The 281,149-nt window shown below is 43.1% G+C and overlaps 19 protein-coding genes across 30 annotated transcripts; 9 read left to right on the forward strand and 10 right to left on the reverse strand.

Moving 5' to 3' along the window:
• Positions 1-2,291: 2,291 nt before the first annotated feature.
• On the forward strand, positions 2,292-20,538 carry ano5a (anoctamin 5a). Of its 4 annotated transcripts, none has more exons than XM_030096768.1 (21): positions 2,292-2,452; positions 4,855-4,922; positions 5,393-5,530; positions 8,772-8,879; positions 12,483-12,551; positions 12,665-12,949; positions 13,441-13,560; positions 13,728-13,843; positions 13,938-14,072; positions 14,161-14,266; positions 14,385-14,445; positions 14,633-14,784; positions 15,095-15,175; positions 16,059-16,287; positions 16,396-16,568; positions 16,648-16,745; positions 17,232-17,362; positions 17,581-17,786; positions 17,875-18,074; positions 18,383-18,488; positions 18,601-20,538. In XM_030096768.1, the coding sequence occupies exons 1-21, from the start codon at positions 2,383-2,385 to the stop codon at positions 18,829-18,831; spliced, it is 2,883 nt and encodes a 960-aa protein (XP_029952628.1). In that variant the 5' UTR covers positions 2,292-2,382; the 3' UTR covers positions 18,832-20,538. The 4 variants fall into 4 exon arrangements, with proteins under 4 accessions (XP_029952628.1, XP_029952625.1, XP_029952626.1 ...); XM_030096765.1 differs by lacking the exon at positions 15,095-15,175 and adding an exon at positions 15,481-15,555; XM_030096766.1 differs by lacking the exons at positions 5,393-5,530; positions 15,095-15,175 and adding an exon at positions 15,481-15,555.
• Positions 20,539-20,673: 135 nt separating this feature from the next.
• LOC115391628 (P2Y purinoceptor 6-like) lies at positions 20,674-22,097 on the forward strand. Its single transcript, XM_030095913.1, has 3 exons — positions 20,674-20,751; positions 20,947-21,933; positions 22,071-22,097. Exons 1-3 carry the CDS (start codon positions 20,674-20,676, stop codon positions 22,095-22,097), a joined length of 1,092 nt encoding a protein of 363 aa, XP_029951773.1.
• A 1,902-nt stretch (positions 22,098-23,999) lies between these two features.
• Positions 24,000-34,494, forward strand: LOC115392226 (vesicular glutamate transporter 2.1-like). Its single transcript, XM_030096785.1, has 12 exons — positions 24,000-24,419; positions 25,717-25,972; positions 27,093-27,211; positions 28,103-28,217; positions 29,213-29,300; positions 29,524-29,610; positions 29,744-29,886; positions 29,976-30,125; positions 31,748-31,880; positions 31,967-32,077; positions 32,172-32,299; positions 32,698-34,494. The coding sequence occupies exons 1-12, from the start codon at positions 24,334-24,336 to the stop codon at positions 33,025-33,027; spliced, it is 1,746 nt and encodes a 581-aa protein (XP_029952645.1). The 5' UTR covers positions 24,000-24,333; the 3' UTR covers positions 33,028-34,494.
• Positions 34,495-40,282: 5,788 nt separating this feature from the next.
• fancf (FA complementation group F) lies at positions 40,283-42,908 on the reverse strand. The gene is made up of 2 exons (XM_030096798.1): positions 42,871-42,908; positions 40,283-42,776 (listed from the first exon to the last, which is right to left on the reverse strand). The coding sequence occupies exon 2, from the start codon at positions 42,599-42,601 to the stop codon at positions 41,549-41,551; it is 1,053 nt and encodes a 350-aa protein (XP_029952658.1). The 5' UTR covers positions 42,602-42,776; positions 42,871-42,908; the 3' UTR covers positions 40,283-41,548.
• Positions 42,909-43,849: 941 nt separating this feature from the next.
• Positions 43,850-62,189, forward strand: gas2a (growth arrest-specific 2a). Of its 2 annotated transcripts, none has more exons than XM_030096799.1 (8): positions 43,850-43,937; positions 48,096-48,257; positions 50,351-50,484; positions 55,150-55,294; positions 56,448-56,511; positions 56,809-57,019; positions 57,100-57,207; positions 60,762-62,189. In XM_030096799.1, exons 2-8 carry the CDS (start codon positions 48,113-48,115, stop codon positions 60,969-60,971), a joined length of 1,017 nt encoding a protein of 338 aa, XP_029952659.1. In that variant the 5' UTR covers positions 43,850-43,937; positions 48,096-48,112; the 3' UTR covers positions 60,972-62,189. The 2 variants fall into 2 exon arrangements, with proteins under 2 accessions (XP_029952659.1, XP_029952660.1); XM_030096800.1 differs by having other exon boundaries at positions 55,153-55,294.
• A 1,034-nt stretch (positions 62,190-63,223) lies between these two features.
• Positions 63,224-68,523, reverse strand: svip (small VCP interacting protein). Of its 2 annotated transcripts, none has more exons than XM_030096810.1 (4): positions 68,103-68,523; positions 67,834-67,884; positions 65,563-65,676; positions 63,224-64,781 (listed from the first exon to the last, which is right to left on the reverse strand). In XM_030096810.1, exons 1-4 carry the CDS (start codon positions 68,163-68,165, stop codon positions 64,767-64,769), a joined length of 243 nt encoding a protein of 80 aa, XP_029952670.1. In that variant the 5' UTR covers positions 68,166-68,523; the 3' UTR covers positions 63,224-64,766. The 2 variants fall into 2 exon arrangements, with proteins under 2 accessions (XP_029952670.1, XP_029952671.1); XM_030096811.1 differs by lacking the exon at positions 63,224-64,781 and adding an exon at positions 66,082-66,128.
• An 8,435-nt stretch (positions 68,524-76,958) lies between these two features.
• On the forward strand, positions 76,959-109,733 carry ano3 (anoctamin 3). Of its 3 annotated transcripts, none has more exons than XM_030096764.1 (25): positions 76,959-77,320; positions 87,563-87,764; positions 90,718-90,853; positions 90,996-91,151; positions 91,250-91,350; positions 91,451-91,495; positions 95,655-95,786; positions 96,394-96,500; positions 99,055-99,110; positions 99,243-99,364; positions 101,133-101,267; positions 101,366-101,462; positions 102,420-102,480; positions 104,535-104,617; positions 104,764-104,904; positions 105,250-105,414; positions 105,567-105,603; positions 105,688-105,807; positions 106,038-106,087; positions 106,408-106,505; positions 106,779-106,933; positions 107,062-107,214; positions 108,093-108,243; positions 108,315-108,504; positions 109,001-109,733. In XM_030096764.1, the coding sequence occupies exons 1-25, from the start codon at positions 77,275-77,277 to the stop codon at positions 109,181-109,183; spliced, it is 2,922 nt and encodes a 973-aa protein (XP_029952624.1). In that variant the 5' UTR covers positions 76,959-77,274; the 3' UTR covers positions 109,184-109,733. The 3 variants fall into 3 exon arrangements, with proteins under 3 accessions (XP_029952624.1, XP_029952623.1, XP_029952622.1); XM_030096763.1 differs by having other exon boundaries at positions 76,960-77,320; positions 87,563-87,769; positions 90,726-90,853; positions 95,652-95,786; XM_030096762.1 differs by having other exon boundaries at positions 76,960-77,320; positions 95,652-95,786.
• Positions 109,734-122,624: 12,891 nt separating this feature from the next.
• On the forward strand, positions 122,625-125,688 carry fibina (fin bud initiation factor a). The gene has a single exon (XM_030096805.1). It carries the CDS (start codon positions 122,794-122,796, stop codon positions 123,418-123,420), a length of 627 nt encoding a protein of 208 aa, XP_029952665.1. The 5' UTR covers positions 122,625-122,793; the 3' UTR covers positions 123,421-125,688.
• Positions 125,689-128,154: 2,466 nt separating this feature from the next.
• On the reverse strand, positions 128,155-130,435 carry tmem276a (transmembrane protein 276a). The gene is made up of 4 exons (XM_030096802.1): positions 129,709-130,435; positions 129,151-129,264; positions 128,899-129,036; positions 128,155-128,730 (listed from the first exon to the last, which is right to left on the reverse strand). Exons 1-4 carry the CDS (start codon positions 130,118-130,120, stop codon positions 128,483-128,485), a joined length of 912 nt encoding a protein of 303 aa, XP_029952662.1. The 5' UTR covers positions 130,121-130,435; the 3' UTR covers positions 128,155-128,482.
• A 970-nt stretch (positions 130,436-131,405) lies between these two features.
• Positions 131,406-134,081, forward strand: spi1a (Spi-1 proto-oncogene a). The gene is made up of 5 exons (XM_030096803.1): positions 131,406-131,541; positions 131,904-131,991; positions 132,077-132,261; positions 133,361-133,526; positions 133,612-134,081. The coding sequence occupies exons 1-5, from the start codon at positions 131,518-131,520 to the stop codon at positions 133,911-133,913; spliced, it is 765 nt and encodes a 254-aa protein (XP_029952663.1). The 5' UTR covers positions 131,406-131,517; the 3' UTR covers positions 133,914-134,081.
• Positions 134,082-136,682: 2,601 nt separating this feature from the next.
• On the forward strand, positions 136,683-142,955 carry LOC115392223 (protein regulator of cytokinesis 1-like). The gene is made up of 14 exons (XM_030096778.1): positions 136,683-136,811; positions 137,366-137,498; positions 137,577-137,699; positions 137,780-138,013; positions 138,086-138,256; positions 138,367-138,516; positions 138,602-138,749; positions 138,864-139,000; positions 139,088-139,183; positions 140,135-140,281; positions 140,366-140,476; positions 140,567-140,671; positions 141,215-141,385; positions 142,561-142,955. Exons 1-14 carry the CDS (start codon positions 136,801-136,803, stop codon positions 142,630-142,632), a joined length of 1,809 nt encoding a protein of 602 aa, XP_029952638.1. The 5' UTR covers positions 136,683-136,800; the 3' UTR covers positions 142,633-142,955.
• A 132-nt stretch (positions 142,956-143,087) lies between these two features.
• LOC115392233 (ubiquitin-associated protein 1-like) lies at positions 143,088-144,914 on the reverse strand. Its single transcript, XM_030096795.1, has 5 exons — positions 144,792-144,914; positions 144,001-144,651; positions 143,625-143,795; positions 143,376-143,477; positions 143,088-143,290 (listed from the first exon to the last, which is right to left on the reverse strand). Exons 1-5 carry the CDS (start codon positions 144,912-144,914, stop codon positions 143,156-143,158), a joined length of 1,182 nt encoding a protein of 393 aa, XP_029952655.1. The 3' UTR covers positions 143,088-143,155.
• A 773-nt stretch (positions 144,915-145,687) lies between these two features.
• Positions 145,688-155,702, reverse strand: clpxb (caseinolytic mitochondrial matrix peptidase chaperone subunit Xb). 3 transcript variants are annotated; one of them, XM_030096776.1, is made up of 15 exons: positions 155,466-155,702; positions 154,889-154,964; positions 153,269-153,429; positions 153,052-153,166; positions 151,056-151,210; positions 150,793-150,952; positions 149,977-150,018; positions 149,199-149,375; positions 148,946-149,110; positions 148,504-148,592; positions 148,044-148,208; positions 147,668-147,967; positions 147,375-147,467; positions 147,155-147,261; positions 145,688-147,074 (listed from the first exon to the last, which is right to left on the reverse strand). In XM_030096776.1, the coding sequence occupies exons 2-15, from the start codon at positions 154,941-154,943 to the stop codon at positions 146,984-146,986; spliced, it is 1,875 nt and encodes a 624-aa protein (XP_029952636.1). In that variant the 5' UTR covers positions 154,944-154,964; positions 155,466-155,702; the 3' UTR covers positions 145,688-146,983. The 3 variants fall into 3 exon arrangements, with proteins under 3 accessions (XP_029952636.1, XP_029952635.1, XP_029952637.1); XM_030096775.1 differs by having other exon boundaries at positions 155,459-155,702; XM_030096777.1 differs by lacking the exon at positions 149,977-150,018 and having other exon boundaries at positions 155,459-155,702.
• Positions 155,703-157,924: 2,222 nt separating this feature from the next.
• LOC115392213 (flocculation protein FLO11-like) lies at positions 157,925-171,756 on the reverse strand. 2 transcript variants are annotated; one of them, XM_030096759.1, is made up of 33 exons: positions 171,328-171,756; positions 170,243-170,294; positions 170,126-170,143; positions 169,975-170,046; positions 167,023-167,133; positions 166,753-166,833; positions 166,571-166,663; positions 166,389-166,469; positions 166,144-166,227; positions 165,959-166,048; positions 164,878-164,964; positions 164,713-164,799; positions 164,581-164,625; positions 164,288-164,371; positions 164,139-164,186; positions 163,970-164,041; positions 163,783-163,866; positions 163,587-163,697; positions 163,152-163,235; positions 162,020-162,103; positions 161,860-161,940; positions 161,685-161,759; positions 161,389-161,472; positions 161,254-161,319; positions 160,766-160,843; positions 160,600-160,683; positions 160,374-160,457; positions 160,208-160,294; positions 160,034-160,114; positions 159,792-159,836; positions 159,584-159,709; positions 159,352-159,502; positions 157,925-158,817 (listed from the first exon to the last, which is right to left on the reverse strand). In XM_030096759.1, exons 1-33 carry the CDS (start codon positions 171,637-171,639, stop codon positions 158,355-158,357), a joined length of 3,285 nt encoding a protein of 1,094 aa, XP_029952619.1. In that variant the 5' UTR covers positions 171,640-171,756; the 3' UTR covers positions 157,925-158,354. The 2 variants fall into 2 exon arrangements, with proteins under 2 accessions (XP_029952619.1, XP_029952618.1); XM_030096758.1 differs by having other exon boundaries at positions 163,783-163,869.
• A 2,104-nt stretch (positions 171,757-173,860) lies between these two features.
• On the forward strand, positions 173,861-176,537 carry cyp19a1b (cytochrome P450, family 19, subfamily A, polypeptide 1b). The gene is given in 8 exon segments (XM_030096801.1): positions 173,861-173,999; positions 174,473-174,623; positions 174,705-174,859; positions 175,094-175,270; positions 175,347-175,461; positions 175,539-175,653; positions 175,731-176,204; positions 176,280-176,537. Coding segments are annotated over 8 exon segments (1,530 nt in total). The 5' UTR covers positions 173,861-173,899; the 3' UTR covers positions 176,523-176,537.
• A 1,563-nt stretch (positions 176,538-178,100) lies between these two features.
• ap4e1 (adaptor related protein complex 4 subunit epsilon 1) lies at positions 178,101-187,420 on the reverse strand. The gene is made up of 21 exons (XM_030096755.1): positions 187,104-187,420; positions 186,450-186,521; positions 186,144-186,267; positions 185,590-185,663; positions 184,897-185,018; positions 184,639-184,798; positions 184,375-184,541; positions 184,218-184,291; positions 184,004-184,126; positions 183,806-183,915; positions 183,587-183,726; positions 183,261-183,373; positions 183,049-183,167; positions 182,517-182,819; positions 181,617-181,728; positions 181,409-181,547; positions 181,057-181,312; positions 180,216-180,776; positions 179,943-180,133; positions 179,698-179,861; positions 178,101-179,579 (listed from the first exon to the last, which is right to left on the reverse strand). The coding sequence occupies exons 1-21, from the start codon at positions 187,242-187,244 to the stop codon at positions 179,425-179,427; spliced, it is 3,420 nt and encodes a 1,139-aa protein (XP_029952615.1). The 5' UTR covers positions 187,245-187,420; the 3' UTR covers positions 178,101-179,424.
• A 1,132-nt stretch (positions 187,421-188,552) lies between these two features.
• Positions 188,553-192,644, reverse strand: gnb5a (guanine nucleotide binding protein (G protein), beta 5a). Its single transcript, XM_030096797.1, has 11 exons — positions 192,426-192,644; positions 191,229-191,365; positions 191,085-191,126; positions 190,674-190,750; positions 190,445-190,577; positions 189,965-190,108; positions 189,795-189,886; positions 189,345-189,393; positions 189,126-189,222; positions 188,843-189,009; positions 188,553-188,728 (listed from the first exon to the last, which is right to left on the reverse strand). The coding sequence occupies exons 1-11, from the start codon at positions 192,559-192,561 to the stop codon at positions 188,717-188,719; spliced, it is 1,086 nt and encodes a 361-aa protein (XP_029952657.1). The 5' UTR covers positions 192,562-192,644; the 3' UTR covers positions 188,553-188,716.
• Positions 192,645-194,154: 1,510 nt separating this feature from the next.
• On the reverse strand, positions 194,155-203,973 carry myo5c (myosin VC). 2 transcript variants are annotated; one of them, XM_030096750.1, is made up of 40 exons: positions 203,869-203,973; positions 203,414-203,524; positions 203,142-203,313; positions 202,900-203,044; positions 202,668-202,824; positions 202,439-202,582; positions 202,276-202,357; positions 202,081-202,188; positions 201,879-201,985; positions 201,489-201,754; positions 201,317-201,398; positions 201,092-201,232; positions 200,865-200,987; positions 200,507-200,590; positions 200,260-200,391; positions 200,066-200,163; positions 199,889-199,975; positions 199,684-199,795; positions 199,383-199,594; positions 199,117-199,282; positions 198,863-199,009; positions 198,627-198,791; positions 198,436-198,529; positions 198,097-198,160; positions 197,750-198,024; positions 197,608-197,671; positions 197,458-197,538; positions 197,183-197,363; positions 197,012-197,105; positions 196,872-196,935; positions 196,615-196,783; positions 196,431-196,515; positions 196,246-196,341; positions 195,935-196,089; positions 195,735-195,824; positions 195,399-195,549; positions 195,043-195,328; positions 194,786-194,960; positions 194,617-194,688; positions 194,155-194,502 (listed from the first exon to the last, which is right to left on the reverse strand). In XM_030096750.1, exons 1-40 carry the CDS (start codon positions 203,893-203,895, stop codon positions 194,350-194,352), a joined length of 5,217 nt encoding a protein of 1,738 aa, XP_029952610.1. In that variant the 5' UTR covers positions 203,896-203,973; the 3' UTR covers positions 194,155-194,349. The 2 variants fall into 2 exon arrangements, with proteins under 2 accessions (XP_029952610.1, XP_029952609.1); XM_030096749.1 differs by having other exon boundaries at positions 194,617-194,697.
• A 2,006-nt stretch (positions 203,974-205,979) lies between these two features.
• On the reverse strand, positions 205,980-220,622 carry LOC115392205 (unconventional myosin-Va-like). The gene is made up of 40 exons (XM_030096748.1): positions 220,490-220,622; positions 220,061-220,171; positions 218,646-218,817; positions 218,238-218,382; positions 217,943-218,099; positions 217,716-217,859; positions 217,312-217,393; positions 217,117-217,224; positions 216,850-216,956; positions 216,498-216,763; positions 216,329-216,410; positions 215,948-216,088; positions 215,696-215,821; positions 215,196-215,279; positions 214,784-214,909; positions 214,459-214,556; positions 214,276-214,362; positions 214,044-214,152; positions 213,754-213,965; positions 213,518-213,674; positions 212,874-213,113; positions 212,468-212,716; positions 212,272-212,365; positions 212,050-212,192; positions 211,480-211,593; positions 211,103-211,237; positions 210,951-211,007; positions 210,583-210,810; positions 210,389-210,456; positions 210,062-210,136; positions 209,764-209,962; positions 209,488-209,581; positions 209,268-209,411; positions 209,006-209,160; positions 208,823-208,912; positions 208,595-208,745; positions 208,235-208,514; positions 206,965-207,139; positions 206,801-206,881; positions 205,980-206,710 (listed from the first exon to the last, which is right to left on the reverse strand). Exons 1-40 carry the CDS (start codon positions 220,514-220,516, stop codon positions 206,558-206,560), a joined length of 5,466 nt encoding a protein of 1,821 aa, XP_029952608.1. The 5' UTR covers positions 220,517-220,622; the 3' UTR covers positions 205,980-206,557.
• Between the last annotated feature and the right edge of the window lie 60,527 nt (positions 220,623-281,149).

The raw sequence follows: 281,149 nt of genomic DNA on the forward strand, positions 1-281,149 counted from the left end.
TCAACACACCACAGATAAACTTACAAGCAGAACCAAAAAGAAAAGCAAAAGAAAAAAAAACCATGATGAAAGTTAAAAAGAGCAGTGACAAATAAAAATGCCTTTTCAGTCATTAGACTAATAGATAGCTGAAAACCTTAAAAACTGTTATCACCCAGTACAACAACTGATTAAGAGGTCATATTGGAAACTTTCAAACGGTAATAAATAAAAATGTATTTTTTTCCACCTTACATCCACTTTATTGTGACTTGTCCCTACACCAGGGTCAAGACAACCAGGACAGATAACAAGGTCATCATAGAGAAAAGAATCCTTGGTACCCACAGCACACACTGCATCCAGAATATAGCACCATCTGCCAGCAGGTTTAGACAGATGTTCTTCGAGTAAGTTGATGGGTGTAAGGCTTTTTCAAAAGAAAATAGCATACATGTGATTCCCACCGCAGAGTCCAGCAGCTTTTTTTGTCTCCCATTTTTTTTCCTTTACAGAAAGAAACTCGAGAGCAGCCTATATGTCAAAACGGGTGGCTCTCTGTGCCTTGTTATTAGAGATGATTTTTACCATTAGCCTTGGAAACGCTACGGTAAATGCCGTGCTCACCCAAGAAGACCCACATCTCAGGGAGAAGAGGTGATATAAGGCTGGAGAAAAAGTGGTCGCCAAAATAAGTGGCTATATTTCTGTACACGGCCACACCCCACAGAGGAGGATAACATAATTACACCCACACAGAGCTGAGCAAACCACTAGAAGGGCAACAGAGGGGGCCCTGCTGCTAAATTTGACCAGAGATGAAGCGTTACTTAGAGGCAGGGAGGAGCCACAATAAGCAGCACAGAGACTCTTCCCTGAACTCCCTGTCATTGAGGAACATGCAGCCCTGTGACGCTGAGAGGAGATGCCAAGCAGAGGACTCCTCCAAGCTAAACACATAAACTAAACATCCCAGCGGCTGCTGGAAGATTGAATACGCACTTTAAAGCCCAGGAAAGTCCACTTCAAGCAAAGAGGCTTTTTTAATTTCGAAATTATAGCTCATGTTGACAAATGTTAATGTGACCCAAACTTTAAAAGGCCCTGATGAAACTTAGAAACAACTTGTGGACACAAGGATGTGATAAAACTCTGGGAATGAATGGGTTAAATGGCTCCTTATTCACTGCCCTGGCCTTTGTGTTTTGCCAAACAAATTAATCAAATGAAGGATCGAGGGAGGGAAGTACAGGCGATAAAAGCAGATCGAGACTCAAGAAACCCTTGTCATTGTTTCCGTAGACATCGCCCTTTATTGCTGAATCTGCAATTGTGTTACTTCAAAAACAGATTCATGTGTTCTCCTTCACCGTCACAGTCTTTTAATCAGCCAGTTTTTACAGTTAGAATCCACACTGACCAGTGTTAGTGAATTTTAGTGCAAGTAGGCCTAACTGCATATTTGCACAGCTAAGAACACCAACAACAAGCTCAAGAAACGTGTGTGTGTGTGTTTGGCAGTTGGTCTATTCTGCTGTCTGGTAAATGTGATCACAAACCCAGTGTGTGTTACAGGTATATAATTTTCTATGCAGGTTGGAAGGTCACCACTTGTCGTTATGGGCATCCTAATGGAAGTTATAACAACCTTGGTTGCTGAACAAAATTTACCTGCTCTCGATGAAACACTGGTTATGAAGCAAAATAATCTTAGAAATCTAAGGATGTTTAAAGAACAGAACACAGTTTCAAGAATTACACTGCACTTTTTTTGAGCCGTCTTTTTCAGATTATAAATATCTGTGCAGCTGTTTGGATTCATCAGTAATAAAAAGTATAACTCCTCATGTGCAAGGTGCACAGGAAGTATAAAAATGGCCAACAGTTTATTTCAACTCTTTTTATATTGTTAGTCATTGTCACAGCTGTTGCTAATGTAGAGCTTAATTTGTCATCTTAATTTGTCACTATTAGACCATAAATTCAGTCCTCAAACATTAAAAGGAGAAAAACATCCTGCTGAGAAAAGCATTCTGTTTAAGTGTATTCAACTATTTAAGTGTGAAAACTTGTATAAATGTTTGTATTTTGACTTTCTGTGCATGCTGTAAACTATTTTAGCTGCTTTATTCAGATGACCGTCTGATGGTGGGTGATTGCTGCCCGTCACCCGTTCAGCCCGGACTATTGGCTGGCGGGGCGGAGACACTCCCCTGTGGCCCCGCCCCCCTCCGGGCGGCGGTGATGCCGCAGAGAGCGGCCGGTGGTGGCAGCAGGAGCAGGAGAGGAGAAGGAGGGCACTGTGGGGGGGAGAGGCTCACTCGGCTCGGCTAACGGAGGAGGAGCACACGGAGCACAGAGCGCCCGGCCCGGGGGGAGAAAACACGGCGTGGCTGCCTCAGCATGCACCGAATAACGGGGAGAGCCGGGGACGACAGTTTGATAGAGATGAGCCCGACAGATTCCTTCAACGGTGAGTATCAGACCTGACCACTGCAACAACATTAAATAAGTAGAATTAACAGCAGATTAATTAACACACTAAAGATTAATCTATGGTAATCTTTGAATGGTTCTTTAACAACTTTTTACATATTTCAGTATTATTATCTCATATATATTTTCATTATGAGCATGTGCTTGGAAATAACCTTGCAATCACCAGTTAAAAGCCAGGCTCAAAAGCAGAAGCTGTAGTGTTTGCTCTGAAGGTAATATCAAGCCTCATTTCCCCCGCTTGTCCAGATCACATTTTAAATATATCTACCATGGTGAAGTGACTTATTTTTAAAAAGTACAGATCATTTTTTTTTCAGTCTGGTTTTCCTCTCAGCCAGTCAGCAGTGACTTACTGCACAGGCAGCTGGCCTGTTTACTGGAAACTCCCAGTCACTCACAGACAGCCACTTTATCCACCAGCACAAACCCCCCAATCCCTCTCTGGTCTCAAACAAACTCCAACACGGGGGCTTGAGTTTATTCTGCCTTCTATGGCTGAAAAATGTGTGTTGCTGAATGAAATCTGAATCACCCTGAATGCTCTCTGGCTGTCTTTACCAGCAGGAAATCGATGTGGAAGTGTAGTGTTTCATCTGCAGAGCTCAGACTTTCATATCAGTCTTGCTTTGAGAGAAATGCTGAAGATCATGAGCTGTGGTTGCTTTATTGTGCATGACGAAAACAGTTGAAGCAGAGTTCTCCTCACAGTAAATAATAATCATGATGATGTAGAGGTGCAATTCATGTGTACAGTTTGATGATAGACTGCTTGAAGATGGATTACCGTAAGTAGTTTGAGACAATACTGAGCATTAGATGTGATCTCACAGGCAGGTGTACCTGAAACTTGCTGCCATTGCAACAGGGGCAACACCTGCTTCCTGTGACAGGAAATCAGAGGTACTCACCCTTGTGTTTATATGTCAAAATGAAAACTTTTCCAAAGAACTGCACTATGGTAACACTCCTGGACAGCCAGCTATACCGATACTGAAGAGGAGCAGTGCAAAACACGTCTGTTGTTTTCTAAAAATATTACTGTTTCACTCTGTTGAAGTACTCAGCGGTTACTGTCAGTATAGCCCATTTGTAAATCTATGTTTCTGTATTAATAATAGATGTGTGTTGAGTGGCTGTGGTAAAAAAAAAAAAGAAAAAAAACAGCCTTGAGGCATTTCCACAGTGATCAGCTGCTCACTCTTGAACAAAGCCTTGACTGTGGAGGCTACTTAGTGGGGAAGAACTCTTGGTGTGACAAACTTCCAACTGTGCAAAAATATGCTCAGCTGTTGGAGAGCTGTTTGTAATGTTATGATTAAACAATGAGTGGTCACTAAAAGGAAATATGAAAAGTCACCCTAACCTCTTAACGTTGATCAGTAGTAAATTGCACTCTGATTTTCTTATTTGGTTGTTCACTAGTAAGTGATAATCCCCTTTAAGCTTCCACATCCTACGTAAAATCAAGGCAATGTAAGCATGAAGCACTGAACTGTAACTGTAGTGACTGTACAACAAAAAAAATAACAGTAAAAAAAGTTCTGTAGCTGAGAAATCACATTGCAGGTGGTTCTGTTTGAGCTCTTTTATGATAAATGTCTTTGACTTTTTTCTTCCCTAAACAGAAGGTTAAGGACAAAAGTTCCGCATGCTTGATTCAGGCCTGTGTAGGAACATTTCTAGTTCTGCGTCCAGACTAAATATAACCTCAGAGAGACCATCAATTAGGCCTGTTGCATTTCTATTTCAAAACACAGACATGGGGTGGAAATTTTTGCTTGTTTTCTTTTCTTTCTCGATTTCTTTCTTTCTTTTTTCTTTCTTTTTTCTTTCTTTTTTTTAATGGCAGTGGCAGTACCTCTATTACTTGTCTTTTATTTTTCCATCATCCTTGCCATTTGTCTATGTAAAACCTCGCCTCAGAGCATGGTCAAAAAGGCCATAATTGCTTTTAACCGGCATGGGGTGGCAGGTAAAAGTTCACGTTCATCATAAGTATCACCCTGGTTTCAGTTTCATTAATGTTGGTGGGTTTTTCCCCAATTTCTCGGTCTCGCTTCCTGCGACTGCTTACGCCACGCTGGAAACGCAGCGACATGGCTGAGCATGTCCCTTTACTGTGACTTCTTCTTTCCCTGTGAAGTCACCCTGTCGGCTCTGTGGGACTGCTGCCACAAAATGTGGGACAAATATAGACCACAACATCGGCTGTCTGTCAGTGTTCCCCTCTTCGCTCGGGCAGCTGTTCGTATACTTGAAACGTCACAGCTGCTAATCTGTGCCGCTTGTGATTCTTCAGCCCAGGCTAATGAATCTTAGCAAAAGTGATGTCTATTCAGTTTTTAATTTGTTGTTTTGTGACTTATTGTCTTGCAGATGATCTGAACGGCTATCATCCACACGGCTCGTCCAGCACAGCATCGCTGCAGCATGGACAGTCAGGGGTAAACGTCTCACTCACAACATGCTGACTCATTCACCAGCCCCGTAGATAAATACTGCTCCTCCCTTTGTTGTTGTTTTCATTTGGAAGGATAGATCTTTTACTTTTTCATGCTTATCCATAAGTTTATGTAACTTAGGAATTCAATATAGCTATTCAGATATATGGAAACATGTTCCTGCTACACGTTAATATTTAACTTTTGTAGACATTACTTGTTGACATTAGTGTATCTCTACCTCACTTCCTAATATCATGGGAGCAGTGAGTCCGTTTTGTACTCATTGAAGGTTTATTTGGACATCTTCACCACCTGATTTTCATACTCACTCAGTAAAGCGAGGCAGGCAGGTGAATCATGGAAGCCACACCTTCCCCTCTCAGTCTTTGCTTGTCCATTTAAATATGTTGTGAGAGTTGGAGATCAATCTAATGCTCCTGTATTCTCCCTCTTTTGCAATTCACCTAAAGTCTCCTCTAACGCCTGGTGTGTGTCTAGAGACCTGTGAGTCTCTCGGCTCGAGCCTGGCCTCCCTCGCCCCCTCTGACCACAGCGACAGTCCGCACTTTGAGACTCAGACCTTAGAGAGAATCAATGCCTTGACCGGGGTAAGACTGCAGTCAGAGGAACGGACGCATGCTGCCGTCTCGGTGTGTTTGTGTCCCCTCACATCACAGCTGGGGTGTCTGACTGCTGTGTGGTGTTTTTGGGTCTGATCTGATCTGTAACCTGAAAAGATGTGTGACTTTAACCTGAAATAAGAGCACCTGATGTATTTTGATCCTCTCTCTGAGGTTGTAGTCTCAGCTGTTTTCTCTTGACTTTGCCCTGATGTTAGGCTCCTCTCACTGTCCACTCGGTTCTTCCACAGTTTTCGAGAAAGCGGGCACTATTCCTGAAGTTTCGTTCCAGGGTATGGCATGGTAAAACAGGCTTGTGATGTGATGCAGCCTTGTGCATATGTTTGCCTGCTAAGCAGCCTTCCTCTGCTCAGTGTTGAGTCTTCCCACCAGTCTTAGATCAATACACATTCTTAAATTGAGAGCTGTTGTTGACCTTTGAAAATCATGTTTTGTTTTGTTTTGTTTTTTTTTTTTTCATTTAGAGAGCAATGGAAAGATGCTGACATGAGCTACATGTTTATTGATCATTAAAAATGGAGCAGGCCTCTTCACTTGCTTTATTCTCACCTGCGATTATTGTCAGCTTCACTGCGGAGAAAGCAACAGCCTGGTGGTGTTACAGCATAATGAGTAGACGCATACGCACACACCCAGTGTTTGTTTTTTTGCCAACCTGATTTGGTGTGTTGCATCCGAGTCTGTGTGTCTGCTTTGGTTGTACACAGTACATTCAGTAATCACAGCCCAGCCCTGCGCTCATGACAGGACTACGTGTAACCATATGCTAGACTTCTTCTTTTGACCTTTCTTAAATGTGGTCTTGTTTACACAGCGTACAACCCATTTTAATGACAAGTGTGTAATCGAGACCTTTCTTTACTCAGAAGCTTCTATTCATGGTTAAAACAGCTGTAAATGTTATGTTTCAGCCCAGAGTGAGGCTACATCAGGCAAGAGCAGTCAGTCTGTCTTCTGCTATTGTCCTGCACTTAAATACGTAGATTTTGAGGAATTTATCGAGGAGATATAGTTTTTTTTGTCCATATTTGTGAAGATTTTATTTAGAAAAAAAAAAAAAAACACGCAAAATGACCTCCAACTTTGAGAAAAGTCAACGGTGATGATAAAGAAGACATTGTGCAGTTATACAGTAAGCAGCAAACTGATTTACCTAACTTTTGAAAGAAAAAAACTACGATACAATCAGATAAATGCATAATGAACTCGTATGGGTATTTACACAGCCTTACATTACATTACACAGGCGTCGGTATGTTTCTAGATTGATGATCTTTTATAGGAACGCTGTCAGTACGTCATCAGAAAACGTGGCATCAGCAGAATGTTCAAACTGTAACCTTCACATGGGATTTTGTGTCAAAAACCAGTCAGTTCCTAAACGAAATGCATGCAAAGTGAAATTTAAAAGACATTGGAAATCATCTTGTTCTACATTGGCCCACCTTAATCAAACACATGTCGAAGCGCCCTGTAGTTAGGGGTTAGTTAGTAAATGTATAGAAACCTGTGGCTGCCAGCAGTTTCACTGAGCAGAGGCAGGTCTCAGCAGATGCTCTGTTTCCATATGGCGGATCTGTAATTACCACAAATTAGAGACTCTGTGCAGAGGCTCAGTTACAGAGGGCACCCACCCTGCTCTGCACGGTCCGATCTGGCCAGGGAGGTGACGCAGACCAGTAGTTACCATGTTTTCAGGATTTAGAGCAAATAAACCGTGTAAAATGTTGAAAACAGACACACTCTCCACATTTACTGCTTTTAGTTGGTGCATTCACTGCCATTGTAGTTAATGATGGTGAAAACGCTGTACAGCATGTCAGGACCTCGGTGTTTGTGTCGCATGTTTGCGACTCTTTACTTGTATTTTTAGTTTTCCTCAGGTTTCTAGGTTGTTGAATTGATTAGTGTCCAAGAGTCCAGTGGAGTTTGTGTACTGGTTATCAGTTTTGGCTTTGCTTAGTCGACACTTACTGGTCTTTGTAGAGATTTGTTGATTCGATCATTTGACTCTTTTACAGAGGTTTTACCGCTTGCCTGCTTGACCAATACAGAGGTGTCCCCGCCCCTTTTCCTGATGCTGTGCACTTATTAGATTAGCTTGCTGGCAGCAGCTATAACCCCCTCGTGCTGATGTAATCTCCAGGACTCTCCTCTGCCTCACTGCCGGTATCCCTCCTCCTGTTACTCCTCTTTTCTATTTTATGCATGACTGAGCAAGTCGATGCTTATCCTGGGAGGTGAGCGGACTGGTCGGCGCTCATTTGGACGAGATCAGAGGAGGGAGAAAGCAGTGCTTTCAAGGCCGGACTCCATTCCCCGGGGAGAGGCGGATTTGCTCTATTGGGTAGCCGGCCTTTCCGCTGATGCATCATAGCCATAAAGGGAGTGGGCCATGGAGGTAAAGTGCTCTTCCTCTCCTCCCGTCCCGGACAGCGAGGGGCTGATGAACGGGGAAATCTCCGGACGGGACAGTGACAGTACAGTACGTGTCCATACCTCTGAGAGGGATGATGTAGTCTTAAATGTTTTCACTTAGTTGTCTGCAGTCTTGTGTGGGTAGCTACTGTAACGAGGTGAAAGGAGGTATATTGTGCTGGGTTATTTTTAGCTTTCTGAACAGCTGAAGCAGCTCCACAGCCATCTCTTCTTCTCCTCTCTTTAAACATTCCTGAGCTCTCCATCTTTGTCAGCTCTGTAGCTGCTGCAGGGCTAACATCCGTGGATACACATACTTGGAATTTTCTTGAGCCACCAACCATTCAGGCCTTATCACTGTGAACACCCCGGGATTACAGACACACACAGACCGATACAGTTTAATAATGCTGGTGTAGCTGGTGTTATGTTCCATCATTTGATTTGAAGTCAAAGCTTTTACCTGATTGTGCTTCTCTGTCTTGGTTTGAGTCTCAGCTGCAGCACATTTCTTCACACGTCAGTGGACGTCAGCCTCGAAACACACTTGTTGGAGGAGATTATATTCATCTAGCATGCTGTTTGGAGTGAAATGTTGCCATTAATCATTTCTGTTCTAGACAGTGGCGTGTGTTGTGGCGGTGGATGTGTGTCGGCCTTGTTTTTTGACCCAAGATGCCTTCAGTCGCTTGACGGTCCTGCTGTGCCGTATGCATCCATAGACTTGTTGAAGTTGCCTGTGCTCTCCTGTCTGCTTAAATGTTTCCATTTCTGTGCTATCTCATTCTAGATTGACAAACAGCAGCACAGTAAAGACTCTGTGTTCTTCCGTGATGGACTGCGCCGGATCGATTTTGTCCTGTCCTATGTTGACGATAAAGATGGGGAGAGAAAGCAGGTAAACTGTCTTTTCGGTGTATGTTTCTTTACATATGTATTTTTTTTAATATATATATATATATATATATATATATATATATATATATATATATATATATATATATATATATATATATATATACTTTTATGATTTTACAACCCTAATAGTCAATCAGTTGGGATACTGCCAGTTGTAAGAGATAATAAACAATGCAACAATTTGCTAATGTCATAAATATTCTTTAATTCCCAATAGGGAAGCAATAACACGCCTTGTGAAGTTGTAATAAACAGTTTTTGCTGTTGTGTAACATCTCATCTTTATGTTACCATTGTGCTGTCTGGGAAGTGAGATGGGCTTCTAGACTTCTGGCAGAGGAACTTTGTCACATTTATTTCGTAGCAGTTCAACAGTCTTGGGGTATCATTGTTGGATGATTTGTTCCATGATGGACTTTAGATTTTGTATTTAAGGCCTGGGCAGTCAGATCAGCTCCATGCTCGAGCTCTTCTACTAACAAAACCACAGAACTGTCTCCTCTGAACGGTGGGTGTGGTCGATGGGAGTAAATGTTGCTCTGAAGTTTTAATGGTACTTTCAGCATTGAAGGAGCCTTCCCAGCTGTGTAAGCTGGGAAATGGGAAATGTAATTTTTTGAACCGATAACCTGCATGGTTTGTCTGTTTTTTACATTGGAATGTAAAAATCATTAGAAAGTTTTGAAAGATTTAAGGAAGTTCTCTCGAGCAGTGATATCTATTAGAGAAACATATCTGTTAATCTACATTATTCTTCTGATTTTTCAAAAAAATTCTCCAATGTTGGATACAGTTCACAGAGTAGTGAACCTCTGTCCATCTACGCCGCTCTGAAATACTCGTTTCATATAAAGTCATTATTAGTTTTTTGTTCTACATTTTTCGAGGTGTGTTGTCAGATCATCATATCATCAAAATGCCCTAAAATTTCCATTAAATGTCGCCATTCCTTATGTTCCGTTTGGAATAGAATACTGGTGCATGACATTTGAAAGTCTTAACATTCTGTTTTTATTGACGTTGAATGAATGAATGAATGAATTTGAATGAATGAATGAATTTATTTATTTTTCGAACATGTATAAAAAGAGAAAAGATAAAAAGGAAAGTTAATGCAAATCAAAGAAAAAGAAAAAAACAAACAAAAACAAAACAAAACAACAAAAAACAACATAACAGCACAGTTCGAAAAAAGGAGTAGGAAGAAGTAAACCACTTTTTAGAGATTCCTACCCCTTTTTAACTATTAACAAGTTTTAAAATCATACATCATAGGACATCACATAATATATGTATACATATACCGTGCAGATATCCCTATAAATACATAATATATACCCACACATACCATATAGTTATCCCCATAAATATATACTATATAACAGAATAATTATAATATAACTACAGTATAACAGCAATATATCAATTTCCACTATATGTTCAACCGAGATTCTCAGTTTCTGGTGCATTGCTGTCGTATCTCCCGCAGAGCGGAGCAGTACTGAATTAAATGTTATTTTCACTGGCCAGATGGAGCACGTTGAAAGCCGTAAACGGAAAGCTGACGTAATTTCTACTTCTTGATTTTTACTGTAGCAACAGACTCATGCAGGATTTCCTCAAAGTTCATTGTATGTCCGCAGCGTACCCAAAATACCTCAACACTGATAAAGTTAGATAAAGCTGTGTTGTCAGCTTTAGTCAGTAATCCTGCAGAAGGTCACTTCTGCCCGAAGAGCCATACATTTAGTGGAAGCTTTTCTTTTGGCGGCTCGTGTCTCAGCTCTCGGCTGTGAGTGCCGAGAGACTGCGTGTTTCGTACCGGGCTGTTAGCCTTCACGTGTGAGCGTCACTTCACCAGGGACAACACAGCCGGCACACATTTTGCCCACGGCGTCCGTCGGTGAGTCAACGCTCAGACCTCCGGCACGGTCAGAATCTCACTCATTCTTTCCGCCGTCTGAGGGAGGGCAAACAAGAGGCCACTTCCTGTGCGTTATCCCTGTGAGCCGTTAAAAATGGCACTAAATCATTGCTCTAACAAGGAGGCTGGCTCTATTTGTCATTTTTCACTGTAAAGATCCAATTCATTTATTAATGTCTGTATTGTGTGAAGGGAAATAATATTTTCCTGTTGGAGTTTCTCTGACAAAGGCCGGTCAAGGATATACCAGACACACATTCACCAGATGTCAATAGCTTTGTCTTGTTTGATACTCAGTCTAAACTCTGTGTTCAATGGGATCTTTTTGCTTGCATAAATACAAGGTTATCTCCCAGAACAGGAGGAGAACACACTTATCTTGACTTGAGAGAAGTTGTTTTTTTTCCGGAGAGAAATCTCTTCAGTCAACCACACACGGACTACTTTGATTTCTCAGATGTTTTTTTTTTTACTGTATATTATAAGGACATAACATTAACATAATATAACATAACATAGCATAACATTTTGTACAGTTTGTAAACAAAAAATCTAAATGGCTCATATTGATTTGTCACAAAGCTTTCACTTCCTATTTGCATTTTCATGACGGCCACAAATGAATTTGATTGAAATCCATACCTGAGGCTTTGTGGGACCTTTGTACTGATTATGATCTCTGGTTTTTCCCCAACTGGAGCTTCAGTTTCAGTTTAAATATTGCATTTATATAGTTTCCTTTTTCCCCAACCACTTCATTTTATTAATTTTAGTTATTTATTGTCAGATTTTCTTCTATTTCTTTTTTGTTGGCTTAATAATATACATCCATCTTCTAGAACCCCTTATTTTACCAGTCCGTTACAGGGCAAACACAGGGAGACAGAGAATCAAACAAACTCATTATCATCTGTATGGGCTATTTACAGTTACCAATTAACCCCAAATGTGTGTTTTTTGACCAGAGGAACATGCAAGCCCCACACAGAAAGACCCCAAAGTCCCAAGCTTGAACTGAGACCCTTTCCTCAGAGCACTGAACCACTTTGCATCTTTTTTTTTTTTTAAGTTAACTTTATTTTAAAACAATTTTATCCTTTGAATTCAAAAGTGACTAATTGTGTGAAATGATGGGAAAAGCCAGTGGGATGAAAAGCAAACGGCGTGGGATGTACGAACAATGCCTGCATATTTTAAACTTAACAGAGACATATATTATTGCTGTTATGAATAATATTATTATAGTGTGAGTCGAGGCAGAGGAGAGGGACAGAACACAACAAAACCAGAGGAAGGGAATTGAAAACCAGTCACCAGTGTAAAATGTAGACTCAGTGTGACATTCAGAAGAAACACGGGGAGCAGTCAGATGGAAAGTGGCTGAACAGAGAAGAAGAAGTAAAACCTCACAAAGTGTGACCATGGGTGAGACCAGTGCCACAGGTCCCTTTACTAAAGTTTAACAGTTCCTCATATTGTGTCCTGTAAGCTGAAGTGTGCTTGCAGACATTTAGTGCATAGATGAGGATTGTAAACACTATTAGCCTCATGAGTGCCATACATATTGCATGTAGGTATTTCCTGTGTAGTGCTCAAGCTACTTCCAGGTTTCCTTTGATGTTTTGTCTGTGCTTTAATCGTGCTGTTCTTCTGTTTCAGGAGCGGAGGAAGGTGTACGAGGCCAATTTAGTGAAAGTAGGTCTGGAGCTGGAGACAGAAGACAAAATAGTAGGAGCCGCTTTTTACTAAATTATTATATTGAAGAGGTCCACAGTCCTAGACTTGCTGTCTTTCTTAGCGTACATTACACTCACCACGCTGCTTCCTGTCGTCGTCATCAGGAGTCAGAGGATGGGAAGACGTATTTTGTGAAGATCCACGCTCCGTGGGAGGTGTTGGCCACCTACGCCGACGTGCTGAAGATCAAAGTTCCTTTCAAGGTCAACGACATCCCAGACAACAGCGAGATGCCCATGAACTGGCTGTCCACGCCTTTTCGCCTGCCGGAGCACATCATGCAGCCCGAGCCGGACTACTTCACTGCCCCCTTCGACAAGAGCAAGGCCGACTTCTTCCTCATCGACAACAAAGACACTTTCTTCCCTCCTTCAACACGCAACAGGATCGTAAGCACACGCAGCTGTCTTATCTGGTTTGAGACCTTGAAATTCCAAAGTTCCTTTGACATCAAATACTGAGAAGATCAAGGCAATTTTATTTAAGACACAAGTCAATTCAGCGCTTTAGAAGGGAATAAAACTAAAGGATAGAAATACTTTATTAATCCTTGGGGGAAATTGGTGTGTTAAAACAAATTGATTAAGAGTCTTAATCTGAAGTGTTTGAGGTTATGAAAAGCATTAAAACAAAGTGATTGGAAAAGAATTTAAGAGACAAAGATTATAGAATAAGTAAAATCTGTAGTTTAATGGAAATCCTGAGCCAAATATTTGAAGGCCTGGTTTAAAGGAAGTGAGTGTGTCAGCAGGAATTCTTCCTGAGGACCTCAGAGGTCCTCAATGCTTCATGTTCTATGATTCCGTTGTGAATCTCTGATTGGTAAACTGTTCTAACCTCCAAAGCCAACCTCTGATCTTTTGTTTCCCGCTTTGACCAGGTCTTCTACATCTTGTCCCGCTGCTCCTACATCAGGGAAGACTGCGGGGACCGAGACAAGAAGGGCATCAAGAGGTTACTCAACAATGGGACTTACACCGCAGCCTTCCCCCTGCATGATGTGAGCCTCTCATGGTCAACTTCCCCCCTGTTTTTATCACTGGGAAAAAGCGGAACGTGTGTCCATCCACCCCAACAGATACATCCTGTTGGAGATAGCAAATTCCAGTCTGTGAATCAGTGCAATGATTGTTAACAAATCCTGTTTTTTTTTCTGTGTTCTTGCAGTCTCGATACTGGACCAGATCGAGAGATGTAAACTGTGATAGTGAGAGATACAACCTCTACAAACACTGGGCCCGATTTTTCTGTTTTTTCAAGGAGCAGCCGCTCAACCTCATACGGTGAGACCTCGGGAAACGCCTCACTATCTCTTCTGTGTTTTAATCTGGTCAGCAGAAATAAGAGCCAGCATTTTTGCTGCTTTTCCTTCAACAGGAAATATTACGGGGAGAAGATAGGCATTTATTTTGCATGGCTGGGCTTCTACACCGAGATGCTGCTGTTTGCGGCGGTAGTGGGGACGATTTGTTTCGTCTACGGGTTTCTCACATACGATGACAACCAGTGGAGGTGAGTTTTACTAACAGCCTGTTGGTCTTTTTTTTTTATATATCTTTGTTTGTTTTTACTGAAGATCGTTTTTGCATTTCTCTGGCAGCAAAGAAATATGCAGTGAAGAAATCGGAGGGAGTATCGTCATGTGTCCACTTTGTGACAAAAAGTGTGGCTACTGGAAACTCAACACAACATGCAACTCATCGTGGGTGAGTCGGTTTAGATTGTGCCCGCCAAGTGCGATGTCTAAAGGGTGATCACAGAACTCACTGTTTCTTTAAATGTGTTAAACGTTAAACGTTTTTTTTTTTGTTTTTTTTTTTACAGCAATCACATCTATTTGACAATGTTGCAACAGTGTTTTTTGCCATTTTCATGGGAATATGGGGTAAGGAAAGATGTCTCCTCTGGCTAGTTTCTAATTTTTTAAACTAGTGCTCCACCTAGTGGGGCCAGTAGTCAACACTTCAAGTAAATAATTCTTTTTTTTTTTTTTTTATGTTTTTTTTTCCTTCATTCATTTTGAACTGGATCAAAAATACACATCCCTTTCAAACCGATCGATTTCTCCGCAGTGACGCTGTTCCTGGAGTTCTGGAAGCGGCGGCAGGCCCGTCTGGAGTACGAGTGGGATCTGGTGGACTTTGAGGAGGAGCAGCAGCAGCTCCAGCTACGGCCCGAGTATGAGACCAAGTGCACCAACCGCAAGCTGAACCGAATCACTCAGGTGTTTGTGTGCTCATGAAATACTAATATACTGTACGATACTGCTCTAATATACAGCTCAGGATCTGTGTAGCTTCCGTACAGGTCCAACTTCCGCATCACAGATTGCAGTTTCTCTTGTATTCGTGTGGTTGGTTGTACTCATTCATCAGACCATTTCCTGATGAGCTGGTTTGAATTAAGAGTCTTTGATGAAGGGCAGTATTTCTCATTAGACTGGCAGTAAAGAAGGTTTTGACAGACACAGACTTGTTTCATGAGCGGTAACCCAATGCTGTAATTTGCCATGACCACATCCCGCCCGTCTTTAGGAACCAGAGTGGGTTCTAAACAGGACTGCTACAGATCTAATGGGGAAATGGTTTGTGTGCTGGGTCACCGTGCTCCTCTGGGTAAGAGTGGCACTCGATGCCAGTTTGGTGAGGACAGAGCTGTTTGTGTGGTGCAGTTTGTGTTGAAAAGGCATTTCTGGAAAGGCTCGGAGGCACGAGTTTCCTTCTTATGTAGGCGGCTTCAGGTAAAGCATATGAAAGAATTGGACACAAACGCTCAGTAAGAGTTCTAATTTGGCTTAGAAGCTCCACCTCAGACGGGACTGGAGCCGATTAAAGGAACCTGGCCTTATAGAGCTCTCTTTTCAGGATATAACAAAGGGTGACTGACTCCTGTGTCCATGCTTTGCTTGCTCATGATTTAGGAAATGGAGCCTTACTTACCCATAACAAGCAAGTGTGCACGCTCATGTCTGTCTGGAGCCACCGTCCTGTTGTGGGTGAGCATTGTTTCTTTGTTCCACTCGATAAGTTTAAAGTATCTTCATTTTGTTTTTATCCTTTCCCTCTGTGCCATAAATCGTTCATTATATTCTTCATGATAGTAATACTGCAAGACTGAGCCTTGTATGTACAAAACTAAATGAGGCAGAAATAGGACAAACTTTGTTCTTTGATTAGAGATTGTTTGAAACAGTCTTCTTACTTGTTTAGTTCATTACATACAAGTCACAACTGTATTACTGTTTACCTGTAGTTCAACATGTGGCTGATTTTAAATAACCATGCAGTACATGTTTTTATTCATTTCTTTATAAATGGGCATGTGTGCACACTTGAGCATGAGACTTCCTTTTAACGTCCCCTAGTTTAAACATACTCGACCTGCTTTTTGCACACACGTCTACTTGCATTGTTTGGTGTCTTCGCCGTGTTTTTATGTCTCTCTGGTGTTTTTTTTGTGGTTTTCTTTCATGTTGTCACTGTTCTCTCTGTCTTGAAGATCTCATTGATCATTGCCTGCATCATTGGGGTCATAGCGTACCGCCTGGCGGTGTACGCGGCCTTTGCTAGCATCATGAAGGACAATCCCACCACCCAGCTGGAGGTGGTTGGCCCCTACATCACGCCACAGCTCGCCACTTCCGTTACCGCCTCTTGTATCAACTTTATAATCATCATGATCCTCAACCTCATGTACGAACGCGTTGCTGTCTGGATCACTGATATGGGTGAGGCCCAGAGCAACATAACAGATCCAGCGATTGCGTGTCACCATATCAGTCGGTCCTAAAACTTTGAGAATGCGTTTATAATCTTTGCATTATTATGTTTTGCAGAAATTCCCAAGACCCACCTGGAGTATGAAAACAAACTGACAGTGAAGATGTTCCTCTTCCAGTTCGTCAATTATTACTCGTCCTGCTTCTACGTGGCTTTCTTCAAGGGCAAGTTCGTTGGCTATCCCGGAAATTACGCTTATATGTTCGGAAGCAAACTGAGGAACGAGGAGGTACAGGATCCGACTTCATGGCAGCGGTTCGGCTCCAGCGTGGGGTTCAGTTGACGATCGTCTCGCTGTCTGCCTGCAGTGTGATCCCGGCGGCTGTCTCATCGAGTTGACCACTCAGCTGGTGATAGTGATGACGGGTAAACAGGTTTGGGGCAACATCCAGGAAGCTCTGCTCCCGTGAGTACGCACCCATCACCGTCCGTCTGCACACACAGCCGAAGCACGGGAGTTACAGTCATATGCTCCTCAAGCTTTTTGTTATTATGATCCTTTAATACGATTTTTTTCTGAAAAATAGATTGTGGCATGATTTTTTTTTTTTAATTATTTTGTGTTTTTTTTTATTAAAATGATTGAAATAACATGATTCCTGATTCTCATTTGAATTTGAGAACTTCACTGTGAAGGTTTTTCTTCATTTATTCATGAACAAAAAACATATGTTATGAATTAATATGATTTAAATAAAGACAAGACATGTTCTCCCACAGAAAGACTACATATCTGCGTGAAAATGAATGATTCCTGATTTCATTTATGGTCTCTGTATAATATATCATTTGTAAAAATCCAAGAAAGGTCAGAGAAATCAGAAATACGTACTGTTAATCAAAGATTTATACAGACATAGACAAGTCTTCATCACCTCCTTGTGTGCTTCAGGTGGATGAGGAACTGGTGGGGCAGCAGGAGGGCACGAAGCCACCCAGAGAGTCTGTACAGCCGCTGGGAGCAGGACCACGACCTGCAGGCCTTCGGACAGCTGGGTCTCTTCTACGAATATTTGGAAATGGGTAAAAATGCTCAGCGCATTCAGTCCACCTCACACATACTGAGAAATCCGTGAAGACTGATAAATGTTACGTTTCAGCGACATTAACACACATACATCAATACAATCATGATGAGAAAGGTGAATAAAGGGAAAACAGACCTAGACAACAGCATCAAAGCAGCCATCGTCCTGCAGATGGTGCTGTTTGCCTTTCAACGTTCCCCCTCTGTGCTCCAGTGATCCAGTTTGGTTTCATCACTCTCTTCGTGGCCTCCTTCCCCTTGGCTCCTCTGCTGGCACTCATCAACAACATCATTGAAGTCCGAGTGGACTCCTGGAAACTCACCACTCAGTTCAGACGACCCGTAGCAGCCAAGGCTCACAGCATTGGGGCCTGGGAGGAAATTCTCAATGGGATGGCTGTGCTCTCCGTTGTCACAAATGTGAGTACTTTCCTTTAAATACTTATACATAGAAACGTTTCAAATGAGCTAACTTTTTTTTGTTTGTTTGTTTGTTTTGTTATTCCAGGCATTCATCGTGGCGTTCACGTCCGATATGATTCCTCGCCTCGTGTACATGTACGCCTACCAGCCTCAGGGAGAGATGAACATGGAAGGCTACATAAACAACAGCCTGTCTGTGTTCAACATCTCGGAGATCCCAGCAGAAAACAGACCAGACGACGAGGAGAATCCATCCTGGTTCAACAGCTCCATCACCTCCTGCAGGTGTGTGCTTCTAAGTGTGTGTTTGTGTGTGTGTGTGTGTGTGTGAGAGAGAAAGTGACCATGTGTAAGCAGCAGGTTTCCATCTCCATGCCAGGTAACTCCTGCAGTGAGAAATGTACACACTTTTATAAACAAGTTTAAAAACACCACATGTTTGTGTAGGTTTTCTGGAACATTTGAGTGAAAGCACAGAATGGCACCAGTGTATTCTGTGTACATTCAGAGTTGAACGTGACACTAAATGCTGCTGAGCTTTCTGTGTAAAACCTGCAGGAAGCTGAATGATGTGGTCTGTTCTGTGTTTGCAGGTATCGTGATTACCGCTACCCTTCAGGACATGAGAGGCAGTACTCCCACACCATGCAGTTCTGGCACATCTTAGCTGCCAAACTGGCTTTCATTATAATCATGGAGGTAAAATCAGGCTTCAGTTCTCCTGTCACAATTTAGTTATTATATTACCAGAACCTTATGTTCTCACACAAAAACACACACATTTCATAATAATCTTGCGCTTTCCTCACAGCATGTCGTGTTCCTGGTTAAGTTCTTCGTGGCCTGGATGATCCCTGATGTTCCGTCTGATGTGAGGGCTCGGGTGAAGAGAGAACGCTACCTGGTCCAGGAATACCTCCACAACTACGAGGTGGAGAAGCTAAAGATCCAACTCAGCAAACAAAACAATGAGGAGTGCACCTGCACGCCCATGATCTATCCCTCTTTATCCAAGCACGAGGTGCTGTCAGAGTGCCTCTAGCCCAGCGAGCTGCTGCTCAGTCAGCCCGGCTCAGTGATGTAGCTCCCCCTGCTCGTATATTCTGATGCTGACCATCCATTTACTGTACGTTCTGCGTGGTTTAGAACACGCAGATGACCTGCGCTACAGAGCTAGAGGTTTACTCAGTGGACGTTCACACAGTGAAAGACCAAGTCTTCGTGCATGCTGAAGCTTCCAGGCACTTAAATTACAATCTCTCCGTCATGGCTGTGTATGGCTGTTCACTTCCTGTGTTTGTAGTTACTGTGCTCAAGATAATCGCAAAATGCTGTAAAGAGAAAACCTTATACACTGTGTCGAAGTGAGACCGCTTACACTTGTTTAAATGCAACACTATTTATTTGAAGTGCCACTATGAGCAACCAAAGACTAGAAGCCCTACTTTGTCGTTCATCTTCCAATGTGGAGACTGGCAGTTTGCTTTTTCTTGGGAATGTGTTTCCCTTGTTTGTACCATGTATGGTTAAGTTCAACACGCCTTAAAATTGTTACTGCAGCACTGCAGCTGAGCTTTATTTTTTTTTTCTCAGCATAAATTCAGCAAAATTAGACCGAATTCTTCTCCTCCCTCCCCTAAATGTACACATTTTACCGTTTCACCGTTTAAATCCCAACCGTTTCTCCAAGCCAGAGCCTGACATGTGAAGTAGCTTTTTAAATATGGAGAGAAATCTCTGCTGCTGTTCCTACTGTAAGGACAGACCTGTGTCCTGCTATGGCCAGTCGTTCAGCGGCAGCTGCATGCTGACTGTTGACAGTGTGTCCTGCTCCTGCAGCTGAGAGGTGAAAGAGAGTGAAAAGATCCCTTTTTAATGTGCCTTTGTTTACCAACACATCAGCGCTAATGAAAGGCTGCTGCCCACCTGCTGAACTATGTTTGCTCCATTACGCAGAGCGCATCAGCCATCGCCTCGCTCGCTTCTGGTTTCCTCAGCTGCGTCTGCGTAGAAATGGAAAGATACACATTGTGGTTTTTTTAGTCTTCTTCTTTTTTTTTAAATTTTGCACAAAGCACTTGATGAAACATGATTACCAAGATGCAAAAACATGTCAGAGCGGTCGTTGGCATGACACTACGTATTCACAATCAGTGTTTTGAAGCAGCGTTATGTGAGAATCTTTGTTCTTTTATAGAGAACAACAGACAAACTGCTGGAAAGAAGGAGCTCCCAGTTCTCATTTTTATATTTATGTTCAGTTAAAGTTGTCAAGATGTAGTGTATTTGTTTTGGGACTATATGAAGGACATTTCACAATTATTAGAAAAGCCTGCATAGAAATATGTGAGAAGTGTATTTTATTGAAGTTTTTGTAAGTAGCTGACATGTTGTGCTGCAAAATCTTTACACGATGTATTGGAATATAGAAATCTAAAATGCACCTCCCTACTCCAGTTTGCCTTCAGCTGACGTAGCTGCCTGTCGATGCCTTAACACACATGATCGGTTACATTTGCTGTTTTCTTTCCTTGAGCTTCTTTTCCAATTCCCCCTGTGTAGGTTCTCTTCAGTTACACTTTAATTACAATATCATGGATTCTAGTTCCTGAGGGGGAAATTGAACCTGTTTACTATATGCGTTGACTCATTATGTTGTTACTATTATTATTTTCATTTTTGTAATTGTCCTGTATCACATATGTAACAAAGAAAAATCTCCAAAAATAAAATGATCTGTTCAACTTGAGCATGTGTGTGACCGCGGGCCTGGCCCCCCTCCTCACCGACATGAAAGTGGCTGTTCACAGAACAGATGGTGGGAGCGAGCGCTGATATCTATTCAGTGTTTGCTCACACTGGTAGGTGTGTTTCACACCGAACTATGCTGGCAGGGCTTTTACGCTCGGCCCAGAGCTGCTGCCGGTGTTACAGAGACATGGGCAACACTCAGCAGGAACAGGTAGGAACAATTTACTGTAACTTTAAACATGTCGGGTTATAATTGGCATGGCTTTTAAATCGCAGGCTGAAATGATGCATGATTTATGTGTTTGAACTGAGCTGAGGTGGCAAAGGATGGGTTCTAAAGTTAGGAATACACGCGTCTTTGCACGTTGGGTTGACTGAACTCAAACCTGCACCTCTGATCATTCAGTTCCCAGAAGAATCCTACTGCAACCTGGACACACATCAGGCTCTAGCTGTGATCCAGCTCTACCTGGTCCCCTTCTTCTTCCTGACGGTGCTGGTCCTCGGCCTGCCCCTCAACCTGCTCTCCCTCTGGATCTTCTCCCAGCGCCTGCGGCGTTGGACCCGCAGCACGGTCTTCCTCTTCAACCTGACCCTGGCCGACACCTCCTGGCTGCTGACCCTGCCTTTCCTGGTCCGCTTCCACCTGGGCCGCCTGACCTGGAGGATGGGCCTGCCGCTGTGCGCCGCCGTCAGGATGTTTTACCACACCTGCTTCTACCTCAGCATCTTCTTCGTCACCTGCGTCAGCCTGGACCGCTACCTGGCCATCGTGCACCCGCTGCGCTCCCTGGTGCTGCTGGGCCGGAGGAGGACCAGCCTAGTGTGTGTGGCGGTCTGGACGGGCACCGTGTTCCTCAGCATACCCGTGGCCAGAATGACCGTCATCCAAACGTGTCCCGAGAGCAACCGCACCACCTGCTCCTTGTACGTGCTGCTGAGACAGACCGAGGAGAGCCTGCCGTACTCGCTCTCGTGCTCCATCTTCGGCTTCTTCTTCCCGATGCTCTCCATCTCTTACTGCGGCGTGCGCAGCCTCGCCGCGCTGCACCGCCGACCCTTCCGCCCCAAACCGTGCAGCAAGCAGAGGCGTCTGCGGCGGGTGCTGAGCGCGGTGGTGGTCCTCTTCGGCGCCTTCTACCTGCCCTACCACCTGAGCCGCAACGCCGCCATCACAGTGCGAGCATTGTACCCAAACAGCCCTGCCTCCTGGCGCCGAGCGGACCTGGCCTTCTGTATGGAGATGTGCGTCTGCAGCCTCGTCGCCTGCGTGAACCCGCTGCTCAGCTGCATCATGGTCAAGCAGTTCAGGAAGGAGTTTTACCGCACTTTGACTGTAATGTGTCCCGGCATGCCGCTGGTCTGTCAGACATCTAAACACACCAAGTTGGCGGTGAGAGATAGGCAGGTGACCCCTGCTATCATACTGACTCCTCAATTAGCTACAAGTTAATGTACGGAAGAGTTTCATAATTAAACCTGTGAATCAAAGAGCCACGAGAGTGGCGTCTCACGTGCTCTGATCCTCAGAGGCCTAAAATCTTTTGGTTCTCCTGACTATTTGCCTCCACTTCACTTTCCTTATTGATCCTTTCAGCTTAGCTTTGTGACAGAATGTTTTCAACTTTATCTCTTCAAGCATATCAAAATATTTTGTCACATTGACTTGTACCTCTGTACCTCCATGGACACTGATCAACTGAAATCCATGAAAACTGAGTATTTAATCTCTTGTTATTCACAGTGTTACATCAGGCAGTTTAGATGCCGTTTTTTTGTTGTAGACTCCATCCATGTATCCTTTATACAGCTATAACCAGTTATGGGTCGGGTGCTGGAGCAGATCCTGGTTCAGTCCAGGACAGTCCACCTGTCCAGTGCAAGGCAAACCGAGTTAGACAGTTACTATGCACACTCACATTTACTGCCAGACACTGTTGGAAGAAATCTGGAGTTATAACTGATGCATGCATATAGGGAGAACATGCAAACTCCACACAGAATGGCTTGGCTCAAATTCAAACCTGTGACCTTCTCACTATGAGGTGGGTGGAAGTAACATGACACCATTTCAAAATTCGATTTTTTTCCTCCCACAGACTCCCACAGTTTGCCTTTTGTCTGTTGACCAAAGGGAGTTTGAACTTCCTGGTTGTACAGCGTTCAGGTGTATCTTCTCCACTGGGAGGGTGGACGAACGCACACTAATACCTGATCCAGGTAAAACCTGAAAAACATAATATATTATCCAAATAAATGTGATGAATACTGAATTACGTACACCAGGTGTGTCAAATCCATTTTGGTTCAGAGGTCACACACAGCCCAGTTTCATTCTAAATGAGCCAGACCAGTAACATATTGCCATGATATCCTTTAAATTTATATTTTGAGGTTTATCTTTGTTTTAGGGCTCTATTTTCCCAAAAGGCAATAGGTGAAATGCAACAATTTCAACATAAAGACCATTTTATTGGTTCATAGTACAAAATACAGTCCAAAAAAACCTTCTACTATAATGCATTTTGATTTGCAGTGAGAGCATGACTTTTCACAATCTTCCTAATGATTTTGCGGCAGGATTAGAGCCTCTCACGGGCCAGTTCACCTTATGATTGACACCCCAATGCAGAATCAAATTAATTAATCAAAAAAAAAAAAAATCTGTTCTGAATGTGTCTTTGAAACATAAAATGCAAATTCTTTATTGTTGGACTGATTGCTTAAAGCACAAGTGCTTGATTATCTTGTTTGAAATTTGAATCAATAAATAAAACTGTGATTTCCAGTTTCCTCTATCTGGTTTCACATCAGCTGAGGTTGAACTTCCTGACACAACACTGCCTCTGCGTGGTTGACTGAGTACTGTACTTTACAGTCCGCTTACACACAATGCCTCCACACACAAAAGCATCCTTTTTTATCAATGAAATCAGAACCAATGTGAATCCCGTTTGTTGAGTACGACGATCGTTCTTTTGTCCTTTTAAGCAGATTCCGTTAAATTGGTGGCTCAGATTATAGTAGCAGGAATAACCTGAATGAGGAGGAGGGCGTGCACCGGGGAGTCGCCGCTTTGTGTGTGCAGCAAAGCGAGTGATAAGAAACTGTCCGGAGCAGCTAAATACTTTCCATCCGCAAAACAGATTATTAGTTACGGTGGAAGCTGGATGCACCGGGCGATTATGTCCGGTGACAGGTCTGAGGTCGTAATTGAATTAGAGGGGAGCAGCGGCGGGAGCGCGGGGAGGAGGGGCGCCGAGCGGAGCCGCTGACAGGTGGACGAGCTGCGCGCTGTCCGTGGTGCTGAACCCTCCTCCGGCTGCCGCCACACCGGAGATCCTCACCTCAGATCAAACCGGAGCTCCGCCGCCCGACACCGGCTCCTGCCTCCACCTCCATTTAGCCAGGAAAGAAAAAAATTAACCCTCAGTACTTTAGAAAATCCCCCCCCCCCCCCCCCCCCCCCCCAAACTCGTCATCTTGTGTGTTGCTGTTTTCTTATCGCGCTCTGGATCTTAAAATGGCTCTGCATGGATTAACATTGCGCAAGGCAAAAGCGGACTTATTTGACTGCTTTTTTGTGACTGTGAAACCAGCCTTTTCAGACTGAGCGTGTTCCCCCAATTTCTCCATTTTCGGGCTCGTCTTTTTTTTTCTGGACATCAAGGCGTTTTCTGCTGAGAAGAAAAGGGCCTAACATTTGGATTAATATCTCTACAATATGCTCTTTATTGCTGCACTTTCATTTGTTATAGTATCATAGATTTTTTTTTTCCACGAGAATTTGGATATGGAGCCAGGCAAGGAGAAGGCTCTCCCCACCTCTAAAGAGGGGCTAAAACAACTCGCAGGAAAGGCCCTCGGGGGTCTATACAGGTAAGGGAAGAATATATATATTTTTATTTTGATGGCAGAATTCAAATATGATCAGTTATAGACAGAAAATGCTCCCCTGCTTAAAAAAAATGTGTAAAATGTGCATTGGCTTTTAAAGGTGTCTGTTCATTGCAATCAAATAAAAAAGGAGATCTGTTGAAATCACGGACGGGATGCTGACAGCAGAGTCGTGTGGCCGGAATATTTAAGGATCAGATATTTCCCTGGAGGACATTCCCCTCCACCAGCAGCTGTGGGTGTTTTTTAATAATTAATGAAACAGAGCGAGTCGTGACACAAGGTCGGAGAATATCTATTACCTAGGTATCCGTCACTATCAGCGCAAGATCGATGAAAATTCATATTTATTCGTATATATTATATATTTTCACAAATACCTCTATATGGCCCACAATGCAAACAGACCAGCAGTGTGAATTTAGAGCAGATGCAGGGGACCCGCTTTTCACACAGGAATTACACTGGATAGAAAAGCAAATAAATAATGATTATTACACAGCAAAACAAATTTTAATTGGGACAAGTGTAGACATTCCATGTTTCGTGTCTTAAGTGACCTTCCGACGGAGCACACGTCGTTTTCGTTCAAATTATTTCCCCCCAAAAAAAAACGTTTTCAGTCGTCGGATTTGATGCTGCAACACGGAAAACGTGACTGGAAGCCATGGAAAAAAAAAATCTGTAGGTTGCATTTTAGGATGTTGCGGGCCTGTTAAACCACTGGATGAGGCCTTTGCATTTCAGTTTAGAAATTAACCTTCAGATTTTTTTGGAGAGGGGAAATAAAATGCCGAGAGTGAAGCAAAGCAAGATTCCTGCGCCACGTTCGCGAGGTCTAATTTACAACAAACAAAATGGAAAATATTAACTCTTCACAACGGTGATGCTGACAGTGCTGCAATGCGGTATGGAGGTCGTTTTCTCGTTGGTTCCCATGAAGCCTTTTCTTCACCTGAGTAAAGACAAAACACACAGTGTGAATTCTGAAAGCATCCAAGGCCTCGAGCCAGATTAAAGACATACAAATATAGAGCTTGGAAAGGCCTGATTTTAATATAAATTTAAACTACTATCATGTCTCTACGGCATTAAATATCGTGCATTTTTAAAACCACACATTATATAATGAAGTGCACGTTTTATTTATTTTTTTATTTTTATTTATTTGGCTATTTTTAATAATAAAAAAACAATTAAATCCGGTTTGTAGAGATCCAGTTTTCTTTCAAATTCAAAGTTTAAAAGGTGGATATTGCTGGGCGGGCTTGTCGTGCAGGAGGCTCGAAAAGCGGCAGCAAACAGGTGAGGCCATCGAGCTGACGGAGGATGGGAGACCCCGCGAGGACCAGGAGCGGAAGGCGCCCCTCTGCGACTGCACGTGCTTCGGGCTCCCGCGCAGATACATCATCGCCATGCTGAGCGGGCTCGGCTTCTGCATCTCCTTCGGGATCCGGTGTAACCTGGGTGTGGCTATCGTCAGCATGGTCAATAACAGCACAATTCATCAAAACGGCAAGATCATCATCAAAGAGGTGCGCGCAGACTCCGCCTCCTCACACACCAGCGGGGTCCCTGTCCCTCCACACAGGCGGATCCACAATCCACAGTTTTTTTTTAATGAACCAAATAAAAAATGTCTTTTTAAAATTATACATTTTGCTCATTTATTAAAAACGAACGACCAGCTATTTTTTAAGACCAATTAATTAGGTTCTTTAATTGCAATAAAACTTAGTCATGTGTTTGATACAAGAATCTAAATTTTTCAATTCAGTCTGATGAATGAATGTGTGAAAGTCTTTGCAGCATGGCTTCACACATTCCCATCCCACAGTTTTTGCAAGATGAAACTTTCTGTCTGACCAGCCAAGTAACACAGTCTGATTTGTTTCATTGATGAGCTCCATGAGCCAATACTCTGTTTTTTGTCTGATACCTCTGTTGTATTATATGATTGGTAAGCTGGGAACTGAAAGGAACTGAAAGGAACTTTCAGAAGTGCACTGAAAAAATCATTATACCGTTCTTTTTTATTCTTAATTCAATTTTGCATTTGTTGTTGAAATTATGCTTTCCTTCTCTATGTAATAAAGAAGGTGTAATATTGGACATGTCAGTTTGGTTGCATTGTTCTCTTAGAAATCTGGTTTTTCATGAAATTGGTCCAAAAACTCATCCAATAATGGCAAACCTATTTTAACATTACCAATGACCACATTTGGAATTTATTTTGTTGTTTTCTTTTTTCCAACTGAAAACATCTGTCTGATAATTCCTGGTAAAAATTTAGTTTTAGTTTGATTTTATAGGCCTGTATATACCTCTATAGACATCAACCAGACTGACCAATCAGATTACAGAGAGGGGAAGCGCCTCCCGCTGTCAGGTTCGCCCCTGCGCATGCTTGAGTTTAGTTTGAGCTTCAAATTAATATAGTGGCCCAAGCAGAACCAAAATATGTCAGTAGTGTTTTATAGATCATAATTTTCTTCATAATCTCATTTTTTCCAGTCAATTGAGTAAAACTCATCAGCGCTAAAGTAATATGTGAAAAATAAATACCGACGACTTTCCATTGGTATAGCCACCTGGATTTTAAGGTAATCGTGTTTATTTATTTCATTTTTTTTTTCTTGTGCGTGTGTCTGGAAGAAAGCGAAATTCAACTGGGACCCGGAGACTGTGGGGATGATCCACGGCTCCTTCTTCTGGGGATACATAGTCACACAGATTCCAGGAGGGTACATCTCCTCCAGACTGGCTGCGAACAGGTAAAGAGAAGAATCGAATCAATAAGCAAATGCATGCAATTAAGTGAGGGAGCACTATTTAAAGCTTTTCTCTTTTGAATGTGTGATGATGGAGGTGTGATATGTGTGTGCTCATCTGTCACGTGCGTGTTGGGTTTGAATAAACTTGGGGGGGGGGGGGGGGGGGGGGGTTTGGCTGATGCCCGCCAGGCGTGCCTCCTCATGTTAATGAGCTCCCGGGGGAGGACCGTGCCTAATCCTTTATGTTTAGAGGCATGGCAACCGCACCAGCCAAAGCCCGGTGTGAAATGTGCCTCCAAGTCACGTGATCTGTTTTGTAGTATGACTTCAGTGACCGTGCATCGTCCACAGCACGTTATTATTGTGACTACAGATTAGTGGGCTGCAACTAACCAAAAGGTAAATCTAATAAAGAACAAATAATCAGTAAAATCTGTGGATAAAGGACCAAAATGTAAAAATAACAGAATACATAAATCCACAAAAGGAAGGAATCCTTAGAATAATATAATGGCCTCAGTCATTATGTTATGAACATCACAGGCTGATTAAGGGTTTTCTTTTTTTTTATGAGGGGAATAAGATGCAAATCTTTGAAGAGCCTGATCATGCCAAGTCAGCTGAGCCCACTGATGCCTTCTGCTGCAAACACCTCCTCTCCTCACTCCCCTGGAAACTGAAAAACTGCATGTTCTCAGTGTCTGGCATCCAATTAGTGCTAGTTTCTGTTCATTATGAAGGTTTATTTTTCCAGTTTGTGCAAAAGAACCCCACTAAGCCGGTTGAATGTCTTTGTTGTGTCTGTGATTTCAGCCATGTTTACTCCTTGAATGAGAAGATGACTCTGTTCTGACGATGATTTGACAAATGATTCCAACACTGTTTGTCCAGAGTTTTTGGTGCTGCCATCGTGCTGACATCCACCCTGAACATGTTCATTCCCTCCGCCGCCCGGGTGCACTTTGGATGCGTCATCTTTGTGAGGATATTACAAGGGCTGGTGGAGGTACTGTTGCATGGTTTGCCTGTCAGATTTTGCCCTTCAAAACACTCCAAATCGATGCCTCATTATCAAGCGGAGAGCCAAACCTGAGCCCTAATGAAATTGTCCTGACATTCTGTATTCAGGTGTGTTTTACAGAAACCTTCGGCTCTTAGAACTCTCTCTTTGCTTTCTGTTTGGATTTGAGCTGGAAACCAGGACCCAGAATAATGAGCCTCTATTCAATTTACTGTACACAAATTAGCAGACGATCAGGAAACAATGTGCTGAATAGAAGGGCTTATGTGTGTCTTTGATAGGCTGGGACGGTTCTGTGTTCACTCAGCAACACACTGAACAAAAGAGACAAAAAAAAAAACACTTGATGAGGGCGGATCCCAATGAACATGGGACATCATTTCAGAGAGAGAAAGAGAGATGCTATTACTAGACTGAAGGTCATCCTCTTTTGTTGTTTTGCTTCATCACATACTGCAGCTTCAATAGCTGCTCGTGGCCACCGAGGGGGATCGTCTCGCCTGCTTTCAGCGCCGCAACTTATTGCAACAAATTAAACATTAGCATTTCTGTGTCTCCCAATGCAAGCCCCAGCAATTTGTGTCTATCAATAGTTGATTGTATGCCACTTAGTGTATAATGAAGATTTAATGGGAGCAGCTCAGGTTTTTTTTTTTTTTCATGAGGAGGGCAGTCAGCTTGAATTTGCAGCGACTCACAACTAAGTCATTAGTCTCCATTAGAAAGGTCAGCCACCGTGTGTGTCAGGTTGTTTGTTATTACTGGCAATTTGTCCCCCCAAGTCTTCAACAAATAAGAAGTGACCATGTCAGTCATGCCGAGTTTATTTTCATTAGGAGGATTCTATGTACTGAAAATGTCTAAATGTGATGATGAGATGAGCAAATCAAACATCATCAACAAACAAATATATCAAAGTTGATGGAAAGCTATGTGTTTAGATTACACTTTTACTGTAATCTTGTTTGTTGCACGTGCAGGGGGTGACTTATCCAGCCTGCCATGGGATCTGGAGCAAATGGGCTCCGCCGCTGGAAAGAAGTCGCCTGGCAACCATCTCCTTCTGTGGTACAGAATATTACACGCAGTGACGGACTATTAGTGTCTTACACAGTTCACGCTCACATAACTTTACACACCGCAGGCCCAGAGTTCCGCAGTGTTGTTGCTTCAGCTGTCTGTGAACCTGTACAGCGCACATTTGAAACTAAACACAGAGGGACAACAATGCAGTGTGAGTGAATCAGCCTGGATCACATTCTGCCTGCTCATCAACATTTGTCCCGTTCAGGATCCTACGCAGGAGCGGTGATCGCCATGCCTCTGGCCGGGATCCTGGTCCAGTACACAGGATGGTCCTCTGTCTTCTATGTGTATGGTGAGTGCCATCTTTACAGGGTTTTTCCAAGAGTGCTTTAAGGATCAAAACTAAAATAAATGCACATTATGTGTGTCAGAGGATTGATTTCCTGAACAAATCTGATGGGACTGGTTTCTCGCTCTCTGTTCAGGATGCGTTGGGATAATTTGGTACATGTTCTGGATTCTGGTGTCCTACGAGAGCCCGGCAGAACACCCGACCATCACCGAAGAGGAGCGTCGCTACATCGAGGAGAGCATTGGAGAAAGCGCCCAGCTGATGGGAGCGATGGAGGTGAGCCCTCGGTCTCTGCTGCTTAAAGTTCGAGAACACGACAGGTGGCGAACAACGACTCATTCCGTGTTTTCAACGTGTTTCAATAGAAATTCAAGACCCCCTGGAGGAAGTTCTTCTCCTCCATGCCTGTCTATGCAATCATTGTGGCCAACTTCTGCAGGAGCTGGACTTTCTATCTGCTCCTCATCAGCCAGCCGGCGTACTTTGAGGAAGTGTTTGGTTTTGAGATCAGCAAGGTAAAACTGAAAAAACACACACTCGCTAACCAACTCTGCTCCGCAGTACCTATTATTAGGTTGAAAGATATCAAATAAACATGCGGTCTGATTGTCAGGACCAGTTTTTTTCAGTTGAATCACTCACATTCAGTTCCATTCAGCTTGAGCATTTCAAGAGTTTTGGAATTTGGTTTTTTTTTTTCACATTTTTCACAGTGACAGTCTAGTTTACAGCAGAATCCTCACTCTGATGCCAACAATCCAATAAACTATTCATTTCTCAAACAGCAGTAGCCAAACAGTTTTTTAAATAACACAAGCTCAGCTCTAAATGGCAGTTAGAGGCTGACTAATGAAGCAATGAACAGCTGAAGAAACAGACATCGATATCACAATGTGTTGGAGAGCAAAATAAACAACTTCAAAATGAATTGTAGTTTTTGAGACAAATTTAAAACGTGTCGTCAGCGTTGTGATGACTCCTTCTTTCCTCCTGCAGTCGAAAACATTTGTGTTGTGTGGATTCTGTTCTGTATGTAGAGGATATGAAGGCTCACTGGGGTAGTTTGTTTAGATGTGGTCACTTGTTCCTGCTGTGAGGGTTTATGAGCAACTTTTATACATGCTTTATCCAATCCTGTGTTAATTCAGACTTACACTAAGTAGTGGGATACACACCTTGAACAGGTTTCCAGTTCAATACAGATCACAGCTTTCAACCCAGTACCCATGTCTTTGGAGAGTCGAAAATCAAATTAAGATCTTCAATCTGTTAGGTATGATTATAAAACCAATATATTGTGATCCCACAATAATATATTCCTGTCATCATTTCGTTTATTTAGTCCTTTTCAGTCATATTACAAAGGTTTTTCTGAACACCAGAATACTGTAGCTTGTTCTTCTTCTTTACTCATGATATTTCATAAAAATATTCTTTATGAAAACATCTGTATGATATTACTTATTTATCTGTTGAAAATAGGCCGATGGTAAAGTATCAGAATGAAGATTTGTTGTTCAAAGTGAGGACAGCTAGAGCATGTTTCTGGCTGGACTGTGCAGCGGTGTCAGGGTTCTGCTCTCCCTGAATAGTGAGACTCTGTCCGTTCTGTGTGGAGTCTGCATGTCTTTCTACTGCCTGTGTGATTTTCTCTGGATCCTCCATTTTCCTTCCCACAATCCAAACATCTGTAGCTACTTTTTCTGGACTGTAGAATAAAGAATTTACTTTGTTAAAAGATATTGATATTTTGAAAAACAGGAACAGGAGAACCGAATAAGATTTGTGGTCTTTTTCATTTCAAAGCGGTGTAGATTGAAAAGCTAATTTTGTGGTGTGCATAAAATGTGGCGTCCAATCCAAACAGAGTCAGGTTAGCGGCAGAACCTCTCATTGCCCTCCAGTGAGAGTGTAAAACATGACTCAAGCCGGTGTGACAGGTGTAATCCAGCGGCAGGATGAGTTTGTGTTATTACTCCGGTGAATTATTGCTCACACGTCGCACTCGAGTCAGAGGTTGAAGCGAAGAGGGATGTTTGTTTGAAGGCTGACAGAATCACTTTTGCTGTGACAGGTTTTTTTTTTTTTTTTTGTAGCTGTCACATTTGCTTCAGAAAAGTATCTGTGGTTTCCTCAGGTCGGAATACTGTCGGCTCTTCCTCACTTGGTCATGACCATCATCGTGCCTTTAGGAGGCCAGTTAGCGGACTACCTGCGGACCCACAACATCATGTCCACCACTACGGTTCGAAAAATAATGAACTGTGGAGGTGAGGATACGACCAGCACGTTTCTGTCTTTCGCTACTGATACACGTTTTCTAAAATAAGTTAAATCTTCTCCTGTGTGTTTTCAGGATTTGGTATGGAGGCCACTCTCTTATTAGTTGTTGGTTACTCTCACAGTAAAGGGGTGGCCATCTCTTTCCTGGTTCTGGCTGTGGGTTTTAGTGGTTTTGCAATATCGGGTAAGGCCCTACACAGTGAGTTTTGTTTCCTTTGTAATGTCTTGATTCATTGAAGTGCATAAAAAAGCCTGAATGGTCACTTTTTTTGCTGCAGGTTTCAATGTGAACCATCTAGACATCGCTCCCCGCTATGCCAGCATCCTCATGGGCATCTCCAACGGAGTGGGCACCCTGTCAGGGATGGTCTGTCCTCTTATCGTGGGAGCAATGACAAAGAACAAGGTAAGGGTCTGACGTGGATGTTAATATAAATCAGATTCACAAGTCCCTGAAATGCCAAATGATCTTTACTGGTGAACGTCAAGTTTGAAATCAGGAAGTGACGGTAAATGGCATCTGCTCAAGTCCTGAATCTAAGAAAATGTATGATTAGATAATCTAAATAAGGGAGGAATTTTAGGTAGATGGTTTGGTCAGCAAAATGCAAAATTTCAGCATTGAAGACAGGAATCTGTTAGTTAGTTCAACTAAGTCATGGTTTGTTATTAAAGCATGAGCAGATCCAAGTGTTACAATGCACAAAAACAGATCATTTAGATGAGATACCAGTTCCACATGGGTCTTCCACAGTGGCCTTTACATTGAGACTCACCCAGACTTTGACTCTCTCCTGTTCCCAGACCCGGGAGGAGTGGCAGTACGTCTTCCTCATTGCTTCCCTCGTGCATTACGGAGGCGTCATATTTTACGGGCTCTTTGCCTCTGGGGAGAAACAGCCATGGGCCGATCCGGAGGAGACCAGCGAGGAGAAGTGCGGTTTCATAGACGAGGACGAGCTGGCCGAGGAGACGGGCGACATCACGCAGGGCTACGGCGCCATGGGCGGCCCCGCTAAAAGCTACGGGGCCACGGCGCAGCTGAACGGGGGCTGGGTGCAGGACTGGGACAAGACGGAGGAATACGTCCAGGAGCCGGCGGGGAAGATGTACTCTGAGCGCGGCTACTCTTAAAACCAGACAGTCGTGGTGAGTCTGCCTACAACAAAGAAACAGGCTCTCCATCACGGGTTGCACAAATAAGCATTATATTAGATAGTTAGTCCATTCTGTGTGTTCAAGTAAAACTATCAAAAAGCCAATGTAAAGAAGTAGTTGATTGCAATGCAGAACAATCCTCATTAGATCCTCCTCGCATCTCTCATCACATCCACACACTGTAGGACGTCGCCTCGCCTGCCAAGCAGACTGCAGGTCTATGTTGTACTATTTAGGCGCCTGAACCTCATCGACCTACTTGAACAACACGAGCCAGACGACACTGCAGTTGACCATCGCGTAGGGTCTTTCACCGAAATACCACTCTGATTGCACTGAGACTAAAAGTATTCTAAAAACAAGATTATATTCTGTTTCTCAAATGTGTTTTATGTACTGTATATACCTGTATACTGTTTCTGTGAGACTATTGTGGATTTTGGGTCGTTGATCTGTGTTAACATTAATATAAAAGGCCATATTTTTCATGGACAGTACCTCTTCAGGGAGATGTCTGCTTGCAAAAAAGGTCTTCTTCCCAAGCGAGACCAGTAATACACTATAAGACAAAAATAGCGTGAGTGAAATTGAACCGTAGAGTTTTAGTGTGTGTTTGTTGCATGAATTTGCTCAGATCAATGTTTCCAACGCAGCCGCCCTCACCGTCACTGATAGTCCTCATTCGGCCCACTGCTTCGTTCTTAGATAAATGTCTTCTGCCAGTATAAATAACAATAACAGTAATAATAATAACAATAACAATAATAATAAAAAATTTACTTTAATAATCAGGTACTGGTCGTGATATGAGACAAATCCAAAAAGTTTTGGAAGGCAACTGCTCTGAAGACATTGTTTATTGATGTTTGGTGTGCACTGCAATAAACTCTGTGTACCAGCCGCCACCCATCACATCCTGTTTTGTAACGTAGCACTGGCTTGCTGTATCTAACTGTAATTGTTTTGGAGTCATGTGATGATCAACATTGAGGTGTGTGTTTTAAAACAAATTACTAGTGTCTGGAGAATCCAGCTTTAGTGCTCATGACGCAGGAGATGTTGTTGCATTTTGACGGCGAGGAATGCAGTACCGTGTGTGAACAGCCAAGTTTTTTTTGTGATCTCCTCTGGTGTTCCTTGGTTGTCGTCATTGTCACCAAAAGTTGAAAAAAAAAGTTGATTGCCACATTGATATTGTTGCATTTGAGTGGACCACATGGATTATTAGATGGTTCTTCCACTTTACTTTACTTACTGTTTAAGCACTTTTCTTTATTTGCTGTTTGAAATCTGCAAGGATGCTTAAAAATATATGAATATTTAAGAATGTTTAAGACGACCAAAAGATGCTAACTATGGCTTTGTGCCTGAAATTTATGTAAAACTGATAAATGTGATTTTATGGCTTCAAATATTGTGTTTAATGAAGAGCTATGTTGATGTCAAAAAGGTGTTATAAAAATACTCATATCATTTTATAAAAAGAAGTGTGATTTCTGTCATCTTTACCCCGTGTGCTGATGTGATTTGCTGCAGCTTTCTCTGACTGGAGACAGCCCATATAACCTGCTGAACACCTTCTCCGGCCACTGCCAGGCGTCTCCCATTGTTTCTATGTTTCTCATTAGTAAATCAATGTGCAGAAGGTCTCTGGAGTCCAGGGAGATTGCGACACCCTGTAGCCCGGTAATTGGTAAAAGAAGGAGGGAGCAGTGATGTTAATGCTATTACAGGAGTTTATGTGGCTACAAACCACCGTCGCTGTCTGTCTCTACAAAGACTTGTGGCTATAATATGCCTGCTGCCGAGGTGCCATGTAGCTGTGTAAAAGTGTGAGGACTCTATTAAAGCGCTCAGCAGCACCTCACGCCTTTTTTTTTTCCTGCAAGAAAATGAAAGACGGGCCAGTTTTTCTGTCTGTAAAAAAAAAAAAAAAGAAACACACTGCGAGAATGTGAAACATCTGAAACACACACTCTTGTTTCCCACTTCCCCAGGTTGACGGCGGTGTAGGTAACAAATTCAGCTATTGACCTGGCTCCTTTGTTAAGTTTCACCACGACGCAAATCGATAACGTCTAACTCCAGAATCCATTAGCGTTAAGAAGCGCTCCGCCTCTAAGTTTACGTTCAGGTTGAAAGTGCTGATGACTTGACTGGTTCGGTTCCTTAAAACACTTTTTATATTTCAGTGTTTAATGTTGTTGAAGAACATAATCCTAATCTATGTTCACTGAATCTACACTAACGTGGTGAAGTGTCTGTGCTATTTTTATCTATGGAGACAAAACAAGTAATTGGAGAAATAAATCATAAGTTTTCATTGTTTCTACTGTCAAGCAGGAAATGAAAACTGTTTTATTAAAACTGTTGTGTGAAAGCGATATCACACTTAGATGTGCTGCTGGAACACGTGTGATTATCTTCTATGGTGGAATCACAGCTGTGCAAATATCCAGCAAAATAGCACTCTTCTTCGTGTGATGCTGCTTTCAGGCGAACACACAAGTCATCAGTGTATCACAGGGCGAACAGCAAGAGACAATCACACACACATCCACCTATGGGAAATTCAGAGTCTTCAGTTAACTCTGAGTGTATGCATTCGGACTGGTCCATGGTACCCAGGGAGAACATGCAGACACTTTTGCAGAAAGGCCTCCAATCCCAGAACCTCACTGGGGATGACTGTGCTGTGAAGCTTTTTATCAATCCTAACCATGACAATTATCTTAACTAAAATGGTTTAAAATAAAAACTGAAATATAAATTGAAGTGGTTCATATATAAAGAAAAAAATGAAGGATTCTGATGAAGGAATGAATGTACAGTACTCGCTCACAGGCAAATATCTAGACAGAGGTTTCAGAGGCAGCATGTTAACGCTGAAGTCCGAGGTGTAAATGAGGAATCAGAGGTGAAACCACGGTTTGTGGATGCCTCCCTGCAACATGTCCAACACGTCGCTCCGGAGCTGGACAAACTGCCGCCCATCACCACGGCGTTAAATAATTCAGATGAAAATGGCGTCCGTCCACACACATTCCCTTCTGAGCGTTTTCCAGAAAGCCGGGCTGTGAGTAAGACTCGATGCATCAAAGCTTGAGATCCTCACTCTGTCTCTCAGCCTCTGCAGGTGGGGATGAGTCATGTGGGCCAGATACACAGCATGGGAGGAACATGTGTGCCCATCATTAGAAGTCTGACCAGCATCTTGAAGTCCGCCATTACGCCGGAGTCGGTTTGCTGAACTGGTCGCCCATTAAAACCCACGGTTTTTCCGCCGTGCAGCGGGAATCCGCGCTGAAAGAAACTCTGCATTCTTTAGAAAACTCAAACGTTTCCATCTCCCCTCCCAATCTGAATGAAGGAATGATGGGCAGGCCTGGAGCTGATGGGGGTGGGCGTTCACGCGTCGACTGCTGGTTTTTATGTACATGATGGACAGTCTGACTACAGTAGTCTTTCGCTGCGTTGACTGATGGTCCGATCACAGAAAGCGGCTCCGTGTCTGCATCCTCCCCCGCGAGCAGCAGAGGTGTAACACTGACAATAAATCTCAGTTTCTGCCCCTGATTATCCGCCCAGCTGAGGAGGGGAAGCCATTAACGCTCGCCACTGCCCGCCTGCCACCCGGGGCTCATGTTAATTTGACAGAAAACACAATTGTGTCACCGCTCACGTGGAACATGTTTTCTCAAGCCTAACCAGCCGGAGTGGTCACGGCTGTTACACCGGTGACGCGCCTCCAACAGGATGCCCAGTAATTGGGTGAAATCATGGCGCCTACAATTCATTCATTGGTGGAAAAAAAAAAATCTCCCAGCAGTCATGTGCTGCCTCCATCATCCTTTTTTTTTTTTTTTCCAGATGCGTGCAGCATCTCAAGCTTAGTCAGTGATGTTGGTGTGGTTGTGTAATCCAGAGAGCGAGCGGCGCGGCACTGAGTCCTCGTCAGTCTGTGGGGCAGGTGCAGTGTGGCTCCTGGGGGACTGTAATAGGATGAGGCCCGGCCCGAATGAGTGTTTGATGACGGGGTTGCACGCCTCTCCTGGGACCCTGCCTGCATGCAATCATCCTCCTGGTCCCTCCCTCCTCCGTCTCGTCCTCAGACTGAAATATCCACGGCAGTATTTCCACACTGCCGCCTCAATATTCTTTTATTCAACTCCCTCGCACGCTCAAAGATCAAGTAATTACAGCCCCAAATTTCAAAGCAGTGTCGGAGTAATTACTGTTTTATGACACCCTCCAGCGTGACATTACACCGCCTGGGGGCAATTGGATTTACACACACCTCCTTCTTGTCCCCTGTTAATTGCTTTATTAATGGAGAGCCTGCCAGAACCAAATTGGTTTTGCACTGAATTAGAAGTTATCCTTCATCCTCCAGTGCAACACAACCTGAAATTACTTATTTAAGGATGATTGCAGCATTTCCAAATCGACTTGTGACTTGACGAGTCCGTCAGTCAGCACAAAGAGGTGTGTGCTTTCACCACTTTCCCTCACCCATGAGGCCGGGAAACAGAGCGAAGTCGCAAAGAGGTGACGTTCTCAGACGCGTCGTATATCTGGGTGCAGAGCTGAATGAGAAGAGAGAGCAGGATGGATTCAATTGGTTTTCCTGCACAGAACCAGTTTCCTACTGTTTCATCTGAAATGATTTATCACGAGTCAATCCACTCCCCCTCCCCCATATCGGATCAGGGTGACAGCTTCATACATGCTGGTAGGGTATCACACACAAAGGATGGTAGGAAATCACATGATACTGTCAGTGCAGACAAGCATCAGCTCAGATCTGACAGGAACAGAGATGAAAATGATAACATTTGCAGATAGTGACAATTTTTTCCCACCTATTTGGCCCTCCAGTTCATTTTCTCTTTCACCTGTTGGAAAGCAAGGCTCAAGTTTGAGCTACTTTTATATTTCTAGACTATTTCCAAAAGCCACTTCTGTATCATCTGTCCCTTGTTTTTTTATTGCATGAAGTCTAAATGATCTTAAAAAAGTTCTATCTCAAAGCATTTTCAATTGAACTGAATGGAGAATGCTGAGGCAGCTAAAAATCTAAAACAAGCTTTATTTCTTGAAACAAAGCCAATTTAAATGTGTTTCCTGAGCGACGGTTAACTTGTTCACCCATTAATCACTGCGCCTCCACCTTTCCTTCCTCCCAACATGTCTTCACAAGTGAAACCCTGCTGTTCTGTTTCTGCATCAGCGCCACACCGGAGCATCTGACGGTGCCGATTTTTATCAGCCGTCATTTACAGGACGATGAAAATTCCTCCCTAAAAAGAAGCTGCGGCATCATGAATTTACAGAGCGTCACTGAAACAAAGCCCTCGCTGCCTGAATGGTGATTTCATGCGGTGATCACCAGCCTGCTCCGGGTGGGCCTCAGGTGTGCGGAGAGGGGCTGCCCCCGCCTCTCTGATCCGTCACCCACAAGAGCCAAGCTCTGGCGGCTTAGGCACGTGTCGAGGGAGGGATCTACCCCTCCTGCACCCTCCTCCTCCAAGGACTCCCTATTCACACTGCCAGATGGTGGCTGGGTCTGAGTTTTAATGAATGTTATCCTTCATGACCCTTTCCGAGGCGCGGCGCAGCAGCGGCCCCCTCAGCACGTCTCACTGCAGTTTGTTACCACACACTGGCTGAGAACAATGTGACGCCGGGTGCAATATGAAAGGAAGGAGGGATGAGATGGGAGAGGGGGCTTCTGCTGGAACTTAACATTCAAACCTGCTGTTACTTCGCTCAAGAAAAATATTTGATTAAAGACACAAAGCACAGTATCTTCACTCTTTGGAACAATGCTGCCTGGATTTTCTTCATTATGAGAATATTATGTTATTTTTCTATGCTTGGTGATTTGCAGTCTTGCCTTCTGACAATATTATTTAAGGGCCTTTTCTATGCATAGTCATCATTTTCTCCCACTATCTAAACACACGTGTTGTAGGTTAATAGGTGATTCTGAATCTTTGTTTGACAGTTAATCTGTGTTTGCCCTGTGAAGGACTGCTGACCTGTCCAGGATGTGCTCCTAGTTTGCCCTACCAGCTGGGAAAGGACCCTGTGACCCAGAATTGGCTGCAGCAGTCCAGAAGGTGTACTGATGGAGTGATTTCATGTCAAAATAAAAGAGACGGCTCCTCTGCATTTCTTCAAATAACACGGTGCTTTCTTTTTTTCTTCCCCTGACTGGTTTTAAAAGTGATTCTTTTAAAAATAAAAGTGAAAACGTGGCCTATCTTGTGGGCTTCTTGAAAGTCACACAGCAACACATCTGAGTCATCAGCACGGCTGTCCCCCACCTCTGCCAGTGATGTGTCTGAACAAGAGCGAGAACCACTGAATCCATAAAAGAAAATGTGTTTGTGGAAACTCCCAGAGGACACACACACACACACACACACACACGGATGTGCTCCATCCTCCATTACAATATGGGACAATATGTTTCTTATTTATTGACAACAAATCAAAACACTGCATGTATGTTTGAAATTAAGCAGCCTCCAGTTATTCAGATATATTCATAACACTGGATTAGGTCACTGATGGTTGGCTCCCATCCAGTTTGATGCATATGCTCTTCATCGACGGGGAATAAATTGGTTGTGTACATGCTGCCCTTTACTCAGTGACCCTTATCTGTCCCTACGTGAATTGCTTTCGCGGTGTGTTAAACGAGCCGTGGCCGTGCTGGTGTTCCCCCCGCACACACGGCGGCCGGTCTCTAATCCGCTGTCTGACAGCGTTATGTCACACGGCGCCTATTGTGGAGGACCCGATTGAAGACACCCCGATCTGACTAATTGATCCCTCGCCGCAGAGGAGCTCAGACACACGGGCAAAGACGTAGATGTGAGAACTGGCAGTCGAGTCACATGTCTGGCAGCGAGCCAATCTAAATTTATAGGTTTGGATGGAGGGCTGCGGGAGGCTTCACTGACAGATGGCGTGAGAGAAACTGAGAAATCATTTTCATTTTACACACAAAAAAATATATATTATCAGCATTAAAAAGTATTTTTTCTCTAACATAGTTTATCAGAAACTGATTAAAACTAAGTGACCATTTTAAACGACACATTTCTATTATTTTGGGAGGAGAATGGTATCATTGACGACAAATAAAACCCAAACCTCCATAGAGCCATTGATACAACAAACTATTCACTGTCTGACAATTTCTTTTTTCCAGTTTATTTCACTGTGATCACGTGCTGCTGCTGCCTACACACAGCATGTGAAGCAGCCATCTGTCCAAACCCTGCAAGATGTGCAGTTCAATAAATATCCAACTTTACTGACTAAAAAAATCAACTCGTTCCAGCATCACACAGCAAATGTTTCACCAAGTTTTAACAGTGTGAAAGAATGAGTCTGGTGCGACATATTTTAATTCTAACAGCCACAATGACAAACACTGATTTCTCTTGCAGGGGAAAGTTCTTGTTGAAATGAAACAAATAAATAAATTAGAACAGTCTTCACTGTACATGTAACAGTATTCAAGCTTCAAACACAGAGGTGAATGTGATTATAAATCACTCTCTGTTAAATATCTCTACTGTTGTAAATTCATTCAAAGTCTGTTCAAAGTTTGCAACGTCCACCTCGTTGATATTAAATGTTCTCATGAGAAAACAGAAGGAACAAATACAGCATAACATACTGCGTCCCAATGTCCCACAATGTTATTACAGCATAGAGGAATGCTCCAATATCTTGGATATCTGACAACAGAAATAAGTATGAAACTCACAGAACTGTATGCTTCAAAGTTTTTGAACAGGGTGGATTCAAGTGTAGCTCAAAAAAAAAAAAAAAGGAAAACATTTATTTTTCCAATAATCTGATAGTGAAACTGTGCTATAATTTGCATTTACTACTTTTTGAAGCCTTTTCAAGAGCATAAAAATTATACACGGAAAGGGCCAACAAGCCCACCCCGGACTCAAACAGGACATATTCTTGCTCCGAGGCCAGTGCTAACCACTACACCACCGATTTGGCCTTACGATAAACAACTGAAATGTTTTAATGTAGGTTATGTTTCCAAATAAATGACAAGACAATTAACTTTTTCATGTTTTCCCAGATGCACTTGCATCAAGTCTTAAAGGCTATAATTTAATAAAATTCTCTCTCCCTCTGACTTGCAGTTCTTGTTCATACCTTTGAAAAAAAAATTGCACATTTCATTACAAGTTTTCACAACAAAAGATACTGCAGAGAGTGTAAAAGGCTTTGGTACCAATTCTGATATGAAGCCGGGTTTCAGTAACACGATAAAATTATGATACTGTCCTGACTACACAAGTCTTTAATGGAAGTTTGTTTGTTTACATTTCTGTATTCGACTGCTATTGTTTGAACAGAAGCAAACATAACCTGAGTGTGAGCGAACAACTGATGGAGATTCATCAGTCACAGCCGTCTGTCTCTGTGAGTACTGCTTTAAGTTTTTAATTTTCTAACTTTGAAGGCCGGCAGTCACTTTGTTTAAAGCTAACAGGAGGTCTCCCCACACACTGAGACCCCTGACATCAAAGTCTCCATCTGAAACCTTCAAAGCATGCAGTTTGTTTTCTGTATTCGTCTTCACAGAAGGAGTGGACTCCAACAAGGCGGAGAAGTGCTCCGTCAGTTTCTGAAATGTTACTGTGCAGTTTGTGCTGGTTTGAACCCATTCGCCATCATTTATGTCGTACTCCATGCCCGAGGCCCAGGTTTTAAGGACATCGAAGTACGCACTGCTAAACTTCTGGTGTTCTTTTGCCAGGTCTGCAAGCAGCGCGGCGGGAAGAGTGGAACACATGCGATGCAGCACACTGTGCTCGCTCTGCAGCCAGTTCAGGAGAAAATCCTGTGAAGCAGTTTGTGCAGCGGAGTTTGTCCTCGTCAGCAGAGCAGCAGAGATGACCAGACAGAATTGCTGCTCCGCTGCTCCGAAACCCTGAAGGACAGAGCCTAGAAACTGCTCGGCTCTGCGATTGTCACTGCCCCGGCTCAGCAGGGCGTCCAGCCTCTCCATCAGCATCCCGCCCTGCACCTCAGCATCAGCACCGAGAGCGGACCGGCATGCCACAGCACTCAGGACTTTGCAGGCTGATCTGCACTGAATGATGCTGCTGCAGAGGCCGGTGACATCCTCATACTCCCCGGGCGTGGCATCTGAGGGACCTGCAGGGTCAAACAGGACCTTCAAGATGGAGCAGGGCAGTTCTGGGTTATTCAGCAACCCGACCAGCAACAGGTGCTGGCAGCGGGGCAGGTCGAGGAAGGACAGCTCGGTGTGAGCCGGGATGGCAGCTCGCAGACTCTCCCCGGTGAGCTGCAGCTGCTGCTCCATCGCCCTCCTGATGGCGGGGTTGGTGTGGAACCTGGAGAAGAGGAGCTCGCAGTAGCGGGCCCAGTGGAAGGCTCTGGACACGGTCAGCCGGTCCCACTGCCGCACCACGTCGCTGTGAGCCGCCACGGCCAGCAGCTCCGCCGTGTGAGCCAGGTTCTTCAGCACCGCCTCCATGTGACACACACACACACACACACACACCGCTCAGGAGGGAAGACACAGCTTCAACACACACACCGGCTCATCACGTGCAGCCAGAGAACCGGTGTAAACATCAGGAGAGCGGTCCAGGTCGGCGAAATACCGGGACAATTCCAGGCTTCCGGTCGCGTGTTGAGCCCGAATATCCCTTTAACAGACACAATATTGAATTTAAATCAGCGCGGACGTGCGGATAACATCACGTTGCCACAGATACAGTCAGTGTTTTTGAGCAGACTCACTTGTTTTCTGCAGTTTTCTCTGGCTTCCTGTCTCCCGCGGTCCCGCCGCTGCTGACGCTGCGCACCGCGCATGCGCAGCTCGTTCCTCCAACCACAACAATGACGCGTGAATCAGATCAGGGGGCGCACGTGAGAAAAAACTTTTTCCTTTTATTTTTTCACCTGTCTGGGCTGCACATGCAATTGATTATTCAGTAAATCTCCATTTACCTCTTTTCTGCTGAAAAGACAGCGTTGTTCTTCACTTCTAACATCAGAATTTCAGGATTAAAACATCTGCACCCTAATAATAAACTAGTATCTGACCTCTGAATCATATATGTAATCTAAGAGACGTTTTTATTAGATGAAACATGTATATTATTTGAAAATTGAACATTTAACGTTCCTTTGTGGGAATATAACAGAATAACTTAAAAAAATATGAATTTTAACAAACGATGATGCCTCTATATTCACATGAGTGCAGCACAGCAGTGTATCCTGTTCCACAAGGATATGAGCTGTTCACAAGGATCGTATTACATAGGCACGCTGCCGGTTTTTTTTCAAACTCAATAACATCTTAAGTATTTCAGAGCACATTTTTTTGGGTGGTTAAGAAACATAAAAGTGGATTAACAGTGAGAGGAATGAAGCACTGACTGCACAAAGGACCAAACTTCTGTTTTGTCACCATCATGATGATCATTTTCTTCCTCTTCTTCTTCTTCAGCTGCTTCAGCTGCGTACTGCCAGTGTGTGTGTGTATGTGTGGGTGTGTATGTGAGTGTGTGTGCAGCCAGAACACTCTCTCTCTCTCTCTCTCTCTCTCTCTCTCTCTCTCTCTCTCTCTCTCTCTCTCTCTCTCTCTCTCTCTCTCTCTCTCTCTCTCTCTCTCTCTCTCTCTCTCTCTCTCTCTCTCTCTCTCTCTCTCTCTCTCACTCTCTCCCTCTCTGAGGGATCCACCTCCCCGCTCCGGGCTGCTCAGTGTTTCGGAGGCTGACCTGTGCGTCGGTGCGCCGCGGACTGAAGCATGAGAAGCGGCAGCCAGAGGAAGGTGCGCAGAAACGAGCTGAACCCTCAGGGTGAGCAGAGAGCACACACACGGAGCTTCTCCCGTTCAGGATCGTGTTCGCTGGTGTTTGACTTTCTTGAGGTTATCATGCATGCTGGCCTTTTGGTTGTCTTTCTGCACATGAAGGGACTTTTTGAAGTTCTTTGACCTTCTCTCTGCTTTGCAGGAAAAGTTTACTCTTCACTTCATCTCACGACATTTTCACTCACTCAGATGCATCTTTGCCTCAGTAGCAGCTCTGTTCCAGTTCCCTGGTTTGAATCCATTGATACTCAGCTCCATTTCAATCAGAACTCCTCAGACAGCCTTCCTTCTCAGACAGCCTTCCTTCGTCTTGTTTACATGTTGTTAAACTGTTGAAGCGATTTTTATTTATTTACCTGCAAGGAAGAAATATTCAAATCATATTGCAAATTAGAATATGTTGCAAATTGTTTTATAAGTCTATTAAAACAACCCAGTGTGTCTGTTTTCATGGCATGTTGTTATTCCTGAAATGGTGGTTAACTGTTGGGAATATATAGGCCTGAGTATAACCCATAATATTAAAAAGTTACTTCATCTGGTCTACATTTATGCGCTCCACTGATGTCTAAAGATGTGAGTGGATATTGTAATTATGCAAAGAAACTGTTTTTAGAGGTCTGTGTTTGGTCATATGTGATATTATTTGGTTTATTTACTGCTGTGGACTTTGTGCTTTGCTGACTGCAGCTGCTGCTGATATATTGCATACTGACTACAACTCTCATTCACAACACAACAGCAGGACAGTGACTTTATGTCAGACATGTAGTGTTTTTCTTTTTAATGAACAAATACATTCCAAGATGAGTTCACTTTTGTGGAGGAGGAGGACATGAAGGTGGCGGTTTGCAGCACAGAGCCACTCTTGTATTTTCTAATTGATGTGATTCAGCAGTCAAGTTCCCATCCATACTTGTTTCCTGGAGCAATCTGCAGCCAACCGTGGCATGTTAGGATGCTTTACTGCAGTCATGAGGCCCGTCAGACTGAGAAAAGGTATATTTATAGCACTGATTATTTGAATACCTTTAGGCTAGAAACGCTATCTCGGTTTAATTCCAGGATGTTATGAGCAGATTCTCAGTATGATTCACAAAATGACTTTAGAGTATATGCAGCCGAGCAAAAAGATGTTGGCCGAGTTTGTGCCCGAAGTTGAAAAGGTCAGGCTACAGTATGGTGAGAGGGAGCAGGTATGTTTAACTACAGCTGGATGTTTCCTGAGAAAAAGGGAAGGAAATTCAACAAGCATGTTTATTCCCGACTTGCCTGATCCCTTCGAACAAGCCAACAGGAAAATAGTAGTGATGAAATATGGAAACTCTTTTATTCATTGCTTTTATGCAGAATACTTCAGGTTCTCCTTGAATAATAAAAATCACAAGTTTGGAGATTTCTCTTTGCATTTAGAAACACTGAAATCAAAATGAATACACAGATTTTAACTGTGTGTTTTTGTGAAATACCCATGTTTCCATTGCGCCGCCGAATAAGCTTGTATGAGAGGGTCAGACATTGTCCTAGTGCCCTTGTTCTGTCCGTCAGTCGTCATCACTGTGGATGTGTGAATGTAGCACCTGCATGTTATTGCTGAGCCTCAGAGTCGTGTGTTTGTGTGTGTGTGTGTGTGTGTGTGTGTGTGTGTGCGTGCGTGCGTGCGTGTGTGCGTGTGTGCACAGTGCATAGCACATACCTGTCTTTCATGAAGATAAGACGACCTTGACGGACATGAAGGTCCCGATATTCAGATTTTTGCAGCACGGTGTGATTCTGTTACATGGCCGGCCGACGCTGCGGAGACCTTGTTATGTTTCAGCCTTTTAAAGGCCGGATTCCTCACATTGTGCTACCCTCCCTCAGTTTTCAGCCATCAATCAGTAGCTTGTTTGAATAAACTTTTCTTGCAATTTGCATCAAATATCCTTGGTATTTGCCTGCTGTGTTCAAAGTGAAGCATCACAGTGTGTCAGGCAGAAAATCCTCCATGAAAAAAGTGACACAGTTTACGTTTTGTACTTCTGTTCATTTCCTCTTGATGTGTGCCAAATAATTATGTCATTTATTCAGTATTGCAATATTTTCACATCAGATTTCCTTCTGTTCTTTTCTTGTAAAATGGTGGCAAATATCTGGATTTGAAGCAGTTTTCAAAAGCTTGCATACAACAGAAATGCATGTTGCTTTGCTGTTTTCTTTGCGCCAACATCAGCACAGGCAGCACATATTGGTTTGGACTGGTGAAATTTCGAAAAGCACATTTAGTGTGTTCGGTTACTGGAAGTCTTGATGAAATCTGGAACATGTCGTTATACTTTAGAAGGCTCTCCCCAGAAATATGTAAACATATGGAATCAAATATCCCTTCAGAAGTTGTTCACGGGGTCTTTGAGTCTGAAACGTTCCAAAACATAATTTACATTTTTCTGTTTTACTGCTATTCAGTACATTTCAAGCCTCATTCTGACGGACTTCCAGTCTGTTGTAGTGAGTGTGATTTTAAAATTTGATTTTAAAAAGTTTGCTGTACTTGAAAAAGATTTAGTCACCTTAATAGTTGAGCGCATGAAATATAAAGTTTAACAACAATTCTACTAATATGAAATATTATTGAAAGAGCAGTTTGCTGAAGTGATTCAACATTACTTGTACTTTGTTGGATTTAGTTTTCATAACCTAAACCGTATTCTTAACATCAGGTAAAAAAATAAAAAAAATCTAAACTAACTACATTTCACAGTGCATGCCAGCTTTTTCAGTCATTAAACAGAATAATAAGTTAATTTCTGTCCTTGTTATACCACCATCTCTGCTCTCTGCACTTATATCCCGACTGTCTTCATCATGTAATCTCACCAAGGCCGTGTAACCGCAGCACATGAAGAGTAGATATGAGTTCCAGAGCTGTTGGTGCTGCATTGTTACTCTGCTCAGGTCTCACATGTGTTGCCCAGTTGGTTTGTCGATCAGTCACTCCTCTCCGCAGCAAATCCTTTAATGGAGTGGCAGCGGACTGAAATGTGAAAGATTTTCAAATTATAACTCAATAAGTAAATGCCTGGCACAACCTTGTATGATATTGGAAAAGGCTGTGAGAAGCGTCTCCTTTTACTCAATGACTTCACTTTGCAGGAAGTGCACGGCTGTTAAATATCACTTTAAACATCGATGTCGAATGCAATCGATCCATCAGGCTGTAATGTAAAGCAGTAGACTGTAATAGACTACACTGCGGTGGGCAGAGTATTCTGAAGGAGCTCTTTGTTTTGTGTCTGCTGTTTGTTGAATAAAAGTCCCACTGTGTGGGTCTGCATGGGCAGATAAAAGTGTCTGTTGTTCTCTGGAGACGTGGACACAAACGGCGTTGTCTAGTGTCATCAGGTGGGATGTAATCCACACCGAGACGGGGACAAAGAGCCTCATCACTTCTCTTCTGAATTGGTTTGATCCTGCTCCTATGTCTCTTGAGAAAATGGAAACTAAATCACAACTTTCAACTCAACAGCATCATGTGACGTGGCTGTCGATGAGCGTGTTTCCGTTTTCATGAAAGATTTACACTGTTATACTTCAAACGTCCTTCACAATGATCTTTACACAATCACCCTAAAGTCCACATAGATTATGCATCATACTGTGATCAACTGATCATTTTCCATCTCTCAGACATTTATCTATGAGTATCAGAAACTTTTCTTTGTTTTACTTCATTGTTACCTGAATGTTTGTGTTTAAGGCTGTGAGTCAAAGATAATCTGAAGCATGAAAATAACAGTTTGTCAAATCAGTATCTATTCTGTACATATTTATAGAAAAAAGATGCCAGCGGATAATAATGACCAGTTGCTGTCCCCATTTTGTAAGCACTGTAGTGTTTCATATGCATGCAATGCAGGTATACTAAACACATTTATTCTCAGACAAAATCCGATACACAAAACAACTTGCAATATATGCAATGTGTTTAAGGTCTGTATAAAGTAAATAATGTTCTTGAAAATGTGAAACGAAAATGTCTTCATGCTCAATTATTTATTATCACATTAATCAACTGTGTTCTATTAGCCACACAACTTCAGTATTAATCCAGATTAAGATGACACATGTGCATAATAACTCTGTCTGTCTGTTTTTCTGCCTGCAGGCCGTCAATAAGGGACCATGTGCAGTGCTCTGAGCCCCAGACCGCCCAGCGGCCCCGGTCTGACGGACATGCAGCAGTACCACCAGTGGCTCTCCAGCCGCCATGAAGCCAGCCTGCTGCCGATGAAGGAAGACCTCGCCCTGTGGCTCAATAATATGCTTGGTATGACACATTCATAAACAACACACACACACACACACACACACAGAGGATGGGCGCCCATCAGTAATTTTCAATGTTTTATTATCGTTTTCATTTGCACGTGTAAATCAGATTCGTACAGCCTCAAAGCAGCCAAAGCCTCGGGGGCCCTGTGTGATCTTTACCCTCCAAGGGAGACCCGGAGTCCTCGTTGGGAACCAGATCATTAATTATTAATGTCTCAGAAGTGTGCCCTTTATGGTGGGGGGAACTCTCAATATACAATATGCAGATGCTGACACACTGTTGTGTCTAAAATAGAAGACTTCCTTTCCTTGAGTCTGACTCTAATTGAAGTGGTGATGCTGATCCGAACACTTCTGCAGACGACTGGAATCAGACCGAATCTCATTACAAAACTATTTTAAAGTCACCAGAGTGTGTGAAGCAGTTTCAGTGTTTCCACATTCTCCCATAGATTTACCTTAAGTGAGTAATGATCATCATTAGCCTCACTTGAATAATGCAGAGCCAGCGGTGGAGCATAAGGAGCGACTGCAGCGTCAGCGCTGTGCTGGATGCAGCTGCAAAATAAAACAAACTGATCTGTGTGCGTCTTCAGCAAAACTAACGTGAGAAGTGTTCTGATCTGAAATCAGTAAAGGAATTAGGAACCGTGCATTTTTTTTTTTTTCATTTATTTATACCAGATTCAAGTAATGCTAAAGATAAAGATTTGTTGGTTGATTCAGTCAGCAGGTCCAACAGAGACAGCAGCCCTGCAACTCTACAACTGCTTTCATGGGCATCTAAAAGTCATGAGCCCACTAAAGCTATATCATTTTTTTTCATTTCTTCTCTAATTTTATTGATCGCCAAATCATTGCTGTCAAAAGTTATGGTGTTACCATTTCATGCAGCTTTTAACTGTGTCATCTTAAACACTAGTTGAAGATTTCTTAAAGATTATAGACCTTAGGAAGAAGGTAGTGACACTTCTTGAAATGTAGCTTGTGTTTTTGTGTGTTTAGGAAGCAGGGTTTCTCAGGGTTACAGACTAATGTTCATTTAAAACCAACTGGAAGCCACTTAAGCTGCCGAAACTGACTCCTGTTTGTGTGCGGAGCGCTTAAAACAACACCGGTGTCCTCCCTGTTATCCCTGCGGGCTGTGTGTTTGCTCTGGATTCGGCCGAGCCAGAAACCTCTGCTTTTCTGTGGCGGCTGATCCAGGATGCGAAGACCTCAGAGGCTGCGCTGAACTGATTCTAGTTGTGTTTACTGACTGTGTTTAAAAGATAGAAAGAGGGTTCTGAAGTGCTTCAGGTGGGAGGAATCGGTGTGGCTCACTGATGGACTGGAACATGCATTTCAGCAGAGTTGAGACCTGCAGCTGAAGGGATTGAGGGACTGACAGTTTGAATGTGTCTATTAGAGAGCTGTGGAATGTATTTTTTCCACACAGAGCGAGGCGAGCTTCGCAGGGTAGACTGCGCGCATAAAACGAGAAACTCTCTGAGTATTTCTCAAGATTTCAATCTCTCTTTTTCTGGGCTCAAATGCAACATTTGGAACTCATTAAACAGTGAACCCCCATACCCCTCCTCCTATAAGACACAGAAAGGGGGATGAAGAAAAAAAAAAATCTCTCCAGTTTCTTTCCACAGACACCCCCCTGCCACCACCTCCTATTTCACAATGATCTAACTATGAAAGAATGGTCCTCTGGAAGTCAGTCAACTGAACACCACATGTTGATCACCAGCGTATCTGCAGCGGTGCAGGGCACAGAGGCCTTATCACGCGCAGACGCTTGTGCCCTCTACTCCTCGTCTCTGCCATCCTGTGCTCCACCACCAGGAAATCCCCGCACAGATCCTCCAAAATCCTGCTGCAACATTTCCTCAGTTGGCTTCTTCAGGGTTGTGAAGTCGAGGGTCTGTCATAAGAAGTGGTTTCTGAGAGGGAACAACACCGCACAGAGTTCAGCCTCAACTGGGAGTAGACTGAGGATAAAATTTTATTCCCCTTATACTTTCTATATTTTTTAATGAGCATTTTATGATGGATTTATGTCGTGGGCTGTCTCCTGTCTTTATGTGTCCCCCTGCTCAGGTCTGGAAATCACTGCTGAGAGCTTCATGGACCGGTTAGACAATGGCTTCCTGTTGTGCCAGCTGGCTGAGACGCTGCAGGAGAAGTTCAGGCAGAGCGATGGAGACCTGCCCGCCGCTGGCAGCAGCAGCAAGGTACGGACAAATCGGGACGATTGCGGCAGTCTGGCATGATACAGGTTACAGTGAAAACATTAATCTGGAAGCTAAACCGTGGCTGAAAGTGTTCCCAGACTAACTTTCAGCTTGAGTGATTTCACAGAGGATTGTTTCTGAGCGGGAAAACGTCATTTGGGCTGTGACTTATTAGACCTGATCGACTGACAATCATTTTGGACTCAACTACTTTAACAGGTCCCCAGCTCAAATTCGCATTTGAAATCATTTTTATTCATTGCCACATAAATTACCGTTTAAACGCAAGTGTTTTTCTGTCATCTGTCGAGACCGAGCGACTTCATGAAAACACTATCGAGCCTTGATTGATTCTCTCTGAGGCCACAGACTGCTCTACCGTGATATTATGTTTCCCTGTAAGCAGATCAATAAAAACACATCAGCACACTTTTTTATTGAAACATCTGAAGGATATTTTGATATCACGGCATTTGGAAAGCAACTGAGAGTCTGAGACACTCTGGAAACTTAAAAAAAGGTAAAGCGTGTGTGTTAAACGTCCATCCTGCCTATATATCTGACTTGTTGACTGGTTTTACGGGACGAGCAGCACCCATGAGTTCCTACTTTGCCAAAAAACTGGACAATTTTCAAAAGGATCGCACAAAGAGCGAGGAGGGGGATGGGATCCTGCAGCCTTCAGTGGCAAGGAAAGAAAGAATAAGGCCAGCAAGAACACGTTAACTGATGGGGCCGCACATCCCCTGTGAGAATTACATGAAAATCCAATTTTTGTGGGCCACAAGTTTAATTAACTTTACTAAACCTTTAAAGTGATTACGTGTGATGTAACTCAGTTCAAATGTATATTTGCTGAGAAAGCAAAACACCAGATTGCAAATCCATCTAGTTTTGTTAACATCAGTTTTGGACACGTTTGTTGTCTTCAGTCATAATAGAAGAAAAATTCACAATATCTTTCTTGTATTACCACAAATGATGAACCTGTAAAATCGTACCAACACATCCTGACGTCAGCGGTTCAGTTGGATGATACGGTTCCTCCGACTCGGTCGTGTTTCTGCCGGGAAGCGAAAGACTCTTTTGTTGGGCCTGCAGGGAGGCTTGTTGATGTTTGCACTGAGGCATCGCTGTGCCGATGACGGAGGGTCTCCTGATCTCAGGACGAGCAAAGCAGCAGCACAGATGTGAGGAAATACTTGAGGTCAATGACCGTGGGACGGCGCAGGAGCTGCTGAAATAGAATAGACTATTGATTGTGTGGACCGACGCAGGGAAAGGGAGAGAGAGTGTGGAGGAGTGCAGAGGCAGTTCAGCAGCTCCAGCTTTGATGTCCGACTAGGATGCATCACGATGCTGTGAAGGAGTCATAATTTATTGCTGTTTTATACAAACTTTCACTTTCAACCCTTTCGGTTTAATGAGCTGTGAAAAATGAATTTAATCCTGTTTTCCATAACGGACAGCCTGATTTTCATTTGATGGCTCCCTCAGATAAGCGCGGCACTTTGAAGGTTGTGGTTGTTTACTGTAATATTTTATCACTCGAAAGCGAACTTGTGTCTGTGTGGTGAAGCATCGTGATAAGTTGATGTGGCGTCTAGTGAGACTACTGAAACCGATAGCTGCAGAGAAAAACAATAAATCACTCCGAAGTCGCTGTCTGCTCAGCGTCTTCCCGTTTCTGTTCACATCAATCATTATCTACAAAAGATCATGTTTCTTTTATTCTCATAACACTGTCCTGTGTTCAGTTCAGTGCAGTGAGCTCAGCAAATTTGTCAGTGAAATTAAAAAGAAAAAGATCAAATGTTTGCGAGAATTTGTGCTCAACTGCTTTTACTGTTGCGTTACTTCATTTGTGCTCAAATACAAGTAAAAGGACTGCTGTGAACAAACTACTTTTTAATTCCTGGATATTTTCAAGCAGTGTTTTTAACTTTATAAAACAACTCAGACAAATAATGGAATATATAGAAATTTCACAATGTAAGTTTGTTTTGGTAAGAAATGTATTAAGTGGGACTTTTCTTTTTTCCTCTGATTTCTGAACTTGTTGGCTGCAAAAATGATCTTCATGATAATTCATATTGTGGATGCACTCAGTTGTGACTTATGAAGTAGTTAAGAAGGTTACATGATGCAAATTGTTCTTAAATATAAATAAAAGTACTTTTTGAAGTATATTTCATAATACATCCATAACTTCCACCTCTGGGAATGTGCTTGGTTACTGCCAGAGTTACATGAAAAGATCTATCAAATGAAAAAATGGTCAAGTCCTGTTTTTAAGAAATACATAGAATAAACACACGACGCATTATCTGAAGTATGTTTTTGTTTCTCCAGCTTCCCTTTCTCATCACTCAAACGTTGTATATACGAAATGTGTTTGTATTGCAGTGATTTCATCAATGAACCCCCTACCCAACCTGTTTGTCTTTCATTAGAAATATAATGAGAGACAGTTTTTGTGTTTTGTGATCAACTTTAACCAAAGATCATCCCTCTATCTTCTAAACAGCTTCATACAAATCAAGGTTGATGGTTCCTGAAGCCACCACCACCAACAGTGGTTCAGTGTGGGGTCTAAACAGGAGATAACTTCACCACTGTAGAGGAAGAAGAAGAAGCCAGAGCCAGCAGCTCTCTTCAGAAATGACTAAATCTGCATGACGTCTTTAAATTATTATACTCAGCACATGGTGTATGGTGCATATCAGGAGTGATACTGGCCGGTTTATAAGCAGTCAGATGAGTTTAATCTGATTTAAACCTTCATGTATACAGGTATTCCCCTCCCAAAAAAAGCAACAGAAGATAGCGTAATGACAGGAATAGATCATGATTCCAAGATAAGGTTTTCCAAAGGTAATCTGCCTGTTTTGCATTTGTTAAACACACAAAATACAGTCCACCACACACACACAAGCTGCAAGAGACGCCGTAACTGTTATATCAAACAGCGCTGGCACAGTCGCCAATGTAATTTCACCAGGAATGCAAAGTAATTCAGCGACACAAATGAGCCCTGAAAAAAACATAAAAATGAGAGCCTGGGCTGAAAAGAAAAATACCCACAAAGGGTTGCATAGTTCCAGCATGAGCTCATTGCACCTTTCTCAAAGCACAGACGCACATATCCTGTATAAAACCGCAGCAAGGAGCATAAATCTCCCCCCCAAAAAGGCTGTGTGGGGGATGAAGCCCATAAGCACGTCATCTGATCCCAAATCATGGAAAGCCTGGTAGAGAAGCCCCAGTTTTCCCGCATGTCACCTCACATATTGATCTGCGTGGAAAATGCTCCCGGTTCTGGGCCGAAACCAGATTCCCTGGCAGACGGAGCAGACGCCGGTGTAGATAAATAGTTGAGGCTAAATGTTTTGATGGAAACTCTGATGGCTGAAAAGTCACTCTGGGTGACATTTGTTCTGTTTTGTCAAAACGTTTATTGCTACTGATCACAACAATGTTCAAACCAAGTGCTGAAATCCCATTTCATTTTAAAGGATCCATAAACAACAATTATTCATCCATTTTTTGGTTTTTTTGAGAAGGGGGAGTCCACCCAATAGTTGACTACCAAGGCTGGAGTCATGTAATTTTATAGCTTTACAACTAGCGTGACTTTTTATATTTTAGGAATCTAAGTGGTTTCAGTATTTAATATTATATTGCTTGACTTTATAAAGTTCTATTGGCATTGGAATTTTTTCCAAGAAAGGGGATTTCAGGCCCTTTAATATGTATGGGACTTAATTGTTCACTGTCTTTTTTAGCACAGTGTAATAAGCCTTGACACTGACTGTGGAAAAACTGGGTTTGGACGTTGATTGCAGTAGGCAGGGCATCTGGCAATTATCCGAGTCGATAGAGCAAGTTGCAGTGAATTGTTGTTGTGACTCCAGCAAAAAGGAAGCAGACAAAAAAGACCCTTCATATCAAAAACTCAATTCAACTGATTAATTTGGAGAAGTTTAATTAGGCTTTATTGGTACCTGAAGGTAGATTTGTTCTGCAGTAGCAGGAGAAGGTGTCTGACAATTCACACACACATTTAAATTCTCAGGAGAGTAAAAACAGCAAATCAAAGAACCACTGAAATGCCGATATAAAAACCCGTTGAACGTATCTCACAAAGGGACAATAAATAAGTACAGCTAGGTTGGACTTTGGTTAAATAATAAGATCTAAAAGTAAAGTGCACTGAGACTTATTTAAAAGAGAAACAGCAGCAGGACAAAGCTGTTCCTATAGAGTCTCGTCTCCGTCCAGATGGCAGGAGCTGGAACTGCCTGGCTCCAGGATGGGAGTCATCATTGGGAGTTTAGCTGGCCACTGCCTGTGGCTGTACAGTCACATTACATATTATTGAAATACCACCAAAAAAAAGTGTTCGGGGACACATTTGTGTATTTATTTTTAGGTAAATCGAACTAGCAGTTGAACTGTTTTTTTTTTATATTAATGATTAATATGCTCATCTGCAAGGAGCTCGAGTCACAAAAGGCGGTAATGAGTGAAATTCAACTTTCTATGACTATAAGCATCCTGACTCCCTGGGATCTGTGTCCATGTTCAAGTCTCTCTTAAATGCAAAGCAGGGATTGTTCTCCATCTGAAGATAATATTTGTCAGCTAACTTTTGTCTGTCTGTAGCAGAGCATTCCCTATCGGAGGATACCGTGTCGGCAGAGCGCTCCGTCTGGCTCTTTCTTTGCACGAGACAACACAGCCAACTTCCTGGCCTGGTGTCGTGAGGCTGGAGTTGGAGAAACGTGTCTGTTTGAATCAGAAGGTTTAGGTGAGTCTCTTGCAAGAATATTAAAAAAAAGTAGGGCGTCGGTTTCCTCGCAGAGACACAGCCTGGTTGGCCCTTGGCTGTCCGTGGCACCGCCCGGGCAGTGGATTCAGATTTCTATCGCCTATGAATGGCCTGATTGTGCAGGCACGGTATCGCACAGGTTGGACTGCTTCCTTCTGAGGTTCACCCAAATCTCCAGGCCCTGCTTTGATGTCTGCACAAAGCCCCTGAGGACAGCAGCCTGCTGGGAGCTGCTCCTCCTGACAGGAAGCAGATCGTGAATCCTGCGCTCCAACATTAAATATCTTCAATAAAACAAAAAGGGAGCACAGATAGAAGGATGTGAGTCATGAAGAAAGTGGGCCAATGTTATGCAAATGTCTTCCTCAGCTCAGTTGGGATGACTCTCTCTCTCTCTCTCTCTCTCTCTCTCTTCCTCATGAAGAGTCCACCTTTCTCTAATCTATTAAAACGTTTCCTTCATGATATTTCACTGAGCTTGTCCTTACGTTCTCATGTACTGTATGTGACCGTGTGGGCAAATAAAATACCTCAAATAACTCCACATTCCTATGATTTCCTGACTCAAGGCCGGTCAGCTATCGCCAAGCAGTTGAAAGCATGCTCATCATTTCTGGAGGCCGAGCCAGATATCAACACTGAACAAATGAGATCCAGATGCAGTCAATGTGTGACGATGAGAAAATGCTGTGAATAAACCCCAAGCAACTGATGGATGTATTTTCTTTCTTTCTTTCTGTCTTTGATTAGATATTTCAGTTCAGCAGTAGATGTAACAACACCAGGTTTGCTATCATGTAGTGAATCTCCTCTCCTTTAATGCATGGTGTGCTGTGTCACATTTATCATACATCTCGTGCCCACCCTTTCTTCTCCAATCTGATGTTTGGCAAGTTAAAATTAAAGGAGAAATCAACATCCCAAGTCTGAACGACGCTCACACTCATTTCCATTTTGGGCTTGGGATGAACAGGATTGAGGAATGTGTGAATGCATGAAGTTCACAAGATAGTTTTTTGTGTTTATCTGCATCTCACCATCATGTGGCTCACTCATCTGCTGTCATCGTCTTGTTCCACGTGTGATGTCTCACTACAGCCGCTCACCGCTGGCTCTTGATCTCTGCTTGCAGTTCTTCATAAGCAGCCTCGAGAGGTGTGCCTCTGTCTCTTAGAGCTGGGTCGCATCGCATCACGGTACGTGTCTGCTCTTTATATTTCCTTTATAGAGTGACTTTACAAAGCGTGAATCCACAGGAGACCTGTGGTTCATCGTCTAAGTTTGGAATAACCCCAAAAAATGTGTTTGGAAGGCAACCAGTCACCAAACACTGATTATTGTCCTTCTCTGCACGTTATTTGTGAAAATAAAAATAAAAAACTATGAACCTACGAGAGGGTTTTTGTGCAGCGCTCTACTTCTTTGTCCTGTTTTGTAATTACTTTCCTGGATTTGCACTCGTGAGTGACCTTTCTCTTTGTGTCCTTTTCTAGCAACAATGTGGAGCCTCCCGGCCTTATAAAATTGGAGAGGGAGATTGAACAAGAGGAGAAGGCTCCTCTACCTCCTCCCTCACCTCCATCCCCAGCTCAGCCCACCCCCACGTCTCCCTCTTCGTCTCCGTCTCTGTCTCCTTCACCGTCCCCGACTCCCACCAAAGTGACTTCCTGTAAAAAAAGCACGGGGAAGCTGCTGGATGATGCCGTAAGCGACGAGTGCTTGAGGTTCACAAGAGGTGAATCACCCGTGAGGGGTTAATATGTTCATGTTTCAATGTGCTGCAGGTTCGACATATCGCTGATGACCCACCCTGCCGGTGCTTGAATAAGTTCTGTGTGGAGAGACAGTCGCAGGGTCGGTACCGTGTCGGGGAGAAGATGCTCTTTATACGAGTGAGTATGTAATACTGAACTGAATATATCATGTTGTATTGCGTCATATTGACGCTATCCCCTGTTCTACCCCCTGCCTTATTGTATCAGATTGTGCCGCATGGCGTGCTGTGGTGTCATACTCCATTGTGTCAAATTGTATTGTTGTGGTTTCAAACTGAATGGGTTCTTTCAGTTTACCCAACTTTGTCTTTTTATGGAGTCAACATGACTGCAAATAGTTTGATTGTGAAAGGTGTTCAGATAAAAACAAGTGACAAATGTAGAATGGAAAGTAAGCGACTGTAATCAACTAAAAGATTATTTTGAAAGTGTCTCTGAATGTTGTTTTGAAACCTATAATGCAAAACTGTGTGTCCCTATACAATGTACCAAATAACATGTACGGATCTGCGCTGTATGGATAATTTGGCAAGAAAGGACAAGATGTCCATGTTGAATTGGATTTAGTTTTTTTCGCAGAGCAGCTTTAGATCCTTACAAAGGGACCTTTACATACAGAAACCACCTGAGCTTTTATGCTTTCTCATCGCGAAATGAATCACAAAGTGGAGTCAACTGTTGTTTTTTAGTCCATTCAAATATAAAATATGTTCATTGGAGGGAGGACATTTCAATGTGTTTCGCTCCGTCAGCCAGTTTAAGAAATAACATCATATTAAAATGTCACTTTTTTTCTTTAAAGTTTTCAGGTTCAAGCTTTTTAAAGTCGTGACATATCTTCATATCTACTCGCTTTTTCAGAACGCAGTCATGGCTCTTTGAACTAACATCACAGGACACGACTGGAGTTTGTCTGTATTTAAAGGTCATTATGCTGTCATTGTAATGGTTTGGCTCACTTGAGGTCAGTTTGACTGAATGTGCCGCCTAAGTATGAAAACCTGTTCTCAGCAGTGTGAGGACCGGTTTCTGGTGTTTTGGGGGACGTCTGGTATCAGACTCTTACTGCTCGGCAGGTTTTCCTGGTTTTCTTTGGTGAGTGAAATAAATAGACCACATGCAGATGTTTTAATGATAATTAACTACATTTTCATTCTCAAAATTGTCCAAACCTTTTTGGAATTGTAGTTGTATTCAGTCCGCTTTTTGGTTAAGTAAAAACCAGTATCAGTGTGCAACATTATGCTGATACCTGCAGCTATTTACAGGTAATGGTCCTCTAACAATGATGCATTTTCACCCAGACAGTCACACTATTGGCTATTATACAATGAAATATATTCTACTTCAAAACAAACTGCATTTTGCATGAACTGTGCCTCACAATCACAACAAATCTCTCGGTAGAGGAAATGTGACTCCACTTTCTTTGAGTGGAAGGCATTGGAGGAGGATAAATGGAAGCTAACAGATTAGAGAAGGAGCATCGGTTCCCTTGGGATTCCGGTTACTTGGCAACCCACAACCAGGATTCACACCTCCAAGAATGTGATTCATGCTGATGGTATGTTTAGGATGTGCAGACGTGAACAACAGAGTCTACTCTTGGATGTCCTCTGCTGTCGGTAAACCATATTGCATCCAGTCAGTGAGTCTTAATCTGAATCAGCTGTCAGTCATCAGAGGCGAATAAAAAATGAACAAAGCTGCTTGTGACACACTGAGACTCATATTTGTAACATGACAGCATTTTCAGTGAGAATTCTTTGGTTTAAATCCGAATATTTTCCATCCTTTCATGCATCTTCCTCTTCTGAATGTTTCAGGCTTTGTTTTGTTGCTGAGCAACCAAGGACAAGTGGTGAGAAGTGTTGGTCCACTGCGATCTATCTACAACATATGCGCCACTATGCTGCCAATATGAGTACAGTTCAGTCCATAAGAGCAACATCACAAATTAAAATGAAACAAGAGATGCGTTATTCTATCAATCTTTCCATCTCCAGTCTCGAGAACCCCTCTAAAACGATGCAATTACATTCATGTCCAGACTACAAACATTAAATAAACATAAATTTAAACACACACGTGCACTGCCTCGTGCTGTCTTGAATACGGTTGGAAAACAGCATGTGAGAATCAGCTTTTGATCCGGCCAAACAAAGCGAGCGTTAAAGCTCCACTCCTCTGTCTCCGAGCCAGCTCTCTTCACAGTGGAGATGCTTTAATTAAAATTCCTCACATGGTTTTCCTCTCCAGCAGCTGCTTCCTCTGAGCAGGCATGAATACAGTAAGGTCGCCCCGCAGTCTGCAAGCAGCTGCTGTGAGCGAGGACAGCGGTGACACTGCGGCCGATGGGATTCTCGCTTCACAATCAGCTGTGATGCCGGAGAGGACTGACCTTCTCGGCTCCCGGGATAATGAGCCGCTTGTAGCTTCACAAACACAGACAGACCAACATCCCGGGGTCTGTGAGGAGCCTCGTCCCGGCCCGGCCTCGGGCCTCTGCCCTTCTCTGGGCGGCTGAGGAAGGACTTCACTCCAGAAAGGGTCTGATCCCAGAGCTGGTGTGATTGAAACCCCTCTGCGGCGCGCAGGTCCATTAAATCCAGGGTCACAAAGCCCCGAGGCCTGGAGCTGCTGATTGGAGGCGCTGCCCTGCCACTGCCCTCCGCATTGATTCTTTAAAGAGGCTTATAAATGTTGTATGTTATGATGCCCGCAGGAAAGCCTCATAACTGACCACATCAAGGCGACAATCTCCTCAGAGAGTTTCCCTGTAGATGTTTAGTGTCATGACTCTACTTTTTTTTTTATGATTCAGACTGTTTTGACTTTGGGTCTTCATGTAAGCAGTCAGAATTCCACAGAGCAGTAATGGTGCGCTAATGAAGAGATGTGCTGATAAAATGAACCTTCGTAGTGTGCATGGCGTCTTGGGAATGAAAGTGTCTGATCATTCAATCTATCCTTCTATTTCTTTTCTTCCCTATAGCTAATGGGAGATGTTGCCATGGTAGCCAGCCTTGAGAATGTGCCCTGTTGAGGCCGCTGGAAATATTTGAAGCTTCAAGAAAATAAAAGAAACGAAAACACACATACGCTGCCTTTCATTCATTAAGATTCCTCAGTTTTGCAAATTAGGGATAAAAGAGCCTGAGAAGATTGCTCCAGCTCTTCAGTGCATCAGACAGGGCTGGACTTCAGTTTATTTCCAGGAATGTTTGGTACAAACACTGTTTTTATCTTCTGATGGCCCCATGCAGAATAGCTTATCTATCTATCTATCTATCTATCTATCTATCTATCTATCTATCTATCTATCTATCTATCTAATGTGTTCTTAATTCATTCAGAAATATTTATTTTCCTATTAAGGCTGTAAGCATGGAGCTAACTGGACTGCTGTCTAGGATCGAAGTCTGTCTGCAGCCACTCATACAGGCTGGGTGGAGCAGAAAGCTCCTCTCCAGGGACGTCCTCCACCGTGAGGCCCTCACATCGGTCTGACATCAAAGCTCCTCTTAATTGTTCACCCAGCTTCACCTGCAGGCCTCAATCAGTGAAATGACATTATTCCTGTAGATCAGATGGGAAGCAGCGATCAAAGCCTCCTCTTGACTTCCCCGCGTCGCGCCAGCTGATCTCTGTAATCTCATTTCCCTCTGCAGATGCTGCACAACAAGCACGTGATGGTGCGAGTCGGCGGAGGCTGGGAGACCTTCGAGAGCTACCTGCTGAAGCACGACCCGTGCCGCATGCTCCAGATATCCCGGGTGGAAGGCAAGACGTCGCCCGTCGGCAGCAAGTCCCCCAGCATCAAGGACCTGACCCCGGACAGCTACCTGGTGGTGGCGGCTCACTACCGCAGCAAGAAGTGAAGACGCGGGGACTGGAAAACACAGAGGATGAATGAAATACAGGCGACCTGCCGAAGCAAGAGGAAGCGGCTGTCCTGCGTGACCTGGTTCATTAGATCAGTGGGTTTGAAAGATATCGGCAAGACTGAGGGACACGAGGTGGTTCAGGTTCTGTGAAAGTCGTCTGCCCACACCTGCTTTAGAAAAATTAAATAACAGCCAAGCATTCATGGAGACTCGGCTGTGCAGCATCGGCGATTTTGTGTCTTTTGTGATGACGTGAGGCTGGACTCACACCAACATGCCCCTAATGTTGACTCATATTTAGTTTTGCAGGAGTATAAACAGTTGAAGAATGTGTGCAGGCGTTTGCAGTGTGAAATCGAAGGATGTAGATTTTCTTAGCAAGCATTCTCTCAATCATTTTTTATTTCTTCTCACACATTATAACTCAAGCAGGCCTGCAGGTTGCTTTTGTATATGTTGAAAACATGTTGTTGTTTTTTTTTTTTTAATGAAAATAAGCAAGTTGTTGAGAGTGTAGTCCCTTTATGAAATGAGTTTTTGAACACCAGATGTATGTTTTTTTTTTTTTTAATTTTGTAGTGTGTGTTTGCTTACATAAGAAAGTAGACATTCTCCCTCTATTTTAAATGTACTTATAGTCATGCCTTGTTGCATCATTGCCACTAGAAGGCGCCGCCTCAACCTGAGAAGGATCAGTAAAAACCCATCAAGCTCTCCATTATACTGTTTGTATAAAAATTATAGCGAAAACTGACTTTATTGTGAGCATAGGGCCCTTTCTTCTTCAGTTATTTCTTAGTGAGCTGCCAAATGAAGCAATATTGTTTACATTTTGATATTCAATTCTATGCAACACTTCTTCTATACTATTATTCATATTATTCAGTATCATTATTAGAATAGCTCATGCGTTTATATTGTACCATGAGAGCAGAGACAATCACACCTATTGTTTAAGACTTGTCATTTTTCTGCCTGCAGTAGATCTGAGGCTGTTTGTTATATCTGACTGACCTCTAGAGGCGGCGAAATCATTTAAATGTGAGAAGAAGAAAAAGACTATCTCTAGTTTTGTTGATTCATGTTTTTGTAACTAAGAGATGACTTTTTTTGAAGTACAACTTTGTACACGGATTAATATTAGTCCGATTTCGAAACGTGTCGAGCAGCCAATCAGCCTGTTTGTGGAGTAAATGGATCCAGTTGCTGTTTTGAGATGCAATTTTTAAATAAATTCTCAAAATGTGACATTTTACTTTTTTTAAGTGACAGCTTTCCTCTTAAATGTCATGAAACCTTAAGTGAGATAACCGTGGGATTTATATCTTGATGTACAAATGCTCTACAATAAAAATTTAATTTGTTTTTTTAAAGGTACAGTGGGGCAAAAAAGTATTTAGTCAGATACCAATTGTGCAAGTTCTCCCACTTAAAAAGATGAGAGATTTCTGCAGTTGTCAGCAACTTTTTGATAGAAACACAACTTGTCATATTTGGAGGAGAAAGAATGCAGATTTGCATCCAAAGAACACCGTACCTACCGTGAAGCATGGGGGTGGAAGCATCACGCTTTGGGGCTGTTTTACTGCAAAGGGACCAGGACGACTGATCCGTGTAAAGGAAAGAATGAATGGGGCCATGTATCGAGAGACTTTGAGTGAAAACCGCCTTCCATCAGCAAGGGCATTGAAGATGAAACGTGGCTGGGTCTTTCAGCAGGACAATGATCCCAAACGCACCGCCTGTGTCGCCCATCTCTCATAGTTGAGGAAAACCTTTGATAACAATTACAGACCTCTCTCATCTTTTCAAGTGGGGGAACTTGCACAATTGGTGGATGACTAAATATTTTTTTTTCCCCACTGTAAGTCCACACTCATCAATTCTACAATCATTAGTATTATGGCCTCGAGTTAAATAAGAAAAAGAAACAACAAAAAAACGTGATCCCAAATACTTTGAGACAAATTGTTACCGATTTTCAAAGTGAGAAGAAAATTAAAAAACAAAAAAAGGGATTCAGCATAAAGTGAAAACAGAAGTTTCATTTTGCTTATTCAAGCTCTTCTATTGTAATTCCTTGAAATGTGCCAAACTGCCCCTACATGAGAGCAGAGTCCAAGAGATTCATTCTCATTGCTTGTTAAATATCTCGATCATGTCCTGCAGATTCCACCCCGCAGGATTTCACTCAAATTCAAGTTTCATCTGCGCTGAATATTTGGGAGAATAATTCCAAACAAGAGTAGCAGAAATGTGATTTATTGTAGCAAATACCATTGGCTAGATTTCCTGTCCTACAAAAAAGCGAGAGCACCGGAGGCATTTAAGGACAAAGAGAAGGCTTCTTTAACAAATGCAAGCAAATAATTCACAACAAGAGTTCCTTCATTTTCCTTCAGTCATTCGTCGTGTCCCCCGCAGCTGTAATGACTCTCCCAACACAACAGCGCAAAGCGAGCAAAACCGGTAAAAACACTCTGTGTGAAGAAATTACAAACTTCGTCTTCAGTTCCTACTGTGGCATTTTACAAACACACTTTTTATCATTTAAATTAAGCAGCCATCAAATCTGTGTTCATACATTGTAAATCGGTGCAGCAAACTGAAATTGTGCATTAAATAAAATAAAGGACCTTGAAACAAGGCAAAGACGAGTGCAAAGTGCAAAAGACAGCATGAACGGGGCTCGGTGCACAGTAACCTCACTCCCTCTTTATTGCTGACTGGTTTAAAGCATGAAGTGTTGAAATAAAGACCATCAAGCAGTTATCTGAAGCTCCTCAGCGGCTTATTTTAGTGTCAAGTTTGTGCTTCATGGCAGGGTCACTAAAGTATCACCCAAATGCAGAGTTCGTGGTTGTGAAGTTAATTAACAGGCCGTGTCGTACCAAAGACTGGGACAAAATGTAAGAGTCCCAGGCCAAATCAAGATCCGGATCAGGCCAAGCTGTTCTCATCCTGTCACAGATGTCTTCTTTGTACCATTGTAAGGATGCCTGCATGAGGGACAGCTTCACAGATGAAATCATTCATGAAACACACAGACCATTAGCTTTAATAAATATATGTAAAGATTATGGATTACCATTTAAAAACAAAAGTGTGTGATTTCCTGTTTCAATATAGTTCACCAAATGCATGTGTTCCAGATGACTAATATCTGGACAAAACCTTAAACAGGTCTACTGGTGTTTTCTCTGCAGGCGATGTCATGATGGGCCTCAAGATAAAAATTTCTCTGAAAAACTAAATGACTTTGTCTCACTAAACTGACTGCAAAAGAAAAAGTTACTTGATGCACAATATGCACTCGTCTCTGCAAAGCCTCTGTGAAGTAAAGCAGTGTTTACACCACGCTTCATAAGTAACGGATATTTGAAGAAATCACACGAAATGTAATGTGGACCATAACGGAAAAAAAAAACCCAACCCCAAACTACTCAGGTTCATAACTCAAATTGAAAAGTTCTTCCAAACAGTCTCATCAGCGTCCAGCTGTCAACTACTGGAAGTAAAACAGCACAACGCATGATTGCTGGAACTTCACTGTGTCGTCCGAAAGGTCGAAACTGATTTAAGAAACTTGGCAAATACTGCAGCGTTTTTGTCAGAAGTGAACTGTCTGTAATGATAACGGGAATGAAGACTGTAGCAGTTTGACCTGTAACACTGTGAAAACGGGCAAAAGGAAAAGAAAACGGAGGAAAGCTCCAGCGTCTTTAAAGTCGTGATGCAGCAAATTCTTCACGTGGCTTCAGGGAGGAGCAGACGCTGCCGTCAGGAGCTTCAGCCAACCTGCCACTGGAGGAAACACACAGAACAGAAAAGCAGTGAGTTTTCAGTTACAGTCATTTACACATTTTTGTGTTAAACAACATTTGTCCTTTAGTGCTGGATATTTTCGTTTTTATACAGAGTTCTCTGAGCTGGAGAATGAAGGATGGAAAACACCGCTCTTAACTCCAGGTGGCGCCATCACAACACATTCTGTAAAGTTGATTCTTCTGTAGAAATATCACTTTGTTGACTTAGAGGGAGATAACATACATTATTTAAGTGCTCAACAATTTCTATAGCTAATAATAGCAGAAACTGGAGTGGAGCTGGAGTAACTCAGCCACTCGGCTGTGTGCATTCGTTTAACTGGATGTGTGAGAGTGCAGCGGTGAGCTGAGAGTGTGCAGCACGACCTGGAGAGTGGGTGTTAATCTAGTTTGGATAAATGCTGCAGCACGTCAGTTCATAGATGAAGGCCAGAGTTTGAAACAGAAAGTTAAAGCAATTAGCCTTGAAGCTCTTGTCAGACATGTTTATCTCGACCAGAGTGGAGGTAAAACGAGGAACAAGTTCATCTGTCATAAAACGTTGGAGATCAGTGAGTTTTTTACGTCATTATCTATTGTATTCTCTGGTTTTCGGCCCAGGATGAAAAACTGATTTGATTTAATGTGTTTTATTATTTTAGTGTTCTTTAGTAGCTGTTTTGTTTTGTCTTTTCATTGCTGCTTTAGTTGTATTTTCTATACATATCCAGATTCTGATTCAAAGAGTTAAAAAAAAAAATCAATAAATAAAAACTAACCTTCAATCCACCACCACCAGACACAGAAGTGGTCATCGCCTGTTTTTCGGCCTCTTCCTGTTTTTTCCTTTTCCTTTCAACTGCTTCTGGATTCTTAACCCCCCTGTACGCTGTCTGGAAAAACAAGGCCGAGCGACACCATCAGGCTCGAGTGTCAAAAGCTCATTTCATTTACATAATCATCAACAAGTAGTCGAGGAGAAAAAAAAAAAAAAAAAAAAAAAAAAAAAAAAAGCATGCGTTTTCCAAGACACACAACCTTTTGAAAGCACCAGACATGTTCAGTCACAAGGAGTAAGGTAACAATCAGCCAACAAAAAAGGCCGTTCAGCTACTTGGAGTGGTGGTTAGAGCTCAGAGCTTTCTCCAGCGGTGGGAGGATTGTGACGCAGGCTGTGGGGACATCGGATGAACACGGTGACAGAAAGCAGAAGATCGTGGTGGTTAAGTTGGGAGCCACATTAAAAAAAAAAAAAGAATAACCTGGACGAGTTTTAATCCCGGTCCATGTCTACTCACCTGATGGCAATGTTAGCACGGCTCTTACGGATGTGCAAGTGCCTTTTCTGTACAATACAAAAATGACTCACGACAATGTAAAAATCGTCCCGCTTTAATGAGGTGAAAACATCTGAGGAAACTATACTGAGCAACCAGATTATTATTTACACCATTAGAAAATAGATAAATTACAGTATTCATCACAATGTCAAACACTGCAACTTTTGTTGCAATGTAAATATTTTTTTTAACTGCAGTAGTCACAAAAACAACATGACCAGAAATGGAAAATAAAGCTCATTTTATGTGAAACTCCCGATTACATGCTGCTCTGGAGTTATTTTTTGTGATGGTATTTTTCTTAAGAAATGAGTTGCATAACTATGAGGTGTTTCCAATGAAACTAAGTGAAATGTGAAGAATGTCTCCTCGCACATGACTCAGTGCAGATCAGGAACCACCAGGCAAAGTGTTCATGCCTTGTGTCACCGAGCTGGTTGTAAACATGTTGATGGTAGTCTGAACATTCTCATGTAGTGAAAGAAGGTAGAAATGCATTGCGCCAGACACTGTGTGGAAAATAAAGGAGATTGTCGTAGATTTTCAAGTTAAACATTACAGCTAATTACATTACAGCTAATTACTATTATCAATATCAAGGATATTTTAAATAAACCCTGACCGGCAGCTTAATTTGGTCAATTAATACAATCTAATAAGAATAGTCCTACCGTAAATTCTACAACTATAATAATGAGGTTTCTTTCGGGCATATTTGAGGCTTGAATTAGATGACATCTTGTTTATTAGTCTGTAGGGTTGGGCTGGTCAACACTGTGGTGTTTCTGCTGTTGACCTCTTCATGTATGTCAATAGGCGCGGCTGAAGGATCCTTAATGCCTCTGGTTCACAAATAGCCAGTGAGAGAAAATAACTAACCAAACTTGAAATATTCAGGTGGACGCAGTGAATGGAATGGATGCAGTGAATGCTATTAAAGAAGCATTAGTCAGCAGCGATGCCTCGCAGAAAGGGAATTCTTGGCTTAAACCTCCAAGTTGTCACGTTCTCTCCCTCTGTGATAATCATCTGCCTGCATGACTGACTTTTCTGAAACTCATGAAATCCCACTGGATTTTATATGCTGTCTCATGACTCACATTCCTCCCAGCACTTCACAATCTTCTCTGTTTATATGTTCCTTCCTTTTTTTTCAAACAAGTGTTTATAGCATTTTATTAGGTTTTATTCTACTTATTGTATGTATTGTAGCCACTTTGTGAGGCCATGTCTGTGTTATTGATGTTTTTTTTAATCTGACATACCATAAATCTTTCATCTGTTCACACAAACAACTTTCACTGCTTCATGGTTTGAAGATGTCTGACTGGCAAGACAATTTTTCCCAAGATCTAAATACATGCCGAGGCGGTGAGACTGAAGTGGTAGTAGGTGTGAGTGTCTCTCTCTCTCTCTCTCTCTCTCTCTCTCTCTGCTTTTATCAGGTGTCTTTATGCTCCTGCTTTTTGTGTGAAGTGGCAGACAGATGGGCTGATTGTCCTTTTTTAACCTGGAGTAAATGTGTCGTTTTCACTGTTTGCCTGATGACTGGGTTAATGACAGGAATATCTTTGATCCTTCAGTTTACAGCCTGCAGTACACCCAGTTTTGAAGACATCGTTTCTTCTTCGGTGTGTCTAATAATCGGCCACATGTGACAACACAGTCATCCCAGTCATGATCAATAAAGTGCAGCCACTGTAAACTCACCTCTTTTTGTCTTTTCTCGGCGGCTTCAGCTAGCTGTCGCCGTCTTGTCTCCTGCAAATATCAGAAGAAAGATGTGAGCAGCTCAGCAGCTGCCTTTGATGGCAGGATCATGTTGGGCCTGGAGGAACAGCTGGCATGTTTAACCAGCACGGCCAAGGGACGAAGGCTCCAAATAACATACATTTAATTAGTTTAAATTTAATCAGAAGCTAGGCCCTGGTTCGTGCAGTGACACAGCTGTTTGTAAAAGTTGCGCCGAACAGACTTACAGGGTCCGGAGTGACCACCACGTCGTCCGCTGCTCCACCAAGGCACGGTAAGCACATCCCCATACTGAAGGGTTCGGTCCAGGCGGTAAAAGGCAACGCAGGAAATAAGTTATCGGGGTCTCTGATTCGTTTGAGGATGCAGGGCTGGTGTTTGGATGTTTTCTACTCCCACAGGCTGCTACTAGCTCATCGGACATAACCTTTAGCTGTTAGCGGCTCCTGTTAGCTACGGAGACGTTAGCATGTTAACTTAGGGCTGCTTTAAACTACCGCTACAAGCCAGGTTACTTTTCTATGCCACAGAATAACATAGTTGTCCTCACACCTCTTATTCAGTCGGCGAGGCATTTGGGGAAAGCGCAGTGTGGAAGGGAGCAGATTAGTTTCCACTGAGTTTGTTTTGGTTGGAGTGCGGCTACAAGCTGGCTTGACAGCTCTGACTGGGGGTGTGTTCAAGAGCGTCACGTTCATAAACGCTGCGAACAGCAGGGCATTCTACATCTTTACGAATAAATAAATACAGTGCTATATAATCGGTTTTGAAAAACTCGAAAAATGCGTTATTTAGAACCGAGAATACATAGGCAGTCTTTATTTTAGTTAAGCACAGAAACGTTTGTGAAAAGGGTATTTGAACGTAACTCGTTTGAGAGGGGACGGACCCATTTCATTACTGGTACAACACCGCCACCCCGCGGCCAAAGACGGGATTGAAATATTACTATGGCAACAATACAATACATTAATATCTCCTGTTCCTACATGCCTTTGATGGCCATATATACGCGTTTGCTCAATTCATGGATGCATTTCTGTTTAGGACGCGACCTAAGTCAACAAAGACATGCCAACTATGTATAAATATGCAAAATCTACAGTAAAGACCTTCAACAGCCACAGGACTCACAAGTGTGATTAACTTCCATGATAGGAGATCAAGTCAGCTCCACTTTCAAGATATTTTATTGCCTATTTCCTCCTACGATTTATATGTATGACTAATGAGAAACCCTGCCATGTGAAATGAGTGATGTTGCACACAGCAGTTCCCTCTAATCAATATCCTACAATCAATAGTCTAAGAGTTTAATGTTGTGCCCCCTCTTCGCCTGACAACACTTCAAACTCCACCCATTCATCTTCGCTGCAGTGCCCGGGCTATTTCACAGCTGTGTGAAAAGTGCTGCATTGTGAGAATGACAGGTCCATGAGAGTGTACAGCTCAGGGGAGAGCGAGGAAGCTTGTTGAAGTGGGGATTCATGCTGAGGGTGTGAGCATTGTTCATCCCATGGAAGTCACCGTGTCACAGGGTCTCGGGACCTCCTCAGGTAAGTTTCACTCACTCCTGAAGAAAGCACATGGAGCTGGTGTGGTAGTGATGCTGCTGCTAGTTGCTTAACAAAATGCTGTATATCTTTTGAATACTTACTTTAATCTACAGTATTGTTCCTTTTACTGTATTCTTGAATATGTCTCTTATATTTTCATAAGCTCTTTTCTCATGATCTGTTGTGTAAATAATCATTTGATATAATGCCTCTTAGACTTGTACTGTGCCACTTCAACAATAATGTATTCCATATAATAGGGAAGCACTTGTGGGCAGGATGAAAAACTATTTGCAAAACACTATTAAGACTGTCTGTGACTGATCATTGCAGACGACTTCAATAAGCATGGACCACACTCCCAGTCTCCTTAATGAAAACTGACCCTTCAGGATTCATTTATTAATGGCACTCTACACAGTGAACGAATGAAGAAACATGTCAGGGAAGCCACATTATCGTCAATCATCTATAGAGTGTACAGGGGGCTGCTTCTGCTGTATGGCTTTATGTAGATATATAACAGACTGTGTTGTTCAGGCCTGTGTGAAGGGTTTTGGGGAACACTTTCTTGTCATTTTTTTGGGCTGTTCTTGCTGTCATGTTTGCACAGCACTCAGGAAGGCTAATTGAAATATCAGTGGTCAGCCGCAGACTGAAGGCAGAGCGTGACTGTTTTCTAGGGGGATCCAGCAAACATGTCCAGCGTCATTCGGTTTAATGAGGTAGCTAATGCATGAATGTTGTGGCTTTTATTAGCTGCTCGAAATCATCCCTGCCTAAGGCACAAATGAAAATGGTTATTTTTTTTTCCGAAGGCTAATAGGACGGTCTTTCCATCTGAGTTGAGCAATTTGGATAATATTCAGTGGTGTACAGAGATGGTGAGAGAGGAGCCACAGTGACGGGATGGCTCTGCATGAAGTGGGCACAACTGGGTATTTATTTTGTTTGCTCTGAAATCTCTGGATGGAAAGAAGAAACTAAAGCGGTGTACAAGAAGTCTAAATCACGTTTAAAAAAACAAATTTGAGCATTTCCATGCTGATTTAGATGAAGATGGTGTTTAGAAGTTGTCATTTTCATTACCTACTGAGGTGTTGTTTCCTTTATTGAAGCAGCAGCTCGGTGTTTGTCTGCTCTCACTGGATTAGAGAGGGAGCTTTGTGATTTAATATAAACATTTATGTAGCCCTAAGTGATCTGTGCTCACTAATGTAAGCTGTTTAAGAGATAAAAGGCACACCCCCAGCTCAGAGTAGTCATCATGAAATGGAAACACTGCACCAGAGATGCCCTCTACGCCCCCTTCACAGCTTACATATATTAAGGCGATAAACACTTATGTCCCTTTTATTCAGTTAACAACTGGAGAAGATGTACATCACCTGCACTCAAGCAAATTTGCTTGTGAATTATCAGCTGCTGACATTTAAGTGTCCCAAAGACTCTGCACCGACACTGATTATATTATACCACCTCTAAAGCTTTTTAAAACTTTTGACATTTGATGCAAAGTAGCAATTTAGCCGCGGTAGCACTATTTACCAGACAGTCTGTCTGCGGTGCATTTAAGCTCAGATGAGTTATACTTCTGCTTGGTTAATGGAGTCACACTTCTCTTGACATCTCACCTTGGATTTATGAATACTTGAAAAGGGGAATCTAGTGACCCCGGGTTTTGAAATGTATTTGTTTAAATAAGTAATCAATGTTCCAGGAAGTTCAGGCAGGAAGTACCTGCTCATCAATCGATCTACCCTAATGTCTGCGTAGTTTGGGAATCTTGGAAGCAGCATATTACTGCACTTAGCCTGCAGAGCTTTAATGGACACAGGTACACTTCATTTTTTTTTCCCACCCTGTCCAGTTGCACATGCATCCATCCTCTATATGAAAATCCAGCTTATCAGTTGCAGCTGACTGCGGGTTAAGACAGGGTGTACCTAGAAAACACAGACATCCAGACAAACACACACCTTCTCAGAGCAGGAACAACAACTGGGTGTTTTCCTTGCAGCATTCACACAACCTCCATTTTTTTGTTTACTATTCTTCTCCAGGAACTACAACCGATATGTATTAGCTTTAAGGCAATTTTGAAATTCAGAAAAATAAAATAAACACTGCAACCCTTTTTTTTTTTTTCTTGAGTTCTGTTAAGAGGAGACGCTGCGGGGGGAATGTTGCTCATGAACCTGTGGAGAGTCATCTGTGAGATTAAACTGTGAGCGCTGGGGAGTCATGCTGTTTGGACTCTGAGCGCTGCCCTGTGGCTCTTCCTCTCGGTTTGAACGTGGGTGAGTGCACACATCAGGGAGACAGGGTGTACACATCAGCATACGCTCAGTGAAAACCTCTGACTGTGGATGCAGATTTCTCATATTCTAAGCATTAATGCTCGCTGACTTGTTTAACCCCGGCAGTCCCTTGCGCGGGGTTCGGGGATGGCGGCCTTCAGCATTACATAACCATGCAATTAGTACAAGTCACATGCAAAATGGCTAAATATTTATGAATCGGAGTTATGACATGCCATCAGCTATTTAAACCCAGAATTGTGCTCAGCAGTCTTGCTCCAAACAGCCACATGTTCACATGATTCAGCGCTCTAAACTGTGCTAAAGGTCATTCCTGCTTAGAGAATAAATCTATTAATAAAGTCCAAAACATCAACATGAGTCAGCACACTACACGGTGCCTAAAAAAATTCACTTTACACTCAAAACATGTTGTTTACTTGTCATTTTATTGCTGATATCTAAGCTTTGTTCCTCTGCAAACGGATGCCTCCTGTTGTAAAGCGGTGTGCTGTTTCTATGAGAATAAGTGATGCACAGTTCGGTTTGGGAAGCCACAGGCTTTATTGGTCCCTGTCGGTGTCAAGTGCCAGAGACAAAAAGGAATTTGAAAGAGGAGTTAAAAATGCATGAGTGCAGTAACACGAGAGGCTCGGCGGCGGCCCGGTCTGCTGTGATCACCCACAAAATTCACTGATCTGCACATTCAACTACATTTACTCACTGATAAGTTCCTGCAGCTGCTCTCAAGAAGACGCCAAACTGCTTCTATATTATGTCACTATTTTACTATATATAAATTAGTCGGTGATGCTTTTTGTCTTCATATGTTAACTCTTTTGAAAGATTATATTGAGACTGAGCTCAAATCCAAACAGAGACAACTCTCGCTTCAAGACGTAAAACACCCTGCTTTTCTTATTACTGTGTGTGTTTTTCAGGATCATGCCATCAGAACAACTCTTTGTCTTTGCCCCTGCTGGACAATCAGGCTTCCAACTCCTCTGGAACCAACGTTCACACCTGCGTCAATCCCAGCATCAGCCACTCAGCATCATGGGCCTCCTCCCTCGCCAACAGCTCCCACTCTGCAGTCACAGACAGCGACCAACACTCCGGTCAGTTCAGCCCTCAGTGCGAGCATGTCGACCCCTGTGGGGCCCAGCACATCTCTCTCATTTTCCTTGTTATTACTTGTTATCTTGCCTTGAAGTGGATATCCTGGTTTCCTTTGATATGTTTCGTGTTACACCAGAATGCCAGAAGCACAAAAAAGGGAGAGATTGAAGAACATACGGTATTTTCCTGTGATTCCAAGGAGGATATTATCAGGTTTTTCTTGTGACATTTCAACCATTTTTTGTCCCTATAGTTGGGACTTGTTGACTGTGCCGCTCATCATTTTGACTCAGGAAATCCATGACAGCGTGCAGGATGTCAGATATCAGCATGAGCAGAAAAATATCCCCAATTTAAAGATGTTTTTCTCAGCGCTTCTCATAAGAAGCCATCATTTTCTGCAGGGTTGACAATGTTTGAATATATGTCATCTGGAGATTATTCTTTCCCCATATTATCATGATCAATTTTCTCTATTCATTATTTTATATGGTTATTATTATTATTGTTCTTTTTTCAGTTTATTGATGTTTTAATAGGAGAGATTGGCTTCACTGACTTTAAACTTCTTCATATTTCACTTTTTTTATGTTGTTTTTTCTATGTTGTTGTCTGTTTTTGCACTAATCAGTTATTAATTCAGATGTTCAGCAACAAATTAGGGAGTGACCTGACCTCAAAGAGTAAAGTTTGTGCCTTAACTGTCGACGTGAGTGTTTTATCATTCAGGAGCAACTTCCTTGATTGTTTGAACTTCCTCCAAATACAGAGCCTGTTTATGCAGCAGGAGTTGAGCTGAATATTATAGAAGGTTGCGTTGATTGTCTCTGGATGTGATTAAAGCTCTCCATGCTTGCTTTTGACCTTTCCCTTGAATGCGATATGTGACTGTTGATTCATGCATTATTTTAAATCGATGAGCGACTGTTGCCGCGTGGGTGCAAGTATAATTGAGCTTGCTTTTCAGAGATGCATCCTTTGATCATTATCGATACGATGACGTTGCTTTTTAAAGGTTCTGTCGACCAGTTGTAGTTTTTTTTGCAGGTTGTCATGATCTTTACATGCAAAGGGTGAGAAGATATGAGGCCGTGTTGGAAGGTAGTGGCTAGTTCACTGGATTCACAGAGAGAATATCACTGGTTCGAATCCAAGTGAAACATGGTTTCTTTCAACATTTTTTCACTGTGCATTCACCGATTAGCTTAACAACATGTGACTGAGACTGATTGGAGACTGTAAATGTGAATGTGTGCGATTGCCGGCCTACCTTGCCCTCACAGGATGGATGGGTGAGTTGCAGTTCAGTATTTCCACAAGGTGGCAGTAGTTTATTTGTCTTAAAACTCCTTGGCAGCTCAGCCATCTGACCTACATCTCTAAACTAACAGCCAGGGAAAGAAGAGAGAGGTGCATTTTTTATTTATTTCATTCATTTATTTATTTTTTTTATTCTTCTTCCAAAGGAAGGTGCATTTCTAAATGGAACTGACCTTATCAGGGCTGCTTATTTATTTATCACTCAGCTCAGTTGAGGAAAATGGATTCTCTGAGTTCACTGTGGGGACCTGCGCTCACAGGCCTAATACCAGTCCTCAATAAACACTCCAACAGTGGGAGGAGATGAGGCGTGCTGAGCTGAAAGAAAGCAGATGGTATTTGCATCTATGACAGATGCCAGACAGCTCCTCAGAGAAGCCACATAGACAGTGAATGATATAGAAAACTGGAGCAAACCGCGTTATTGTGCTGCGTTTAAGACTGGCCAGATCAGTGGTCTGCTCGGTGTCACAGAAAAAGAGAGAAAGACGTCCAGAGCGAGAGAGAGCGAGAAAGCTTTCTCTTTCATTGGTTTGATATCCTGATTAGAGGTTTTGCTGCAGTCACTGGGTGCTTGACATTGAAATAAGATCAGTGACCTTGCAGATAAACCAGTATAAGCTCTCTGCTCGCTTAATACTGTGTTGCAGTCGCGGACGTAAGAATGCCGCAGGTTTATCTCTTTCGTAAACATGTCTCTTCAGTGACTTTAACAATGCTGCGCACCCTTTTCCAGGTCACAAATAAATGTTACACCCTGTCAACAACAAAAAAAGCAAGGAAATGTTCCAGAGAAATCCTGGTCAAGCATTAAATAACTTAACCATAAAACATGAAGTAAAGCAGTAAACCTGAGAGAAATTGATGTTTAGATTCAACATTCTTTTCCCATAAATCCACTGCAACCCAACCCATTTTGTGCGTTAACGTCTGCATGACAAATAGTCAACGAATGTTAATGACAGGCGATGAAACCGGGCGGCAGTAATTTCCCCCTCCTGCTCAGCTCGTCTTGTCAGGACCGAGATAACCCTCCCTGTCAAACGAGGCTTCCCTTCCCTCTCCAGCAGCTCTGCGTCAGCAGCCGCGCTGTGAGTGCTGTAGTAGTGAGTGATAGTATTGATTGTTTGGAGTTTTTCTCACGAGCTCGCAGTATTAACACGCCTGCCAAGGCCAGCGGTTCCACCCAGAACACGTCAAATGAGCCATTATGCTTTTATTGGCATTTTAGTCCATAGTTATTTGTGATTTTTTTTTTTTTGTGTGTGTGTGGATGTGAAAGTTAGGTCATGCTGTGTCGACTGACTGATAACTTCTGTTACCTGTAGTGATTTCAGCCGTTAACATTGAGCTCAATGGGTTTTAAAAAGAGGGGAGATCCGGAAAGATCAGGACTCCTTCCCACTTTTGGATCGATTTTCAATCTTAAATTTTTGACGTAAGCGCATAAACTTGTACAGTGATGTAAGGTAATTTTTGATTATTATGTTTTATTAAACTAGCATCCTCACTGGTGCTGCTTTACATGCATCCCTGACATCAGATCAGCTTTATTAACTGAGCTCTTGTACCACAAGATAAAGAATTTGAAGTATCTCCCAGACCTAATTCGCCAGCCAATCATGCTTCATCAATACGGCATGTGTCACGCAATTCGATACATTTCAAACTGTTTGACAGGAGGTTTCCCCAGAGATCAAATCAGTCAAGACAGAGGATGTTAGTTGGCACAAGTTTTACGCTGGGTGCCCTTCCTGGTACAACTGGAGCAGTTGAGGGTTCAAGGTCTTGCGCAGCGGCGATTGGAAACCTGTGAGCTTCTGGTGACGCAGCAATGAAAGAAAACATGGCATTAAAATTTATTGGAGTGATTCCCGAAATTGAGGGAACTGGCTTTAAAAACAACTTCAAGAAAATAAACAAGTGTATATAAAAAGGAAATATTTGAAGGGAGGAGACAACACACATCTTTTATAATACCCCCTCCACTTCAGGCTGGTCCAGTTCAGAGGTGCTGAGCGATACTTGGACAAGTCGCTAGAGAGCAGAGGGAGGGTCAGAACAGAAATATTTTATAAATTCCAGAGGGAAATTCTTGAAAGACGATCACAAAACATCTAAGCTGGGGTGTCAACGGACCACAAACAGCCAATATTTCATCTTTTATTTCAGATTAACCTTTGAATTTAAGCTTCAATATTGTTTCTTTGTTGTGGAGCAGTGTATGCGTGATGGCGCAAAATACACTGAAATGTCCCCAAAAAGCTAATCCTTCAACTATTGCATTATGGATGTTTTTACAAACTCAGCCTGACAGCCTGACTCTGGGGCTAATGCCAGTTTGATAACAATGATGTAACCAGCTTACCGATATCTGCTCAGGTCTCAGTGCTGTGTTGTGTCTGCTGCAGTTCTGTTAAATTTGTGTATTAAAAAAAAAAATCCATGTTTTCTTTGAAGTTTTTTGCCATTTGCTTGGTGGTTTGACAGACCAGATTGGAGCATCTTGCGGGGTGGTTTTGGCCCACGGGCCCTATGTTTGACACTGATCTGCTGAAACAACAAAAACAAAAGCAAAGTTTAATAAAAAAAAAAAAAAAAAAAAAGAAAATTGTTGCATTGCGCTGCCAGACCCCCCCCCCCCCCCCCCCCCCCCCCCCCACCCCCCCACCCCCCCTTCCTGCCCTTGAGGAATGTCTGCGCTCCCGCTGTGAGGACTGACGGCGGGATCCGTGCGCGTCCTTGTCGGTCCATTGGACACGCGCTGGCCCGGGTGATTTCCCGCAGCTTATTTGGAGCCAGTAAATCAGGACGGAGGAGGACGTGTCCATCTCAGGACCTCCCCTCCCGTCCGTCACCATGACAACAGCCGTGGATGGAGGAGGAGGAGGAGGAGGAGGGGGAGGGGGAGGGGGGGGGGGGGAGCATGCGGAGCTGAGACAGGTGTTGCTGGGGTTTGCGCATCGCCCGGGAGATCGCCTGGCAGGATGGGAGCAGAGGGAGCGCCGACTCAAGCCCGCCGCACTTCCCCCGGTCCCGTCCCGCTCTGCGCCTCCGAACCGCGGATTTGAAGCAGAACCGCCCGGAACCCGCCGACCGCCGCCATGGTGCACCACTCGGGCTCCATCCAGTCCTTCAAGCAGCAGAAAGGTTGGTTCTCCTCCGCTGTGCGCGCGTGGAAATTCAGCCTCCGCGTGTGCGGACTTTTTTGCTGTCTTGTGGAGTAGTTTGCGCGCCGAAGGTGAAGCTCTGTGCACTCCGTGCGCGTGTGGCGCAGAGTTGGAGGTTTTTTTGCATCCTCCTGGGGTGAAGACCGTGAGCCCCGTCCTCTGTTTCCTTCTTTATGTTGCAATTAAGGTTCAGCTGAACCAAAGTAGCATAATCACAGGTGTGTGGCTGTTTCTAATTCTAGTCATTATAAATAGCTTAAAATAGCAGACTCTTTTAAAATCATTAAACAAAAGTGGAAGTCTAATAGTACACAGAGGATGAGAAAGCAATACTAATACTGAGAGAGATTATTCGAGGAGTGTTTGGAGTTGCAGAGCCTGTGTGCATGAGCTTCCAGAGATCTGCTTAAAAGGCTGTAATCACTGGCTTTATGTTGTTGCTTCCAGGGGAAAATACAAGCTGCTTCCATACAAAGCCATCAGGCGCACGATGTGAAATAGTTTGTGCTTGAAGGTAAAGTCGCTTCTGCCTGCCCTGCAACCTGTCAGGAATAGCAGCACTCAGCCTTTAAGGTCCCGGCTGTAATATAAAATAAATGATCCGATGCTGTTAAAAGTTCCTGTAATGCAGTGAGATGGAAGTACACCTCTCCTCGCAGCAACATTGAAAAAGTCATGAGAGATGATCAACATCCTACATTAGTGCGTGTGTGTTGGGTGGAGGGCAATTTAGACTGCGCCAAACTGCACTTTAAAGTTGAAGGTGCTCAGTCTTTGCACATTTTGCTGCATATTTATCCATGTCTTCAAATAAACCCACTGCTTCAGCGCGGTGTGACATTACACCGTCTGGCCAGCGGTGGGGTTTATTTTGGGGCGCGGGGGACTGAAGCAGGGCTCCTCAGAGAAAATCAGTCCCTCTTTTCATGCTTTGTGTTTCAGGCTGTCTAAATTTAGAAGCCCGGTGAAGGAAGGTGTTGTTTTTCAGACTGACTCAGACTCATAAACAGGGAGCAGTCACCTCTTTGTGCTCAGGTGCTCGGAGGAGGCGGCGAGAAGGTCTATCCTCTGGCTTCTGATGAGAGGATGCTGAACCGAGCCGCTCCAAATCTCAGGGCTGAATATGCTGAGGAGGGTGTTTGCTGTTCTGTGGCTTTGTGCACTTCTCTTTGTGCAGAGAAACAAACAAAATCTCTTTTTTATAAAGGTCTAAATCTTCTGCTGTGACCCAGATCAATATGAAGTTGCATTAAATTCTCAAGATAATCCTGAAATGCACAAGCGCTTGATTCTCTAAATCAGAATAATTCAAATTAAAACCTCTCATTTCAGCCAACTGGACATGTGCAGCAGAAGACGATATCTGATTTATATGGCTACAAGCTGGAGGGCCTACTTCATATTTTAGTGAGTGCTAAGTGCTCCATTAAATCGGAAGAAAAAACCTGGGATAAATTCTGGCTCTTAAAGTCCTGCTGAAGCAAAAATTCCGATATTATGCAGCACTTTCTCAAACACAACCAGCGTGAAATGACTTCAAGCTGGAAAATGCTTGTTCGCCATTTGAGAGTTGACTAGAGATTTACTGTATGTCTGGGCTTCTCCTGTGTTTCTGCAGCCAAGTCTTTATCAACGTGGAGCCAATCAGAAAACAGATAAATCTTTCCCTCTAAGTTTTCCTAAGAGGAAATTGACTGAACTGCAGCTGAAAGAACTTTCTTGGTCAACAACAGAACAAAGAGACTCAGAAAAAGAGCAGATTTTGAGACTAAATATAAGATGATGGTGAAAATATTCATCCCCCTTGTTTTAAAATAATCCATCACTCGTCACAAGCAACAGAAAGGAAAACAAACATGACTCAGAACCATCTGATATTACTTTCTGATTTCTTCTCTGGCAGACGGCTCGAGAACTCAGTTTCATGATGCTAAATGCTGTTGAGACTTTTTGACACAGTGAAGCCTTTGCATCAGCGAGTTTTAAATGAAGCTCACTTCTTCAGTCAAAGACTTGAGCCTTCAGCAAAGCTTTGTGCTTTTGCTGGTATTATTACATACTTTGTTGTGCACCGTTTAGTCGTAGCAGCCAAATTCTCTTACAGTTTTTAGGGGAGTCGATAGTTTCTGTGAAACAATATCTGCTCATCTTCCCTGTGGAATTAGTGATTTTTTTTTTTTTTTTTTCAAACCCAGCATCCCTCAGTGGCTCAGAAACAAGGGGCTTTGGATGTTGTTTGTGCTCCTGCTTGTTGGTGGGTGGCTTCTGCACGACTGAGGCTATCCTCTGTTCGACTGCAGTTTTGCAGTTTTCTACGGTAGATGTTTCTGTGTGCGTGTGTGTGTGTGTGTGAACCTTTTGCCTGCACAGTCCGAGGCAGGCCACCTGTCCTCTTATGCAAGCAGGCAGATGGTTTTATAGATTCCGACTTTAATTTCGGGACAGAGTTGAAGAGAACAGATATACTATATGGTCCATATATTAGATCTCTAAACAGGTCGCTGAGGGATTTGAGGCTGACGTCAGACCGAGTTCATCATCATGTTTTGCGAGAGTCACACATGAAGAGCTTGTTTAAAAAAAAAAGACAGAACAGCCTCCTTTGTTCTGCATGTGTGAGTAAAGTGTCTCAATTCTCAGCTTTTACACTCTGAGTCTTTGAATAGTCTGTTCTTGCTTTGTTGCTAGGTTATCTGAACAATACAAGCAGTTCTCCTGAAGCTCAGAGATGTTTAATCACTTTTTTGAAAAAAAAAAAAAAAAAGCCACAGAGCCTGTTGATATGGGGCCTTGTCTGACCCGAGAGGGCCGTTGTGAAGTTTGCAGTGTGTGCCGAGCGCAGCGCCGTCCGCAGGCCTCCCCTCACGAGGTGGGCACGATGCACCGACGCAGCACAGGCTTTGCAGAAAATCCTGTGACGTCGCACAAAACACAAGCAATCAGTGCGCATAAGAAGATAGTGTGACGTTACGGCACACTGGGAAATATACAGATTTAAAACGGAGGAAGATGTTTAATCTCCTCAAATGACGCAAGCCCAGAGGTTGCGCCAGGATTGAATAATAGCCGGCCTGAACCGCGGGCAAAAAAAAAAAAAAAAAGTGCCATCTGCCCTGAGGTGTGTTCACGGTCAGGCTGTCTGGCTCCGCTGCACGTGACAGACACACTGCAACAGGCAGCGGCGTGTGTGAAGCCGAAGCATCACCTCAAAGCTATTTTTCTGTGTTTATATCGATGCTTTTCTCACCTGTTCGTCAGAGTGCAAAGCACTTAATATAAAACTACTGAAGGAGGTTTGACAGCTCCGCTTTTCAGATATTTTAATCTCACTTAGTTGCTAAGATATAGCTGTTTTAATCATATGAATTATAGTTTAAAAAAAAGCTATCAATGACGGGATTAATAGCTCTATTTCTGTCTCTCAACCCCTACTATGATGCAATGTTGTCTTTTTCTTGAATGTACTGCAGGAACTTAACTAGGGCCAATTTCAGGAAAATCCTCTAAATTTTCTTTGGAATGAAATTAATTCAAGCCAAGCATAGTGGATTTGAATTTACTCTAAATTAGATTTTTATTGTTAGCCCCTCTATTTGTCAAAAAATGAAAGTAATTTCTGGAAAACTGGTAAAATTTTTGATGATGCATTGTGTCTGTTCACCTGTCTGAGTCCGATTCAGTTATGTCAACCAAACACAACATTTCTGATTTATTTATTTTTTTGTATTTCTTGAATTACTCCAATCAACAATCCACACATTTTCTGCATCTTGCTCGTGCTGTCTCTATAAAACTACTGCAGTTCTGTTACCGGTGCATCTCAAGTGCTCTCCATCGGAGCTGCTTGCTCAGTTCTTGCTAAACGTCGTTCTTTACACTCCGTGTGAACTCAGCTGAGTGTATATGTTGTTTGATATGCTGCCAGGCGGAGGACGAGGCAACGATCGGAGTGCCTGGAAACTGTTTCTGCAGGAGAGGCATCGCCTCGGTCCTGCTGCTGTGCCGTCCGAAGACCTGATGAGCCTCATTAACCCTCCTTTTGTTTGTCTGGGTTACGACTTTGAAATCTCATTTGTTTGTTTTTGTATTTTGTTTTGTGATTAATGCAACATCAGTTTGCTGTTTTGTAGCTTCAAAACTGTAGTGACACTGTAGTGAAATTAAAACTTACATTTTTTTTGTAATACTTGCCCCAGGAACAGTGTTTTGCATCAAGTGAAGCTCAGAGGATCTGTTGCTGGGTATCAGTGTTTATTTAAAACAAACCATCGCACTGCTTTCAGCCATTTAGAATGTGTAAATTGTTCAGGGACACAGCTAATATTCAAAAAAGAAAAAATAGTATGAACTTAGTGAACTGCTGCAGTGGATACACTCTGCAAACTGTCTTTTCTTGGTATTTTTCAATTCCTTTGGTCAAGCCATCTGAATTCAGAGAGCGCTTGGAGGGTGTCGGACTGTAACTTGCTTTTTCAGTGCTCAGTCAAGTAGAAAACGACTGCTCACATTATGCAAGGAGCCCTCAGGTCAGGGCAACATTAAACACTTTGAGGAATAATGAAGAGTGTTTTAAATGTCCATTTTTCTCGGCCTGCCAGTGTGTTTGTGAGGATTGCGCAGTGACAGTATGCTATACGCTGTGTGATTCAGGATTTTTAGCAGACAAAATGGTACCAACAGTTAACCTTGGCAACCAAAATCCATTTAAAAATGTAGAGAAGACTAACATCTCTAGTATCGATAGTTCGTAAGCATATCAAGGAGAAATTAACATTTTAATTGTTAAATAAATATATTTATTTATTCATTCATTGTTTCTTTGCTGGATGAGTTTATTGTTTTTATTTGCAAAGAAGACATACTTAACTTCATTTTCCACTGTTAATGTTTGGTTGAATGTGTCTGCTTGGTTGCTTGATTCATTTAATCTTTTTGTAATTAGCCATTTAACAGAATCATAAGCAGACTAAACGGCGCCAAACAAAATCACTCATTCCATCAAGTGTGTTTTCTTTCAATCCAAACTAGTGAATGTGTCTGACATTGTGACGCTACATGTCCGTTGACATGTGTCAGCTGACTTAGTCCCAATGAAAAGTGTGAAGGTTGATCAGATTAGAGGTGGCAGCATGTTCCATGCGTCGCCATCGGATCGTTGTCCCCGTACGGGTCGAGTCAGGCAGCGGATCTGTTTTCTCTTGTTCGCCCCACAAACAGGTCATCCAAGTTTTTGTTTTCAGAACACTGTCACCTTCTCCGGAGGTATTCAGCATCCGCCGTCTGCTCTGAGTCCCGACACGACTCCTCCATGAGCCGTCTTTTATGTGCAGAGATTGGATGTACAGTGTTCAAAGCAAGGGCAGCTGTTTGAAGGCTCAGTCTGTTTGCTTTGCTCCAGTATCCGATTTAAAAATTGATATCTAAAGCTGGGCTTAGATGTTGTTCTCAGGAGACTTCATATCTTTGTCCTTGTTTGTTTGTTTTTCCTGGAAATGACGCCGGGCTTTCAACACATCTTAACTCTGAAAGGATTTCAGGATGAGCTCTGCTGTTGGACGATACTTGGTCAAACTCTTTTCGAATAAACACCTGAGTGGAGCCCACCTGACTCTCAGCGCAAACTACTGATGTACAAGATGTTTCAGATTCTGAGTAAATCCCTTAAAGCCTTGTTGATGGACGTTATTTCTCTTGAAACCCGATCTGAAAGACTCTCTGAACCCCGTCTGCTCTCAGACATTACCAAGTCTTCCTCGCGCTGTATATACTAGAGTGAATGTGCTTTCATTTGACCGGCTTGGTAATACTTGTTGTGAGATTGCAGATTTCCACTCTCTGCACGCTCCCTGGAGGAGGTGTATCTCTTCATTCCCGTTTCGCCTCTGAAGCATTTAACTGCAAATGTCAAATCTGATGATGCATGAGCAAAGAACTTTCTGCAAGAAAAACACCGAGCATCAGCACCTTTCACAGAATATTCTTACCAGGGTTTGTTTTTATGCCATAGGTTTCTATCAAAATAGACAAACCAAAAAAAAAAAAAAAAAAAAAAAAACCCAATGCAGGAGTCTCTGTTAAGGGTGAAGTGGCTTCACTCTGCAGGATGGGGTGTGGGGAGAAAAATGTTTCCAACCTGCAGCATCCTGTCAGTCGGTGGCTATAACACCTGAAGTAAGGCTGAAGTGAAGAAACACAAGATCAATAAAGAGGAGAAACACTCAAGATTGCTGTTTGTCACACAGTTACAAAAACAAGAGAGATCAAATGGTCTGAAATAAAGGCAAACTTCAATATTGTACAGAAAATGTCACTGTTTGCCTTACAAGCTGAATGAATGGATGGATGGAGTGACTCTAAATATAAAATTTTCTTGAGGTATCGCTCTATTCTCGGATGAGTCGGTCTGGCACGAACCGTCTTCTCTGTCTTTGTACAATAATTTTTGTGAATGTATAATAGCGGCGTTGCAGGTGGGCTTCTCTGGGACCGCAGCACGTTCCCCTGAAATGGTTTCTGCCTTGAGATGAGAATAATGATGTGTGCTGTGTTTAAAAATGTCTGGAAGCAGAGGGCTCCTCAGCTGAAAGCTGTGATGATCGAAGTGCTCTGTGCTGAACATGAATGAATAATTGAAGTTATAGAATAGGGAAACATGGAGTCTTGATGGGAAGCAGCCCACTGACCTGAATTCCCTTCTTGCAATGTCTTTGCAGAAAACTCCGTGAGCTTATTTCACTGTTTGTGGACAAATTTGACCTAAAATAATATTACTGATAGTTTCAGCTCCGTTCAGCCACACTGCGTTACTTTTTCAAATATCTAACAGCTTTGGACGTGATTATAAAACCCACGGCAATTATTAAATTAAATGTTTGTTCTTCCAGCTGGCCCCAAGTCGATTTCACACAGAGTGATGGAGCGGTGGCTCTGCCAGCAATACGCCAGACGAATCGCATAAGGACTGAAATAATCAAGAGAAGCATGACGAACTGATAAACCACCTCCGTTCTTGATTTGTTCAACAAATACTTGCGGGCGAGAGTAAAGTATACAATCCCAGCAGTGTGTACATTATCATACCCACACACATGCACAGAGCAACAAAAATCCATTAATCCTGCATCAGTCGACCGTCATGGACAAGCTGCACAGGAGAAATCCAAATCCCAGATCACGACCTTCCCTGAAACGCGTCCAGCGCCGTGTCACATGAGGCCGAGTGGGCGTGCGTACGTGTGTGTGTGTGTGTGTGTGTGTGTGTGTGTGTGTGTGTGTGTGTGTGTGTGTGTGTGTGTGTGTGTGTGTGTGTGTGTGTGTGTGTGTGTGTGTGTGTGTGTGTGTGTGTGTGTGTGTGTGTGTGTGTGTGTGTGAGCGCTCACGCAGGCTCGTCATCGCGTTACGCCGGCGCAGAGGAAAACTTGGAGGTGTTTTTAACAGCATCGCCTCACACCTTTCCATGGATACACACCGACTCCTGCGCTGACTCGCACACATGCACATGTAAGCGCGGCCGCGCACACACAGGATTAACTTTCTCCGCATAAACCAGTTTTAGCCAGCGCCGCAGCCAGATTAAAGAAGGGATTTGACATTAGAGAAAACCCTTTATGTCGACTTACACAATGCCTCATCCTCAGAAGGTATCCGCACCGCTGCCCCGGCGCCGCGACGGGGTTCATCCAGTCCGCCTGCCCGGGAAAAGGAGGCCAGGAATCCTGGAAGCAGGCCTGCGATTGTCAGATAGCTGTTATCATATCCGATATCTGGAAAGTCTGAGGCCTAACAACTTCTTGCATGTTCTCCAAAAATTTCATTTGAAGCATTTTTTGCACCACGTATGCAATACGTCATCCAATTTGTGGCTCTGTTTTAGACTTTGAGTCCTCTGGGAGCAACGCATGGCGTCCCAGCAGACCCATTAACTCTGCCTGCTCCTATCATCTCAGACATGCTGAGCTTCGCCGGCATCTGTTGGAAACATCCAGAGCATTAAATGTACCAGTTAGATCAAATGTATATCAAGAGACATTCTCAGTGCATCGATATATAAATCACAGGCACAGTTTTCTTGCTGGACGGTTGTATCTGATAAACACACATCAAGGCTTCGGGAGTTTTTTGGGTTAATCCAGGGAGACTGGGAAATTATGGCGCTTTAGGGCCTGTGGCCACTTTGGTGTCAGCTCCCAGCTCCCACTGATTTACTCAGTCATAAAGCAAAACATGGCATCGTGGCTTCAGCTCGTAGCTGAGAGAAACAGACCCTTCCTGCTCAGTGGACCATAAACTTTCTGTTGTCTGAAATGCCACAGCAGATGTAACAGGCTTTTTTTTTTTTTAATTCATAAATAACAGCGAAACAACCTGCAGCTCATTGTTCATATGAATTATAGGATTTATTGAAATTGATTGAAGAAATGAGGAGGAGCTGAGTATTTGTGTTGTGGTGAGGCAGGAGGAAAACAAGAATTGTTTCAGCTCTTAATAAAAAAAGAGAGAGCGTAAGTAACTAGATCTATTTACACTTTGCACATTCTGTTCAAACTGCTGACTAAACAGAGATTTATATGTGAGAATCTTGAAGACTTATGTCTGTGAAGAGACAATTTCAACTTCAGGCTTATGAATAATACACATCAGATCCAATAGATTTTTTTATGCTGCCGAATATTCATCATTTATTCGAGCAGAAGCTCACAGTTTTCGTTTATTCCATATCTGTGGGGCGACGCAGGAAATAAATAGAATGCTTAGTGGTTCCCTTGAGTCTCGAAGCTCGGATTTTCTTCTTTCTCTCCATTCTCACCCAACAGCAGAGGGAAATCCCTCCGAGATCAGTGTCAGAAAAATGAGTTATTGCTTGGCTGGCTGTGCGGGGGGACCTCGGGGTGCCGAGCGAATTATCAATTCATGTTTGATCCCAATGTTTCGGGGAAGGTCACTGAGAGAATTCCTCAGCGGAGAGGAAAGTAAGTCACGTTCCCATCGAGAGGGGAGCGTCTCCATTTCATGAATAAATGTGTCAGGATATGCTGCGGCAGTGAAGCGGCTGCCTGATGGGAAGGTCGGGGACGATGTCCCGCGCCAGCGTCCGCTGCCGGACGTTCATCATCGCCATTGACCTCCGAGACTCGCCTTACAGCTCATTCATCCCAGTATTGTCTCCATTATCTATTATCTCTTTCATTAAATGACCTCCAGTAGTATTAATAATCAATGACATGCTAATGAGAGAGCATCTTGGTTATATCGGTGCTCGTGCTGTTCCGTGCACGTGTGTGACGCACCCTCGTGCTGCATGCCTTGAGCAGACTGTAATGTGATGGAGTGGGAGTGCTGCTGGTTTTAATGCACTCCTCTACGAAGGACAGGTATTCTCACCAGCACTGTAGCCTGTAACAGGATCAGCTTGTTGATGACTGAAGGGATTTCTCCCTCGCTTTCTCCCGCCTACACACTGCACAGATTGGCTGTGGGAACAAGTTTATAAGGCTTATTTCCCTTTTTCTGTTTACGTTCTCTCAATCTGTCACTATGTGTTCATTTGCAGTATGCATTCATTTGCAATGTGCAGACAATAAGATGGAAAAAAATACAATCAAATGACCAAAAAGACAATAAAAATAGAAATAGTTTTGTGGAAACATGCTGCTGCTGTATCACCTCAAGCAAGTCTTATAAAGCTCAAATGTGAATGTCACCCAGAAGACAGAGATCCACAGCTGTGGATGTTTATTGTGTGTGGTTATTGCTGTGCCATCCCCGTCCTCCTGCCGGAATGTGCTTTTCTATGAAATCAAAATATAATGAAGCTCCTGAATAATCAAGACTGCTCAACACAGTGTCGCACAGAAGTGCTGAAATCGCACTTTTGTTTGTATAATAATGTATTCTTCTCGTTTATTTAGATTTCTCTGATGTAAAGGTGTACTTGAAGCTGCGTTACCCTAAAGAAGGTCATCAGAGTTGCTGTTCAAGAGCCACAGATCTGCGTCACACCACTCACTGACAGCATTGCTCACCCTGTAGACTGCAGCCTCCCTTTCAAACTTTATCATATTTTTTTTTCCATTCAATCAGATGTGACTCAACCAGCTGTCTGACAGCATCCAGTCACATCCCTGCTGTCAGGCCCTAATCATGTGACATTTCTCCTTCACAATGTTAAGTACTGTGATTTGCTACAACAGCTCATGTTTGTTTTGTTTGTTTTTTTCTAAAGGCATGCACACCAGCATCAGCGAGATCCTGAAGGAGAAGAGCCTGAAGCCGTCTCGCCGCAGCCTGCCCTGCCTGGCCCAGAGTCAGACTCATCCCATCAACCTCAACCACTTCCTGTCTGTGCCTCTGAGTCCGGAGCCCAAACCAGAGGTGGAGGCTCTGAGTCAGAGCATCAGCACCTCCTGCAGCCTCCTCCCCCCACACACAGGTGAGTCCAGCTTAACAGACTTGAAAGACTTTCTGTATCCATTATGGGCTCAGACGCTTCACTTATGACAGAATATTTACCTTAATAGCCAAGATATCCAAGTTTTACAGCTCAAAGGACACACACTCGCTGGATTTCAGTGAAATTTTAATGATATTTGGCAGCTGCACCGGGACAGTGCTTAAAATTGTAGATGCTCTGTCTGCACTGGTTTCATGAAACGGTGAACATGAGCATTGCATCTCGAGTAAGTGAAGTGAAATGCATTAGTCGGGTACACTGAATGGAAGAAGTGTTTTTGAAAAAAGGCATGTCATGTTTTTTTTTTTTTTTGGGTGGGGGGGCAAAGTAACAATATGTGCATTTGCATGTATACAGCCACTTTCCACAATTTCCACAATTGAACATTTTTAGGTTTCTTCCCAACATGTATTTAAAATATTCAAGCGCTTCATCTCAAAACTGATGCTGATTAATTTTACAGCAGAGGGAGCATCAAGTCTCTGACACAAACACACAATTAAGTTTACATTTTGACAAGAACATCTCGCACATTGGATCCAAATCGGTAATTCATTTTTAAACTACTGCCTGTATTGACTTATTGTCTCAAGCATGCGTATAATTATCCTGCTCACACACTGTAATAATTATTAAATGTTTGTTTTTGCAGAAGCGAAGCTCATTCCTGTGCAGGTTTTCCTAATCCTGCTGACATTTAGGGCCTGATAATAATATTGATTGAGCAGACTGGGTCGGTGTTGAGGGAGACGGTGCGGAACGTCACAGCTGTCTGTTGCACTTTTAGAGGCTCAGAGATTATTATTTAAACACTGCTGGAAGAGTGGAAAAACAAAACAACATTGTATGGACATAAAGATGCTTCTTAAAAGTGAAAGATTACAATATTCATCATCAAGCATTTCCTGTGGTTCATCACAGTCGAAGCTTAATTTTACTTCCCTTACTAAACTATTGCAGCACCTTTTTTGAACTTGAAATACCCTCCGATCCTTTTCTTTTGTCGCCGAGTGCAAAATGGGGAACAGAAATCTACACACGGGATTTTCATGCAAATGGCACAGCACAAGCAGTGCTCTCTTCTCGCCCGAGGCAGAAGCAGACAGGAGGAGAAAGTGAGGATAAAGCGTCGAGCTGGGGCTGCCGTCCCAGGATGTAGGACGGCCCTGCACCGCTTCTCCACCTGTGGCAGGTGTGCCGGTTTGTCAGGGTGGATGAATCACAACCAAAATGGAACAGATGTCTGTGTTTTATCATCGTTATATGGATCTATTTGCATTTTTCCACAGCGTTATTAGCTGCGCATGACAACATCTTCATCATTTTTAATGTACAGAGCATGTGATTGATGAGATCTCGCTGCTCTGGAAACTGATAAGCCATGAATAAGTAAATTAGGGTAATCTGATATTACAGTGAGCATTTGCATGAAATCTCTCTGCACACTGTTATAATCACGATATAGATGCTTCCTCATTGATTTTTCCATTGACTGTAATCTCATGCAGACCTTCCCAGCTACTGAACAGTGTGAGCCTTCATTTTCAACCTTTTAAATAATTTGACTTATTTTAGATTTGCAGCCTCTTGCTTCCTTTGTGAGTTGTAAGTGTGTCTCTGAGTGAAAGCACAGCGCGATCTGGCATCCGGTCTCTTTGGAGCCGTTTCAGCACCACATGTTGCTCAGACTTCTGACTCATTCTTCTGCCCAGTTGACACTTTTATCTCCAAATCAAAATGGGCTATATTGACTTTCCGTGTAGAGAAAATTCACACCGATGTTTGTAAAGAAGACGCATCACTGCCATCAATTTCCCAGGTTTTCCTGGGCGTGCTGGATTAGATTTGTGAACTAGTGGTCGGTGCACTAAGCCCAACACTTTATTGTTGCTTCTTTGTTTTTGAATTGTCAGAGCAGGGTGTATTTGTCTGACCTCAGTTTACTCCTGATGTTATCGTTACATCTGTATTTGGATAGCAAATCTTGTTCAGCACATTTTTGTTGTGTAGAAAATGCTTTTACAAATAATATTTAAATGAAGAAAAAGTAGCGATGGCACAGCTGAGATGAAACACTAACAAATCTAGCAGACACCTCCTATTAAGCTCGGCTGATGTTTGCTGCAAATGGATCACAGCTAATGTTGAGACAAGATAATTTTAACTTCTTACGCCTTCTTCCAGCACAGCGCTGTCAAAAGTTCAGTCCAAAGTTACACGGAGCTCCTGTGGTGGTGAAGTTTGACACATCTGAGTGCAGAAATGAGCAGATTTGCCCCACATATATTGGAGTGGATGCAATTTGTGCTGCTGCACAGTGAAATGCTTCATCTCCCATGTCATGTAATTAGAGCGCAGCCTGGGACTTTGAGGGTGTCATAATACGTCTTGTTCCAGCCTGACAGATTTATCATTTTACACTGTGATTCTCATTCCCCTCTCTTAAAAGCAACAAATTCCACATGCCACTGAAAGTGAGGAGAAAACTTCCAAATATTGTGTCGTGAAGGAGCCATTGTTTGTCGGGAGCGCACGCTCACATTTTTGGCAAATCTGAAGTTTGATCTTTCACAGCGCTGGCAGAGGAATGACTTCCTGGTGGGCTGTTTGTTTTTCCTCACACAGTTTTTGTTTTTGTGCACATCAGGTGAAAGAGTTATGATTGAGAAAGGGAAAGAAGAAGAAATCCTCACTCTTTCAAGGCAGTTGCGCCGCTCTGGTAAATTACACCTGAAGCTGGCGCCCGCTTTTTGAATCGCTTCAATTTTTAATCTTTAATTTCTACTCAGCTCAGATCTGATTTCATGGTTGGCATAAGATTAAATAAAATATTGACTGCGAGCAACAAGGGCTTATTACAGAAGGAATACTTTGAGCGGTTGCTCCCCGGTTGGATAACGACCTCATTGATCTCTCTGCCGTCTGTGTTCAGCAGAGGACAGCAAGGATCACTACGTGGAGGAGACTGAAGTGAGTACCTGTGAAACGCGAGCAGACGAGCCGTTCCTGCTGCAGAAGCCCGTCACCCGTGCTAAATTAGAGGCGCGCACAGATTCACTTCAGGTACCAGAACTCACAGTAATTCTCAGTTCATCCCCCTTAATTTTTTTAAAGGGTTTGAGGGGAAAATTGCAGTAGTTCTTCAGCAGCCAGTTGCTCAGCACCGCTTCATTTAAAATGCAGAGTTCGAACTTTGTTGCTGCAGGGGAAGAATCCAGTCGATTCGTCGGGGCTGTTTTTCCGAGATGGGAAGAAGCGCATCGACTACATCCTGGTGTATAAGAAGTCCAGTCCGCAGGTGGAGAAAAGGTGCACGTTCGAGAAGAACCTCCGAGCCGAGGGCCTGATGCTGGAGAAGGAGGTGAAAATGTTTGGTCTGAAAGCCTGGAGACTTTCAGTTTGCTTGATTAAGTAACTTTCCCACTGACTTAGCCTCGTGTTTCCTCTTTCCTTCAAAAGCCCTCCCTGACAAACAATGACATCATGTTCGTGAAGGTCCACGCCCCCTGGGACACGCTCTGCAAATACGCCGAGCAGATGAACATCCGAATGCCTTTCAGGTAAACTGCAGTTGGAATAAAGTGCGATGGTTGCTTTGATGAAGCTGCTAATAAAGTCAGGCGGTCTCTCCAACGTGTATTTGTTTCTACTCTGTTTCAGAAAAAAATGCTACTTCACAGACTGGAAGAGCAAAACCTTGGGCAGGTAAGTGGATTTGAGGTGTAGGATTACTTCTTTTTGCCGGCGAAGTAGGACGTTTTATTGTCTCTAACTAAATTTGTGAGCAAAACAATGGAGACCCAGCAGCGGGGGAGAGCTGCTGATGGTGTTTTATAATTGAGGTTATCAGTCACTCCAGTGACGAAAAGAGACAAAGGAAGCCTTAGTCGAGCCGTTATTGACCTGTGCACAGTCTTGATACGATACAGTACAATGCAATTTATGATCACTGTTTCGGAATCAATGGGAAAACTTAAACTTGAATTATATTCTCAATTAGGAAAATTCCCTCCACGTAGCTTGTTCACAATCCGTTTCTCTCATTCTGTTCTTTGTACGTCTCTATAAACTGCTTTCCAGTCCAGATAAATGGTGCTGCACGGGCTTATTTGCATACTATTTTTAGAGCGCCGGACTTTTCTTTGATGTGATGTTCAAGTGTTGTCCAAGCTCAGTGCAGATCAGCTTTTCCTCATCTCTCTGGAATGCTAACAGAAGGATTCTGTCGAGAAGTCGCTGGGAAAAATATGCAACAAACATTTTCAACGAGTAAAACATCAGCTCAAAAGATTATGTCTTGTTTTCACTAGATTATTTTCCTGTGCAAACTAAATTGCTTTGCCAATTATGTTAAGGTGGAGCGCCAGCTGGATTATTCTCTGAGGCATGTTTATTTATTTTTTATTTACTGAGCTTTATGGCTGCTTCAGCCCCGGCAGAAGGTGGTTTTGAGTGGATGGTAATCAGACTCGGGTTTTGCTGAAATGTAAATGAGTCAGGGAGAAATCCGTGAAATTACATTTCATCATTACATATGGGAAGCCACAATCTGCGTGCGATTATTTTTCCTTCAAAGTGTTCTTGCTCCTTCAGGTAATCCAGTTAACCTGCTTTATCCAAGTTAGAGTAACAGAGACAGGAGCCTACCACAGAAAACCCGTCCTTTGAATATTTCCCATAAGAATTTGCTGTACTTGTAATTTCACTGGCACATTAACTGAAGCACGTTGGACTGGACTTTAGAAGTCGGCAATTTGCAAGCTTTTGGATTAGTTGCATTTTTATGTAGTCATATATTTTTTGCTTCTTTTATGGAGAAATACATACAAATGAAGGCCGCCTCAGTCAGGAATGTGAACCTTGCAAATTCATGATAGGACATTTAAACATCAGCAGAGATGGGAGAGGTCAGTGTGTTTTTGCTTTGAATAAACGTCTTTTCAGCTTTAGATGTAACAGCAGCATCTACAGTTTCATGCCATTTAACTGCAAACATGTTTTGAGTCTCATAGCCATAATTTTAAAACCCCAGATGCAGATCAGCCCAATATGTAACAAACTGTGATGTTCTTTTTATTCTGTGACATTTCTCCCAAAAACGTATTACTGCGTCAGTCTGAGCTACAGTTGTTTGTCTGTTGGACGACTTTCACTGCACACATGCATGAATGAGCCTTGGCCACCTTTTCCCTTCTTCCTTCATTAAACCACTACACTGAGCAATAAAAGCAAGAAACAGCCCACAGGAGCTGCACTTTTGAAGATGTTCCGATTTGGCTAGCCAACTACAATTTGCACCATTTTCTGCTTCAGCTCAACAGAATGAAAGTTCACTTGATACCAAACACACCCCGTCCACTCAGATCATTCTCTTTTGTGTGATCAGACAGTCGAATCGAAAAAAGTGGGTCTGACACAAAAACTGCAGGAAAACTGTCGTTTCATTGTCTTTCAGCACGCAGATTAATAAACATTCAGTGATAGGTGGGAGGACACTCTGTAGTTAGCAAGATGTTTCAGCACTGAAGTAGAGGACGCCGTAGAGGAAAGCAAAAACTTATTGCATCGTTTCACACTTAAATACTCGGTGTGTATTAATAACCACACTGTGACACGCAGCACATGTAGCGCTGACAAAAATCCCACAGACAGACACAACCGCTCGCTCGCCCACCTGTCCGGCGAAGAACAAAGCACTCCGCGGCACTTCTAAATCATGCGTGAGGATGATCTGAGTCACCGTGAGGAATGAGAACTATTATCTTCTCTGCAGAGCGGTGTTTCATCGAGCCGCCGTTCCTAAATGAAAAACATACCCGATCGGTAAAAAGGCTTCATGTGTTTACTAATAGTTTGTCACTGAATGGCATTCCCATAAAGCTGAACAGATGAGCCGAGTGGAGGCGGTGACAGCTCGCCGCTGTACCTGCGCTTCTTCATAACAACATTCATTCAAGGATCCCTGAAAACAATAAGATTTCTCCCAGAAGCCCTGTTTATATTTGTTCAGTCCACATCAGACTGAAGTATTAGTCAGAGGCCTCTCAGACATTCAGCAGAGGCAGAGCAGACATGGCCAATTGCACTTCACTTTTTATAGCTCCTTTCTCAGATCTCCAGCGATATGGATCTGAGAAAGGACTGACTGCTTGTTGTCTGATCAAATATGTATCCTGACCAAAATAGCTCAATAGCCATTGAACGGAAAGCCAGGACATTTTTCTTTACAGAGGTTCAGGGTCCTTTGAGAATGAGTCACACAGAATTAGTACTCAGGCTCATTTTTCATATATTCTGTCACATGCATGGTACAGATTGATCAGAAACTGGGTGCGTGGTGCTGAGACAACTCACGAAAAAGTAATATTAAAACTGGAAATGAGACATTTAACAATCCGTGAAATAACAAACATATATAAATGATGGGTTTCAGAGCATGGGTGTAAAAGGTTTTACAATAACATGGAAACCCTCCATGCACTTCAAGTTAAAAACCTGCTAGGCTGCTATCTTCAAAGTGGATAAATATTCAGCTTGGAAACAGACTTGATTTGTTTGTTCTCTCAAGGAGAGAAGGACAAAGTTACGTTCTACCCAGGTCATTTGGTACTTCAACAGAAATTCAAGTGCAGACCTTCTGGGAGGTGATGGAAAAAAAAATGAATGTACGTGCTCACGCTTCCACATTAGCCTCGCGCACTTTCTGACAAATTAAGCCACAGTCATCAGAAACCACATGAGAAAAAGGTTCTATGCAGACAGAATGTTGAACTCCCAAACGAGAGAAGAAAGGAAAACATGAATCCCATTCTTTCCACTCAGCCGTGAGAGAGAGAACAGGCTTCTCCGTTCTTGTGGAGTTTATACAGACCTCTGTTTGGGCGACGTGTCATTAAAGGATGATTTAATTGATTCAAATGGAAACTGTCAAAACAACTTCCTTTAATGTCTTCAGTTTAAATTATTCAAGCTGATTTTAATGTTGCATAAGTATTTTTAAATCTATTCAACACAGTAACAAAGATGTGATCTTAAAAACAACTAATATTACTAGAGATTTTTCTGTGTGTGTGTGTGAGAGTGTGTGTGCACGTGCGCAGCCTGTAGGCTCCACCCATTCATTATGGCATTGTGCGATGTGAGGGGAGGCGTAGCTCACTCTGTATTTGTCTGCTGCCTCGCTTTGTCTGCCTCCTCGTTCATTGTGATTTATGGCTCATATCAGTTTGTCATTTTTCTGTGATGACGGTTCGTGCCCTGCCTCGTCTGCCTCCCCTTAATCGTCTTCCTCTTTCCTCCAACCTCTCATCAAGATTCGCAGGCAATTCAGATAATTTTGCTCTCTGAAATCAGGACGTGGGAAAACATAAATGAACATAGCAGGCATCATAATCTGCTAGTATATTACCGCTGACACTTGGGCGTTAGCGTTGAATTCCAAACACAGCTGTGACTTCCCACAGCCTCGCCAAGACTATCAGGGGTATTTATATGGGCTTTAGTTTATGTCCTTTTAAAGGAAACGCACATTAGAAAACCAGTGCAGTTTTCAAATATGATGAAACATCTACTTAACCTTTAAACTGGAGCGAGTGTGTGATAATCCAATCTGGAGGCTCATGACTCATAAACATGAAAATAAGAAACGATGCCCGTGTGTGTGTGTGTGTGTGTGTGTGTGTGTGTGTGTGTGTGTGTGTGTGTGTGTGTGTGTGTGTGTGCGCGCAAACGTGCTTTCGGTGGCGGGTTTGGCGTCCGTCATAATAATGCTAGAGGGGGAAGAAAGGTTGAAATCCACCGTCTCACATCAAGGAATACAATCTCCGTGCTAATCTGCGGCGTTAATCCCGTCTCTCTGCAGCAGGTTTCATCTGAGATGTCGCCAGATCAAAAGCTGGCTTCCCAGAAATCCCATGAAGCTGGACAAAGAAGCCCTGCCCGACTTGGAGGAGAGCGACTGCTACACGGCCCCGTTCAGCAGAGCCCGCATGCACCAGTAAGGCGGCTCGGCACATACGCCAAACATGATGTGACAGAAACCCCGGAACGTAGCGTTGCATAATAAAGACGTCGGCACCGGCAGTGTTAGCGATATGTGTCCTGATCTGTATTCCTGGTTTGCCTTTCATCCATGACAGCCATCCGTGTCTGGAGCTCTTCGGCGGAGAAACATTGAAAATGAATATAGCGACGTGTGGTTTTGTATATTTCATGGCCCGAAGCCTGAACTCACCCAGCAGAATAACGAAGACAACTTTATCATAAATAAGATATAAAAATAGTGCATGAAATAATTGACTCCCTTCTCATTCTTGTCCATTTTTTAAGCCTGTGCGTGATAAAAGGGATCATCTTAATCTCATTTGTCAGTGAGTCATTTTCCCTGGTCCCCGTCGTCTCTGCCTGGACAGTTTCAGAGAACATAATGACGCTGCGATGAACACAAACTTAACGCCGTGAATTGGGTTTTAATGAACTCGCCATTGTTATTGACTGGGCTCTCATTACACGTCCTGGCTGGATGACAGAGATGTTATTGTAGCAAGATGAATAACTGAATGGTTTTGTTTTGTTTTGTTTTGTTTTTGTTTTTTTCCTCACAGTTTCACCATCAACAACCGAGAGACGTTCTTTTCCAACTCCACCAGAAGCAGAATAGTCCATCATGTCCTGCAGCGCACCAAGTACGAGGACGGAAAGTCAAAGATGGGTAAAGCACCGTGTTTTATTCCTCCTCTCCTCGCTGCTCACGTACTCAACAAGATTTCCAGCATCGTATTAGTGGTTGGAGTTCTCATCTGTCAAACGAATAATAACTTATTACTATATAATTATAAAAATCACAATCTGAAATCTTGCCTGTGATGACAGTTCTCTTTTAAATAATCTTAGCAGAGCCTGTTGTTTTGATTTTAACACAAAATCTCTGCAGACATTACCTCGAATGTTTGCGCACACTCACCTCGTGATGTGGATTCCGTGACGATGCTGTTTGGCTTTCAATGAGGCAGCGAGCTTTCACTGCTGCACCGCTGATCTCCGGGCTTCAGGCACTGCTGCCGTCTTCTGTTCAGTGTCGAGCCTGAAGGTCGCATTGTGACCTCTACTGTTACTGAATAACTGTTGTTACTGCAACATCCAGTCGTTGAAAAGTGGCTTCATTTGAAACAAGTGATAGTGCTGTTTACTTTGGCATATTTAACATTTGGAAAAGTCACCTGAACACCTGTTCTCTGTTCTCATCTTTCACAAAAGTAATGAGCAGCAAGCCCAGCCGCCTCATTTTGTAAAGGTCTGGAGTTACTGTTGCATTCTGTTGCCAATATCGGTGGCATTACAGTAATCAGGTGCCTTCCAAGGCGTAATTCCCAACACCTCCTGTCTAAAGGGGAACCCGACTTTCACCTCGGAGTCGCCTGGGATGGCTTCCAGCTCTCCGCAAGCCTCCGTTTGATAAAGCAGTAAAGAATAAAGGTGGATGGAGTTGAGGAGAATGTAATCAGTGAGAAGGCTGCAGAGTTCACAGCTGAAAAAGACGTGCTTCATTTTTTTTTTTCTATTGAATTTGAAGCCAGAGTGATAAGCGTGGTGGTGGGAGGAATAATGTTTGCTGCTTTTCTGTGGGATGATTAAAACATGAGCTGCCAGTGAGTGGCTGCTTTAGTCCAGCCCCAGGCTGACCCCTCCTCTCCGTCCGGGCAATGCCGTTTTGTTCTGTTTGTAGTACCGTCAGTGTCGCTAAATCGCTGCCAACATGCGTCGCTGAGTGAAGTTTGGGCTGGAAGCGCTGGGCTGGATTTCATATTAATATTTTAATACTGTTGACCATTTTGCTTTCCAACAAATGAGATCAGTTCTGTCACAAGAGTGGAAAAATCCTCTCCAAAATCCATCTTTTCTGGCTCCCACTCGCCATATCTACAGCTTCAGTCAAAGGATGACGAAGCAAAATACTACACTTGTCCTGCAAAAATAACAGTTTCCCTACAGCGCTTGTGTATTGAGAGATTTGGAATAATTGTGTGACGGTCAAACATGGTTCTGAATGTGCAATGAAAGTGAAAATGACAGGAAATGTCAATAAAGTAAAGAGGTTTTGTGCCCTATGAGCCTCATGGGCTCAATCAGGTTAATGACACGAGGTGATAAACTGGTTTTAGTGCTGAGAAACAAAGAAAGGGATGCAGGTAATTATTTCTTGGCTGTTTTTTTTTTTTTTTTTTTTTTTTTTTTTTTTTAATAGTGTGGTCTCAAGAGATGAATATGATACAAACCATCCTTTATAAGTGAACTGAATTAAACTGAACTGAAGTGAGTCGCTGGAGAGTGATAGGGAGTGGGAGTGATTTTCACTCCCCAGTGCCCGGGCTGCAGTTTAGGGGACGCCTTGATTGGGACTTGGGGATGCTTGCTTTTCTAACATCTTGTCCATTTTTTCAGTAAAGCATGTTAAAACGGGAAATATTTGCATTTAAAACTAGTATTCACCACATTTTAAATATAATAATCATACCTTAAGCTGTGATAAACAACTGTAACTATAACACTAAAGGTTATGACAGCTGCAGGTTGAAGTAGGGACCTTATTTACTTTTGAATTAAAAAAGCCTCTGACTAGCACACATCAGATATTTTTTATTGTCTTTGATTCCCAACAGCTGTTAATAACAAAGTGCCTTTATGAAAAAGACCTGAGGGGGTTTGCATGAATTATTTGCCACGTGTGATATTAGTTCACAGTTTGACTTTCACAACCTTGATTTTAAAATAGACTGTAAAATGTTTGCTTTGATGTATTTTTTCAGTATTTTTACTGGGACAACCTTTTAAAATAGGTTTAATCTTGATATGGCCCCTTTAAATAAAAATGGAATTTTCAAGTGCTTGTAGCTATTTGAAGTCCTAACCCGAGTGTTTCTAGCCTGTCGGTTCCATCCATCCATCCATTCGCACATTTTCACCGCCCGCTTTATCCAGACCAGGGTCACAGGGGGCCGGAATGAAGGGACCGGGGGGGAGAGCCTGGACAGGTAGCTGCTCCATCACAGTGACAGCTCCGACCCACCTGTTCAGCTCACAGTCACGTCTTTGGGTTTAGGGAGAAAAGCAGAGCACTAACACACACACACACACACACACACACACACACACACACACACAGGTGCTAAACCACTGCACCATCATGCTCCATTTAGATTACTGTCAATTATAGCACAACTGAATTGTTAATGTGTTTTGATGTGACCTGTTTTATTCTGCGGCAGGTATCAACCGGCTATTGGGCAACAACACGTATGAGGCGGCCTTTCCTCCGCACGAGGTGAGATTCTTTTTGGTTTTTTTTCAAAGGCTGCACAGATTTAAATACTTATACAATCCTTTTCAAAAACCAAAGGAGAATGGTTCATATAGATGGATTCTCAAACTTCTCCTGACTCTTTTGTGTGAACAGGGTGGTTACAAAAGCAGGCATCCTATTAAGACGCACGGCGCCCAGAACCACAGGCACCTCCTGTATGAGCGCTGGGCCCGCTGGGGGATCTGGTACAAATATCAGCCTCTGGACCTCATCAGGTAATCAGCTTTGAAGCATGTATCATAAATATCACCAGCTAGTTTCTGCTAGCATTCACACAACTGTGTCCTGATTATGATCCCGAGTCTCACTTTAATTATATTCACGGTGCTTCTTTAAATGGAGCACAGACTAACCCAGTTATTTGTGTGGCTGCATGCGCCTCTTGATTGCCGGCCTCTGATGAGGAGCTGGCTCGTCTATCACTCCTCAGCCCCCCCACTGTCTGCATCTGTTATTTCTGAACCGATGGAGCTATTTTAGGAGCTGAGACTGAGCTCACTTTAGTTTGCTGCTGCTTTAGTACCTCTGTAGCTGTCACGCTCCGCTTTTCCATCATCACTAATGCGAGGTAAAGATCTCGTTTTGTTAAGGATTCACCTGGTTTGTTTTTTTTTTTTTTGGAAGGGTAGCATGCAGTAGATAAATAATGAATACTCTTGTTTGATGTGAAATGCATACCTGAATCCAGGAGATGATTAGCTTGGCTTGATCAGTTTGAAATCTGAAAAAATTCTATGGTGCAAGACGACCTCAATACAACCATCAAGAGAGTTTCTCCTCCGACTTCTGGTTTCATTGTAAGAAATACAGTTGAAGGGATGTAAGAAAGGTTTATTTACATCTTCCACCTTCCAACATACAGTCTTACCCTAGTGGACTGTCTATTTAATGTATAATGTAATGGTTCTTCGATAGAATATGTGAAAATTATTTCGGACTAAACATTTACTACTTAGCAGTAAAGATACATAAATCCTCTGCTAAAAGTAAAGAAAGTGTAATACCAAGAGGCTTGATTCAGGGTTTTTTTTTTTTTTTTGCTTTATTTAAAGTTTAAAACAAACATTTCTGTGTGATTTGTAAATCTTGAATCATTGAATGCAGTTAAGTGGCATTCAAATCAAATAAACGAAACCAGAACGCAAATGTTTAGAAATGAAATTGGGCCTTTGTGCCACTGAAGAAAAAAATAGCTCTCGAGCTCTAAAAGCACTAAAGTTGTTGTTGTACTTGCTCTATTTCAGAGTTTAGAAAAAAACGAAGAAAGTGCAGCAGTTCAGTCACTCTTTTACAAGAACAGAGTAGCTTCCTGTGCCCAGGCGACGCTGTCGCTGAGTCAATGAAAGGCTATCAGAACAATACTTTTCCTGCGCAGTAACTCGCACTTCCAAGCCCAGAGGCAACTGGACTGATCTGAAAGGTGCAGTGTTTCATTTCTGAGACTGTACAGGATCCACAAAGAGTCTCACAGTTGAAAAGAAACACACAGCAGTCACATTAGGCTCACTGCTCACTGCAGTTGTGTCGGCCTTGTAGTGTGGATTCAAAACGGTGCACAGAAACTTCTGCAGAGTTTTAATTTTAAATTACCATGATAGCACCACATGGAGATTTGTCAGCCGATACGAATATCCTGATTCAAACAATCCCGGAGATGCTGCAATCAGCAGATCTGCGTGCTCGCCAGTTTAAGATGATTTGAGCTGCGAGATCCCACAGATTGTTCATCGGCGCCGCGGTGTCTCACCTGAAGCAGAGCTGCGTCACAAGAATTGCTTTGCTCAACGGCAACTCGACAGCTGTGGTTTCAGAGAAAGAAAGTTATTGATTGATTTTCGAGGGCAGCATTGAACTGTGTGACCTTTTAATCCAACAGCTTTCCGATCGGTCCGGCCGCCGCGACCGTCTGACTGCGCCGCGGACCTTTAATTACTGTCAGTTTATTGCTGAATTTTTACGACCCCGTTTCTTTTCCTCTCTCAGGCGATACTTTGGTGAGAAAATCGGCCTTTACTTTGCGTGGCTGGGCTGGTACACCGGCATGCTGATCCCTGCTGCCCTGGTGGGTGTGTTCGTCTTCCTCTACGGCCTCTTCACTATGGACTCCAGTCAAGTCAGGTCGGCTCACACAACCAAAGAAAACACACCGCAGAGAGAGCGATTTAAACAGAACGTGCATTATTGATGGATGATTTTCTGATTCGTTGTCGCGCCAGTAAAGAGATTTGTGAAGCCAACACCACCATCATGTGTCCAATGTGTGAGGAAACCTGTGAGCCGTGGACCCTGAGTGACAGCTGTGTTTACGCTAAGGTCAGTGTGGCTGTCAGGCCCTTTCAGCTGCTTCTGTTTTGGCTCTGCGTGAATTTAAAATTAAAACTGCAATAAAAAAAGGTTTGAGCCTTATTTATACATGTCTATGTAAATATCACAAACCCCAAATTTAGAACACATACATGTCAAATGATGAAAATTATACATTTGCATTAATTTTTTCCATTTGGAAACCAAAAAATGTTGTTACAGTTGCATGTATGGAATATTATTATTTTGATTATAACTTTAGTAATCATAACTAATCAATATGGTTGTGAAATTAGCACCAATCACACAGTAGTGTAGTTTGGCACGCTCACCTGACAGTCAGAATATCATGAAACCCTAAGTTAGATAAAGCTGTACAGAACACATGGATGGATACCGAGAATCTTTTTAAACTTTGTTGCTCTTCTGCAAACCTATTTTAGACGCCAGCAAATTCAGGATAGACAGAATGTTCATGAAAAGCTCCATTTCATATGTTGTTTTTATAATACATTGTTAGTAAAACCAGGTTTTTTTAAGAACATCATGTTGTAATTTATGCCTCACATCTCATCTTGACCTTTTTGGAAATAGACTTGCACAAAATCAGTTTTTTTGTACTTTTGCATAAGAAATGGCTTAATGAAGGAAATATACTGTCAGTTCTGTTGTTTTTTGACAGATTTGTCACCAGTAAACAGAGCCAGCCTCTGTTCCACTTGTTTCCAAATTCTGCTAAACTAATCAGCCGCTGTCTGCAGCTCACGCTTCCTGAACAGGTGACAGCTTTGAATCAGTGCTGTTATCTAACTCCTGCTGGATGTATCATTAAATTCACAGCTGCTCTCTTATGAGAGGTGATCTGTGAAGACCTGTTGATCATCTCAGAGCCCCTCCATGTTTTATTTCCAGCTGCTGAGCTTATCGGTTAAATAAAGTCCTAATCCCACGTGTTTGCATCTGCAGGTGACTCATCTGTTTGACAACGGCGGCACTGTCTTCTTTGCGATCTTCATGGCTATCTGGGGTAGGTGCAGCATCTTTCTTGGTTTTATGTTGTGTAAAATGTGTTTCTCTGCTCAGAAACAAACACTCTTGGAATATGACTCAGTACAACAAGTTTGTGCTCCGGTTTCAATCCTCCCTCCTCTGAACATATTAGGCTTTTCAAATGGGAATTTAGCGCAGTAAACACTGGGTAGTGCAAGGATCGCAGGTCTGCACTCTGCAGCGAGTGTATTGTTTCACAGAGTAAATCATGGTCAGCTCTCCCTGATCGAACATCTGCACTTACACTTCCCGCGCGCTCCTGAAGTAATTAGTTAGATAATTAAGCATTCCTCCAAAGGGAAGTCATCATGCGGCTGTCAAGCTTGTGGAAATTACGCCATGATATTGGTACACTGCAGCTATGTCTCCCACAGCTATATTATCCTTGTAACGTAGAGAGAGCGAGCATCACTGTGCAGCGTCTGGCCCGCATCCATCTCACTGCCAGCATGAAAAATAATCACCTGTGCCAGAGGGAGCACTTGGCACGCTGTGCTCTGGGTTCGGGCTAAATGAAGGCTAAGGGGCGCTAGAAAGCCAAAGAAGGTCCAGCCAGCTGCACAGTCTGAGGTTTTGTAGCTCTGAATCCTGCATGAAAGCTTTTGGCAATGTAGGACAAAGTAGGAGCACTGCGCCACTGAGCGAGGGCACTCCAGGTCTCGGGCGTGAGATAGACATGAAAAATCGGTCGGCCTCAGGGGGATGAATGTAGGCATCTGAAATAAAAGCCTGCCTTTTTTCTCTGTTTCAACAAAAAGTGGGCCAAGCTATATTAAAGCTTAAACATTTTTAACAGCAGTCAGAGTTGTTCCGAGTGACGACTCGGGCTCGTACTGCTTTTTAAGGACACCGCTCCGTTGTGCGTCTCCGTCGCTTCTCTCTGCCTTCAGTTAAGTCACAAAACATCACAGGAAGGAGTTCAACAAAGGATTTCTGCACCTATTATTCACCCGCGGATTATTTACGCGATTAAACATTTGGTCTTAACAGTGCCAGAAAACTGTGAAAATATTCGTCACAGTTCCCGACAGCTGAGATAGATTTGTTTAGTTTTGTCTGACCAGCTGTCCAAAATCCTAAAATTTTCCTCTTTTTTTTTTTTTTTTTTTTTTTTTTAAACAAATGATGACAACCACTTTTCCTATAAAAAAGACTGAAACTGCCTTATATTTTGTATTTTTTCTGGAAAAGGACTCTGTCATTGAAATTGTTGGCAATCATTTTGTTGATGTTGCCTAAAGAACTGTTTGATCTTAAACATGTTCATATGTGGAAAACGTCTGATCTAATCCGTTGCGAGGCCGCACGGCTCCGAAATGCTCATGTGAGTATTTATGGGAAGTGTTTCCAGCTGCAGAACAAAATGCATGGTGTGTACGCCTAAAGAAAATCGGACTGGAGCCATGCTGCAGCTCCGGCCATCACAGATCGCTCATGATTACACTCGGTTTCAGTCACACTTTCTTTCACACATATTACAACACAAACAATGCTCGTGAACGCGTGTGCACCACAGCCGAATTCAGTTCAACGTTATTTATACAGCATCGGATACAGCGCTGCCACTTCAAGGTGCTTTTACAGAGAAAATCCAAACAATTCCACATGGGCAAGCAAGAGGAGACTATGGAAAGGAAAAACTTCCTTTAACAGGAAGGAACCTTTGTGGAAGCAGGTGATCAGAGGTGGAGACTTTCTGGTTGAGGTGAGGTGATAGAAGGAGAGGGCAGACAGAAGGATTCTAAATTCAACTCAGCTGACAGAGAATCACTCGCTCCTTGAAGTATGAGTATAGTTCATGTAAAGCCTCTCGTCTGGTTCGTGTTTCTGTTAACTTCACCTTGAAAGCAGTGAGGTGTGTGGACTGATGGCTGTAATCAGTTTCTGTAATGCCTCTGCAGCCTGTTTCACACAGCTTACCTGACCGTGAGGTCTGTTCCCGCCGCCGAGCGGCCCCTCGGCAGTCGCTCAAACAGCATGGGACATATCAAACCTGATCAATAACGTGATGGATTCCTGATTCTTCCGCAGCCACAGTATTCCTGGAGTTCTGGAAAAGGAGACGAGCAGAGCTGACTTATGACTGGGATCTCATCGACTGGGAGGAGGAAGAGGTTCGTCAGCGATATCCTCTCAGATCTGTCATGCGGTTTGATTAACCCGCTGCTTGATGCTGTTTGTGCAGCCAGCCCTCTGTGTCTCACACCGCTCCGTCAGCTTCGGTTCAATAGTTCACCCTGGACTCTGTGTTGTTGACCAGGAGGAGCTGAGGCCCCAGTTTGAAGCCAAGTACTCTCGTGTGGAGAGGGTTAACCCCATCTCTGGCAAACCCGAGCCGTTCCAGCCCTTCTCAGACAAACTCAGCCGGCTCATGGTGTCTGTGTCCGGAATATTCTTCATGGTAAACCCCCTTTGATCGTTGAATAAGCTGCCCCCTTGGGGAACAAGCCTCAGTGTGGTTACCTCTGAAGCATCAAGATGTGTTAGCAGTGATGTAACACCGCCCCCTACTGGAAAATAGATGTAAATAAGAGGTTTTACCCATCTCATGGGACAGTCACTCTGGTATTTGTGTGATATGCCAACATTTTTCCCTTATGTTTCATTATTCTTGAATTACCATAATTTATAGATTTAACTATTTCCCTACATACTTACAGTAGCTATAAACTTAAATACAATCTCTTCTGTTACAGAGCTGAAAACTTTTCATGATTTTCTTTTCTGCTTCCTTTTCTCGCGTCAGATTTCCCTTGTTCTGACGGCCGTGTTTGCTGTTGTGGTTTTCCGTCTCATTGCGATGGAGAAGTTCGCCTCCTTCAACTGGCATTTTGTGAAGAAGAACTGGCAGTTCGCCACCTCTGGCACGGGCGTCTGCATCAACTTTATGATCATCATGTCCCTCAACGTGGTAGGAGCCTGAACAAGTGTCATCTAGCACTTTCACATTTATTGTCGCACAGATATTCCTCAAATCAATTATTTAAAATGATTCAAACCGTGCACAGACTTGTGTGTCCTGTTCCTGTCTAATAATCATTCACCTGTTTTTCCTTTTGCCAGGTGTATGAAAAGGTGGCCTATTTGCTCACAAATTTAGGTGAGTGTCACATGCATCTCTGTTTTTCTGTCTTGATTTCCAAATGTTTCCTCTGCCTTTACTTTCTCGCCCTTCTCCCTTTAGAGCACCCGCGGACAGAGTCAGAATGGGAGAACAGCTTCGCTCTGAAGATGTTCCTCTTCCAGTTTGTTAATCTAAACAGTTCCACTTTTTACATCGCTTTCTTCCTTGGAAGGTATGCTGGCTTCCAGGAACTTTTTTTTAATTCCTGTTTTCAAGTGATTTATTGAGGGACTGTGTTTGAAACCCGCCTGAATGTGTCCTCATCGCATAGAAATGTCACTAAGCTGCAGTTTCATCAACATCATTAGCACCTTTCAGAGTTTTTTTTTTTTCCTACTTTGAGTTTATTAGTATTTCTCTGATTGAATTACCAACTAATGTTTCCATTCTCAATCTGTTCAGATTTGCAGGCAGGCCTGGAAAATATAATAAACTGTTTAATCGATGGAGGCTCGAAGAGGTGAGCTCAATTAGCCGTCAATGTAGCAGATGATTATTTTAGCAACGGCTGGCTTCGTTATTGCTTTGCACATGAGGACGTATTTGCAGATTTCAAGTAATTCATTTTTCTAATGATGCGCCTGTATGTTAGCATGTGACCCGTTAATCTCCTCCGCAATTACTGGGATTTTCAGATTTAATGATCAGATAACAGAATGGGATCATGTATGGCTTTGTCTTTGCTCATAGTTCCAAATGATCAGGCGTAAGATATTAATGTCACAGTGTTGTTTCATTAATTTTTTGTTTTGATTAAGTATTGGTTTTTTTTCTCGCCAGTGTCACCCAAGCGGCTGTTTGATCGATCTCTGCCTGCAAATGGGAGTCATCATGTTCTTCAAACAGATCTGGAACAACTTCATGGAGCTCGGTTATCCGTACGTAATGGGTTATAATAATTATGTGCTTCTTCATTTATCTATTTTTTGAAATTCCGAACGCTTTGGATCGGAGTGATTGGCATTTTATGAAATATGCAATTTATCTGTGTAGTTTTGTAGCTCATCTGCATATGAAAAGACTTTTCTCTTGCAAAAAAAACACACCCAGTCGTCTTGTGTGGGGCCTTGTAAAAGAGTTCCTGCAGCGCTAGTTGCATTGTCAGAAATAATTGCCTCGAGTTGACAGTCATCTCCTTGTTACATTTTCAGCTTGCTGCAGAACTGGTGGTCTCGTAGGAAGATGAAGAAAGGGGGCGGCGGAGGGCAGAACGTAGAGAATAAAACCCAGCTCCCACAGTGGGACAAAGACTGGAATCTGCAGCCGATGAACGCTCACGGCCTGGTGGACGAATACCTGGAAATGGGTAAATCTTCACACTGCTTTGAAATGCTGTGGTTGATACAGCTATTATCTGGTTGGTGGTTGTTGTTGTTTTTTTGTTTTTTTTTTGTTACCAGTGTTAAGATCCACTCGGTGTTTTCCTTTTTGCAGTCCTCCAGTTTGGATTCACCACCATCTTCGTAGCAGCGTTCCCTCTCGCCCCGCTCCTCGCTCTGCTCAACAACATCATCGAGATTCGTCTCGATGCCTACAAGTTTGTCACTCAGTGGAGGAGACCCATGCCGGCCCGAGCCACCGATATCGGTCTCTGTGTCGCTCTGTGTAACTCACACACTGTCGCCTTTATTTTTAGAGCAGGGATACTTTTTTTTTTTTCCCCAGCAGTAAAATGTTGCCCTTCCCATCCTATTGAGATGTATTTGTTGCCATATCCAGTCCTTCTGTACTGACATATGCTCCGCTTCCCCAACCAGCCCTCTTTTCCATATGATCACAAACGCCAAGCTGCCATGTGATGTATGGCCAAATGCTTCATGTGGCTCCTTCCCCTGTCATTAACGGAAGAATTCATCCTGAAACATTTAGAAACTCCGCAGCTATAATGAACACATTTCGTGTCAGTTTAACAGAATCAAAGGGAAAAAGCTCCTTTGTTGGTTCAAGTCAACATTTCCCAAACAAGCACAGATAAAAACAGACAGAAAAAGGATGACTTTTCTGAACAAGTATTCTCAGTGCTGTCAACAAATCGCTAAGTTCACAAACTGCCTGCTTGTATGGTTATTTATGTGCACAGTAAAGCTTTTTGTCCTTTTAACAATACTGTTATATCGTAGTCTGGTTAATAATTTACTGGAAAGAAGTAAATGGAGCACAGTGAAGGAGAACTGCTCTATTCAGAAGGCTAAATTACAAATATTGATCTCAAAATCCGTCCTGAGATGTGCTAATCAGCACAAATCAGCTTTTGGACAATAAAAATACACAACGGGGCTATAAATTGTCGCTGTCAAATAAAACTATTTTAGGACATGCAGAAAAACCTCTTTATTAGTGGAGGGTTAAAGATCTTAAGCTTGCATTGTGATTGAAAACAAGTGAGTCTCAACAGTGAGACTGATTAACTTTTCACAGAAGAAATGACTGAAATGTTTGTTGTTTTTTTTTCCTGTGCTTTACAGGTATCTGGCACGGGATTCTCGAAGGCATCGGCGTGCTGGCGGTCATCACCAACGCCTTCGTCATCGCCATAACCTCAGACTACATCCCTCGCTTTGTGTACGCCTTCAAATACGGCCCCTGCGTGGACAAGGGACACCACCACGCGGACGAGTGAGCATTCAAAACAACGGGGAAGCTCTTGAGCGATTGACGCCGTGTGACGGCCTCTCCTCTGCGATCAGGTGTCTGCAGGGCTACATGAACAGCAGCCTGTCCGTGTTCGACATGGGGGAGCTGATGAACAGCAGCCTGTCCAGATACTGCCGCTACAGAGACTACAGAGCGCCGCCCTGGAGTCCGGTGCCGTACGAGTTCACTCTGCAGTTCTGGCACGTCCTGGCCGCCAGGCTGGCATTCATCATCGTGTTTGAGGTCTGTCCTCGCTCCCCGCTCCCCTTCTCAGAATTTACAAGCAACAGCAAGCAGCTAAAACTTAATCCACTTACAGTTTTTCCACTTTGAGTCAGTCCCAATATTATCAGACATGTTGTGTTTTCCTAGTTTTCTTAATTCCGGTGCTGTCATGTGTTAAAAATATAAGTCTGACAGCCTGCTGTGTAGGGATTTTATGGTTTAATTAAATAAGCCTGAGAAATTCATTCTTTTTAAACAAAAAAAGATTTTAAATGCAAATGCACTGACAAACAGGTTTTTCTTGATTCTTTGCAAAGTTTGTTCTCACAGCTCTGCCAACTGCACAGAGAGAAACAGGCTGATCCTATCAACTGATACAGGGCTTACCAAGTTTGTTGTACTGCAGTGTGTGTATTTTCCTTTGCATGCACGCTGAATTATTCAGCACACACTGGCAGCGAAAGCGTGCAAGTTCTCCGAACGATAACTGATGAAAGATTCATGCTTCCTTCAGCACCTGGTGTTTGGGATCAAGTCCTTTATAGCGTACCTCATACCGGACATGCCGAAGGATCTCTGCGATCGCATGAGGAGGGAGAAGTACCTGATGCAGGAGATGATGTACGAAGCAGAGCTGGAACATCTACAGAAGGAGAGGAAGAAGAACGGGAGGCGTTATCACCACGAATGGCCTTAGCTTTTACCACGTTACCGCCCTCCCGTGTCTCCGTGTCTCCACTACATGCCGCACAGCCCTCAGATCACAGGCACAACCTCGTCCGCCTGCTTGTTGATGTATTTTTAGCTTTGGGAGTCTATCCTCACTCGACTGATTCTGTACACCAAAGACACCCCCTCAAGATCCTCCCCGCCCACCGAAAACCTTTCTGGCTTCAGCCCAAGCTTCTGACCACGGCCCCTTCCACGCCATCTGCTACGCACCCTGGATTTTGGCCCCAAAGCCTTCCTGCCCCACCCTAAATCCCCCCTCCCTCCCTCCCTCCCTCCCTCACCTGGTGTCATCCAGCAGGTCGCCCTTGTGCTGCGTCATGGCTTCAGTGGGAAAAAACCTTTGCAATTGTAATGTTTACTATGCAGATCAAGGGCTGCAGATCACCACTGTTCACTTTTCGAGCACCCATCCTGCAATCTCTCTGTGTGGCAGCTAAAGCTAGCACGTCGCTTCGACTCCGCAGTCCGGTGCAGCTCGCAGCATGACCGTGTCGTTTCTCGTCGGCAGCGAGCCTCTTCTGCTGCAGTGGCACCTCACTTTACTTTTCTTTTCTTTTGTTTGTTTTTTGTTTTTTTTTTTGTTTTGGTTGCAAAGTGATTCTGGTGATGTGGCTACCAAATAAAAAACTGTGGACACCGTCCTCGCAAAGTGACTGTATATTGCTGTTGAAGCATGCTGAGTAATATCTGCAGACATTTCACGAACTAAAAACAAAAACAAAAAAAAAAAGAATCAAAACAACGAACAAGGAGGATGTTAACATCCATCCACCACAAAGAATCCTCTCTAAAGTGGTATAAAGTGCATGATAATACTGTTTTGTACCTTTTGATAGACGAAGTCCCTGTCTTGATGCCTGGTTCACGTGTGTCTGTACTCGGTGTGAGCTGTGTGTTGATCTCTGTGCTACCGCTGAGCTTGACTGTCCCGAGCTGAGGAAATGTGAACTTAGTGCATTTTGATTGTGCCTACAGTGTAACAATACGATTACGCACCACAATTGTTTCCACCGACATCACGTGTGCCTGTCTGTGCAGCACGTGCTTTTCAATTTCAAATGCAAGAAGTATTCTTTCTCCCCGTTTTTGTCGTCGGACTTACTGCAGAACCTTCTGAACGCTCCTTTGCGGCGACTTGTTTTTCGGACTCGAGTCCCAACCGCAGTACCTGCCCGGGGTCCCGGCGAACATCGGCGGTGGACGCCGTTATGAGACTCCTGTCATGAACAATGTACATACTCGCATGCAGGATCCACAAATCCGCTCTTCCGTTCTGCCCTTGCGGTCTGTTTTTCATTTGCCGTTGGAAACCCTGAAGCGTGGTTGAAACTTGGATCACTTGGAAATACCTGTGGCTTGGATGCTCAGTTTGCAAGAACATCCATCCACTGTTCCCCCGCTCGCAGCCCGGCCCCGCTTCTGTTCCAGTCTTTCAGCAAACACCCGGTCAGACAAAGTTCCCGCTGCTTTCTGACCTTCTTCAAGAGGACACTAGGAAGTTGGGGATTGTCCGATGCTCGCTCATGGCATTGCCTTTTTTTTTTGTTGTGGTTATTTCTGATGTGGTGGATTCCAGCAGCATGTTTTTTTGGCCCAATGAACTCAGGAAAATAGGCACTATGACTGATGCATGCATCTGCGGGGCTGAGTCAGAACCGGGATCTTTTCCTGCTTCATTCACGCTGAGATGAATGGTTCTGGAGCACATTGATAATTTATGATGTGGCGGCTTGTTGTTCAGCGGGTAATGGAGACTCATAAACACTTCAGTACAGGTCATATTGATCAAAGGAAGGTAAATGGAAAGATGTTATGCAGCAGAAAGCTAAACTAATCATAATACCCTGAATGCATTGCACAACAGAAAGAAATGCAACCATTTTTCAAGATTTGTACATTATTTGCTTTTGTCTATTTGTTGTTTTGCTGCTTTTGTACATACATTTTAGCACTTATTGCATTTTTATATTTTACTCCACAACATCAGCTCACCCGCTCTCATCCCCTCATAGACAAATCAACGCCCACATTTCTCAGGTGTCCTCTGAATGTTTGCAGATGATCAACTTTTTATTATATTTTCTAAGGCGCGATCAAAGATGTCCTGCTGTTTTAGACTGATGTTTTTTGCACTGCAGTGCTTTGCTTGACTGTACTGCACATCCACAGCAAAAATGTGTGCACTTTGTTGTGTTTCTGTTTTGTTTTGTTCCCAATAATCAGTCGTGAAGTATCAAACAGTTCATGCATCCCCCAGATGTCATTACTGAGGCGCACTGTATAATGAGAGAGAGAGTGAGAGCGAGATCGACACAGGGAACGAACCAATACTTGTCCAGGTTTTCAGACTATCTTCCCTGCTATGTGAAACACTGAAAATCTATGCATGTTAGTATCCTTGAGTGCTACTTTCATTTCAACAGATGCAGACATAAATGTACTGTACTGTGGAGTATGCATGACTTGACACGTGCTTTGAGCAGAGCTGACTTCTGTAAAGTTGTTAACAGCGTCTTCAACATATCACCTCCCCTCTTTGTGTGTGTGTGTGTGTGTGTGTGTCGACCAAGCACGGCCTATGTTTAGGATAGCGGTCTTCAAATTGTGGGGCCTATCCCCAGAGGGGCACTAAGGAACTCTGAGAGGGCCACGAGGCAGGAAAAACATGTGGGGGTCATGGGGATGCCATTTCCCAGCATGATTGTTTTTTTTTTTAAGTTTATGAGAATAAATCCTGACAAAGTGTAGAGTTCTTTGCAAGTGTAATTCAGAATAATTAAAATCATAAAGTAAGCTGAATGTAACAGTTACAACAGCTGCAGTCTATATATAAAAGGATTAAAAGATATTTCTGTTTAAAATAGTCTAACTAGAGAGAGAAATGTTACTTTTCTAAATGCCTTATATTTGGATCCAAACCGCAGTTAATAAAAATACCTTGTGATAAAAGATTAGAGTCCAGTTCTCAACCGAAAATACTGATTAGTGTCAGGAAAAACAGGTACAGCATGTTTAAGTATCCCTCCACACACACACACACACACACACACACACACACACACACACATACACACACACACTTTGAAACTCCCTGGTTAAGGAAATTTGTGGCAGGATTTTATTCAGAAAGCGTATTTTCCTTCAACTCCAGACAGATTAATAGAGTCTGATTAAAGGAGCGCCCCATAACAACGTGAATCTCCAGACAACACTCAGCTGGGTGTCGTCATTATGCTTCACCCCTGACAGCCGAGGTGTTGAACCCGAGGAGGGAGGGGCAATTTTCTGGATGAATAACCACGCGATCTTGGACGTTTCACTTGCCCCGGCTACTAATCATTCCTGAACAGCTCCTCATTCGCTCAACCTTCTCGCTTGATACAAATGCTGCACAGTGGTGGGGAGGTGTGTGTGTGTGTGTCTCATGCCTTCAACCGTTGGCAATAGCACAAAATAGGTATTGTATAATGAGTAATAATGGCGTGACCTTGCACATCTTTGAAAAAAAAAATAGCAGTAGAAAATAAAGGGGATTAAGCTTTCTGTTCTGTGCTATGCTTCTCAGTAGGATTGTGCTTGAGCCATGATGTACTTGACGTGGAAGCACAGTGGCGTTAGCTCGTAGATTAACCTGTACAATACGATGATATCAGTCGTGACATGGAGTGTACCGATAACATTGTTTACTTGGTTCCTGTTTACATGTAAAAACATACTGAACTGTATAAAAATGATGTAACATAAAAAACAATTTGGATATCACTCTTTTTTCTTGTAATAAATCATGGATTGTATCTTTTAAATCAAACCCGCGCTCTTCGTTTTTCTTCCTCTCGCACGGAGAAGCGAGGCCTCCGAGCCGCGGCGGCGATAGCATCTTCACCACGTCTTCACATTTAAGCGCTTTAAATCTGCTTACGGAACAAACCGGAGCTCGCTCCAACTCGGGGACTGTTTACTTTATTTTCTCCCTCAGTATTATTAGAAACCGCAAATCTTCTTGCCAGAAAGTGTTCATATAACACATTGTTAGAGAGGCCGTGTTTCTATTGCAGGATTTTCCCACCATGCTGCTGTTTGGAGCCGCCGCTGCCGCTCTGCCCTCACTTCTAACCACTTTTCCATTAATGTCAACTTGGTTGACATAAACCTTCATCTTTTTTTTTTTTTTTTTTACGGCCGAGTCCAAACACTTCATAAGAAGTATGCAAAGGTTCGGTTTGCTCGGATGACAGATGTTTTATACTTTAATTATTTCCTCGGTTCTGTCCTGACACCCACACAGATATTTCCTTTCACGTCTCAGACGTCACATGCCGGCGTAAAAAGTGGCCGTTTCATGTTTCTCGCCAGGATTCAGTCTAATTAAAAGAATAGGATCTCAGGAGTGGATTTCACTTCTTTTTCCATCATGCGGCGCGAGTCCTCTTCATATGGTGTGATATATGCTGTTTTACAGCTGCTGAAATAACAGGTTTGTATGCAAAACAGCCTCACACGTCGTTTAAGAGCATCCAGTCAGACTGATCTGAAAGCAGCTTCTGTGCCAGAGATGGTATTCATGTAAAGGTTTAATGCTTATCTTGCCGTCTGTTGCATGATTTAATATAACCAATGCTTGGTAGTTGGTGCACGTTAAGGTGTGCAATTTATCAAAACATTTGCTGCAGCAACTGTACGAGCCTACTTGATTATCAATTATTTTTTCCAAACACGTTGCGCTGTTTCTTCATTTGCAAGGTGTGTTTATTCCTTTGTTTCGCAGAACACTGCTCATCATTGTCTCTTTTTAGTGCATGTTAATATCTATAGAAGGGATTAAGGCAACTGTTTATAGTATGGTGTAAAATATTTCGATCTTAAGAGCAACTCGAGTGCAATTCGGTTGTTCAAAACAAGTTATTTTGCTGTTGTTAGAAACAGAGCTTTAGAAGCAGACAGGGCTCCATTAATAAACAATTTAAAACATTAGGTATTTTCAAACCACTGGATGTTTTACTGTTTTGACAATAAAATACATTTGATTGATTTTACCCTCATTTGCAAAGCACTTTAAACAAAAAAAAAGACATGACAGTGAACAAACGTTCAGAGAAAAAGGTTTAATTCTGAATATTAATTCAGACTGTGGGTGTACTCACTCAGTCCAGCTTGGGATTCACATGATATAACGGTAGTTGAATCTATTAAATGTCACTCTGTGACCTTTATATGAAGGTGTAACGTAAACACGCAGGATTGCACGTTGACAAATTAGGCTGCCCATGCTTTTGTCGTGGTTCTTTTCTTGTTTTGTTTTCTCTCATTTCTTGTCTTTTGTTTCATTTGTCTTGCTTTCCCCTCCTCCTGCCTGATTGCTGTTCCCGACCCTGATGTCTTTCTCCGGTGCCTGGATGTGTGATTGTTGTCACCTGGTGGCTCTGATTCATATTGGGCGTCGTGTGTGTGTTCTGGTCTGTCTTTCTCTGCTCCTGTGTTTCAGTCCTCCGGTGTTGATTGTGACCATTCCCTCCCAAACTCAGTGATTTGGGATTTTTGGTTTCCCTTTTTCATTTATAATAAAACGCCATCCTTTGATTTTCAACAACACTGTCTGGCATCTTGAGTAAACCTCTCCCGAGACAACATCCAAATGTAACAGCTTTAGCCCATTCCACAAGAGCTGTCTTTTAAATTAATGCATTGTAGTGTTGTTTGAAATGGTGCTTTTATATTTAACTATATATCATAATAATTATTGCAGTTTGTGCAGTATCAATCATGACATTCATTTAAAAAAAATACACGATTCAATCATATGTAGATTAGTTTTAGCTCCACTTGTGTTTTCTTCACAACTCAATAACGTGACACGACCTGTGACTGTGGGCTGTAGGTGATTTGTTCCTTTTTAAGATGTGTTACCCTTTAAGAGTGAGGCCCTCTGGGAGCTTCAGTCAATACGGTGTGATTTATCAGTATTCAGAAAAGACTGCAAACCTTTAGCTTCCAGGTCTGAGCTTTGCATTTCTCAAACATCAGTGACTGAGAGTGACCCAATGAACAAAATAATTTGAAAACACAGCTCCTCTCCTGCTCGCTCTGTGTTAACAGGGAAGAGGGAACAGGATGTGATGCTAACCAGGGGGGGATGGGCAAAAGAGGGGCTTTTTACATATCTCCTCCAAGCTGGAAGCTCAGGTTCAACACACAATTTATCCTGGCGCTCAGCTGCGTGCAGCAGCAGCAGTAGGTGGTATTCTGCAGGGCTAGTGAAGTAAATCCTTTGGGTTTGACAACCGCTGAAACAGAAGCAGAGCTGTTCACATTCTTTGCAGAGCGGTTTTACAGATCGGACGTAAGTCCAAGCGCAGCCTCGTATATCAGAGACTTTTAACCACTTTCCCATTGGTACCGGCCGCAGACGGTAGCCCTGAGTCTCTCTGCAGGCACCTCCGCGTGGCTGTTATTCATGCAGCACAGATTTACAGTGCAGCTTAGGAAGGTAATCAGCGCGTCTGCTGAGACCCGCCATAAATCCAACAGCACTGATGTGTAAACAGAGCAGGGAGCCAGAGGATGGCCAGCGGGGGACAGAGGAGTCACAGCACCACTGTCCACACACCCAGAGGGCACCCATACACACACACACACACACACACACACACACACGGAGATGTTGCTCCGCCATGTCTGCTGAATGGAATTTGTTATTAAAAAAAAAAAAAAAAGAAAAACTTTACTTACAAACAAAACACTTGCTGTGGCATCTGTTTTTGTACCATTTCTCCCCCATTAACTTGATTCACTTCTGTCTCATTTCACCATGAAATTAAAGCGTAGAACAAAGAAATTATGCAATCAGTTTATGAACCAAAATGCATTCTAAACTTTTAACTCCTCAAAGTAGCCACTTCTGGCAGGTTTTACAGCTGAACACACACTGATTCTTTCTACAATGGAAATCAAATATTGTTCAGAAAGCTCCCAGTGTGGCGCCTGAATTGTATTTTGCTTTCGCTCTTCGGTCCAGTTCATCCGAACAGCTCCAGGCCATCACACTTTTCATCAAACAAGCTGTTGACTCTCAGAAACTCCCCTGATTCTGCTGTGGTTTTGGGTCTTGCAGACCTCAGACTATCAGAGATTCTGCGTATCTTTTGAGAGTGAAGGAAACTGCACCGATACCTTCACTTTGTTTACACTTCCTTTATAGGAAAGAAAGTGTTATTATGGTCTGTCTCGCTTCTATTGTTCCATTGTTTGCCTTTTTCTCAACATTTTTTATAGCAACACTATTTCTGCAGTGCAATATTGTTCAACTGATGGTGACGACCGTTTGCTCCCACAGCGTGTTCTAACAGAAGTAATCCAGAAAAGTTGAAACATCTGTCAGTAGCGCCGACTTTCAAAGCTTGATCAGCCTCCATCGACGCTCACATAAGATGAGGACATTCAAAACTTGCACGGAAAGGCTGGAAACCCCATTCGCCCGCTTGATGGTTGCTTGTTGAAAAATGGCTTGAGCTGGAAAAAGGGCCTTGATTTTCCCTGCTGTCTAAACTGTGTTCACATTTTCAGATTGTCACGCTTGACATCCAACACCTGAAAAGAAACACGAGATACCATTTTGAGCCTGTGGAAAAAAAAAAAAAGATCGATTCGTGCTCAGACAATAGACAATGTGTTCCCACAAACATGAGTCCCGCTTGTCCTGTGTTGTGTCTACGTCTGCCCGCCTATATATTCCTTCACAGCAGGTCTGTGGCTGCCTGGATTAAATATCAACAGGCCGAGGACGTTTTTATTCTATTCACTCTATATTGCACATATTTGGTGCAAACATTCATAATCCCCAGAGGTTAAACCGCATTTCTTTTTTCGCCGCTTCCCAGCACCAGATTAACATTTGTTGCTCTGCTCTGTCAGACTTTCCATCTCCAGCCACTATGGAGTCAAAAACTTCACGTCGCCCAAAACAGACTTAATGACATTTCCACCAGACTCAGGTGGTTTGATGTTTACTGCAAACATGTGACTGTCAGCTTCACGCTTCATACTCCCAGCTTCAGACTCCTCAATTACCACTTTCTTCACTGCCCCCTTGTTCACAGACACATTTTTTCTGAATCACTTCACTGGGTTTGTCTTTGCTTCTTCTTCTAATTGTGCACGGAGCTCTTTTTATTATTATTTTTTTTTTTAGCTTTTGAAATGACAGCACACCTCCAGAGTTTTAACTACAGCTGAAAACCCAAACTTTATTCGCAAAACAAAATGATTTACTGGCTATGCGTGGCATTTTGCACAGCAGCTGGTGGAGCCGGCTGGCTGGTAAAACGTGGTGGGAAGTGGGGGGGGCGAGAGTCAGATGTGAAGCGTGAGTAACAGCCGTGGCAGATGAGGTGACCTGAAGACTCCTGCGCCGAGGAGCAGCAGCTTCAAATTACTCTGCGGAGCCGCGTGAATGGAGGAAGTGACACCTGCACAGAGGGCGAAAGCCAGAGCTGCAGGACCAGGACTCTAATGAGCAGAGTGGGTTGATTTCATCCTGTTATCTTCTCCTAGAAGTGCATCACAGCAAAAGGCACATTATTCAGGATCCAGCTCCACAGTGATCAACGCTAATTCTTTGTTATTCACAGAATAACAGATTCCTTTCAAATGATGATCCATAGGCAATAAATGGCATTTTCTCATGTGGGCTCGTGAAAACTACAGTAAACATCCGTTTACAGCCTGCAAGCGGCGCACCTGCAACATTTACTATGGTCTAGTCCTGCATTTTATTTGTCTGCATTACATTTACTACACACATTCTCACTAAATTATTAAGTTTAGAGTGATGAGTTTCAATAAAAACAATATTGTGTTTGCCCTCTACTTATTGCTTTTTTTTTATCTGACTGAGCCTCCGACACCACTTTATATCAATATCCGGCTGTTTGGTCAAACACACACTCCGGAGTCCTGATCGTAACAGCCACAGCGCTCAATATGATGCAGCGTTTTGGTAATATGGCGCATGGCATTCACTCTTCCTCTGATTTAACAGCCCTGAAAACACCTCACACCCACACAGTCGCACCAGCAGAGACGGCTGCTCGGCGAGGTGCTGGGTCCATTCATTGGGAGTCATTTAGGATTCAGTGTCTTGCTCAAGGACACTTCAGAGTATGGGAGGTTGAACATGTAACCTTACTGATTGAGAGACTAAAGCTCCTCTAACACTAGTTTATATCAGTATCCACTGTTTTAATGACTATTCTTAACAGCTCAGGCAAAAATAAAAGGAAACCTCAACAGAAATTTATTCAAACAAGATGTTAACACTTCGAGATCTTGTTGTGTTACATTGTTTTCATTCTTTTGGCACAGCTTGGCCACCTCTTCCTTCTTTTTTATCATTATTTTGAATATATTCTTGTGTTTTTTGCAGACTTAGACACTGTGCTATAATTCATGCGTGTTAGTCCAGAATTGTTTTTAAGAAGGTTTCACCTGAAAACACATACTCACCTCAAATTTAAGCTGTAAATGATTAACAGAGAGAAGCATGTCGTGCATGTCGTGACTCTCGGTTTGAAGCGGCGCCGCTGAGTTTTTGCTGCTTCCAGCAGGGAGCATCCAGAGAGCTGAGGTCAGGTGGGAGATTAGATTATTTTTCATCAATATCGTTCCCCTTAATCACACTATTAGAGGAAGAACAAAAATCTCATTTGAATTTACATCTGTGACCTTGAGTGGGTTCCTATCCAGTGGCCTCATTACCTGACTCTACTGGTGGGTTTGTGACCCGACTGCTTTAAAAAAAAAACTGTGGCAAGCGAGTGGGCTTGTGAAAGTGTCATCATTCTGCTGCATTTCATGTGTGTAGGAAGAGGGAGCGAAACCTGCTGTGACTGATTAGAATGCTGCAGATAGCTCCAAATGATACCTTCTGTGGCTGGATTACATTATGATCTATGGAGGCCCCCGACAGAGGAACAATTACTTCCTCTGCCTCGGAGGATTCCTCAGCCCAACTTATGAGAAAACTTTAAACAGTGAAGAAAAATGAGCCTGAAATTAAAATAAACTCTTTCGCTTTGCACATGGTACCAAGAACCGAGAGCCTCGGGGGGGGGAAGAGTTTAAGATTCTGATGTATTCTTTGTGATCATGACTTATTATAGCTCCACTGTCTCTATTTGGTCTGTAAACTACAAGAGAAAAAAACCACCGAGGCGGTATCTTTTCTGACAAGTACGATACTGTTCGCATAAACTGCCAAGACTGTTGTGTACATATCATGGCTTCTTAAAGTGTGGAAAGAGCTTGAACTGAGATCGCAGGCTACGTTTTCCACACAAGAAACCTGAAAGATCATTAAAATGTTTCAACTTTTGTTTTATTCTTCAGTTTCACAGCTTTATATTTGTTTGCTTTAACCGGTTTAAAGCCTCTTGTGAATATCTCTCCTGCTGCTGTAAAGCCAACTCTCCAGAAGGAGCTTCTCACTAATTTATGTTGTTTGTATCAGTGAAGGCAGTCCTGCAGTTTTCACTCAGAGTCCGGTGTAAGTGAATCCAAAGGTCACGGCCTCCATATTTTTGAAGCGCTTCTGGCGTCCAGAAGCAGATTAAAAACGCAGCAATAAATCAGAGAGGCTGGCGCTCTGCAAACTAACTGATGATGAGCGAAGGTCAATGTCAGACATGCTGCACTGTAGGTAACAGATGAACATTTCCCCAACATTAATGATCATTATTTTTGATTAACACAAAACGGGCATGAAGTCGTTATTGTAAAGAGAGAGAGTGATTCAGCTGCCGGTCTCTGCAGCCTCCCACTCTGCCTGCAGGCCCCTGACCTCCTGCTCCCTCTGATCGGCGCTGCGCAGAAACCCTCCTTCATCTCAAACGCTCCGCACTCCTGACCTCCTGGTCCACACACAAACAAATACAGCATCTCACAGCAAAAGGCTGGACGTGCACATCCTCTCCAGCTCCTCTAAGTGATATTTATTGTTGCACGCGTTGCTACATCTGCTCTCCCCCCCGCGGGACCCCCGCTCCGTCTTGGCGAGCCGGTCAGTTTATTCTATCTGTGTTTATGTTGAGTGACACTGTATTTATTCAGGTGGGCGACTTTAGAGGAAACAGGGAGAGTGTGCTTGCTGAGAAGCCTCCAGCTGTCTCCGCTGGTATCCTTTATTGTGTTTACAAGTGTAACAGTAGTTTGAAGCGCAGCACTCAGATGACCCGAGGCTTATAGGAGTGATTCACTTCTCACACTGGCTGCAAAGTATGATTAAAACACGTCGACACGGAATGGTGCGACGGCGCCAAAGAGTGAAGAGAGGCTGTGACTTAAACCACAAAATGCTGTTTTAAGAATCAGGGTTGGTGTCATGTATGTGACCTTATGGCCATTTTCAATTATATACCATTAAATGGAACCACCATGATTCATTCTCAGACAATCTTTTACAAGAATCCAGTCAGAAAATGATCAGATTTAGAGTTTTGTGGCGGGTAGAACAACCAAGGCTGACAGAAAGGCCAGAAACAAAGCGACGTCCTCTTGCAATGAGTGAAAGTGTTAACCTCAACAGCAGAGGTGCCCTGTGATCGTCCCTTTACAGATGTTTTAGCAAAGTGGCTGAAAAGCCTCAGTAGGATTAAACGAAATGAGAAACATCTGTTCCATTAACACGTGAGTCATTAATGCCTTTAACTGTATACTCTGTAACAAATCAAGACGGCTGTGCGCAATTCTTCCACCCTCTGCTCCCACTTTCCCTCCTCACCCGACCTCCGTAATCACCTGAGCACCTGCTCCGGTTCCCCCTCGGCACGCTTTACGTCCTTTACCCAGAGTCTCTTTTGTGCTCCGCAGCCATTGTGCCTCGACCTGCTTTTTCCAAAGCCAGGTTTTAGGCTTCTGCCTCGCTGCTGATCTTCCTCTGTGCTGCAGTCACGCTTGCCTCTTGCTGACCTGCATCCTTCCTGTTGACAAAGCCTTTAAACCCCGCGTTTATCCCACAGCTCCACTCTGCCTGGTTGGGTTCGGTTCAAAGAGGTGCGTAAAGCCACAGCAGCTCCTGTAAGTTCAAGCGCGAGCTGCTGGCAATCATACGTTATTGTGTTCGCCCATAAATAAATCCGCTGGGATCCGCATTGTCCTTGAAACGTTTGGTTCCTTTGCTTCTCTGCGTTGTATCGCAGCAAAAACATCGCCGCTGCAGCTCGGAGCGATGCGTGGACGATCGATGGTTTGCTGAAGCTGAGGCTCACAGCCGCACATCTTCTCGGCCCGTGTTTTTGCTGCTCGCCATATGTTTTTCGTTTGTCTGAGCTTTGCTGACGTGCCGAGAGCCGTATCGGAGACCACCCGGTGATGATGCAATTATCCAAGAAGACAGGATGTGCAGTAGAGGGGATCACAGCCCAGGGGACTCTCCCCCCCCCGAGCAGTAATGTAATCACCTGACTGAAGCCATCAGAGAGAGCTCTAACTACACTCTCTGTCTCAGGATGCCTGGAAATCCATCCACTAAGTATAGTCCAAACCATTTGCCTTGTTTGTCTCTGGCTTGTTTGTGTGTTTAAGTAGAAAATAAAAGTTGTCTCTTCCCAAAACTTTCAGGTACTATAATTTCCGATGACGGCACATTTTGATATTTCATTTTCATCCGTGCGATAGTCACACACTGTAAAAGCACTATGTGTGCAAGGTTTGGTGGGATTAGTGACCTTTAAAGGCTTCCATCTTGACCTGAAATATGTTTTTCAGGAGAAACTTGACAAGATGTGGCTGGAAGGAGGTGTAAATCTATCTTTTGTGGTGGAGCTGTAAAGAGGAATTCGATTTTAGGTTAAAAATAAAAAAAGTTAAAGGGGAAAAATGTCAGTTTTGATTCACACTTGTGCATTGAATGGCAGAGCAATGTCCATCCTGTTTGGTTTTAAGAGTTCTGACTCCTCCTTATGTTTGATAGTGAGATCCAGATTTAGGTGAAAATGTTTAAGTTCTTGAAAATATTCTAGATGAAGTTGGGTAACAAAGACCAAACAAAGAAGAAAAACTACACTCTCCGGTGATCTTCTAACAAACACAAATATGAGTTAAAGTTTGTACTGGAGGACCATTACTCTGTGCAATAAAAGCAGATTATGAGGTTAAAATATAACCAAATTGAGACCATAAAACAAAGAAAAGAAATACACTTATTGAAAAAAAAAAATTGATTTTCCGCTCATTTCTGTGAATACTGGAGACTTCATGAACTCTCAGCCCCATCCTGAACTAAACATTCTGTTGAAACGCCCCTGCAGAATGACTTTATTGTTAGTCCTAATTTGTGACTCCCAGCCCTGATAAAATGCTTAAATCTGTCTTTGGATGTACTGTGGATGAGGTTAGTTGTGAAGCAGAGACTGGACGCCTCTCCACTCAGACGGTCGGGTCCCTCCGGGGCCCCTCTGGCTCTCACAGGCAGTCTGCGCCTTTTAGGTGACGGGGACTGTGTAACCTGAGTCGGGATGAAAACTGCGCTCCGGATCCGGCTCCCGGCCCAGATGCAGCTCGCCAGAGACAGAGAGGAGGCGCACGATGGATCCCGTCCCACTGCTGCTCCTCATCGTCGCATCTCTGCGCGCGTGCGGGGCCGTCTACACGGGGCCCCTGCAGCCGGAGATCTCCAACGGCACCTTCCACCACTTCTTCGTCCCGGACGGAGACTACGACGCGACGGAGGACCCGGAGGAGTGCCAGATGCTGTTTAAGTTCTCGGACGTGCGTCCGTGCGCGGCCGACGAGGAGAGCGACGCGGCGGTGCGCGACGACTTCATCCTCACCAAGCTGCAGGCGGAGGACGCCGCGCGCCTCCTGGAGAGCGTGGGGCGCGCCGTGGCGCACGACCTGGACGGAGAGGACGGCTACGGCAAGTTCCTCCAGCGCGAGATCGCCCAGATCGGCGAGGCCTTCTCCGGCGTGGACAAGTCGCTGCTGGAGCTGGAGGTGAAGTTCAAGCAGAGCCAGGAGAGCGAGCTGCGAGAGGAGCAGCAGCTCGGCGGCTACGTGGTGAAGCAAGTGAGCGACATCCGGGGCGCGCTGAGGGAGACCACCGACATCTCCCTGGGACTGAAGGACAAACACGAGCTGCTGTCTCTCATCATTCGCAGCCACGGCACCAGGCTGAGCCGCCTGAAGACCGAGTACCTCAATGCTGGATCCTAGTGGAGCTTAGAGAGGGGACGCTCCAGTTCACCGAACAACTGGAAAGTTTATTGTGGCTTATAAATATCTGTTTAAAGCGTCTGAAATCCCTGAACCTTCAGTCATCCCTTTTCCTTGGAGCCAAGGGAGCTCTAACAAAAATATCAACTCAGTCTGGAAGGAAAGAGGAAAGAGGAAATGTGAGCATAAATTATGTCTGCAACAATTCCCCCTGTGTCACCTCAGAGGATTTAAATCAGAGGAGACAGAGAGGAGTGTGAAAATAAAATCCCTCTAATTGTTCCAGATTAGCATAAAGCTGTCAGCCAGCGTGATTCCAATGTTGTTTACAGTTTTAGGTTATTCAAACTCAAATTAATATTTATTATATGCCCCTAGTTACCCTTTTTTTTCTCAATGTATTTCTCACTTCTGTCATCAATTCAATCCTGCATTTCAGTTTCTTCTATAACTTCATGACTTTCCTTGTTTTGGGGCAGACAGCGTACTGTAAGTGTTGGATAGCAAACAAAAACTATAAAGACTTGTAGAAATCACTAAAAACCTTTGGATTTTGTATTCCTGGCACTGGCCCCCTGGCATGTTTTTCCATCCATGTGTTTCCTCTTGGCCCTACAAGTGGCAGACTGGACCGTCCCTTGAAGTGACCCTGGTTAATTGTTGTCTGAGGTCTGTCACTGCCTCCCACTTCCATCTGGAAGTCATCGACTCAAGTATGAAATACTGTCTGTTTGAAGCGACTTGTTAGCATCTTCTCTTTTGTCTGTCACATATTCAGAGATCTCATTTGATATGAGATGTGTGTGTGTGTGTTGAAGTCTGGATGGGTTCCAGATTAGATCATTTTACTTATAAATAGAGTGGATGCCCGGCTTGTTCATGTCTATTAAAATGTTTGTGTGTTGCTCTTCAGCTGTGCTGAGAGGCAGCATCTTATTCCACAGACACTGTTTATCGACGGAAAGTTGCTTTGAATTCTTCATAAAAGCATCGGCGGCCGGAGGGTCTCACACGCAAACCGATATGTCAGATTGTTCCAATTTGCAGAGCTTTGAGTTTTATATGCCTTTGGTAGTAATGTGTGTATTTCTTGTCTTTAATTGTCATTTAAAAGACTATTGTTTAACCCAATGTTTGTAACTACCACAAAATAACAGCCATAAGTGTGCCCACTTCTTTTTTTTCTTTTTTTTTTACAGAGATAATGTCTGTGCAGATGTGAGGGAGCCAGATGGGCTGCCATGGGCGCAACTGGGTGTGATTTCCTCTGTCTGGTTTTCCTCACAGTCCAGCTTCCCCTGAGGGACCCCCCTTTTAAAAACAGCTCTCACACAGCAGCTCAGCGCAGTGCAGACCGACCCCGGCAAATACCCAGAGCTCCGCCAGCGCAGAAACCCTATATGTCTATAAGGCTCCTAATTTCGAGGGGCGCTGCGGCGGACTCACAAGATTTGATTAAAAGATCTGGTTGAAATTTCCACTGCGCGAGTAAAGGTGGAGCGGGCCGCCGCTGCCCACCCTGCTCAATTAATTTGTCCTTTTTGGCTCAGGTTAATAATTCCACCTATAGTGAAATATTTTTCTTGGGGATTAACTTCAAGCCTCTGACATTTGAAAGCACGGAAAGCTGAGCCTTTAGCTTGCAGCTCCAAGAATGTACTCTGCTCACTGACATATTTTAAGGACAAACAAAGAAAGGTCAGGAATGTAGACCAGAGGTGACCTGAGAATACTCCGACCTCTCTGTGTGCCGAGCAGCAAACAACATGCCTCTGTAGTGTTATTGTTGGAGAGAGGGGAGCTGTTAAATTGGCTACTTGTCCTACTGTTACTGAATACTATCAGCAATGCTGTTATTCAGCTTCACCTGACACACTTTCTGGACTGGCACAGTTCAGCTCGGTGACAGATGGGATTTTTGAGAAGTTTCCAAACACATGACAGTGAACTGACTCTATGTCAAATAAGAGAACTCCGTCACAAAGTGTGCCTTCCGAGGCAGGCCCTGACATGTGGTGCAGACCTGAAAAAAAAACAAAAAAAACACATGGCGTGGGTAACGTGACATTTGCCACATTTGTCAAAGTGCTCTGCCTCAGGCCCAACAACTATTTTCATATTCTAGTGTTAGCAATGCAACATAATATCTACAGTCTAATGCTGACAGAATACAGGGAACAGTAGTATTTTGCAGGACTGTACAGGTGAAAGCTCTGCATTGCCCACAACATTTATAAAGTGTTGTAATTCATAAGTGGTTAAAATAAACTTTAAAACAGCTACTATACATACTGTTCAATTCTTTATGACAAAGGATCTGTTTTTCTTTTGTTTAGTCCTGTTTTTATTAAGCTGCATGAATTTCTTGAATATTTCTAAAGACATCCACTAAACATAGTCTGGTAAAATATGCGTTAATTGCCTCCAAAGTGCTATAAAACTGTAAAACAGCTTCAAATTGATTTACAAGACGAATAAAACAACAGGTTCCTGGAAACTGTACAACGTACAGTTTTACGAAGTGTGCCGTCTGCGCGCTTTCAGCGGTGAACCCAAATGTACATACTGTACTGCATTCATTTAACGGAGAAGCAGGCAATTTGCAGAATGAGGGTTTTTTGCATTCAAACTATACTCTGAAGTCGTCACATATAATTCACTTTTACAGCTTGAACTGGGAGCTAGAATATGTGCAGTCATCAGACCACCTGCTACTCTCAATGGCTCTTTAACGACGTGAGCCCATATGGGGATGCAGAATTTTGCCCTCATTAAACACACATAACATGTTTTGTATCACCGCTGGCAGACGGTGGAACGCAGCACAAGACGTCTCCTTTTACAGTGGCCGTATTGTATCTAAAACAATACTGGATAGAAATGCCATAGTCGGCTAATGCGGTGCATTGATTAAAACGTCCGAAGAGGCATAAAAAAGTTCACTTCTTATCATGAGTGAATCATCAATCCACTAAATGACAAACAGGATTATTTTAGTTGTTCATTCTTGGGCTGATCAGAGTGTGCAGATAGTCTTCTAACAGGATGTATTTACTGCATTTTAACAATTTATCACATAGTTGGTTTGTTTTTCTCTGCCAAATGTTTCTCCCTCACAGTCCATTTTCAAGCTCAGCATCCCTGAAAACATTTTTATGTTTGTTTTTCTTTGGTAAATGGCTATGGATATCCTCCCCAGTTTTCTTGTGCAGATTGTTATAATCCTGTTACAGCTTCAAAAAGAGACAGTTTATTTATCAGCCTTTTTTTTTTTTTTTTTTTTACTTTCCTATCTCTGTTTCTCCTTCATCTGAATTAGTTTCACAGTGAGCTTGAGTCTATCCCAACTGACATGAGGTGAAATGCCGGTGAAAGACAGGTGAGAGTCTGTGGAGAAACCTCCAGTCCATCACGCCACCCTCCAGAGAGAGAGAGAGAGCCCGCGGCGCTCCACGTGAGGGTTTTTACACGTTTACACAATGCATTCTAAATAACCACTCAAACCGAATACCTAACCTTCATGTAACCTTACACCAAAACCACACTGTCCTCCTGAAACATATGTAAATCTACACACAGCCTAAAATCCTCTTCCTCACAAGGTATATGTTGGACCGTCTAAGTTTCAGTGTGTTCTCAGGTCTAAGGCAAACTAGATGGAGAAAAACATTTACACAGACAGCACACACTGTTTTCATGATTTACATTCATGTCACGAATTGTTTAATTCAGCTTTTAGTTTAACTCGTAATCTACCCTTAGTCAAAAGTGAAAAACCGTCACCAGTGTACAGTTTTAACCATCAACAGGGACTTTTTTCATGACCTCATCATGGTTCTGGGTGGAAGATAAGAATATTTATAGCAATAGAAATGGCATGCTATCTAGGAGCTGGGGGGAAAAAAACACACTAAATGGGCCAGAACATGAATTTGAAAGATTGTCAAGATAATCAGGAGGTTTTCATAACAGCTCACAGTTGTTGAATCCTTTTGATGCAAAAGTCTATTTCTTCTGTTTTCACAATGTCTGGATCTCGTTTCCTTTTTATGTTGTCGAACTTCATAAAAAACACATTCATTGACTCTAATGCAGGAAAAAACTGCTTCTTTGAGGGGTTTTCTTTTATTTGTACTGATTTTCTTTTTTCAGCTCTGTTTATCACTCTTGGTCCTGGACTGGCATTTCGGCCAATCACGTTTGAGCGTTCAGGTTTTCAGAAGTGGTCGCATAAAACGGTGAATAGCAAACAGTTCCTCGTAACACTTGAGGAAATATATTCAGCTGCCGTTTTAAAATAATGCTGTAAAGGCTTTGACTCATTTAGCAGGCCTCTCTCTCTGCTGACATACCACTGGATACAAGTCATGAACGTAAAAACAAAGACATCCATGTCTGTTCACCATGTTACACGAGAGAAAATGGTTTTGCATGGCTGTTTTATTTTTCAAAAATATTCCGATGGGGAGTCAGACCTCAAGAACAACAAAAACATTTCCCTCGAACACATGTTTGCTCTTAATGCTCATATTTTTCCTTGATAAACACAAATGCATCTGCATACATACAATTCAAAAAGTACATGTACATATCTTGTTTTGAATGAGTACATAATGATACACAGTTGCCCTTTGAAATGTGACAGTACACATCCATGGTTTGATTCTTGAATACAGATTTCAAAGTTGTGCTATTGATCTTCTGCCATAGTTTCTTTTTCTCTTTTTTTTTTTCTTCTTTCAGACGAGCAGATTTTACAGAAAGAAACTATTATATTCTCCTCTTGAAGAGCAAGCAATGACACTGAACGGTTCATTCATGAAGAGGGACAGAAGGAGGAAAAAAAAAAAGCACCAGAGGAACTGAAATCGTCTTCAGTCAAATGTCACCTCTTCATCAGTTTCACGTGAGCCAGAGCCACAGTGTCCTGTGCTTCCTTTGTGCCAAGATGCGTGCAGGCTCTCTCTGCCCAGCATCCCTGGGTCAAACTGTCTCTGAGAGAGAGGGAGGCTCGTCAGCGTTCCGGGATGAGACAGGTGTCTGCTGGATGTGCACCGGCCTGTCACACGCAGCCGTTCTCCTGTCGGGGCTTGTGCACCACGGGGGTTTGTGGTGGGTAGAGAGAGGGGGCAAGTGTACACAGAAAACCAGCCAGCAGCGTCAGGCCCAGGCCTCCCCACGCACAGAACATGGACCAGCCGTAGCCGTGACTGATGTCCTCCGGTATCCCAAACATGTACCGGGGATAACGGGACAGTTCGAAGTTGATCCCAGCCACGCACGTACAGAGGGAGATGATGCAGCACGTCCCTGGCAGGGCGCAAGAACAAAAAAGAAAAAAAAACAAAACAAGTGAGGCACGACAGCAGCCCATTCTCATCCCCCCTGATGCATCATTACAGCAGCTCTCATTAACAGACCACACTGCCCCTCTGCGGCCGGCCGGGGCAATGCTCTTTATGTAAAAGTGGACCTCACCTCCCATGAGGAAGAGCAGTCCGGCGACATACTGCATCAGATCATGCTCCTGACAGCAGCCCAGCACGCCGATGATCCAGCCGAACAGGATGATGGATATGGCCATGCCGATGAAGCTGGCAGTCATCCTCTTGAGGTCTGCAAAGCGCACGGCGGATGTGAGACTGGAGCCACGCGGAGCTTCTCCTCAGCGAGAATTCATCAGAATAAATATAAAAATAAATAAAGGAAAATACAAATTTGGCAACTCACGGAGCGCGTGCCACTCATCCTGCCTTATCGTCTTGGTCAGGTTGATTGGCAGGTTTCTGGGGAGGACGGATGATGAGTAGTAGTATTTTATTGATGTGCAGCGCGGAACCAATCCTGTGGATGTAAACAACACAAAGAGGGTGTCTCACATAAACCCCGAGATGAGATGAAGAGCATATCAAAAGGCTTTCTGCTAATACACCCCCTCCCCTCCCAAAAAGAGAGAGAGAGAGCACCCAACCCCCCTCCACCACCCACCACCCACCACCCATACACCCACACCGTCGGTGGAGCTTATTGTACACATCTCGAGGCTTCTGTTACTACAGCTCGCCCTTTTGTGCTGGATAAACACACACACGCACACGCACAGTAACTGTACTCTGTGTTATACCGCGTAGGCCTCGAGGGTCCGTGCGCAGCATCAGCACCTTGGATAACGCATCCGCGCATAAGTATTTACCGACGGCGCCTCTCTCTCTCTCACTCTCTCTCCCTCTCACGCGCCACAGAAATGTCCAAAGCACGCACAATTCAAGAGAAAGCCTCGAAGCAAACCTTTAAAGATCAGATCCTCTGTCTCTAAGTCAAATCCCTCCCGGTGGCACTTTCTCCACAGTCCGGTGATGGTGGAGTTGAACTGCCGACTGCAGAGAGACTCCATGGCCGGGGCAGGAGGCAGCAAGTGCCGCTTTGCGCGCAGCAGCATCTCCCCGCTGCTGCCGCCGCTGCCGGAGCCCTTAATGCTCACATTCCTCTCCTTTGGCAGCATGCGGAGCGGGAGGTTGTTGGGGGAGATGTAAATGTATCCAGGGTCGTTCCTTTTGTTGGAATAATTCTTGCAGCGCTCCCTGTGCCTCCTGGCGTCAGTCTCGTACCAGTTGTTGGTGCTGATCGCCACCGCGATCAGTCCCAGCGCGCAGAACGCCAAAAACAGCCCCGCCACGGTTAAAGTCCTCATAGCAGCCATGTTTCCATGCGTATCTCGCCTCGGTGCCGTGATAAATCCACGGGACGGCAGGACTTCGCTCCTGGCCGCCGCCGCCGCCGCCGCCGCTCCTGTCAGCGTCTGTAGTGTGGAGGAAATTCAGCGATCTGTGGAAATGTCAAATTCTGATCGGTCGCAGGAGCCCCCATTTTCTCGAATTGTCAGTCATCTCCTAAAAAGAGTCAATTAATGGGGAAGAGGATTCCTGAATTTGGGCCTCGATATGCTATTTTGGATGTCTCCTCTCTGCCTCTGAACTCAGTCTAGCCTAGATACTGGTCAATCCGGCGCTTCTTTCCAGTAGATGGAGACAGAGCAAATATTTGAGAAAACAGGAGCCAGATTTGCACTTACAGTACAGGAAAACAGTCATTTGTAAAAAAAGAAGACTTAGGGTCACACTGCGAGTTCTATACCAGCTGAAACATTTCGCTGTGCATCACAGAACAAATTCTGCAAGAAGCTCAGTTTTCTCCATGTAGCTTTATGTTAGGAAAGAGTTGCAGCACATCCAGAATGATTGCTTCAAGCAAGTTTCCATCCCAGCAGCCCTGTCATACTGCTCAGTTTCCTCAAGCATGTTTAAATCTGGGAAAATAGTGTGAAAAAGGTGTTGCAATTGTGTCTTAAACAATGCACGAATGTCTGTTTTTTGAGAAGCATTATCACAGTGACTCCGGCCATTTCAGTCATGTTTTCAAATGGTTTCATGGTCAGTACTTCCTCAAATGAAACCATAATGCCAAACTAAAAGAGGAACCAGTCCTATTCCTAACTTCACTTTTGGTTTCGGCTCCTACAATTGAAAAAAGTCAGATATGAATAAATCATACTGAGAGCATGACATCTATGGAAGCCAGTAAATCTGATTTTCCTTCTAAAACAATTACAGTAAACTCAGCAGAGTAAGAACCCTACTGGTTTCTGTCCCTGATATGAAGTACAACAGAAAACAGAGTGCGACATTAAAACCATTTTCCACATCACCTCACCTGATGAGGGATAAAATTAAAGCACACAAGAACACCGCTGTGTATGTTGACTAAAATCTACTGATTTTCACATTGCCACAAACTCCACAGATGTCTTGTGATGTCTCCTGTGTGTATTCTTTGCATGGGGGACATCAGCGGTTTATGTGAAACTGGTGTGAATGTGACAACTCGGCCATCAGGAACTAGCTGGTCATACATATTCGGTAGGTGAATGATGTGAATGTAGACTGCATGCAGTCCGGCTCTTTTGTTTCACTTCCCGTTAGTCTGTTGAAGTCAGCGCTGGGCAACACTTGTCGTGTTTCTTTGTGAAGCAATAAGAAAAAGTTCATTTTCATCACGACCTTCGACAAACCAAGAATCTCATGCTGCCTTGTTTACATTATGGATGGTTTTGTCATTTCATCTGTAAGTGTTACTGTTTTATTACCTTCGTCTTTAATTAGGGACGTGTCTTTGGCCGTAGTTGGTGAGGACTGTTTTAGAGTTTCTTAGAGTTTGTACACATTTGTGTAAGAGAGATTTGTTCACCAATGGGAGCTTAGATGTTCTGGAAATTGTGTCTATCGTTTGTGTGGATGTGGGAGTGATGTTTTGAATATATTGTTAGTGATACTATGATAGTGGAGAATTGCTTTGTTCTCTTCTGACACATCAGAAAGTGTTTCTGAAGGGAGGTTTGATCGTCGGATTTGACTTCATGTTGGCAGTGTGAAGAGACTCAAACGTTCACTATTACAGAGAAAATATCTAACATTTAACCCCTAAAGGCTTCAGAGGGAATTCCCAGTGAGCCCGAGAGCTACAGACCACCAACAGAGCTGTACCCTTATCTCCCCGCTGGGGAGATTTATGAAGGTGAGAGGACTGCTTTTACTTTAAATTTTATATAGTAAAGGTCAAAATAACATGATCGGGTACTGAAACTGATCTGATTTATCAGATCAAAGATGGACCTTCCACACTGAGCAGGTTCAGCCATCGGATTTTGAGAATTCCCCCATGAACCGCCTCACAGATCTTCAGCCTGTGTCTCCACAACAACTGATCCCACCGTACCGATACAGCACGGAGCCCCTGGCCCTTCACCTGGACCCTCCACTCGTTCCTCTCTCTGTCTCGCCACAGGTAAGCTCATGGAGGAGGAACAATAAACTCTCCAGTGATTCTCTCTAAATGGGACCGAAAGCTCACTCTGAGCATGCAGCGGTGGAGGGAAAACACAACAAAAATCTTGCAAGTTGTTACGACATAGTGTGACTCACACCAGTCCGATTGCCCATTTTATTCCATCACTTATGGAAACGTGCTATCACTACACTAGAATCTACAAAAGTGTATAATTTCAGGCATATAGTGATATCAGTAATTAGATTCTCTTGAAACAAGCTTTGGCAACAGTTTGACAAAACATTTTAGAGTAGTTAAACAATATAGGAAATTCTTTGAAAGTTAAATCCTTAAAGATGGTTGTAGTTTTTGTTCTTGAATAGCAACTTTTAATTTCTTTGTCAATTCCGAAAGCAACTCTGTAGCAAAAAAACTTATTAAAAATGTCCATCACAAATTCCCCAGGCCGAAAAGCCTTGAAGAAAGATTGAAAAAAAAAAAAAATCATCATTTAAAGCCGAAACTTGAAGAAATTGAGCATTTCTTTGTTCAAGAAAAATACATTTATGTTGTTAAAACTATTGACTCAGACCAATAAATGAATAATGCAACTGCTTTTACTTTCACGTTCATTTAAATTCTCTAGAATGTGGTTTGGTTTGTTTCTTTAAAACCTGCCACCAGAATAAAAACACGGTAACAAAGACTGACATTGAAAAAATGACATGAAATGAATGAATGAAATATTTATTTTTGCCTAACAAAGCCATTTATTGGCACAAATAGCACAGTACACGCTGTGGAGTTTGTGTACGTGTGTGTGTGTGTGTGTGTGTGTGTGTGTGTGTGTGTGTGTGTGTGTGTGTGTGTGTGTGTGTGTGTGTGTGTTTGTATTTTTCTAATGAGATGTCATCCACAATGCTCGATAATGCTGAGCTTTGAATTCTGTTGAAGCAGAACAGCTTCCCCTTTTAGCACAGAGAAAACATTTCCATGTAAATGTCAAAGTGGTGAATAATTGCAACCAAAACTTTTTTTTTTTTTTTTTTTAATTATTTTATTGTGTCACTTGAATGTACAGACCTCCAGTCTGACCTGCTGTGAATGTTCCCTACAGATCCCGTATTACACGTCGTCACTGTGTTACCAGTACCCACAGCCGGCCTCACCGGGACAATATTACTCAGGAGAGGAACAAAAAGAAATCAGTCCTCTGTTCGAGGTGTCAGAGGGCGAGGACGAATTTGAAGACTACAGACATTCCTCTTTCAGAAAAGATACTTGTGCGTGTACTCCAATGACAAATTTTCCACCAACATCATATACTAACTCAGCTAGTTACTAAAGGCTTTAAATTTTTCCCCACAGATAACAAGAAGAAAATCCGCCTGTATCAGTTCCTTCTGGACCTGCTAAGAAACGGTGACATGAGTGAGAGCGTCTGGTGGGTCGACCAGGACAAGGGCATCTTTCAGTTCTCCACAAAACACAAAGAAGCTCTGGCGAGCCGCTGGGGTGTTCAGAAAGGAAACCGCAAGAAGATGACCTACCAAAAAATGGCTCGGGCTCTGAGGAACTATGGTAAAACTGGAGAGATTAAAAAAATAAAGAAGAAGCTAACCTACCAGTTCAGTGAGGAAGTGCTCTATTTGCGTCAGCACGCTCGCTGATGAGAGAATAGCGGCTGTGAAATGTCACACCCAACAGGCCAAAATGTGTGTGTTTTGCCTGTAGATGTGCAGTGACACCTTTTCTTTTGTCTGATTTTTTTTAATTTATATTCATTGTTTATGCCTTGGAGCATTTGATGACTTCTATAATAAAATCTTCTTCTCATATATGTGTGTGTTTGCGTTTAGTGTCCAACAACTGATGTGCTAAAGACAAGGATACTTTTCTGTTCGTAAGATTTTTGTTGAATATTTGCAAATACTATCTGAATTACAGTTTTTCTGTTTAAGAAGTGTTTTAATCTGCTTTTTTGAGTTGCGAAACCGGGTCCTATAACATAGAATATAAATATGTTTAACATATTGAAAGAAAAAACAAAAGACCAAGTGGTGTAGCTGCAAAGGAAAAGTACATGATAATGAACCAATTTATAGTTTATTGAGAGAAAAAAAATATAATTATTTCCCAAATTTACAATTAACCTTTCTACATTCAAATTTTAAAGTGTGCATGTGTCTAAAGATAATGATAACCAAGAAATACATTAGCATGTTTTTTAGAGCATCTGTTTGACTGACAGAAAACTTCCAACAAAACTAACAAGAAGAAATCCTGTAATACAAGCGCAAAAATGATATGTAGACAACACCAGGCAATCAGACAATCTTACAAACCTGTCTTTGGGCACCTATTAGCCACATGGGACCTGCCTCTTGAACATTATATATGTCATTATGGGGAAAAAAAGTCCACAAACCTACTCATCCAAAAATATCTATAAAGCTATTCATAAAACAGTCACAAATGGTTTTATTTTTATTTTGAAGGAAACTATAGGATCATATCTGTGTTTTCTACAAATAGAAAATCAGCCTCATCATTTCTAGGCATATTAATATTTATTGTTTTTTAGAGTGGATGTTAATACTGCAACTATAGCATGAGACAAGAGACGCGTGTTTCTATGTCCTCCCAGTGTGTGTGTGTGTGTGTGTGTGTGTGTGTGTGTGTGTGTGTGTGTGTTTTCAGTGATTACCAACCAGTATGACTGTGAGTGTGTGCCCTGTGCCCTGTGACGACCTGATGACCTGTGCAGACCTCACCTTCACTCTTAGTTAGGTGGGATTGACTCAGGCAGCCCTGAACCTCTAAAGCAGAACAGTTGGTAAATGGATGTATCATTAATGAACTCTTGGCATGAGGTAAGTAATACCCTGTATTAGTTAATTAAGTCTGTAAAATGATATAGAATGTGACACCCAGGTTCTTACCTGCTTCACTTATTTTAAGATAAGGAAGCAAGCGCCTTCCACAGGGATAACTGGCTTGTGGCAGCCAAGCGTTCATCGCGACAGTATACAGTATATTCAGGAAATTCTGACTCAGAACTATAATACAAGTTGAGTCATGATGATGATTAAACTTCATCATCAAACACTCCAATTTTTCCAGTTAGTTACTGAAATTCATGTCATTCAGGTCCAACGAATAACTTGAAATGGCATAAATAAAAGTGCTGAACTGCTAAAGATTAAAAAAGAATGAGGTTACTCAAAACTGAAAAATACTGTTCATTTCAGAATTTTACCAGAAGTTCTTTTTCAGGAAAAAACTAATGGTAACGACAACTTAAAGCTGTTCTGTAGAAATGGAGGTTGATCAAGTCTTGAAAGTTCAGCAGCAGAGTGAACAGAGGACTTGACGGTGCAGGTTTGACAGGTCGGGCTGCAGCATTGCAAAGATGTCAGAATGAGACAAAGAGGCTTGTCTGGGTCTTGAAACACTGTAATTGGATTACTGACAACTGGATGAAGTAATATGGACTGATGAATCAGAAGTTGACATTTTCAGTTCATCACATACGCCGTCGGGTCAGCAAAAGGGTTGTTACACAGTGAACTGTCAAACATGGAGCAGGGGGTCTAATGGTCTGAGGCCAGTTTTCTGGATCCGGGGTACAGAGTGAGAGGCATCCTGACTCCTGACTCAAAACGATTACAGCATTCTGCAGCTCCATGCAAGACCCTCTGCTATGCTACTTGTTGGTCAGAAATTAATCCGCCAGCAATATAATAGCTATGCCAGAATTATATCAGGAAAGAAAGGAAAAAAATATATAAATTTGAAAACATGGAGTGGCCAGCACAGTCTCCAGAATTAAACCCCTTCGAGTTAGTTTGGGTTGAGCAGGACAGAAAGTGCCAACATTAATGGGAACTTTTGTAGCAGAGTTTGAACGAACTTTCTGAACAATATTTGCATTCCATTGTAGAGATGAAGCCATGAGTGTGTTCAGCTATTATATCTGCCCTTTGATGAGTCTCAACAGGTTGAGAATTAAAATGAATTTCAGTTTAAATTTTGATTCCATGATTTCTTTTTTCACTGAAATTGTTTATGTGTCGTTTTTTTTTTTCATTTCACACTGCAATGAGACAATAAGCTGACTAGTTCTAAATATGAAATAAATTGTATATTAAAACATTTAACTGGTAGTGTACACCAACCTATCACCCGCATTGTTTTTACTTTAGTACTGTAATACATTTCAGAGCCTGTAGTTTTCACTTATAATTTTACATATTTACATGTGCCACTTTTATCCTCTTCTTGTATCAATGGCTACAATCACAACTTCATGTGATTTTTTGAACTGTAGGAGAATCCAGTCCCCGGATAGTTCCGCTGTGACGTCACCGAAACTGACCAATCAGAGGCCAGGCGTTGTTTCGCTGCAGATTTAAAATGCAGCCAAACTGAACGAGCCACCGGACGACTACCTGCATTGTAGCATTCAGCCCTTGCTCCGTGTTTCTGTGTGGAATATCCGCCCCACAGGTTACAGAGGGTCGTTTTTAAAACGCATTTGTGGTCTGCGGCTGCGACATGAGAGTGAGGTTAGTGTGTAAAACTCATGTTTTCGTTTCCGTTATCCATCTGCTGTTTTGAATTGAGGCTAGCTGTTAGCTGTAGCGTTTGCTAATGGTTTTACGGATTCAAGGGAGCCGCTTGTCTTCATTTTTTATTTGATAAGTCAAATGTTTAAAGCTACGAATTTGAGTGTTTGTAGTTCGGAAATATTAGTTTGTCGGTCGCTTTACGATGTGACCAGTGTTTCGGATCAACTAGTTTTCGTGCTAGCTAGTGACAGACTTCCTTTAGCGGCTCGTGTTCCTGGAAAAACCCTACAGAAATCATTTGCACCCATCGCAAGCGACGTTTTAACCACATGTACAGAAAGTTTGGAAATGTCGCATCTTTGAGAATATTAATGTAGCTGTTAGCATCAGCTGTTTGTGGCAACAACGACGGACGCCGAGGGAAGTCGGTCACCAGTTAAAACGGAAACCAGTTTATCCAAAACACCAAACGCCTCACTGGTGTCGGTGGGTGGATAGGACTGCAGGGAAATGGGGAAAGATAAGCAATTAACCGACTCGTTGTTCCTCAGTGAGGTCCACGCAGCGGAGTCTGTAGCCTACCTGAACAGGGCGCTGATCAGGCTGCAGGACATTTGGGAGGAAATTGGGATCCCGGAGGAGCAGCGCGTCCAGAGAACCAACGATGTTCACAAGCATATTAAAGTGAGGTCCACACTAATGCCAACACACCCGCTTTCCGCAATGCAAACCTAACCGCTCTTGCGTCTGTTCCACCCGCAGGGTCTGCTCGACCTGATGATTGCTGAAGAAGATGAGCTCAAGACGCGATTGGTGAAAAGCATCGAGTCTTGTCGCCAGGAACTTAATAATCTGTGTGCTGAACTTCAGCTGCCTCCTTTTGAGGTAACGTGATGTTAAATTCATGTTGATTCCTTTACAGGAATACAAAAATCCCTCTGTAATCACTTTGGGTTTCTTCACAGGAAGAGGATGGGTGTACCATGCTGCAGATGGAGAAGAACAGCCGCACACGTCTGGAGGTGATGAAGGAGCAGAAGAGGCAAAGAATGGAGGATCTTAAGATCCTCTCTGTCAGAGACCGCCAGCTTTGCAGAATTATGTGCACCACACCCTTTGCCATAGACTTGATGACTGTCCCGTCACTGAAGCAACTGGAAAGCTACAAAATCTACCTTGATAATCTGAGCAGGGAGAAGGTGAGACAAATGTCTCTTCTTGAGCCTTTTCCATGTTTGTAGATACGTTTGTGACCTATCCTACCTCTCCAGGACTGTCGTCACAATGAATTTGTGAGCGTCAGAAAGGAGATCATCACCTGCATGGATGATCTGGAGCGGCTCCCCGAGACCAGCTTTGAGATCAGTGTGATGTCTGCGGACGAGGAAGCTTTTTGTTTGTCATTGGACAACATTTCTGCTCTCAAACTGCTGCTCGGTCAGGTCGGTGTTCATTGCAACAACTTCTCACGTAAACCACTCACTGATGTGATGCTGTGCTTTATGTTTTCAGATGGTTGATAGTAGGAATATCTTTTGTATTGGCTTTGCAGTTGCAAGAGCGCAAGACGGAGAGGGAACTACAATGTTCAAGTTTCCGCACAAAGATCCAGGAACTGTGGGATCGGCTCCAGATTTCACAAGAGGACAGGGAAGCATTCTCAGAGCACATGGTTCGGTCAAAGAAGAAGAACTTTGAGGCAGTAAGTATCATCATTTTATGTCCACTAAACCATGGCAGTGTATCGTGTCTCCAGTTAAAAGCTGCGTTGGTGTTTTTGTTCTCAGCTGCAGGCAGAGGTCGAGCGTCTTGAGCTGTTGAAAATGCAGAGTCTGAAAAGCTTCACTGAGAGCGTCAGAGCCGAGATTGCCGTTTTGTGGGAGAAGTGTTTTTACAGCCAGGAACAACAGAACGCTTTTATTGCCTACCATGATGGTAATGATCTTTTTAATGAAAGCAGTCTCAAATAGTGGACCCAGCAGAATCGAGGGAAATACTCACTGCATGTCTGTTTTTTTGTTTTATTTTTTTCTCTTTTTTTCCCTGAAGATAACTTTACAGAGGAGCTTCTTTCCCTGCATGAGGCTGAGGTGGCCACGCTTAAGAAATATTATGAAGATCACAAGGAGCTGTTCGAAGGAGTCACAAAGTGGCAGAACAACTGGGCTTTGTTTTTGGAACTTGATGTGAGAGCAACAACAATTTACTTTGAGCTTTCCAAGCAAGCTTCTTTTGGTGTCGTTTCATGTGAATATCTGTCCTCTCTTCCTCAGAGGAAGGCCAACGACCCGACGAGATTCAACAACAGAGGAGGGAACCTGCTGAAAGAAGAAAAGCAGAGAAGCAGCCTGCAGATGAACTTGCCAAAGGTGAGAAAACTCTTAGAAGTATTTACTGGAAAAATTACAGAAATACAAGAAGCAGCACTGTCGGTCTGTGGAGAGAGAGACAAAAGATCTGAGGCTAATTTAAGGACAATGCTGTGGAATTTGAATTGGGTGATTTGACTCGATCATGTGAAGAGCTAAATGATGTTACTCATTTTGGTCAATAGGTGGGGTTGGTGAACCTGGAGCTTGGTGAAGTACCAGGTTGATTAGAACCCTGACATGCCCCCACATGCACACACAGGAAAAAATGTATTTTTATTGTGGAAATGATGGGTTCTTTCCATATTTTAATAATTACGTGTTTATAGGTGTTCTTTTAGAACAAAACCAATATTGATCTTGCCTTAACATGTATTGCTACATGCCATTGATGATTGTTCCTCTTGTAACCTATGTACCCTGTGTTTATATATGAATTGTATGTAGATACAAGAGACTGTCTATCCTATCTCTTTCTCCTTCTGTCCCCTCACCCCAACCGGAATATCAGAAAGCCGCCACCTCTGAGCCTGGTTCTGCAAAGGTTTCTTCCTGTTAAAAGGGAGTTTTTCCTTTCCACAGTCGCTTATGCTGCTCATGTGGATCTGTTGGGTTTCTCTGTAAAAGTGTCTCGAAACGACCATGTTGTAATTGGCACTTCATAAATAAAGCTGAATTGAATTAACTATGTGTATAAAAGAAGTTTAGCATTGAAACCCACATGGTATGAAGTGACCAGCATCCCCCTGCCCCCAGCCCTCACTGGCATAGTTTGGACATGCTCCTGTAGTAGCAGTTTCTACCACATCATGGTGTAAGATGCTTTTCCTCACTGACGGCACACTACCAAAGCGAGGACAAACTAGGAGCGGTTGTGACTGATCGCCACCGCTCAACACAGAACAGCGGGCCTGGCGTTGTACTGATACCGTGCACCTTTGAATATTTCAGCTGGAGAAAATTCTGAAAGTGAAGATTGATGAATGGGAGCAGGAGAATGGAGGAGAGTTCCTGGTTAATGGACAGAAGTTTCTGGAGTATGTGCAGCAGCAGTGGGATCAGCACCACGCTGAGAAGGAGAAGGAGAAACTGGAAAGGGTTTGTTATGTTTGCTATGATTTGGAAAATGTTGACAAAAGTTATTTCAAAAGTTATTTACACTGATTTGTTTGACGGTAATAGCAAATGAAGAAAACTAAGCAGACCCAGGAGGAGATGTTGTACGGAACGGCAGCAAAAACGCCGTCAAAAAGACGGGTAGGAGGAACGCCTACTCCCAGCAAACTGAGAAAGGTAAGGCCGCTCCCCCGAGCTGAGCATTACACACCCAGTGATTAAATTGCAAACGTGACCCTCTCCGTTTTATTTCCTCTCTCCTCTAAGTTGAATGGCACCTCCACGGTCTCCACTCCCAACAGCTTTCTTAGTTCTGGGCTGGGTGGAACCACGTGTTTGTCCTCCTTTCAGAAACCACCGTCTGCGCGCAAGGTGTGCCCACCACTGCCGTCCTTCACTTTCTCTGTGATCCAACAGGACAATGGATGCCATCTTCATTTGTTTTCACTTGTCTGTTGGTGACTTCTCAGTAATGAAACACTGCAGCTGTAATTTCTATGGACAGGTGCATCTAGAACACTGTGGAATTTTATTTGCCCACACAGTTTAGTAAAATGAATAAATTCTTTTTCCTTATAACTCAAAAATACAATATTCTACAATGTCTGATCAGATCAGATGTTACTTTGTTTTTGTATCTTCAGAGCTCATAATTCCGATGAAGTTTAATTTTCATTAATTACATATAACCGACTTCTCGGTGATATTCTGTTTTTCTAGATGCGCCTGCTTATAGATGTTATATTCCCTCCTCTCTGTGCTGCATGTCTCAAATCACGAGCTGCTAGAAAAACTACTTAACCTGTGAGATTAATAACCTTCAGGCTGAAAGAACAAATGATTCATTGGGGATATTGATAGTTGTATTTGTCCAGTGTTGAAATTGAATGAATATTTCTAAATCTCTTGTGGAAGGGCCTGGGCCTGCGGACCCCCGGACGCGGAAGGACCCCACGAGCTCTCGACCGAAACAAGGAGAACATCTCCCACCTTAGAAACACTCCAAGTGTCATATTAAGGTCTCCGGATACTCAAGATCGCACCTTCACCTTTAATTCAATTGCTGGCTCCTATTCGGAATTTGCGGTAAATTTGTTTTTGCATCTGTTTCATTTTCCATCACAAAGTCCAACAAACTCGGAACAGGATGGACTCTTTAAGTTTTAATTACAGAAGACTCGATGAAATAGGATTTTGAGACTACACTTACAGTGATATAAGGGAGTAATTATTTGAGTTGTGTCTGGAAGACAGACTTTTGCCAGTTTGGTGCAAAATCCACATTTTAATAATTTCATTTTAAAATCAGCAAAATCTATTTGAAAATCTGATACACAAAAATATGCTGACAATATTTTGATGTCTGTCCTCCAGAGTGAGGACACTTTCTAATCATCTAACATCAAGTTCTAACACACTGAACACCTTTTAAATATAGTTTATTGATCATGCATCACACAGGCACAACAATGTCATACATTTGAAAACATGAAAATTTCAGTGCATCAAGCTTGAGCACAATTTTTTTCATCTCATCACAGAATACAAATTAATAATTTAACTTAAAGGTGCAGCAAGTAACATTGCATAGCATAATGCACCCCCCCAGAGTGTCATGCAGGTTGCCAGTTTAGGCAGTTTAGGGGCGGCACAGACAAAATAAGGAATGCTGTTTTTTTGGCAACCTTGGAAACTCGGGCTGGATTATCTGGAACCAGAAAGCAGTGATGAGTTAGCCCCGCCCACCAAAGCTAGTCCCACCATTACCTCTCTGAAAGAAAATAACTTGCATATTGCACCTTTAAGACTAGTCTACATTGTTCAAAATAAAATAATTTTATAGTTTGATAGTCGTACGTCTACTTTGCATGTACATGAACATTTTACTAGAAATCAAAATATATATATGTAAAAACATGCATGGCCTATAAAACTAATTATTCAAACCACATTGTTGAAACCTCCATATAGCTGTAATTAGGACTAATGAGTTGCTAAGGGAGCCCAGCCAAGTTTCTAAAACCAAATATTTCATTTAAGTTACAATTTACATTTTAAGTATGAAATGTAAAGATGCCAAAAAATATGCTGAGTTAAACTTTCCATTTCCAATGCGATGACCTTCGCCCCTCCCCCCAAACTGTATTACATATTGTATCAACTAGCTGTGATTTCCTGACATCCAGTATATACACACACACACACGTTTGATATTGAAGAGTGGTCGTAATGTAATTGATTCAAACCATCTTTCTTTCCAGAGAGACTTGTCGAAATCTACTAAGTCAGATGGAAGGCCAGTCGTGCTGAACTCCACCATCACTCACCAGTAATCAGGATTCTCACCGGGAGTCGACCAGCTCATCCGGTGACGGAGTCTCGCTGTAGTGGACCAGAGGGGGCTTCAGATTGATCTTCTGACCCCCCAAAAAAATCTGTAAATATTTGAATCTGCGTGAACATGTCAAGTCCTGTCCTGTTCGTTTTAGCGGGGTTTTACTGCTGTGGTGGTTTGCTCTTATCAGTGCCGCTGCTGTTGCTTTATAAGAATTTCTTTCAAGGTATTTTTTTTTGGGGGGGTTAAACCTTGAATATTATTTTACTATATCTACAGTACTATTTTATTTCATTAGTGTACCGTCATTTTCTCAGTCCAGCTGGCATGACAGCTAAAGGTTTTTTTTTTTCTGGAGAAACCTTTTTTTAAATCAACTTTTGAAATAAACATTTTTAAAAAGTGTAAAGTTTGAGTCACTTTATTTCCCCACTTTGCCTTGTATCCCTATCATCTGTGTTGGAGTTGCATCTAGATTTGTTGACTGTGGATCTGGAAATCCTCTGGAGGGGGAGGTCCGTTTACGCCATGCGAGTCATGAGTTCTTCCAGCGCCTTCTCGCGGTGATTCTCATGAACGAGCAGCACTTCCTTGATCGCGTTCTGCTGGAATCCCATCTCGTTGAACTGAGTCAGGAGGCGCAGGAACTCTGCAGCCTGAAGTAAAAATGTTAAGTTGTAGTCCAGATTTATAAAGTTAGCTCTGCTTGGTGCTTTTTTTTTTTTTTTTTTTTGTCTTTACCTTGCTCTCACAGTTCTGAAACATCTCCAAGGCTTCCTCCACCTGTGCTTCATCATAGCCAAGCTCACACAGACGATTGCTGGCAACCAGGTATTTTAAGACCTGTTGGGAACAAGGAGATCGTGAGAAAAGAGTCTTGCTGCACCTCACCATACAATATCCACCAGACAGGTTTGAAAACGAAAACAACAGTTTAAAATCATGTTTTTTTTAAATGGGAAAATATCACTGTAGGTTTTATATGAACACCTTTTCTGGACTCCTGTAGCCAGTCTTCTGCAGCGCCAGAATCGCGGTACGTAGTGGGTATCCCCGCTCCGTGATGGTTTCCAGGAGCTCTCGCTCTTCCTGGCTGAGCGCAGACAGAAGCTCTGCAGCAGAATCGAAGAAGACTCCCCGGTTGCCAGCCGTCGTCAGGACCTGACGGAAACACAGACTTCTGAAGCACAGGATGACTTTTAACATGCGCAGTGCTGCGTGTGAAATCTGAGTAATGCTGCTTTTGTCTCTTGGTGAAAACCGAGTCACGCAGTTTGATTTTTGTCCAGTTCCTTTGAATTTCTGATTATTTAGCAGTTACCAAGAAGCTTCATCCCCTGTGGGAGCGCCGGCTGACTGAACTGACCTTCTTCCTGTGGTTTTTGACCACGGGGCCTGCAGATGAAGGCCGCTGCTGCGCCCTGGACGGAGGAGGACCAGCAGGCGGCGTGTTCTGGGAGAACTTCCTGCCCGCCGAGGCCAGCGAGCGCTGCCTCTTCTTGGCGTTCTTCTGGCCTGCGGGCAGGGGGCTGAGCTGCTGCTGCCGGTCCAACGCCCGCAGAGGCTGCCTGCAGTCCGACAGTGAGGAGGAACCTCTGTTGCCTCTGAGGACCTGAGGCGAGTCGGGCTTACAGTGGGCAGAGGAAGGGCCCGGGTGCAGGTCTTTGACCCTGGAGAGGGGGTCTTTGGGCGCGGCGCTGCGGGGCCGCTCCCTGCTCTTGACGCGGCGGGGCGCGTCCTCGGTGGAGGACCCTTCGTTGTCCTCGGAGTAGCCGTCCTCCTCACCGGAGTCGGATATGCGAAAGGTGACGGTGCGATAATGCATCCGGCGAATGTCTGCAGAGTTCAGGCTGTGGCTGCGGGGCCGGGGGTTCGGGGGCCACTGGTCGCCGCTCCGGTGTCCCACCCTGCGGCTCTCCTGGGGGCTGCTGAACATCAGCCAGTAAGGAGGGCAGGACGGCGCCTGGCAGGCTGCTGGCTGCCCGCTTAAAATCCACCTCTCCAGGCTGAATTCATACTGAAAGGACAGGAAATAAGTTAAGTTAGCGTCATGCTGCAGACACAGAGGGGTCAGGTGTTTCCCAATGCACGGAAAAGAGCTTTACTCGTGTTTTTCAAACACACTGCCTTTAATTTGAACACAAACTTGTGTGAGACCTTGGTGTCTTGCATTATCTGCTGGCAGTCTGGCACGGTGATGCTCGGAGCTTCCACACGTTGCGCCTGCTCCTCCAGCGGACCCAGCAGGGTCTGGAACAGGACGTCCTCCAGAACGTTCATCTGAGCCAAAGTCCCCCACAAATAATCTGCATCAAGACAACCCCACCCCACCAAAAAAAAAAAAAAACCCTTTGACTTTAGAAGAACCAGCTTCATTCATATTTTTGCTGTATTTCCATAAAGGAGCTCTTACCTGTCCGCCTTGTCTTCCACGTCTTGGGTGCTGGAATCAGCAGCAGGTGTTTACAGACACCAGCGTGTGTGATAAAGCTCTTCATCGCTAAGCCTCTGACATCAATAATACCTCAGACGGCTGCAATAATCCGGCCTGCAAAGGTCTCCTGCAGGTGATGGGGGTTTTACACACGTACATTTCATTTGTTTACAAATAACACTGCAGCAACACTGATGAGAAAAATCTCTTATATGTTTGAAATTCTTTATTCTGGCAATATATAAACACCTGCACACAATTTACAATGATTCATTTTGTGTTATATTATTTTTTTTTTTTTTTTGGGGGGGGATTGCAGCATTTTTTAAAAATCTGTAATTAAAAACACATTATAGACAGTTTAATTCCCTCATGAACTTGAAGGGATGAGATTAGGGAAATGCTGAGTTACCGGGAAACAAAAGAACGGCACAACTCTTTCCAGAGATTAGCTGGTTACATAACGCTCGACAGGGCAGCACATTGTGACAAGTGTGGTATTCCTTTAATTTGTCTCAGTGGGGGGGGGTTCGTCACGTGTTGCGAATCGTCTTATCGGAGCCCTTTTGGAAAGTGATGAAGTGTGCACGCTGTGGCGACAGGTAAACAAAAAGTTTGGTTTTGTACAGATATACATTTTATTTTTGTGTCTTGAACAATCACAATTTTTAGGTTCCACAAACTTTTGGGGGTTTACAGGTTCTGTAACAGACCTCTGGAGAAAGAAAAGCAGCTCGGACACTTTTAAAGAAAACAAAAGTTCAAATGAAGGGAGGTCGATCTGAGAGCACAGTAAGTATCTGAGTACAGCAGCGTGGTTCAGAGTTTAGGTGGAGACTTGAACTGAGTACCATTTAGTAACAGCACACATCACTAAAGGCGGGTTTCTGACAGCTGGGCACACAAGGAAAACAGATTAAAAAAAAAAAAAAGAAGTGTAGTTTGGAGAAAGGCCAGTTGGGAAAGGGTTAATTTATCTAATTTCAACTTTGATATTAAGTAGTGGAATATCTGGTGTGATTCAGTCAGGAATATGGAGTCAGGGAGCTAATACAAAACAAACCTCCATCAGCACTTCAAAGTTACCCAGCTGACCTGCTTATCCTCTCGCTGTGAGGCAGCGTTCTGATCCAGTCCTGCACACGCACAGACGTTGGGCTTCAAAAAAACAAAAAAAACAAAGGAAGCAGAACACTGAAAAATAACCATTCTGGCTGTTTGAAAAGGTCTTCACTGTTTCCCACCTGCTCTGATTAGTGTGCTGGTGTGATCTACTCTACATTGTGTTCTCATGGTTCGAGGCCAGGCCGTAGAAATACTACCCAAGCAGTGCAGCTAAAGCATTTACAGCCCGCTTCATTGTGAGCACCATTATTACAATGGTGGTAAAGAAGAAAAAACATCAAAATATTGATGTGCTCATGGAATATCATGCCCTTATGAAGTAAGGCATTACTTGACATGGTAACATCACATCTACACTTTCTCAACACCCCATGTTTTCAAGTGTACAGTATGATCCCATCATTTCCATTTGCTTCCCTTGCCATCAACAGACCTTCACCACAAAGAGAAAACAAAAGAAAAAAAAAAATAACTAGCTACAAATATTTTCATGAATAAAATTGCATTATCTTTATATAGATAAAATGTTAACAATCCCTAGAGATTGAAATATCTTATAAAGGTCTTCCCTGGGTGTGCACCACTACTGGATTAACATCTGATGCACGGGATCAAAGGTTGTTACACTCTCTTCAACTTGTTCGTCATGAGAACCTCTCCGGCGACGTCCACAGTTTATTGTCAGGGGCTATAATAAAAGAGACGGTACCAAAGGCGGTATCCAAAAAGTTCATAGTAATCTAATGATTTCCGACGGCGAGGTCTTCACTTGAAATGAGTCATGTATGGATCAGTTGTTAGCAGCGTCGGCCTGTCGAGGCCAGTTCTCCTCCTCGATGCCGGAGTCGTACTCCTCCTCTGCCGCATCCTTGGCTGGAGCTCTGAAACGCAAACGGAAGTCCGAGTTGAATTACAGAGATTCCATCGTCAGGCGCTGCGGGAGTCTGAGAGACACACTGACCTGATGTATCTCGGCTGGGATTTTCCCAGAACCACCTCTTTGTCCATCTCCACGGCCATGATGTCCGAGTGCGGCACCTCGAACATCGGCTCCAGGAGGAGCTTTTCCTGCAAACCGGGAGAAGGAGATTTCATTTTACGACGCCAACACGAAAATTAAAGACACTGAACACAATTCAGCACAACGCAAGTCTGATAGTTTTATAAATCCAGTCACACACCATGATGGATCGGAGGCCACGGGCACCAGTTTTCCTCTCCAAGGCCATTCTGGCGATGGCCCTCAAAGCATCTGGAGTCACGTTGAGCTCACACTGGAACAACAAAAACAGAGCCGGTTAATTTTGGGGTACAAAACAAAATATGATCCTAAAAAACATCCGCTGATAAATGATCAATCCTGAATCTGCCTATGATCACGCCGTTCCTCCTTCCTGTGGGGTCAGTTGTGTGTTTTCAAGCTGATTTTCTTTCTCATTGTAATTCTTTTGAACGGTTACATCGAAGCTCTTACTTTGTCCATACTGAACAGGGCCTGGTACTGAGGCACCACGGCGTTGCGCGGTTCGGTCAGGATCCGGACGAGCGTCTCCTCGTCCAAGCTGTGAAGGGGAACGACCACGGGGAGGCGGCCGACGAACTCCGGGATCATGCCGAACTCGATCAGGTCCCTGGCTTCCACGTGCTTCAGCAGCCGGTCCTTCTCCTCGATCTCCGCCACCGTGTCCGTCTCGCCGCTGGTGTTGGCCAGGTCGGCTGCGGCGGCCGCACGGCGCCCTTTCCCCAGGTTAGAGGGAGTCCCGAAACCCAAGTACTGAGGAGACACGCCGCCCAGAGTTAGAGATTCAGACGAGAACAGGCAGAAGCATCAGGACCTGTAGAAGGAATACCTTTTCATTCTTTCTCCTGCTGATGATTCTGTCGAGTCCATTGAAGGCACCAGAGGCAACAAACAGGATGTTTGTGGTGTCGACCTGCACCGTCTCTCCTCTCAGCTTCCTGGAGTTCTTCTCAGGAACGTTGACAATGGTGCCCTCCAGCAGTTTAAGCAAACCCTGACAGAGACGACAAAATGAAGGCAAACAACACAAATTAACACAGGGCAAAAATAAAGCATGTAAAAAGCAATATAATCCACACAGCTGTTAATGTCACTGTTCTGCTTCGCTGTACTTATGAAGCTCAGAGAGGTGCTGCACCTTGAGAATGTGTGGAAATGTTCAAAACTATAAACCAAAATAAAACTTGGTGATTGACGATGATCAAATTAGGAATGGAAATCCTGACACAAATACCCTCATTAATATGTTATGTATATTTCATTTAGTGGCGCTGTGGCTGACTCCTGACCTGCTGAACTCCTTCTCCGCCCACATCTCTCAGCTGGTGGATTCCAGGCACGCTGCCGATCTTGTCCACCTCGTCCAAGAACACGATACCTGCAGAGGAAACGTGAGAACGGTTCATCATCGCAGCCGTCCTCTCCGAGACGGGCCCCTTTCACAAATACATTGCGTGGATATTAAGTATTTACTTTAGTTTTGACGTAATGCAGCCACACAGAACTCAGGAGGATTTACCTTAAGATCAGACACGTAGAACAAATAGTGCCTCTGCACATTTCATAAAGACTGAGCAAAAAAGCTGCAATGGAGGCAGTGAGAGTTTCTCCTGTTATACACCAGGGCTGCTGGAATCCTTGTTTATGGAACAGTCAGATATTTATTGAGGAAACACATGTAGGGACTGACATTGACACCTCCCTGCTGGTATATATAGCCCGTCTGCCCACCTTGTTGTGCTTTCTCCACTGAGTAGTTGGCATCCTGCAGAAGTTTGGCAATGACGGACTCGATGTCTTCTCCCACGTATCCGGCCTGAGTCAGGGTGGTACAGTCGCAGATAGCGAAGGGAACATCCAGACAGCGCGCCAGCGTCTGCGCCAACAATGTTTTTCCTAGAAGAAACGAATGCGGTTCGTCAGGAAATCACTATTAGCGGGACGCGTCCGCGACGACCGTAAACAACGCTGACAAAACACCGACCTGAACCAGTCGGGCCTAGAAGTATAATGTTGCTCTTCTCCAGTTTGATGTCGGTGTGTGTGGAGTCCAGGACCTCGCCTCCCCTCCTCTCCTGAGGCGCCTGCTGGCTGGCCTGCTGCTGCATCGACGCCCCGAGAGCGTTTCCATGAGGACTGATCCCTGCGATCTGCAGCAGCTCTGCAACAAGAAACCATGCGCAGCAGTTAGCTCTGTGACTTCCAGGGAATCACTGTGTCTTTCACACATCACTACAAAAGACGCCTGTTTATATGAATCGCCACTGTGCAGAAAGGAAATAAGGATATGTGGATGTCTGTGCATTTTTTCCAACGACAGGCCAAAAATATGCGTGGCTGTGATCAGTGTCAGTGTGGAGTTACTAAGGAGCGCTACACTTAAAATAGCAGGAGTCTGAATGTAGGTCACAGGGCTATCTTATCATTTGTGGCGTCAGTCAGAGATTGACAGCATTGCTTGGGATCTGTGCGAGTTGTAAAACTAGCAAGGAAACACGGCCACCGCTCTAAAAGTAGAATTATTCCCCCATCACAGGGTGTGCAATGCATGCCAAGAAAAGTTTCAACGATCCGCTGACACACTACGATGGAAAATCTCCCATTGCAGAAGGTGAAATGAATCCACTCACTGAGCAGGGAGTCGCGGCGGTCTGTACGTTTTGGCATTTGTGCAACTCAAAACAGAAAAGTGCTGATTAAGTGTTGTGACTTTAAATGTCAGCTCGGGTAAAACATGGCAGTAAGGTGGACCAGTCACTTACTTGTGAATCTGTATTCATCCTCTCGTCGTCTCATCTCCAGCTCTACAGGGAGAGGACGAAAGGACTTAAAGTCAATATTAGCACTTAACATTACCATTACGACATTAGCAGTACAGTCCATGAGAGACACTTTGTGCGACTGTGTGTGATAAGCATTGAACAAATGCCAAATAATACAGATTTGGATTCCAGGAGCTCAGTAGCAACCGGCTATCAGCCACTTGTAAAGATTAGGACTCTCAGTTTATAATCTGTAATAAACATCATGTGCTTTAAATTCAGTGTGGCAAACTTTAAATAGCTTTATAATGATCGCTACAACACAGTGGCGGCTCCTGCTCTGCGTCAGGCTGGCTGGGAAGGATTTCCTCGGTCGGTCGGCTTCGTTAGTTTTAGGGATGCAGTCAGTTTATTGGGGTTAGTGAGACAACACTAGAACACAGAAATCATCCAATTATTGTTGGAGCTAAAGTTTCTTTGTAAATGGTGAAATAATTGTAGCTGAATCAATTCAAGATCTAAAAGAAAAATCTAACAGAATGCTGGAGAGCACTGAAAGCTGACGCTCGCAGTTCCGTTAAAGCTCTGCAACGTAGTAGTGATTCTAATTGATTTGCTCCAACATAAGAAATGCACAATACAGGCATTATTTTTTCTACACTGTGCTGCTGTCCACATCAGAGTGCAAAGAACAACAGGTGTAAATGGACACTAAGCATGTTGGGCATGATACTTTAAGAATATCATAATCCAAAACATTCAAGAAAGATGCTGAAAGGGTTTTTTCCCCCCCAGGAGCAGAACAGTAATACTGACCGCGCGGCGTTAGAGACGGCTGTTTCTCCACCTCCACCTGCTGCCGGCTCCCAGCTGGGATGTTGTTGTAGATGCGCTTGTAGTGATTGTACACTGCAACTGCCAACACTTTCTTTGCGTAAGACTGGCCAACAACATACTTGTCCAAATAAGCATATATCTAAAGGGAAAACACAAACCCATTTATTGTCAATAATTCAATAAATGACTGAAACTTTTATTTATTTATTTTTTTAAGAGACAGTTTCTGGGTATTTCCTTACCTTCTTCGGGGGAGGTGGAGGTTTCTGTGCGAACGCCAGTTTGACGGCCTCTGCAGCAGACTCCGGCTCCTTGTTCAGCCCCTTCTTGGAGTCCGTCTCAGACAGGACCACGAAGAAGTGATGACACTTCTCACATTTCACAAATCGTGTCGAAGCTGAAAATAAACAACATACAAAACAATCGGAGCTTAATACTGATAAAAACAAGCTGTTATAGACAATTACAACATAATTTGGACACATTTACATGAATCCCAAAGCTAAATTTAACACGTATGTTTTCCACTGATCAGTGCGAAAACAGAATGATAGTTTTGTTTCACTTAACAAAGGCTATATGATTTTATTCAACAAAAGACAGTTTGTCCAGAGTGAAACATGCCTTGCATGGCAATCAAACAGTATTTATATGGCACTTTCAGTAGAATTAAATGTAGCATTAGGTGTTTTTACAGTGTAAAAACTAAAAATGAATAGATCAAATGACTAAAATCCTACAAGTAAAAAGTGACATTAGTTAAAGGCTTTATTAAAAAGTAAACTCCTGAGCCCACTTTGAAAAACAGGAACATTCTCTGCACTTGAATTGTTTTACAATCCTATTACCAAACCCCATGAATTACTGAGTGCCACCATTTCACAACACTTTTTGTGGAAAAACTATTGAAACTTTGGTATATTTTCAGTATATTGAGGACTTTTAGCATTATAGCATTAATTGGGAAATGGCTGAAAAAGTACCGCCACAGTTTTATGTCCAAGCCAAATAGAACCAAATGTAGCCTCACCACTTCCTTTTGTAAAGAAAGGTTCACTGACTGTAATTCTCTCAATGTTTAGCACCATGTGACAATCACAAATTTTAACATTGTTACTTTGGAAGAACTGAATAAAAATGATCAAAATGTTTCCAAATACGGTCAGTTGAACAATTAACATTGAAATAAAAAAGGGTCACGACAGGAGAAAGATGTCTGGTTCTTTATAAACTCTGTGGAAAGCTTCTCCTAAACTTATCAAATGGAACAGAGTGGTTGAGACAGTTTTCAGGAGACAGTGCCGTCATGCCAAGTGGGGCTGTACCTTTTTTTAGTAACTGATTATATAAACGGCTGGACATTCACCTCACAATACAAAGCTACAAACTGACGCAGAAATCTGTTTGGCTGAGAAGTTTATTATTTGAATTCTAAGCAAACAGCAGCTTCAAAACTAAAGCTCCCACGATACAACAACAGAAACTAAATGTTTGTGTTTAGTGCCATTTTTTTTTGATGAGCTACACCAGGAAATTGCTAAAGGAAGCAGTTTGTGTCGTACTATTTATGTGCTGTGTTGACACATTTGTCTACATTCATTCATTTGGGGCTAGTGTAAGATGTCAATCAAGCATAAATAAGCATTTTCTCTTTTCATCAAATGCAGAAGAAATATATATAGATTTTTAATTCCACTTTTCAAGCAGTGATAATCACGGCTGCATAAAAATAAACAGTATGAAGTATGAACAGTGATGAATCAAACAATTCAGAAGACAGTGTTGATGCCTTTTTGGGATTTATGTTTTATAACAGCAGTTCTATTGTTTAACTCTTATATGTTCTTTAAAGGTGAAAGACGAATAGTTTTTGAGTTGTTTTGAGTGCTTTTTCCTTGACTTGGAATATTTTGTACTTCTAACCGCTGGCTTGACCAGGTTTGATATAATGTTGAAATAATGAAGTAAACTGATGTTAATATATAAAATCTCATATACTGTGCTACCCTGTGCTTGTTATTTTTTGTTACAAACACCAAGCCTGATTTATTGTAGAGACTCCAGCAAGAATCTGTGAAAACATGAACCTCAGTCATTTTTAAATATATGCATGAGTTCATCTGTGCAGGCGATTGCTTCATTTTCATTTGTTTTGTCACTTTCACTGCTGGCTCTGAACCAAATGGTCCATCGGGGATGAAAAAGTTACCCAGAACTTTGAGCATCATGTTTACTTACATACAAAGGTCTCGACATGTGTGCAGGGGTCTCCACATTTAGGGCAGCGTAACTGGCTTCCACCCTTGCCTGATCCTCCGGATCCTGACAGTCTCTTCCCCTCGCTGATGCTTTTCTATGGAAATACAGCGACATTAGCGTGTGTGAAATCGCAGTTTTAACTTAACCAGTTAGTTTATGTGAATGAAAAAAGGGGGACTGTTCTTTCAAAGTTTACCTTCCCGGAATCATTTCCGCCATCTTTTGTTGTTCCGTCTTTCGCGGCGTAACAGACAGCAGTCTCTGAAAACGACCTCACACGTACCCGGGAAGGTAAATGAGTTTCCCGAAAGCCCTGACGACTCAGAGAGTACAGCTGGATCCTGGAGCATGACAGTCCTGTAACAACAGCAACACACAACAACAATGTTTATGAACAGGTGTCTCATATTAACATAACTGTAAATTATTTTCTTGAGTGAATACGAGAATTCCTCGAAGGAATTTTCCTGTGTCACCCACTAACATGCTTTGGTAATTTGATTAATTTATTCTGATTTAAGGATTGCTACAACTCATTTTGTGAAAAATATTTTCCCAATGTGCTGATAACTGTCAACAAACTTGATTTACTGACGTTATTAAATATCTAATCAGGCAAATATTGAAGCAAACTAGCTAAAATTACTTTTCCTGTGCAGCTGAGTGCATCAGTGAGGAGAGTGCTCTCAGTCAGTTCATAACGTATTAAAAAGTCAACACAAGTATCTCAAAACAATCTGTTATTTCTGTATTTTATGAACAGGAAGTAAACAGTGGTCCAAGTAAGTGTCGGTACTTATTAGTGTTTCTAAATTTACATGATTACAAACACTTAACTCATCGATTCCAAGTGAAAGAACACATTTAAAAAAAAAAAAAAATTAGATCACTTGAACAATCTGACAACTCCAGAGATCATTTTAACAGGCTCAGTGTTATTTAGGTCACTTTCAGACAAGTCTCTACAAGTTCACTCAATCACAAAAATATTTAACAGGCTCTTCTTTTTTTCTTCTGTGATCTTGCCTCCATCCTTATCTGTCACACTGTTTTTTTAAACCCTCTTGTGACAAGGCTGCCTCGATTAAATCCAGAGAGTGTCTCTGAACCTTCACCCACTTTTTTAAACTTTCATTATTTGACAGTAATTTAGCACTATTTTGGGTTTTCGACAGCACGTGTAATAAATGTGAATCTGACATTTATACTGCAGAAGTCCAGGGGCCACCGACTATTCGGTTTTCGTTTTATTATACTGTATATCAATAATGAACAGCTTAGTAGTTTTGGCTATGAAGGATATACTGCATGCCAACATATGTTAGCTATAATGTGATTGTGATAAGTGTCATGAAAAGAAAAAGTAAAGTCAAATGAGAAATTCACTTTACTACAGTGACATTGTCCGTGGCTCTATTTCAAAGTCACAAAACAATGTAAGAAAGCGTGCACTGTAGTCCTTCGCTGTTTGTGCCTTTGGTCTTGCTTTGAGAAGGGCCCTAGGTGTAAAGTTGGTGCAACAGGTGATCTAAGCTACAAAATTCCGACTTGTGTGTTTTATGATACGAGTTCTCCCAAAAATCGTACAAAAGTCACAGCTGTACATTATGAAACACTGTGTGATGCAACAGTCCCGACCTAACTATAGCTGCGGGTCTCTATAGCAATGACTTTTCCACCTGCTGTTGACATTATCTGCATGTCTGTCATAACAAACAGTAATCTGGGTTAGCTGGAGACCCAGTTCACAGTCACACACGGAGCAATGTCACGCAGATTTACACAGTAAGCACAGGGTGTACTTTCCCTTTCATACCTCTGTGGGCAGTGGTCAGGAACACCCTGGCAGCAGAGGTGCACGGACAGGACATCTTTTCGTCTGTCTCTCAATTCTGGAAGCAAAACACAAAGTTTGAGCGCTGCGCTGGGATGGCATTATCGGCTAAAGTAGCTGTCAGCTACGTGACGAACAGGAGAGGCCGGCTAAAGCTCCAACGTCACTGTTAGCATTAGCAGGTCATAACTCATCAAGGTAGAGCTGAAAACTCTGCGATTAACTCTTGATTAAATTCAGACAAAATGAGAAGCCGCTGTTGACCAGTCCTTGCTACAGTTGTAATGAAACGCTACAATAAATAGTCTGGCTGGTTAGCATTACTGTACAGGTGAATGTTAGCCGATTAAGCTAGGCCCGAGTTAGAGCCACCTAGCGTCTGTAGCAGGTTCTGAGAAAACACAACGACAGCGTTTAACAGTGTTACCCAGAGGTTAAGCACACCGTCCTCTCACTGCCGCAGCAGCGAGGGAGCAGTGGAATTAGTTGTTTTCAATACAACGACACAACAGACGGTGGACACACAAACGTGTTGGCAGCTAATTTACTCACGGTGCACGGTGAAAGCAGTCGCGTCTTGACAGCTAACCTCGGAAATACAAATTTGCTAAGTCACTGCAGCTCTGGTTCTCTCGTCGTAGTTTGACAGGTCAGTGTGTCATGCCAGAGGCACTGTGCCTGTTGCATGAATCAGGAGGAGTTTGCTCCGGGCCGTTATTTCCCAGGTGGGACACGACCCAAAGTGATGTAACGCCTGCTGTTATGAACTAGGTCGGGCGTTCTGCTATGGCTAACTAGCCTCCCCCCTTTGGGTAACAGTGGCTAGCAGTAGAGCTTTAACAGGTATGGAGTGTATTATTAACATGGATGCCCTATTTGTAATGACACAGCGCAGTACTATCCAGATCTTTAAAGATCTGTGGATACACAGTCGACTGCTGCTGCTGCGTTCAATGCTGCTCTGTAAAATACAACACTATGAGCGGGGTTGTGAAACGTTATGTTGCATTCAGGTGATTCTCGTAAATATTTCAGAGAAATTTACAACATTATTGATACAAATGGCCAACAATGACTGCAAATTGTGACATTGTAGTTAATATAAATAAATAAAGAAAGAAAGATATTATGCTCATAATGGATCATAGTATTTGGATACGACTCAGACTCCCCCAAAAGTTAGGGAAATGTTTAAAATTTATATTCAAAAGCATAATTAGAGTTTGTGAGGTTTGATTTTTTTTTTTTTTTTTTTTTTGTTAATTTACACTACACACATTGTCCAAACCATTTTGGTGTTGGGCTTCTACACATATATAAGAAAAGAACAGAAAACAATTAAAATACTTCATGGGTTCCAGGGGGATTCTTAACAGTGTTGCTGCTCAGAGAGTAGTAATATTCAGAGTTGTAGAATTAAATTAAAAAAAAAGCTTTTTACAGTACAGGATCCTCAGTATCAAATATATTAAATAAACACTGTGAAGGTCATAGTGGCATGTTAATTATTTAACTAGGTTATTGCACAGATAATGATGGTGCAGGCAGATGTGGGGTTTATGGTAAAAAATTAAGAAATGCAGATAACATTACAGGATTTGAATAATTTGTCTGTAAAATTTTCTTCAATCATTTTGCCCAAGTCATAGTCAAAATAAATTCCTATAATTGTAGATGAAATTATCTTAGATTTAACAGCTAATCAAGACTGTTGGACAGACAGACATTTCAGCATATGAGCAGTAACAGAACTGGTTAAAAACAAGTGCAGTCAGGAGAAGTTGGCTTCAGAGCGCTGTAACTGTATACACGGTCTCCTTGACACCTCTGTCTGGATATCTGCTGGAACTGCGGCAGTGCTGTTTAAACTTGTTTGACCTGCTTTGAAGAAACAGCAGATAGCTGAAAGAAAGTTAAACTCTGCCAATAGTAGTATCAGACTTTCTTAAAGTGAACTACAGAGACTTACATATTCAAAGCTCTCCTGTCAGTTTCTCAGCTGCCTCTGGGATCAAACATTTTGTTAATAAAAAGTTAGAGGCAGGTGACAAAGCAATGTCTTTTCTGCTTCAGAATGAGGTCGTGATGTTCTTGGCGCTGTGTGATCAAAGTGGGGATGTTACGGAATAACACTAGCTACTGTATTTGCCCTACTTGGCACAGCTACTGCGGCAGGCCAGGCTTGTAGAGGTGAATGTCCAGAGTCAGTCAAGTTGCACCATGACTGCTGGAGTCAGTGTTGGTTCTGTCTATCGGGGCCACTGCTTGCAGTACGTTTGAAGTACTCACTGAACATTTACAGACATTCTTTAAGTTTTCTTTCCAGACTCAGGGGTGAAAAGTGCCACCTGTGTTTGTCAATTGTTCAGCAGAGTTAATGGATATTTACAGTAAGGAAATCTTCTTTCTGCATTCTCCAATCATGGATCGCCACAGCGAGTCATCTGCTTCTCTTACCTCCTGTCTGCTGCTTCCGCCTTCCTCACACCAATCACCTGCATGTTCTCCCTCCAACCTCCTCAAATGGTCTTCTCCTCCTCTTGCTTGGCAGCTTCCCCATCAGCATCCTTTCCCTTACTTGGATATCATCATATGAGCTGTCCATGCGCTCCTTCCTAATCCTGTCTATTCTGCTCACTCCCAGTGAAAATCCCAACATCCTCAGCTCTGCCACCTTCCGTTATCTTCCAGTCTTTTGGTCAGTGCTCGTCCAGTAGAACTGGCAGGGATCTTTCTTCCACAGATCACTCCTGACACTTGTTTCCATCCAGTCCACCCTATCAGAACGTTTTTCTTCACCTCTCATTCACACTCTCCGCTCATCCTCACTGTTTCATTGTCCTCATATCGGGTATTAATGCTGTGACGCATCTGTTTTATTAATAGATTTGTTTTGGTAGTGCCACATAACTTCTACAGCACTAAATCATACCCACACAAAGCTCTGCACAATACAATCCACTGATTGTGTTCAAATTAAATAAACATACACATCAATTAATCCAGGAGAACTTTAGCTCTGAAAATACATAACACATTTTTATTGATTCCAAATACAGCTACAACAACCAGATTGAGTGCCACCACTACTTTATGTCACACACAAACTATACAGCAGATTAAACTCCACAGACTATGGGAATATACATGTGCATCATTTTCAAGCAAAAGCAGAAAAAATAAGTTTGGTTTCTCGCTCTCAGGCCAGCAAAGGACAAAAAGAAAAACTTGTATTAGGTTGCATATAAATGTAGTGTGTTCTAGACACAAATGAACACCAACACAACACGTGTATCAGAGAATAAAAAATAGATAATGATATAATAAATAAATAACTGTATATATAGGTCCTTTGCAGATCACTGTATGTACTGTATTTCTAAAAATACACACCACATCATTATGAATAAAGAGTGTTTTATCGTTTATCCTAATACAGTGTTTGTCTTTAGGTGTGTCGGAGCTTCACTCTGCAGATGTTCACTCCGCTGTTGTTCCACATGTACAGAAGCTTCTTGTTTGGATAGTAAGACACCATAGCCAAGATGCCATTACCTGCTCTTAAATCAAAAGCTGCATCCAGAGGAGTCTCCGTCTTTAAATCAAAGGCGTACGTCACTCTCCTGTCAGTGTTATCTGTGAAATACACCACGCCGCACACGACGAACGCATTCCCGGCTTTGGCCGTGGGGTAGCCAGTGTTAAAGACGGACTCCACGGAGAAGGTGTCAGGATTCAGCTCGGCGACCATCGTGCTGTCGTCTGTTCTCGAGGCGAAGATGACCCACAGTCCGTTCTCATCCAGCGCAAACTTGAAATAGGTCTTTGAATTGCGGAACAGGTAGGTCAGGTTGTTGTACCTGCTGTTTGGCATGGTCAGACTCTTCGTTCTTCTGGTCTTCAAATCAAGTCTGGAAAGGGAACATATTGTTTATGAGGGACAGGCTGAGTAAGAAAGTCTTACAGAAGAGAAAATGTGAGGGCTGATTTTTCAATTATCGCTCGGTTTGCGACAAAAATGTCACCCCAAACGTTATTATTGGTTCTGTGTTTTTATTTTGTTATAATGAATTTTAACAAGCGCTGATGTTTGACTGACTTTCAGTCGTCTATCAAACAAGAAGTTTTGCACTGTGGTTTGCTTTAGAGCTTAGTCGAAATTTCCAAAAATACAATCCTATTGATTTATACAAAGAGCATTACGACACACACTCAGAAATGTCAGTCAAATATGAGATGCAGAAATACATCAGGAGAGCAAATTCATGTTTCGCTCACTCCATAAGTTTGTGGTTGCAGAAGTAAATGAGCTCTTATCAGAAACATCTGTTCTGACAGCAAAGGCATGTTTGGGGTTTTCAGCTTAATTTCTCTCGGCTGTGATTTTAGCAGAACAATAAGATGAAGATGTTTGTGAAGCAAACAGCAGGTTATTTAACACTTACTTGATGAGTCTGTTTGTTCCTGCATTGTGGAAGTAAAACGAGCCTTCATAGACAACGTGTCCACAGCCCTGGTAGAACATCCTGACGTCTATCGTTTTCTGGCTCACGTTTTGAAATGACAGGATGCTCCTGGACTCCACCAGAGTGCGGCCTGGGCGAATAAATACACCCGAGTTTAATCACACAAGACCCTGTCGTGACATGTGGACTCGAGGCCGGGTGAGTGAACCACCTGAGAAATGCTCGGCAAACCAGAATCGACCATCGTCGTTTTGGGAGGCTTCGGACATCCAAGCTCCAAACGTGCTTTGCATTTCGAAGGACTTCACCGAACATCTGATGGTTTTAATGGAGCAGTCTAAATGTAGTAAATGAATAATTACAACCAAAAACAATGTGACAATAAACATGAAAATCAAGAGTTTGATTAATGCTCTCACCACTATTTATCCATCTCTCACTGGTTGTCCCATTAAAAGTCGAGTCTAAAATAAAAAGCATTTTATTGTCACAGATCTGAAGTGTGATTATCAATATAAAAAAACTGTAAATCACTAAAGCAAATATCTATTCAGTTTAAACACGGATTATAACAAAATCAATATAATGGTTTAAGTTGAAGTAGCAATTTATAAAGTGTAAAAATACAGAAATAACATCAAACAACAGAAATCCTTCTCACCGCTCTTCATGGGTTTGTCATCAGTGTTTTCAGTAGCATTGACAGAATTTCTCTCTTCATCCAGATTTACAGAAATAGATGCTGTGAAGGCAAAAAACAGACACAATTTTATTAAAATGATGGGAGTCAATCCAGACCTGTTTCAAATCAACCAAGAAGTCAAGAGTTTCCCACCTGCTGATGCTGTGATTGGTGCTTTGGTGGAGTTTTCAGTAAAATTCAAGGATTCATGGCTGCTGCCTTCATGTGTTGATCTTGACTCTAATAAACAGAAGAAGAGCTTCATGTGTTTCTGTTCTTATGTTTTCACGAAGTCAAAGTCGGAGTGGTTTGTGTTTACCGGGTTTGGTTTCGATGTCTTCCTTCAGGTCAGGAGAAGTCAGAGCATTTCGAGTGTTTTCAGCCGGTCGTGTCGTCGCTGATTCTACAGAAAAATGTAATTTAGCTTCAAGAGCTTTTTTTCTGCATGAAATATGTTGATAATATTTCAAAAAACTAACTGTTTTTTATTACAATAAACATTAATACGTGTAGTTTGATCAGTTTTCTGATGTTTGATTTCTTGCCTGGTAACAACGTCACTGGCTCCTCTGTCACAGTTTCCATCTTCACATCTGTCATGGAGTCATCCGGAAGAGACGATCCCGGCTCTGGAGAACAATAAAAAAATGGATTGGCTCTAAAAGATTGACTCGATAAGTGTTTTGTTTTTGTAGATTACCGAAGATTTACCCTCTTTTTTGTCATTTCTTGAGTGGGAAGCAACAAACCCATTGTTGCTGTGTTCAGCTGGGCGAGGAGTCTGTGAATCTACACAAAGACGGAAATCAGCTCAGAGCTGATGGATGCTGCCAGTTTGTGTGGCTGCAACACTTAAATAAGCAATTATATTGTAATTATAACAGGATGTGTAACAGTTGTGATTAATTAGCTGACAGCTGTTCCAAAGTACCAACTGTTGAAGCTGAACGTGCCCCATTCAGCTCTTCTATTGAGCCATTAAAGCTGTGGAGAAATATTCAAACTGAAACTGACGAATGGGTAAAAAAAACCCCTTCAAAACACAATGGCAGCTTATTTAGCTCAAACACAGGAGGATAGATTTCTACCACTTATCGTGCTTATTTTAATAAAGTTTCTGTTGTCACTGATCTCTTCAGGATACAGGCGACAACAACTGGAGATTTTAGATGAATGATCCAAAGTGCTGGATATCCTACCCGGTAACAAGATCACTGGCTTCTCTGTAACATCTTCTCTGTCATCTGGATGAGCTGATGCTGGATCTGGACAGCAATTAAAATATAGTTTAGATACAATAACAGTTCCATTTGTGTGCAGTAATGATTACTTACCAGATTTAGCTCTTTGGTCGTTTCTTGAGTGGGAAGCGACAAACGCATTTCTGCTGTGATCCGCTGGTCGAGGAGTCTGTGAATCTGAAGAAAGATCTGGTTCAGTTTGAAGAGCTGGACAACGTGTTCAATTTATCCAGCTGTAAACATGTTAGAGATGGCTCAGTCATCATTCAGACTATTTTGTAGCAAACCAAATCACTGGCCAATACGTTTCAACTGAATGAGACAATTGAAAGAAATATTTAAATATAAATTAATTTATCATATTAGAAACATTTGATGATGGAATTTACCAGCTTTCATGGTTGTCTTTATGTTATTTCTGCTGTCATTGACGTCTCCACTGCTTTGGCCTGCGTCAGGCTTGACTGTAGAGTCAAAGTAAAACATTTCAGCTGTAATAATCTCAATACGAGTGATGGAAATGGGATGTTTCACATTAATAATTCAAAGCGCTGGATTTCCTACCTGGCAGCAGTATCACTGGCCCCTCTGTGACATTTTCACTGTTGCTGACGTAGTCGTTATCTGGATGAGACGTTGCTGGATCTAGAAAACAAAGAAAGAATTGAGTCTTAAATGCTTGTTTAATATATAGAACAGTGTTTCTTCTTTTGTACTGATTTACCAGGTTTAGTTTTTTTTCCATTTGTCGGCTGGGAACCGGCTACGCCATCTCTGCTGTTTTCAGCAGGATGTGTTGTTGACGATTCTGTGAAAATAAAATTAAAAAAGAAATAGGTTGGACTCCTGAAGCTCTCACATATATACATAAACATAAAAGATGAAAAATAAAATAAAGAAAGAGAGCAGCGGTTTTCATGTTTCTTTTCTCATGTATGCAATTTCTTGATGAATTACCAGTTTCCTTTTTGTTGAGTTCCTCAGAGCTTTATTTGAAGCACAGAGTTGTTTTTACTTTCTAAATTGTGCTTTGCCCGAGGTGAATGTCTGAGAAGCACCAAAACATCTTGTTTTAGGTTTCCAGCTGTGCTTGCGATGGAGCTCAGCTTACAGAAAGATAAATGCAGTTTGATCGGGGGTAAATGTGTGTCCCCTTATCTCTGAGAAGCTTTATTACAGTATATTTACTTTATGCCATAGATCGAATACAAGTGTTCATATCTGTAGATGCAGACAGGGTTGTGATAAATACTGACTTAAACAAAAACTGATACTTATGTTAAAAACATAATAGTACTGATTCAACTTCTTCAGTTATGTCAAAATCAAAAGGCAAAAAAAACCTGTTTAAACTCAAGCACAAAAGTTAAAAAAACAAACAAAGAATTTCCAAAGCATTTTAAGCCTTTTTTGGTTGATCGGTGTGTCACATGGTATACATATCCATGCAATTGCACGCAAACAAGATGATGATCAATGATGCTCAAGAGCATAAATTTATCAGCAGATTTTAAACTTTTGATGAGAGTTTTTGGTAACACTTTACTTGAAGGATCCCTGTATAACACATTATAAGAAGTTATAAACACTCATAAATGATCACAATGCTTTATAACCCACTACACAGCATAGGGTTAGTGTTAGGTCCTGGCCCTAATTGATGTTATAAAGCATTGTTCATGGCATTAGAATGCTTTATAAATGTACTTTTAATTTGTTATACAGGGGTGCTTCAAGTAAAGTGTTACCGAGTTTTTCTGTTTGAAGTCTAATTTCAAAGGGTATGTGGCCACCTTGTAAGGATTTTTTTTCTCTCTAAAGTCTAGGTTTGAGTGATTCATGCATTGTTGATTTACCAGGTTTCCTTTTTACATCTTTTTCAGAGTCAGAAGCAAAGAAAACATACGGCGTGTTTTCAGCTGGACGGGATGTCTGCAGATCTGTGGAATGAAAGACAGAGAGCTTGAGAGTTTCGTTCAGTTTGTTCAGAGGTCTGCAGCCTTATGGTGAAGTCAAGATAACTGATAACACAATTTCTAAACTTTAATGTAAAATGTTATCCTGAAATAGAATTAGAGTTTCATCTTTGTTGGTTTTTTTTTTTTTTTTACATCAAACATCTATAAATATTAAACCCGAACCTTTTATGAAAGTCTTTTATCTGTTTTATCCCTTGTTTGATGATATTAACCTTACTTCAAATGTTGCTGCACAGCATTTTTCATTATAATACAGGTGATAAAAGCAGTTTGTTTCACAGTTTTTGATTAAAAGCAATGGAATTCCCTTACCGGGAGAGGAGATCTGAGGTTCTTCTGTAACATTCACTGCACTGATGTCGTTCAAGGTCTCAGTTTGAGAGTCGCCATCAGCTCGGTCCTCTTGAGTAAAAGCTATTCGCTCTGGAAATCAAAGTCAGTAACTGTTTTTATAACTTTTGTGGATTGAATGAAGCATTGCAGCAACTTTTCAGGACTGATGATTTACCAGGATTCATTACTCTGTTTTTTGTGGAGTCTGTGGTGATGAAACTGTCTCTGAGGATCTCATCTGGACTGGATGTTGATGATTCTGCTGAGAGGAACAAATCTTTATCACGAGCTGGGAGGGACGATATTTCTGCAGAGAATATTTCAGTGTTTTACTGTTGTGTTCAGAGATAATATGAAGTTACCTGGTTTGATGTTGATGGTTGTTTCAGTAACATTTCTGCGGTCATCAAAGACATCAACTTGTTCTATAACAGCTGGGATTGTAAAAAAGAGAAAAAAATCAATTAATGATCATAATAAAGACAACAAAACAGTCATTTACTCAGTAATATGAACTACAGGACTTTCTACCTTGTAATATTGTCACTGGTCTCCTTGTGACTGTTTTAATGTCTGTATCTGTGCCAAGGTGTCAACAACAACAAAACATAATGAAGTTACTCGTGTTTCATTTAGTCACAAATTCATGACGAAATGAGTTTTCAGTACAGCTTGTTTACCAGGTTTAGCTTTGTTGTGTTTTGCAGAGTCAGAGGAAATAAAAGCGTCCCTGCGGCGGTCCGCTGGGCTGATGGTTGGTAACTCTACAGGGAGAAAGTTTAGATTCATTAAAGAAAAACAAAAATCATATGAACTGTATTCGTATTTTCATCATGTGAGGAATGTTACTTTAAACATAAATTACACCAATCAAATACAGTTTTTCAACAGACAAATCTTAAACACCGTAATTTCACTTGTAATTGTATTTAATGAGTTTAACAGAGATTTTAAATGGACTGTTTTTCTTTACCAGTGTTCATGGCTGTTTCAGGATTCTGCTTCACGTCAGGCGGGACTGTAGAGAAATGACAGATTAAACAATCGTTACACAAAATGCAGTCACTCCTTATATTTACATTTTTCTTCCTGATGGGTTCCTCACCTGGCCCTAACATTATTGGTCCTTCTGTTGTGTTTTCAGTTTCATCTGAAGTGTTGTGGCGGTCCTCTTGATGTTCACCAGTTAGCTCTGAGAAGCAACACAAGTGTATGTTTTTTGTTTTTTTTTAACTTTAACTTAATAATTATGTGCGTTTTAATGGTTTACCTGATGCTTTTTTCACTTCTGGATGGTTTTCAGAGACAGTGACATTCAAAACTTCTCCATCTATTTCCCTTGGATATGTGCTGCCTTCTGCAAGAGCAACGGTATGATTAGACCAAAACAGCAACAACATTACATCAGAAGATATGAATATTTTATTGTTTTTGTCTTCCTCTCTTATCATTCTCAGTCACAGAATTGATTTTTGTATTTCTCTCAGATTCATTAAAAGGTCAAAAAGTCAGGAAAAGGTTTCTGAGTTTGTTTTCCCTGAACGTTGCCTCAGATCTCCAGAGGCCAAAGCAGGATAGGCCTACTACAAATACATCATTTTATGGAAATAAAAATTTCAACTTTTAAGTTTAATGGAGATGTGTTAATGACGCTTTTGTGACTCTTTTGTGACGTGAAAAAGTGTTTAAAGGGACTTAAGGCAAGATTTGTGAAAAACTACACATGCATTTCCAGTGTATTCAACGCTAATGGGTCGTGAAGCATTAAAAACCTAAAATAACAGGCCAATCCGCGGATCTGTCTGTTGCCTTATACAGGCTGTGTGCCACATAATTGACTGCAGTTCAGCATCTGAATTTCCCACGCAATCGTGGGGATGTGACGTAAATTGACGCTGTATGCGCGTCGCCGACAGCTCTTGAACAGGAAGAACATGGCCGTCGTGGACACGGACTCAAACACTGCTGGGATACAAATTGTTTAGTCTAACTGGTTGCCCGTTATTCACTTCGTCGCTTGACATGGTGCTTGTTTATATATAATATTCACTGTGGTCTTGCAGTAAACCGCGACGTAGTAAACAGCATTAGCATCCCTGGTGCAGTGCTGTGAAGACGGACAGTCTGTAAAGTGTTTGTGCGCGCTCCCGTGCCGCCTTGGCTGGTGGCTGCAGTTACCCACAGCGCCTATCGTGGCAGAACAGGTAAATTTTGTAAAGCTGCCTTAGGTCCCCTTAAAGCGTCCACTCTTTTCTCATAAATAGAGTAGCTTTTCATAGCTTATGGAATCAAATTATTTACCTAAACAGTCGCCCATGAACACATTCTTTTCCACTTGAATATCTGCTTACCAGTCTTCACGTGTTTCTGCTGACGTTCACTAAATTCAGTGACGCTCAAAACATTTCTGGAATCGTGGGCTGGGTCTGCTGCTGAGAACACTGTAGGATTTAAAAGTGAAATTGATTCAATGAGCACTTAAAAAAAAAAAATAACTGATTGCACATTTACGTTATGAATGTGTCCTTTTATTAACCTTCCGTTGATTTATTTGGTCCTTCCGTTCCAGTTTCCGGTCTGGCTTCGACCCAGGCGTCCTCTGGACGAGGTGAGACCAGCTCTACGTGTGAAACACCACAATGTGAGAACATGCAGTCAGACTGTATAGGTGTAAACCACAAAACATGCCTTACAAAACATTTAAACATGGACGTTCTGACTGGAGTGTTTAAGCTGTTCCAAGTATTGTTGACGTTATTTGGCACAGAATTAGATTCGTACCCATTTGGACTGTACTCTCGGCAACATTATTCCTCCCACTGACAGCCTCACTGCGTTCCCCGACGCCTGCAGGAAGCAGGACTGCAGAAGAAAATGACACGTTTCCAAAAATATTAAAGATTCCACTTTGCGGGAGACAAATACAGTCGAATGTACAGAAAACAGGGAAAGAAGTTCCTCGCCTGTTGATACTGTGGCTGGTTTTTCTGTGGTCGTTTCTCTGCTGGTGTCAGTCGGGGTTTTGTGGCTGTGGTTCAAATGAGAAGACGTTGACTCTAGAAGATAAAAAGTTTTTGATTTCAGATATTTTTTTGTTGTTCATGGTTAAAACAAGTTTTTCTGTAACCTCACAACAATCACGAACCATTGCTTGTATTTTTGAGCTTCTCTTTGGAGACATTTGAAACCTTTCTGCCGTCTTCACCTGGAAGAGCTGTTTGTGACTCTGTGATGTGAAAGAAATACAAGACTAAGAAATTAGCATCAGCATCCCTGTGAATATAAAACTAAATCAACAAAGCCTGTAACAAAGTACATAAATATACATTTTGACAAATCTCCCATCTGATTTTAATTTTTGACTTGCCTTTGAATTTGATTTTGAAAATGAATGGTGTTGAATTAACTTTCCTACCCGTCAGTATCTTGGTTGGACGTGCTCGCTCGCTGGTGTTCTGGTTCTTCACTTCATAAGAGCAGCAGACAGCACAGGCTGGACCCGGAGGACCAGGAGGACCACGTGAACCTTGGTGCAGATCATCGGAAGACAACAAGTCAATCACATTTTTGGGCTTTGGGAAACCAGGAAACTACAGAAAACACAGAATAAAACCCACACATGTACAAGAAGCATATTGATAAAGTAAATTGATGTAGGTTAAATTAATAAAATCGTAACACTACAGGGGTTTTGGGGCTGAGCTGAGCCCCCAGGAGATGCACAGGATGTAACAGAATGTAGCGCATGAGCACAAAAGCGCTAACAAAGGCTGAGAAATGATTCCAGTTGGTTTTCTTTATTCCAGTACAACAACAAACATTGCACAGTAATAGTTTGTTGACAGCAGCAGTTCTCAAACTCGGGTCCCAGTAATGCAGCAATAAAACAAACTGATTCCTCCCCCTCACCTGAGCGGTGGACCAATAAAAACTCTGACATGACTGTTACGTAAATCTGCGATGCATTACTTACATCACACACTCCCTGCCAATGCTAAGTGAAAGTGGTGTTCAGTCTAAACCAGCATGCCTGAGAAGATATCATGACAATTATCTGGGGTTTGGTTTCATTGAGAACAGCGACAGAAGAACAAGATGTGTGTTTGAGTTTTCAGCTGTTAGTAAATGAAGCCAGGAAGCCACCGAGCTAAAGCAGATCCTGATTATGAAACACCTGGAGCTCAGAGACCAAACAGCAGGCTCACCCTTCTCACTAATTTATCCTGTTAGTGATGTGAGTGACTGACTTGTGTGTGAAAAGCTTCGCTACATACATTTACTGGATGACTTTAACTGTGAGGATGAAGGTTTGCTTGTATGTTTGTTTGTCAAGCCAGATTTTTTTCTTTGTTCTGTCAAACACGGAGCATTTGGTTCATTTATTGCTTGAGACTTTCTGCAGTTAACTGTTAGCTGGAGCTAACTAGCCGTTACTACCAGCAGTGACCAATACTTGCTCTTCCTGCTTCCCCCTCTTCACTCAGACTATCCGAGCTACGGATGTTAACAAGAGCTTCGCTGTAATTTCAGCTTTCTCTCCATCACAAACTGCTGTTTCCTCTCCCTCTTTAACGCTGGCTACCTCCACCCCCTCATCATTCCTCCCATGTTCATACTGTCATGTTAAAACCCCACTTCCCCTGTGTATCTCTCCTCCATTCAGCTGCAGAGACAGGCCACACAACTCTGGAAGATGATCTCTACAAACTGAAGGATCTTCCACCACATCCCACTCGCATTTCCCCGCCAGGTTCCTGTACACTGAGGTTAAGTTTAAAAACTGAAGTACTTTCTGAATCTACACCGATTCTATTTCCTCTTCCATCATTTACACACACCATCCCCTTGTCTTCCAGCAGCTGCAGTATCATCTCCCCATTTAGGTCAGTATTCACTCAACCCATAATGTCCTGTGGGCATTAAAATCGCCACAGGTAGCAACACCTGAATTAAGGTCAAAGATCACACAAACATACATTTTTGTGACTTTTCATTTGGTTTTATTGCTTTACGAAACAGAGAAAATGTAGACAGAGGCAGAGTTCTACTTTTTTCTTCTTTTCTTTCTCTTTCTCGTTCTTACTTTTGCCTTTGCCTCTCCACCTCTGCTGCCCTCCATCACCAGACCTCCTCCACCTCATAGACCGGCTCCAGGCCTCCAGGTCCATCCAGGTCTCTTCTTTCTTTTCAAACCGCTTCAGCTGCTGATTCTGCTCTTGGAACTCCTCTTCAAGCTTCTTCCAGCCGCTGCGAGCAGTTTGAGCACCATCCTTTTCTGTCTGGAGGCTTGTTTTTAAGGCCTGGACCTCCTCCTTCATCTCGCTCAAGTGTCGGTCCTTTTCCTGGAGTTCAGACTCCAGACGCTTTTGTTTGTCCTCCAAACTGAGGACCCTGACATTCGACGCCTGATTTTCCTTCTGTAGCTTAGTTTTGGCGATCCCGGTCTCTTCTTTGTTTTCAAATCGCTTCAGTTGCTGAACGGCCTCCGCCTTCGCCCTCATCTCACACAGTAGACTGTTCCGTCTCAATCTCCCCTCTCGATCCTCACGTCTGTCTGTCAACAGCTTCAGTTGCGTTACAAGACCATCAGCCGTGAGGAGGGTTGATCACTGTGGTCGCTCGCTGTTTCTTCCAATTCCCGTATGGTGTCTTCTTGAGAATTAATTCTCTGCAGTCGAGGTTTGGTGGCATCCAGTGAGTCGATTCTGCCACATATATCCTGTTTCAACTAGCCGAGCATGGACTGCCGTCTGTAGATTAGCAGTGTCAGCTAAATTAGCATTCCCGTCAGGCTAATTGGTCGGGAGTCTTTGTTGCGGCCTGCTCGAGTGGTATCTGTCTTGCGTTTTGTGGAAGACACTGCAGATTCCAAATCCAAAGCAATTAATGCTCCAAGCAAATTATTAAGAATAAATGAGCCCCACGGTGCCCAAAACTTAAAGTTGAAGGCTGTTTATACATGAAATTTGCCACAAATCAAAAGATCTGCGGAGAAACACTTCCCACACGTGCGATAACGGGTCTTTGAAAAATGTTCTCCACGGTAAGACGTCCCTGAATCCAAACGTTTTGGGACAAGTGGAACAGATTGGATCAGATGCACTGAAGGGGCTCTATGAAGTGAGGGGAAACTGACAGATTTAGGATCCGATTTAAGAGTTACATGACAATGGTTCAAACTCATATTCCGGCCACTTCATGGCTTCAGCCCCCCTGTAACAGGCCTGACGACAGCGAATCATGTAATCACAGCTGGACAATGAAAGACTGTTTGAAAACATGACTTCTGTTTCTGTGGGGTTTTCTTGTTTTATGTTTGCTCTGATCTTTTCCTCTTACTTTGTACGAGAGGCTGACCTCCGCTCACCTTTTCGTCCTTGTCTGCCCTCTGACCCCCGCGGCCCCGGCGGCCCCGGTAAACCAGGTCTACCAGGCACACCTAATTCAAAAAGTATTTTGTTTTCAGTCAGCAACAGGTTTAAACAAGCAAAGTAACAAACTAAAGTGTCACCTTTTACCTGGAGGGCCAGGTGGACCTGAAAAACAGTAAAGAAAAACATTGCACTCAATATGCAGGTGGCAGAAACATCACAATCAAACCTTTTCTCTCGCTGTGTTGAGAGCCTGTTAGTCACCTGGCATACAAATTCCACTGGGGTTGTCACACAGTTCAGAGAAGACTTTGACCTGAAATTAAAGAAAAATAGAAAGACGATCACATAAAATGCCAACTATGCTGCAAAAAATACACAGACAAATGAATCAGTTACAATCTCTAAGATGCTGTTTTTGTAAACTTTTAGTATATTTTCAAAGAGTTCCATTCGGCCCACATTTGTTGTAGTTTGTTCCTCTTCTGCCTGTTAGCACAGGAGGGTTTTCTAGATTGCCACGCTATCTGAGATCTCTTCAACTTTTATCAAACACTGGCTGTCTTTCAATCGTGTCTTTGGCGGTACAGAATAACTCACATTACAAGCTGTGACAAGCTTAAATTTTCTCTGTGATTGAATCATATATTCCTCTGCTTCCTGGCTGGCTTTGGATCTTCTGAACATTGTATCACATCTAGGATTTATGCTCATGAAAAGTGCAAATCTTGTCAGCAGTCAGTGCTTAAAGAATGAGAATAAATGAGGCTACTGACCTTAAATAATCAAAATGTTTCTCTATTAGTGTTCTGCCAAGAAATTATTTAAGAGAATTTCACCTGAAAGCGCATTTTTCTGGTTTAGTTTAGCCCTTTAATCCTAGATTGCTCATTACATGTTTTTAAAAATGAAATTTGCAATATTTAAAAGAAAACCAGAATAAAAGATTTTCTCGAATTTAGAGGAAGAAGCTTCTCTTTGACTTGAAGATGCTGTCAGGGTGGTTTGTCTCCCAGCACTTAGCTGCATTGTAATCAAAGAACAGAGGGGTCGTGCAGCCTTTCTTAGAAATAATCTGGAGGATTGGCCTCTGGGAATCTACGTTTCCACTGCTGAGAGACAGTCCGTGCTATTTGTGGGCACTTTTTGAGGAAATCTCATCTCTGTGGCATGTTAATGCTGTTTTGGGAGGAGATTACAACTGTATCTGTCCAGGAACTTCTCACACACACAGACGTCCCTTTGAACGCTCAACAACACCACTGAATTCTTTACTTTACAACATGTTCATATTCTGCCCCCAAGTGAAGAAGCTATATTTCAAAAGAAGAAAGTGAAATCAGTCTTACGGGAACCATGGAGTACGTCATCAGCATCAGCATGTCCTTCTCCTCTTGGCTTTGTGTCGGCTCTTCGTCGTGGTTCCTCCTGGTGCGCTGCAGCTTCCTCAGCTCTCCGGCCTCTCGCAGGTCGGCCGGCAGGATCTGCGCGTGCAGTCTGCAGCTCTGAGACAGCTCCTGCATCTCAGACTTCAGCGTGACCAGTTCCTCTCCCAGCTCCCGCTGCCGAACCAGCAGGAAAACTAAACCTGCCGAGGTGAGGAGCAGCAGCAGACACATCCCCGCCAAAAGCATTCCGTGAAACTTGCTGCCCTCCTTCATGTTTGCGCACTCTTCTCCGGTCCTCTCCTGCAGACTGATCTGGACTCTGACATTCACAAGTGCTTACAGCACATTTCTGACCACCTGCCAACAGATGAGACGTCACAGGGAAACCACGCTCGAGCTGCTGCAGACGGATAAACATGTCAAAATCCGCCTGGAACTACAGGGCCAACCACATGATGCATTGCGCAACAGCATGCATGCATCTGGGAAACAGTTAAAATCCGTAGGCTCGCCTGATTTAGAAGCAGCTAATAGGCATATTTCCAGAGTGAGGCGCCTCGCATTGCATTGGTGTGGCCCTTGTCATTCTGGCACTCTGTAGTCGTGACATTATCCCCGGATCGCCCCACTCAAAACGACATGAAAGTGGAATAAATAAGTCGTGAACAAGACGGACATTGTGTGAATCTACAAAGAAGCTCTCAGAGCACTGTCAGTGGGCGACTTGAAGACTGTGGATGCAGATGGACACATGGATGTGTAAATATCCTTCATGTAACAAAGGCTCTTAACACGCAGTTCTTAAAAAAACATGACAATGCTACACATTTCAGTTGTAACATTTAATTTTCGATTCAGATGAGGTTTAAGAATCTTAAATAAAGCTGTTTTATTAAAAAAAAAAGAAAGAAAAAAAAACAGCAGCCACAAACTGAAAGGCCTGTGTTTTTAATCCACCAGCTATTCACAGGTGGTGAGCTTGACGGACAGCACATTAGGTACACAGAAGCTCTGCACAAAGTCTGTTTTTTCGGTTGTTTTTTTTTTTAACATGTTTCATGCAATTCTGAATTTCCTAAAAGAACAAACAATGCTCTCATCTACATGAAGCACAATTCCATATAAATTCCTACAACTAAGCTCTTAAAAGCATAAAAACATGTTTTTTGTTGTTAATTTGCTTGTTTCTTCCTTTGAATTGTGGGTGAATCCCGCTCTCCTTGACACGGGTCAGTCTGACCCAGCTAACTAATTTCCCCTTGAAAAGCCTTCCCAGTTCATGAATAGGGCCGGGGGTTTCTTTCTGCTCCACAAAGCTAAATGTGAAGTAATCCCATCTGAAAAAATAATGCAGTGCACAACCAATGGACCAAGGGTTTTTACATTCTTATAAATCAAAGAAAGAACACTTTTTTCCCCCTGTCTTTATGTCTTCTTCTTTTTTCTTTTATTTCCTTCGAAGCAGCTTTGTGGATGACAAAGCTGCTCAGCACCCTGCATGCAGTGGTACTTGTGACCCCAAAGAGACCGTGTTCCCAAGCAACCGGGCAAAGCGAAGGCTGGGCGCAGGATTTATAAACACTTGAATGGCTGTGATTTTTTTTTTTTTCTTTTTTTTGGGGAGGGTGGAAGAATGTTGACAACCTTTAAAAAGAGTGGAGGAAGCCCTGCACCTTGTCAAAGCGCACTCTAACCTGTCAGATGTGGGAGGACAGAAAAAAGGAGGCGTAAGTATCATATTTCTATTCCCTTTTCAAATCAGTGTTTTTAAAGCTGATGCTGTGAAGGCTTGTTCTAATATTCTAACGTTTTTCTTTATTCAACTAATTGTTGTAATTAAATTAACGGATTCAAACGCCAATAAGTGCAATTTGTGACTGAGACCTGTTGAGAATTGCAACAGTTTTGTTATCATAGCTTTTAGACAGGAAGTCAGGGGGATGATTTTTAATAAAGCATCAACAGTAAATGTTTTTATTTATTTTTTTTTTAAATTTCCAACACAGAAATGGATACTGTGACTCCTGCATAAAACTGATGGTATTACTATATATGTCCTTGATTAGGAAATCCTCGTAACGACCTTTATCTCAGTACAATCTGTTGCTCTGGTTTGAAGTAAATTAAAATCCATTGTAGCATCTGGGACAATACATTCATCGTGATGGGTGGTCTCCTAATAACAAGGTGACTGAAAACATATCCATTAAAGCATCAGATACTTAAAAAGATCAAGTGTGAGTGATGCCTCCCCTCCATCCCTGATAGTAAACCTGACTGAGGCTGTTTGTGAGCAGGTGCTGTGTCCAGACCTGCACTGACGGAGGGAGGGAGGGAGGGATCGCAGGGGAGAAGAAGGATGTTCATAAGCTGATGTTCTTCTCCTCTGTTTAGCAAATAAATCCGCAGGTTCCGACTGGTGGCGGCGGCAAGAAAATAAAAGGGCTTCATGAAAGCCAGCGTGCAGACGGCGGACACGGCGGCAGACGTGACGGGGCTGCTGCAGACGGAGACGCTCGCCTTCGGTCCCGTGATGCTGGACGCAGTGTCTGCCGTCACTCTCCTGCTGCTGCTGCTGCTGCTGCTGCTGCTTCTCAACATCTGGGGTCAAAAGCATCATTCAGACATACCAGGTAAAAGATTTAAGCCGCTGCTTTTATTTGCAATAATGCATCTTGATGAAGGCCCAAAAACTATTTATCTATTCATATACTTGGGAGGTTTCAAATAAGTTATTTATTGAGTTTTTATTGTCCAGGGTTTTCACTGGAGGAACTGTGTTTGAGTGAAAAAAAGCACTTTGTTAATTTTTTGCATGTCAGCATGAATCTTTTCAGTTCTGCCTTGAGTGTTCAGTGAATTATTCATGTTATTATCAGATTTAAAAAAAAGCAGTTTCAAATTAATAAATACAGCTGTTCATCTCAGGCTGCAGTTGAAAGAGTGGAGAAAGTACAATTAGACAAATTCAGAGATGTCGCATCACGCTGAATTAAACTTCCTGATCTGAAACATGTGATAAAGTGAAAAACTTGATTGATTTCTAAAGTAAGAAACAGACTGAAGTCTGTCTTGTCTTGCGACATGCCCTGCTGCTCGGCATCAGGCCCTCCCTTCTTGGCAGGACTCGGTCCGATTCTCACCTACAGCAAGTTCATGTGGTCTGGGATCGGAACGGCCTGTAACTACTACAATAACAAATACGGCAGCATTGCCAGGGTGTGGATCAACGGCGAGGAAACCATCATCATAAGCAGGTAAACCTCTGATCTCACGCCCTGTGCTCTCAGCGAGCGTGTGACGATGGGATGAAGACGAAGGCCCGTTTCCCCCTGCAGGTCCTCTGCAGTCTATCACGTCCTGAGGAGTGACCTCTACACCTCAAGATTTGGGAGCAAAAAAGGACTGGAGTGCATCGGGATGGAGGGGAGGGGGATCATCTTCAACAACAACATCCCGCTCTGGAGAAAATCCAGAGCTTATTTTACTAAAGGTAAAGAAATGGGAGGAAAGCCAAAGTTAAGCACAAAGACTGTTAAAGTTATTGGCTACAAAAATGAAAACGAAGATTTGAATATTAACTCAAATTTTCTGATGCAACTTGTGGTTTTGAAAAGTGGAAAAACATGTTGAAAATTCCCAAAATAAATCAAAAATCTCCCTCTCACGGTTTGTTACTTACGTCCAGCTCTGTGGCGTTGCGCTCCTGCTTGATGTTGCTTTCCAGCGCTGAGCGGCCCGGGCCTGCAGAAGACGGTGGGAATCTGTGTGAGCTCCACATCCAAATACCTGGACAGCCTGCAGGACATGACGGACTCCTCCGGACACGTGGACGCCCTCAACCTCCTGAGGGCCATTGTGGTGGACATCTCCAACAAGCTGTTCCTCGGGGTGCAGCTCAACGGTCAGCTGCACATTTTCTGTCCCTACTTCACTCGATCTGCAGCCGATGGCTTCATTTTTCCTCCCTGATCCCACAGAGAGGGACCTGCTACTGAAAATCCACAAATATTTCGAGACCTGGCAGACAGTTCTTATCAAGCCGGATATCTTCTTTAAGATGGGATGGCTGTTCAACAAGCACCAGAGAGCGGCGTAAGATCTTAAGAACTTCACAGAAATTCAATGTTCGATTCAAGATTGTTTTTTTGTGATGTTTGTGTTGCAAACAGCCAAGAACTCCAGGATGTGATGGAAAGCCTCCTTGACATCAAAAGGAGGATCATCAGTGAAGCGGAGAAGTTGGATGGGGAGCTGGACTTTGCCACGGAGCTCATCTTTGCTCAAGTGAGTCTCCTGTGTGGAGCCGGTGCTCCCTCTGACCCAAAGCCACAGCTCACACCGGCGCCCGCCTCGTCTCACAGAACCACGGCGAGCTGTCGGGGGACGACGTCCGGCAGTGCGTGCTGGAGATGGTGATCGCGGCTCCGGACACGCTTTCCATCAGCCTGTTCTTCATGCTCATGCTGCTGAAACAGAACCCGGACGTGGAGCTGCAGATCGTGGAGGAGATGAACGCCTTCCTGAGTTGAGAGAGCAGTGCAGTCCACTTCACGGGCCGGCATACAGGTTTCTAACGCCGTCCTTCGCTTGCAGGCGACAAATCGATAGAGACCGTGGACTATCAGGGTCTGAAGGTGCTGGAAAGTTTCATCAAAGAGTCGATGAGGTTCCACCCGGTGGTGGATTTCACGATGCGGAAAGCTCTGGAGGACGATACCATCGAAGGCACGAGGATCAGGAAAGGAACCAACATCATTCTCAACATCGGCCTCATGCACAAGACAGAATTCTTCCCCAAATCCAAAGAGTTCAGCCTCCTGAACTTTGAGAAAAATGTAAGTACGCTTCATGCTGTGAAATGTGAGGGGGGGGAAAAAAATGAAATTTCCCGCTTCCTTCCTGTCTGGCAGGTGCCCAGCCGATACTTCCAGCCCTTTGGCTGCGGCCCTCGCTCCTGCGTGGGGAAATACATCGCCATGGTGATGATGAAGGCCATCTTAGCCACGCTGCTGTCCCGCTACACGGTGTGTCCTCGCCAGGGCTGCACGCTCAGCAGCATCCGGCAGACCAACAACCTGTCGCAGCAGCCTGTGGAGGACGAGCACAGCCTGACCATGCGCTTCATCCCTCGAGGCCCCAAGACTTCAGAATGAGCCTTCAGCACATCAGCTGTTGAAGAGATATTTTGAAATATGGTTGTAAAACTGGCTAATGTCCAAATATTCTACTCGCTCAACATTTGTCCAACGTTTTCCAGAGAAAATATAACAGCTGCGTGACAATCGTGTGGAATATCAGTAACAACTATTACTTAAGACTATTTTCAAGCAAACAAAACTAAACAAAAGGCACCCCTAAATACATGCAAAGGAATTCTGAACCCCTGTAAATATTTCAAGACAATGAGGAATTTCAATCCTGACTATTTCTCTCAGCTCAAGCAGGACACTCGATTATGAAGAACTTAGTTACGGTTGACTTAGTAAGAGTGACAGTTTTCAACAGAAAATGTCGTCTACTTGTGCAGCAGTGAAGAGGAACTGGAAGAACTCGTACTAATTGAACTAGAGGTCGTCTTCTCCAATGAAAACTACAGAGAGCAGCGGTGAAAAAACAATAAACTTGAGAAGACTCAGGCTAAAGAAGACATGAACGGTTTCCTAAAGCTGTGGTCTGTTTCTGTGCGGCTCCACGAGGCGGTTCATAGTTTATCTCAGAGGTTTTTTTTCCCCCCTCGTAGTTATTTGTTTCTGAACTTGATTCGTTGAAGAACAGGCGTTATAACCGCTGCATGACTTGTGAAAAAAACAAAAAACAAAACACCAAAATAAGAAGTTCAACTCAATCTGACTTCCCAACAAACGGATGTAATCCTCAGTGAGTTCATTAGACTGACCCACAGCAACACAACGTGCACAGACAGGTCAATTTAACGCTTCAGTGACTTTTTCAAATAACTAAACTTCTTTATGAAGAATTAATACTTATTCACAGATTTGTTTCAACTTTGCACTAAATTGCCTGCGAATGAGGACACTGTTAAGGAAGCAGAAGTAACACATAGATGCACAATAATTAAAGACATCACAGGGATAGGGGTTTTTTTTTTAAACTGTAAAGTTTGTATTTGGTTTAGTGTTAACCTGAAATCAGGAGCTGTGAAAAATGTTAGTTTTTAAGCACTATACTGAAGACTGTAGGGATTTAGTCAGCTGGTTTAGGGGTTTAATTCTACTTTAAGGCTTTGGGGATTGTCAATTGTGATTATAAATAAAAATCTGAAACAGTTCAGTGAGTATTTACCTTCATCAGGTCTTCAAATAAAGCTGATTTGGAGATGGGATATATATTATCAGTCTGAGAGGGAAAACTCCGCCACAGACCTGAGTCTCTTATCCTCTTGAACCATTTCCAGCATATCTGCATCTTTGTTACTGAATATGAAAGAATCACCAGTGAGTGGAAATCCAGTGAGTTTGCACATGCTGCCTTTATTTATAATTTAGAATATTGTATTGACAGGCACTCTTAGAAACAAGGATTCTCCAGTGTACCACAGGCACAAATCAAACACGCCTTCTCGGCATTTGAAACATAAGGCGCTGGGTTAAAGTTGCTGTCCGCTGTGCTTCAGTTCAGGGCATTAATGAAGCAAAACAAACAAACAGATCAGAACGTGAAGCTCGATGACTCTTCTTTCAGTGATGTCAATACAAAACGTTATAAGAATATAAAGTCAATAAATATGTTTTTAATACTGCATTGATACAAAAATAGAATGATCAGAGAGCGCCAACATCCGCCCGAAGCCAAACCAGAAGCATCAGTGCATAGATAATCATCTCACACAGAAGGCAACATCTGGAAATCTCCATCAACCTGACAAATGGTGACAAGATTACTGCAGTATTTAAGACTAAATACTCCCACGGTGGACATAAAAAAACAAAACGAGGAGACATTAATGACAGCATGACGGAGGATTTTAGTCGTAGAAGAATGTAAACCTGATTTTGCCGAGCTGAAACCTCAGCAGCTTGGAGCTTTTCTATTTGTTTATTTCCAGGACAGGTTGAGCATTTTCTAGCTTGAATTAAGACAACAAAGTACGCCGCTCTGAATAATCTATCAAAGGCTGCATGTAGTGTTGTTAACATTCCTGCTGAACTAATTCACTTGTTTTTGTTCCACAAGCACGAGGATCAATAAGAATAACAGCATCTGTGAATCAAAACGCTAACTGAGGCCAAAAAGGTCTGACTGACAGAAATATTTCTTTAAACAATCATTGAGGGAATTTAACTTAAAATGTCAAATGTAAATCCAAACACACCAAAGTGAAGTGGAAAGCCTTGAGGTCTTCAAATGTCCATTTTCTCCACATATTTAATTATGTTTAACTATGTTTGCCGATATCTGTCCGTCCATCCAGCTGCTGCACCGACAGTTTTCTCCAACTGTCGGCCTGTTGACTACAGCTGAAGGCAGGATACCCAATCAGGTACAAGGAAATCATGTAAATGTCCCTCAGAAAGACCCCCAACCTGGAAACTTCTCACTACGAGGTGAAAGTGCTCTGATATACTCTCAAAAACAGTACTCTTATTTATTGCCCGTCTCAGCATTTAACGCCACATAAGTTTCTCTGTAATGATTGATTTCGGCTCAAGCGGCAAGAGTCGAACAAAAAGCATCCTGGAGAAGGTAATTCATGTGTTTCTGAACATCAGTTAAAATCAAGCAAAGTAGGAAACCATCAGAAACAATGCAGCAGTCATTAAGAAGCCCTGTCGTAATCTTAAGACAATAAAGTTTCTTTAAAACAACATAAAAACAACTTAACTCTTCCGGCCCTGAGCTGATCACCTGTTATGTGAATGAGTAATGAAATCTGCCATCTAGAGCTCTGAATACAACTGAAGACACGATAAAACCAGAGACAAATAAATAACAGTGGAGGAAGACAGCGTAGCAGTGAACACTCTCTGTCGTCCAGGGACGTGGCCTTACTGCGTCAGACGAGCGCCGTCTGCTCTGAGCAGCGCGGCCACGGCGTCAGTGTAGCGCTCTCTGGCAGTGGTACATCAGGCAGTCGGGCAGCTCGGGGACGGGAGAGCGCAGCCAGACGGCCAGGGCGCCGGCGTGCACGCGGCAGTGCATCAGGCATGGCTGATCCCGCAGGAGGCGGCAAGCGACAATACCCTCCATCCCTGCAGAGGAAGAGGGGGGGAATGCTCAGTGGACAAAGGGGCAAAAACAACATTTTTGAAATACAGGTGCATCTCAAAACCATTAAATTTAAGCTATTCTGGGCACTCATTTATTCACCTATAATTTCCACCACATGGAGCTGCAGTTTCTCCTTCAGGACATTCAGAGTGGCCGCCAGAGCTTCTTCGCCGTCTCTCTGGATCAGCGTCAGATTCTGCTTTGTGTCGTTGGCGAAGGCCAGCCACATCGTCCCATACTCCTCCGTGGACACCGCCAAGGGCCTGCAGGAGGAAGGAAACTCAAATTATTTTCCTTATAATCACAGTGAGGCTCCGCGTTCGGCACCAACACCGATAGCTCACCTGATGAAGCTGGTCAGAGGGAGTCTGTGTGAGAGGCGCAGCTCCTGAGGCGTCCCAGCAGGACAGCGGTAGGAGAACGACCCCGACAGTTCAACATGAACTTCAGGACGCTTCACTGTCAGGGAATACTGAAACACGGCCACACTGTGGCCTCCCACCTCCTCCACAGGACTGTCACACACCTCAGATACCTGGAAAAATAGTAATAACAGTCACACTCTCTTTTACTGACAGAGCAATGGACAAAGTGTTTAATTCTACTGCAGGATTCACCTCGAGGTGCTCGGAGTCGACTCTCATTAGAGTCTGTTTAATGGCAGAGTCGGAGGAATTGGTGATAAAAACAACAAACTCCAAGGAATCCTCTTTCTGCACATGACAGGCTGAGAGATCCACACTTTGGTTGCTGCACAGAACAGTGATCTCCGAGTGAGGGAGTCCAGAAAGTTCAGCAGGAAGATGAGAAGCAAGGCGCCGGTCTTTAGGTCTGTCTGGCTCTTCGGGCGAAGCAGGATCAGCAGCTGCAGCGAGACTCTCCCCGGTAAGATCCGGGGGAGTTCCCTTTATGTCAATATCTGTTAGGTCGGCCTCTGGATCACAGGTGCCGTTGGCGTTGGCAGCGCGGCCCTGAGGGAGCGGAGGCGTCTCCTCGGGTGAAGAGACCATTGATTTTGAGTTGACGTCGGCGTCCAGGAGGCTGTCGCAGAGCAAGTGATCCACGGTGCTGGGAGGAGAGGCCGGGGAGTCCGACTCCTGCTCACAGTTGCTGGAGGGTGTGCTCCGACCTTTATCTTTTCTTCTGAACCGCTGCGACGTTGCGTCGGATTTGCCCATCTGTCAGAGGGAAAACACACATTTTTTTGACAATTCCCTATTCATAAAATCAGAATAAATCCTCAAAGTCCCAAGTATAATTTCAGGATTTCACTTTCTCTGGTCTGGACCACAGACACTAAAGAGAGGAAACAACTTCAAATGTGAAATAAGCACTTTGCTTATGATTTTTTAGTAAAGATAAGCAAAAACACAAATTCTTTTCATTGTCTTAGTTATCGTTCCATCAAACTGGAAACAAATACATCTAACCCAAAAAGAGCAGCAGCACCACACCCACCAGGCACACAGAGCTTTGGGACGCCAGCCCCACAAACAGCGAGGAGGCCAGCTGCTGCTTCTCCTGCTCACTCTCGGGGGTCGGCGTCGGGGTCGGCGTCTGACTGTGCGAGCCGTCGCCTTGGCCCTGCCGGCCGGGGGACCGGAGGGGGCTGGGGACCTCGACCTGAGCCGCTTCCTCTGCCGCCTCCTTCTGGGCCAGATAGCCGTCCCTGCCCCACACCCGCTTCACCCCCTCCAGCTTCAAAGCGGTGGAGCTGAAACACACGGCGGACCGCTGATGTGAGTTCAAAGCGACGGAAGGGGGGGGGGGGCTTCATTCGGCCCGCAGGTGTTCAGCCCGCGTCACATACCCTCCTTTGTGTGAGAGGTCGGCGCTGTCGCCCGACACGCCGGAGCTCACGGACAGCAGCGTGGGGGACTGTCTGTCGGCGATGCTGCAGGAGGACATGCTGATGGGCAGGGACAGGCCGTAGGGCTCCAGGCTCGGGGCTGGGAGACACAGCAGAGTCAGAACAAATCCCGACAAGACGGCGCGCTCGCTGCCAGAATGCGTCGCACCTTTCGCTCGAGCCAGCTCCTCCTGCCTTTGATGGGGAGGCTTGTATGGAGCCGCGCCAGCGGCCAACGCCTCCGACACAAACCCATCCAGAAATGACAGCGAGGAATCAACCTGAAAGAAAAATACACTATCACTGTCTGGTCAAACCTCCACTGGGAAAATACCAGAAGAATCACTTGTTTTTAGAAAATATTTGTTTCTTGACTAAAGTTTAGCAGCTTCGGAGACATCTGTTCTAATTATTTCCTGTCTCATGATTATAATATTCACGTTGGGTACATAAAAGGATAAAGGGCAAGTGGATGCATGTTTTCACAATAGTCTGTTAACAGCAGAGTACATCTAAAGTCAACTCCTGAATCAGGAGTAGCAAACAGAGTCCCTGCAGGGGTCCTGGAACATTTGCTGAAAGAACATTTTTTCAATAAAATTACAATAATGACCTCAGAAAACACAAATCAGGATTTTGTACAAACAGCTGCATTTAAACACCTTTAAAAAGTAGTTTTGTTGTTTAATTTTCCATTGTTTTCTTGGATATTTGTTCATTCATTGCATATTAACTAAAAAAATTCAAGCATTTTTAAATGTTAATCATGACATTTACAGCCACAAGTTAAATAAATGCTATAAATGCTTGATACATTTTAGTTGATATCTTGCAAATCTAAAAGACATAGAAGTTTAATTGTTTGAATTATGGGGGGAATTTGACTTTTTTTTCCCTGATTTTTAATCCACCTGCATGTAAACCAGTGCTGCTAAATTAGTTCTCGAATTAAAAATAATTGTTGATTGTGGTTAAAATGGTTTCAGTGTACTATTGCTTTATGAAAACATCATGTCAACCATACACACTGTAAAAACATGACTGCAGCTCTCTCTTGAATGCACGTTACCTCCACGAGCTCCAGGCTGGCCCCCCGGGGCAGCACCTTGGCTCGCAGCTCGGAGTCCTGGCTGAGGTGCTGCAGCTCCTGCGCCCTCTGCCTCAGCACCGTGTCCATTGAGCCGCCGTAGGCCTCGCAGACCTCCTGAGCCGCGGAGACGTCGGCGCCGCCCTCGCACAGCTTGGTCATGGCCATGAGGACCCAGCTCTTAGTCTCACTGCTGCTGCTCCTCATGTCCAGCAGGCCGGCCAGCAGGCCCAGGACTGTGGCTGCTTCAAGGTCCTCCTTCAAATGAGAGTATTCCCCGAGGACCTGGAAATGGAAAAAAGCAAATCAGGAAAAAAAGCTACTGTTGTGAAATGGTCTGTACAAGAAAAACACATTCATAAAAAATGTTTTTCCTTTTTTAGGCAGCTGAAATTGTTACCAGTACTGCCGTTAAGCTGTTAGGAATTGTGTTCTGCTGCTTCTCAGCCTCGGTATTTTGACATAAGCATGATACAAACTGTTGACTGGTGCTGGTTTTGCTCACGGCGCTCACCCAGCTGATGACTTGGAGGAAGCGCTGTGGCAGTTTGCCTGGCTCTCCTCGCAGCAGAGAAACATACGAATCCACGGCGAACAGCCTCAACTTCCTGTCCTCCTCCACACTGTCAAAACCTGGGAATGAAGAAGAAGCGCAGTGAGGCTGGACATCAGCGGAGATCAGGCAGATTATCGCAGCGGAATGAGTAGAGTGTGCGATCGTCTCACCCTCAGACAGCAGTTTAAGGAAATTGTTTGTGATGTCCGCTTGCATCGTGTCTCCTCCAAGAGAAAACACTGTGTTCATCGTCTCAATGAACCACTCGTTGTTTGGTGAATATGTATGGCGACATATAGGAAATTATAAATTTGTTACTTTTAAAAAAATTCTATTTTCTTTCTTCATCTGTGCAGTGGTACAGTCTGCTTTATAAATGCTCATTATTTAAACATCAATATTAGTATAATTCTAATTCTGTGGATTTTCTCTACATGTTTACAAAGATGCATGATCACGCATTTTAAAACTGGGAACTGTCACACAAAAAGGATATTTCTCTGCCAGCTCCGCCACCTTCCCCACCAGGTCAATGGTGGTGTGGTCGTCTTTACTGATGCGCAGAAAGTCCAGCATCTTCTCGACAATGACGGTCACATTCTGGCCGTTAGTGATCCGAAAGAGCAGCTCCAGAGTCTGCGGGAAAACGCAGAGCCCTCGCATAAATATACAGTGAGACATTTAAAAGAAAAATTGCACCGGCATCCGCCCTCACCTCCCGTTTGATAATGAGGTCAGGGTGATCCAGACACTCTATGATGGTCATCTGATGCTGCAGGGCCAGTTTGGGATCCTGCTGGACCACGTAGGTGAGAGCCCTCAGGCCTGCAGCAACACCACACACACAAAATGTGATCTTCATTTTCAGAAGAAGAAATGGTTTATGCAGCACGATGCTTCTGGTGGCTCTTACCTAGGTATTTTAGATTGATCTTGGGTGAAAGGACAAAGTTGCCGATGCACTTGGCAGCTTTTTCCAAAAGGTCAGATTTTGGATAAATTGTGTAAATGCATTTTACACACTCGTATAAAATCGCTGGAAAGGAAAAGGGACAAATACAGGAGTCATGGAAGGATCTCAAGCAGATGTTTGTTAAAAAAACAAACTTTTTTTTAAATGAAAATACCATAGGTGATGTTATGGTTCATCTCTGCTCTCCGCAGAGACTCGTCCAGGACTTCATACATGATCTCACTTGTACTGTGAAGAGAGGAAAGATGCACATGATCTACTGCATCACATGAGAAACAAACATCCAGCTCATCTGAAGGATGAACAATTACCTCTGGTCATTTTTCCCAAGTAGGGAAAGTATCCTGAGCAGCTGGATCTGAAGCCACGGAGCAGGAACGCTGTGATAATTAAAATCCATGGGCAGCTTTCCTCCCACCACCTGCTTCAAGATGGTCACAAAACTTGGCGTCAGGTCCTTGTAACCTTCTGGATTCTCCTGTAACAGATAAATATCACATCATACCAGGATGAAATCAGGATATTTGTGTCAGTTTTGACCATTAAGTTGTTCAGAATCCAGAGAGATGACTTACTTGGATCATCTGCAGGTAGATGTGCAGCGACGCCGTCATCACGCCGGGATCTTTGTCACACAGAGCTTTGCGAAACTTGTTGTGGATGTGCTGAACTTGATTTGGTGCAATTAGGTAAAATTTATAAAGCGCCAGTACAGCTTTTCTTCTAATTATTTCCCTACAAGTTTGAAAAAAATTTAATTATTCAAAACATTCATTCATAAGTCAAATTTAAGAACAAACACTTGAATTAAAGATTTAAAAAGTCTTTCTTACTTTGGGTGATTAAGCTTTTCCTCCACCAGAGGGAGGATTGCAGGTATCATGTCTTTGGGGAAGATTTGGCTGACAACAGTTAGCGCCATGCACACTTCGATCAGATTCGTACTCTGAAGATCCTGGAAACACAAAATGCATTAATATCCTGGGAAGAGTGGAAGTGGAAAATCCCTGCCTGCAGTCCTAGAGAGTCCCAGAGTGAATCAAAAACAGCTGAACTGCACTTAGTTCACTGAATGAGTGAAAAATTACCATGTATATCTATGTTGTGCTTCTTTTAAAATGTCTTTATGTTCAATTCTTATTCATAATATATTCATTCAATCCTACATATACAGAAAAATTAAAAGAAAATTGTAAAGAAAAAAAAAACTGCATCCCATTCTGACAAATTCCAGGTAATGAGGAAGTTTTCAGAGTAAAGATCAAGTGTGCAAGCTGCAGAAATATACCCGCAAACATAACCTGTTATTACTGTGAGCTCTTTGCAACTGGCTGCTATGCAACTAAAGTCTGAGTGGTTGTGTGAGCAAGTTTGTACAGTTCTGCCAGCCTCTCGTATGCAGCAGTGACCATTAACAAGAAAATAAATCAAATGTGGTCAAGTGAGCATCATGCCTGCGATGGTCAGTTTATGTGGTCACATCCACATCTTTCATGAATATGAAGCTGTAAAAACTGGACACCCACCTTTAACACGGTGTTCACCAGGAGAAGCAACAGCTCATGACTTTCATTCAGGAACAAGGAAACAGCGAGGTAACCTGAAAACCACAATAAAACATGTTTTGATGCTTCTCTCTGCAGCACAGAGTTCATTAATACTGCAAAAGTAATTACACTTCAAGTACTATATACTTTCAATGTTCATGTTAAAATCCTAAAAAAAAAAATCTAATTTGATTGACAGTAAAACTAACATACAGCACTCATGGCAACTCTTTATTAGGACTTTTGAGCTAATTAATTATGACATTTCTAACGCTAGAAACCAGTTGAAGCTCAATTTACTGACCAAAGTCTGTTTTCTGGGAGACTCTGTAACATGTAACAAATGAAAATTACCCTCCTGGTCAACTCTGGCACAATCATAGCAAGGTTGAATACACAAATAATGGCAGTGAGATTGCCAAATATTCCTTGAGGCTAATTAAACATTAGAGGCTCTCTACCTCCCTCTAGTTGTTGCTTGTGACAGAAGTCTTATGAAAAATCATAAAACAAGTCAAATTTTGCAAACATACCGACTCTCTTCTCCAAAACAGTGCCTTGTTGAGCCAGTTTAATGGCATGAATATAGCTGAATGAAGCCTCGTAGCCCAACATTTCACAGTAGATGGCTCTCACCATGAGCTCCTTCATCTGCCTCTGAGGAAGATGATAACAGAGAGAGAGAGAGAGACATCAGTCATGTCAGGGATAACTGGATTTGTCTTTAAAAAAAAAAAAAGAGAGAGAGAGAGAGAGAGAGAGAGAGAGAGAGAGAGAGAGAGAGAGAGAGAGAGAGAGAGAGAGAGAGAGAGAGAGAGAGAGTTCCAGAAGAAGTTTACCATGGTGGTGTTTGGGGAGGAAACTTGTTCTTTGATAGCTACAAGTTCACGCTGGATGAGTTTTTCTTCCTCCTGCAAGAGACGAGTGCAACATGATCAAAAACTGAACCAGAAGTAAGATATGACTTATAGCGCTTGCTGTCACCGATCATGTTCAGTGAAAGGGTCATTTGTGATGATTTATCAACACCTAATGAATTGGATGCCTATTAATATTTCAACAATATCAAATTCTGACATTCTCATATCTTTGTGCAATGTAGAGCTGCTGTGATGACTGAATTTCCCCATGGGGAATGAATACAGTGGGGTTTTTTTTTAACATTTGCATCTTGAACTGTGCCCTACAATTGTCTAATGTTAAAACAAACATACTTGCTTTCATTTTGACTCCTTACAAGCAACATAAATGAACACTGAAAGACCACTGCGCCTAAATGAGCTTACCCCAAATACATGAAGGTATTCCATTAGTTTTGTTGCTAGATGAAAAGCTGTCTGCACATTAATGTCTAACTCAGTTATGGACAATCCAGAATAACTGGAGAGTTACAACCTGCATGATGAGTTAGCAGTCCTCAGCAGGCTAACACGAGACAGGCTGGGGATACGCGTTAGTTCAAGCCACAGGTGGTGTTTTCGGGGCGGACTCACATGTTTAGAGGTCAGCTCAGTGATTCCTCTGATGAGGTTTCCCAGTTTCGAGGTGGAGGAGAGTTTTGCGGAGCCGGGCTGAGAGTCCAAAGACAGGAGGCTCGGCAGAGCTGTCAGCGTCTTCTCCACAACATCGCTCATTTTGGAGAGCTAAAGCTGCCTTAGCGGCTGGTTTCTTCCCCACAAAATACACTCACCTAATCACATTTCCATCGCTACAACGCGCCTCTTACACAGAGGTGACACGAGCTTTCTGTGAAACATTTAAAACGACTATAGGCTGTGAAACACAGGCAGTCAGGTCGGCCATTGTTTTGAATCAGCAGGCACGCCGAAGCTAACCGGCTACGTCACTTCCGCTAAAACTTTATTTAAAATTTGTATTAAGCAGACTCTGAATAATAATAATAATAATAATAATAATAATAATAATAATAATAATAATAATAATATAATAATAATAATAATAATAATACCGTATTATTATTATTATTATTATTATTAAGTAATGCAGGTTCCACACAATGCTTAATTTACATATGATGAATTTGAATTTAAATAAGAGCAGCTGTAAAAACAAACAACACAATCATGATATTCAAAACTCTGTTTATTATGTAATATGTCATATTTTGATTAACAGTCCCTTTAACATCTGTACACTAAACTACATTAAAGTAATTACAGTAACAATGCAATTACAGCCATTGGACAACTGTATGAAAAGGAGTACATTCTAGCTGATATTATTTTCTTAATGTGTCAGTTTTTAGATAGCTAGTGGTGGAGGGAGGAGGTCCAGGTGGTGTGCACATTGCGTATTGAGTGATTTCCATTGAAAACTAACAGAGATGAGAGGTAAACCATATCATAAGATCACAGGGATGGAAAAGTAACATAGCGTTTTTAGGGTTTAAGTATAAGTGTGCTTTCGTTATGATACTGGCAGGTGAGTTTCTGTTGAGGCCAGAGAAGTAGCTCCTGGGCACACACGGCTTTGATTATATCCATATATTTCTTTCATCGCTGATTAACTTCAGATTGAGACTTTAATTTGCAACAGCATATGCCATTGCCCCTAACTCACTTCTACTACAGATTAAAAGATTTTGACTGATCGCTAAGAACAAGTCTCATCCTCACCTGCCACAATGTTGTCAACTGATGTCCTTATTTAAACTCTACTGCTTCTTGTTTTTCTTACCCAGGCTGCACTTTTGTAATATTTTTTGTGTAAAAAGACAAATAAACAAACAAGTAATATCCTTTATGTGGGCACATACAACACATCACTTTATTGTGTCACTTCTATCCTAGACGGATGCATGTCACTATCAATAATATTTTCTGAAATATATTTTTTACATCTTGAGTTAAACCACGGGTAGGTTTGTGCAAGTTTCTTTCAACCATACTGTAATACAAGCGTGCCGTTAGGTTTAGTTATTGTAATTCTACCCTGGCCAACAGACTGGAATATATACAATGCTATTAATATGCCCTATGTACAACCAGAACTGAGCCTCTATGTCTGTGATTGTGATATAACTAACAGAAACAGCTGTGTCTTTTGTATTCTTCAGTACGTCTGTCCTCAAGTTGATCCTTGATGCTTAAGCCCAGATCTGAAAGAAATAAAAAAAATCAATAAAAATGTAAAAATGTATACAAAAAGTGGTTATCATCAGAAAACATCATCAAAGTTGTCAAATTGAGTGGTTTTAACAAACGTTAAATACCCGGAGAGTGTGGTCCCAGGAACCTGTGCAGAAGGCCGTCCCATCGGGGGACACGCGCAATGTGCTGACACGGTTTTCATGTCCAAACAGGATGGACACTCGTGTTCCTTTCAGAACATCCCAAACATTTATGGTGTAATCGTTGTAACCACCGAACAGTAGCCGACCTAAAACCACCAAAATGAAACACACACACACACACACACACACACACACACGTCTGTTACTATAACCAAATTCTAGTGGGAACGTGCAGGAGTGAGTGTGTGTCTATAGATGTTACCGCTGAGTGAGAAATCAACACTGGAGACTCCAAATATGATGCTCTCTTTGGAATAAATGGCCACTTCTCTGTCGGCTCTTAAATCATACAGGCGGCACTGTAACAAAGAGTGAGAGACTTGTCTGAAATGTTTCAATATATTTAAACATGTTTCAGACAGAATGATTCTACATACATGTAATATTTTCGGAATAAAAACACAAAATCCCAAATACTTACTGTAGCATCATCTGAACCAGATGCAAAAGCATCTCCACTGGGATAATACCTATCAATAAAAAAAAACAGATACTGTTGGAAACACCAGGAAAACGCTCTGTTAAATCCCTCATAAGCACTGAAAAAATGAAAAGCAAGAAAGTTATTTCTCAATTGTTTCAACTCTCCTTTCATATTAACTAAAAAATTTCTTAAAATTTGATGGCAATAAATATGACTTTCACCTTCAAAAAAAACCATCCGATCTTGTAAAATCTTCAAATATTTTGGAAAATTTGGACAAAAACAGTTGTTTTACTTCTTTTTCGTTAATAAGGAAGCTCAAGAAACCAAAAATGATCTAAACTATGTATGAAACCATGTACATTTAATTTATGGAGGTGGGTTTTTAAAAACTAAATAGATAACAATTAAACTATAAACAGAAGCTACTTTGTCTCAATCACTTACCGCACACTATTAATGTCTGATTCATGAGTTTCAAAGGACTGAATGCATTGTCCTGAGCGCATGTCCCACACATTGGCTTTCTTATCGCAGCCCTGCAGAGACAAAAAAAGCACATCAACTTTACATAGTTCCGGGGATCCAAACTAAAAAAATGAAATCTGTGTCCTCACCCCTGACACAAACGTGTTTCCGGTCTCAGATGGGGCCAGGTCCAGACAGAGCACGTCTGCCGCGTGTCCATGGAAACTCTGCAGCAGCTGCCCGCTCTCCACATCCCACAACGCGCACGTCCCGTCCCCGCTGGACGTCAGTATCTTTAACACAAGCAGACCACAAGGAGGACAAGTAAAGACCGAGCCTCGATGGTGTCTAACACCCAGCTATAAATGGATTGTCTTTGCCGTGTGAAGCGTCATGTGACCGACACATCAAACCAGGAGAAACTGGCTCCTGTAAATTATTAAGAGAGAGCGGAAGCTGTGTTCACTGGAGAGTGGAGAGCAGCGATTTCTGACTGTAAATGACAGAAAAAAAAGTGTCCTTGTTTTCAAAGAATGAGTAAAACATTTGGCAAAAAACTGAATTCACTATAGTTTGGAGTTTTATGTGTGTGTGTGTGTGTGTGTGTGTGTGTGTGTGTGTATCCTCACCTGCATGTCTGAGTTGGTGAAACTACAGGCGGACAGGTAGTTTGTGTGCATGGCCACCGACTTCTTCTTTGCAGCCAAATTCTCATTCTTATCCAGAGACAGAGGATACACCGAGCATTTGTTATCCAAGCCTCTGAGATAGAAAAGAAGAAGAAAAAAAAAACATTTCACCATTTATAAGATAAATTGCAATCCACCAAAAAAGCGTTTGGACCATCCCGACACTCACCCACAGGCGACGGCGCAGCCAGACGGGGCGTAGGCGCAGGCCATCACCCAGGTGCAGGGCATTGTCACCGCATGCTCCTAACACACATCAAAAGATGAAGCTGCATCATTTGCACCACGACAATGACGATTCATCGGGCACACCGAGAGCTGAATAGAAGAATTTAGGCCGAGGGTAGCTTTTAGTTGAATGCCAGACTTCCTCCTGTTTTTCACTTTTATAAAATTTGATTAGTAGCAGCTTTGGGGATCCATAGTCTATTAAAAGCACAACTCTTCTTGACACAGATTGCGGTAATTGTTCATACATTGCTATATCTGATTGTTGGAATCCTCTGGCAATTAAAGAAAATATCAATAATATCAATAATGTTAGATCTTCAAGAAGTTTGAGGGGGAAATGAAGAATTACCTTGTTGGTGGTGAAAGCATCCCATACAATGACTTTGCCATCCTGCAAGAAGAACATAAAGATTAGGATCTAAAAACACATTCATCAAACAGTGATCAGGCGTCAGAGAACAACATCTGGTTTGCAAAAGCTGGTACTGATGACCTGTGAGGAGCTGACTATTCTCCTCTTGTCCTTGCACCAGTCCATGCACAGCACTTTGTTTCCGTGTCCCTTCAGCGTCCTCCGGGTCTTCATGACAAACTGACCCAGACCCTCCACCTTCTCCGCCACCTGATGGACTGCACAGACACACACACAAGCACACACACACACAGGTGGAAAGGTTACGAGAACGTGGGAATCAAAGGCATTGTCCAAGCTGTTCATATTTCTGAGTAACAGCATCTAAAAATCTACTATCTGAGGTTTTATTTTATCATCCAACTCTTAGCTGTGTAAAATACATACGGTAAAAGCATATTTCTCAGATATTAAAAACACAAAAGCTGCAAAAATCCACATCAAAGGTTCTGAATATTAACTGAAACTGTGGACGAACTTGTCAATTGTAAACAGTACGAGAAGCTAAAGTACTCATTTGTATTCCACTGTTGGTCATTATCCAATGGATTTCTTTTGACAGGCTGACAGATAAAACATTTGTTCGAACAAATAGCAGAAAACAGTGAAAATATTTCATAACTGGAAAGATCACTGTACGCAAGAGAAAACACTGTTATTATGGGAAAATTCTTCTTAACCACATTTGATGTGTAAATTATCTGAGGCACAATTCCCAGATGCAAAAATTACACAATAAGGTATTTTTAAAGTACACTATAAAACAGGAATAAATTGTATTAAAACGTCCTGATCTTTGGTAAACAGCAGACATTACAGTGAAGCTGCCAGTGTACAGTACTGAGGATTAAACTACAGCAGGCTCAGAGCAATGGAGGAAAATATTGAATTAATCTTTTCTTAATCTGTCACGTCCCCAAACAGCCTGGATCTCATAAAACGCACCGATTTTTTTGGCGTTTTTTGAGCGTTTAAACATCATTACACCCTCTGCTTAATGTCACATCCCTGGAAGAGGCTCAGATCCGGATTGAAGCTTTTTAAAATGGGGAGCCAAAAAAAAAAAAAAAAAGGAGAAGAAGAAAAAGAAAAGAACCAAACATCCTAATGGATCTGTATGATCCGGAGCAGGTCCCGGATCAGCCTCCCCCCCCCTCACCAGCCCCGGCACCGCGGCTCCCACACAGCCGGGCAGAGGATGCTCCAGCGGGGGCATCCGCCGCCGCGCGCCCCGTCTCAGGGTGAACCCAGGCAGGCCTCTCCATTTTCTGCACTCACGCTCGACGTCGTGCAGCTTGGCTCTCTCCTCCTCCAGCTTCGACTTGAGCGTCTCCGACTCCGTCTTGAGGTGGGCCAGAGTCTCGTTCAGCTGTACCTCCTGTGTCGCCATTTCAGGGATTAGAGGGGATCTCATATATTTCCTTTGTGCGGGAAGCGATCGGCGGCGAAAAGGCTTAAAGCGGAGCTAACAGCTGATGCTGCTGTCATGACGTCAGAGGGAGAGGATGCTGCGCGAGCAGAGGAGGAGGAGGAGGAGGAGGAGGAGGAGGAAGAGGACCTGCATCCCCCTCATGCTGCATCCTCAGGCTCACGCAGTTTCATGAAAATACTAAACAGTCTGCATTTTTATTCAGACAGAACTGCAGAAAAGACATAAAGCAGACGATATAAACATGAATGTTAAAAAAAAAAAAAAAAAAAAAAAAAAAAAAAAAACATATTGAAGTTGCTGTGTTGGATGATTCAGCATTTATTTTTTTTAATTATAGCATTTTTAGTTTAGTTTAAAGTGGACCTCAAACTGTGTGGTTGGTTATTATACTATAAACATATTTTACTACCTCATACGGTATAAGAACTTATTCTTGCTTTCAACGACCAAACTCTTGTGCCATATCAAGTGGGACTTTCGTGGGCCGGGGGCTGCAATGTGCAAAGAGCATTATGCCTCCTCCTCATGGAAATACAGAAACAAATCTAAAGGACAGTTGGTTTTTAGGCATGTTTCATCCATTCCTTTTGGGCATTTCCATTATGCCAAACTTTGAGAACTATACTGCATTATAATACAAGTAAGTTACATAATTTAAGAAAAAAAAGGATAAGTGCTCATACATACACAAAAGATTTGTTAATTGTCCCCATAGTTGCTCTTCAGTGAGGTTTTTTTTAATTGTTGACAGATCAGTCAAGTATGATCAAATGTCATTATGTTTTGGAAAATGTCCATTTCTATTATGATGCCATCAAATGTATTTTTTCAATCACTGTAAAACTTGATAATACTTATATACGGTAATTAGTAGCGCTGTCAGTTTTAATCACAATTAAATAATATAGGGCTGTCAACAGCTAATTTTTTGAAATGGTAATTAGTTGCAGAATCAGTGTTCGGGTTAGGAATTGGCTCAAAGAAAAGAAATAGGAGAGAAAACTCATTTTACTGTCATTGGGGAAGTGTTTTTTCATCCCTGTGCAGTACAGGTGAATTATGATCATTAGATTCTACATTTTAAGCTTGAAAATGTTACAGATATTCTACTGTGGCTGTTTATGTTTTGGGCTGTTCAACATGACAAAATACGACTGACCTTCCCTTGAGCATCTCAACTTTTAAATGTTGGATGGTTCAAATTTCACATTCATGAGTGTTTGCTCATATGAAAGTGCTCCACTTACATTAAAACATTCAGATAGTCATTTTCATGCATTAAATTGGCAATTTTGTGTGTTGATTTCAAGTTAACAAATGCAGTTAATCTTGATTATGATCATTAGTTAAAACGTTTCAATCGATTGATAGCGCTAATATTTAAGATGGTTTTGTGTTATATATTTATATTTTCTCATGCATTTTAATACCTTTATACTCTACAATTCTTAAAGGTTTAAGGTTGTTAGTATATGTAGATTTAAGAATCAACCTGTCTGAAGGAATGACTAAAACCAATTGACAGAAAATATTGATTTATTGAAAATACTTTAAAATATACATTCAACAATAAAATATATCTTCATTTGATTCTTTGTGATAATTCTGCAATGCATAAAACATTTCAGGTGGTTTAGTCCTTCAGAATCCGGCTTTAAACTCTTGCAGGGTATGGTTTACAGAGTAGGTTCACATATTTAAAGATACAATGCAGCCAAACGTCTGTGCTTTGACTCAGTCATGGAGGATGAAGAGGGGAAGCTGGCTGCGTCAGATCCTGGTGAGGAAGTCCAGGTGGAGGCTGTTGGGGACCTGCAGCAGCTCCAGAGCCTGAGTCGACGAGCAGAAGGGAAACATGACCTGGAAGCGGTAATCGGTGTCCAGCATGAGCTGCGCGGAGCCGTCGTGGTCTTGTAGCAGTGACTGCGACGAGGACAAGGTTCACATATGAGAGAAAAGAAAAGCAAATACAGCAGGAAATCCAATCAGAAGAGGCTCGTGAGTTTAAAACTCTGAGCACGAACACGTGGAGCTCACCTGAACTTTACGGACGAACGAAGAGGAAACCCTTTTCTCGAAATCGTCGATGGGTGTGTATGAATTCAGAATCTTGATGATCTACAAATTTAAATGCAAGTTTTCTTTTTAAAGAGGACACAGGTTTGTAGTATCATAAATATCCTAATGGTCTGGATGGATAAAGCACCTGGACAGGGTGGAGTTCGGTGCATTTCTCGATGATCTCGCTGGCGTCCTCGTCGGTGGATTTGTTGACTTGCAGCAGCCAGGCGGCCTGAGCCAGAGGCCGCAGAGTATCCATGGCGTTGGAGCTCTGCAGCTCCTTTTCCTTCAGCCACTCTTCCAGGTAACTGATGTTGCATCTAACAAAAAAAAAAGACAGAATATCTATAAAAAAAAACAAACTCCATATTTTCTGAATCTTTCATTTCCCAGCATGCAGACCTGATCTGCATCCCCTTCCTGCAGGAGCACATGTCTTTGCGAAGCATGATGTTGTTGAGCGTGGCGGCGCCCACGAGGAAGAAGAGCTGCTTGACGGCTTGCTTCACCAGGCCCGGGTCCATGCTGTGGTGGGTCATGGTGGAGTGAAAGCCCGTCAGCTGCTGGAGGATGGAGGAGATGGTGTAGGTCTCCGTCTCCTCGTACAGGCTGTTGGATCGCTTCCTGAAACCCGTCGGCTTCATGCTCGAAATCCCCTGCAGGCTCTCGTGCTCCAACATACCAGGCACTGTCGGCAAAAACAGTAAATGAGTTCTAATCGATTCCTGCATGTGATGAGGATGAATCTACTCAAATACCAATGGCAGGAGTGAGAGTCTTCTCCATGACTGAGATGAACTGGTGGTAGATGTGGATGGCCAAGTCGCTGAGAATCTGCCTGTATTCCGACAAATCAAAGTTCTGCAAGCAGTTCTTCTTCTGTCGGGGAGTACTCTGCTTCAGAAACTCCTGGCAGAAGAACAGAAAACAAAGCAAATACATGTCAACAACTTCAGGTCAACACTTTTTATTATGAAAAGAAATGATCAGTCAAAAATACAAAAAAGCGGAGGATAGATGTTTAGCTAATTTGCCCGCTGCTGTACATGAAAACATCCACAAACATAAACGGAGACGGTGGAGAGCGCTCATACTTCCTCGCCACTGTACTGCTTCAGGCAGTTGATCATCTGGTACGTGTTCGAGAGCCAGAAGGACAGCAGCTCAAAGTCTTTGACGTAACTCTGAAAAAGAAAAGTACGCTCACAGCAACAACATTTCAAAGTCAGACTACTAAATAAATTCAATTAATTCATTAGCTCATTCCGGCTCACAGGAGGAGAGGAAAGCTCACCATGATGACCTTTTTGATGCCACCGATGATCGCACTCATGAGAGACTTGATCTTGGCCTCGTCGTTCAGGTAGTCGGCGTGACGAACACACATGAAGAGCAGGAAGGCCGGCAGGTTTGGGATCATGTTGACCACGACGCCTTTTGGCTTCAAATCTGAGGCAAAATTGAGGACAGATTTAGAGGATATTGTTATTTTATGATTTCAGCCGTTTCACTGCATGATGTCTTCACTGCTCATAAAAGTCATGAGCAAAAGGAAAGAGACAGTAAATGGCTTTGATGTGGTTATAAAATGAAGGAGGCCGATACCCAGAATGATGTTTTGGATGAGGCGGAGTTCGTCCTCTCTCTTGTACTCCAACATGCCCAGGTAATCTCTAGGAATGACGTTTGATGTTTGTTTCACTGTGAAAGAGGAAAAAATGTGACAAAAAGGATAAAGTCACAAAAATTAAATAAAAAAAGCCGTTGTGTGGTCATGGCCATGACTTTACCTTTACGTGAAGCTTCGAGGCTCTTTATCTGACTCTGGAGTCTCTTTATTAATCTGTTTTTCTGGTCAAGCAGCTCTTCAAAGTCCTCGAATTTTATTTTGTTAAAAAGAGAGAGGCAAAACAAAGCGAGAAATTTACATTTACACACACGCACACACACATATAAACTCACACACACACTCACCATGTTCTCAGCAGTCAGCTGCGACGCCTCCTGTCTGAGCTTCCTCTTGATTTCCATCTCCATCAGCTGCTGTCTCTTCAGGTGATCGACCTCCTCCTCCAGCTCCCTCATTTGGACTTGAAGCTCCCTGTTCGCCTCCTCCAGCCCTTCAGCTTTCTCCTCAAGGAGCCTAAAGAACAAAAACTCATCAAAAATCAGAGTGATGCAGAGATGAGCGCCATTCCTTCAATCAGGAATCGACCTCCACTCTGACTCACCGGCGCTGTGTGCTCTCTTCTGTGATTCTGCTCTGCAGAGTGGTGGTGATCTCCTTGGTTTTTTCTGTCAGAGAACCAAAAACAAAAGATCAGCTAATCTGCATGGTAGCTTCACGATGGAAGAAGCCCTGCAGAGGTACCTGTTATCTCTGTCTTCTGTTGCTCAATGTGGCCCTCGAGCTCTTGTTTTTGTCTCTGCAGCTCTGAAACCTGAAGTTTCAGCTCGGGGATGGCCTGAGAATCACGTTAAAGCGAATATTTTCACATCGTGCGTCGAGCATCATAGCAAAGTGAACAATGTGACAACATACTGAGTTTTCACTGCTGAGCCGAGACACTTCTTGTCGAATGCTTTCATTGACGTTGCTTTTCTCCTGGAAGAGGTTCTGCAGCTTGCTGTTCTCATTCTGGAGGTGGTCAACTTTCAGTTTCAAGCCCTCCACCTGCACGCCGTGGCTTTCCTTCTGTTCTCTCTGGTTGCTTTCCAGGATCCTGTGAAAAACGGATTTAGGGTTATGGAGGCTTGTGTCAGATTCAGACCGCTCTGAGAGAGAGAGAGAGAGAGAGAGAGAGAGAACATGCAGACCTGGCTGCTTTCTGCAGGCCTTCAAACGCCATCAGCAGGACTTCAGCTTCGTCCGTCTTCTCAGAGTCATCTTGGGTCAGCCTTTAAAGAAACAATATTCGCGATCGTTTCAAGAAACCACCGTGAAAAAGAAATGACACTCTGGTTTACCTCAGAAGAAGCTCCTCTTCAACAACACCGCTCAGAAGTTGTGTCACGATCTCGACCGTTTTCGCTGAAAAACATTTTCATGAACTGTGAGGAAAAGGTTCATTTTTGTCCGACTGCATTTTAATAGTTTGCACTTTAGTACATTTTGCCAGCTCTGCCTGTTGCTTGATCTTTCGGTCCATGCCCTTCCTCTGGTTTTCCAGGTTGCTCAGCTCCCGGCGCAGCTCGGGGATGACCTTGACGTGTCTGCTGAGCTGCACGTTCTGCTCCTGCAGGTCAGAGTTCAACTGCTCCCCCTCCTCGATCTTCCTCTGCAGACTGACTTTCTCTTCTTTCAATCTTTTGATCTCCTCTTTGAGGGTCTCCACCTCGTTCTCGTGGTCCTCTCTCTGAATGTCGATGTTGTTTTCTGCAATCCTGCCAAGAAAACGGCTCATCAACAACCTGCTTTCAATAGTGTCTGTCACGTTTCAAATAATAAGAGCTTACTTTCTGAGCCTTGCTTCATTTTCTTTTTCTTCCAGAAGACTCCTTTTGATTTGATCGAAGCTCTCTGTAATATTGTAAAGCCATTAGTGTGCCGTCAGAGCGGCGTATAAAGCTGACGAGGGCAAATCTGATCTTCCTGAGGGTCATTGATGCTGCAACACAGCACTTCTATCACACCAACTGGAAGCCATGATTTACATTTATCTGAGTGCTAACTGCATTTCTAAATCGAACCACCGTGCAAACATTTGATATCATCAACCTAAAATTCAGAAATATGGAAATTACAGAATTACCACCAAAAATGCTGCAGGAAAGCAAAATGAGGATTTCTGTTACCTTTGGTGTTTTTGGTAGAAGTTTTAAACTGTGTCTCCAAGCTCTGCTTTTCAAGGTTTACGGCATCTATTTTCTTTTGAAGCTCTGCAATCGTCTGAGAATGAATATTTGCAGGTGAAAAAACTGTTCAATACGTGTTTCTGCAAAACAAACAGGCAAATCAAATCGTTGACTTAAACATCAATACCGACCAGACCAGCCTCTTCTTTTGCTTTCTTCTCTCTCGCCTCCAAAGACGCTCTCTGGCTGGTAGATTTTTCCAGCTGTACCTCCAGACTCTGGAGTCGATCCACAGTTTGAGAGTTTGAGTTGGCCAAGCTGGTCAGTCTCTCCATCAAGCCACGGTTCTCTTTGTTCTGTTCAGATATGGGGAACTTTAGTTGTGTTCATCTAGGTTTAGAAGCCAAGTAACTGCATAATTGATTACCTGCTCCTCTATCTTCTTTCTGAGCTGCTGCACCCTGTAGGAGAGCTGAACATTCAGCACCAGCCGCCGCATGGTCTGAAATCGCCGCCGTGCCAGCCACGCTCTGGCGTACTTTTGTATGACCAGCGCTTTGTGCTCCTTCAACATCTGTTGAGTAACAAAGACACATTAGACGAAGCGTGAACATCGGATGGATGTCTTCACTGATATTCCAGTCCAATAAATCCAATAAAGGAGGATCTTCAGTCACGGACCTTCCGGTACCGTTTGCGGGCCAGCCAGCCTCGTGTGAAGGACTGGATCGTAATGGAGGCCAGACGGACGACTCTGTAGATCTGCCTCATGTGGTAGCCTCTCCAGTGCCTCTGGATCACCAGTGCAGCCCAGCCCTGCTTCAGGGTTGTAGGATTCACTGCTTTCCTGCAGGATAACAAAAAAAAATAAAAAATAACAACAAGCCTTTCAACACATTAACTGGTACAGTGGAGGATGCAGGCCTAAAACACCGAGCGGCGTTTACCGGACTGTCCTCTTCCCGCGGATGTACTGTTGCAGGATGATTGCCGCTGATCTCATGGCCAGATACTTCCTCCTCTGGCTCCAGCCTCGCACGTGCTTCTGGATCGTCACGCAGGCTCCCCGGAGTCGATCCAGACGCAGCTTCTCCAGATAAGCCACCTGACCGGCCCGGAAGAAGATTTTCGTCCGGCCAAACTTGTACTGGTTGGAGTCCTGGAGAGCCGGGCCGTGAAGACAGAGTCACACACACACACACACACAATGCTGCTTATATTAGAGGATGCAGGTGAAATGTAGCTGACCTGAATCAACCTCTGCAGCACATTCTTGCAGGTCTGTTTCTTGTCCGTGAGTTCTGCCTCCTGGTGCGTCATAAGGATACTGTACCGGCTGTAAAACTCGATGTAAGTCCACCTGCAAATATCAGCCATGTTATTCAGTGTCACAGGAGTAGTGACCAAACGAGGGAATTCTTTAAGTCTGACAATTACGCGTGCATGAGTTCACCTGGAGGGATAGCTCTGTGCACTGATCCGGATCGTTTCCAGGACTCCACAGGCTCGCAGCTGCTGCACGACTCTCCCGGAGTCGTACCTGAAAACACAAGTCAACAAGTGAAATACTGTCAAGTGCTATTTTAAATGAGGAGTAGCTTTGTTTTAATCCAAATTCATTTGAACTCACTCAAATGGGAGCTTCTCATCATTGGGCTTAATGCAACGCACGTAGTGAGGGGTGGTGGCGTTCAGCGTTTCCATCAGTAAGGAGAGAGAGCTGCGGAACTATAAGGAACCACAATGTTCATTAAAAAAAACAAACAAGCAAAAAACACCTAATACTAACTTAGGGCTTGTTCCAGAGAAAGTAAATGTGCTCACTTTATTTCCAACTGAGGTTCTGAGCTGTTTGTTGGTGGGTTTCAGCGGAGGCCTGGCAGCCCGAACTTTCACACTCTTACTGTTCACAGGGTTTTGCTCCTCCTCTTGGAAAAAGTTGGCCAGAAAGGAGAACTGAGGACAGTCACAAGCAGGAAACATTAGATATAGAAAATGTTTCATATAAAACAATGACCACTTTTTGTTATTGAACAAATCTGAAAACCTTTGTAGGTAAAACACTGATTACCTGACTGACTCTCATCGTTTCAATCAACTCTTCATAAAGAGCATCCCGGTTTTTCTCCAAAAAGCCTGTGCACTGATACTCCACCTGTCACGGAAACCCGCCAAAGACACAGTCCTGGTAAAATAAATGCAACACCGGGCTGAAGGTTTCAGCTGGTGTGAAAAAATGCTTCTAATCTGTCATATAAAACCAGTACAAGCAACAATATCCCATCACATATCGCCAGGGTTTTTTTTAAGAACAAACTTTAACATCAAGAAGAACAAGGGGTTCAGCTACAGTTCACCACAGCAGGATTTATCCCAACGTGAGTGACAGAAATTGTGTGATTCTTTGTGTTGTTTTGTGTAGATTTTACCTTGTCTGCAAAGTGCTGAATCACAAACGCCTCATTTGATAGCCTGGGCTTCTCATACAGCGGGTTGGCATCCAGGTAGTTGTGCAGCTTCTGCAGCCAGCTGTGATCGGTACCTTGAGGGAACTGTGAGGCAAAATTCACAAATTAATCTGTAAATTCAGTTTGTTGGAGAAAAATTATAGATTAAAAAAAAAAAAAAAAGCACAAATGTCATCGATCAGACTTACTAAACATTCTTCATCGAGCAGCTCGAAGATCCCCATCTTTGCTTCGATCAGGTCGATGACCGGCTGATTATCGTAGAAATCGATCAGCGTCCATGGGATGTCCTCCTTCATGTACTCCTCTTGCTCCAGTTTGAACACGTGCTGAAAGTCGGAGAGCGAGGCGAGCGGGTGTGAGCCGCCGACACACAGCGACACACACTCCACTCAGACGGGAGGATTCCATACCAGGTTGAACTGCTGCTGGAGCTTCTCGTTGGCATAGTTGATGCAAAACTGTTCAAAGCTGTTGATGTTGAACGTCTCAAAGCTGAGGACGACAAACGAGACGTTCGAAACACGGCGGCAGGAAAATACACATTATTGTCCAACAAAAACAAATGATTTATACTTGAATTACCCGTAAATGTCCAGAACTCCAATGAAAGCGTGCTGCTTTCCTGGAACCTGCAGCGCCGTGTTGATCCTGTTTATGATGCAGTCAAACAGATGGGCGTAGATCTGCTTGGCCAGGGCGTCGCGGGCGTTGACCGCCCTCTTCCTGGGCAGGGGCTTCACCACGGTCTCCGCCACCAGAACGATCTTCCGGTGGCACAGCCAGCGGACCAGCTCGCCCGCAGCCACGCCGAGCAGCTCGCAGAAGACTGCCAAGTGAGGATCGTTTGGCTGAAAGATAAACAAATCCAGGTTTCATGTTTAACCCGGTTAATGTTTGAAGATCTGGAGTGTTGGGTTAGGTTGATTAATTGAAAATAAGAAACTTTTAGGATATTAAAATAATAATACTCACAGCAATTAAGGATTTATCATCTCCAGCACTTCTGATCTCGACATTCCCCAAATGCAGAATAGCTGCCAGGACTTTGAAAACATCCGCCTGGAAATCCTCCTTCAGTCCTGGAGAAGCAAAGGACAAAGAAAGTCAAGGTGGAAATGTAATTATTAATGATGCATTTCCTTGAAATGTTAAAGTCAGCAGAGAAGCTCTTTACCCAACATAGAGAACGTCCGCTGAGTCTCCTCCATGTCCTTCTTGTCATCTACACCTTCGATGGTCGTGTTGCCGCCCATGCAGGTGTAACTGAACTTATCAGCACTCACTGCAGACAAAGAGCATTTTACTGAGGGTGCTCGCCATAAAAAAAAAAGCAAAGAAAGCACAAGAAACCCTCAATGTAAACACTTACACAGTCTGAGGGTCTTAAATTCTGGCAGATGTGCACAAGAACACATCTGGTAGAAAATGTGATAGTTTCGCTCGTTGTCTGCCTGAAAAGAAATCACTGTCAGATAAACAGCTGCGATTTATGTTTAAACGAAAAAAGCAGGGGTTTCCATCTTGTGCATCACCTGGAAAACGACTCTGGATTTCTCCAGCAGGTAGGTCCTCATGTTGGCTCCGATGATACAGTAGCGCCGGTCGAAGCTGATCTCGGTGTACTTCCCAAAGCGGCTGCTGTTGTCATTCCTGGTGGTCTTTGCATTCCCTATTGCCTGAGACAAAAAAAACACGTCCTGGATGACTTTCTGTCCAGTAAACCCGGCTGCCTGGCATGGTAAAATCCTGAATAAATCCTACCTCTGTTACCGGATTGGATGCCAGAACCTTGTCCTCCACCCGGGTCTTACTTCCAGATTTGCTCACCACAGCAAAATACCTCATGGCATACCGAGCAGACACAGTCTTCCCGGCTCCGGACTCGCCGCTGACGATGATGGACTGGTTCTTGTGGTTTCTGTAAGAAGAAAAGAGGCCTATAACACTGCTATAAAAGCTACTTATTTCCCGTGTGACTGAGCTTGTTGCTCACCTGGCCATCTGTTTGTAGGCCTCCTCAGCCACTGCAAATATATGTGGATCCATGTCGCCCATGTTCTGGCCGGAGTAGGCGTGAATGATTGCATCTCCATAAATGGGGAGTTGTTTATAAGGATTTACAGCCACCAGTATGATGCCTGAAAATGAGGAAACAGTGAAAAGCTCCACGTGCTGAAAGCCCCCACCTCGCCACCAATATATCATCTGACAGGGAAGGGCTTCTTGCCGCTGTACCGCAGTAGGTGTAGATGATCCTGGACTCCACGAACCGCACTTTGAGATTGTGGAGGACCGCGGGCTCGTGAAGGTAACTGAGAGCCGTCAGGTCGTTCTCCCCCACCAAGATGTCCGGGTTTCGCAGAGGGGGGAGCTGTGGTTTTGAGGGGTCAACAGGGTAGTGGTGTTCCTGTGCAGAGTGGAGTTTGTACAGAAACAAAGGTTCAGGTGACGATTCTCACCATCATAAGCGGCGTGTAAAGAGTTTTTATTAGTCTGAGTTTGCTTACAGTGCCATCTTCCAGGAGCAGCTCCAGGACTTTATCTCCCGATTGGAAGTCTCTCGTAATCTCTGCTGATTTCCACACATGATCTGCATCTGGGATCCACACTCTGTTGTACTGAGGGAGACGATTACAAAGACAGCACCTCAACATCTCAGGTTTTTATCAGTGCTGAACTTTGTATTTAAAAACAACTACTTCCATGTTAGACTTTCATTCATTTTATTATGCCACTGTTGTTAAAGTACATTTCTAAAAGAAAGTCAAGAAATCATGAAAACGAACCTTTAAAAGAGATAAATAAAGCAAATAGCTGCGTATTTAGAACTTTAATTATCAAAGTAGCCACTTGCCAGATCAGTGGGAAAGTTTCCATATGTCTCTGTAAAGTTGCAAAAACTACAAGAACAGTCTGAAAGTTGATCACATCTGAAGGAGAACACAGCGGGGCTCAGAGTTACCTCGGTGTAAAGTTCCAACACAGCCATGCTGCTGCATTATCGTTGAATCCCCTCCTGATCGTGTCTTTGTTTACCACCTGCCGGATCGCTCTGCAGACGGCCAACGAATTTCCTCCCTGCCTGGAGCGTCCAGCTCAGAGCCGAGCAGCTGTCAAGGTGGAAGAACTGCTCCTGTCTGCCACGCGAGAGCCTTCAAAGTAAAAGGTGCACTGGGAGAGTGGGTGAATGATTAAGAATCAGACATGAAATAACTTTTTGAGATGGAGGCGTTTCTTTATGTTTCTTGACCAGTCTGAAAATATTCCAATGAAAAAAAAAATTTCACTGCTGGGCTGCATGTAGAGGAACGTTTCAACATTTTAGAAAATACCATGCAAACTGAAGTTTAAAAGCTTTTTTATTTTGATAATGATTTTTATGACCTTTTGATGAAAATGAAGGGAATAAGTAATTTATGAAACCTGCAAATGTTTTGAAGATACCGTGTTTTTAATCTGTTCAACAATCCATGTCAAAACCATGACGTGCAACAAAAGATAAAAGAATACAAAAAGGGGGAAAAAAGCTGTTTACACTTAATTTGACTTACAGCTATGTGTGTGTCATTGGCATCTGGTCCAATAGCCTCGTTGTTTTGTTTATTTGCATTTTTTTTTCCACCACTTGGACATTATTACTTTGTTACAACGTGTCATTAACAATAATTGAAATGTTCATCTGTTGTCCAATCATATCACATGATGTTATTGGGAATGATTGCCGTAGTGTCTAAGCCAAACACTTATGGAGACATACATTTATTTATTATTTTTATTTTCTGAAGTTTTAAGATGTTATTTTTGTTCTATTTTGTTATTTTGTCTTGTATTTTTTGTGCCTTTGATAATTGTTTTTAATCTTGCTCTGTAGCGCTTTGAAATCTCTTCGGAAATGTAAAGCGCAAGACAAATAAAATTTATTATTGTTATTGAAATTTATTATTTACTCATGAAACAAATTTTTGAAAACTTTTTTGTTGTTAAAAAAAAAAACTTCTTCTTTTTGTTATTTTCTTAATAGGGTTTGGAGTTTCGAATGAACCGGGTGTTTAATTGTGAAAGAACCCGCAGGTGAGTCTTCCGGTCTGACGTCATCTCTCACCTGCTGCGGAGTTTCACTGTCTGACTCCGCCCCCCTGTCTTGTGACAGTGAGTATGACTGAGTGGGTGTGCTCGTTTGATCAAGGATTTCCCCCACAAAAGAAACCGGATGCAGACCTCCTCCTCATTGCGTGAGCGCGTGTCAGCGGCGGGTGGAGGGGATCTGACCTACATTACCGGGGGGAAAAAAATTCAGGCTGCGAGATCAGTGGAGCTTCACAAAGAAAGACAGGGACTGAGTCATGTGAGACGCTCATGAACTAAAAAAATAAAAAGTTTAAGAATATGCAAATTCACTGCACTCGTGATTTTTTTGTGTATTACTTATGTGTTTCCAAAATATCCCCAGATGCATCATAAAAAATGTATCTTCCATCTGTTTTGCAATTATTGAGCTTTCATCTTGTCCTTTTTTTTTGCTTTATTTACAATTTTAGCTTTTAAATTATGAATGTAAAAAAAAGTGCATCTCAAAATGTTTTATTTCATAAGATCATAAAACAGAAATTCTCTCATGGGGTGTTCTCCCCCACAGAGAAAATCACAATTAAAATTTGATAAATGCTCAATGCCTTTGGTATGATTAAACAATTATTTTAAAAATTATTTTTAAACTTTTTGAAACATCTATTGATTTAAAAACTACATGACTTTTACAGTTAACACATTTTCCTTCTCTGTACTGTTTAACTTTTGTTTTCAATCTACAGTTGAATACAATATGAGTCCATAACAAACTAGTTCAACAAATCTGAGGCATGATTGAAGCACATTTACATAATTTTCAGTCTGGTCGTTATTTCAAACTGTATCACTGATCTGTCTAAAGAAATGATAAATGAATAAATGTACCATTAGAAAAATAAAAGTAAAAAAAAAAAAGAAAAAAAAATCAGGACTGATGTGGGAATCCACAAGTATGTCAAAGACCACAGGACCATCTTTCTGAAAAGCCAGCCTTTTATTTGACCAACAGCATGATAAGACTTGTTAAATACATATATTCTAGAATTCTTCTCCGTTATTTCACCTTGCACGAGCATAAATACTGATGAACGGATCTCAATAGTTATAGAAATGTTAAGTTAAAGAAACAAAGCAGTGCATTTGAAATTCGTGCCGAGGCAAGTTTACATTTAAGTGAGACAAACAGCAGTTCAAAATTGCTCACGAATACTCTTTTTTTTGGGATATCTCAATGAAAACAGTCCAGTTCATAGAAAAAAAAAACAAAAAACACTGGTGGAACCAACACATGAAAACACACATTTCCAGAGTCAATATTAAAACCCAGTCTGACCTGTGGACATGAGAACGAGTCAGTGTGCGATATGACCCTGTGAAAAGACGTGGCTTCTTAAAAGAGCTTATTCTCTTTCTCTTTGGCTTTTAAGCACTACAAACATGTAAACAGGCTGATATTGTGTTTTGGATTCTTGCTGTCAAAGATAAAAATACTTTCACAGGTACAAACTTTGGTTTGGATAAATCTTTCAAACATGTTCACGACAACAGAAACACCAGCGGTGCAGGTTTCAGATGCCGTCCGTTCAGATCCGACTGAGGAAGCCCAGGTTGAGGCTGGCGGGGATCTGAATGGTCTCCAGAGCCACGCAGGACGGCGAGAACTGCAGGGTGACCGAGAAGATCTTCTTGGTGTCCATCATTAAAGTGGAGGATTCAACCCTGTCTTTCAAAAGGCTCTGAAACGATCAACGAGAGATGGAAGAGATGTTTAGAAACCATATCCCTGATGACAAGACCGACAATAAACAGGCTTAAATTGGACTCACTTTAATAGTCGTGATGAAGTTAATGTCCACCCGCTCTTCGAACTCATTCACCGGGGTGTACAGCGTCAACAGTTTAACAATCTGCAAAGAAAACCAAACAGTCAGAGCAGGAGTAAAAACACTGTTGGATCCTGCTGCGTCCCGAGGCTCTGCTGAGGCGGCACCTGCTCTGCGGTGAGGGCGCTGCATATGCTGCAGATCGCCTGAGCGTCCGCCTCCGTGCTCTTCCTGATCTGCAGGAGCTGCGCGGCCTGCAGCAGCGGCTCCAGGGTGTCCTTGGCGCCGCAGTCCGTCAGTTCCCGCTCCACCAGCCACTCGTTCAACTGCCAAACATTGAACCTGGAACCAGACGGGCGGCGTGGAAACGCAGAACTGATTAAAGTCATGCGCACAGCGGACAAAAACCACAGGAAATGCTTCTATGAATGAAGGTAAGTTAACCTGCTGAAGCCGGTTTTCACTTTTAAATCTCTGGAGATGAATATACATGTAGATTTCATAAGATTGAATTGTAAATGCTTATAAGGAGGAAAAGCAGATTATTTTTGTGCAGCTAAATCATTCAAAACATCAGACTGTTATTTGTTTCATACTTTAAAAGGCGCCGTAAGCAACTTTTTTCACTTTGAAATACAGTTTGAAGAAAATACACAAAATGAGAGTGAACAGCAGTCTGAAAATGTTTTACCAAATGTGATGTGATGTAAATCAACTGATAGAACCAACAATACCTCTTTGTACCACATGATGGCGCAGTGGGCCGCGACAGTGTCTGACACAAGCTGGTAAAATTATAAATGTGAATTTTTGGCTAAAATGTTATAAAGTGCAACAGTAAATTGATAAAATTCTCTGAGCCTGACTGAGGACTGACTGGACACGAAAGTAGCTAATCAAAATCAACCACATGCACAAAAGTAGTGAAAGACTGCCCTGCAACAAGAAAAGACATGAATCTAATGGGGGTTTTTTCTAAGAAAACACCAGTGCACCAGTGGTTTTCTGCATCCGTCACTCCAGCATGGCCTCATGACCTGACCTGATTACACCAATGGAAAAATCCTGGCACATTATAAAAGAGAAACTCCCACTAAGTAAATCCAAGATGACTGAGTTCCTATAAGACACAACAATGACACAACATTCCTCTCCTGGATCTCCAGCGTACTGGATGGACACCAGCAGTGACATGAACCTGGCAGGCTCTTTATAGAAACGCTACACAATGTTAAATATGGACTTTTCCCAAGTCTCACAGCTCAAAAAATATTTTCTACTTTTCATTATAAAGAAAACAGATTTATAAGATGTTTAAATCAACATTTATGTTTTGTTTACATTTTGCAATTCATCTCACCATTCTTGTAACTAAGCTAACCTCAACATGCCACATGCGCGTGTGTTTTCCAGCGGTGTGTGTTTTCAGAGCGCTACCTGATCTGCAGGCCTTTGCCCCAGGAGCACATGTCCTTCCTCAGCAGCAGGTTGTTGAGCGTGACTGCGCAGATGATGTAGAACTGCTGGCGCACCACCTGCTTGATGAGCTCCGGGTCCATGCCGTGCTGGCCCATGGTGCTGTGGAAGAGGCTGAGGCGCTGCAGGAGGACCTCCACCGTGGCCACGCCCTCCTCCGACAAGCTGCTCTTCTTCCTCATGCCCGTCGGCTTGGCGCCCAGCACACCCTGCTCGGCGTTGTGCTCCAGCATGCTTGCCACTAGAAATATAGACATAAACTTTCCGTTTATGGAGGACGTGAGACCAGTTATCCTGCTGGATAGATTTACACTCGCTCACCGATGATGGGCTGCAGAATGTCCTCCATGCATTTGATCAGCTGACGGTAAATCTGGATTGATAAGTCACCAAACACCTGCTGATACTCCGACAGTTCAAAATTGCTCAGGCACTGCTCGTTCTGCTTGGCCGTGTTGTGTTTCGCGTAGACCTGCAGTCCATGGAACAGAGATATTCTGGGTTAATGCAGAGCATGTTTACCCGTGAACGCTGTTGCTTTAAGCTCACCTCGTCTCCGCTGTACTGCTTCAGACAGTGCATCAGCCGGCAGGTGTTGGCCAGCCAGAAAGACACCACTTCAAAGTCATTTCCTTTCCTCTACAGACAACATCGTGGGGATAAAAAATGCTTTGTTTAAGAAAGGAAGCCATAACTTACATTATTAAGATAGTTCAGATTCATAAATTGCACCTTAATGACTCCTTTGATGCTGCTGATGGTTGAATTAAGCAGATCGCTGACTCTCTGATCGTTGTTGACGTTGTCTGCGTATCGCAGGCACATGAAGATGATGTAGGCTGGGAGTCCTGGAGTGAAGCTGACGGCGACACCGCGAGGCTTCAGATCTGGAGAAAAAAGAAGAATTTAATAACAAGACAGTAACTCTGCTATTCTTCACGTAAATATCTGGAGCAGTGGAGAAAGATGTGTTGACGGCGCTGGTTTGGGATACCTGTGACCAGGTTCTTCAGCAGACGCTGCTCCTCGCCCTGTTTGTACTTCAACATGCCTTGATACTCCTTCTCCTTCCGGGTGATATGGACTGTTCTGACCGGCGCGTTCATCATGGAGGCTGTGTATCTCTGCTGAAGGCTCGCTAAGCACAACGAGACAACGGAGTAAATGACAGAAACGACGTCCAGGAAACACCTGAGCACGTTCCTCGTGGTTACCTTCATAATCTTCAACCTTTTTCTGGTAAAATTTCAGCTGTTTTTTCAGTTTCCGGATGGCTTTGTCTTGTCTTTCCCCGTCCTCCAGGAGTTCCTAAAACGAGACGACAGACCAGAGTAAAGGTCAGAACAAGCAAGATGTTTGTGAATGGCAGAGACAAGTGATGTTGCAAAAAGAAAACACACACACACCAGGCAGATATGACTAACATTTATCTTGGAAGAGCGCTGCTATTGTGAAAGCATCTCCAGGGTGTGAACAGCAGGCGGACTCACCAGGTTCTCCTTGGTGAGTCGTGTGATCTCAAGCTTCAGACTCGCCTCAATCCGGGCATCTTCAGGCAGGAGGAGGTTCTGAGCAAAGAGCTTCTGCTGCTGCTCCTTCTCATTCTTTAACCTGCTCACCTCCTCAGAAAGCTTCTTCAGCTTCTCACTGTGAACGTGTCCCTGCTCCCGCATCTGGCACTCCAGAATTCTTCACGATGGACAGGCAGCCATACGTTTCACGTTAGCGTTATATTTACACACGAGACGAAATATTCACGGCTTTTTAAAAGTTTCATTTGATAATCACCTGTTGGTCTCTTTCAAGCCTTCATAAGCCAGCCAGAGCTCTCCGTCTTCATTCAGAGTGTGAATGTCTTTGGATCTGAGGACGATCATCAATGATTAATATGAGACGACATGCAAGTCAAAGTTTGATGCTACGATAGAAAAACCAGAAGGGGATAATCTTTCAAAATATACCGTAAACGAAATGTTAGATCAGCAATTATTTTTCATATTAAAAGTGTGATTATGCAGTAAATAAAGTAATAGTTCTATGAGATGTTTTGCTGACGGATTACTGTGTGAAGTTCACATAAGCTGAAGAATTTAGGGAAAATACTCATAATCTTACCTGTCAATATCTTGATATGAGGGAATTTCACTGAGATCTAAACTCACGACTTCTCCAAGAGCAGAGTCCTGGCAGGCAGCCACAAAAGAGATAAAACAGTTTTTTCCCATTATTACCCCTGTTTCACTTTTACACTGAAGCCTCTTGACAAATGTCAAAGTTGAATTCGCTCTTTATAAACTGTAGCTTCTGACCTTGTGTTTCAGAGCCTCCTGCCGGACCATGTGTGAGCGGAGGAGCAGCACCTCCTCTTTCCGCATCTCCAGCTCCTCGTTGGACGAGCTGAGCTGGTCCAGCAGAATGTTGTAGGGCTGGGAGCCGGGCGCAGGGGGCGCCGCGTCGCCGTGCTCGCTGGTCAGAGACTTCCGCAGCATATTCAGATCCTGCTTCAGCTTCTTGTTCTCGTTCTCAAGTTCTTGTCGCTGCATGAAAATGTTTCCATGGATCAACAAAATTATTATTATGTATATTTCAGTGTTAAAAAAAGTTTCACACAAAAGGTAACAAATGGTGAACTACAGACTAAATCCTCCTTATGAATGTTATAATAATAAAATCCCACCTTCAGTGTTTCCAGGTCCAGCTCCACTCTACCAACAGAGTTCTGCTTTTCCGCCTCCTTTGGGAAGATAACAAAATATCACACTTATCATAATTACTTAAATTAACAAATGCATACGAAGTTTAATTTTTCATTTATTCGACGCTTCATACTTTAGCCTTTTCTTGCTGCGCCTCCTCCTTTTTATCCAGCTGCTCCATTAGTGCCTGTTTGTCCTGCTCCAGCTCCTTCACTCTCCTCTGGAGCTTCAGAAGGATCGGCAGGTCCACAGCAGCCTCGGCTTCATCCTAAAAAGAAAATACAGCAACAACTGGCAATGAGTTCCTTCACGAACTGATTAAAACTCAAAAAAAAAAAAGCCAGAAAACAGTTTTCCTCCAGATGTCTATAATTTTTATTTGTTTTACAATCTGACAGATAAAAAGAATTTCCAACAAACTACTAAATATTTAACGTTTAAAGCTCCACACGGTGTTTTCTGAGCTGATAACGAGCTCAGCGCAGTGAACGGTGAGCGTTTCTGTCGTACCTCTGGCGGAGGCGAGCCGTCCTCGTCGCCCGTGGAGCCCAGACTCTGACTGAACTCAGACGAGTTGCTGCTGTAGTTGGAGTCCGTCCTCTTGTGACTGGATTTGCGTGAACTCTAACAGAAGCAGAAGGAACACACGACAAAGTGAATAAGATGAATAATGAGATGAAAATAGTTTTACTGCACAAACGACCAAACATAGATTAAACTTTAGTGAATCAATCACACATTAAAAAAGCTAAAGTAAGTCCAATTGAAGCGATGCCAGTTTTGTGCTGTTGGTAAAAACGTGACCCAGTTTGTCTTCAGCTGCTAAGGTTTGTCTGTGTGTGTTTTAGCTATTTGTCAATCTGGCAAGGCAGACGAAACTCTGGGTTTACAAGACAGGACAAGCTGTGTCTCGCTGCATAGCTCGCTAACCTCAGCACGTCACATACAGAACAGCACAGGACTGCTTTTGTTTCATTAACAATAAAATTCAAGTTAAGAAATGTGCATTGTTTTTGTAATGATCAAACAAACTGTTGTTATCAAATGTTCGCGTAATGAAAAACACATGAAGCTCCTCACAGGACTGAAATCCATTTCCTCCTTCAGGTCTTTGTGTCTCTCCTCCAGATGCAGATGTTCACTCAGCAGACTTTGGTAGCGGGATCGTTCCTCGGCCAAGTCCGTCTCCAGCTGCTTGGTGTTCTCATTGTTGGTCTTGATGTCTGAGAGAGAACATATATCATCATTTATTCTGCATTCGGTCACTACAAGCGAGCCTTGAAGGGGTTTAAAGTTCTGTACCTGTCAGCTGCTGGTCTTGTTCCAGGATGTGCTTGTTCAGCTCGTCTATGTTGCTCTTCAGCACGTTATTCTTCATATTAAGCTCATCTACCACCTGTTGAGAATCCATGATCATGTGTTTTCAGTAAATATTTCAAGCAATATTGATAAATAAGAGGGGCAACTGAAGTGAAGCTTCCAGGCCTGACCGGCTCACCTTCTGCGTCTGCTCCCTGTAGATGTTGCTCTGCTCTTCCAGGTCGTCTTTCTCCTTGCGGGTTACTTCCAGCTCGTGCTGGAGGAAGGTGAGCTGCTCCAGTAGCGAGGGGAGCCTGGCTGCTTTGGTTCTGGCCTCTTGCTCCAGTTTCCGAAGCTGTTCTATCTCGCTGCACTGTTTGTCTCTGTCTGCAGCCAGAGTCTTCGTCACAGCGCTCATTCTCTCACTGAGCTCTCTGTTTTCTTTGTGCTGCGGGGCGAGAGTCGTACACACTCATGCTCGCCATGTGATATAAAAACTCCCAATGACCTCACGGCTGATCGGCGTCCTTATTATTGGTAGACTCCAAAGTAAACTAGTAAACATCACATATATGCTTTCACACTGAGGCTCACGGTTCGCTCACCTGCTCATTGATCTTGTGCTGCAGCTGCAGGATCTTGTTCTCCATGCCGACGTTGAGCTTCTTGAAGTGCTCCACCGAGCGCGCCTCCACTTTCAGCTTCTTCAGCTCCTTCCTGGCCCTCATGCGACGCACACAGCTCTGCAGCAAGACCACGGCTGCCAGGGCGCGTCGGTAGCGCCGCCGGGCCAGCCAGCCTCTCGCCCACTTCTGAAGGACCACCGTCCTCTGCTCAAACATCATCTGTGGACACAAGAGAAAACATTTATGAAGACTGGAGTTTGAAAGCAAAATATCAGCTAAGAGGACGAGCAAGTTATTGTGAAGAAAGAAAAGTTTAACATACGATTAAAGTTCACTATATAAAAAAAGCTTGGAGAAAAAAAAAGAGTGACAACTTTGACAATAGATGGAAGCTACTTGCTTGGTTTTGAGACAGAAATTAAATTAAATATTTACAAAAAAAGGAGAAACCTATTCTAAATTAAACCCAAAAACTAACATGATAACATCCAAAAATGAAAATCCCTTTGAAACTCCACAAACCTAAAAGCTTGTGTTAGTGTTCATGATCAGTTCAGTTAAAACATCACCGTGTTGTGGATCTTCACACGGAAAAACGATTTATTCCTTAAAATGAAACACACCTTCTGGTACTTCTTTCTGGCCGTGTAGGTCCTCCAGAGGGACTGAATAGCGACGGCAGCAGAGCGCTGCCGCTGGTATCGTCTCCTTTGGGCCCACATTCGCACGTTTCGCTGGATAATAACGGCTGCGCTGGTCTGCCGCAGGAACTTGACATAACTGTCAGAAATGAGACGTTTGAGGAACGTGTTCGAGACCTTCACAGGGCTGATCGGCTGCTGGCCTTGTCTCCACTCACCGGCGAGCCTGGTGGCCCCGCACATGTTTCTGAATGGTGACGGCCGACTCTCTCATCCTCAGATACTTCTTGCGGGCCAGCCAGCAGCGGATGGTTTTCTGAATGCGGACGCACGCCAAACGCAGCTTGTCGGACCGCAGCTTCTCCAGATAGGCCACCTGGCCGGCCCTGAAGAAGATCTTGTTTTTGCCAAACTGGTACTTCTCTTCATCCTTGGAGCAAAATACAGATTACTTTAATTTTGTCACCAACATTATTTGAGTGTTTTCTTTTACACAAATCAAACAGACCTGGATGAGTTTTTCCAGAAGATTCTTGCAGGTCTGTTTTCTATCAGGAAGAGCATCTTTCTGCTTCATGAGGACCCGGTAGCGATTAAAAAACTCCTGATAGGTCCACCTGAAAAATATATTATTATATAGCACTGTACAAAAGTTTAAAATGATAATTATCAACACAGCACAGTGCATCAGTAAAGCTGAATGTAGCTTTATGAACTGAATCTTGCTGACGAGGCGCTACCTGGATGGGAAACCTGCCGCTGAGATCCGGATTGTTTCGAGGATACCGCAAGCTCGAAGCTGCTGCACCGCTCTCACAGGATCCAGGCTGGACAGGAAATAACACAAATGAATCAAACATCCTTAACTTTGTTTTTTTTTTCCCTTACTAGCTGAATTACATGAGTATGAAAGGAATGCTCACGTGAATGGAGCTTTATGATCATTGGGTTTGATGCAGCGTACATAGTGAGGGGTCGTAGCGTTCAGTGTGTCCATCAGCAAATGCAGAGACTGTCGAAACTAAACAAAGAAAAAGAAAGATTACTCATTTTAATGTAAAAAAATAACTGCATCTACCTGAATCAACGTTGTTAAATATTATCTCTCTATTTAGACTGTTATCAGATGTATTGAAAACAACAGAAACTCAGTGGAAATAAAATTATAAATACATTTACAAGTGGTCACACTGCTGATTTATCTTCAGAGTAGGGCATGAAACTCTTTCAATACGAGATAAAGCTCACCTGCAGTCCAACAGTCTTCCTGTTGTCCTTCTGAGTCGGCCCCGCTCTTCCACTGACGCCACTTTTCTTGCTGGGGGAACCGGACGCCTTCTCTCCATCCTCAAACAGCTTGAGCAGCAAATTAAACTGAAAACATTCATTTTATTTATTTTCAGCAGCAAAACGCAAATACAAGAGTGAACAGCAGGTGGCAGTGTTTTCCCTCCAACATTCACAGGAGGCCCATTTCCTCCAATAGTTTGAGCTGAACAATTCCAGGGAGTGTTTCCCATGAACTTCCACCACAGCGTTATTATTTAATGTTTGCTTTGGGGCTTTTTGGCAGTGGAAAAGGTCCTGGCATATGAATCTTACTCTGACTCCACAAAAGCAGACTAATCCCATGCCAAGAAGTGACACTAAGTTATTTTACCTTGGTCTTTTTCAGCACGTTTATCTGCTCCTCATTGACTGTGTCCTTATTTTTCTCCAGGAAGCCCACACACTGGTACTCCACCTAGACATAAAAAAGACCAGATCAGACAGGGCTCTTTGGATTAAAGAGGGAAGATTATAATCCTGCAGAGGATCAAGTAGCCTGCCCACAGTGGTTCAAAATTTCTAAATAATCACACATTCCCGCTACTGGCATGGACAGCATAGCAGGGACGTTCGAGTTAGTTAATACGAGTCAGTTTTTCATCTATTTGTTTAGTTCAGGCTCATGTGAGCTGGCAGCAATTCCAGCGCACACAGCAGACATGGTCACACATGCCTATGACAAGTCGTGGACTTACACACACTTATGTGCAACAACTTGAAAACACTGTGATCTAAACTGGTTAAAAAAGAAAATTCCTTAACACCCTGTTGGCAAATTCCTTCAGCACCCATGATTGACTTCTCCCTGCGATGTGCCAACCGGTGTCTCACCTTGTCTGCAAAGTGGTGGATGATGAAAGCTCTATTGGACAGCCTGGGTTTATCAAAGTGAGCGTTCTGCCTCAGCAGGGTGTTGTACAGCTTCTGTGCCCATGTGTCATCAGAGCCTTTGGGCATCTGTGGAAAAAGGAAATGCTGACACATCACTTAGTCACTGCATTACTCACTACCTCCAAACGTGGTGAGGTGGAGGCTCCACGACGTAACAAAACAGTCTTTCAGAAAGCAGAATTTCCATTAAACCTTGCACTCCTCGTCCAGGAGGTCCAGGACTCCGAGCCTGGCCTCGATGAGGTCGATGCACGGCTGGTTGTCGTAGAAGTCAATGAGCGTCCAGGGGATCTCTTCCTTCATGTACTCCTCTTGCTCCAGTTTGAAGACATGCTGGGGGGAGACGCAGCGTACTTGGATGTAGTTTTCCCAAGTATTTCCACCAGCTAACATGAGCATTTAAAGCTCTACATTGGTGGTTTTTGCCAAGCAGTTAACTTTATGGCGTGTTTGAAAGAATATTATAATCTCTATAATAAATCCAGCTCATTCAGTCATTGTTACACTGTTTACTAGCATCGTATGATAAAACTGAACACAAATATGTTAAACAGCAAAAAGACCAAAAGATACCATGTTGAACTGCTGCTGGAGCTTCTCATTCGCATAATTGATGCAGAACTGTTCAAAGCTGTTGATATCGAATGTTTCAAACCTGAAGAGAGGCAAACATTTACATTTAAACACTGACTCTGAGTGGAATATAGCAGGAGGAGCAAAAGTGACATTCACACACACACACCCATAGATGTCGAGCACACCGATGAATGAGCGTTGTTTCCCCGCAGATTTCAAGGCAGCATTGATGCTGTTCACGACCCAGCTGAAGAGTCTGGCGTAAATGTGTTTGGCGAGGGCGTCGCGGCCGTTCAGCGCGTTCGTTTTGGACACGGGCTTGACGTAGGTTTCCGTGGTGGTCTTGAGTTTTTTGTGACACAACCAGTGCGCCATTTCCTCACAAGGCACCCCCAGGAGCTCACAGAAAACCACCAGGTGAACATTATCTGGCTGGAGACACGTTAACATTAATTATAATGAGATAAAACATTTGGCAAAACCTCCATTCCTAATTTTGTGTGTAGTTCGGTGTTTACCGAGATGCTGCATCTGTCCGCCGACTGTTCTTTCACCTCCACGTTGCTAAGGTGGAGAATTGCTGAAAGAATCTGGTAAATTTCCATTTGATCACTGTCTCCAACTCCTACAATGAAAACAAGCAATCATGTAAAGTATTGATGAACATGCATTTAAACATGCACAGTGCATCTCAAACACTTAGAAGACAATAGAAAAGTTTCACAAATTCAAAACTGTATAAAGTCCCTTGTAACAACTGTGCTGAAATGCATTGAAACTCTCACCCAATAAAGAGAAAGCCTTCCTGGTGTTGCACATCTCTTTGGCATCGTCCACTCCGTCGATGACTGGGCTCTGGCCCTGGTTGGTGCAGTGGAAGTCTTCTGCACAACCTTCACACATTCATCATAGAAATTCTACATTAATCTTATAAATCTCTTTGTACATATGTTACTTTTTTTTTTTAAAGCAGTACACACCCAACTTGAAGGCTTTAAACTCTGGTAAATGTGAAGAGGCACACAGTTGGTAGAATATATGATAGTTCCTTTCATTTTGAGCCTAAAAGAAAAGTGAAAATGTGTAAAATGGTAAAAGTAATTTCATAAAAGCACTTTTTTTTTTTTTTGTCACCGACAGCATTAATCCGAACATTAGAATATCCTTTGGATGCTTCAAAAAAGTGCCAGACCCGCTGCGTGTTTAGGTTGTTTGCTACACTGCCGGGAGGCACATGCTTAACATTACATGAACATGAGGGTGTTTTAAATCAATTTACCGTGAAGAAAAATGCAGAATATAGATAGATCAGTCGGGCCACATTCAGACAGTGAAGGCAGTCACCTCAAGGCATGCATGTAAAATCAATCGAGATGAAATTCACCTGAAATACAACTCTAGACTTTTCCAGTAAGTAGGTTCTCATGTTAGCCCCAATTATGCTGTGCTTCTTATCAAATCCAATCTCGATGTATTTCCCAAAGCGACTGCTGTTGTCATTTCTTGTGGTCTTTGCATTTCCGAGAGCCTAAAGAAAGCGTACAAACAGACACGTGTCTCAGTAACACTGTTTAATATTGCGTGTCATTCCTCTGCAGTGTTGAGTTTTACCTCCATGATGGGATTGGAGGCAAGAACTCGCTCCTCGACGTTGGCCTCGCCCGAGGAGCAGCTGACCGTGGCGAAGTAACGCATAGCGTACTTAGCAGAGACCGTCTTTCCGGCACCAGACTCCCCGCTCACGATGATGGACTGATTCCTCTCCTTCCTGCACCAACGCGAGAGAGCATACCGACCGAGTGTGAAGAAAAGACAATCCTGGTGACCAGTATAAAAGGAGTGATAATTTAACCTGCTCTAAAACGTGAGGAGGAATGTATTTCAGGATTTTTTTTTTTTTTTAAACCTGGCCATCTGCTTGTACGCCTCCTCCGCAACTGCGAAGATATGGGGGTCCATGTCCCCCATGTTCTGGCCACTGTAGGCGTGAATGATGTCCGCTTCATAGATGGGCAGGCTCTCATAAGGATTGATGGCAACCAAAACAATTCCTGCAGTCCACAGCGAGATAAAGTCAGATCCATCACAGATCCAAATTATCCCAATAAATCAATCAAATTGTTGAGACCTGAATACTGAATGTAATAATGATGAGGTCATTATTCTAAAGACGTGTTTCATGTCGTGTTGTAGTCCTTTAAAAGCAGGCTCGTATACAATAATCTGCATGACGACTTACGATAGCGTGTACAGTGTGAGCAAAGCTCCAAAGTCTACTGCGACAGTGATAGTGCGAGTCAAAGGAGCGCTTTACCACAGTAGGTGTAAATCAGCTTGGAGTCGATAAAGCGCACTTTAAGGTTGTGCAGCACTGCTGGCTCATGGAGGTAGCTGAGAGCGGTGAGGTCGTTCTCCCCCACCAGGATATTGGGGTTTCTTAATGGCAGCAGCTCCTTGGTTTTAGGATCTATTTTGTGCTCCACTTTCTGGAAAGAGTCGAGAGGATCAATCAGTTAATTTCATCTACAGGGACAGCATTCGCCTCACATAGAAAACTCTCATTGAGGCAGGATTGTTTGAGCGAACAGGTTAGTCAAGTTCTGAAAAGAAAAAAAGGGGGTCACATAAAAGAAAATGGATAATAGATGAGCGACAAAAAGTATTGTACTTAGCTCGCATCACATTCCCACCAGACAAACAAGACAAACATAAAAACCCGATTCACATATCAACACTAGCTATTAGACAAACCATGAACCACTCAGAAAAGGTTCAAATGAGAAAAACGCAACTGAATTCACAATTTAAGTAGCTAGAAAAACTTCAGAAAGCCATGCAGAACAGTTCACGTCGTAATGAAACAAGATCAAAGACAAAAACATGTGAGACAGAATCAAAATGAAAAAGGCTCGAGGGTGGATGTGGCGTTAGAGCTGTGTGAAGTCAGATATAACACTCTTCAAAAAGACAGGAAGGATAATATTAGGGTCACTAGAAAATTGAAAAAAAGCTGCTGCATGTGACAGGTGAGGGGAAACGTTTTCAATTTGTTCATTACGGTCTTGATGTATTTGTTCCAAAGGGATAAATAAAGTTCTAAATTAGTTAATCTAGACTCATAAAAATAATTAAATAAAAAGATTAGATAGCTCAATTCTGTTTAGCGCAGACCTTATTTGACTTTAACAGTTGTATTTCATCAGCAACACAATTTTGTCTCACAGTTCTTAATTGCACGTTTAACTAAAAATGTGCCAGGAAAAAAAAGAGTACATCAGTGCACATTTACAATGTGAAGTAAATGTGAAGGAAAAAAATAGTTTACCAAGAAAATATGATTGTATGTGTCTCCAGTTGCAGCTGACAGCCAGCCTCTGGGCTTGGCCTGTTCATGTTCCCTGGTGATAATTTACTGACCTTATTTCCATACCTGCTGTGCATGCCCTAACTTAACATCACAGCTGCAGGAACAGCAGAAGAAAACTTCTCAGCCACCCTTTTCTGAAATTACCCCAGAAGATATTTCAGTCTTTCCAAACCACACACACTCGGTGCTTGTCCTGCCAGAGAATTCATGTGCAAACAAAACAGCTGCCTTGAATAATCCTTCACATCACAAGCCCATAGTGGTGGATTTATGGAGCTGTGTTGTGTGCAGGGCTCCCTGGCAGTCATGTCCACCTCAGTGTGATGGGTGAGGGGGGGTGAGGGATAGGAGTGGGGTCTCACCGTGCCATCCTCCAGCTGCAGAGACAACGTCGGGTCGCCAGGACTGTAGTCTCTGACGAGCTCCGCTGACTTCCACACTTCTTCTGCATCTGGGAGCCATACACGGGCATGCTGATGGACACGAGAGGAGAGAGGGTCAGATGTATCCAACCAGCACGACACCCTGGAAAAGTACAGAAGGGTGACATGTCCTCTGGACACCGTTCAGGCAGCGGGCAGCCCTCGGATGGACGACAGTTACTTTATATTTTCCTGAGGAGATGTTTATTTATTTATTTTTATCAAATAAGCAGGTAAACATTTGAAACAAGCGGAAGTAAAACACTTGGTCATGTGGCCGTTCATCACCACGAATGTCTAACTTCAGTTTCGTACAGAGACACCGCTGTAAAACAAAGACAACTAACTCAGTATTAGAAGTTGTCCTACCTTGGAGTAAAGTTCAGAGGCTGCCATGTCTTCCTGCTTCCTCCCGGAGCGCCTTCACGGAGCTGCTCCGTCCGCAGACATTAACATTATTTCTTGCACGAGAAAGAGAGAAAGAGACGCGAAGTTTTCTGCGCTCCTCCGCTGAGCTGCGTCCGCTTTCCGAAGAGGAGCTCCACATTCAAACTGCTGCCAGATGGCTGCGCGTGCCCGGACACGCTGCACGCCGAGCGCTGTGTCCCCGTGCGTCTCGCGTGCCTCCCAGCGGCCAACGCGCTCGTGGCACCAGAGGCTGCGGTCAAATCCGCAGAGGACGCCAAACAGTAAATCCCTAGTCTATGGAAGTAAATCTGTGCCATCTGATTTTGAATTTGAATTTTTAGACCTGAATTATTTTTGCATCGAAATCTGACTTTGAATTTTAAAAGCATTTGAATTTCCAGCACTGAATTATTTTAACTGTGTAAAAAATTTCATTGCGAAAAAATTGAATGGCTAAAAAAATTAATTTAAATAAAATTCAATGTCTTAAAAAAATTCAGTGCAAAAAAATTCAATGTCTAAAAAAATTCAGCGCGTCTCGAAAAATTCGGTGTAAAAAAATTCGATGTCTCAAATTCAGTGTCCAAAATTCAGCCCCCCAAGAGCACCCAGCTGCAGACAAGACGGTGGCCGCCATTTGCAATCCATACCGGAAGTCCATACCGGAAGTTAGTCCATACCGGAAGTCCGTACCGGAAGTTGACCGCGGAAGTGTTTTTTTTAAAAGTAAGATTATAGAATACAAACAGTACAAACATCAAACATTTAGACATAGACACACCATCCACACGTCATTACATTAAGACTATCCAATTATACCACCAGAAGAGAAAATAGTGAACAAAAATGACGTTCATAATAAAATAGAAAAACAACAATAAGCAAAGGAAACGAAAAAACAAGGGAGTTACTGATCCATCAGATGGAGCAGAACTTTTCCATTAAAGCCGGAGTCTTTACAGCCTCTTTACAGGTTCTATTTGATTAAAAAAAAAAAAAACCCCTCCAGCTTTGGTCAAGAAAGTTTGATTAAAACTACATAGATAGAAAAGGTGTTGTATTGTTTCCATCTCATTTGCACAGAAACAGCAGTTGTATTCTATGTCGAACTTAAATCTTTGCAATGTTTTTTTTTTTTTTAGCTGGATAGATATGAAGAATTTTAAAGGTTATTTCTTTGATTTTGTTATTGACGCACAACTGTTCTCCAGCCAGCCAGGCCTGGTTCCAGTCTATTTCACTGCATATGGAGTTCCAGTAGGATGTTGCTGCAGGTCGACCTGTGGGCCCAATATTGTTTCTGAACAATTTGTTTGAACATTTATTGATATCCATCCATTTATTAATATCTGCTTTTCAATTTTCTGAGTTTGTGGGTTGAATTTTGATCCTTTTAATAGATGAATCAAGTCTTTTGGTATCACTGAAACAATAATGTTATATTCTATTTCTGAAAGTGAGATTTTGTATTTAGTGATTAATTCGTTATAGGTGATTATTTCTCCTAGTTCGTTTATTATTTGATTTGCCCATTACCAAACCAGGTTTTGAAAAATAAAGTTGTGTTTTAGTGTGCGATATTTTCGTTGTTCCAGAGAGCAGCTGGTTTTAGATCAGCCTCCAGGAGAGCAACGCCTGTTTGTGAAAATTATAGAGTGCAGGGGGATTTTCTCTATTTTATAATTACATTTAAGCAGGAACTGAATTCCACCCACCATATTAAATATATAATTTGGGATAGCATTCTATATATTGAGGTCCTGTTTAATTAATCGACATAGTTAATTTTGAATGCATTGTTAAGTGTTTGAAAACTTAATCCTTCCATCCCCCGCCTTTTTTCTTATTTCACATGAGTTCCCTTTTTACATAGTGGACCTTGTTCTTCCAGGTGAAATTAAATAAAATCTTGTCAAGTTTTTTAAGAACCTGTGGGCTCATCTCCATAGCTAATGACAGATAAACAGATCGTGATATTCCTTCTGCTTTAGCAAACGTTCTTCCATACAAGGTTAAATCTCTCATTAACGACATTCTGAATTTATTAGTTATTTGGTTAATTATTGGTGTTGCAGAGAAAAGAGCTCACGCTGGGTCGGAGTGGAGCTTCCATTCCGCAGAGACGCACATTTATAGCAGCCGCACGGGTTTTTTTTTCTTATTTGTTTTGTCTGTTTTTTTTTTTGTTTTTTTAATCCTCATGAACGTCTGTTTGCGTCTCTGCAACCACTGCAACCAGCGGATGGTGCGTTCAGGAACGTCGGAATGTTCTATATTACTAGAAATAACCGGGGTTACAATGGCTACACATGAAGGATTTATGTGTGGGAGAGAAACAAACACCCCTTGCAAAAAGTTTTTTTACTCGCGAGAGAAGCAAGAAGTTACAACTTCCACAAAGCCGATCTGGTGCGGATGAACATCTTCCGGTATGGACTTCTGGTATGGATTAAACGGCGGCCACCGTGTTGTCTGCAGCTGGGTGCCTCTCTTCAGTGCTGGAATTCAAATGCTTTTAAAATTCAAAGTCAGATTTTGATGCAAAAATAATTCAGGTCTAAAAATTCAAATTCAAAATCAGATGGCACAGATTTATTTCCATACACCAGGATCCACATAATGTGCCAGAGTATCTTTGTCGGGCTGAAGCTCTGCCAGTGAAGAAACGGCGACGCAGAGGGATGAGAGGGGGTCACCTTGTCAGGCTGAAAGCCTTGCTTGCTGTTTTCCCGGAGCTGCTGAGATCGCCAGAGAATATTCCCCTGGATCTTCAGCCCTGCTTTTACCGGCTTGCTTCCAGACGCAACCTGGCTCCTCTGGGTGCGTGTGTAACAGAGTGGTGTGCGTGAGGTCAATTCGGATGATAGTAATCTCCTCAGCTTCCCCAGTCACACAGAAGGACACAGGTTCAGCGGTTAACAAAAGGAGGTCAGAGGTTCCAAGTTGAAAATAATTTATTCTCTTTCTGTTAAATTCGGTTAAATTATCTTCACACAAAAAAAACTTAATTTACAGATGAGTGCTTCATTCCAGTCAAAAGTCCTGTGCGCGGTTGGGCTGGCCCACCCCAACACGCCACTGTACCGAGGACACGAAACAGGATCAACACTTAACATGACAGCAGCTCCAGGATGAAACAAAGACAAAGACAGCCGTGGTGTGCCTGCACTGCAAACGGGGCTCGAACAGGGCAGAACCTAATAAATGAAAAGGGTTTGTTACAGCCTGTACACCTGTTGATTGATGTAAAGTTACCACAACAACATACCGCTTCCTACTTCCGTTAGCGTGGCAAATGCTCAGACCAGCACTGGACCATCGGGACCCACGCGCCCGATCTACAGCTGCTGCGGCATGCGCTTGACGCGCTCCCCCCGGAGTCATCGCGATACTGCAGGGCATAACTTTCATCAGGACCAACACGATGTCTTTCATAGAAGGGGCGTTAGCCTTTACCTGCTCTCATGGAACACCGCTACCAACCAGCACCAACCCGGAAGTGCAAGAACCAGAGGCCGACACAGACATACGAGGGGTTTTTATAGCGCCCCCAGCCAATAGGCGGAGAACAACAATAAACACACCCATCCTGCCACATGTGGCTGGTCGCGGTGAGTGGTGAAGCGGAGAGCTCCATGCTGCGCCCTCGGTGGTCACGTCTTCGGGCAAATGTGGGCCTTCTGAGACCATTGAACTGGTCTGTCCATGGACCTAAGAAGTCCACGTCTTTGAAATGTGCGCTCATTAACGCAAGATCCGTGACGAACAAGACTTTCATTCTCCGGGACTACTTTACAGAACAGAGCTTGGATTTACTCTTCATCACAGAAACTTGGATAAATGTTGGTGAGTCCAGCGTTTTTTCTGAACTACTGCCTCCGTGCTGTAACTTTATAAATTCTCCAAGAACCACAGGTCGTGGTGGCGGCATAGCAACTGTATTGAAGGACTCGTTACGGATTAAGCTGTCATCAGAAATAAAATATACTTCTTTTGAACTGAGCTGCTTCACAATGCGCCTAAGTGAGCCTGTCCTGTGCGCAGTGGTGTATCGTCCTCCGAAGTACAACAAAGACTTTATTAAAGAGTTTTCGGACTTCATTCACAGACGGCGTCTGTACAGATGCAGAGGGTGGAAAGTTTGGGGGTAACGCGAGAGCACACATCTGGACCTCTGCCTTCGTTGTTTCCCTCTGCACAACAGTACACACAATATAAGACCGAGCTCTTCACTCTTAAACTGGATCAAGCCAACAGCTACGTCTGCATTCAGGGAAGGATAGCCAAGATCAGGAATACAGTTGCTGAGGAGAAGGTGGTGTACCTGGTCTACTCAACGTTTGCCCAGCAAGAGTCCTTCTTTGAATACCCCACACCATCCTCCACATTTGGCATACACTTGGTGCACGGCCTCTTGGACACAACTCAGCACTGCAGTGTTGGACTGGTACAAGGGAAGGTCTTCCTAATGCCTCACGGAAGACAGTTTGTTGCTGTGCCCCTACTACATATTGACTGACCTGCTGATCGAAAAGTTTACCTTTTTGAGGATGTTTTTTATTCTGCGGGAACCCAGCCCAGTTCCCATCAACAAATCTCTAGAGCACCACTCCTCACCGTGTGTGTGTGTGTCTGTCTGTCTGTCCCGCCTGTAGCTGCTCAGGCAACATCCCCAGATTTTCCTCCATGTCCTTACAAAAAGACAGTAAGTCAGTTTAAAATGTATTTTTAGCAGCCCACACTGCATTGTTATCGTATGCATTCTGTGTAAATTCTTTATGACATGCATCACAGGAGTGCTACCTATAACATATATTTGTAGGTCTACCCATCTGATAAGTAATCTGAGTCCACTTTTTGTTTTGTTTTTGTCGTAGGTCATTATGTACCAATTAGTGGTCTTTGAAGAGGACAACACAACAGGCCCAGTGGCAAAGGAATGGTTCTCAAATGGGCTTGCTTGGTAGAACCCCTCATAAGGACAAAGTACAAATTCTGCGGAGTGTTCGGAACAGAGCTGTCCCTCAACCAGAGAGGGGTTGGAAACAGTTTCTTGCACGCCTCCTCTTTGAATCAAGTAATTGTCTATGTGGATTGGAAAAGAAAAATGACATAATTTACAAAAAAATAGGGGGTGACTGTTTCATATTTAAACATCAAAAAACGATAACACTTTGTTTCATATTCAAACTCAATAAGCCTGTAACTTCCCAGAGGAAAAGAAAATTCAAAAAGAGATCTTAAAAATGTTTCAGTTACTTCTCCTAGACAACTTTGAGATCTGTGTGACACCAAACTGAGACCAAGGTTTATTTCTCCTGTATCTCATTTCTGTCTCCAGAGCAATAAGATGCACTAAATCTCAGTTTAGTCTCCTTTAAAGTTTCAGAAGAGATCTCAACAAGCTCTAATATAATTCTCAGAGTTTCTCAACCTTTGTGTCTCTTTGTGATCTCAAGGCAGAGAAATCAGAGAGCTCTCTCTATGAACTCAATCATCCCAGCTTCAGTTTGTGCTTCTCATACTAAGCTCAGACAGAACAAATGAAGAGATCTCTACAAGCGCTCATTGAATTCTCAGACTCAGATCGTTTGGTTGTTTTGAACCATGTTGACTTTATTGTAATCCACATATCTTTTTAAATGAAGTATTTAGAGGTGTCCCCGACTAAGAATTTCCATAGTCGAATCTGATTCGTCCGAATCTGCCAATAGTCGACTGATAGTCGAATATCATCTTGTTTGGCGGGGCGGGACGGGGCAGGGGGCGGGGCGTGCCTCCACGAGCATCGGAGCAACGCAGCACTGTGCAGAGCGGTGCTCACGGGGCGCCTATGCCTACAGTTGGCCCTGATTGCACTAATAATAAAAAAAAATAAACAAAACAAAACAAAATAACAGCGCAGGCAGGTAAAACAACACTTTTTTTTTTTCCTACACACTGAAACACAGACTGGAACAAAGTGTCGGTGACTCTAAACATCCAACAAATGAAGTATAGTTCAAATGACCAGAACCAAACCCACTTCTAACAAACGGGCTAAAGCATGTTATTCATTTATATCTATAACCTTGCAGATAAGCTCACACTTTTTGGCTAAACATTTTCTCACATTATCTGCTCAAATTAAATGAAGTAGGCTTAATTGCGCTGTCGGGTCTGTTTCGCAGCGCAACATCCATGCAAAAACAAACATTAAATTAAATAGAATTAGCCTTTTAGATAAATAAAAATAATAATATAATAATCTAAAATATTACAATTAAACAAAATAAAAGTCAGCATTAAAAATGAGAAATGAGTAACAGAACCGTCTTTTATTAGCCCAATTATCTGGCTACTTACCCGTTTAAGGTGGACAGCCATGTTGTTGTGAAGTGATATGAAAGGACACAACTTGCATTTGACATTTTTTTGGATCATCTTTGCCTTGTCTGAAGTTCTGGTTTTTTTTTTTTTCGACATTGTGAGCCTTTTAAAGTTCAGCCGAATCACCACCGAGATGCTGCTCTGTGATGGAGCCCTGCGCAAAAACGGATTGTGCCACTCACCATGGAGATTCATTCACAAACACTAAATAGATAGAATATTGAATAATACAAGTAAATTTTTCCACAGTATATTTGATAGGCTAAAATGTATATCAAATAGGCTTTATATCATGTTTATTTGGAACAAAAACAAGCAATTCTATGTAAAATCTGTCATTCAGCACCCCCATACAGCTGTAATGGAATGGTCCTCGTTTAATAACCACATTTTTTCGATGCTTCGACTGCGTGATTGGCAGTCGAATCAGGCCCCTTCGAACGAATCGTCGACTATCTGAGGACACCCCTAGAAGTATTACTGTATGCAGAATGAATTGACTGAAAATGTATGCTTGTAGGCTACAAAGACCTTCTACTTTTACAGTAATTAAATGTCTTATGAATAATTTTAATATTCCATGAAACAATTCTTTTTTTTATGAACTACATAAAACACATTGTAAAATAAAAACAACAGCAATTACTTGCTAACTTGAGAGCAATAAAGTCATTATTTCAACAAAGTGCAATATCAGAATAAAGCCCTGTTTATTTGTCACTACCACTGCCTCCAATAGCAGTGTCAATATAGTTAGGAAAATAACTATCAAAAAAATAAACAGAATGCCACACTTTTGACATTTGCATTGCGGAAATTTCATTTTACAAAATGCCAACAAAAAACAATCTGTTTCACTGGACATCTCAAAATCAATAATATAACAATATTAGCACATGTACATGGAACATTGCAGTTATAACAGTCTGTCAAGTTCATGAAACTATATTAGCATCCAAATATGTAGCCTCTAGAACCAAGAAAATACATTACAACCAATTAAAGTTTAGCTGCCAAAACCTCTGACCATTACTGACGTCAGTGTAGTATATTCAGATGTCTGCATCTTCTCATGTTAATCCCCAAAGTGACCTTTTTGTGTGACAATAGATTTACCCATGTAAAACTGTTGAGATCACTGACATTTGTCTCGTTATTCGCATCACAATATAAACTTTCTGTCCATCAACTTGAGACTTTACATTTTCAGGAAGGAATTTCAACTAGTTGGAAAAATCATGGCCTCTTCAGTTCACAATAAAACAATGTCTTTGACTTCATAGTGTTTAGTCCCTTTCAAGTTTGTTAGGGAAATGTGCAGCAAACACAATGCCAGGCATTGAAGACAAATCAATTAGCATCAACTTGCCCAAAATACTTTCAAGTCGAACTACTGTCCTATTAACAGGAACTTCCAGGAGGCTCACAATATGGAAACATGTTCCACCTGTCAAAGTATCCTTTAGAAGATGTATGCCTGCAACTGCAAATTCATTCACAAATGCAAGATTTATCTCATTTTGACCTTCACTGCTTTCTTTGTAGGAACACAATAATTCAATCTGGCCATATTTCATCTGCATACCATCACAAAATAACACTGTGGAATTGTTCCGCCTTTTGGTTTTGACATACTGCTTGGAAGCGTAAACCATTTTCCCTATTTGAGCTCTGTTATATGTCTTGACAACGTTGTTGTATAAAACCTGACCAAGAAACTGTTCCAGAAGAGAAACATCATCAGTTTCAAGACATCTACTGAATGGTGCCCCTATCATGGCAACACTATGGACAGCATTACTTGCTTGATAACTAGGGATAGGTACCGAATTTCGGTGATTTTTTGGTACCGACCGAATTCCCGCTTAAGTACCGAGTATCGATTCATGGGAAATCCGTTGGTATCACATTTCGGTACCTGAACGCACTTTTTTTTTTTTTTTACCCTGAACGCACCGTGACGTTATGCATCGGCAAGGGCACGGTGATGTGGTTACGTGGGTCCAAAATCTTCGGAGTATTCCTTGAAAGATGTGTGTATCGTATCCTATGGTTCTTGATTAAAGTATACTGGAGGATTCTCTGCCGATTTCATACAACATGGCCACCATTTTTGGAGTACTGCGCATGCGCGGCTCCCTCCGCATGAGGACTGTCAGGAGCGCGCACGTCAGCCGCATGTCAGTTTGTTTACATCTGCGCAGCTGGAGCATCGTCTTTCCGCATAGGATTAAAACACATTTGTAATCATGTCGGACTCTTCTTCCACTCATACATAAGAATACGATCCGAAAAGTAGTTTCTGTTTATGCAACAGAAACACATTAGAATGGGATAATCAGCATGTCACCTGTCCAGCAGAAACTTCCCCACATCCTGATCAGTCCTAAATCCCGTTTGTGCTTTGAATGTCCGCCACCTCTTAAAGGAATCTCCGAGTAAAACACGGGTTTTGCCCTTCTTTTCTATGGCCTTTCTTCTCTCCTCTGCCATCTCAGACAATGTTCTTTTTTTGTGGCTGGCCATCTTCGGAGGCAGGGTCGTGGTGGGGTTGAAATTCAGCCCGGGAGCAAATATAAAATATACCGGGGGAGCGGACACGCACACAGGCCGTGAGTTTGGGGGGGGGGGGGTTCGTGAGACATTTCATATTTTATTATGTTATTTATTATTGTTATTTATTTAAATGATTTACTTTATCCCCACACACATTTTTCTGAAGTTCTATTGGAGTTATTTCACTTGATGTTATTAAAGCATAAATGTTCAAAATTCTGAAGTTTTGACTATTTTTTTACATATACAAAATAACTTTCATTACCAAACGCATATGCCCCCGCCCCCCAAAAAAAGTATCGAAAACAGGTACCGAAAAATACTGGTATCGATTCGCAGGTACCGAGTATCGGTATCGTATCGATTCAGATGTGAAAGGTACCCATTTGGATGGGTATATTCTGGGTCCCATGTATAAGACGAAGTAAGTACCCATTTTTATCTTCAAAGTGAAAACAAGAGTGTGTCCACAGAGGTCCAAGAGCTCTCACACTATCTGCTAAATGGACAAGTAAGTGCATATTGGCTGTCATGTATCGTTCACCATAAAGTCCACTCATTTGAGAACAGAAATTCCAGAGTAGTTTTTCAGCATGATCTACTTGCGCAGGGGTTATTGACTCCATCGGACGAATGAAGATTGCTTCACTAAGGAGTAGGAAATGGTTGTCGTACAGGCCTGCAAGAATGCCCCGGAATACAACTGGCCCAAAAAACAGCAAAATGGAACGATACTCAGATGCTTTGAAGAACATTCTGTGAGAAGAGACAGAACAAGGGAATCTAATCAAAAAAGTTGGTCTTATTTCTTTCATCCGTTTGTCCACTTCTCTGATTGACTTGACCATACTGAATGCACATCGGGAAAACTGTGGAAAACCACAAAAACATCAATAGATGCATTACTCCAAGTAGTACAGAGTGCATATAGTCTATACCTGTACCCAAGACCAAATCATAGCTTTTTAGTCGACTGAGAAAGGTAGGTCCCTTCACCCCACGTACAATGCTGTTGGAATCATAGGCCATCTTAGCATCATCAACAAACCCCTTGTGGGTACGAGGCGGGCCTTTTGGATCTGTTTTCTGGAAAGGAAAGGCATGGACATGACCTCTTTCTCCTGTCTTTACTGTTTGGCCTGGCTGTTCACACTTGAGACATCCAAACTGTCCACTGAATTGAACAGTATTAAGTACCATTGCTTTTGCGGGCAAGTCACAGGTTCCTGCAATGGTAAAGACTTTGCATATAAAAGGCTCTTGAGCTCCTGCAAACTGAACAGAAATTCCATCTCTTTCGATTTTGTTCAGAGTGTCACATAGTGGTTCAAGGAATGTCAACATCGACGGCTTTGAGTCCCCAAACCACAGACCTGCAAATATCATGTTTTCTCGTTTAGTGCGTTCAACAAAGTTTAGCTCATTTATGACACAATAAAAAGGCCAAACGGAAAACTTTGAAGACTTAAAAATTGGTATGCCATCTGTGTTCCACATGAAAGAAATGTTTCTGGAATCACTGAGAGGCCCATTGCAAGTCGCAAATTTCTGATATGCTTCTCCATCATATATTTCCTCAATACTGTCATGACACTTTTTATGTCTATTAAACCTGAACTTAAGTTTTTCTTCAAAACCATCCTTAACAAACAATCTCTTCAGTTGTGCTTCAACGGGAACCTCAATAAAATAGGAAGTTGATCCCTCCATCAACACATTGGCTTCACAGGTTTTACACTGGGTGTCTGTACTCTCAACAGTCATGAAGCATGCACTACAATATTTGTGCAAAAGCAGAGAAGAAGAATCATCAAAAAATTGCTTAAATTTGTGTAAATTCTGAAGACATTCAGTCTGGATATCAGAGGGGCAGTGCAGAGAGATTGGTGTAAGCAAATCACTGAGAGCTTTTCCTGTTATTTTGTGTATGTTTGCAAAAGTCATTATGAGGAGAAGACTCTCTGCAACAGAAATTGGTGCATTTCTGTAAAGTGGATGATCTACAGTGTTTGTAGAACTTTTGGGTTCTGTTCCCTCAACTTGGTTTACCTCTAAACCGTCCTCAAATGATAGGTCATCATCAAATGACAGGTCATCATCAAATAACACATTTTCACCTAAAGTTCCTTCTTCAACAGATTCAGGTAGGTAATCAACAAATGTATCTATGTGAAAAGGCTGTTCAGGCTCTGATTCAAGTCCAGAGTGGTGCATCTCACTTGTATGTCCATAGCACTGGGATGTATGGTTTGCGTTATGGAGGTCACATCAGCAGCGACATCAGCTTCAAGATTAGTGGAACTGGTCTCTTGCTCAGTACAGCAGTCATCTGATCTCGACGTTGTTGATTCCAGAAAAAAAATGTTGCAAAATGTTAGAAAATTTGTTTTCTTATAACAATGAGTCACTTCCAGCAATTGTTGAAAAGCAACATGTTTACTTTTCAGTATACTTCTGCTAAACACGTTACTAATTACTAAACTATTGAAGTGTTATGGTCACCTGAGCTGCAAGTAAAACGTTGACAAACCAAGTGAGGTTAGTGATTTATTGGATACATTTGCTTTTCTTTCTTTCCATTTAAAGGTGCCTTAAGGAGTTTGCACGTTTTAAGCGAAACAGCGCCCCCTGCAGGCCTTGGGCGTAATGCAGCTCAGTGAAAAACTTGTCCCTGTGGCTCGCGTGCACGGAAGAGGGGAACTCCGTCTTCGTTCGTTTAGTAGCGCTAAAGTAAGATTTAAGTTTCTTTTACCTGGTGGAGTCTGTGCTGGAGTTGTGGCAGTGCTAGAAGCCAGTCTTTTCTTACTTTCTGGAAGATCCTGCTCAGTTGTTGTTCACTAAGCATCTGGCGGAGTAATGGCGGACAAATCGAAACTTAACAAGCCGGAGCGCGCATTACATCATTCCTTTCAAATTCTCCCCAAAAAAATGCTGGTGCCGGACCGGCACTGCAACTTTCAAGTGACAATTTAGCGCTGTTAGAGGTACTTGTAATGAATATGTCAGGGCACAGTGTACACATCATTAAAAATGTGTAACATATTTATGGTGGAAAATAAGTATTTTTAAGGTTGTAAAACTCCTTAATGCACCTTTAAAGCTTAGCAACATGCAATTCCCCACATGTCTAACAGAGTTAGCTTTTTACATTTTTGCACATTTATTACCTCTGTTCTCCAGTCCTTGTGTGTCCTGCTGAAAACAGAGAGAGAGAAAAAAATTTAACACTCGTGCAATTTTATGAGGCATTTACCTGGAAAAAACTAATGCAGTATATGGGAAATGCTGCTATAAATCCTCCCTTCGTGTGTATTAAAATGTTAATATTTTATTGAATCTGTTTGAGAGAGGTGATAATTTAACTTTGTAATTACTTTGTATTTTGTGGTGCTGTTGAACTGTACTAGGTTATGCTCAGGCATGTTCTTAATATTTTGTTAACCCTACATATAATAGCAATCTTATCAGACTGTTATTTCAAACCAAATTTAATTGTTGTATATATAAAACTATTGAGGAATGTTGTTAGAAGCAATGCAGCTGAGAGAAGAGCATAACAGCTGACCAGTTTTTATAAAATACTTAAAAGTCCTAATTGAATAAATGGAACTGTTGAAATATGCCTTGGTAAAATGAAAAGCTACGCATATGAACAGTACTTGAACAGAACTTTTATCTGATATTACAGTAAATGAACTTCAGTGTCAAAAAGATGGATGTATAAAGAGAAAGGAATTGAGGGGATGACTACACATCTTTTTTTTTTTTCCCAAAAGCAGCACTTTACAGGATGCACAGTGCTGAGGTAATGTGGTGCCATATTCTGTTTTACCGACTGCTGTGTCTGACATGACTGAGGCTAAGCTAAATAGCCATTTAGAGAAAGTACTTTTTGTCACTACATAGCTCAAGTATGCAGATCTTCAACAGGGGGTAATAAGAACGAAGGACAGTTTTAAAAATGGTAAAAAGTTCTGCAAAGCTGCTTTAAACATTTATCTGTCTATCTGAATCACTTAAATCATTTAGATGAATTAATTTAAAAATGTGCTGCTTTGGCTTTGATGCTTCATGCAGTCAGTAAGGTAAATAAAAACTATAGTTATCAGATAAATGTAGTGGAGTAAACAATAAAATATTTGTCTCCAAAATGTAGTGGAGTGGAAATATTAAGTGGCAAGTTAAGTGCCAACACCTTAAATATTACTTAAGTAGAGAACTTGGGTAAATGTGCTTATACTCAATCACTGCTGGTGATAATATAAAAATAATACAATGTAAATTTCTTTACCTTTCTTCTGTATCTTTTGCAAGTATTTTGTCGCTCTTCACTTTTCTCCTCCAACGTGAGTTGTGCCTCTGTGCCATTTTCAAATATGCCCAACTGTTTGCCTGAAATAATTTCAACAGTAGAAATAAGCACTTGAAAATTACATATACAAATTACATACAAACTATACATACATTCACACATATGAGCGGAGTGAGTGTTGATGTTAGTGACTGTGAAGGTTGTGTTTTAGTGGGTGGTGTAATAAAGACTCACCTCACTACCATCTGTAACTTCTATTGAAGAGCAATATTCATGTTTGACTGATGTCAGAAATGGAGCTGCAGGATGACAGAAAAAATGCACAGATAGTTCTTACAATTAGGAGTTTGCATATAGTGGTACACAAAATATGATATCAATTTATTATGAACGACTAGGGTTACAGAAATTGAGTAATTATGCACATGTTCAACCTTTACTATTAAAAAAGATCGCCTCAGCGTTGCAGCGTATAGTGGGGTAAAAAAAAACCTGGAAGTTGTGGGCGGCTCGCGGTATTAGCATTCGGCTAGCGGCGTTAGCATTCGGCTAGCAGTGCTAACGGCGGCCCGAACCCATTTGTTGCCATCGCTGGGCGACTGACAGCATTGACGGTGGCGTGGTGTATAGAGTCGATCCGTTGTCAAAAGTGGCGCTTCAGTGATGTGAGTTTATATTTATTTTATGAACACATGAGGGTTTGTTTACATTGGACAAGGCTCGTGGTCGCGGGGCTCGAACTGCGCATGCCCAGTAGGCGCACGGTATTCTGGGAAATATAGTTTTGGATTGATTTCAGCAAACTTTGTTATTTAGATAGATATTGCAGGCTTTCTTTGCTTGAGTAATGATTACATTCAAGTAATTCTATTGTGATGTTTAATTTTTTTTATTGTGTTTCATGTTTTTAGACCTGTGGTCATTTGGTTAAATAAACCAGACAAATTACAAATACGAGTCATAAAATAATGTGCGTCCTGGCAAGCCTTTCATCCGAACAGTCATAAACCGACGAGCTGTGTGCTGGTGGAGATGGACTAAGTAAACCTGTTCTTTAGAAAAAGTGTAGCTTCACTCACCAAAGGAGCTGAGTTTCACGTCCTGCATCAAGGAGCTACATTGAAATTGGCGCAAAGAAATTGTGAACCTTGAACTCTCAGACGATGCAGCCCCAACGTCAACATTTCATTGGTAGAGAGCGCCATCAGTTTCAAATGCTGCATCCTGATTGGTTAATTGAAAGCGGGTTGGTCGACTCAACAACGTGGAGTTGGCGGACAGGACAGATGGAGGAAGAAGAAAACGTCAAAGGACGAAAAAGAAGGTAAGCTACATCTTTGTCAAACGTAATTTGGGTAAAACTTTGCAAAATGTAGATGGCGAGTGTTTATGTTAAGATAGATTTTTGAAGAAACTGGTCGGCATGCCTGGCAGATAGCGAAGCTAGCTAGTTATGCTATAAGCCCAGACCACATGTGACTGTGACTTAACTAAAAAAAAAAAAAATACATGAATTAACTGTAACGGTAACATCTTTATGTAAATAATATGCACTTTGACATTATTACCTCCGCCAGGAGGTTATGTAATCATGTCAGTTTGTTGGTTGGTTGGTTGGTTGGTTTGTTAGCAAGATCCCGCAAAAAGTAATTGACGGATTGCAATGAAACTTTGTGGAAAGGTGGGTCTTGGGCTAACTTATGGTGCATTCACACTGGACGCGTCGCAAGCGTCGTGAGCGGCGCTTTTCTATGCAAAGTCTATGGTGGACGAGCGTCGTGGAGCGGCAGGCGGTGCCTCAGGAGCGTCATGAGCGTCGCTTTTCGAGCGTTTCAAGCGTCGACGCCCACGACCCGCGTCTCCGGCGTCGTGAGCGTCGCTTTTTGAGAGTTGGGAAAACTGAACTTTCGACGCGCTGCCGCTGAGCGTCAACCAATCAGAGACGATCCCTCCGCTGCTACGTCACTACGTTTCACGTCGTTTACGTCAGGACCAGGAGTCCGGAAAAGAAAGACAACGATGGAGGACAAGTTGATTGTGGCTGTGTGCGCTCATCCGGAGCTGTACGACACATCGTCTTTCCACTACCGAGACAAGAATAGAAAGGATCTTGCTTGGGGGAGGATCAGCGAGGAGATCGGGGTCCCAAGTAAGTTATCTAAACTTTTCATCGCGCTGTATTGTGTGCTACATTCAGTCAGAACATTGTACAGCCGCTGCTATCTTTCCTGCTAAAACCAATGTTTATACAGAGGAACTGTGCAAAAATCGGTGGAAGAGCCTGAGGGACAAGTACACCAAGGAGTTCAGGAAGGAGCAAGAGAGGAGGAAGAAGAGTGGTTCAGAGGCAGGGTCAGCCAAGGGGTGGAAATACCGAGCTGTCTTATCCTTCCTCGACCCCCACATCGCCCCACGGGAGACGTCAGGCAACATGCTGTTGCCAAGGGTCGAGGAAGAAGAGGAAGCAGGGTATGACCACCCAGAAGAGCCACAGGAAGAAGCAGCAGCAGGGATGTCAGGTGCTTGATATGTCTGATTTTGTTGAAAAAAACACTCACACAAACATTTTATGATAGCTAAACAAAATACATTGATTTCTGTCTGATCAGTGTGCTACCTTGATGTTTAGTAGCAGGAGTACAAGCAGTGGAAATAATATAAATAATATTTATTTTTTTGGAAAAATAGAACCAAAAACAGAAACGGTGCATTTATTTGATCATTTATTTTTTCATACAGAACTTGCGGACATAGGACCTGGGACAGAACCATCCTCTTCAAACCCAGAGTCACCTGTGCCTGAACCACCGGCTGCTGCTGCTGCTTCTTCTTCTGCCTCTTCTGTGCAGACTGGCCGTTCATCTGCTCCTACACCTTCAGTTGTGCAGGAATTTTGCTAAGGTTGAGAATGTAGGAATATTTTAAAAGCTTTGAAAAAGATCCACACAATCAAGTAGATTCCAAAAAATACTATACATATATCTTTTTGGAGAGCTACGTGCTTGTGTCAAAAAAATATTTCTTTTGAAACTTTTATCATACTTTTGGGTCCAATAGTCATTCATTTGTGTGTGTCTTTGAATGATGAACTGTGAATCTAGGAATTTTACTGAATTTGTTCAGATGTGAAATAATCATGGTCAGTTTAAATAACAACTGTACTATGAATGCTCATTTACTTTGACATAATTTAACATAAAAGTTGTTTATATATTGTTAAATTACACATATTCTTCTTTTAACACAGAATTTAGTTGTTGCTTATGTTATTTTCTTTGTAATAATTGGTTGAATTGTGGGTGAAACATATTTCAGCTGTCAGGATTCTCATTGTCCTGTGTTTCTTTAAAGGGCCACCTCGTAAGAGGCAAAGAACAAGGCTCCAGGACCGCTCAGAGCCATCAGCCTTTGAGCGGGAGATGCTGGCAGAACTGAGGAAACCCTACTCAGAAGATGAGCACTTCCTCCTCTCTCTGCTTCCTCTCCTGCAAAAAGTGCCGCCTCAATCAAAAGATTTTGTCAAATTTCAAATACACAAACTATTATATGAAAGCAGCACTTTTATGCTAAATTTGGAACAATTGGAGCCAACTCAGTAATTTGACCTGAATGAGGCGACACTTTTTGCAGGAGAGGAACCAGACTCCGGTGTGTCCCTCCTCTTCCACCGCACCTCCTCCAATTAAGATCCTTTCTATTCTTGTCTCTATATTTTATGTATATAGTTTTATGTTTTGTTAAATAAAAAAGTTATGCTCTCTGCAACTCCTTTCTGTTTTTGACTGTGACTTTAAGCACACCTTTATCATTTTATAATCCTGATTGATTGAAAATGTTGATTTCCCCAATTGTAGATATTTAGTTTCATATAATCTTAGAAGGAAAAAAACAGTTTTCTGTTGGAAATTTGTTTTATTTATTTCACCTTGTGCTGTTTAGACTGGTCTGAACGTGCATGTTGTGATGATACAGAAGTCTGGGGAAGGAGTAGAGTCTGGCAGCCATTACCTGCAAACAGGATGAAAAAAAAAGCTCCAAAGAGTATTGAATATAGAAACATGTACACAAGAAAAACATTAATATACACATTTTATTAGTACATTGTTAAATGTAGCTGCTTAAATGTTATAATAGAAGGAGTGCTCTTTAGGTATTTGTGGGTGGCTCTTAAAAGAGCCGTTGTGGGTCAGTCCTGTGAGGACATGACTATTCTGCTGGCTGCCACGGTACTGCTTCCTCCTCACAGAAGTGGGCCATGAACACATCTCGAGTGTTGAGTGCTTCTCGGGTCGCATTGTTGGCCCCCATCCGCCGCACACCTGGAAGTGGCTCCTGTTGCTCCACCGCTCCTCTGAATGCAGGCGCTCGCCCATCTGCAGACATCCTCATGAAGTTGTGGAGAACACACGTCGCCTTCACACACTTCTCAACAACTTCAGGGTGGATTTCCAGCAGAGTGCGGAACATTCTCCACTGGGACGACCAAATCCCGAATGCATCCTCCACCACCAGCTGGGCCCGGGAGAGGCGGTAGTTAAAGATGCGCTGCTCCAGGGTAAGGCCACCACGTCCAGGAAAGGGGCGCATCAGGTAGGGGCGAAGAGGAAACGCCTCGTCTGCCACAAATACATGAGCCTGGGATCCCCGGTGGCCAGCTCCGGGTAAGTGCTGGTCTGGAGGCAGATCCAGTGTACCTGCACGCAGAGCCTGGCCAAAGGCGGAGTTGGCAAAGATCCCTCCATCGCTGGTTCTGCCATAACCTCCAACATCTATCACCCTGAACCTGTATCTCGCATCTACAACTGCAAGCAGGACCAAGGAATGGTGCAACTTGTAGTTGAAATACAGGGAGCCAGAGTTGGGTGGTGCCTTCATTTGAATGTGCTTCCCATCCACAGCACCACAGCATAGAGGAAAGTTCCATCGCTCCTCAAACTCCTCCGCAATGGACCTCCACTCCTCTGCTCCAGGAACAGGCATAAACTCCTCCACCAGGCTCTCCCAGATGACTGTCACCACCTGTGGGATTATCTGGGAGACAGTTGAAATGCCCACCCTGAAGCTGCTGGCGATGGTCCTGTAGGAGTCCCCAGTGGCCAGAAACCTGCAAGCAATAATAAATTGCACATTTTTGACCACATAATCATATTACTTTACTCATAAAATGGAAAATATTTTTTTCCTGTCTATGGAATAAAATAAAACCTATTGCAAATGACATTTAACTAGCAGACATTGTGGTTTTTTACTGTAAATTTAGTAACATGCATAGCACGTGGGGAGCATAAAACATCAATAACTCCATCTGTAGATATTGTCACAAATAATTTAGTCCATACTGCGTGTCTGTCACCTGTCACTAGGTGTCATAGTTGTCACATTAGCTCTCTGTAATGATGCCTGTTCAGAACACGTTTAGTGCTGCTAATAAGTTTTGCATACATTACAGCAGGCTAGATATGAACAAATCTACACCAGCTAAGCATATTTGCACTTTATATAAATAACGTTAAGTAAAAGAAAACGTAGGGATAGGCCGACCCTGTTGTCTCCCAAGTCTGTATGCTAATTTATCCAGTACTATATGTGCTTATAGTGATAAAAAATGCATTTTGTAAGATAACATCATAATACAATGTCACTGACTAACCGGAAACAGATGGACAGGCGCTCTTCAGGAGGAATTGAGCGTCTGTAGTTGGTGTCCTGGAGAGTGATCCGAGCACCGATGCGGGCCAGCAGGTCGTCAAACTGGGCCCGGGAGAGACGAAAGTAGCCCTGGAAGCGACCCTCATCCTCCCGCAGCTCCTGGAGCAAATGGTGAAACTCCCCAAATTCAGAACGCCTCTGAATAATGGGATGAACCCAGAGACGACGCCCATGTGCCCGACGATGACGCTGTCTAGCTTTATTTAACAAATAAAGCCAAGCCACTCTCCTGATGCGATCCGCCATTGCTGGAAACAGAAATCACAGCCTCCCGCGCGCCAACAAACTGACTCGCGTCAAGAGCGTCGCAAGCGTCGTGAGCTTTGTGACCACCTGGTGTCAAGCGTCGTGCTTGAACTGTCACAAGCGTCAGCTTCGAGGCGTCCCAAGCGTCGACGACGCCCGCGACGCGTCCGGTGTGAACGCACCATTAGAATTGACGAAATTTTGGTGATGATCCGGATCACTGTCTGGATCCAGGAATTTTTTAAAGGATTCTTTATCATTGGCAGATAGGGAGTCTTTCACGTGGTTGGACAGGCTCGCCGACAGGGGGCGACAAACGCCTGGTTCACACAGGACGCGTCCCGTCCGACGCGGAAGTGGGAAGCACCGCACACCGACTGTCAGATCCTATATGTCTGTGGTCAGATCGGTGTCCCGTTAACCTATCTGACGGTTCATACCAATGACGTATTCACCTTATTCAGCCCCGCCCATTTTCCAAGGGGCGGGACTTCCTGTTTTGAGTAGCACTTCCAGTAACACGCTACTGGCGTTGTTTACAGCTGAGAAAATGATGTAGGAATAAACGAAAACCTCTTTAAAAATCACAAATGGATCGAGTCTGCCTCATCCGCGACTTATTACAGAGTGGGGGGATGACGTGAGAAAAGTGGCCACAGGTCATGTTTATGGCGATATTTTCAACTATTTCGTGTTGTTTCTTGGCGCGGCTATGAGGAATTATAAGAGCACTGAAGCCTATCAATATTTGCACAGCGGTAAAGTCGGCGCTGTTTTTTCACATCAAGAACGGGAATATACATACATTTTTTGTTTTGTCAGGTAGAGATGAATTTCTTTCATGGCTCCTCCTCACAAAGTTTTGGATATAAGCCGTTTCAGCTGATGGTATGATTAAGAGTGAGTGTATTCTCCACAGTTAATAAATACGTCCATAGATTGGATTAATTTAATCAGTTGTTTCAGTCCCTTTTACAAATGGAAGGTATTTGGATTTGAAATTGTTTATAGTTTAATTAAATTAGATTAAAAAACATAGTATTTCAATTTGGTTTACTCCTGGGATGGACAATAATGACATTTTATGTCACAATAAAAATGCAGTTCAAGTTTTATCTTTTTAGTAAGATAACCTTCACTAACCACTGCGCACGGTGGCGCAGTGGTTAGCGCTCTTGCCTCACAGCAAGAAGGTCAGGGTTCAAATACCGGCCGGGGCTTGGGGCCTTTCTGTGTGGAGTTTGCATGTTCTCCCCGTGTGTGCGTGGTTTCCCTCCGGGTACTCCGGCTTCCTCCCACGGTCCAAAAACATGCATGGTAGGTTAATTGATCACCCTAAATTGCCCCTAGGTATGAATGTGTGAGTGAATGGTTGTTTGTCTATATATGTCAGCCCTGCGACAGACTGGCGAACTGTCCAGGGTGTACCCCGCCTTCGCCCACAGCAGCTGGGATTGGCTCCAGCCACCCGCGACCCCAAAAGGGATAAAGCGGCAGAAAATGAATGAATGAGACCTTCACTAAAAGCCAACAGAAGTCCACTTCATTTAATTTGGAACAAATGAGAAAATATTAATATATTTGACTTTTACTATTATTGGGTGTTTATTATCCCAGCTCTAACAGCAACAGCTGTTATTTAACATATAATTAGTTACCTGCGTGTCTCTCCAGCTTCCGTCGTGGCTTCTTTAAAGCTCGTGTCCGGAGTTTCCGTTCGTTTCCAACGTATGTATAATTTTTCAACAGAGCTTAAATGTGTCAGTCTGGTTCGATACTGTAATATAATATTAGCATAAAGCAATATAAAAATTTATTTATGAGCCCCGCCTTCGTCTCATAGACCCCCATGTTATCCGAAAAAGCGCCGGTCAGCTTCAGCCAATAGATTTCGAGCTTCCGCATTCTCGTGTTGTCAAAGTGTGCGCGCAGCCAGCACCCGCTCGCCCAGGCAGAGGTGAGTTAGCAACGCAGCAGCCGCCCCGCTTACCTCAGACATATCCATGGTCTACTGAACATCCACCGTAAACAGCTGAACATGTAGGATGCTGTATGACTCGGAGGCTCTCATTTTCACCCGACAGATAATAGCGTGCACAATTAAAGGGGCGTGGCTTGGTCGCTCATGAAAGCAGAGGGAGGGCGGAACCTGAGACTTTGGATTTAAAAAAAACCTCTCTCGTTCAAAACTCCGGACACGAGCTTTAACTCAGCCTTGTAGCCCGGCCGTTTCTCTGGAGAGGGATGAAGTGGTGAGGGATGCAGGTCCACAAAATGACAGGCGAACAGATCCGGACGCTTTGGTGGCTTTTTTAAATTGAGCGCCTTGAGCCAGCAGCGGAGGTCTTCTTCTTTAGACGAGGCGGGTGGAGTTTAAAAGCTGGTTCGCAGCGTTCAGATCCAGCCTTTTATGGAGATAATTTTGTGTCTTTATTATTCAATCAATCAAAAAAGGTTTTGCAAACAAAAAAGAGAGTTGAGACCAAAAAACATAAAGTTGCAATCAAAAAATAAAAGTTCAATCAAATAGAATAAATCTGAGAACAAAATTATTTAAGTGGCAACCCCACCAAATTTTTTTTGACATCAAAACAGAAAAAAGCTTTGGTTTTGAATTGTGAAGTTTTGCTTGCAAGCTCAAAAGTTTTGGTTTTGAATTAAAAAGTTTTGGTTGCAAATTCAAAAGTTTTGGTTACGAATCCAAAAGTTTTGGTTGCGAATCCAAAAGTTTTGCTTGCGAATCTGACTGAACCCAATGGGCGGGGCCAACACTAGTGGAAGAGAGAAGAGCTCCTATTGGTCGCTTTGACCTCGCTCCTCCACCGCCTGTCTCCGCGCTGTTGCTGCTGCTTCCGCATTCGGTAAAGGGCAGTAGATATTGCAGGCTTTTTTCAATCTTCCCCGATTCAGAGACCACACACTGGAAGACAACAGAGGACAGATCGCACCAGATCTTCCTCTCCTGATCTTCTAGCGTGTGGTGTCCTGTGGAACACACTAGAAGATTCTTCATTAGAGAATCGGCTCCTCACTCTTCAAAATCTCGCGGAGTCAAACTTGATTTTGAGCGTTTTCCCTTCAGTCCTGTGTTTACATTCATCTCCACTATTAATAATAAGCGGAGAGCTTATTCCCTCACGTCATTCATTCATATCGGCTCCGTTCTTTCAGAGCACACACACACACACACTCCCCCCCCCCCCCCCCCGTGCGCGCGCAGCACGGAGTGTTTTCTGTCAGAAAGTTTAAATGTTCCAGTATAGACGAGGGGAACATACGTAGTTTGACATCATTTTCTTATCATTTACCCCGTATTTGATAGTGGTGTGTATCGCCTAGTATCTGGCGATACGATTCGTATCACGATTCATGGGTCACGATTCGATATATCCCGATATATCCCGATACCAATGTTCATGACGATTATTGCGATACTTTAGGAACAATAAATTTGTAAACTAGTAGTACTTCATGAGAAAACTTGTATGAAACACATTTTATTCATCCCAAATGCAACAGAAGCACTCAAGCAACTATATTTAACAGCAAACAAGTTGCAGGCTACTTTTTCATTTAAACAGTAAATAAAAATAAAGGCTACATATACCTTCAATAATGTAACATGTTTTGAGAAAATAAAGTGCAATCATTTTAAAACCTTGAACAGAATTGATTTGAAATTCCTTTTTGTGTCTCACAGGGGGAAATTGCAATGAGGGAAAAAAAAGAAATGCAAAATATGAGAATTTACAAGGTCCAACCATACATAGAAAAATTAACTATAAATTTAGGATAAATATAATTAAATAACAGATACAAACTAAATGACATAATTTAAATATAGTTTAAATATAAGTTTCAGACAGATATAAAGAAATAACAGATATAAACTAACAGATATAAATCAAATATAAATTAAATATACATTTAAGACAGGACACATATGTAAACTATAATATTAATAACAGATAAGAGTTACATATTATTTAAATATACATATAGGACAGACACATGTACAATATTATAGAAAAATGTGAGAGAGATGAAAAGACAAATACACAGGAGTGTCATTTAGAACTGTGTGGTGTGTGTTTGGACGAGTTGGAGCAATGCTGGCTGTAGAGTCTGATAGCAGCAGGGAGGAAGGACCTGCTGAGGAGGCAACGCTCCTTCTCACACCTGGGGGCACGCAGCCTGTCCCTCACACCGCTGCCCAGGGCCCTCAGGGTGTCCTGCATGGGGACATCCTGCTCAAATGCATGTGGGTTGGTGGTATTTCCGCGGTATTTGACTTTTGCAAAGCACATTTTACAAATGGCGTGGCTCTTATCTGTCCCTCCGTCCTTGTTGTAAAAGCCAAAGTGCGTCCAGATTCCGGCTTTATAAATATTCCTCGGAGCGTCTCCCACTTCCTCCGCCACGGGAGACTGTTGTGTGATCCAATTACCGCGAGATGGTAGTGTAAAGAAACCACCCGGGAGAGCTCTCGCGAGATGCTGTTCTTCCTCTGGCGGACTGGAGGCTCTGCAAAGCTCTTGGTGTGGTGTGCTGCCAACTAGTGGCCAGGAGTAAAAGTGCAGCACACAAAAAGACGCCACAATGGATATTTGCCGGGTAAATACATAATTAAAAATCGATATGGACGTATTTTGAATCGATGCGAGAATCCTGTCACGTCATATCACGATATATCACCGAATCGATTTTTTTAAACACCCCTAGTATTTGATAATAATTTAGCTCATTCATGTGTGTTTATTTCTTTTTCTTACGTTTCACTCCAGAGAGAAACAGTATAGAAATAAGTTATCGCAATCTGTGACGGACAAGCTACTTTTTTAAAAAATCATCATTTTTTGTCCCCAGATTGAATGGTTTAGACCAGAATTAAAATGCATTGATTAGGAAAAAGTTTCATTATACGTCCAAGTCCTCAGAAAGTTGTTTTTGCAATTCTTTCGTGATGGTTAATAATGGAGATGAATTGAAACATTGGGATTATTGCAGGACTGGCGAGATGCAGATGAGTGAACCAGATCTGGGTTTGGGTCTGAATGAAATACAGTTCATCCAGGAGCAATACAGTTATTGAGGAATAACCTCTCGTTTTCTGCACTACTGAGCTTTTCTGTTTCACTGTCATATAGTGAATATATTTCAAAGACATATATTCATGTCTCCAGCTCTGACAGCTGAGAGGGGATTTTTTTTTCAACACCTCAAACGGAACTGTTCGGCCGATCAGGGAGCTTTATTCTGAGGGTGTGGACAGGTCGGCTCTGAGCTGATCGTCTAGCAGGGCACCGCACACCACAGGATTTGCGATCGGAAATATTAAACATGTTCATTATCTACGATCTCGGCTTCCAATGCCTCCCGAGCGGCTCCGATTGGAAAAAAAAAAAAAACCTCTCGGAACACACCACACACTACAGGAAGATCGGACCCGAACTCATTTACATACTCCTGACAATCAGACCTTTGGCATCATTCGGGAGGAGAAAACCGGGACAAAATTCGGCCCATGGTTCGGGCATGGATAACTGCCAATAATCCTGTAATGTCTACTGGCCTTTACCAATGCGGAAGCAGCAGCAACAGCGCGGAGACAGGCGGTGGAGGAGCGAGGTCAAAGCGACCAATAGGAGCTCTTCTCTCTTCCAATAGTGTTGGCCCCGCCCATTGGGTTCAGTCAGATTCGCAAGCAAAACTTTTGGATTCGTAACCAAAACTTTTGGATTTGTAACCAAAACTTTTTAATTCAAAACCAAAACATTTTAATTCAAAACCAAAACTTTTGAGCTTGCAAGCAAAACTTCACAATTCAAAACCAAAGTTTTTTTCTGTTTTGATGTCAAAAAAATTTGGTGGGGTTGCCACTTAAATGATTTTGTTCTCAGATTTATTCTATTTGATTGAACTTTTATTTTTTGATTGCAACTTTATGTTTTTTGGTCTCAACTCTCTTTTTTGTTTGCAAAACCTTTTTGATTGATTGAATAATAAAGACACAAAATTATCTCCATAGCCTTTCCAGAGTCCAAACAATACCGAGAGAGAGAGAGAGAGAGAGAGAGAGAGAGCTTCATCTTTCCCCAGTTGTTGTGGCTCCCACGGACAGCGCAATTGATGCCAAACATGTTAAAATCGCCAAAAAGAACAGTTAAAAGTCACGAAAGTAGCGAGAGGACTCAATGTTGTTGCAGCGCAAAGACGGCCAACCGGAAGTTGCTCTCAAAAATGGCGCCGTCCAGCAGCACTTCCTCAATAAGGTGAATAGTTTAATGACTAGTTGTTGTAGGGAACGCTGTTGAGAACCTGGATCCCTTTAATGTAACAGCAATGCTAACCATTGAAGATGGGCTATGTAATTGTTTAATTTTTATTACTTTTCCTGGGTTTGTTGTGTGCACTAAATAGATATTCAACCATGCATTAGATCTTGGCATTAAAACTCCTCTGAGCTGCTGACAACAGACAGAACAGAAATGCTCTTTAATTACTGAAGCTAATGCTAATCACTGACTGTACTGCCTGAAGGACTGTGAGAATATGGTGACCGATCATTAGAATAACTCAAATAAAACAATTTAAAGCACAAACTTCTCTTAATAACTGCAGTTACATTGGTAACTCACCCGGAGCTGTCGTCTCCTCACAGCTCTTCACGTCTCATCTTGGGCTGCTGCAGAGCCTCCCAGACTCTTCAGTACTTTTATTTCACTTTATTTCTCGCTGTTTGTAACATTTTATGACTCTCTTCTTATAACAAAAAGCAACAAAACCACAACAAGAAACATGACAGCCTCTGTGTCATTTAGCTTGTTGACATCCGCGGAGCAGCTGAGTTTACCGTCTGATTTCCCCGCCCACTGACGGGTTGCCATGGAGACAAACAAGGAACGCAACCAAACCGAGTAGAGTCGAGTAGAGTAGGGAAGGTGGAACCAAGGCATTTGTTTCCATGGAAACGCTCCACTCACGTTTCCATGGAGACGCTCCACTCACGTTTCCATGGAGATGCTCCACTCACTTGAAAGGAGTGTCTTTTCATGTCTGCTTTCAGTAGTGGCTTTCATGTCTGCTGATATGAAAGCCAGGTGGACAGGATGTGGTTCAGTTTGGATTCAATTCTCAGACAGAGCGGTGCAACAGTAGATTCAACACATTTCTCCAAGATTTGGATCTTCAAACAAGACGCAGGATAGATTAGAATTCATTTCACAAACTAGTTTCAGGATATAGCTTTTTTAAGATGGATTGTGACAATAACACACAGAGTTTGGTTCTCGTGTCATCTGAAGCAAAGATGCAACGGTACATCCCTGCATCCTACCAACCCAAGAGGCTCTTGGGTCATGGTGTTCATGGTTCAGTGTACAAGTGCCTCAAACTAGGGACCAATCAACAAGTGGCTGTGAAAATAACCAATGATGAACCAGATGATCTGAAACATGAGGTATGACAACTATGATACATTTCCGCAAATTCTACTTTATATCAGGCTACAATAGACCTACTAGGAGGTTCTGAGTAGCTCCAGAAGGTTTATGGATGTTTTTGTTTGTGACGTTATGTTTAAGCAAAGGCTAATCTGATCATGTTACTCATTAACATTTTTATTTCTTTACAGGCTGAGATCATGAAACTTCTCATGACCGAGAAGTTGGATGAAGCCAACATTATTCGGTTCAACAGGGAGCTGCATGTCGGCAGTGCTCTGAGTTTGGAGTTCGAACTCCTGGATGTGGGCTTGGACGACTGGTTCTCCTGCTGGGAACGTCTCATGTTCCTGGATGAAATCCGTTCAGTCATCCAACAACTGGCTGTGGCCTTAAAGGGGCTTAAGAGGGTTGGTGTGATCCACACTGATTTACGTAGGGACAACGTCATGTTTGTGGATATATTTGAACAGCCGTTCAAGGTCAAGCTCATTGACTTTGGCTGTGCCATCTTCACACATGAAGCCACAACAGGGAAAAATCACCAGATAATGCCACTGAGGTAAGAGCTGAGGAGATTATCATGATGACACCTGCCACTGTGGGCTGCTCACTCACACTGATGTGATTTAGTTTGTCCCAGTGGAGGTTTCACTCTTCTTACAACTCTCAAAGTTTCAATCATTCGACCTGACAATGTAACTAATATTTTGATTTTTTCCTTCTTTCACAGAGCCCCAGAAATTCTACTTGGTCTGCCCTTCTCCTGTCCCATTGACATCTGGGCACTGGGTTGCATGTTGGGCACCATGCTCCTCAAGGTGGATTTTTTTCATGGCTTCAGCGAATACGAAACGGTAAGTAATTTATTACATATGTGCATGAAAAAGTATCTTTTCTTTAAATGAATTCATCATCTATGGACTGGAGGGACTTGATACAGTAGCTCTCCTCTTCTGCTTGAACTCATTGTTGAAAACTAAATTGATGTTTCCTTTTTTTTTTTTTTTTTTTGTTGCAGTTGCAGTACATGATTAAGGTGCTGGGACCACCACCAGAATACATGCTGGATGAGGCGCGGCACAGAGAGGTTTTTTTCAAGATGGATGGGGATTCCTGGATATTAAAGGTACCGTATCTCGTCTCGAGCATTTTCTATGATCGTTTTATAGCTGACCGTGAATCAAAACACAATATTTTCATGTAAATTCGTGACTTTTATTTGCATCATTAATACTGTGACTATTTTTGTCTTTTAGACACCCGAGGAGTTCTGGGAAGGGAGAATCCACCATGCAAATCAAAGATTATTTAAATTCAAGCCTCTGGATGAGATGATGATGGTATGTCTGTAAAAACCAGCAGGCACTTTGTTTAATTTCCCTCATGATTTGACAATTCGGGAAGGTGACTTATGTTTTCATGATGTATTGTTTTCCGTGACAGGAACGCCCCGATATAGACAAGGACCCGGAGGAACTGAAGGAGTGCATTGCTCTGATGAAGGCCATGCTCCACTGGGACGCCGAGGAGAGGATCACTCCTGAAGGGATCCTCAACCATCCTTTCATAACTAGGAGCTTTGCTGAAAACAGGTCGCACTCCAGTCAAAGGTCAGACATTTGCAGATTGTATTTATCCTATACTACGAAAAGCCAGTGGAACAAACCTCATTCCATTTTTGATCAGAGAGTGTGAGGCTGAGTTCTGTGCTGGTCTTCAAAAATACATCTTCTGTATGGCAGAACTATTTCGAACAGAACAATGGTCTGGAATTGGTTTTAACGTATGTGATGAACTGTGTTTTGGTTCAACAGTGTCCAGCCAGTTGTGCATCGACAAAGTCCAGCAGTACCTTCAGGAGAGTTGACAGCTCAAGACATTGGTCCAAGGTATGATAATCGTCTCAAACATTGTGTAGACATTTCTAGATCAACATCAGACAGAAGGTCAGCTCTGTGCAGTATCAGCCTCCCATTAACTCTCAGCGTTTCTGTGTTCAGGTCTGACAGTTCGACACCTCCCACACAAAAGGACTGTTCTGAGTCTTCAGAAAGTTGTGAGCCTCTGGAGTGTGTCCATCAATCCAAGGCTCCTACGATCACCGACTGTTCCATGGAGTCCTCTGACTGTATTGAGTCCACCAGCACAAACAAATTTCAGTGTCCAGCTTTAACGATGGACTGCATCAAGAACACACAGGGTTTGGATCTTGTGACACCTAAAGGAAAGACACTCGGGGAGGCTTACATCCCTGACTCCTACCAAATTATTAAGTTCTTGGGTGATGGTGTTGATGGTTCAGTGTACAAGTGCCTCAAAACAGGGGCAAATCAACAAGTGGCTGTGAAAATAACCAATGATGAACCAGATGATCTGAAATATGAGGTATGTCAAATATGATACATTTGAACAAATTCTACTTTATATCAGGCTACAGTAGACCTACTAGGAGGGTCTGAGCAGTTCCAGTAGGTTTCTGGATGCTTTTGTTTGTGATTTTATATTTAAGGAATGTTTAATCTGATCATGTCACTCATTAACATTTTTATATCTTTACAGGCTGAGATCATGGAACTTCTCATGACCGAAAAGTTGGATGAAGCCAACATTATTCGGCTGAATGGGAAGCTGTATGTGGGTGATTTTCTGAGTTTGGAGTACGAACTCCTGGATGTGAGCTTTGAAGACTGGTTCTACTGGCGGTACCGACCCATGCTCCTGGATGACATCCGTTCAGTCATCCAACAACTGGCTGTGGCCTTCAACGGGCTTAAGAGGGTTGGTGTGATCCACACTGATTTAAAGATGGACAACATCATGTTTGTGGATCACGTCCAACAGCCATTCAAGGTCAAACTTATTGACTTTGGCCACGCCATCTTCACACATGAAGCCGAAACAGGAAAAAATCACCAGATAATGCTACTGCGGTAAGAGCTGATGAGATTATCATGATGACACCTGCCACTGTGGGCTGCTCACTCACACTGATGTGATTTAGTTTGTCCCAGTGGAGGTTTCACTCTTCTTACAACTCTCAAAGTTTCAATCATTCGACCTGACAATGTAACTAATATTTTTGATTTTTTTCCTTCTGTCACAGAGCCCCAGAAATTATACTTGGTCTGCCCTTCTCCTGTCCCATTGATATCTGGTCACTAGGTTGCATGTTGGGCACCATGCTCCTTAGTGTGGATTTTTTTCATGGCTTCAGCGAATATGAAACGGTAAGTAATTTATTACATATGTGCATGAAAAAGAATCATTTCTTTAAATGAATTCAGCATCTATGGACTGGAGGGACTTGATACAGTAGCTCTCCTCTTCTGCTTGAACTCATTGTTGAAAACTAAATCGATGTTTCCTTTTTTTTTTGTTGCAGTTGCAGTACATGATTAAGGTGCTGGGACCACCACCAGAACACATGCTGGATGAGGCGCAGTACACAGGCATGTTTTTCAAGATGGATGGGGATTCCTGGATATTAAAGGTACCGTATCTCGTCTCGAACATTTTCTATCATTGTTTTATAGCTGATCGTGAATCAAAACACTATATTTTCATGTAAATTCATGACTTTTCTTTGCATCATTAATACTGTGAATATTTTTGTCTTTTAGACACCCGAGGAGTTCTGGGAAGGGGAGTCCCACCATTCAAATCAAAGATTATTTAAATTCAAGCCTCTGGATGAGATGATGATGGTATGTCTGGAAAAAGCAGCAGGCACTTTGTTTAATTTCCTCCATGATTTGACAGTTCGGGAAGGTGACTTATGTTGTATTGTTCTCCATGACAGAAACGCCCCGATATAGACAAGGACCCGGAGGAACTGAAGGAGTGCATTGCTCTGATGAAGGCCATGCTCCACTGGGACGCCGAGGAGAGGATCACTCCTGAAGGGATCCTCAACCATCCTTTCATAACTAGGAGTTTTGCTGAAAACAGGTCGCACTCCAGTCAAAGGTAAGATATTTGCAGATTGTATTTATCCTATACTACGAAAAGCCCATTAACTCTCAGCGTTTCTGTGTTCAGGTCTGACAGTTCGACACCTCCCACACAAAATGACTGTTCTGAGTCTTCAGAAAGTTGTGAGCCTCTGGAGTGTGTCCATCAATCCAAGGCTCCCACGATCACCGACTGTTCCATGGAGTCCTCTGACTCTATTGAATCCACCAGCACAAACAAATTTCAGTGTCCAGCTTTAACGATGGACTGCGACAAGAACACACAGGGTTTGGATCTTGTGACATCTGAAGAAAAGACACTCGGGGTGCCTTACATTCCTGACTCCTACCAAATTATTGAGGTCTTGGGTGATGGTGTTTGTACTACAGTGTACAAGTGCCTCAAACCAGGGACAAATCAAGAAGTGGCTGTGAAGACACCCGATATTGAGGCAGTTTATCTGGAATATGAGGTACAAATATGATACATTTCCACAAATTCTACTTTATATCAGGCTACAATAGACCTACTAGGAGGTTCTGAGCAGTTCCAGTAGGTTTATGAATGATTTTGTTTGTGACGTTATATTTAAGGAAAGTTTAATCTGATCATGTCACTCATTAACATTTTAATATCTTTACAGGCTGAGATCATGAAAATTCTCATGGCCGAGAAATTGGATGAAGCCAACATTATTCGGTTCAACGAGGAGCTGCATGTGGGCAATGCTTTGAGTTTGGAGTACGAACTCCTGGATGTGAGCTTGGACGAATGGTTCTACTGGCGGTACCGACCCATGCTCCTGGATGACATCCGTTCAGTCATCCAACAACTGGCTGTGGCCTTCAACGGGCTTGAGTGGGTTGGTGTGATCCACACTGATTTAAAGATGAGCAACATCCTGTTTGTGGATCGCGTCCAACAGCCATTCAAGGTCAAACTTATTGACTTTAGCCGCGCCATCATCGCATATGAACCCAGATCATCAACAAAACACCAGAACATGTCACTGAGGTAAGAGCTGAGTAGATTATCATGATGACACCTGCCACTGTGGGCTGCTCACTCACACTGATGTGATTTAGTTTGTCCCAGTGGAGGTTTCACTCTTCTTACAACTCTCAAAGTTTCAATCATTCGACCTGACAATGTAACTAATATTTTGATTTTTTGCTTCTTTCACAGAGCCCCAGAAATTCTACTTGGTCTGCCCTTCTCCTCTCCTATTGACATCTGGGCACTGGGTTGCATGTTGGGCACCATGCTCTTCAAGGTGGATTTTTTTCATGACTCCCTTCGATATGACACGGTAAGTAATTTATTACATATGTGCATATAGCAGAACCTTTTCTTTAAATGAATTCAGCATCCATGGACTGGAGGGACTTGATACAGTAGCTCTCCTCTTCTGCTTGAACTCATTGTTGAAAACTAAATCTATGTTTCCCTTTTTTTTTGTTTTTTTTTTTTTGCAGTTGCAATGCATGATTAAGGTGCTGGGACCACCACCACAATACATGCTGGATGAGGCGCTGTACACAGGCATGTTTTTCAAGATGGAAGGGGATTCCTGGATATTAAAGGTACCGTACCTCGTCTCGAACATTTTCTATCATAGTTTCATAGCTGACCGTGAATCAAAACACAATATTTTCATGGACATTCATGACTTTTCTTTGCATCATTAATACTGTGACTATTTTTGTTTTTAGACACCCGAGGAGTTCTGGGAAGGGGAGTCCCACCATTCAAATCAAAGATTATTTAAATTCAAGCCTCTGGATGAGATGATGATGGTATGTCTGTAAAAACCAGCAGGCACTTTGTTTAATTTCCTCCATGATTTGACAGTTCGGGAAGGTGACTTATGTTGTATTGTTCTCCATGACAGGAACGCCCCGATATAGACAAGGACCCGGAGGGACTGAAGGAGTGCATTGCTCTGATGAAGGCCATGCTCCACTGGGACGCCGAGGAGAGGATCACTCCTGAAGGGATCCTCAACCATCCTTTCATAACTAGGAGCTTTGGTGAAAACAGGTCGCACTCCAGTCAAAGGTCAGACATTTGCAGATTGTATTTATCCTATACTACGAAAAGCCAGTGGAACAAACCTCATTCCATTTTTGATCAGAGAGTGTGAGGCTGAGTTCTGTGCTGGTCTTCAAAACTACATCTTCTGTATGGCAGAACTATTTCGAACAGAACAATGGTCTGGAATTGGTTTTAACGTATGTGATGAACTGTGTTTTGGTTCAACAGTGTCCAGCCAGTTGTGCATCTACAAAGTCCAGCAGTACCTTCAGGAGAGTTGACAGCTCAAGACATTGGTCCAAGGTATGATAATCATCTCAAACATTGTGTAGACATTTCTAGATCAACATCAGACAGAAGGTCAGCTCTGTGCAGTATCAGCCTCCCATTAACTCTCAGCGTTTCTGTGTTTAGGTCTGACAGTTCGACACCTCCCACACAAAAGGACTGTTCTGAGTCTTCAGAAAGTTGTGAGCCTCTGGAGTGTGTCCATCAATCCAAGGCTCCTACGATCACCGACTGTTCCGTGGAGTCCTCTGACTGTATTGAGTCCACCAGCAACATTGATTCCCTGAAGGACGAGGAGATGGCAACTGAAAGGGTGAAGAAGAAGAAGAAGAAGAACTGCTTCCGCCGTATCCTTTCCTGGATCAAGAAAAAGTGTATATGTAGTGCAGCTGTAGAAGAGTGAGGGGTAAGACAATCAGGTTTGTGTGAGCTTTCAGCTCATGAATTTGGGGTTGGGGGAACAGAGAGAGAGAGAGAGAGAGAGAGAGAGAGAGTGTGTGTGTGTGTGTGTGTGTGTGTGTGTGTGTGTGTGTGTGTGTGTGTGTGTGTGTGTGTGTGTGTGTGTGTGTGTGTGTGTGTGTGTGTGTGTGTGTGTGTGTGTGTGTGTGTGTGTGTGTGTGTGTGTGTGTGTGTGTGTGTGTGTGTCACACCTTTTTCCTTTCTGAGCTTAAAGGAGCCATGAAGATTTAAAAGTTAAACAAAAGGTTAAGAAGTTCAAAACAGCTAAAAAGATACCCTGAAAAGTTGAGGGGGTGGGGCTTGAAAAAGTAGAAGAAATAACATCTCCTGAAGAATGCTGAGCTGAAAATGGTCACCGGTAATGCAGAAAAAGTTCAAGAAGAGAGTTGAAAAAAAGCTATAAAAAAAAGTGGACAGAGGTTGAAGAAAAGCCCCATTAGAGTGAAAGAGTGAAAGAAGTGTATACAGTGAAAAAAGAGTGAAATTCCAGAAAATAGGCAGATTGAAACAGATGAGTTTTGAGGCTGGTTTTAAACTGAGAAAGAGAATCAACGTCGCGGATGTCAGGTGGGAGAGAGTTCCAGAGTCGGGGAGCTGAGCGGCTGAATGGGGGGGGGGGGGGGGGGGGGGGGGCAATGGGAGATTGTGGATGGCTTTAAATGTAAACAGAAGTATCTGAAAAATGGAATTTGAATTTGATTGGGAACCAGTGGAGCTGCTGGAGGACGGGAGTGATGTGGTGGACAGTTGAAAAAGTTAAAAGTTAGAAAAATGTGAAAAAAGTACAAAAAAGCTGAAAAATACTGAGCAAGTTGAAAATACCTCAAGAAATTTCAATAAAACCTGAAAAATTGAAAAAGTTGGCTATTGTCATGTTTTGAATATAAACCTCTGGCATGACACTTTTATGTGAATTCCAAACCTAAAAATGTTGAACTTCAAAATGAAATCAAAAATATATCAGCTACATGTCAACAGGATTTACAGCTCAGGGACAGCATATAAACAAACCACTGAACTTTATTCATCACAAATAAGAATAAGGTTAAGGCATTTCCAGAATAAAAGAATGAACCTCAGGCAGTGGTGAAAGTAAGATAAGATTCTTGCAGGAACTGTGAAACTCAAAAAAATGTTTTAGTTTGTGCACAAAGCGTGCGAGCATCGTACAAAACAGATATTGATAAAGCCTGCTCTTTTTGACATCCTTGAAAGCATGATGTTTTTTTTTTAATTGTTCAAATATTATTTTGAATGTATAAATATAATACATATTGTGACAGCAGCCTCTTCACGACAGAGGTAAGAATCGATGAGGACTGCTGCCCTTCAGCTCAACTAAAGCTTTTGTTGTTGTTACAACTAATGTACACCGGGAGCATGTCGCTCACATCAAACATTGTCGGCACAGAGGCCATATCACTCTCACACCGACCCCTGTAACTGTTGGTCCAACATAACGTAAATGAAACTTAACATAAAAAGACCGGAAAAACGGCATCAACACATAGAAAAACAATAACTTAACACATCTATAACAAAACGAAGTACATTTTAACACATTTTAACACAAAATACATCTTGAAACGGTTTGATTAACGTTACGCTACAGCGAGTGACTGCCGCTTCAAGCTGCAACCTGTCACGGTAAGCGAGTGCTCCAGTGCTCGTCAGGCGCATTAACCTTGTTCAACACGTCACAGAAGATGTAGTCTGGAGATGAGTTTTATCTATTCATCAATTTTACACTTATTCCGGTAAAATTTGCTTGAAAAAAGAAAGGGCTGGCTTTGTATGCATGAGTGAAAGTTGCTTTTCAGAGGCGTTCCGGGGCGTTCCTGGAGAAGAGGCCAGGATATTTCTTACCGGCACGGCGTTCCGGTGCGTTCCGGCTTACTTTCACCTATGACCTCAGGTCACTGTGAAGGATAATTGAAGTAACATTAGAACACATGCTGTTACCATATACTGTATCCACATATTATATTTGTGACTGGACGAATCTTGACTTCAAGCCGGACCAGCCATTTCCACTCAAATTTCTTTTTGAGCCGGAATACACAGACGACGAACTTAGAGAAATGGATGAGGCAGCCGCAGCTCGAGTAGAGCCTCAAACACCGGCGGACTACAGATTTCGTGCGTATGAAACATGGTGGTGTAAATGTGAAAAATGTCAAGCTATGCCGACCGAAGAGGAGAGCATTTGCTGTGTGGATTGGGACTTGTTGATGCCGCCGCTGGAGGATCTCAATATCTCCACTGATGAGGCCGAGAGCACTGCTCAAAGAGTTTGTGTCACGAAAAACACAGAAGATTACCCACCCGTGGCATTCTGGAGATGTTTTTCCATGCGCCTAAAATCAATTGGAAAAAGAGGCCAAGACCCGCAGGACCGAACGGCACGCTCTCTGTAGAGTAAGTATTGTACTATTTTTTTAATTACTATACTTATTTTGTGCTAACAGGACTATTCATAATACATGATCTATTTTACTGTACTGTACCCTGTACAGTTTTTTGTGATTTGGCCAGCTCTGTTTATTTACTTAGCATCTCACCTCGGTTGTGTCCTGGAAGAGATGCTATTTATTTATTTATTTATTTATTTATTTATTTATTTATTTATTTTTCGTTTATTTATTTGCCCTCCAACAGTCAATACAGGTTGGTGGCTTACCGGGTGGCACTCGAGTGGGTCCTGAAAGGCGAGAGACTTGGAAAGGACAGCAGAAGGACTGCCTGTGTTGTCACAAGCATCCGTTCCAGCTGCCCTTCACCAGATGGAGTGTATACTGGTTTCAAGGAAGCAGAAGATGCTTTTGAACAGACGTAAAGACAATAAACAAATCTGAACACACTCTTCCAGACTAATTATTTATATTATTTAATTACTTCATCAAATGTCATGTTTTTTTCCAAAATCTAAAAAAAACTATAATGCCTCATAATAGATAATAACATGTCAGAATATATGTATAGGCGATAATTATAACTTTTGTACTACTGTCTTGTGTTGTCAATAAATTAATAGATACAATTAAAAATAGATCTATTTTAAATAGAACAATATAACAGATATTGCATGATGACTTTGAAAGGTTAGCAAGATGTAACATTTATTCTAGACCCAGGTGTGAAATGCAGACAAGCCACCCACAGATAAATGCTGTTTTATGTTCATCGTTATAAACGAATGAAGTGCACTCCTGATCAGACTCTGTATTTACAAAAATAATAATGCACCACCACAATAGTGCACCACTCAGACAAACTGCTGTAGCGGGAAGCGTGTTTTTGTATCGCTTTCTCTTTGGCAAGTTTCGTTTTCTTAGCAATGTTTTGTGGTATCGGAGGGACAGAAACCTGTGATTGGGGGTCTTTCATCTTGATGTTGTGGTCCAGGCGTCTCTGCACCACCTGCACCACCAGATTGTGCCAAAATGTTTGTGTTGTTGGCACATAGATCTCTTTGGCAACCCAGTCTTTTGTTTGTTTTGGGTAAACCACATTGAATCTTGATTGACCTAAAAAACAGAAGAAATATGATAAGATATATATGAAACATTATTCTAAAAACAAACAAACATTACCTGTGCTGGTGGAGGCCTGTCCACGATGAACATTTTCATTGTGGTCCATAATGGCAAGCTGGGTGCGTGCTTTCATTGTTGAGTAGTGGAAGTGTAGTCTCTTCTCTGTGTATTTCAGCATTGAGCATAAGCCCTATGGAAGTAAATCTGTGCCATCTGATTTTGAATTTGAATTTTTAGACCTGAATTATTTTTGCTTCGAAATCTGACTTTGAATTTTAAAAGCATTTGAATTTCCAGCACTGAATTATTTTAACTGTGTAAAAAATTTCATTGCAAAAAAATTGAATGGCTAAAAATATTAATTGAAATAAAATTCAATGTCTTAAAAAATTTCAGTGCAAAAAAATTGAATGGCTAAAAATATTAATTGAAATAAAATTCAATGTCTAAAAAAATTAAGCGCGTCTCGAAAATTCGGTGTAAAAAAATTCGACGTCTCAAATTCAGTGTCCAAAATTCAGCCCCCCAAGAGCACCCAGCTGCAGACAAGACTGTGGCCGCCATTTGCAATCCATACCGGAAGTCCATACCGGAAGTTAGTCCATACCGGAAGTCCGTACCGGAAGTTGACCGCGGAAGTGTTTTTTTTTTTTTAAAGTAAGATTATAGAATACAAACAGTACAAACAAACATCAAACATTTAGACAGAGACACACCATTCACACGTCATTACATTAAGACTATCCAATTATACCACCAGAGGAGAAAATAGTGAACAGAAATGACGTTCATAATAAAATAGAAAAACAACAATAAGCAAAGGAAACGACAAACAAGGGAGTTACTGATCCATCAGATGGAGCAGAACTTTTCCATTAAAGCCGGAGTCTTTACAGCCTCTTTACAGGTTCTATTTGATAAAAAAAAAAAAAAGAAAAGAAAAAAAAAAGAAAAAAAACCTCCAGCTTTGGTCCAGAAAGTTTGATTAAAGGGACTTAAGGCAAGATTTGTGAAAAACTACACATGCATTTCCACTTTATTCAATGCTAATGGGTCGTGAAGCATTAAAAACCTAAAATAACAGGCCAATCCGCGTATCTGTCTGTTGCCTTATACAGGCTGTGTGCCAAATAATTTGTTGCTGTTCGGGGTCCGAATTTCCCGCGCAATCGTGGGGATGTGACGTAAATTGACGCTGTATGCGCGTTGCCGAACAGGAAGAACATGGCCGCCGTGGACACGGACTCAAACACTGCTGGGATCAGGGGCGGGCAGTGTTGCCAACTTGGTGACTTTCTCGCTAAATCTAGCGACTTTCCAAAGCCTCTTTTCGACTTTTTTTTGTCAAAAGTAAGCTTTTTCTGGTGCTCTGGAGACGTGACAGGACGTCTCCGCCATTCTCAGCAAGCAGTGGGTGCTGCATGCGCCACTCCCCCGTCCCAAAGCACTCACAGGCGGCCAGTCTCAGCAGCGCTCCCTGTTGAGTTGGGGCCGATTGGGTAAACGGCCCGGAGCTGCTCCACGGCGGCGACGGGAGAGCTCCAGCAGCCGCGGCCTGCTTCACGCGCCTCCGTGGTTATGCGGCGGGTCCCCGCGCGCCCCGCGGCCGGCACAGAGCGCGTCTCCGCCCGGGAGCGGAGATCCAGAGCTGCCGCGCCGCGGCTTGCTCCACAGAGGCGCGTGAAGCAGGCCGCGGCTTCCACGGGCCGAGTGGAGCTGCCCCACGGAGGCTGACGGGAGAGCTCCGGATCTCTGCTCCCGGGCGGAGACGCGCTCCGTGCCGGCCGCGGAGCACGCAGGAACCCGCCGCATAAACACGGAGGCAGAGAGGAGCTCCGCGACGGATTTAAAAATGAATCGTTAGATTAATCAATGCACCGAAGAACTATTTCCTAGATTAATAGATTACAAAAGTAATCGTTTATCGCAGCCCTATTATCAGCGTTATCTCGTGAGTCAAAATAAAAAAAAATAAAAACATGACCGAAGCAGCACCCGAATAAATATTGGATATGCGTTTGATTCATGGAGGGAACTTCAGCTGCATTTGGGAGTGAAAATGGATGCTGACAAGAATCACATAATATGCGCTGTGGTATTGCAGTAATCCGCGACGTAGTAAACAGCATCAGCATCCCTGGTGCAGCGCTGTGAAGCCGGACATTCTGTAAAATGTTTGTGCGCGCTCCCGTGCCGCCTTGGCTGGTGGCTGCAGTTACCCACAGCGCCTATCGCGGCAGCACTGAGGTAAATTTTGAAAAGTTGCCTTACGTCCCTTTAAAACTACATAGATAGAAAAGGTGTTGTATTGTTTCCATCTCATTTGCACAGAAACAGCAGTTGTATTCTATGTCGAACTTAAATCTTTGCAATGTTTTTTTTTTAGCTGGATAGATATGAAGAATTTTAAAGGTTATTTCTTTGATTTTGTTATTGATGCAGAACTGTTCTCCAGCCAGCCAGGCCTGGTTCCTGTCTATTTCACTGCATATGGAGTTCCAGTAGGATGTTGCTGCAGGTTGACCTGTGGGCCCAATATTGTTTCTGAACAATTTGTTTGAACATTTATTGATATCCATTCCATTTATTAATATCTGCTTTTCAATTTTCTGAGTTTGTGGGTTGAATTTTGATCCTTTTAATAGATGAATCAAGCCTTTTGGTATCACTGAAACAATAATGTTATATTCTATTTGTGAAAGTGAGATTTTGTATTTAGTGATTAATTCATTATAGCTGATTATTTCTCCTAGTTTGTTTATTATTTGATTTGCCCATTACCAAACCAGGTTTTGAAAAATAAAGTTGTGTTTTAGTGTGTGATACTTTCATTGTTCCAGAGAGCAGCTGGTTTTAGATCAGCCTCCAGGCGTTGCTCTCCTAGCAACGCCTGTTTGTGAAAATTATAGAGTGCAGGGGGATTTTCTCTATTTTATAATTACTTTTAAGCAGGAACTGAATTCCACCCACCATATTAAATATATAATTTGGGATAGCATTCTATATATTGAGATCCTGTTTAATTAATCGACATAGTTAATTTTGAATGCATTGTTAAGTGTTTGAAAACTTAATCCTTCCATCCCCCGCCTTTTTTCTTATTTCACATGAGTTCCCTTTTTACATAGTGGACCTTGTTCTTCCAGGTGAAATTAAATAAAATCTTGTCTAGTTTTTTAAGAACCTGTGGGCTCATCTCCATAGCTAATGACAGATAAACAGATCGTGATATTCCTTCTGCTTTAGCAAACGTTCTTCCATACAAGGTCAAATCTCTCATTAACGACATTCTGAATTTATTAGTTATTTGGTTAGTTATTGGTGTTTCAGAGAAAAGAGCTCACTCTGGGTCGGAGCGGAGCTTCCATTCTGCAGAGACGCACATTTATAGCAGCCGCACGGTTTTTTTTTTTTTCTTTTTTCTTTTAATTCCTCATGAACGTCTGTTTGCGTCTCTGCAACCAGCGGATGGTGCGTTCAGGAACGTCGGAATGTTCTATACTACTAGAAATAACCGGGGTTACAATGGCTACACATGAAGGATTTATGTATGGGAGACAAACACCCCTGGCAAAAAGTTTCTTCACTCGCGAGAGAAGCAAGAAGTTACAACTTTTTTTTTTTTTTGCCTTTATTACAACAAATAACAGTAGTTATTACAATGTATAAAAATACAGACAAAACAGCCGGGGGGGGGGGGGGGGGGGGGGGGGCTGCTAAATAAACACAGAAAATAAAGAGCTTCATAGCTTTCTTATTGTTAGAGTCACATATACTTTCCAGGTACTTTTCTGTTTCCTTTTGAAATCCAAAAAAACTGGGATTCGAATGGCTAAACTTGGCTTTGTGTATATGATATTTACCCAATATAATTATTAGATTTATGACATATAGTTCTTTTTGTTTTTTACTTCTAACATCATGAACACCAAAAAGCACATTGTCCCATTTCAAAAGAAAGTCTTTGTCAATTTTCAGAGTAATATAGTGCAGCACCTCTCTCCAGAAGGTGGCCGTATAATGACAGTCCCAAAACAGGTGCATTAAAGTTTCAGGGCCGTATTTTCACGGCGCAATGCAGAGATCGCAAACCGGCGGTGGTGCAGTTGTGAATGGGTTTCTGGCCGGTCCGCTGCGCTTGCGCCAAGATGGGCGTGGCCGCGCACCAGGGGGAGGTGTCGACAGAATCAGCTGGGCTCAGTGCACTGAAAAAACTGACTTTTTGCTATCGTAAAATATATTTAATTATTTAATTTTTACACTGTAATATTTTGATTCAGAGACAACATAAATTTCTTCAGTAAAACCTTATATTTAATTCATGTATTTAATGAACTGTGAAGGAAGAGTAAGTTGTATTGTGGAATTCTTCATAGTATATTTACATGTTTTATGCTCACTCCGCATAAACTTAGAAATAGTAACTTTTAATTAGAAAGTGTAGTTTCTGTTTGAATCCACACATGTGCAGTTTGACAGAAGAGCCCGCGATGATTAACGGTTCAAGCTCCACCAGGTACAGGTCGGTCTGTCACATGTGCTGCTCAGCTGCGAAGTGTGAGCTCCGGTGAAATTAGTAGTTACTGGATGTAACTCCAGTTCTACGAGTAAGTGCGTGCCCGCCTACAGGCTTCGCTAGTGGCACACCTCCAATCTCTGTCCAATCCACTGAGACTATACAAAGCTCGACGCACCAATCCCCCGCATGCGATGGCGCAGTGCCACGCCCCACACCGAGGGTACATAACCTCGGATGGCGCTAAGCAAACCCTTCTTCTGACGTAGCAAAAAACAAGGGAAGCAGACAGCTGGGCCAGCAGGTAGGCGGGCACGCACTTACTCGTAGAACTGGAGTTACATCCAGTAACTACTAATTCTACTTCGTAAGTGCTTAGCCCGCCTACGGGCTTCGCTAGTGGTACTCACCAAGGCGAAGGCCGTAGGTCGATGAATGTACTCCCAGCTGGCCTGCTGACGGGATTGGTGCGTAAGACGGAAGTAAACAAACCGTACGTCCAGAACGGCCGTAGAACTCTCGAAGGACGAGGCGGGCACCTTGCGACGTAGTGCGGCCCACGACGTACAAGGCATCGCCACAGCGACACACACACACGCCGGCCGGGAAACCACAGCGGCAGGCGGTGAAGGGGGGTACCCCTGGCCCACGTTCCACGCACGGGGAACCACACCCCTGGGCTCCAAACCTCACAAACAGCTGGTCCGTGGTGCGAAAGCCAGCTGTGCGCTGGACATAAAGACGCAGAACCCTGACCGGGCACAGTGACCGCAGGCGTGGGTCGTCCCCAGACGAACCAGACATGGAGTCAAGCGTCCTGATCCGGATCACTCGCGACCGGAAGTCCGAAGTGATCACCTTGGGATGAAAGGCCGGGTTAGGCCAGAGGTGCACGAGTCCCCCATCCTGGCTGAACACCATGCAGGATGGGTGGACTGACAATGCGCAGAGATCCCCAACTCTCTTGGTGGATGCTAGCGCCAACAAGATGGCGGCCTTAAAGGAGAGAAAGTGGTCCTCCGCCTGCTCCAAAGGCTCGAAAGGAGGTCCCTTAAGGCCCTCCAACACCACATGGAGGTCCCATGGAGAGACCACATGCCTGGGGGGCGGTCGCAACCGACACGCCCCGCGCAGAAACCGCTTCACAAGCGGGTGGCTGCGTGCAGAAAAGCGGCCGAAACCGCCGTGGCCCGCTGTGATGGCCGATGCAAACACCGCCAGGGTGGATGCAGCGCGACCGCTGTCCAGCAGGGCCTGGAGGAAGTCCAAAACTCCACCAATGGTGCAGGAGACCGGGTCCAAGCCCCTCTCCGAGCACCACGACGTGAAGAGCTTCCACCGAGACCTGTAGGCCTTGACAGTAGAGGGGGCCCTGGCACTCTGGATGGTGGACACCACCGCTGGGGGGAGGTCTAGTTCCACCAGCCTCACCCGCTCAGCCTCCAAGGCAGGAGCCTCCCGCCCAGGAAGGGGCGGGACCGAAGGGCGCCTCCTGCCTGCTGCAGTGCGTCGGGCCCGTCGGGAATCAGCCACGGGTCCCCGACTGCCAACTGAACCAGGTCCGGGAACCACCGCGCACTCGGGGTGTCCGGAGCCACCACGATCACGTGAAGATTGTGCAACCTCACCCTGCGCAGCAGCGGGGTCAAGAGGTGGACTGGAGGGAACGCGTACAGGATGCCCGACGTCCAGCTCCTGTGTGCGAAGGCGTCTACCCCTAGAGGGGGGGCGTCTGACGACCTAAGCGAGAACCAGAGTGGGCACTGTGCGTTCTCTGCACTGGCGAAAAGGTCTGCCACTGGGCATCCGAACCTGCGCCACAGTCGGGCTGCGACCCACGGGGACAGGCCCCACTCGTCGTGGAGTGGGCCTCCCCGGGACATTTTGTCTGCACCGACGTTGAGGACTCCGGGCACATGACGCGCTCTGAGAGACGCGATGTGCCGGTCCGCCCACCGGAGGATCTCCGCCGCTATGCGATGAAGAGGGGGAGACCGGGTCCCCCCCTGCCTGTTCAGGTACACGACCACCGTAGTGTTGTCCGTCCTGATGAGCACATGGCTGTCCTTCAGCCTGGCTTGGAAATGGAGCAGGACCCTCTGCACCGCCGTCATTTCCAGCACATTGATGTGAGTGGGAGTCAAATCCCAAGCACCGCCCACCGCGCGGTGTTCTAGGGTGCCTCCCCATCCCGCGAGAGACGCATCGGTGAACACTTCGACGTGATGCGACACGCAGCCCAGGGGAACTCCTTGCATTAGGAGAGCAGGATCCATCCAATAAAGGAGATCCTGGCGTGCTTGGGGCGGGATCGGGAACCATTTGCATCCGTCCCACTTCCCCACACAGCGGAGGCGTGCAAACCACCGTTGCAGCCTGCGCATGTGTAGAAGGCCCAGCCGGACCACTGGGTGGGCCGCGGCCATTAAACCCAGGACGGTCCTGATCAGACGAACCCCGACCAGGGGTGTGGTCACTGCAGACCTCAGGGTCGAGAGAAGGGAGGTCCGTCTCTCCTCGGAGAGGCGGGCAGTCATAGAGAGCAAGTCCAGCCCCAACCCCAGATAAGCCATGCTCTGAGCTGGGGTGAGCGCGCTCTTGTGTCGGTTCACCATGAACCCCAGGAGCTCAATGTGGTGCAGGACCTGGGTCGTGTGCAGCACAGTATCCTGATGAGAGGACGCCAGTATGAGCCAGTCGTCGATGTAAGTGAGGATCCTCAGACCATGACGACGGAGGGGCTCCAATGCTGCTTCGACACACTTGGTAAAGGTGCGAGGGGCGAGAGAGTAGCTGAAGGGGAGCCGGTTGTATTGAGAATACCTGGTCCCCACGGCAAAGCGGAGGAAGGCTCTGTGCCTTCTGAGAATGGGGATGTGGAAGTCGGCATCCGTCAGGTCGATCGAAGTCATCCAGTCCCCAGGTCGAATGCTCTCCAGGAGGTGTTTGACCGTCAGCATGCGGAACCTCCTGGTGGCTATGTGAGAGTTGAGGACCATCAGATCCAGAATGGGTCTTACACCCCCGCTTTTCTTGGGGACCAAGAAGTAGGGGGAATAAAAACCCGAGTTCGCCTCTGTCGCGCTCAGCTCCGTGACCGCACCCCGGCGGAGGAGTGAGGCTACTTCTCCCTCGAGAGCGGCCGTCCCCGCAGGGCATGCGAGCCGCGTACGAAGGATGCCGTTGAAGAGAGGCGGACGACAGCCGAACTGCAGGGCATAACCGTTTCTCAGTGTCCTGGACAGCCAGGGAGAAAGCGGTCCCAACATAACACACCACGTGTGAAACCGGAGCGTGAGTGGCTGTACCATGGCCAGCGGGGACGGCCCACCCGTCCTCGGGAGACGGGGGCCCCCAGCGAAAGGGCTGTGGAGCTGGCGTCCCCTTAATGAGAGCGGGCGGCCGCCAGGGGGCCGGGGACCGGAGCTTTGCTGGGGACAACCCGAGCAGAGGCAGCGCGATCCCGGAGTTTTCCGGGTCGCTGTCCTCGGTGCTGATGTCTGGCCGTGATGCTGAAGCCGGAGCCAGGACGCTCAATAGCGGGAGCCCGGGACGGCAGAGCTCCGCTGCTCCGAGGCTCCGCCGTGACAACACACGGGGAAGCCGAGGGAGGGCTGCCGGGAGCAACACGAATAAGGCCGGGATCGGGGCGCTTTACGGCGGACACCCGGGCCGGCGTGAGTCCGCCACTCGGCGGAGAAACTCCGCTGGGAGCGGCATGAGTGGCGCCGGGGCTGGGGCGCTGCATGTCGGCAGCCCGGGGCGTAACGGCACCGCCGCTCTGGCGCCTCATCATGCTAACACGAACGGAGGTCGGCGGACAAACGCTGCTGAGAGCGCTATGGGTGCGGCCGGGGCCGGGATACCCCTCGGCGGGGAGCCGGGCCGGGCCGGAGCCGTCGCTCTGACGCTTCGAAATGCTCACTCGAGCCGAAGCCGGTGGAGAGTGCAGCCTGAAGCGTTTTGCGGGGCGCTGAAAAGACATCAGCAGCGCACCGCTTGCGTGACGCACACAGCGGGAAAGCCAGCGGCTCCAGCGCGCTGCTATGCCCCGCGTCCGCAGCCGCATTGCGGCCAGAGCACGAAGAAAGCGCCGGTGAAGAGGCGGTTCCGTGCGCATTCCGCTCACCATCCTCAGCCGCCTTATCGCGGAGCGGGAGGAGGGAGGGAGAAGGGCCCAGCCGGGTTTTGCACTTTTCGATCATGCTAACACGGGGGAGAGGAGGGACTGCTGCTCTTTGGAAGATGTAACGGGCCTGACGGCCTTTATTTGCATGTTTGCTGGCAGGTGCGGGTCGAGCGGACGGGGCGCTCCGTGTCTCGGGAGCGCGGGACCGTCTGGGCTGATCGGCGCCCCGGGAGGATCGGCGGAAAGACGGTCCGGTCTGTCCAGGTGCCGAGGTGCTCCAAGGAGCGGGACGCCGCTGGTCCGCGGAGCGGCGGAGCGGCGGCGCTGCGGCGGTGGCTCACGGCGGGGCTGGAGGTGTGGGGCGAGCCTCGCGCTGCTGCCTCCAGGCGCTCGATGATCACCTGTATATCGGGCCCAAAAAGAGAAGAGGTGGACAGGGGGAGTCCCAGGACGCCCCACTGGTCCCGCTCAGATAAAGAAGACAGACCAAGCCACAGGTGCCTCATGGCGAGCTGTGCGTTGGCCATGACGCGGCCTCCACTGACGGCGATGGCTCTGCACATGCGCATCAGGACTTCGGCCGTATTTTGGACTTCCACGATGTCTTCGGGGGAAAGCTGGGACTTCTCGTGGCAGATCTTGTCCACAGAGCCCAGGAGGAAGGTCATGTTATTGGCTAGGGCGAATGTCAGGTTGCCGCTAGCGTAGCCATGATCCAGGAAGCTCGCCATGCGCCTGTCCCTTTCCGACGGCAGCACGGGCTTTCCGCCGGGCCAGGCGGAGGATCGGGGGAGGAGGCACAGCCGAACGGAGTCCTCAATGGCAGGCACTCCGGAGACCGGCGGCCAGCCCTCCACACAAGAATACTCTCGGTAGCCCTTCACCGTACCCTTGGCGGCAAGTGGCGTACCCCAGTCCCGCTGCATGTGAGCTTGAAACGACGGCACGGCGGGACATAGGACCGCAGTCCGGGACCGAGCCCGTGACCGGGTTGCCAGCCCGAGTGCAAAATCACGCTGCACCGGCTTCTGAGGCTGCGGCGGCAGCGCGAGGCCGGTGCGCTCGGCAGCTGAAGTGAAGAGCCCCGCGAGGTGCTCCACAGGCTCACGGGGGAGACGGGATGCGGTGGAGGCGGAGTCGAACCGAGTCGAACTCCGTGACACAGACACGCTGCTGCTGCTGCTGCTGCTGACGCTGCCGCGGATCTCGGCCCAGTCGTAGGCGGCGGCGGGGGCAGCGGTCTCCTCGGCGTCGTCCTCACCGGCAGGAGCGGGGGAGGTTGCGCCCATGAAGGCTGCTCGCCGCTGGCTCTCTTCGAGCGGCAACGCGAGGCAGGCCGTGCAGGAGGTCCGCTGGCGGTGATGCTGCCAGCCAAGGCAGAGGAAGCAGAGGTCGTGACAGTCCTGCACGATGAGCGGAATGCCGCAAGAGCAGCAGAAGAACAGCCCGACGCCCGATGGCGACTGGTCCCGGGCCGGCGAATCCATCCTAGTTGAATCTTGATCCGGAGAATAGAGGCTTCTAAGTCTCATGGAGATGCTGAGAAAGAAGAAGGGTTTGCTTAGCGCCATCCGAGGTTATGTACCCTCGGTGTGGGGCGTGGCGCTGCGCCATCGCGTGCGGGGGATTGGTGCGTCGAGCTTTGTATAGTCTCAGTGGATTGGACAGAGATTGGAGGTGTGCCACTAGCGAAGCCCTTAGGCGGGCTAAGCACTTACGAAGTAGAACGTAAGTTGTTGCCTTTTTGCTTAAAGTTTGTGATAACATGTTGATCCGTGAGATAGTTTCTTGCGTGCATTGATTTTAGTTTTAATCTTGTTGGCTAATGTGACCAAATTTAACACAATGGCATCCACACCTAGTGCTATCTGTGAAGGAGAGCTATGCTAAGGTTAGCTGTTTCACTTTAGTGAAGCTAAATTGTGAGTTATGCTTGGTAAATCAGTAGGGTAAGCGAAGTGAGTAATATTTCAGTGTATGTAATGTGCTACTAGTGCAGGACAGCTCTGCTAATGTTAGCTGTTTCACTCCATTTAGTGACGTTTGCTTTTAACTTGAGCTTGGTTAATTAATGGAGCTAATATGAAACAGAGCTAAATGCAGTGGAACAGTAACTCAGATGATTCTCTTGTTGAAGGCTTGAGGTTGTGATGGACAGTCCAGCTGCTACTGACTTCAGAGAGAGATGGCCTACTTTGTTTTGTGAAGCTGAGGTAGGTAAATATGTAAACCCCAAAATTTTAATACCCGCTTGCTTAATCCACCATTAATATCTGCATGCTTTGAAATGCCCTACACTGAAGACACCCTCCCTTCATTCTGCATCACAGTATTTAGCCCAGTTTTTGATGTTATAATCTTTTGTCATTTCAGATCAAGGAGGAATTCAGGAGAATCACTACAATTTCCTTGGAGCAGACCTTCATGTACAAACTCGACCACTACACACCAAAACTTACTACTCTGATGAAGACCAAGGGAGGTGCTGTGGGAACCAAACTGAGGCCATTCCTGGACAAATTAAATCAGGTTTGTAGGGTAGTACCCTACTCAGAATTTTGCTAGTCTAAATCACATCGCCATTTCATAGTTCAGGTATTCAAGCACACTGCAAAGTATCACTTCTCCCAGGCTGATGACAGCACGGTTGGACACTGCAGCATGTTACCTGCCCTGCACACTCTGATGTGCCCTTTCTGTTTTCATTAGTTTTGTTTGTGGTAATTTTGCTTGTAAAGTTTATAGCCTTCCATGCTGTTGCATCCATGTGTGAACAGTGATACACTTATATTTATCATTAACATTACATGTAATTTGCCCCACGGGTGTATATATTACAGGAAAAGTACGGTTTAAACAGCTTTCACGTTGTTTATAGGATGAAGTAGAACAATATACTTACCCCAAATGCTTTTCTGATTTTAGAATCCGAATCTGAATTTAGATCCAAAATCGAGTGGTGGGCATCCATATACAGCTAGCAGACAGGGCATCGGTAATGCCGCTCCTAAAACGGCTTTAATCGTCCAAAAACTCATTAGTTTCCCAATATTTCATCATGGTCCGCTCACACCTCTCCTCCATGACAGCCCGGTGTCCAGATCAATGTTTTTGTTGTTTTGTTGACCTGAACTGAAAGCTTTGTTTACGGCTGCTGGGCCCCAAAAGTATAAGCTTTAAAGTTGAAGTTGCTGTCTTAGATGCTGTCATCACAGCAAGCATGTCACCTCCTTTGGACCTTCTGTTTATATTCAGCAGTACAGCAGCTTGTCTGTATATGGACCTTCACTGCTGAGATATTGACTTGTAACAAAAAAAAAAAAAAAAAAGAAACTTTGTAAGTATTTGTGAAACTGTAAAATGGTGAGTGATGTTCTGCTTATGCCGTTAAGAATTGGCGCCTCACCTCGGAGTTCAACTGTGCCCTGGATGACTAACTGTGGGAAGTTGTGTGATTAGAAATGTTTCCCATTTTGTGTAGACTAAGGCACCTGGTCTTTTCCTGTCATTCATGTTCACACATTTATGCTAAAGGTAAAGTTAACAATGTATTTGTTTCAATAGCTGCCTTTTAAGCTGTTGATGTTTTAATACCTAAATGTTTTAATTTGCATTCTCTGAAGTCTACTAATAAAGTGTGCTGGCTGAAATGTTGCAATGTTTTAATGTTTGAATAGCACAACTGCAAATTTGTGATTACAGAAAGAATCGGAGGAAGAATTGCTGTTTAGTGTTCATAAACTGTATTTGAACTGTTTTTTTTTATTTGTGATATATTAAATGCAGAGAAATTCAAATTTGATGTTTATCAAAAGAAAATTAACATTTACATAATTGTAGTGAGTAAATCAACTTAATACAAATGAGTAATGAATTGTTCAACAAATAAAAACTAAATTATTTCATAACATTAAATCCAGATGTATTGTGTTAATATTATGTTGCTGACTGAAAAAAATTAATTCACTTTACTTGATTATTTAAAATAAATTTTACTTCTAACTTTATGATAATGAAGTAACATTTACTTGATGTTTTCATAACTGTTACTTATATTACTTGTTTCTGGGAGGTAAGCTATACTTGATTTTGAAGCAGTAAAATTTACTTAAAAAGTGTTAGTGCAAATTGTTACGAGGATTTTTTTAAGTAAATCTTAAAAGTTATTTTTTTCAGTGTGATAATTTTGTGCAGAAGGTGTGCGCAGGCAGGGGAGTGGAAGATCTGATGATAATTCGTCTGAGAAAACCTCAGAGGCAGGGTTTCCAGCTTGTCAGTGCCATTAAGATCACTTATAAAATAAATACATTCTTTCTAAACGCTTCCTCCTCCTGTGTTTGGACTGCAGGATTTGAGCCTGAAGAGCTCCTGTGATTGTGTAGAAGCTATTTGTCGTTGGAAAATAATAGTGAGTGAGTGAGTGAATGAATGAATGAATAAATAAATGAATAAATAAATACAAATAACTTGAGTTTGAGCACTGATGTCGCATCAAGCGCAGCCGTATGTCCCGACCCCAATATCCTTTCTTGGAGTTTTGTTTTGTGTTTTTTTATTATTATTTTTATTTTGCGTGTTTCTGATCCGGTCGTTGTCCAGAGACATGGGCGCGAAGCAGCGGCTCAGTGACAGGCTACCAGTTGACCCAGGACCAGACGTGGTGACTGGGCTGAGCAGCGGGTCGCACCGCGGACTGGGGGTCCGCTGAGCGCCACTGTCAGCGGGCTGCTGGCTGAGCTCTGCGCCGCAGCGTCTGGAGCCTCGCTGGTGGAGCGGAGGGTTACAGAACATGCGGCTGAGCGCATCGTGAAGATGTTTGACCTGTTTCAGCAGATATCCATCAGGACAAAACACTCAGGGCTGAAGACTGCTCAACATCAGATCCTGTAAAGTGGGACAGATGGACACATGTGAGGCTCAACTGTGTCAATTTTAAGAAGAGACCTAAAATGACAACAAAGCGTTCCAGTAAGTTCAAACAGAGTTCTCAATGAAGAATTTGGCCACTATATTTGAGATCAATTCAATTCAATCACATTTCATTCTGTTGAGCCTCACATTTCTCCCTGAAATGTACGGGTCAAACAAGGCTGGTTCCAAAAGAGGGAAAATTAAAAATGTGTCACAGGACTAAGCATGATACATCACTGTAAAGGACTTGATCAGGAGAGTACGATGATGCCAGACTGGAAGTTTGAATTTGCTCCTGCTCAGAGATATTGACCTTTGAACTTTGACTTTAGTGCTTCTTTTAAAGCTTCTATTTTGTCAATGAAAAATGCTAGAATCATGGGACCAACTGTTATACAAAGCTCTTGAACTCCACTATCCTGTCAGGTTTGACTTGATATTATCACCAGCAGGGGGCATCACAATATCTAGTAAAAACTAAATTTCACCTATGTATATCAGTTTCATTTGAAAAAATAATCCAAAGAAGCATGTTCCTCGTCACTCTAAACCCCTAAATGTACTTAATTCGTATATTTCACTCTTCTATTTAGGGAAAACGGGTATTTTGAAGGTAGAACTACAACTCCCAATTTCGCAATGATGCAAATCCATGGATGACGTCATGAATCTTTGTAGTTCTTTCTGGGGTTTGAACGTAGGGTTACGTTTCTGAGTTTATGAAAGCCAATAAACCATATGAACAGCTGAACATGTACTACTGGCAATGTGTAACCAGTGTCTTATGCATTGAGTGTGAAGAAACATCGCTCTGGATTTATTTCTGTGATTTGCCAGCTGCCGTGTGACTCCTCGATGTTGCAATTCCCGCGAGATCTTGTGTTCTCGCGATACCAACAATCCTGCTCTCCAAATCAATGGTTTTTTGTCCACTGACAGTCTGTAAGATGATTTTGGCGCAGGACTTCAGGCAGACGTGGAAGCCCGTTTGATCTGGTGCATACTCCCGCCGAGCAGATGTGAATATGAGACGGATGCGGCGGGTTATTGTGCATATGAGACCACTCGTGTTCTTTGCACTACGATTCCCATGATTCTTTGCGGCCTGGTTACATGAGCGCACCTCCGATTGCTTGTAGCTATCATAATCACACAATCTGTTGTTATTTAATGCAAAGAGGAGTATTTGTGGGCAATCATTATTAGTTAAAAAGCAAAACTTCGTTCTTTAAGAAAAAAAAAGAGAGTCCAGAGTTAAGAGTCCAACGTGTCGGTGATGGCGTTAAATGTGATGTTTGGTCGTCTGACAGCTGCTCTCCGGGCCATTCGGCGTCTCTGTTAGCCCACATATCCGAGGTCCACCGCTGCTTCCAGGTTGGGAATGAGACAGATGTCATCCCTTCGTTCTTTTTTTACTGGAGCGATCGTGGGAATGACTGTGGCAGTTAATGACACAGCACGACTGCACCATGTTTGTATTTGTAGAAACTTGCCAAACAAAATTAAAAGAGCAAAACGGGCGCAGCGTCTTGCCTGTAGCTGGCGTAAACAGACATTACCGCACACCGCCGGCATTGCCCACAATGCATTGCGAGATATCACGTGTCCTTTCGAGCCCTATAACAAACTTTGTTCAGTAAAGGGCCTATATCAATCTTTTTTAGCTAGTCCAAACCCCATTATTGGCATTAACATGGTAATAGTTTATTTTTGGCGCTAAGTAAAAGTCATTTTGTGTTAAATAAAAGATTTTTGGGGGCTAATTCTGAAACCCGGAAGAGAAAACGCTCTGTTTCACTGAAAATCTCACCTCTCCCCCTGTGGACTTTGACTGACAGCGTACTTCAACCAATCGGAGCTACGTTAAAATCTCTAAGGGTTAGCTTTAGCTTCTCTACACGCAAAGACACGCGAAAACGTCTTTTCCTGTTAGAAACTCACCAAGCGCAGACTCAGCTTCAGACTCTTGCTCTTGCTTGATTGTTGCTTTCAGACGATGGTTAAAGTTTATCTCCGTAATTGGAGATATAAAATGCGGCAACGCTGATTGCCGAGGGCCTGCGGGGGTGGGGTGGGAGAAGAGTGGTGGGGAGGAGTTCAACTTTTGTGACGTACTTAGGTTTGAAGAGTTTCAAACGAGTTGTTTTCTACCCGAAGGGAGGGGCTGCTGTAACATGGAGTTACTGTCCGCTTTGCTGAACTTGTTTTAATTGCTATTATTTTGTTCATTTACCATCTGTAGAATAATTTTATAATATTCTTTACATCATGCTTATTATATTATGTTATTTACTATTGTTCATGTAATGCATGTCTCTGTTAGTTATAGTATGCTAGTAAGACACAGGCGTAGAAAAGACATGTATCCTTTTTCTGTTCGCCAGCCTGCCATGTTTCATTTTTACGGCAGCCTCTTGGCAGCTGGATAGTTTGTTTTTTCTAAAGTCAAGACTACAGGTCAATTCTCTCTCTGTCTCCCTCTGGTGCAAATGAGGCTCATTGGATAAGAAATGTGACACTGATTTGTTGCACAACACCTGGCATTTGGGAAGACTTGATGGAGACTTGATGGAGGCTGAGAGGGCCTCCCAAGGGGTCACGGACATTGACCTTTGTGGGGAGGGGGGAAGAGTCAACTGAGAAGCAACGAATGGTTTTGAGTGATTGTGTCTTGACGAAGACTCAACTAAGAAGCAACGAATGGTTTTGAGCAATTGTGTTTTGACGAAGAATCAATTGAGAAGCAACAAACTCTCAAGAAATAGTATAAATAGATGGAGCGGAGAGCGATCGACGCGTCAGTTCTTTTGGTCGGCCTGACTGCCAGGAGGGTTTTTTGGGAATAAAGTCCTCCTTTTGCATTCTGACTCTGACTCTGCCTGATTTTTCTGAGGAGAACTACGATGGAAGACTTCAAGAACCAAGAGTGGATATACTTGAGGATTTTACGTTTTTTCTGGAATATATGTTTGTGGGGTTTTTTGCACCGTGACTGGCCTAGGATACTTTTTAAAATAAAATTCCACGACATATTATTGGCGAGCTCTAGCCAGGAGGAGTAACCGGAGATTGATTTTTATCTGTGGAGGAGGACTGATTCAGCACACTGTGGCCACAACAATTGGAGGTAAGCAGATTAATTTATTCTGCGTCTAAATTTTTTGTGTGCTTATGTCAGGTCTCTGCCCAGGTGAAATCTAAAACCGGATTAAATTAATCCAAAAGAACCTAGATAAAGTTAAAAAGTGATTTTTAAAGATAAAAAAGAAAATTTGATTTAAAAGAATTTCAGAGGGGGAGTTCGGAGTCAGAATGCAAAAAACGACCAAACCGCATAAGAGTAACGACCATGGTGCAGAAAGAGTCTGCTTGCTAAGGGTAAAAAGGGGCCGCTTGCATGCGCGGACTGTCTTCAGGCTGCTCTGTGTCTTAACTTCTGAGGGGGAAGTGACACCGCGGCTAGAGAAGGGTCGGCTAAGTATAAGAGTGGGAGCCGCTTGAGGATAATTCTCCTAAGACGGGAGTAGGCGCCAGTGTGGAGATGCGGATACCGCTAAGGGTTTGTTAGACAGGAACAACTGTAAATCAATACTTAAGATAATGTTCTAAATTTTAAATGGAGTAAAATGAATGCAAATTTGTTTGTTTGAATATTCAATTCAAAACGCTATGTTTAACACACATTATTTACTCAATTAAATTAAAGAAAAGTTTAGATAAGTCTGAAATTTAAGTAGTTTAAATTCCAAGTGATCTGTATTAAAAGAGAATTTTGCAGTTAAGTGAGGGTTTATTTGGAAATAATTAAGGTAACGACTACTCATAATTTTTATGTCTAAATGGTTGCCGAGGTTGTTCTAAGCAAATAGCACTCCTCACTTTCGGATGCGAGTGTGTTGTTTCTGTGTAATTTAACCTTAGGGCTGAATGGGTAATCTCTGCCATAAATAAAGCCTTCTAGGAGGGAGAGGGTATAAAACAGGAGACCCAGAAGTGGGTCCCTTACGGACGGCCGGTCCAACCTATGAGAGGTTAATTTGTTGACCCAGCGGAGAGACTGGGCTGTCAAAGTGAACTCTGGGTCTGAAGCGTAGGTTGTAAACTAGTAAGCCTTCTCCCAGGAGAGGAGAGAAAGTGTACACAAGAGACTCCAGGAGAGGGTCGAGCACGGATGGATCCGTCCCAACTGCGGTTACCGCCAAAGGTCAATTTGTCGGCTCAGCTGTGAGCTGGACCGCCAAAGCGAATTTTGGGGCTGAAAGGGTGGTTGTAAAACAAAAAGCCTTCTGACGCGGAGGAGGTAATTATGTCTATGTCTGAGAGAGTGTGTAAAAAGTGCAAGTGAGTGTTATAAAGATGTGAGGAAAGGAGAAGGGGTGACTGTGCGTATGAGACTGTCTGTGAGAGTTTGAAGGAGAGCAGATGGTGAAAGGAGCAGAAACTTTGGCCAAAAAAGTACATATGTAAATAAAATGCGCATGTAATCATAGGGTATTTTAGCAAAATGATATAAATAGTGTAAATAGACAGAAAAGGAAGACTGACTAAATTGAGAAGGTGGAAAATTTACAGCAGGTTTGCCTTCAAATGAGACGATTAAAGAGTATTTTATTTAAATACTGCAGCTTATGTGACGTTAAAGTTTTTGTTATGAGACGGGTATGGATAATTATAGATAGGAAATTGTATTTGGGATGATGGCAGAAAATAATGGATTGAATTTAGAACCCTATAGTACAGGGCTGCGTAAAAGAGTACGCTGAGAGTCAACCATGGGGGAGTGACTGCTAGTGAGTAGAGGCAGCAGTGATAAGGAGTATTTATTACTCTTCGGAGAACATAGATGAAATGGAGAGATGCATGAAATAACTTATTATTGGATAGAATGTAGATATAAAAATGAAAACTAAAGTTGAATTGTGGCAAAATCGGCAGGAAATCATTCAGAAAACTGTGGCATTTGACCAGATGTGTTATTCTAACAAGTACAGGGGGAATTCCCCGACGTGCTCTGGACATGGGGATCAGGAGCTGCTGGAATGCAGGGGGGTTGGATGCGTTATCAGTGCAGCTGAAGTGAAGCACCATCAAGACGGGCTACTTTGCTGCTAAGTAATCTATTACGACACGGAGTGGCAGTAAAATCCACGGCTGGATGGTCCGGTCGTTTCACAGAAAGGAAGGTGAGAGTTAGGTAAATCTGCCCAACTGGTGAGAAAGCCACAAGGCGACGGGAGCAAAGAGTTATTGGATGATTATTAGGGGTGCCAGGGTACAGGTTTCCACAGATTGGTCCGTATCTCAGTTTGGGCTTACGGGTTTATTTCAGTATGTATTTTTGCATCCTGACAAAAAAAAAAAAAAAAAAAAAAAAAAAAGAGAGAAAAGACTTTAAAATGTATTTTCTTTTTTTTTTGAAGTTTGAATGTAACTACCTGAAAAGAAAATACACAAATTTAAACTTTAAAAATGCCTCGACAAACTTTTCCTTCTCGTTTTTCCTCTACTCCTCCACTCGCCATGGCTTTCTGAAACGGGTGATTTGCGATCTGTAGGTGAGAGCTCCTCTTGCTCCTCTGGCTCAGATTTCACACATAGGCAGGAGGGGGGTGTGGAAGAGCCAGTGATTGGACAGCTACTTGCAGGGTGGGGATTTCTTTAGCAGAGTGCTTATTTATGCAGGCAGACAGACATAGAGATCTGTTCTGCAAGTAGGTGGCCAGCTGTAAGAAATTAATTAATTAAGCAACGACAGACTGTAGTTTATAGGTGAATTGATCTATGTATGGCGTACAGAAGGGTTTGGTTCAAAACAGAGAACCGCAGCATGCCTAATGATTATATTAGAGAACGAGTATTGAGAACAGCAGTTCTAAATAAAAAAATAAATGAATAAATAAATAATTTATTGTACTAATATAAACTATCTCCACAGACACAGAAGCTGTGTGGAAAGAGTCATGGGATTTAAAATGGATCAAGAGAGAACAGGAGGCACAGGTACTAATATGACAGCACCCAAAATTTGAAAAAGAAATTCTAAAATGTATAGAAAATAGAACAACAGAACTCCCGAAGGGGCAAAGTGGCCTCTAGGAGTCTTTGATGAGAAATGTTGTGACGAAATGGCATCAAACATCAAGCATTATGATGATGACGTCAGCAACAGAAGAGAAGAGGATCTGAGTAAAGAACTGACAAACAAATGGACAGCAATGCAACTTGGAGAACAGAGCAAGCAAGTTGTGACAGTAAATCAAGAGCAAGGAATGCTGCAATGGATTTGGTTGGACGGGAGGCGGAGACAGCTGACACCCGCCAGGCCCACAGCTCCTAATAGCTCCACCCACCTATCAAATTCCAAGAAGTGGGATAAGAAGGGGGGCTACACAGCCAGCTGCCAGGCAGAGGAGAGACGCCTGCTGGAGAAGAAGAGACTCTGCAGACAGTGGAGACAGATGACATTCCAACCACGCTGCAATGAGTTCATCTGCAGTGGCTGCAGGAGGATCTATGGATCCTGTATAGGCCTCTACAGCCATGCCTGATGCTGTAGACCTGACTGAAGACCCATGGCATAAAACCCCATGATCTTTCAAGATAGATGGAGCCAACAATTTTATGCCAACTACAAGCCAACATAAGGTGCATACCAGATGGGGTATGTGGATTTCCCTGACGAGGAAATGGAAGAATCAAGCACTATGATGTGCCAACAACCAGATGATGGAAAAAACCAACAACCCTGATCTACTGGATCAGACTGATGGAGAACTTCAGTCAACTCTCGAAGAAGACGAAGAGCTAATTCTCCAACAAGTGTCACTGGAAGTATGGTCAAGACATAAGACTGATGTGGGCAGAGTCAAATCAGTGAAACCCATCCACTGCCAAACAGAAATTGGTACCCATTGAAGCAACATGCAATCAAAGGCATTGAACCAACCATAAATGGATTACTAGAAATGGGAGTGGTAGTTAAAACAAAAAGTAGATGTAACACACTAATCTTCCAATCAAGAAAAAACCAATTCTACAGATGATAGGTTGGTTCATGATTTAAGAGCTGTCAGTGCCATTGTCGATGCTGAGACTACTGTTTTCCCTGATCCACATATGTTGTCCCTGATCCACATACGTTGTTATCAAATGTTCCACCAGATACTAAATGGTATACGGTAATAGACCTTTGTTCTGCATTTTTCAGTATGCCGATAGATAAGGAGTCATAGTATCTTTTAGCTTTTACATATCAGAAACAACAATATACGTATACTAGACTTCCACAAGGTTATGTAGAAAGTCCATCAGTATTTGATAGAATACTAGCCTAAGACTTACAGTATATAGATGTTGCAAGCATAGTAATGCAGTATGTAGATGACATAGGAAAGAGGAACATAGTTCCATCAGATAGAGGCTATAACTCGAGCTCCGCAGCCACAAACAGTAGGACAAATGCTTTCCTTTCTGGGGATGACTGGATATAACCATCCATGGATAACTGACTATGCTGAAAAAAAACAAACAAACAAACAAAAAAAAAGCTCCATTACGTGCACTAGAAAAAGCTGCAGACCAATTAAACATAAAAAAGGACCTGCAGTCGGCACCAGTTCTAGGTAATGAAGTTATTCTTGATGCTCCTGAGCTCACAATCCAGCGGTGTGCTGCGGTGAATCCTGCCACTAAAATGGTAACTCCTGATGAGGGTATCCAATATGACTGTAAACAAGAAACAGATAACTCTATGAGGGTATATGATGACTTATATAACCAACCAATAACGGCTGATGTGACTTTAATTATGGATGGATCTTGTTTAAGGATGCCATGGACAACCATGTGGGTTTTGCCATAATTGAACTGAAGCCACATGGCACCTTTATGGAATTATAAAGTACTAAATTGAGAAAACCATGCTCTGCCCAATTGGCAGAAATAAAGGCTTTTAGGACACCCATGCAGATGAAATTGCCAAACTCTTACAAGTAATGTTACTTTCAATGGCAGTTACAGTGGTTGAATGCCCTGCCAATCAAAAGCCAAACAACTTAATAGCTAAAGGTAATCAATTAACTGATGAAGAGGAAAAAAGGCAGCAAGGGTAAGTATGTGCCCCATACTGTTTGCAGTTGACCGTAAACCCTAACTATTCTATCTTTTCTTATAGCAGCACAGGACAAGGCAGTCCCACAGGAAAAAACGGTGTGGCTTAAGGGGTATGGCCATGAACACCCTGGATGGGCCGCAGCGGGGTTTGTGGAGGAGTTGTACTGGACATTTTGTCTTGCCACTGTCTCTGCTACGCTGTGCTATTAGGAATGCGCATGGTCAGGACCATTGCGCAAGGGGGGAAGTGTTAAGACACTTAAGAGATGTTTGGTGGTCACCATTTCTGGCACCCACAGTCGATCGAGTGCTGCATGAATGTGAAGTATGTGCTCAGTATAATACAAGGAAATCTTTTTCGGCACCTATTGAGCATATTCCTCCACCAGACGGTCCATTTTGTCATCTGATGATAGGTTTTGTAGATATGACTCAAAGAATTGGATATATGCGATATATGCGATATATTCTTGTGGTAATATGTCGTTTCAGCAGATGGGAGGAAGCAGTACCAACCCATGCACCAGACAGTGGATCTGTAGCAAAGTTTTGTGTCAAGAGGTTTCCTAAGGTTTAGTTTTCCTGACACATGTAGTTCAGACAGTGGATCCCACTTTGTGGTGGAGGTAATAAAACATATTATGAAATACTTGGGATCCCGCAGACGTTTGGATGTGTATAACCCACAGTTGCAGGGAACAGCTGAATGAGCAAATGGAATTTTGAAATCTAAGGGAATTAAGTTCATAGCGAACAGAGAGAACAAACTAAGATGTCTAAGAATGTTTTGCTAAGTGTTGTCAAACTAACTAAACTAACACACTAACCCATCTAACAGTGCATGAAATATGCATAGAGAGACCCATGCATATACCTTTTTTGAAGGGACTTTATGAAGGTCTATCTCTTGAACAGCTGAGAAGTTATGTTCAACAATTGTCCTGTATTTGTAAGGTGATTTTTCAACAGGTAAAAGGGGCTAAAGAAGATGGAAAGGCTGAAATCACACCATCTCTAGAATGAGTGTGACCTGGAGAGGGGGTATACATGAAAGGTTTCAGAGGGAATGGAACCAACTGAGACGAGGAGGTCCATTCAAAGTTGTCCTGACCAAGTTGCACTGCACTGGACATCGAGGGTAAGACTGTTTGTTTCTATTGAAACTGCTGCTGCAGGGCTGACAGACCACCCTCAAAGCATCAGCAGACACCACCTGAGCTGGAAGGGGAAGGTAATACCTCCACGCAGGGAAGAGGCGGCTACAGGAAGGGAAAAGATGACGCCTCCCCTGCAGATTAGGTGCAGCGAGACAGAAATAAGATCTTAAAGACTGATCTCCAAACAAAGCAGCAAAGAAACTAGGAGTAGAGGTTTGTTACCAAGTAGGCAAAGGGAGTGATTCAGTTAGGATTCAACTAAGTTAGAAACAAGTAGGCTCTGGAGATCTAGAGTAAGGAGAAGGACCATTAAGATATAGATTATGAAAAAGTTTAACACAACCAATAGGTTGTTGCGACCGTAAAGTTGCTATGCTACCTCACCCCACAGTAGGTGGAGTGTTAGCTACTTCTGGAGAACTCCAGATAGGGGTAGTATGGAAAACAATGAAAAAAAAGAAAAAGGTAACAATGTGCCTATGGTGGATACCATTAGAAGAATGCTTAATGGGTTATTTGTCTTTATAGGGAAAATCATGGTGAAGAGCAATATTGACAGGAATGCACTCCTGTTGGACAACATACCATCGATGACTCGAGACCAAACAGGAGAGAGGACGTCGGACAGTGTCTTCCAGATGGAGCCTGCCCCATGGCAACTGACGATTGGGGATCTACAACCAGGACCCAGCAGACTTCGTCCACGAGAGTCCACCGGCGTGTACTGGGCTTCACCTCCATGCCGCTATCAGCCTCCGAGGACCTACTACCAGCATCCCCTCCCAACCTATGTCACCAGTACACAGGAGACCCTCTCCTCACCTCCCCTCCCTTCATGACGATGCAGGGATGTGCTCCATCGCAGGAGCAAAGGGCGCCAACAACACACAT

Source organism: Salarias fasciatus, chromosome 7 (genome assembly GCF_902148845.1).
Source record: "Salarias fasciatus chromosome 7, fSalaFa1.1, whole genome shotgun sequence".
Lineage (NCBI taxonomy): Eukaryota > Metazoa > Chordata > Actinopteri > Blenniiformes > Blenniidae > Salarias > Salarias fasciatus.

Excerpts from the sequence above, each read along its gene's own strand:
- ano5a (XM_030096768.1), top strand. The coding sequence starts at position 2,383 with ATGCACCGAATAACGGGGAGAGCCGGGGACGACAGTTTGATAGAGATG. Across the intron at positions 16,569-16,647 it reads GCAAACTGAGGAACGAGGAG|TGTGATCCCGGCGGCTGTCT; the intron begins GTACAGGATCCG and ends GTCTGCCTGCAG. Across the intron at positions 16,746-17,231 it reads ATCCAGGAAGCTCTGCTCCC|GTGGATGAGGAACTGGTGGG; the intron begins GTGAGTACGCAC and ends TGTGTGCTTCAG.
- LOC115391628 (XM_030095913.1), top strand. The coding sequence starts at position 20,674 with ATGCTGGCAGGGCTTTTACGCTCGGCCCAGAGCTGCTGCCGGTGTTAC. Across the intron at positions 20,752-20,946 it reads GCAACACTCAGCAGGAACAG|TTCCCAGAAGAATCCTACTG; the intron begins GTAGGAACAATT and ends CTGATCATTCAG. Across the intron at positions 21,934-22,070 it reads CTAAACACACCAAGTTGGCG|AGGCCTAAAATCTTTTGGTT; the intron begins GTGAGAGATAGG and ends TCTGATCCTCAG.
- LOC115392226 (XM_030096785.1), top strand. The coding sequence starts at position 24,334 with ATGGAGCCAGGCAAGGAGAAGGCTCTCCCCACCTCTAAAGAGGGGCTA. Across the intron at positions 27,212-28,102 it reads TCCAGACTGGCTGCGAACAG|AGTTTTTGGTGCTGCCATCG; the intron begins GTAAAGAGAAGA and ends CTGTTTGTCCAG. Across the intron at positions 28,218-29,212 it reads TATTACAAGGGCTGGTGGAG|GGGGTGACTTATCCAGCCTG; the intron begins GTACTGTTGCAT and ends TTGCACGTGCAG.
- fancf (XM_030096798.1), bottom strand. The coding sequence starts at position 42,601 with ATGGAGGCGGTGCTGAAGAACCTGGCTCACACGGCGGAGCTGCTGGCC.
- gas2a (XM_030096799.1), top strand. The coding sequence starts at position 48,113 with ATGTGCAGTGCTCTGAGCCCCAGACCGCCCAGCGGCCCCGGTCTGACG. Across the intron at positions 57,020-57,099 it reads GGAAGCTGCTGGATGATGCC|GTTCGACATATCGCTGATGA; the intron begins GTAAGCGACGAG and ends AATGTGCTGCAG. Across the intron at positions 57,208-60,761 it reads AGAAGATGCTCTTTATACGA|ATGCTGCACAACAAGCACGT; the intron begins GTGAGTATGTAA and ends TTCCCTCTGCAG.
- svip (XM_030096810.1), bottom strand. The coding sequence starts at position 68,165 with ATGGGGATGTGCTTACCGTGCCTTGGTGGAGCAGCGGACGACGTGGTG. Across the intron at positions 67,885-68,102 it reads TGGTGGTCACTCCGGACCCT|GAGACAAGACGGCGACAGCT; the intron begins GTAAGTCTGTTC and ends TGATATTTGCAG. Across the intron at positions 65,677-67,833 it reads CCGAGAAAAGACAAAAAGAG|ACAGCGTACAGGGGGGTTAA; the intron begins GTGAGTTTACAG and ends TTGTTTTTCCAG.
- ano3 (XM_030096762.1), top strand. The coding sequence starts at position 77,275 with ATGGTGCACCACTCGGGCTCCATCCAGTCCTTCAAGCAGCAGAAAG. Across the intron at positions 91,496-95,651 it reads AAGAGCAAAACCTTGGGCAG|CAGGTTTCATCTGAGATGTC; the intron begins GTAAGTGGATTT and ends GTCTCTCTGCAG. Across the intron at positions 108,505-109,000 it reads CATTCATCATCGTGTTTGAG|CACCTGGTGTTTGGGATCAA; the intron begins GTCTGTCCTCGC and ends TGCTTCCTTCAG.
- fibina (XM_030096805.1), top strand. The coding sequence starts at position 122,794 with ATGGATCCCGTCCCACTGCTGCTCCTCATCGTCGCATCTCTGCGCGCG.
- tmem276a (XM_030096802.1), bottom strand. The coding sequence starts at position 130,120 with ATGGCTGCTATGAGGACTTTAACCGTGGCGGGGCTGTTTTTGGCGTTC. Across the intron at positions 129,037-129,150 it reads GGATGAGTGGCACGCGCTCC|ACCTCAAGAGGATGACTGCC; the intron begins GTGAGTTGCCAA and ends TGCGCTTTGCAG. Across the intron at positions 128,731-128,898 it reads ACTGCTCTTCCTCATGGGAG|GGACGTGCTGCATCATCTCC; the intron begins GTGAGGTCCACT and ends GCGCCCTGCCAG.
- spi1a (XM_030096803.1), top strand. The coding sequence starts at position 131,518 with ATGGATGGTTTTGTCATTTCATCT. Across the intron at positions 131,542-131,903 it reads ATGGTTTTGTCATTTCATCT|GCTTCAGAGGGAATTCCCAG; the intron begins GTAAGTGTTACT and ends TAACCCCTAAAG. Across the intron at positions 133,527-133,611 it reads CTCTTTCAGAAAAGATACTT|ATAACAAGAAGAAAATCCGC; the intron begins GTGCGTGTACTC and ends TTTTCCCCACAG.
- LOC115392223 (XM_030096778.1), top strand. Across the intron at positions 138,014-138,085 it reads ATAATCTGAGCAGGGAGAAG|GACTGTCGTCACAATGAATT; the intron begins GTGAGACAAATG and ends CTACCTCTCCAG. Across the intron at positions 141,386-142,560 it reads GCTCCTATTCGGAATTTGCG|AGAGACTTGTCGAAATCTAC; the intron begins GTAAATTTGTTT and ends CTTTCTTTCCAG.
- LOC115392233 (XM_030096795.1), bottom strand. The coding sequence starts at position 144,914 with ATGAACGTTCTGGAGGACGTCCTGTTCCAGACCCTGCTGGGTCCGCTG. Across the intron at positions 143,796-144,000 it reads TCAAAAACCACAGGAAGAAG|GTCCTGACGACGGCTGGCAA; the intron begins GTCAGTTCAGTC and ends TGTTTCCGTCAG. Across the intron at positions 143,478-143,624 it reads GCTACAGGAGTCCAGAAAAG|GTCTTAAAATACCTGGTTGC; the intron begins GTGTTCATATAA and ends TGTTCCCAACAG.
- clpxb (XM_030096776.1), bottom strand. The coding sequence starts at position 154,943 with ATGTCCTGTCCGTGCACCTCTGCTGCCAGGGTGTTCCTGACCACTGCC. Across the intron at positions 149,376-149,976 it reads GGATGAATACAGATTCACAA|AGCTGCTGCAGATCGCAGGG; the intron begins GTAAGTGACTGG and ends TTCTTGTTGCAG. Across the intron at positions 147,968-148,043 it reads GCAGGAGAAAGAATGAAAAG|TACTTGGGTTTCGGGACTCC; the intron begins GTATTCCTTCTA and ends GTGTCTCCTCAG.
- LOC115392213 (XM_030096758.1), bottom strand. The coding sequence starts at position 171,639 with ATGAAGGAGGGCAGCAAGTTTCACGGAATGCTTTTGGCGGGGATGTGT. Across the intron at positions 163,236-163,586 it reads ACCTCAGATCTCCTCTCCCG|ATCTGCAGACATCCCGTCCA; the intron begins GTAAGGGAATTC and ends TTCATTCCACAG. Across the intron at positions 160,295-160,373 it reads AGACATCGAAACCAAACCCG|AGTCAAGATCAACACATGAA; the intron begins GTAAACACAAAC and ends TCTGTTTATTAG.
- ap4e1 (XM_030096755.1), bottom strand. The coding sequence starts at position 187,244 with ATGAGCGATGTTGTGGAGAAGACGCTGACAGCTCTGCCGAGCCTCCTG. Across the intron at positions 184,127-184,217 it reads GAACCATAACATCACCTATG|CGATTTTATACGAGTGTGTA; the intron begins GTATTTTCATTT and ends TTTCCTTTCCAG. Across the intron at positions 182,820-183,048 it reads TCCTCCAAGTCATCAGCTGG|GTCCTCGGGGAATACTCTCA; the intron begins GTGAGCGCCGTG and ends TTCCATTTCCAG.
- gnb5a (XM_030096797.1), bottom strand. The coding sequence starts at position 192,561 with ATGAGATCCCCTCTAATCCCTGAAATGGCGACACAGGAGGTACAGCTG. Across the intron at positions 191,127-191,228 it reads GAATAGTCAGCTCCTCACAG|GATGGCAAAGTCATTGTATG; the intron begins GTCATCAGTACC and ends TTCTTCTTGCAG. Across the intron at positions 190,751-191,084 it reads ATGCTTTCACCACCAACAAG|GAGCATGCGGTGACAATGCC; the intron begins GTAATTCTTCAT and ends GATGTGTGTTAG.
- myo5c (XM_030096749.1), bottom strand. The coding sequence starts at position 203,895 with ATGGCTGTGTTGGAACTTTACACCGAG. Across the intron at positions 201,755-201,878 it reads ATGATAAATCCTTAATTGCT|CCAAACGATCCTCACTTGGC; the intron begins GTGAGTATTATT and ends TTTATCTTTCAG. Across the intron at positions 198,161-198,435 it reads TTCTACCAAAAACACCAAAG|AGAGCTTCGATCAAATCAAA; the intron begins GTAACAGAAATC and ends ACAATATTACAG.
- LOC115392205 (XM_030096748.1), bottom strand. The coding sequence starts at position 220,516 with ATGGCAGCCTCTGAACTTTACTCCAAG. Across the intron at positions 218,100-218,237 it reads GCGTACAAGCAGATGGCCAG|GAAGGAGAGGAATCAGTCCA; the intron begins GTTTAAAAAAAA and ends GCGTTGGTGCAG. Across the intron at positions 213,675-213,753 it reads CGGGGCCACCAGGCTCGCCG|TTATGTCAAGTTCCTGCGGC; the intron begins GTGAGTGGAGAC and ends CATTTCTGACAG.